Source organism: Fundulus heteroclitus, chromosome 23, assembly GCF_011125445.2.
Source record: "Fundulus heteroclitus isolate FHET01 chromosome 23, MU-UCD_Fhet_4.1, whole genome shotgun sequence".
In the NCBI taxonomy this organism is placed as follows: domain Eukaryota; kingdom Metazoa; phylum Chordata; class Actinopteri; order Cyprinodontiformes; family Fundulidae; genus Fundulus; species Fundulus heteroclitus.
Window position 1 is genome coordinate 13,137,290 of NC_046383.1, and position 276,992 is coordinate 13,414,281.

The following is a 276,992-nucleotide window of genomic DNA, read 5'->3' on the forward strand; positions in this document are numbered from 1 at the left end:
AATAGGGTTACACCAATATCTGTACCAATCTGCGCCAGTATCTATACCCGATATTAATATTGATGTTATGTCCGATAACCAATATTGCATCTCTGATTCATTTAAGAACTCCACAATCCCCCTCTTGAAACACAGGCACAAAAGGCAACTAGATGGAAATAAACATCAGCTGTTAATATCGGCCCAGTTTAACTTATAGACCAATACGGATATGTTAAAATATGACTAACATGGGCCGATACCGATGTTAATGCCGATATATTAGTTAAAATGTGACTAACATGGGCCAATACCAATGTTAATGCCAATATATCAGTTAAAATATGATTAACATGGGCTGATGCTGATGTTAATGCCGATATATTAGTTAAAATGTGACTAACATGGGCCAATACCAATGTTAATGCCGATATATCTGTTAAAATATGATTAACATGGGCCGATACCAATGTTAATGCTGATATATTAGTTCAAATGTGACTAACATGGGCCAATACCAATGTTAATGCCAATATATCTGTTAAAATATGATTAACATGGGCCGATACCAATGTTATTGCCAATATATCAGTTAAAATGTGACTAACATGGGCCGATACCAATGTTATTGCCAATATATCAGTTAAAATATGATTAACATGGGCCGATGCCGATGTTAATGCCGATATATTAGTTAAAATGTGACTAAGATGGGCCAATACCAATGTTAATGCCGATATATCTGTTAAAATATGATTAACATTGGCCGATACCAATGTTAATGCTGATATATTAGTTCAAATGTGACTAACATGGGCCGATACCAATGTTAATGCCAATATATCAGTTAAAATGTGACTAACATGGGCCGATACCAATGTTAATGCCAATATATCAGTTAAAATATGATTAACATGGGCCGATACCAATGTTAATGCCAATATATCAGTTAAAATGTGACTAACATGGACCAATACCGATGTTAATGCCGATATATCGGTTAAAATATGACTAACATGAGCCGATACCGATGTTAATGCTGATATATCGTGCCTCTCTACTTCTTAAAAAGCACCTATATGTCTATGGAGTTCATTCGAATTTCAAAAGACAGAAAGATTTCCAGAAGATAGCAGGAATGCTGAACGAACCACAGCGACGGTGCTCTGCTTCTCCAGAACCTGACTGGGTCACACCTGCTCTAGAATATGGTTTGGTTCTGCTAGTTAATGCTCAACCCATATTTACCCAAACGTTTTCACTTCGTTTAATGAGAAAGGTAAAAAATAAAAAAAAACAGATTTACCGACCGACAGAGTGAGGCTAAAACAAACAATTTATGGCAAGAAGGTGAGGAAGAAATAATCCAATGTCGGTCTTATACGTTTTCATATTGAAGTTTTTAAATAGAAATCAGAACATGCAAAAAACTAGAGATCAGAAATTGTTATTAAAGAAGATCCTTATGATTTTATTTAAATGCCTCATAGCCCAAACACTCATTCTCTCTGCAACAGAAAGCTAAATTTGGACACAAGGAAGTCTTTAAAACTAAAATTGTCATGTCCTGTTATCATAACTTGCATTACAACTGACAGAAACAAGCAGTGCTCTGCAGAAAAGTGACCCCCCATCCCTTTCTGATCTTTCCTCCGGCTCATCCATCTGCAGCCAAAAGAAATCCCGACGTACCGTCCGGTAATCACCAAAAATAAAGAGGAAACAGATAAAGCCAGCGAGAACACACACTGTCAAGTGGTCAGTTATTTAAGCTGCCATGTGACAGCAGCGCGGGGCGGCGGGTTCAAGCCCCGCGGCGGTGAGTCTCCAGAGATAAGGACAGATCCCTGCATCAGGTAGCTAATCCTGACAGAGAGGTCCTGCCAACAGCGTTAGGATAAGCCCGTTTGAGTCACTGCAGTCCCTCCAGACGCAAACAGACGCGTCGCTATTGAGAAACACCAATATGGTTTCAGAATAGCATGATTTGGAGAAACACAGATCACAGCTTTAAATATCTTGGCTTTCCGCAGAGGAACCGCAGCCTTTTCATTGGCTTTTATCCCACTAAAAAAAATTAAATAACAAATATGTGGATCACAAATGTAAAATGACAAGCATGCAGGAAGCTCCTGTCCTCCTGCACATTTATTTTTATTTTTCCCCCCACAGAGACGTTAGCAAAATATAACGTATAACTTCCCAAAACGTGGGTTGACAGCATTTCTTTGCACTGTCAGAAAAATCCGACAAATACCACTGATGTGTTTACTAAACATTCCAGAAGGACACGTCAAACTTTTACGGATTTCACATAATTATCCGATTAAAATGTTAGACTGAGGCTTCCAGTGGTGCTCAGTTTGTGTTTTGTCCTGGATTTAATGTTCTGATACTGCAGATATTCCTGCAGGGTTGGGCATTTAAATAGAAAATTAGTAAAGATTCGATCGAATCGTCGGTCAGCCGATATTTTGGGCCGATATTTATGATTTTTCCCCCCCCCTGTATCGGAATCGGCCGATACGTGCACCCGTCCTGACCATTTTATGCTGTTGCTTCACAACCAATTTTTAGATACAGACACACAAGGAAACACCGAATTCAAACTAAACCTTTTATTCAACCAACTTTTAACCAAAACTGAAAGTTAAAAAAAAAAAGAAGAACGCTCTGCTCTCTGAACTCATTGAAGGGGGCGGGGCTTGGTTCTTTGGTCTGCGTTTGTGATTGGTTGGGAGGATGTAATGACTGTAATATCAATCTACATGGCTAGAATGCAAAAGGAAGGAAAATTGTTATTCTATTGAACTTTTTATTGACCTTTTTTTCAATGATATACGTCTATTGATTGATATATATATATATATATAGTTATTGAATTATCGTCCAGCCCTAGGTTGCAACGCACGTTTTGAGACTTGTGTAACATTTGTTATCACTTTTATCATGTAAACGGAGGAAGAAAAAGCAACATTGGCTTCACCCAAAAAAACAGAAAATCGGCAGCACATATCGGGTATCGGCTAGACTGATATCAAAATAATCGGTATCAGCCTTAAAAAAAACGGCATTGGTCGATCTCTGGTGGTCAGAAACACTGTATGGATGGGACGATTCATAATAGCATGGAAACACATAATTTACATACTTTATTTTATTTTTTCCATACTTCTGAAGACCAGGAACATACTTTAAATCAAATTTCACACTGTTGCAGACTCTCTAGAAGTCCTGGATTTAAGTGTCTTTATCTAGATTTTTCCAGCAAACACGTGTCAACCATTGACCTCCTTCACACATTTTTTGGCAGGTAAGGAAAGAATGCCTCACTAGCAGTACTGGCACATCACAGAGAGATAAATCCTTACAGAAAAAAGTCGCCAACATTCCCCTATGCAGCCGACGCCGACACCTTTAACCAAATCTCAGTGCTCCTTTCTTCATTTTACAAGCAAACTGAATGCAAACATTACTAATCTGCCACAAGTTAAAATAATTTCTGCAGCAGCTTCATCATAAACTACTAATGACGCCAATTTCCTTTTCCCCAATCCCGACCACTGTCGGCATCCGTCACCCATTCGATTTACAGCCTGCAAAAAGCTGTAAATACCATGGGCCTGAGGCAGTTAACAATCCACCAACGACACCATAATTGACACAATGGCAAAGGGCCTGCCTCTGTCTGTAACCCACAGTTTTAAGTGTTATTGTATTTATTGCCCATTATGTGTACAGTCGGTGCCAAAAACGGCATCTGTTTGCAGCTCTCCGATGCACTGATGTCATTTTTGGTGCCAAAATAGATTTATATTTGAAGCTATAAAAGATGTAAAGCAGAAGACTTTTAACTTTGTAAATTTGTGAGTTCAGGAGCTCTAAGGAGTGCGAGTCTGTGAGCACACAGTTGTAAGAGCGATGAGAGTCAGACAAATTAAAGCATTAGTTTACATGAGGGCTTCACCACATTAGAAGATTTAATACTGATAATACTTTTTAAATCTGGTGACGACGTATCAGCTGAGATCCCTGCCCACTTTCTTCCTTCCTCTCGTTCTCAGCAGCTTTTATATTAATATTGTACACACTGATACTATACTTGTGATATAGTGTGCAGCCTTACTGCATAATACGTCATAACTCCTATGTGTGCAATATTGCAATTGCAAAGAACTGCTTGGAGGCGATATTTTGTTGGCTTTTAAATGTGACTCTACGTGCAAATTACACATTTGGCCACTTGCACAGACTTGAACCGCCTTTTGTGCTCATACCTCATATATATATATAGAGAGAGCGTGGTGACCAATATGCTGAAGCTCGATGAGAGCAGTGGGGGGTTTTGCGATAAGATTTAGATTCTGAGTGTGAATTAATTCACAGCTGATAATGCAATATTTCCCGGTAGTATTGCAACGGGCTGTTTCCTTAAAGTCCTGCAGCCCGAGCTCATAGATCTTTATCTTTTTCAAGGGGACTGGTGCATAACGTGCATCCAATTTCTGGACATCACATGCACTGGAGGTGAACACCTTTAGCCCAAATTACCAAAGCTTAATAAACTTTCATATGCAGACAGAGAAAAAGTTGGCATCTTACGCATCTTTCCAACAATATACCCGATAAACAGAGGTAAAGTCGGAACCAACTGGATTTTCGCTCCGACAACGTTCAACTGCAGGGTGCACAGTGGGGCAAGACGGGTCCTCGGTTCTAATTCTGCGTGGAGCTCTCCCGGTGCATGTGTGGGTGCTCTCCGGGTACTCCGGCTTCCTCCCGCAGCCCAGAACCGTTACGGTTCTCCAAATCACACTTGGGTGTGACTGTGTGCGTGTCCTGCTTCGCCCTGTGATGGACAGGCTAACTGTCCAGGGTGTCACCCCCCCCCCCTGCGACCCTGCATGGATGCATATTTCATATCGTCTTGTGCGTAAAATGCACAGGTCCTCATGGCCCAATGCCTCACATGTTTTGGACATTTATATTAAAGGGTCATTAACAGACTTCTGCAAAACCTTGATGGCATGCTCATGTGTTTTTGTTTGTTTTCTGGGAAAAAGGGGGGGTGCAAATGCACATCTAGAGCATGCAGGACACTGTATGACCACTGATGCATAAGGCAAGGCATGGGATGGGGGGGGGGGGGGGGGGGGGCAAAGCTTGCAGAGCTACATGCATGCGGGTCAGATCCCCACCATCACCCGGTTATCTCAGCTGGGCTCAGAAACCGAGCCGCACACAGAAACGCATTAAACTGCTGCAGACCGGCGCCAGAAACCACCGCCTCCGGTTCCGTTTGTTGCCCACAGAGTCGTAAATGAGCCCCACTGACCTGTTGCGTCCGCTCCGCCGGATTCATCATCACCGCCTGCCGAAAGCGGTTATCCACATAAGACGCCATTGTCCTGGAGAGCGGCGTGCGGCGCAGTCTGTTATCCCGAAAGCTGCGCCGCGGGGATCCGCAGGCGATCGGCGCGCACGGATGCAGGTCTCTGCTCTTCGTTTCGGGTTATTGTCGTCGGATGGGCTGCGAAGCTGGGAGTGCCCGAAGCCAGGCCACGACTGGAGCCAGACAGCCCAGCGGTCCTCACCGGGGTGTCTGTCCCCCCTCTCCGCTGCCCCAACAGCGGTCCGCGCGGCGGCTGCTCGCTAAAAAAAAAAAACTTGTTTTAATCGGGGAAACGCGGATCAAAGTGTCCCTCCGAGCTGATTTCTAACTGTCAAGCTTCGGCTCCCGGCTGTAGAAGCCAGCGTCGGGTGAAGATATCCCTTGTCTCCCTCGGCATTCTGCTAGCGACGCGGAGAAATCCCACAAACGGTCCGGTAAACAAAAGGAGGAGGCTAACGGCTACCGGCTAACCTGCCCGCAGCAACATGGCGTCCGTCGCGAAACGTCAAAAGTCGTCGCGTTCGCAGAGGAAAGTCATTTTACTGGCGTTTGCGGACAGCTAAAAGTGGGAATCGGTGCGCCGTGGCTGGCCGTGTTCTGTTGTATGCCACCACCATGGTGACTGGCGCTCCAGCTGCGTCAAGACGCACGGAGCCACCGGCAGCGCTTCCGGAGGGGACTTTCAGAGTAAAAGCCATGCGTGCCAAAACGTCTTTTTTTTTTCTTTCTTTCCTTTTTTTTTAAATGACGTAACTTTCAACTGCGTTTTCAAATTTGGAAATGAGATCTATGGTTTGTAACTGTTTTATGAAATTGTAATTTATAAAGATGTTATTGTAAACTGTAATGTAATTGTAATGTAATCTTTTGTCGCTATCTTGGCCTGGACTCCCTTGAAAAAGAGATTGTTAATCTCAATGGGACTTTTCCTGGTTAAATAAAGGAATAATAATAAAATAAAAAAGAAGTGCAGCAAGTATCAGATTAATGTAAGCTTAACAGCACATTGATCTCTTATAGGGTGAGCATAAATGAAACAACTTCAATAAGTGAAGATATTTGTGAAGTTCTCTTTTCAGATAGATAGATAGATAGATAGATAGATAGATAGATAGATAGATAGATAGATAGATAGATAGATAGATAGATAGATAGATAGATAGATAGATAGATAGATAGATAGATAGACTTGGACTGAGGGAGGAGGCGGGAGTACCCAAAAAGCACCAACGTGTGCACAGGGACAGGGAGAACATCCAAACTCCGTGCAGAAACACCTCAAGCGAGGATTTAAACCCATGGCCTTTTTTCAATAGTGCTACCAATTGCTCCACTGTGCAGCCTTTATTTCTGAGTATGTAAATGTTAATAGTTTATTAAAAGTTTTATTTTGACAGGAGAGGAGAGGTTGTATTTCCTGCCAGCCCATTGTCTTCTCTACTTGACTTGACCAGGGTTTAGTAACACGGAGGAGGCTTATTATGGGCGAGTCCATTCAACAAAGAACCGAGCAGGAGCTGTGATGTGGGAAAGGTAAAGCTTTGGCGCCACCAAGAGACCTAATGGGGAGTTACAGGTTTAAATGGAGGCGCAGCAGAACAATGGCGTGCATAACCCATATGGCCATATCAAATATTAAAAAGATCTACACATTCACACTCTAATATCCAAAACAAAAAGGGTTTGAATGCAACTAAATACAATGCAAAATTATAAACGACAATGTGCTACTAGAAGCTCACGTTTAAATTCCTGTTTTTGTTCAAAGGAAACGAAAGACATGGTTGCATTTGCATCCTTTTTTTTGGTAAATTGAAATTACATTTTGTTTTACTCCATGTCATAGCATTGTTTTCTTCCAATAGCCTTTGGGACTTTTAAAGTTTGTAAATATGCTCACCTTTCATCAACTACTCCTTTTAGTTAGTGCACAACAATCAAGCACGCATTAGACAAATAAATGTGACGATGTGGCATTTCTCTCCCCTTGCAAATCTATTTGATTGAACAACATCGCAGATATCTGGAAGCTGAACAGTTAAAGCAAGTTTCCTGGCTCCAGGAGGTAATCAGGCCTGAGGCAATGGCACCATGACAACTGCTGGTTGCATTACAAGCAGTCACGGCCCCATGGGCAGAACTTACTGCCGGGCTCATGTTGTCAGTCCATCAGGGCGTCAGAAAGCGCTTTCTAAGCAGCAGATATAATATAATAAGGTAGAAATGACGCAGAACTGTAATAAAGCCTCAGGTGAGCCGCAGTACGGCCAGAGGATCCTTTTCACAGGTAGGAAAACCTGAGCGACAGCGTGCCTTTCATGCCGTGTAGCTTTGATGTAGCTGTAAGATAATACCAATGTTACCTCAGAAGTGATTAGAAAAACAATATTCATCTCCATAAAGCTCCCTAATTGGTTAGATTTTGCTTAAATATCTTGAGCAGCAAATGTATAATGGAGGTAAACACTCCAACATGCTTCCTTTGCCGCATTTTTAATCTATATGTTACAAAGGATACATTTTCCAGGGAAGAGATTTTGCTTTATAACCAGAACTGATGAATTATGTGTCTCTCAAGCATCCAAATGAGTTTTAAGTCTCAAAAGACTTTAAACTATGACTAAATAATAAGTCAGTCACACAGGAAGTGAGAAAAAGTTGCTTTACCGATACTGTAAAAAGATTTTTGTAACCTTGAAATGATTTGGTAAAAACGAAAAAATGGAAATAATGTTGCATGGCCAAAATCGAGTAAATTCCGTCTAACATACAGTTCTCAGTATTTATTTGTTATTTTGGGATCAACATAAAATTTGTGTGGAGTTCCTCCTTGTTCAACTAGAGCTTCTGTTGTTGCTATTTTTGACACTCTTACTTGTGTCTGACCGTCAAAGACATTTTAATTTCACACAAAGATGAACTGAGTAAATTATAATAATAATAGTGATGATGATGCACTAATCCCAATAACAGCTTGTGCCAGCCTGAGTGTTTTACAACCCTGTGAAGGAGTTTTGAGTTACTCTCCTTTGCAGGAATGTCTTGATTCAGCCTTTTGGAGAGTTTTCAACCACAAATTGCCTAGTCAACGTCATGCCATCACACCTATAAGGGATTTACTTTGAGACTTTGACTAGGCCACTCCAAAACTTTCATTTTCTGTGTGTGTGTGTGTGTGTGTGTGTGTGTGTGTGTGTGTGTGTGTGTGTGTGTGTGTGTGTTTAAGCCATTCAGAGGTGGACTTTACGCTTTTTTGCTGCTGCATAAACCTTAAAGCTTGAGCTTTAACTCGTGAACAGATGGTTAGAAATTCTCTGTCGAGATTTTGCAGGTAAAGAGCAAAATTTATGGTTTCCAGCAAGTCATTCGGGTCCTGAAGCAGCAAAGTAACCTCTGACCATCACAGTATCAGCCCCGTGTTTAACTGATGTATTGTGTTCTTTTCTCAAGTGCTCGTTAGCAAACAATTAATAAAAAAAATAATTTGGAAAATATGAAACAGGTCTTTGTGTTCCTGTGGGCCAACACTAGTTCTGGTATTGGGACTCTCCTGTGGAAGCATTTTTTATGTCTAGTATCTCTTTCTTAGTGCTGAATCTTGAACTCTAACCTTAACCGGGCCGTATGGAGCCTGCTGTGCTTTGGATGTTCTGGGGCAGGGGTCTGCAACCTGTGTGTCCAGAGCCACACTGGACTCCTTAGGCTCTGCTCTTAATAACTTTAGTCAGAAATGATGACGGATTGAGGAGTGTTTTTAGATATTAAGCTAATAGAACAGGCTGTATTTGTCAGTTTTTTTATTTTTATTTATTTGAGTTTCTACGGCAGAATTAAGCAAGTGATGCTGGGAAAATGTCATTGTCTTTTCTAATTTGTTTCAGAGAATGTGCTTTTTTTATATAATTTGCATGGACATGAAGGAAAAAAATATATATTCATTCTGTTTTTTGTGGGCATTTATGATGAGAAAAAAAAGTGTTATCTTTTTTTTTTAAAGGGTCATGAAACTTTTACGACTGCAGACATTTTTTCGTTCAGCAGTACTGAAGACGAAAATGGCTCTTTGCTGTCCTGGTTCTGGGTTGTTTTAGACCTCCTGGATTTGGCTCAGATGACCAAAAAATTGATCAGTCATAGCTAATTAATCAGTAACAATTGGGGGTATTATATTTTTACATAAGGCCAGTTGGGGTTGAACAGCTTTTTCTCTTGATGAATGAAATGACTATTTGAAATCTCACAGCTAATCTGCCTGTATTTTCTGAATGGAACCACGGTTACCATCGATAGTAAATCACAACAGTTTCCTTCCTGACAACTTCCAACTCTCACCAGGTCCAGATGGAATTGGAGACTACAGGCCGAGGTCCAATTATCTCCCCCTGTACGTTGGTGTGGGTTCCACTTCTCCCGAGGCCACGAGTGATCTGAGCTATTTATGCAGAGCTGCGCCTGACGCCCCCCCTCCGGCGCCCAGGCAGAGCTGCGTGGGCGAGGTGGGCTGGGGATGGCAGTATAACCAGCTGTTGAATAGAGACAGGCTGCTCAGCAACATGCAAATTAAGGTATAAATACGACCTTGTGGAGCTGATTCTAATGAGCTTGTGTAGGCATAAACTTTAAAGTGGAAAATAAACCCCAACTCAGCTTGATTGTGTGAAAACAGATGGAGATAATGAAATATATTTATCTCCTCCATGCTAAACAAAGCATTTGCCGCTTAGGGCCGGTGCATGGATTATTCATTAAGTCTGTATCCTGATACCCGTTTTATAATTATACCAAGTATTTTATTTTATTCTCTGACAGAAAACCGAGTTAAGGCAAACGCTGGAGGACAGGGTCACCCAGAAGTTTCAGATGAACCAGTACGTACAACGAATACATCCAAATTTATGTCGCTCTGAATCTTCTCCCGTATGTCTCCTGTTTCAAATGCTGAAAGCATCTCAGGTTTGTATCGCACGTTGCTGAGCGAGCCCCGTTGTAAGTTACCTGCCTTCTCATCCATAATGCAACACTTCCACCATAACGAGAACACAGAGCACCTCAAGCCGTGGGCTGTAGATCAGCCCGGATGAAGTTGGACAAACAGGGGAGATTTATTTACATTCTATAATTGTTTTTAGAATAAAAAATATTCATGAAATGCAATGATGTTTATTTGCTCCAGGTTGCAATATATAACCTTTCATAAGCCTACTCTAAATGACTGAAGAGTACAGGTGCATGTCAATAAATCACAACATCGTTTAAAAGTTAAAGTTAAATTTTAGTTCAAAATTTTTAGTTCAAAAAGAAAAACTCCAGACACCAAAAATTCAAGAAACACACAGTGATGTATTTCGCCTGTTTGTTTCTGTTCATTTGGATGATTATTGAATCGTTAGCTGTGGCGTAAATAATTGTTGAGAAGACTGTTGGCTTGTCAGGTGTCCAGACATCATTTCTAAAGAAGTTGCCTATAACTAAGCACGTTAATGGAAAGTTGAGTGGAAGGAAAAAGTGAGGAAGAAAATATGCACAAGCAGCTGGACCACCGCAGCTTTTAGAATATAGTCAAGTAAAGTGTGTCCAAGAGGACCAAGATGGTGATTTCAATTTCCAGCAATCCTTCTTTAATTAACTTATTTAGTTACCATGTTTGGTCAGTAAACCGGCCTTAACTAAAGAATCTATGGACTATTATTAAGCAGAAGATGAGAGTCACCAGAACCAACCATGTAGGCTGGGTTTCCTGAACACCTGCCACGCTGCATTCAAGCATCAGTTCATACAAAAGCAGCCCTGACAAAGTCTCCACTGCAGTGCATTTTCAGACGCTCAACATTTCTGTATGAAAAATCATTTTTTTTGTTAGTTAGATGCACTATTTACATTTTCTGAGAAGGCTGGTTTCAGGTTTTGACTACCTGTAAGTCATTTTCAATCTTAAAAATACACAAGCAAACACTTGAAATACTGTATATCATACTCTGTGTATAGAATCTAAATACTAAATCTGATCTTTTAAATGATTTTACAATTTGTTGAGATGCAGCTCATACTACAGAATATTACAATAATGTCTGTAATGGATCATGATTTCTGCACAGAACTCCACTTATGAAGATTTGTTATGTACAAGATTTTGTTGTGTGATAATAATCACTAAAATGTGCTCAAGTTAAAAGTTTTGTTAATTTAGGACAGGGGTCACCAACATGGTGGCCATGGGCACCAAGTAGACCCTGAGAACCACATGTGCCCCCCCCCCCAGCCTGATCTAAAAAAAAAAACACAATCCACCAGTGAGCTGCATCTAAAACTTTATTTTATTCCATTACTCTCCCTGTTTATTCACACTTGCATTTACATAGATTTAAAAATGGTGATATTTATAACAAAGCATGAAAATGTGTTTATTTTACATAAAGTTAAGGTGAACTAGTTAAAGGTCAGCACTGGTAGCCCTGCGTATGACACACCACCAGTGAAGTAGTTCTCAGTTTCAAAAAGGTTGGTGAGGCCTGGTTTAGGATGACACACAAGGGCAGATCTAAACTGTCTGGCTAACAATATATTTCAATTAAAAATGGCAAATGTGTGACTTTGAGCAAAGAAAAAGGATAAAACTACCCCGCCTAGTGGGTGAACATGTCAGTCAACACATGCATGGTTTCTCTCTCTCTCTCTCTGTTTCCTCCAATGGATTCATGTCTGTTTTTCTTTCAGAGGGAACGACGTCAACAACTCAGGAAAAGTCAACACCAAGTTTTCCAGAAACAATTAGAGCAGACAGCAGATGGCATTCCACCGCCCACAGAGAACGGAGGACCTGACATTTGATGAGATCTGTCAAGTTTGATTTAACATCTCCTAATCAGTGAACGTGGCTTAATTAACAATCAGATGAAGTAACATCTGTTTTTTTTTTTTCCTAACACCTGTGAAAGTTCACGGCAGGTTTGTGACTGTGTTCATGTAACATCATCACTTCAACTCTGAAATCTGAACTTTTATACATCACGGACCACATAAACAAGCCAATAAATTTCTAGAAAGTGTCCAATTGTGAACAATAAGTCAATAACTTATATTCTCCCAATTTAACTTTACCTACAGAAAATACACCAACTTCCAGCTTGGTGTTGTTCTTCAGAGCTTCTTTGCCCCTTTCTCAGTTGTAAAGTGAGACATCTTATTCGGGAAGCACCTGTTAATCCACCTCCGTAGGCGACAGCAATGAAATCCCCTTATGTCTGCTACAGAAAACAGTAAAACCATCAGTTCCCACATAATGAGCCAAGCGGACTCGTTGGGGTTGGCCGCCATTGGCTGATGGCATCAGTGCCACGGTGGAGCTGGCGCTGCTCTGGCACACATCTGAGGACGTCCTGTGGCTGAATGTGTTGAGCATGTTCAAGGCAGCCAGAAATGTGTGTTCTCATTCTTTTGGATCTTTCTATAGCGCTGCCGATCCCGGCTCGATGTTTTTTTGTGTTGTTCGACTCCTTTTCCAGTCATCTCCACCTAAAACCAAATAAAGCAAAGTGTGGAAGTTCTCGCATCATGTTCACCGCAGTTTCTTGCTTCAGACTAATTAAAAACTTATTGTAATGGCATAATTTTTTTTCTTTTTGAAGGTTGAAGTTTCAAGGGTCCAGTCTTTAGTGACTGTGTCCACGGCCAAGGGGGGACATCTCAGGGGTGGGTGGGTGCACAGTAACATGGTATGGTAAAATGTGCTGTTGTGAATAGTACAGATCAAGCTGTTGTGATTCTGGCCTGTCTGTATCCTGCCTCGTTTCCTCAGCCTGTTGTCACCAAACCTTTTTCACTGCCTCTCCGTTGCGCTCATTCCACGCACCGGCTTCAGGGTCCTTAGAAGATCACTGCAGACAGCAGGACAGCGCCAAATTATGGAAAGCCTTTGCAAGTAGATGTCCAGTGTTCCTTCATCCCTTGTCTTGACCACAATAAACCCTCCTGGATTTTCATCATGGGCGTCTGTTTTTTGGACCTCGACCTGGACCCTGTACCACGACAACAAGCCTGGCTTAGCCTCTGGATTGGTCTGCCCATCGCTGCTCTGCCATGTGTGACCCAATCCTGCCCCCTGGACTTTGATCAAGCCTTTCCCATCCAGCCCGTCACTTCAGCAGTGAAGTAAACCAGCTATCTTCACGATCAGGCCTCCAGCTTAGTTTCCCTGCCAGCACCAGATTCCTGGTTTCTATTAATAAATCTATTAAACTGCCGTGCTGTATCAACCCCATTTTTCACCATTGATGTTTTTTTAATTTACAATCAAACTCATAAATATCTAAAAACAGTTCAACAAGACAGCAAAACTACCGTCATTACTTTTCATGTCTAAATAAGTTTTTTTATTGACATTATGTCATGTTTAAATCAGAAAAGGGCTCACAGGGAAGAGCAGAAATGAATACCACAGAGCTTAAAAAGGGGCAATCAGGTGGAGATGAGGAACAGTTGAGACAAATGATCATGGAGTGTAATGAACAGGAACTGAAGCGAAAAACAAATGTTAGGGCTCCATCTGAATACCCTTAATAAGAGCTTCTAGCTCCTGTTTATTGACCTTTCATGAGGTCAACAGAAAGAACTCTACAGCGGATTGGAAAGGAGCCTCAGACTGCTGTGCCAAATTCGGACAGCCTTTAACTCATGGATGATGCGAGTCAGGCCTACAGCTTTCCGAAACCTCTTCTCTAGGGACATTTTCATTGATTTCCATGAGGGGGCTGTGCTGATATGTCATGCCACACAGAGAATTGCGGGATACCTAAAGAGTTCTTAGCGCCAGTAAGGAACGTTACGGGGTTCCTTAGCAAAACTAGCTGAGGGAAGGAGCATGCAGGCTGCTTTTCGTACCTCCTTCCTTACTGACTGCAGTATTTGGACAGCGCTGATCATGGCAGCCGCTTACGCAGTTCCGCTTTGGTAAAGAGTCTTTGCTCTATAAGGGATTGAGCCAAAGACTCGAACAAAAACAACGCATAATGTACAAAGAATGAACCAATCCAATCCACAAACATGTGAAACAAAATGGCAGCAACTAGGGCATATAAACAGTAAACAACAGAAACATGAAAAGCCCAAAAACTCAAACGGCTAATGATGGTGACAGATTGATAGCTCAAGCTCATCAAACTTACAATTAGCTGTAATATTGTGACCATATCTGACCATCCCTCCCTCTCTGCATCCAGCTCTGCTCTCCATCGCCTTGCCTAATAGCACCGTGATGAAACAATCCCAGAAGCACTTCAGCCTCTTTTGGGAACATTGGATCAAATTGCCTTTTATAATGCAGGGTCTCTCTACTCACTTGGCGTTTTACAGTAATGAAAACAATCAGATGTCTTTTTTTTCTGTAATTTTTACAAACATGTTAGGCTAATAGAGAACACACGCACACAAAATAAGTCCAGGAAATGATTACATTTGAAGGCATTGCAGTTTACTTACTCAGTACGAGAGAAACAGCAGGAAGTACCTGAATTATAGCTGGTAAATACGGAATAGAGTTATGTACTTTTATATAAATTGTGTTAGAATACTATAAACAAAATAACATTAGGACAGCTAGAAGTAGCAAAAATTACAATTTAACTTGGACAGTAAGTACCGTAACTTAAAATCAAGCCTGTTTTTTCTAGAAAAAAATTCAGTCTTCAGTTAGGGATTTAAAAAAGCTGTACCTTAAAAGTAGTAAGAGACAAAGGCAAATGAGTAAAATATTCATTAGGATCTAAAATTTGTGATGGAAGTAAATTGTCTTGGTAAATCTGTGCGCTTTTGGTGTTTTTTACTCTTTCTTCCTCCATCTGCAGTCACTTTTTCTGCTTTATCTCCTACCAGTTTCAGCTTTCCTGCACACCACACCTAGCTTAAATATTATTGAAATATTTGGGGGAAAAAGCACAAATCTGGCAATATGTTTTTAGCTGGTTTAATCTGTAACAGGATTAATCATATACGGTATATAGAAAAAATAAGTTCCTCTAATGATTAATGGTATGGGTTGAATGGGCTGAATCCTCTGGATAAATGCATCCTGGGACCAATACCGCTTTTTCATTGACAATTTCAGCCGCACATCACTCTACTTTGCTCTATTCAGAACTTTGCCTCTATTATTTCCATGGACCCACTGACAACTGGAACTGTGGCATTTAAACCCCACCTGAACAGAAGCAGAGGGGGGAAATGGGATTGTCCTACCTGCTCCAAAGTTTGCCTTAAAAGATCAATATGCAATAATTCATTATTTTGGATAGAACTTAAAAATGAACACAAAACATGGTATTTGGCAAAGAAGTTGTCAGATAAGGAAAGAGACAAAACGAGGATTAACACTGGCCTGACGTTTCCAAGGCAGAGAGCATTTTGAAAGCAGAAGCAGCTTCTGTTTGAGTAAAAGCATGAAGTCAAATGTTTGTTTTTTGTTGGTGTTTCAGTTTTGTTAAACTCATTGATTTTTGTGCCATGTGTGTTCCAACCCCTTGAACCTTTCCTTCAATGAACCTTCATATCTTTGTGGTGTGCTCCTTACTAGTGAAACAATGTCCCTAAGGTTCAATTTTGGTTTCATCAAACCATCATAACACGTTCTCCCACAAGGTTCTTAGAGATGCTAGATGTTTTCTTCTTCTAAAGAAGAAAACATCTAGCATCTAAGTGTGACACACTTAGAAACTTTGGTTTAACTCAACATATTAAACGACTTGGACTTTTGGGTAGTTTTAGCAATGCTATCGTATAGACAGTGCTCACCAAAATGTGCCATTTCCCTACATAAAGACCAAGAAAAGAAGATATATCACGTAATTTTGTGTAATTTGCTTTTTGTTATTACAACATTATTTGTCTCTTTTTTTTTTTTTCCCAGTGTCCTGTCTAGCAATGTGGCAATAAGAATTGATGTCGTAATGCCAAATAGAGCTCGACAGATTTTGCTTTCACAAGTGGAGCAAACAGCTTTCGCCATAATGCTCCGCTTGATTTGTGCATGTAAATAGCTTTATTGTGATTCCTGCAGGGAGAATTTCAAATTATATGGACACTACAATGGGAAAGTAGGAGAGTAAAGGAAGAACAAGAAGAGAAAAAAAAAGAAAGAGAAGAGGTGAAAGAAAGAAGAGATAAAAGGAAGAGAATGATAAAACGTCCTCTGTCTGCTCCATCACCTGGAAAGAGACGCAAAAAGAACAGCACAACTCAACAGACATAAAGCAACAGATACAATCGAGTAACACCTTGATGCCATTGCTAAAACATATGTATTATTATTTAAGCTGACATGTGTAATGTGATACCTGAAAAAAGAAGGTGAAAGAAAATAAATAAATAAATTATAGCCTTTCTATATATAAGTGAACATTTAATACCTGGGACCCAGCACCTGTAGGAGTTTGTGAGAGTGCACTAGTTTAGGTGAAAATTATCCAGAAGGAAATAGCTTGATAGTGATTGTGGAGAACCGAAGACCCACCTTTCCCGAGCACAGACAGGAGTCAGGGGACCCCTGCCTTATTTGTCTCTTAAAGATGCATATTTCAATCGTAACTCCCGTTACTACACCCAAAGTTCAATAGTGCACGTCATGCCGTTCCTATGTGCCTAAAATTCAAACCACTAAGAGGCACATAGGAAGGGTGGCCTTTAATTTAAAGGTAAGCATAATGCATTTGTCTGTGTTTGTACTCATAAGTATGAGCCAATGCTACTAACTTCTGGCAGGTTGTGGTTTGGCTAGTAAAAAGGTGAGAAGTAAAATTAAGGGAATCCGAGTTGCAGTGAAGAACACCTGATACCTTACTTTTCTGTGTGTCTTACTGTTATTAAATGATTTTTATGATGTACAGTTTTAGACAGTCACGTTAAAAAAGGAAAAGTTCAGAATCAGATTCTCTGCTCTACAAGTAAACATTTATGTGAGTTATGTGAGCCAAATCAATAGCAGATAATGAAAGGTTAAGTGAAAAGTGGAAAACTTTAGAATGTTGCTGATGTGGTGTTTGTGCCCACTTGCACCCAGAAAGAGAGTATAAACACTATTTATGGAGTGTTCTTACTTATTTTTTGCCATTGGTCCCTAACTAAGATGTTTTTGCATGATTTTATTCTGGATATAATTATCAGCATGCTCTGACAAAGAAGCTGTCACATTTCTTTTCATTTCTTTTCTTCAGACCAGAGCGGTGGTCCGAGTGTTGCATCGCTGCAAAGAAGCATCTTAGTGGGTGCAGGTTAATAACACAATTGTTTGCAGCCAGAGTGGAGATGCCTGAGACTTTAAACATGAACAGCACACAACCTGAGGAGCATGTGCAGGACATGGCAAAGCTGTTTGATGACACCATGGATCCAAATGAGGAGGAGCAAGAACATATTCTGGAGCATTTTAAGTTTTTGTTTTACAGCAACGAGGATATGTGGCTCTTCTGTGAAGAGATAATGAACAAAAGAGGGTACCTGGCGTACTGTGAGTACAAAGAGCAATGAATCTGCTCATTCTACAATGAAAACCCATGAACAAAAAGAAAATAAAAAGAAATTTGAACATTTCTTTTGTGTCTACTGTTTTCTTTTGTAACAAAAGTTATTGGCTATCTGGGTCATGCATCTAGGTATTCAGTAATTCACTTTAAATATACAAAGCTAAGTTAATTTGAAATCACAAACCCTCACACCCACCATCAGCAAATCTATGTGGTCCGGCAACACAGGTAAGTACAAAGCAAAAACAATAATTTTAGAATATTATTAGAATATACACATAAGATATGCCTATATAAAAGAATTGAGTAAATCAATATTTAAATGGGTCCAACAGTGCAGGGGGCTACATTTTAAATGTTAAATAATGGTACAGAAGCAAAGAGTAGTCTGCCATCACACATTAAAGGTATACTATGCAACCGGGGTTGATTTTCCAGCGAGGCTCCCCCCAGAGGGCGAAAGTAAAAGTGCACTGTCATAAAGATGCTCAGCTGTTCTGGTTTCTCTGTCAAGCCAGGCGCGGTTGTTTTGAGCTTAGCAGATAGGCGAACGCAACGAAAAGTCAAAAAAACGGCAGTACAAACAATGACTAACACAGTGAAAGTATGAACATCAGGGTTTCCCGCAGCGCTATCTTGGCGAGGCAGCCGCCGCACCAAACTCACGCTACCGCCTCGCCAACATTCAAAAAAAAAAAAAAAAGATAATATTAATAATAAAAAAAATACCTTGCGGTTCTTTGTTGTTGCTTTCGCGCGTGCATATAGTGAATAGCAGGGAAAAAACACATGGAGTTCTCGCCGTAAAGCAAGACCGACTCTCGCGGTCTTGCACGAGACTTTTGAGCCTGTGGGTGCGGGCCGAGGGCTCCTGAAATTGCAAGTGCGGTATTTCCCCCACAGACCACCAGGGCGGCCGAGAAAACCTTAGTTCAACCTGAAATGACTCATTTAACACTAGAATTACCAGAGAAGGGTCATTTAACATTTCTACCTTTGGAGCCCAGAGACGGGTCGACTGACCTGAAGGATTTTAATTAGCATCCTATAAGCAGTTGTGAACCGGTGCTTTTGTTGTGTAAATAAGGCCATTACTGGTGCACAAAAGGAAGGGGGAAGCTTAACTCCCTACTAACTGCCAGGTACAGCTGTGAGCAATGACCAGAAGTATTTGTGTCTAAAGCCGGGCGTACACTGTACGAGTTTTTCAGTCGTGGTACTTATATACATCTCAAACTGTGCGAGGGAACCGCGGGGTTTAAAAAGTTCACCGCTCACGATCTGTGCAGCGCGACGCTCGGACAAGACCGGACTGCTCACACTGTACGTCGTGTCCCCTCTGGGACCGCTCGCTGTGGTGGCAGAGGCAGGCGAGCGACGGTAGGTGACAGAGCAGGGGTTCGAGCCCAGCTCTGGCAAAGCCCGCAGGGGGCACCGGGCGTCGGGGGAACGGAGGGGAGAGAGGAGGGACGAGACGCATCGGCGGCCGCGCGGCACGGCAGGTCGCCCCCCCACCCCACCCCCCCGCGAGCGGAGGAGTGCCGAAACAGGCGGCCAGCGCGTTGCCGCCCTCCCCAATGCCCCCGCGAGCGGGCCGGGCGGAGGTCGCTTCAGGGACGCCCGCTTCCCTCCCTCCGCTGGCGGGGACGGAGAGGAGGGGAGGGCGCCCCCTCGTAGCTCTGCTTGAACAGCAGGATGCGCTCATGAAAACCTCACGACAGCCGACTGAATTTCAAACATGTTTGATTTTCACCGATCGTCCGATTCCTGATCTGGAGGTAGTCGTGAGAAGCCAGTCCCCCCTCCTCCCCCCCTCTACGATCAAGCTGAAATTCGGCCGATTCAAAAAATGCTCGCACGACTGAAGAATCGGCCCGAAAAGGGGAAAAACTCGTACAGTGTATGCCCGGCTTAAGTCAAGAGGACTGAAATTCCAGCATGAGAAATATACAAACGTATAAGAGGCAATGGCAGTTTGGACAATTTGGTATTCGTACTACTTGAACTGTTTTGCATTTTGTTAAATTATGATTACAAACATCAGTGTATTTCATTGGTATTTTATGACATTTACTCGTACAAATTAGTGCATAATCGTAATGTGAATAGAAAAGTCTCTGTGGTTTAAAAAGTGGTTTTCAAAGGCAAATCTGAAAAAGTGTGGACTGCATTTGTATTCAGGGCCTGATATTCCTAGATTAAAAAAAATGCTTAATTACTAAATTCTAGTCAACACAAAACTTACTGTTCGATTGAAACAATAAGCTTGTTATTGTTCGATTGAAATCGGAAAGAGAGGGGCCTAATTAGACATGACCAGGACATGGTCATCAGCCTAAACTGACAGGGTATCACTCAGACAAACATCTCCTTCTTTAAAATAATTTTCAGAACTACCTTGTTTGTGATGGAAGCACAGAGTAGGCTTATTTTTCTACCCTGACTCCCAAGCAGCTAGTTGATTTATAATATAACATACATACATAATAAACCATACACGATGGTTTTAGAGATTTTGTATCCCAAAAATGCTGCACTTTGCTAATAACAAACAATTGTTTATTATTATAGTATTTAGTTTTATCCATACTGCAGGGTAATAGTTGTAAAGTGATAGTGTTGGTTGTTTTTATTCTTTGGGGGATGCTATATTCACTAGATACAGGGAAACTGGTCAGAGTAAAAAAAGGGGACCTTGTTAAATGCAGTGCAATTATAATCTAATGAAATAAAAGTTGTTTTCTTGGGTGTTCTGATGTATGAAATCAGCAAACAGCTCCTTAATTTTCAAGGAAAACTTGTAAGGAAAACACGGGTTGCCTACAGTAAAATGTGTCTTTTTTTTATTATTATTATTTAACCCCATCCAATGATAGCCCTGCAGTAACTTTGAACGCCAACCCGTGTTGCTAATTTGGTTAGTTTTCTACTGTAGAGCTGCCTCCATCATAGATTGCACCCACCCCCAACATGGACTATTCACACGTACCTTCTGGCCTGACAGTACAGAAGTGTGGAATGCTTTTGTGAGTTTGGCTCTCCTCCCCCCCTGCTGATTCCTCAGGCAATGGCCCTATTTACAATTGAACAAGGGATGCTAATTTGAGCCACCAGAGTCGTCAGTTTGGACTCAGGGTCTTTTGACCCTCTTTTGGGACTTCAGGGGAGAGGTCGAAAACCCTGGTAATGCTATCCAAAACGGTATGGAGCACATTAATTAACTGAAAAATGTTGCATAGTATGCCTTTAAGTGTATTTACAGAGATTTATTGTTTCAAAATTAGTTTGTAGGGCAAACTAAACTAATAGCTGTCCTTTTTGTGAATTACATTAAATTAAAATACAGGAGTAAAACAATGCATGTTTTGAGCAGGTTAATATTGTTTTAAGAGGACCATAACAACAGCTGCACATCTGATTTGCAATGATTATCTGTAGAATAACCCAACAAGTGGTCACAATGATTTTGTATATATATATATATATATATATATATATATATATATATATATATATATATATATATATATATATATATATATATATATATATATATATATATAAATATGCATAGAATAAAGACGGAAAGAAAAATACGCAAAATACGTGCTCACTCGAATCAACGTTGCTTTTATTTTGAAAGGCTTCGAATAAACATCCGGTCAGATTCAGGGGACCTCACCCCTGCAGGTCTGCAGTCAGACTCCTCTCGCTCATTCAGAACATAAACTGCGAGCAGTTAAAACATCAAGCAGGTGGCAGTTCAACTGTTATGATTATAGAAAAAGAGCTGCTGTATTATGGGTAATGGGTGACGCGTCGTAAGATCCCGCCCCCCACGCTGTGATTGGTCCGGTAAGTTTCAGACCGGGGACAGTCAAGCTGTGGACTGAATAAGTCAGTCTGGCTGTCCAGATAATGCTTTAGCAGAAAAGCAAAGTTAATAAAAATAACAAATACAACAAAACGTCGTCTTCTTTTTTCCGTATTTATCGACACGCAGGTAAGTCAGCTGGGCTGGCTTTTATTTTGAAGCGTCACACCGGAAGTCGCGTGTGCTTTCCATTCGTCGCGTGGGTGAACGACTCGCACCGGTGCAACGGCTGAGGTTTAGCTGGAAGAAATCCGCGATTCCTCCTTGAAATGTCTCACCCAGCTCCGTCGGAGAAGCCCTCCAAGCCCGAGAACCCTCGCGTTTTCTTCGATGTGGACATCGACGGAGAACGAGGTCGGTTCTTATGTCACGTTAACTGCCGTAACAGCTGGTAGTGCGGCTAATTTAGCCGTTAGCATGTTAGCCACATCCGCCCCGGTGACTTCTAGAAGCTCATTCATCTCCTTCTGGGTTAGCATGAAACCGGCCGATGGAGGAAGCCGGTTAAGATGTGAAGATGGAGTTTACCTGTCAGGGCTTGTGCTGCTCACCCAGGCGCAGTTTTTACATCGTTGTAGGAGGTGTTGAAACATTTATACTGGTGGTAAACCGGCGTAGCTCAGGCTGAGCTGGTATTGTGGAGTAGTTATTAGTAAATATGAACGTCCTGGTACTCAGAGGTGGTCAAATCCGGCTACAGGAAGTGAAAAGCCGGCCTAGTTTCCCTTCATCCTGTCCCCTTAACCAGGTGATTTTAAACCAGAGTGTCCTGCAGCTTTTCCTGCCCTTCACACCTGAATCAAATGGCTAAAGATCCTCTGTCTGCAGAGCTGGACTGCATGCGTGATGACGTCATTTACAGTTATTTACAATTACAAGGGGTTCTGTGATCATGTTTTTGGCTAAATAAAAATATGAATGGGCAGTGATCCTATGCAGTCTGGAAATATTTTGATAAAAAAAGGGTTTTCCTCATCTTGACTAGAGTTGGGGGAGAAAACCAAATAGTGTTTAGAATTTCATCTGAATACCAATAATCTAAATGTGCATCTGTTCATCGATCCATCAGCTAGCCATCCTTCCTTTTATCAGTCTGTCTGACCGTCTTCACTCCATCCGTCATCTCTAAATTAAATTATTTATTTGTCGACCATCCGTCTGTCGGTTTATTAGCCATCATCTAACTTTCCATTCATCTGTCCATCAGAACAGAGTAGTTATTGGTTAGACGTTGTTCATCCTTCCATCTGTTCATTTTTCATCTCTCCACCTTCTTGGCCATGTGTCCATCCATCAGAATGTGTCTGTGCAAATTATGTTATCTGGGCACAACAATGTTTATGTCTACTGATTGCATCCAGGGCAAAGGATGAAAGCTTGGCTTATATTGTTTTATTTGAAGATGAATATTTTTTTTTTTTTTACTTTAAACACACAGAGACCAAGGTGCTGTGCAAAAAACACAAATAAATGCATATTTTTATACGGTCAAAATACGGGACTAGGCCTCTTTAAAGATGTCTTAATTGAGAGAGAAGGGGACCAACGTCAAATGTTTGTGTCCACAAACTTGGTGATTAAGGCTGATTCTGGTCATCGTCCCCTGTTTCCGTCTGTTTAATATGGAAAATATGTAGGAATGCTAAATTTGATTAAGCCCGCAACCTCAGCAAACTGTTCAAACGTCATATTTTCAACACAAACCAGCTCAACAAGTGCTAGAAGTTATAATAAATGTTCGTTAATTGACCTTTTATTCAGTCAAGACATCAGGTTTGTTGCTGAAGAACATTTTAAAATTAACAGAATATCCTGCCTGTATTATTTTTCTTCTTAAATGTTATAGTTACATTTATTAATAGTTTTGAATGAAATCTGCTAATTTTGGAAGATAATTTGCAATGTGCAAATTTATCATTCTTTTTTTTTTACTTGAACATATCAGACTAGATTGTAATTTATAAATTGATGATAAAAAATGAATATTCAAGCTCTTTTACATTAGACATAACAAAATTTAAATATAATAGAGGCGTCAAAAACGATTATTTCAGTAAACGATTATTCTGACAATAGGATAAAAAATGGCACATTTTGAAGATTTTTCACTTAATTTCTTAAGCTTATTTTATGAATAATAGAAATTACAGCTGGGCGATAAATCGATTTAATCGATTAATTTGAATTTACAATTTTTTAAAATGTAATTTTTGGAAAATCTGGATTTTATTTTTGCAAATGCACTCATCGGGCTTCCATGAAGAGAACACCAGCAATGATGAATATATGTTTAGGAAAATATATTGTCAAAGTATTGTTAAGAGGAAACGTTGTTTACCATAAAACGAAGCACTTTAATTTATAAATGAACTTTTTTAAGTTAGTTTGAAGTTCCACAAGTGAAGTGAAGCCTGTTTTTACTCATTGTGTAAAACCAGCAGCAGCAGGCATGTTGTTATATTTTCATTGTTTACAACAGCAGGGCCGCCATCTTGTTTTACAAGCATGTTCCACAGCTTGGATTTGAATTCTGGTTAACTCCCAGATGAAATGCTTGATGTAAAAGTAAGCTTTTAAAATAAGTTCTGTAATTTATTTTTGTGAAGCAAAAAGGAGGGGTAAAAATCAATTAATCAGATTTGGTATTATAAAATCAGAGATTTTATTTTTAAGCCCTAATAGAAATAAATGAAAAAATACAAGTAAGAAATTAATAACATTCCTTCTTTGAATACCAAAATGAGAAGGCTGCATCTGCCCGTACACGCTCTGTAGTGAAAATGGTCCCAAACAAAAAAATAGCATAAAGTTTAATTTGCATATTGCATCCTTGATTTATTTATTTATTTACAGTAAAACATAATTCTATTTAAATAAGACGAACCCTTCTGGTTTATGTAATGGCCAAGTCATACTTATAGTTTAACAACAGTCAAGAACTAAGAATAATCCCATATTCATCAAAAGGTAAACCACTAATTTAAATTCAGACATAATAAATATTGCCTTTTTAAAATCATCTTACTTAAGTTTAATAGAATAGAAGAGAAATAAGTTTATTGTCCTGCTGTGGGGAAATTTGTGTGTGACTTTAACTACAAGCAGACTCATAAAGATTCATAGAGATGAAAAAAGCTACATTTAAAGTTCAGCTGGACAGCAGATAAGAGTCTTATCAGACAGGGAAACATGCTAATAATAGATAATAAGGTTTATTTAGATGTAAATGAAGTTAAAGTATGGAAAAAACAACAGCAGTCGAGTTACAGAACAAGTCAAATGTTTTTGTTGCAAAAATGAACAAAAAAACTACAAAGAGAACCAGAACCAAACTCTCCTTGTTTTAAACAAACGTTTAAACAGTAACTTTTTTTAAACATATAAAATCGAATAGCTGTGAGCCTTAACAAACTGTCTGACGTGTGTTTTCTGTGTCCCTCTGTCCTCAGTGGGCCGGATTGTTCTGGAGCTGTTTGCCGACGTCGTCCCCAGGACCGCGGAGAACTTCCGGGCGCTGTGCACCGGCGAGAAAGGCGTGGGGCAGTCGACGGGGAAACCGCTGCACTTCAAGGGATGCCCCTTCCACAGAAGTAAGCCGCCTTCATCCCTTCGTCTGGCTCCCCTCTGAGCTGGAAGAGCAGGCAGGACACCTTCAATGGCTTTATTCACCCGCGGTGCAACAATGACTTATGCCACGGTCTGGGTGAATACTCCATTCTGATTGGTCGCAGGGTGTTCCTTCGCGGACGCCTCTGTGTCGGCCATTAATTGAATTTAATGGACGCCTCGTCGGGCTTTATCCCTTAACGCAGCCCGCTTTGGTCCAGACGTGGAAGAAATAAGTTTTATGAATCAACATGTGAAACGCCGTGTCAGCAGACGCTTGGGGGATTTTAACGACTTCACAGAGACGGCCATCATGCAGATCTTGGAGCCTCTACTTGTTTTCTGCCGTCTGGTGGAGGAGGGAAGCATGGCGGCAGGTTCCTTCATGTTCAGGCTCTGCTTCTTAAAAGCTTTGGTAAAAAATATGGCAAAAAAAACTCAATATTGGTAAATGCTTTATAGACAAACAAGTCAAAATGATACTTTAGGTGTAGAGGGATATTTTATGGCTCAGTGCTTATTTGTTATTTTATTGGGTTTCTTAACATCAACTAAAAATAATCCGTTTATACTTTTTACACCTGAATATGCAGCAGTGTCCAACTTCAGGTTGCAGCCTCCTATGGAGGCGTCGGTTCGAATCCTCCTCCTGAATATCTCCCTTTGGGGGAACTGGTGATTAGAGCAAGGGCTGCTGCATCCCGGTTTGAATCCCACAGACTGCCCTGAAGGGATTCAAGGCCAAATGAAGCCTGGCGGCTCAGCAGGCTTATTAGACGGAGGAGGAACCCTGAGATTTAACCCAACAACCACAACCATGTTGGTCAGAGTTACTTCTACCGCCTCTAGGTCTGCAACACCTTATGTCCTCAAAGCTGCTCTATCTAACCCTGCGTTTGACTTCTGCCCTCTGGTGGAGGATGTGAGTAATACACGAGCAGGATCTTAAATTTTAATCAGTTGCCTACATTTATATCTCTTCAATGAATAGTTGTTGTAATATTAATGTTGACATATTTTAACGGCTTTAATAAACAGTTCAGTTTGTAAATTATACGATTTTTTTCTGTTATTTCTTGCGTTCGGCTTTAAATAGTGACTTTATTTCTTTGCCAGTCATCAAGAAGTTCATGATCCAAGGAGGCGACTTCTCAAACCACAACGGCACGGGGGGCGAGAGCATCTACGGGGAGAAGTTTGAGGATGAAAACTTCCACTACAAGGTCGGCTCCTGCAGCCACGGCAGCTCAGGTTTCAGCAGAATAAACGTTCAGGTTCAGGAGGAGGGAGGAGTTTTTCCGTCAGGCTTCTGAAGCGGGCTCTCCTCGTCTTTGCAGCACGACAGAATGGGCCTTCTGAGCATGGCCAACGCCGGGCCCAACACCAACGGGTCCCAGTTCTTCATCACCACCGTCCCCACGCCGCACCTGGACGGAAAGCACGTGGTCTTTGGACAAGTGTTAAAAGGGATCGGCGTTGTCAAAATGCTGGAGTCCATGGAAACCACCGAGGACACCCCAGTAAAGGTACCGCCAGGGGAGGGCCAGCCTCTGGTTTTAACGTTTAGTTTTCTGCTTAGCTTGATTTCCCTACGTAAAAACACCAAAGAGGACTCCTGCTTAACGAGCCTGTCAGGCATACATGAGTCTGCAGCCGCATTCAGACGCTGTTTACCAGCAGAGAGCGTACGCTGAGGTCAGGAGTTTAAAGAACGCGCCTCATCCCTGCTTACGCCTCTTAATGAGGCCTGATGTGCCGACACCAGAACCGTAGAAAGGCCCCGTGGTCCGATGAGTCCGACACGCTGGTTCCGAGGCGAGAACACGGCTCAGGCCAGGAGAGCAAACGTCCCGCTGAATGTTGAGTAGCTAGGAGTTTCCTTTTTCTTTTAATGGAGACGAACGTGTTGAAAAAGCCCTGAGGCCACATTTGTAAGGTCCGCCGTAGAGCTGCTGGTTCTCTGGTGGTTAAATCCTCCCTGCTGCTGTCACCGCCTCACGCTCTCATCTGCAGCCGAGTTCAACAACCAAAAAGGTTTTTTAGAACCGGACCGTGCCCTACAGGTTATCACTGAGGGAAGCCTGTGGAGGAGAAACGTTACATTTATATCATATTAAATTACAGCTTGTTCAAGAAGTCAGGAAATCAATCTAAACTAAAAAAAAAAAAATCTCTTTATTCTGACATTTAGGAAATAAAAATCAATTTGATAACCATAACTGACGTACAACAGAAAACTGTTGGGAGGAAGAAGGTGTGTAAATATGATTCAATAAATTAGAGTATGTGCGCTGATGACCATGTTTTCTCAGATTAAAGGTAACGACCTTTACGCAGGTATTAAACATGCCTCTCATTAGGCCCATTGTTCAGTATTAAAATGTCTTTTTAATGGTCTGAAGTCGTGCTTTCCTCAGCTGTAAGCAGAAAAATCATCCTAATTAACTAAAGGCTTTAAAACATCAGTCTGACTCTAATCAGTTTTTTTCTCTGAAATAAAGGAACCGTTATTTCAATCTCATTTACTAAACAGGCCTGCTTTGATAAAACAAAATGTTACAGTAACATTAAAATGTTTGACTCAAACGAAAATAAGCTAATTAAATCTGACCTGAGGGTTGGTGGAGACTGTCCTGATGCCTTTCAGCAGTTTTACCTTTATTTCCACACATTTTATCTTGTTTCAAGCTGATAAATGGCAGTGGAGATTGTCAGGGATAATAATAATAATTCATATTCTCTGTAGTTTGTTGCATTTAATTGTTTTATTTGATGTTAGTTTATTTTACTGTTACTGTGTATCACTTTCCCGCTTTTTACAACGACTGTACAGCAGATAAAGCTTCTTTAATGTAAAAACAAGCAAGTTTCATAGGAGAATAACTCTATTTTCATTAGAAATAAGTTTAAATTGTCTCAGAGGCGTCGGCGTGGATCGGCTCTGGTTCTGCTGTGGAGCGGTCCAAGTCGGCTCGTTGTGTTTCCTGAGCGAGCGTTACGCCGTCAGCTGACATTAAACATGTATTCTGTCAGAAATATCTGAGCATTGAATAAACCGGTTCTGTGTAAACGTTCTCCTGATCTCAGGCTTGCGTCATCGCGGACTGCGGCGAGCATAAGGACGGGGACAGCTGGGGCGCCGCAGCGAGCGACGGCACAGGAGACGCCCACCCAGACTTCCCCGAGGACTCCGACATCGACTTTAAAGATGTAAGCAGCGGCCGGCCTTTGATCTTCACGGCCACGGCTTCATTCTGGCAGATAGCATCAGTGGCTGCGCCAGCACCGGCGGCCTCTTTTTAGAAATGTGCTCGTTTGCTGCCCTTTGCTGAGAACCGATGCAGATTTCTGCCTGAGGCTGAAGACGAGCTTCCTTACATGACCCGGCTGCTCCGGGCTGTCAGACTCAACAATGTGCAGCTCGATAAATTAGAATATGAGCAGAAACTCTGCAAGGAATGAGGCCCATAGGGAGTTCAATGTAGTAGTTATTTAGATGTTTGGAAAAATAATAAACCCAGAACTCTTTTTTTTTAGAAAATTGCCCAAAACTGATTAATAGATCAAAATGTTCTGGTCCAGATCAGCGTTCTGCCCAAAGTTCAGCTAAATGAATCTGGTTTAGAGCCGCCAACGTTATGTCACCTTTTAAAAAATATCTACTAGGGTTTAGTAGATTGAGTTAGAAGTTTGTCATTTTTAATGGAGCACAAATTTCTGTTTTTACATTTTAAGATATAGTTAAACATAAAACTATAACAATGGGGAGGAGGGTGGGTCCATTTTCTTCTCTGGGTTGTAGATTTTTGTGGAAAATAATGAACAAAATAGACTTTAGGTTACTTTTTTTAGGAGAAATTTAACACAATTATACCATGAAAAGACAAAAAAAAAAGGCTAAAATCTGCAGTTTTTATATCTGGATATAAAACACTAATATGTTCTTTATTGTTTTTAGCCAAAGTCTTTAAGAACCATAGTGGAAAGGTTGCAGAACCCTGGCTAATTTCGCCGTCCACTGCTTTGTAGCTTCAGGAAGTATTTTGGTTTATTGTAAGAGTAGACGGGTCCAAACAGAGATCAGAACCACAGCGAATGGAAACGGAGCCACAGATGATACCAGTTAATAAAAACTGATTACTGGTGGCAACTGAGCATCTTCATGACCTTTTATCCTTATGGGCATTAAGATGCTGAACTACAGCAATAAATAAATAAATAAACGGCTCCTGGTTGAAATAAATGGGCTGGAAATGTTTTGGTTACAGGTATACAAGAAAGTAGGAAGGAGAAGAATGAAGATTACAGACCAGTGTAACGTTTTCATTTTAATCTTTCAGGTTGACAAAGTTCTGTCGGCTGCCGAAGACGTGAAGAATATTGGAAACGTCCTTTTTAAGAACCAGGACTGGAAAGCCGCGGTGAATAAGTACAAGAAAGCGCTGCGGTAAGACGCCGCGTCACCGTGTTTTACTTTCAGTGCCATTTGTCCTGGGAGAGAAATCTGAGCAATATGACCATCATCTGCGTAAATCAGATAAAGCACACAGTCTCTGTCAAAAAGGCGATTTAAACGTTGTGGAGGAGACGTGTGTCGAGTAGGGATCAATAAATGAAAACCAGAATACTTATATATACAGAATACACTGTAAGTCAGAGATGGCGTTAAAACTAAAGATGCTGTGGGAAAATGAACTGCAATCATCAGGTTTTCATCAGGTTAGCAGCCGGTCACTCAGAAACTCAAAAATCCTAGTTCTGTGTTTTAGTTCCAGATCTGTTAGCCTTCGCTGTTACCCGCTCTGTCTCTGTGCAGATACCTGGAGGCGAGCGGCGAGCTGCTGGACGAGGAAGAGGAGCAGAAGAAGCTGGAGCCCACCGCCGTCAGCTGCTTCCTCAACACGGCAGCCTGTAAACTGAAGCTGCAGCTCTGGCAGGAGGCGCTGGAGAGCTGCGACGAGGTGACCGGAGCAACGAGCCGTGGTTCCTTTACTGCTACCAACTACCGTATTATTCAGACTATAAGTGGCCTCAGAATATAAGACGCATCAGTCAAAAAATGCGTCATAAGGAGGAAAATGACTCACTCGACTATACGCATTTATTAAGACGTTTGTTTCACACAATCAAAGACTAAAAACTGACATTTAATCTGGTAAACCAACTTATTAAATTACACAGCAGCATCTAGAACTGGTTGAATACCGTGGAGCAGACTAGGGAGGATGAATGGAGTAAAGTAGCACATTACGGTAAAGGTTGTTAAAATTACGCCTAAATTAGACCGTGAGCGTAACGCTGCTACGTGCTAAGCTAACAGTACGACACGGATGTTTCAGAGCAACATGAAGCTCATGTTCATCAGTGAAGTTGTAAACCGCTTAGACATCAGAGCTGTAAGCTAGCGCTAGCTGCTGTTAGCTTCACAGACAGCCCAGTAACATGTTCTGTTTCAGTCTGGATCCTTAGAGCTGCTCCACGTAACGCTCCGCTGCGTGGATGCAGACAAACATTTTCAGTCTTTGTTGTCAAAAGTGAATTGAAACATTAACTTATAAAGTGGTACAGGAGCAGGATAGTTTTGACAAGCCTAGAGCGCCCTCTTGTGGCTACAGACGGTAATGTTTAGTCCTTGGTTCATACTAAATGGTAAATGGACTGAACTTATTTAGCACTTTTCCAGTCATACTGATCACTCAAAGCGCTGTGCACTAGAGCCACATTCACCCAATCGCTCTCATTAACGCACATTTATACATTGATACGCAGCTCAGTAGGCATACTGGTTAATATGAATTTACCATTTAAATTTGATATGACGCACCTGAATATAAGTCGCAGGATCGGCCAAACTATGAAAAAAAAAGTGACATATAGTCTGAAAAATACGGTAGTTTTATTCTGTTATCGGCTCATAGCAGCACCTTTAAAGGCATTAATTAACGAGGTCAAGTAAAGATGAGGTTTCTGTTCCAGGCTCTTGAACTAAACCAGGAGAACACTAAGGCACTTTTCCGGAGGGCCCAGGCCTGGCAGGGCTTGAAGGAGCATAACAAAGCCTTGGTAAGCACTTCCTCTCTTTCATGGCTGTGGAGAGGTGAGCGTTCAGATCAGCTTTAGTAACGGATGCCACGAAACCAACTGCACACGAAGCTGGGGATGAGTTTTTATTTTTTACACAGCTGTGTTCAAAATAATGGCAGACAAACTGTTTTTGATATAAATTATATCTGTAAATGCCAAATTATAGCGTTATAATAGAAATGCAATTACAAAGGTAGTGTTCAAAAGAATAGCAGCATGGAGTCCAGATAAATGATCGAAAGATCACCTTAAAGGTGAGCAACCAAGGTCCAGCGCTGCCTGCAACAATCAGAACATGACCCACAGTTCACTGAAGCACGGTGGCGTCGGTATCATGCTGTGGGACGGTCGCTCATACCTTTGTGTCGGGTCTTTTTATCGCATCCCAGGGAGAAATCGGGTTTGGTTGAGTTCTTTGCTGGAGACTAAATGTTCGAGTGTTTGGACTCGACAACGACCCAAAAGGCATTTCACTCCCAGTAGAACTTGTAGGTTTTTAGGGCAGAGATCAGTGGATGAGGTGGACCAACACACATTATACAACTAAATATTAGCTTTCTTTCTTTTTTTGGTCTAATATTTTCCCTGTTTTCTGAACATTAAACATATTTGATCTTTTTTTTTAATAAAATGTGCAGAGACCCCATTGTATATAAATTAAAAACTAGAACTTATGAGCTGCATTCCGCTTTGTTTTAACTTATTTTGAACACAACTGAAGGGAAAATAAAATGATTATTCAGCAAACAAGAGTGTCATTTATACTTTTAAATTGTTTATGCATTATGATGTAATCTGGAGTATTTTCTTGCTCTAGGCCGATCTAAAGAAAGCTCAGGGAATCGCTCCAGAAGACAAAGGTAAGCTCTTTATTATTTATACAATTATTATTTATTTTTACAGTCATTAAAATCTTCTGTTTATATTAATTTCTATTGAAATATTCCACATAGTTTTCCGGTAAGTTTAGAAACCATAAAGTGGTAATGGTGGGAAATATGAAAGCCTAATGAAAAGATTAATTACGTCTGTAGTCCGTTTTATAATTTATGAATCCTGGCGGTGAAACGTCTCCGTTCAGTAGAAGCTTTGGAGACGCTGATCTTCATCAGTATTTCTACGTAACATTCAGAGTCAGAAAAACGCAGAGCCACACTAGAACCGTTTCAGATCCAGTTCAGCCAAATAAACCTTCCAACCTCTTCCTCTGCAGCCATCATCAACGAGATGAAGAAAGTCCAACTCAAAATCCAAGAGGAGAAGGAGAAAGAGAAGAAGATCTATGCCAAGATGTTTGCCTGAAGACTTTGTGCCGCAGCAAATTATCGTTTAATAATTGGAGTCGCCTCTTCAGTTAAACCTGAACTCTAACAGTATTTCCATTCGCCTGGAGAATCTGGTTTCATGTTTCGTCACTTTGCTGCTGACTTTCCCCACCGGGGGGCCGATCAGGGTTATCTGTGCTCCACTGTGGCCCTCAGCGAGCGCCGGAGTCCGAAGCCGAGCCGGTTACAGCTGACGGACTGGGCAAACAGTCGTTTTCCAGAAATGTGTCGTTTTGTTTTTGTGTGTCTGACTGGCGAATAAAACAAAGGATAACTGCAGTGTTGGGTAATATTTTCTTTCTGTGACATCAGACAGTATTTCCATTAGTGGCCAACAGAAACCCTCAAACATTAATTTACAGTTTGTTCAAGTTTTACAAAAAATCAAACCGTTTCTGTTGATCAAGCACTTCCTGGTTAAATGCTAAAAAAAAAAAAAAACCTCATCAGGAATTAAAATGCCCCACAGAGCTCAACCCAGAACCCATCGGTTGGACTTTACGTTCACATGGTCCGGTTTTCTCAAGCTTAATAACAGACTTTAAAATATAAAGTTGTACGTTCTGCGCCCTCAGGCGGCTACATAGTTAACGGTTCATACTCCAGGCCCATAGCGACAGCTCTCTACTCCTTAATGCGGAATACGATTGGTTCAAAAGTTCACATGCCGTTGTAGGCGGGGCCGCCGCCGCCCTCCGGCACCACCCAGTTGATGTTCTGGCTGGGATCCTTGATGTCGCAGGTCTTGCAGTGAACGCAGTTCTGGGCATTTATCTGTAACCTCATGCCGTCTCCGGTTTCCACAGGAACGTACTCGTACACACCTACGGGGATGAAGGAATGTTTTAATCACCACAGTTTGGGTTTGTTAGACAAATACCAACATTTAGACAAAGTAAAGTGGGAGGAAAATGATACAATATGGGTGCATTGGACCCTTCTGAATCAGTACGTCGTAGAACAGCCTTTACGCTACAATTACAGCTGCAAACCTTTAGATTGGAGTGAACGAGCGCAGATTCTCAATTTGGATTTAGGTCTGGACTTTAAATGGGCCATATGGGCTGTATGGCTTGAAAATAAAATCTCCAAATCTGATTGATTTATTCATTTTTTTACTTTCTCCGTTCGTGCCACAAAAAACTGTTTTAAAATGTTGCTTTTATTTCAAGCCTTTCATCAGGGACTTGACCTGAATTCAAAGAACAAAAAAAAAATCCAAGCCGTGAAACAAGATGGCCGCCCTGAAAATATATCAAAAGTTTTGCTACTAGCCGTATTACGCAATGAGCTAAAAACAGACTTTGCTTGTTTATCTTCAAACTAATTTTAAAAAAAGGTGAATGATTAAAATAAAATGCCTCATGGTAAAAAAAAAAAGTTTCCTCTTAGTATCTTGACGATTTATTTTCATAAACATATCTTGGGGATTGCTGCTATTATCATCATGGAAGCCAAATGAATGCTCTGGCAAAATAAAATCCTGATTTTATTGTATTCTTCGGACTACAAGTCCCTTTTTTCATATCTTGGCCAATCCTGCGACTTATATTCAGGTGTGTCATCTCTATCTCTATCTCTATCTATATATATCTATATATATATATATATATATATATATATATCTATATATATATATATATATATATATATATATATATATATATATATATATATATATCTATATATATCTATCTATCTATCTATCTATCTATCTATCTATCTATCTATCTATCTATCTATCTATCTCTATATATATATATATATATATATATATATATATATATCTATATCACATTTAAACGGTAATTCATATTAACCAACATGAACCAAGACGTAAACATTACCGCCTGTTGCCACAAGAGGGCGCTCTAGGCTTGTGAAAACTATATGCTGCTCCTGTGCCACTTAAAAATTGAGACATTAACTTATAGACAACAAAGTCTGAACACAAGTTTGTTGTTTCGGTGTTTCAGTCTGCATTTACGCAGCGGAGCGTTAGGTGGTGCAGCTTGAAGGACGCAGACTGAAACAGAAACCTGTTACTGGGCTGTCCCTGAAGCTAATAGCAGCTAGCGCTAGCTTACAGCCCTGAAACATCCATGTCGTACTGTTAGCTTAGCACCGTTACGCTCATGGTCTGACTCAGGCGTTTACAACCAAATTGTCCTGAAGCGGCTAAGAGCAGATTTACCTGCAGGGCAGAAGCGCTGCTCCGGCCCGTCGTAAATGGCCAGGTTCCTTTCCACGGGGACGCCGTCGTCCTTCAAGGTCAGGTGTGGAGGCTGGTCCCCCTCGTGGTTGGTGCCACTCAAGGCCACGGAGGACAGCAGGTCAAAGCTGATTTTGCCGTCGGGCTTGGGATACTCGATGGGTTTGCAGTCTTTAGCTGGTTTCAGCTGGTGAGCATCCAAGCCTGCCAGAGAAAGAGCTGGTGAGGAAATGTTGACTCTATCCGACCTCGGAGCGCCCCGGAAAACACCGGCGCCGTCCGGACAAGGCCGGTCCGAGTCCAAGAGGATAATCACAGCGATGAAGTGTGCCGTTACACTGCATGTGACGCTCTGCAGCAATTCCTCTACTGGTTGAATTCTGAGGGAACTGCTTCATTTCAGCTGTTTAATTAGCAAATCAATTATAACACTGATAAATGAAAGCTTTGTGGAACAGAATTGTGGACCTGCTTTAAAAGTACAGTAACCCCATATTTTTATGGGCGGTTTTCCATAAATGACTGAATGCAGCGCGGCATGAAAGCCTTCAGCTTCCCGCTCTGCTGAGGACGTTCATGTTGCTTTTATACTTCAGCCGACCGGCAGCAGCAGATACTTTAGTTCATCCACTCTGGAAACTTCACACTGGACCCCAAACAAGTTGCATTATGTCCCTTTGCTCCCCTTCATTCCGATGAAATGCACATTTTAAAGCATGTGTGTCAAACTCCAGGCAATTTATGCAGCCCTCAAGAGCCACAAAAAATACATAATGTCATAAAGTAGAGGCATATATCCTTTTTAAAGAGTATAAAGTGGCTAAAATTGTGCCTCCTGTAGCGAATGTTGATTTTATCTTTTAACTGTGTAGTAACAGCATCCTGCCACTAGTTTTCCCACAACACATTAAAACAACCCAGAAATGTGCAAAAAGCAAAAAACTCATGCAGAATGATGATTTTAAAGTTTAACTTATTCCAATATCAACTTGTTTTTGCAAATAAACTGTTTAAACTGGGCGTTAGGGTGCATATTTTGTGTTACTGTGCATTTTATTTTTTACATTTCCATGTGGACTGGAATGAAACTGTGAAATCAAACGTATCGTGTATACAGGTGCAACCGGCCCTTTTAATGACTTATGATGCCAAAGTGGTCCAATGTAGCAATTAGTTTGATACCCCTGTGTTAAAGCAACAAGTCAGTCCATGTTAACCCTCGACCAGGTCAGACTCATCTGCAGCTTTGTAGCTGCCACCTAAACTGAGCATCAATTCATGGTTATGTAGACTTTTTCCTTCCACAGAACTTTCCACAACGCTCAGCAGTCAGTTTAAGAATGATGTTTTGATCACAGCGTCACTGGGCGCCAGATGACAAAGTGCTGCTGTTTGGGAGGAAAGCCCATTATATCTAAAAACACATTTGGCTAATTGATTCCTTTAATGGCTCATTTCCTTAGTGGCCATGATGCTAAGGCTTGTGGACAGTTTTTGAGACATGATAAAAGACAATTCTCAGCAATGCTATTATGATTAAACATTTTTCTGAAATCCTACATCAGGGCTAATTTCCTTTTAGAGAAACCAGATAAAGATAAATACATTTTTTATTTAAGCATATCCATTTATTAAGGAACACTTGGCCTTTGCATTTAAGCAGCAGAAAACAGTTAAGCTTTTATATCTTTCAGATCTTTATATTTCATTCCCTTCCTGCAGTTTTCAGCTCTGCTGCTTTTTGCCAGTAATCATCAGTAGTTTGACTCTCAGCCCAGCACAAAGGGACGGTCCTCACCTTGGTGTTTGAGCGTCCACGGCTCTTTTCCCCGCAGCATCCAGTAGAAAATGCCGGTGTACACCATACCGCCATAAAGGCCAAAGTAGTTGTGGAAGGACGGCCGGATGTTCCTGACGGCATGCAGCTCTTTCCACACCGACGACTTCTTCAGGTTCTCACTGTACTCGGGGACGTGGAGCCCTAGGATGCAGTAAGGGTTAAAACAAATATAATCAATGTTAGTCTGTTTTTGCTAACTTAAATTTCGAGGAAAACGTTTATGGCAGTGGTTTTATGATGAAGTAAAGCAGGTAAACGGGTCCAAACTGGGCTTTTTTCCATACCTGTCATCTTAAGACCCGACTCTTCTACACACAAGCAGGTCAGATAGGATCGAGCTGCCGTTGGTTGACTTCTACTGCGTTACATTTGCTTTAAAAGTCGATCCGTGTTCAGACTTTTTCCCTAAAGTGCTGATAAATTTATTTCTACCTCCAACTTTAACAGCTTTAATGTGCAGAGCCGCCATATTGACCTGTGCAGTCAGGAGGCCTCAGACGGACGGTGTCTTCGTGGCGTTTCCCACTGAGGAACTCACATTACTCCTTAAAAATAATTGATTTTTACTTTTCTAAACTTTGTATTTTTAAGGCCTTCCATATTTTGTCATCGTGCAAAGCAGAACTAACCATAAAAGTAGTTTTATTACAAATTCTACTGTGAAGTATTATTCTCTGACACACTTGAGTATTTTTTTTTTATCTCGACAACTTTCAACCTTAACATGTCCTTTAGTTCTCGCAGCTAAATGTTCGGCCCGTTATTCTTCAAAGTCTTCGCTCAGACATTTTTATTGATATTTCAGTTCTTTGATTGATGCAGCTGCAGTGTGAGCGGAAAACTTTTGTCCCATTTGTCCGCTGCCGTCACGTCTGCAGACTCAACCAGCCAAACTTTTCAACGCCTCTGAAATATTCTCAGTTATACAAGCTCAAATTTAAAGATGTAATATTCGAGGATGTGGAAAACAACATGTGCCAACAAGCAGGCTGGTTTTGGCAGAACCGATGGACCAACGCTGTCCTTTCTATGGATTTAAAGACCTCCACCATGAATTCTTGGTGCTTTGGCTCATCAGTACATCAGGCTGATCATCATCAATCAGAGAGTTAAGATGGATGCAGATCTTTAACTGCTGGAAAATCTTTATTCTTTCCATTTGGGACAGTTGGCCAATTAAAGTGTTCTATAAATAAAGTTTTTATGTTAAAGCATCAGTTTATAAAAAAAAAAAAGGATATGATATGAGTAGGTTGGAAATGAATTACTATATCTGAAAAAATCAACAAGGATGCATCTCAATAAAGTAAGAAAACTGATTATATTTGATGTTTAATTAACTGAAAAAGCTAAACTAAATTATGTGATTTTCCAAGATTACTGCTGTTTTTTTTAACCGTAAACAACAATAATTAAGCGAAGATTAAAAGATCATGCGTATTCAGTGTAAATGTGAGTTTTTCTTTTTGAGCTGCTTTACTGAAAGAAGCAATTAAGGAAGTTTCATTATTTTAGATAGAAAGAACTGAAAAATAGTTTTGTGAAGAGCTAAATGTACCTTTTTAGATGGACTGTGGTTAAATGTCACACACCATGTCCCTCTGTGTTGTTCTCCAGTCTCTTGTTTACACAGCCGGGCCGGCCGAGCGTGCATGTACGCGCACGTGAACAGCTGCTACTCAGGGCTTAGCCCCTCCCTGCCCAAAAAACCCTCCGCCAGGCACAAAATGGCGGAGAGCATGCCCAGCGGATCAAAACGTTCTCTTTCCAACAGCATTATAATGTTATGAGTTCTTCTTCACTAGATGTGTTCCTCTGAAAGCTGAGGCTGTTCTGCTGTGTTTTTATCCTTTGCAAATATGCGCACAGGAAGCAGAGAGAGAGAAGGGGAAATGGGTGGCGGGTTGCAGCTGGAGCAAGGGAGGCTCTGTCCCAATTCAGGGGCTGCATCCGTGGAAGGACCCCGTCTACGTGGACCGGGTCCTTCGTGGACCACGAAACAGGGACCAGAAAAAAAATCGGCTGGTGAATTGAGACGGTCTAGCCTCCACCAGCCGTTTCTTCAGTAAATAACTGTACACGGTTTCTTTTTTTCCCCTTTACATATTCATTATGGCCTACAGTCTTATTTAAAATGTTGCTTTATCATCTTTCATTATGTTCTAATTCATTAAATCAGGCAAATGTTTAACTTCATAATCGATATGAGAAATATCGTTTGTGTAATTTATTAGTAAACATTTTGTACTTAAACGCTAACCCACTAACTTTCTGAGCGTAATTCATTTTATATGTAGAAAAAAAAAAAAAAAAAAAAAAAATTATATATATATATATATATATATATATATATATATATATATATATATATATATATATATATATATATATATATAATAATAATAATAATAATAATGTAACCAAAGACTGACGTCAGATATCTGAATCATTTCTCATAGCGGAAAGGCAACAGGAATTGGAAAGCAATGTGCCGGGAGATAAGGTGATATTCTGGTTTAACATAAATTTTTGCTTAAAAGCTTTTTAAAAGTTACTTTTATGTCACAGAAAGCTTAACATATTCAACTCTATTCACATCTTTTCACCCTCCTCCACCGTTGCTGTTTTCGGTTAAAATGTTCTGTTCAACCCGCAATGAATCATGGGACAGGATTAGCAACGAAGGACACATCAGACCCATCCTTCAAATTGGGGAAAGGAAGGATACATTTGAAGGAGACTTTGAAGCATTCATGAATTGGGACAGCTTTCGTCGCAGCTCTCTGACGTAATCAACCTAGAAATACGTCCTTCGAAGGATGCAGCCCCTTAATTGGGACAGACCCGCAGAGAGAGGCGTGGCTTGATATGCGTTTTGGTCTCCAGACAGCGTACAAGCCCCACCTAGTGGTGAAATATGGCTTTTTGCTCCATGAAGGAAGTTCACTTGTAATAATATTCCTCATCAGCCGAGTCTTTCGTGATGTCCTTAGCCTCCTGGCTCTGGCTTCACTAAGACCCTGCACTCAGTGACACCCTCTGGTGGGGTCAATAGAAATGAACTAGAGAACATCTGCAGTCTGAATGTCTAAATAGGAGCTCAGGTGCCGTACCTGCAGTCTGAGAGTCCAGGTCCTCTGCAGTGACTTTGGGGAAAATGGCCTCGGCGGCCAGGATGCCGCTCTTCATGGCCGTGTGGGTGCCTTTGATCTTTGGGACGTTCATGAAGCCGGGGCTGCAGCCAATCAGCAGCCCTCCAGGAAACGTCAGCTTTGGGATGCACTAAGGTAGCAACACAAGGAAGACCAGTGGCTAAACATCAGAGGCTGCTTTTATTCATCCTTTTCTTTAAAGAAACTAAACATGAACATTTAGAGAACATACCTTTTCTTTAGTCAAAGTAAAAGTTTTTCTAGACAAGCTGTTAAAGGTTTCATCTCAGAATTATCAAATGGATTGTAAGCAATAACCTGTTAAAGCTCTTCGTTAGCAAATTAAAAATAGTAAAAACCTGGAAAGCAAAACTAACAAATTCAACGTAAAAAGTTGCAGAAGCCATTTAAAGCCTAATTTGACAAACACAAACAAAACACCATAACAATGCAGGAGATTTTATCTGGGGTTTGTTTTAGTTACAATCATGCAGCAAGAATATTTTTATTTTTTTAATGAAATTTGAATTAATTGGTCGTCATGCAGATGGCAAATTAACCAAATGTAGAAGAACTCCAGTTAACAAACCCAGATGGAGAAACTTTTCCAACTTAATTATGTCAGTACATCTGGCTGCGCACCTGAGACGCTTGGATCCGGTCTCTGATATTTAGATTTAGTTTGTGAAAGATAAAATAAAAACTGCTGACGGTGGCTTTCCTCCCTGATTGTGGCAAAGTGAGGAGAGCAAACCCACCTGAAATCCTCCCTCGTTTAAGGCTCGGGCTCCGTAAGCAATCCTCTGACCTCCCTCCAGCGTGGACGCAACGAAAGGATGATGTTTCCATCGCTGAAACTCCCTGAAAGGACTCAAATAAGGATTGGAGTAATCCAAACCAATCTGCAATAGAAACAAGAGGGTTTAATAGGGTGTTTTCACTGACGTCACTGGCCAACTTCCGGTCCGCCATATTGGGTGGCACACTTCCTTATCTCTAGTTGTCTTACACGTATTATCGTATTGCGAATGGATAAGTATGCCAGCACGCTAGAGCGACCAGATAAGGACGTATATCTGAGGAAATGTTCCGTGATCGACCATATGGACCCGTATGCCCTCCACGGTGCCTTGTTTAGCCGTAATCCAGATGATTGGCCAAATGTAGAGCACGGCGACATAGTGCATTACCTGGTGTTCAGTGAAAACCCTCTGCACACTCTTGAGGAAATGAGAGCTTACAAGGATCTAGAGCAGGGATGGGCAACTTCCATGATAAAGAGGGCCACATTTTTTTCAGCATGACCATTGGAGGGCCACATGACCACGCACTTCAAATATTTGGATATGAAAGACGCTACAAATTATTCTCAATAAGAACAAATTTTAGATTAATTTATATCTGTATGTTTACTGCACCAACATATAACGATTTTCTGCATATAAATGCATTTTAATATGTCCTTAAGCAAAAGACAAACAGTTTGCTTTAAAAAAAAATTGCAAAAAAGGAATTTAAACTCCATATCAATGCATTCAGGAGCATGGGTCATTTCAAATTTACAAGGAAAGAGGCATAAAACGGCACAGAACTTAACTCAAACAATAATGTGTCTATCCAGAAACTGTGTGGGCTTTCTTACAATACTGAATGCTCTATAATTGTATTTCTGTTACTTTTTGATTATGCACATCTGTTAGCTTTTTATTCTGAAAAATCTAATGTCCCATGCTCCTGAATGCACCATAGCTTTCTGACGCTCACGAATGCATCACACTGGTCTGTGAACGCGGTGCTGCACGTTTGATCTTCTGCTTAAGACAAAGCTTTGCAGTTTCAAAACTCACGTCGGCTCTCACGGTTTATGTTGTGTGTGAATGACAAGAGACCAAAAAAAATTCCCCATGTCCATACTTCTTCCCATTTTGTCTGAAAAATGTGACTTTCTCGTCATGTTTTCCCTTTATTCCACTGCTAGTGGCCAGGGCTCTTGACTTTCTTCCTCGCTGTTGCAAAGCGGCCCATGCCCGCTGTTGGGTACGGCCCCCTATCGGTCAAAAGTATAATTACATTTTTTTTTTATCATTATTAAATTATTATTGATCTATTCGCGGGCCGCACTGAGTGATGACGAGGGCCGTGTGCGGCCCCCGGGCCGCCAGTTGCCCATCCCTGATCTAGAGGCTCACAACCAGTTCACATCTGGTTATGTACATCAAGGAAATCGCCATCATACGTGGACGGGTGAGTTTTAATAAGATGGTAAAAATGTAAACAATCCGACGCAAATGTGTTGCAAATGTGTTGCGAAGGCGCTTGGCTGCAAGGCCGATCGACGCCGCTCGCGGCTTTAATTATTTAAGCAGAACAATGACCAGTGCAAAATTAAGTTGTATTTACCGTATTGGCGCCGGTAGGAGCTGCAGATCATAAAGCCAGCAAACAGTGGGAACACAGTAACTCGTTCAAAGGTAAGCTGCGCTCAGACGGGCTGGCACATGCTAGTTTAGTAGCTGCTAACCGCCAGTGCTAACAACCACTCGCGCATGTAATGTACTTTTAACTTGCTGCTATGTGTTTCAAACGTTTAGAACACACTCTCATTGACATCGGGATACTGTGGAAAGTTATGTTCGGTCTTACAGCCGCGATCCAAGCGAGCCGACGATCTCTTTATCTCTGTAACTCGTTCAAAGGTAAGCTGCGCTCAGCCGGGCTCTGGCTCATGCTAACCGTTAGCGCTAACAACCACTCGCGCATGTAATGTACTTTTAACTAGCTGCTATGTGTTTCAAACGTTTAGAACACACTCTCATTGACATCGGGATACTGTGGAAAGTTATGTTCGGTCGACTTACAGCCGCGATCCAAGCGAGCCGACGACTCTTTGTTATCTTATCTCTTGTTCTCCGTGGTTGCGCCTCCAGGCAGGAAAGCGGTGGAAAATTAATCTGTTTCTATGTTTTTCCCATGGCGATCATGTGTTGCGCTGTTACAGCCCACAATACAGCAACGGTTTACCATGGTTGAAATCAAGTTAAGGTGAAATTAATCAAATTAAAACACGGCTGAGAGAGGGAGTACAGTATGCGGTAGTAATAGGCAGTAGAGGCGGCGGAGGCAGTCAACACGACAGCCGCGGAAAGTAATAAGTCATAACGCCCAAGCCCTATTATTAATATATTCTTCTTATATGTTTTAAATACTTAACAGTTAATTACCTGTGACAAAGTGAGCACCGCAGACTCTGGCGTATTCCAGCTTAACACCGTCCAAATCGGACCTGGATATCCGTGTCAGCCATAGGTGACGGCGTTGTTCAGACAGCTGTTTTTTTTTTTTTCACACTGATTCACTATTACGGCTGGTAGGCGATAGAAAGCGTTGATCTCCACCTCCACGGGCCGTGCAACCAACCATTAAACACGTTTTCCCCATTGTTTCCTTCCAATACTGCCTAAGGCGTCATACAACGCAGGTCAACGGTGCGAAACGACTGCCACCCAATATGGCGGACGCGCTGAGTAGTCACGTGAGCGTGACGTCAGCTGAAAACCCCCAATAGACCAGTTCATTGTTATTGTTTTGATGCGGGTTTTTCGCGCATGCGCGCCGGACCGGTAGGCAAAAGACGAACACAATGGCGGACGCAAACAGAGAAACTGACGAGTTCTCCGCGTATTTTTCTTCTTTAGATAACGTACTACAAGATCGTTTTAAGAGTAAGTTGATGGTTGATGGTATCAGATTGCCAGATCCACACAGCAAAAGCCTGAAGGGACGGAGCGAGTCTGTGAAATGCTGGCCAAGCGCTCCGTACCATGACATACAGCTGCCTTATAAACACGGCAGGCCAGTACAGACAGAGAGCACGAAAGCCCCTTAAACCACTGGACGGCTACAATTATTTTAAATCGGGAAAAAGGCTCCAGCAAAGCCCGCGACGCCATGAGGGATTAAGCGGTCAGAAAATGGATGGATGGATGGATGTTGTTCACACATGTTTGTGCAACAGCACAAAGCGGCGTCGGACACAGGCCGCGTCTCAGCAGAGGCCCGGTAGGTTAAAAAAAAAAATAATTTCACTACGGATTATTTAGGTGTTTTTGTCTTGTTAAAATGGGTGGCGGTGTCGGCGACATTGCAGCGTAAACACAAGTACTAGCGCCCGTGAACCGGGGCGTAATGGCAGCAGCAGCTGCTGTAGCCCCTGCTGCTAGCTGCTGCTAAAGTCCCTCATTTAAGGGACTTTAGCTGCTACTAGCCGCCCCGGCCCGGCCCGTGTAGCCGGGCCGGGGCGCCGGCCCGTGTAGCCGGCGGCGCCGGCCCGTGTAGTGTTTACGCAGCAGCCGCTGGCTGCTGCCGCAGCCCGTGAACTGGCAGAGCAGCCGCTGCCTGCTCCGCCGCTGCTGCTTGGCTGCTGCTGCTACCGCTTCTCCGGCCCGTGTAGCGATCTGTGTACCCTCCGCCGCTATTTAAGTAGAACAATGACTAGAGCAGAATTAAGTTGTATTTACCGGAGATGAAGTGTAGACTGCAAATTCTGTCGTAGTATGATCGCTCCCCCAGTCCATTGGGATTATCTGCCTGCGCTCTTTTCATTGAAAATATCCATTTCTTTCTTCGTCCTTTCTCCTTCGGTAAACGACAGAAACGTACATCCAACGATTTGAAATGCCTCTCTGTGCAACCGGGAGCACAACAAGTCGAAGGCATTGTTTAGATTCCATAAATAAACGAAGTAAAAGTACGCTCTAAATCACCCGTTTTGTCATGTAGTAGACGAGAACAGTACTGTTTTCTGCCTACCAGCGGGACCCGGATGTAGCGCTGACGTCACGCGGGACGTCACGCGTGAACTACCCTATTAGTAGAGCCTCTGCCAACCCGTCAGGTCCAACTTTTCCCTCACTTTATGCGGCGAGTTTACTCTGCAGAGCAATTTCACATCTGCAACAGATGTTTCCATTAGGGCTGAACAATTAATCGCATTTTCAATATAATCGCGATTTAAAAAAAACGCAATTTCTAAATCGCAGAGGTCAGCAATTTTTGGCTATGTAACAATTAATGAATTAGACACGTCCATTAGGTGTCGGTAAAATATTTAAAGTGGGTTTGCTCCACATAGAAAGGGAAGACAGTTGCAGCAGTGAGATAATCTAATTTTATGACCTGTTTTAGAGTTCATATAATCATATATAGCATTAAGTTCTGGTCAATCAGTTTAATACATTGTTGGACATAGAGTGTAACCAGTCAATCAATTAAAAGCTGTTCTCTTGAATAATATTCTGATTAATAGAAACATTAAAAGTTCTTGTTTTAAATAGTCCTTCTTTACAAAGATCTTTTTTTAGAGAACATTTTTGTTGCTTGTGGTTAATGCAGAGAAAAGTCAAAATTGCAATTTTGGTTGAAATATATCGTAGGCAGAACGCAATCATTTGCGCTCCGAGTTTAGATGCTGTGGGTCTTTTAGCAACTAATCCGCACGGCGAGGAAACAAATTGATTTGTTGTTTGTATATGTTTAAAAAGACATGAGAAATTAAACTGGGGGAAAAAATAAATAAATAAATCGCAATATTAAGGAAAAAAAAAAAAAAAAAAAAAAAAAAAAAAAAAAAAAAAAAAAAATCGCAAATAGATTATTTTGCAAAATCGTTCAGCCCTGGTTTCCATCGCCCCCGTCAGGCCCAGGCGTCGTTTCCACACAGGTAGAGGAGGAAGGCACTCACCACGAAGCCTAAGGCGACCAGAGGCTCTCCCTCGTTCAGGTGATACAGGAAGGATCCGCCGTACGTGTGTCTGTCCAGGGGCCACCCCACAGAATGCTCCGCTCGGCCGGGTCGCCACTTCTTCTCGTCCACCATCCACAGCTAGAACAAAGAGGCGAAAGGTTACCAAGCTTGAACGTGCATCTCGTTTTCTCTCTGTGGGAAAACTCAGGAGCGTGGAGGGGTTGTCGTCTCCGCTGCTACAGGGGATGAAAACGAGGATCTGGAGCGATTCAGGCAGAAATCATTTTCACAACCAAGGTTTAATTTTTTACCCCTTATACTTCTATGCAATCAGAGTCCATCCCCTAAACCAGCTGTGGAATAAGAAGACACTAACTTTAGCTTCAGTTTTTTTTTTTACCAGTGCAGATTTATTACCAGAAGTTAACATGTTTTCTGATATTTATAAGATCCACTGTGGTCTGCCTCAGGGCAGCTCCCTCGGCCCACAATGTTTTATTCTGATTCAAACACCACAGATATATTAACTGTACTGGAGAATTAAATGGGTTTACTTGTGAAATGGGTTAATAATGTTAATAATATGATTTTAAACGTTAGCAAAGCTAACTAAACAGTGATTGTGTAATGACCTTACAATGAAGAGCTCTGTTTTGGAGCAAGTTACAAATATTAAATTACTTGGCATCACAGTGGATCATCACTTGTCATGGTTGTATCATATTGGCAATATCATTGGTAAGATGGACAAAGGTATTGCTGTTGTCAGAAGATGTTCCTCGTTTGTTTCTCCAACAGTTTGGACAGACGTTGTACAGTCTTTGGTTAGAATAACGTTCCATGTTATGGTCGGCTGCCAACAAATGAGATTTGTCAAAGTTGCAGGTGGTCCAAAATAAGGCGGCTCGCTTAGTGTTAAATGTCCTTTTATCTACAAGTATTACTGAAATGCACCGCACTTTATTGTGGTCTCTACTGAAGTTTAGGTTACAGTATAATTTATTTATTTTTTAAACAAAGTCATACTAACAGGGAGACCTGAATCATTTTATGAAAAGCTTATTTATTCTGATCAGATATATACTCATTTTACCAGATACCCATCAGGGACTAAATTAATTATAAACTGTGCTAAGACAAAGTTGTTGCAAAGATCTGTTACCTAATAAGTTACCTAAAAAACATTAGAGATTTAAAAAGCGTACTTTAAAAAAAAAAAAAAAAAAAAGAGCACTGAAATCTAACGTTTTAAATTTAAGTTTAAATACAGGTCTATGTATGTAATTTATAAAATGTGATGTTAGATGATTTATGTGCGTATCATATTTTAAATTTCAAATTGTCTTAAATGTGTGTGAACAACTTTGTATTGCTTTAATTGGACCCTGAGAAGATTAGTAACTAACGAGGATCCTAATAAATAAATAAACAAATTACCTCCTTCAGGCCAATAGCGTAAGTCTGGGGTTCACAGTTCTCCCGCAGGTTGAATTGCTTGTAAAGCTGCTTGGCTAAATGGCCGTGGCAGCCTTCTCCAAACAAGGTGATCTTGGCGTGCAGCTCCATTCCTCGCTCAAAAACATCCTGAAACAGGGATAAAAAAAATATATATACATATATATAAATCAGAGATAAAAACGGGAAAATGTTAAACTTTTATTTGGTCAGGAAGAACAATAATATGCAGACATTTTTACAGGGAGTTTCTGTGATAGATCAGCAAAAAGAAACTGATTCATTCAAGTTGGAGGAAAGAGATTAATCATTTTTAAAATTGTTAAAAATGAGGTTTGCATGCATTTGTTTTCAGCTCCCTTTACTTAAAATACAGCACAACAAATCGCCTAAATAATGAATACAAGGAGTCCGTCCATCCGTCTGTGGAGTTTAATCCGAGTATAAAAAAAAAGCTTTTCTCTCAGCGTTTTTAAACCCATCCTCCAATAATTGAAAGAGTAACTGAATGTTTTCACCAAACTAAAAGCACATCTGCCTGAACAGGATGGCGGCTTCATGCTGTGGGGGGGACGCCGTTTTTTTGCTGAGGTAAGAGACGTTGGTTGGGATGAATGAAGCTAAAATACAGGACAATCCTGGGGAAAAGAAACGGCCAAAGGCTGCAAATAACTTGGGGGACGGGCAGAGGGTCAGCGTAGAACCCACAACCTGAATAAAAGTGACGGTAAAAGTACAGGATAGTGCTAGAAAACGGCTCAGACAAACCCGAAAACAACAAAGAACTTGAAAGTTGATATCCCCAGAAGCTCTTCATCGCATCTGACTGAATTTGAAAAGAGAAAAAAAAAAAAAAAAAAAAGAGAAAGCTAGTAGAGACGAGCCTGAAAGGAGCTGCAGCCGAGACGGCAGCGTAGAGGGGTTTAACAAAGCATCGACTCAGACAAATGGGTCAGACACACATCTTTCCCGTTTACGCATCACTTTGTATTGTTCCATCTCATAAATCCGTTTAAATCCACAAAAACAGCAGCGGTGACACGAGTTCAACACCAGGGAACAGTTTTTCAAGGCGTGGCGTGTTTCACCTACATCTGGAGTGATGTTATAACGTTCTGCACAGAAAGATCAGAGTCCTGTGCTTCTTTTGACCTTTTTCTAGTGTTGTGAAGTTTAGGCCATTAATACTTTAAGAATCCCTCTACTGATATTAAACCATTAATATACCATATTATCCCAGGAACTGGTCTCTGTGCTTTTATTAAAGCGTAAATGTATTGCTTGCAGGTGTATAAATACCTAAAAAAGGTAAAAAGCTTTTCACCACTGCTTTAGTTTCCCATCAAACAGGAACACTGACTGGATGAGACGATCATTATTGAGGCCAAACTGGTCTTTGTTATAATTAAGCAAACCTTCAGCAGGTTCTGCTGGAGCTTCATCCCCCAATGAACTAACAGGTTGTTCCTTTCCACCATCGCCACATGCTTGCAAAGTTAGAGGCTTGATGCAATCGCCCTTGTTTCCCTAGATAGGCAAACCTTTCATTAATCCTCAAAAAAAAAAAAAAAAACTGAATTAAAAGCAGGACTAAATTGGAAGATATGTCCTGTTTGAACTGATCTGATTATAGTTCTTGGATCTAAATCTACATTAAACTGGACTCAGCTGAATAACCACAGACTTGCATTTAAATAACAATCTAATGCAAACGCAACAGCTATGAAAAGGTGTGTATAAATCTCCCGTCACAGTTTCTACTGTAGCCTTGTTTAACAGGGAAAAAACTTCTGCCTTTGCACAACTGAGCAAAACTGAGCTGTCATGAAAGAAGAAGAAATCTTTCACTGCAAAAACAGATCTAAAAATAAGTAAAATGTTCTTAAAATGAGTGTATTTGTCCTAGATTTGAGTAGTTAATAAGATTATCTGCCAATGGAATGAGTATTTTTACCCCTAAAATAAGATAATTAGATATACTGCACTTTAAATAAGATGAGTTGTTCCTATTTTAAGCGCAAAAATCTTATTCTATTGGCAGATCATCTTATTTACCTGCTCAAATCAAGGAAAAATACATTAATTTTAAGAACATTTTACTTATTTTTAGTTCCGTTTTTGCAGTGATAATGGTACACTTCAACAAAATTTGTCTTCTGGATGCAACTCATCCCTTAAAGAACAGGGGGAGCAACACGGGGCCAAAAGTCTTGCTCAAGGACCCTAGTGGCAGTGGGCGGGGATTGAACCGGGTACTTTTAGCCTTCTCAGAACGCCGGGGCGCTGCTCTAACCACTAGACCACCGCTCCCCAGAGACAGAGAAGACAACCAAAGTCATCTATTGCAGGTAAGGGATTTTTTCTATCGTGAATATAAAAGATATCCTGCTAAAAGAAAAGGTCAGGGACAACGACTGAACCTAAACTGTGTTAAAACAGCAGCAAATATTCAAAGAAAGACTTCAGGAAGCCTCGAGGCAACAGAGAGAAATAGAAATCTGCCTCCTCTGTCCCCAGACTTATGAGGTGTGACTCAGGGATTTGCTTAACAAACGTACCATTTTCTCACAACACAAGAAAATTATCAGACTTTCAACAAAAGGAGTCAAATAAAAGTACATTCTTGAGGTTTCAGAAATGTGAAGGCACGCCACGTATGCGGAGCTTAATTTATACAAACACCGCCGCCGATACCGTTCAACAGAGGGACTATTCAATAACGAGCTCGTTACACGGTACATTACCTTCGGCGAGCCGTCCTTGGCGATGCCGACGTCATTAGTGGCGATGCCTTTAACGCTTCCGTCCTCGTGAAATAGGACCTGAAAGTATAACGCAGAAAATAACCACATGAAGAATGAAGGGGAGGCTGGATATGCCTTCATAAAAAAGGTACATACACTCAGGATTATTAGATAAACCCACATGATCATTTTAGGTTTTTAGGTGCAAACGCTTGGCTGAATCGTAGCAAGACAGGAGGAGAAGTTTCAGAATTATAATTTATAAAGTCAGGCCTTTTTCAATTAAAAACGGAGAAAACACACAATTAAAAAAAAACAATATTTAATCTACCGCTCATAATATTTTGGAAGCGTATTCTAAGTCTCCAACGTTTACATTTGTGCATTTCTACAAATCTTTGTCGAGCTTTTGGAGCCAGATTTCTTCAGGTCTCTCACACGTAAAATGCTGCTCGGTCAGCTTGTGATCGAACGACTGAGCATCCCTCCGCCTTGCCTTGAAAAATCTCCTGGGCTGCTTTCACCGCTTTGAGTCGCGGTCCAGCTCAGCAGAGGAGCGTCGTTCAGTGCGCTCCGCTGAATTTGGCCGGCTCTGACGGTGCGTCCCTTCAGGGTTCAGCTTCCCGCTTCTGTCAGAGGATCAAATGTGACTGAGCGCCATCTGGAAGCCATCTCCCTGCATCGATGTTAAGGTCTCGAGCCTTCGCTGTACTTTCATCTTTCTGCCATTCAGCCACAATTTGATCTCAGCGCCGCCAGAACCAAGAGCAATTTACCACGACCGGTCTGACATGTAGAGACGAGAAGCACGGGGAGCTCTGATATCTGGGCGGCGCTTGAAGTAGAGGCGCTGCGTCGCCGTATCTAAATGAGCCAGTTGAGGATCAGGATGCCATCGAGGAACACCTTGAGATCCCCCAGAAATCGCTGGAGAGTTTGAAGTCTGGGTTTCTCCCCTGGACCTGATCTGGGATAAGCGGAAGATGACGGATGAATGGATGGGTTCAATGGGTTTCTTTTTCTTTAAACGATAAGCAAAGTTCCGCCACCAGGGGTGCTGTTGAGCACAGTCTGCGGACCAAAACAATATGGGTGACAAGCTACAGACTTAGACATCTTTATTTGTCATTTTGTATGTACAGAGTGCATACAGAACGAAATTTTGTTGCATAAAGCTTGTAATTAAAAAGTAAACAATTGAAATGTAAACAATGCAGGAGAACAGCATCTCTGCTGTCAAAGCGCTCAGAGCACTGAGCTCTACACCCTGAGACGCAAGGTCCGTGTTAATCCTCATTTTGTCTCTTTCCTTATCCGACAACTTCTTTACCAAATACTTTTTTTTGTGGTAATAACGGGTCCAGATCGTCTTCAGTTGAACGTTTCAATCTGTGTCAAACTCAAGGCCTGTGGGCCGGATCCGACCCGTCAAGGCAATTTATCCGGCAACCAAGAGCCAAACAAAACATATGTCATAAAATAAAGGCATATATCCTTTTAAAACGTATAAAGTGGCTAAAACTGTGCCTCCTGTAGCGAATGTTGATTTTTTTTTTTTACTGTGTAGTAACAGCATCCTGCCAATAGATCAACAATCCAATTAAAAACAACCCAGAAATGTCCAAAGAGAGAAAAAGTGATGCAGAATGATGAGTTTAAAGTGTAACTCGCCACAATAGAATTTTTTTTTTTTGCAGATAAACTGTATAAACTGGGCTTATGGTGCTACTTTTATGTTACTGTACATTTTTTATACTTCTATGTGAACTGGAATGAAATTATGGAATCAAAAGTATCATCTATACGGGAGCAACCGGCCCTTTTAATGACTTCATGATGCCAAAGTGGCCGAATATAGAAACGAGTCTGACAGCCCTGCATTAGCTCATTAGTATGAAATGTCCTATTTTTTTTTTAATTAAAAACAACTTTACTGATTTCGTTGAGTGGTTTGTTTTTTTCCCCAAAGGTGAGATGATTATAAATTAACTTACTGATTTTTATAAACTGGAACTGGAGATCCAGTTTGTAAAGAGAGCATCTGCTTAATATAAACAAAAAAACTGATTTAAAATAAACATTAATAATTAAGTCATAAGATTTGTTTGTAAAAAAAAAACGTTTTGGGACATTATGGATTACGAAGAAACAAGTAAAAAAATGAATAAATAAATAAAACCCGTTGGCTGTAGGGTTTAATTATGTAAATAACATTTGAGTTACAAGCATATAATAATAATGCAAATTAACTTTATTTTACTGATTTAAATCTGTTCTCCATCCTGTGGTCCTACTTACTGCCTGATAGGCCTTGTGTGTATTTTCTGTCTTATTGAATGTTAAAGCCGACCTTTAGCATCATTACTGACATATTCCGTTCCTCAATAACATATTGTACTTTTTTAATTGGCTGATATATATACATACACCCCCGATAATATTGGATAAATGCTCCTTCACAAAGTGCAGAGATCTCAAAGGCTTTTTAAACACAATAACAAGATTCTGCTCTATGATCTTTAGTTTAATTACGGTTGGATATTCGACCGCACTTCTTGTCAGAACTGATAGGAATCACTTAACTTGGTTGATTTCCTGCCACGGATCTCGTTTTAAATGCAGTAATTAAATATGAGCTAAAAATAGTGGGCGAGCCAGTTAATGCAAATTGAGGTGGAAACGTTCACCTTTACCATCTGTTTTAGAAAGAAAGGCAGAGTAAAAAGTTTAAAGAGCAACTTTCCACCATCATGATATGACTCATAAAAGTCCCACAGGAGATGTAACTAGAGGAATATTTGTTGTTTTAATTTTATACAGGCTGACATGTTCTGAAATAACAATATTAAATATATTTCCACAAAAAAATCTGTTCTAGGTTTACTAGCAAATTACATTTAGGAAATAAATACCTCACCATGGGAACAAAATGAATAAAATGCAGGGATGAACCGATAAGAAAATCTGGGTTCATATTGATATCTTGATAATAATGCCATTATGGTTGCTAACCGATGCTCAGTACATTTTATATTTATTTCCCGACCCTTTCGGTACGGGGTAAGATAACTGTCAATATAAATGAATGCGTAGGCATCTGAATCTGTAAATGTAAGTCAATAAACGTGAATATGTTTAAGATTTGTGTTTCTTCCTGGTTATCAACTTATTCCTGTGGCATCACATGCTTCCTCTGTGAGAATAGGAGTTTAGAAGTTACGATTACAAGTTACAGAGTTACAACTTTGCAAAAATACAAGTTGAAATCCCAAATGTACTATTACAAATCTACAACCCATGAAGAAGCTGTTTTACTTTCCGTCCCACTGGCTGGTGGTAACGCCCTTGGATGTTTTTTTTTTTTTTTTAAACCAACCGCCATTAAACAAGAAGAGAAAGAAGATGAAGAAAACGCTGCTTTCATTCTCACAGGTGAAACATCTGTAGCCACGTGTCATTACTGGTAGATTAAGTAATGGCTTCATACCCGTAAATTTGTGATTTGTACTTGTATTTTTGCAAAGTTGTAATCAATGAGAATGCTATACACCATTCTCACTTATTGTTTTTCTTTATTATTATTATTTTGTCGGCGTCTAACTACTCCCGCATACTTCAAGCAATCTCAACAATTTTGGTGTCAAAACATTTGGCTCGTTCCCAGCATGCCTGCTATGTCTCATGGTTATGCTAACTTTTACACTTTTTAAAATATTTCACTTTTTGTGCGATTTTTTGGCTGTTCCCTTTGAAATCAATGCAAATTGCTTCAAATTCTTCACTTTCTTCAAATTCTTCCAATTCTTCTAATTGTTCTTAATCTTCAAATTTATCAAATCCCTTCAAATTCCTAATTTTTTTTTTAATTCTTCAAATCTGATATGAATGTTTTCTGCATCTTCTGCTCAATCATTCTGCAGATTAGCATTCTCACTCGCTGTTACGCAGGAACAGCTATTTCTAGTTTTATAACTTGTATTCTCACAGATGAAACACCTGATGTCACACAATGTATTCCCGTTTATTGACTAACGTTTACAAATTCAAAGACCTATGCGTACATTTATATTAACAGTTATATTACCCCATATTTCGATATTTCTTCCCTGCTTAAGTTAAACAACCCACAATCCAGCACACATGATCAAACAAATATCAGACCCCCCCTGACCTCTTCCAGAAAAGAAAATGATGGACGCCATTTAAAATGAGTTAATAACAGTTCAGTTTTACTTTTCCCACCGATACAGACATCTTAAAAACGGCCAACATTGGCCAACAGTGAAGTTAATGCCCACTTATAGTGCAACCCTAATTAAATGGTTTAAAAACATTAAATGAGACTAAAATATCTAAAACCAATTTGATCAAAAGGAAGTGGGAGATCTCACCTCAGCTGCTGCGTAACCGGGGTAAAGCTCCACTCCCAGCTCCTCAGCCTGCTCCCCCAACCAGCGCACAAGGTTTCCCAGTCTCACGATATAGTTGCCATGGTTCTGCATGGGCAATCCTGAAAATGTTTAGATAAATCAGACACATATAATCATCTTTGGAGTCACAATGTTTTATTCGCTTGTTCCAGAGAACTCTTTCAGAAAGGAGATTTGCTGCTCAAAGCCTCTTTTGTTTTTCTTCCTTTTACGACACCAAGTGGAAAATATCTGTGCATGAACCAGGATCTCCTTAACAAGTCAGATATATTCATGAGGTGCACCACTGAAGAATATTTCATCTTTTGCACATCAATGTAGATACGCGAAGTCTAGAAAATGCAGGTAGGAACATCCCGCCTGTTGGTTTTAAATGCTCCACTTTTCAAACTGCTTGGAGCTTCTTTGTGTTTTACGGAACAAAAAAACACAGCGATACGTATAAATCTAGGTGTCGAGTCCCAAAAATATGAACAAAGCTCGCCTCCAGCCTGACTAATCGTGCCACAAACAACGGAGTCTTATCGAAATCAGGAAACAAAGGAGCCTGAGGGAGGTTTTTACCTGGCAATATGGGGACAGGGATTCTGTGCTTCTCCGTAAAAATGCTGAACACGTCTTCTGTCACCGGGGTGTTCAGAGGTGCCTGAGGGACGAAGGCAGTACATTCTTGGATACATTTTCTACTTTACAGATTCATTAACAGTTTAATAAGCTTGTCAGTGTAAATACCATACAGCCTATCAGGAGTGAGACGGTTCATAAGCTTATGAGTTAATTACAATGTGTAAATCACTCAGTGAAGTACAGCCTGGTGACCAGAGTCAGACAATTTTACTGTTTACTTTCTGATCTGTGATTGAAAAAAGTAAGATTTTTGTAATGATCGATGTGTTACAGACCCACTGGGTTAGAAAATGTTGGTAATTTGAATCTCATAGTTGTAGTAGAGGTCTACTAACGCCACAGGGACGATTCAAAGCGACTGCAGCTTCCACTCAACAACGCTAACCACTATTGGATGTTTCAAATGTAAATTCTAGCTTCTTTTTTTTTTTTTAAATCAACAGTGAGCTGTGGGTTGCAGAGGAGTAAAACACAGACTGCTCTCACTTTTTACTCATACTGTGACGCCGCCTCTAGTCACACAATGTCTGATCTGGTTGCTGCATCTCTAATTACTCTAAAGCCCTCATAACGAGAAGAACGACTAGAAGCTCCTGTGGTGACCGAGTCCTAAACTATGCACGGCATCTTGATGGCTCAGGGGTCAAAACACAAGTTGAGATACTTACCCCTCGTTCTTTCCAATCAGGAAAGAGCTCAAAGAGGGCGCCGGGCTCCAAACAGGCTCCGGACAGCGTGTGGGCCCCGATCTGAGGGGCCTTCTCCACCACGCACACTCGCAGCTCCTTCTCTTGTTCATTGGCCAGCTGCTTCAGGCGAATGGCCGCCGACAGACCAGCAGGGCCGCCGCCTACTATCACGACGTCCGCCTCGTCTGCAAACCTCTCCATTTCGATGCCTAAGAGAAGAAATAGCAAAAGTGCATGTTTGTAACCATTACATCTATAGCTGACTTATTAAAATTACGGAGTAAAAAACAATGTGAATCCTGCTAGAAAAAAATAATAATAATTAATCTTTATTGATCTCACAATGGATAAATTCACTTCTGCATCTTAACCCATCCCCTGGGGAAGCAGTGGGCTGCCACTTCTCCCCAAAACGGAAAAAAGGGTAACATAAAGTAATTATAAACCTAATTAACACATAAACAGATCTAGATAAAGTGAATTAATGCCATGCAAATAAAATGGGATCATAGTAAGGTTATCATTTCTAATACAGCTGTAGTTTGGCTCACATTTTAAGATTTTTCACCCGATTTTAGTTGGTTTAAACAAACTTGTTTAAAGTAGCTGACTGGCCGTGTGCAGAGAAAGGTGGAGGAGGGAGTAATAGTGTGTTCCTCTGTGCTGCATAAAGCCAAAGACAACTTTTGACACCCAGGTCCCGTATCCACAAAGACTCTTAGGACTAAAAGTAGCACTAAGGCTACGTTCACACTGCAGGTCTTGATGCTCAAATACGATATTTTGCTGAAATTGGCTTTTTTTTTTTAAGGTGGACGTTCATATTACTATTAAATGCTGCTGTCTGAACGGTTTAGGGCTGCAAAGCGACCCGCGTGCGTAGATAAGAGGAGATGTGACAGAGCAGCGCACTGTCTGCAGAAGTACTGGTGAACATCATTGTTTCTAGAAGTGTTCAATAGCATTTTGTTTAAAAATAGAAAACTCAAAAAATTGTGGGTGAGTGCGGCTACCGACCGGCATCTCTCCTTGTTATTTTTAGAAAGCTGTTGAGCAACGGGAGCCGACAATATCAAGACCACATCATAGCGAGATGAAGGTAAGAAGAAAGCAGCACAGCTGTTAATGAACTTTTATGGAGCGCTAGCTGCTACTACTGTGTTTGGATGTTTAGTGAGAGACAGGGGAGTGATGTGAAGGACGGATAAAATGTAGCATGACTGGTCAGACAGCAGACGCTTTAAAAAAATAAAATAAAATAAAAAATAAAAAAAATAATATGATCCGCGTACACATATGGAAGTGGCAAAGATCTGATTTTTTGGGGGTGAAAAAGACAAATATGGGTCACATATGGGCAAAAAGACCGGATTTTGGTCGCATTTCCCTGCAGTGTGAACGTAGCCTTATTTACATAAACATTTGTACAAAATGATGTCACTACATTTATTTCATTTGGCTAACTTTCATCATCATGGCACACTTTTCAATCCAGTCTGATGGGGTTAATTTCTCTCCATTGATTACAAGGAGCACATTTGTGGGTTGTTCTTGTTTTGCTTCTTGTATCGACCAATCACAGCTCTTAGAAGACAGCGTCACATCTAGCAATAGGGCCAAGATAGGAGAAGATTCTGAGAAACTTTGTGTATAAAAGGCATAGATCTGTCTCTGGTATCTTATTAAAAAGAGCTTTGAACCACAGGAATAGTATGATGGAAAACCTAACACCTGTAACCAGCTCAAGTCTACTGCCAAGCACCTCTAACCACATTTTACACCTATTCTCTAACTACTTTAAAGCTCCTGTCTTTACTTCCTTACGCTGTCCTGGAGAAAATAAAGAGTTCGCACTGATATCGTTCCAGGGATCAGGTTACATCATTTATAGACCAGATGAGATGACGATCCCTTGACTCACAAAGCAGGTCACGGATAAAAACATGAGCTCCTTTAGGTCGAAGGTTGAACCCGAATCACTTAAAGAAAACATTTTCAGGAAGTGACTTTAACAATAAATCGGTGGCCGAGTGGTTAGAGCAGGGCGCCTGTGTCCTGGGAAGGCTGCAAGTTTCCCGGTTCCAATCCCACACACTGCAAAAATTTAACTAAAAATAAGTACAATTTTCTTAAAATTAGTGTATATATCCTTGATTTGAGCAGGTAAATAAGATGATCTGCCAATGGGATGAGATTTTTGCACTTAAAATAGGAACAACTCATCTCCATCATCTTATTTCAAGTGCAGGATGGCTAATTATCTTATTTAAGGGGTCAAAATACTCATTCCATTGGCAGATAGTCTTATTTACCTGCTCAAATCTTGGACAAAAACACACATTTTAAGAACATTTTACTTATTTTTAGGTCTGTTTTTGCAGTGCAGACTTCCACTCAGAGTCCATGAGCAAAACCCTGAGCCGCAGATAGCTCCCTGGGGGCCGCCCAGGCACATTTCACTGGAATGCACAACGTTGCACTGGCAACATTATTCTAAATAAATACAGGAAATGAAAGGCGTTACCTTCCCATCGTGAATCTTTATCTCGGGGATGAATGGTGTAGTGTGTGGTGATGCGGGGCGCTGACACTGAAGAGCAGGTCCTCCTGTGGATGCTGGTGTAGAGCTGGAGGGCTGCAGGGTCTGTCTGTAATGTTCTCAGTGCCCTGATGCATCTGTGAGCTGCAAGAGAGGAGACAGGTTCAGTTAAGACCGGTTCCGACTGGTGGGGATGGGACCACGTTGACCACTTTTAACTGGGTGAGAGTGACCCAAACCGGACCTCCTCTGAAATAAGCTCCGTGAAACAAGAAAAGAAAACATGTGAGCTGTTATTAGGCTAAGCAGAGCCCAAGAAGAAGCTAATGTTGTTAGCAAACAGCTACCAAACAGATCTATAAAGCATCAGTTTTGCTTTTTTTTAAATGCAAAAACAAACATGCTTGATAACTTTACAGCGTTAATTCATTAAGACAACCAGAAAATATATATTTATAAACCCAAAGGGGATTTTTTTCCCCAATTCCATGTGACCTAACTAACCGAATGAACTTTCACCTACATTAGCTTTACGCTAGCATGCTAAGCACAGCTGCTACGTTTACCTTTTTTTTCTTTTCTTTTTTAAAAACAACTTTTAAAAAAAAAAATAAAGAAAAATAGACTGAACTATCTTAATGATTACAGAAACCGTTAACGTTATTTAATGTTGCTTGTTATTTTACATAATATCAAACTAAATCGCAGCCTTTCAGCCTGCCGGTTAAATTAGCTTCCTTACCTTTTCGTGTGTATCTGCTGGCTGGAAACATCCTCGGTCCGCTAGTGCTAATCCGACACAAGGCAGCAGCTCCTCTTCCAGAGCCAGGCGAGGAGAAGCCGTCCTCTGCTCACAGAGAACCCGGGTCCGAAGCTTATGCAACTCACCTGCCTGCCAAAGCTACAGTGACCGCAGAAACTGCCTTACAAAACCCGTCTCATAACGCAGACCGTGACGAGCGTCACAGGCTGCGCCGCTGCTGCGCTTACTCAACAGATTCGGAACTGCGCATGTGTAGATCTGTAAGCGGCGCAACATCCGGGGGCGGGTTGAAGACACGTGAGTTTATGGTATAGAGATCTAGCATGTTTTAGAGAGGGAGGGTTCAAACTGTTTGCTGTTTGCTTTTTATTTATTTTTATTTATTTATTTATTTATTTACAAACATACAAACATACAGTTACATAGAACAATAGACAGGAGCTCTAATAACAAAAAGAATAAATAAAATAATAAAAAGGAGTGTACTTACACTATTCTTTGAAAAATCTTTCAAAAATATCCGTGGATGTGGTGCTTTGTTTAGAATCAATTAATGTGAGGGATTTCATGTATTCTTTAAACCCAGACAAGAAACATTTGAAGTTGGGGGATGTTTTGGAATATTTACATTTGTGTATATGAAATTTACCATACAAAATGAATAGGTTTGTGATAAAAGTAGCATTACTGTCTCCATGGACAAAATACAATATTACACTTTTATAGTCAATTACAATGTTTGTTTTGAGTTTACACGTTATATATTGTTCAAGGCGAGTCCAAAAGTTGGTAGATTGGGTACAATAATAAAATATATGAGATAAGGTTTCTGTCTCCATGTTACAAAAACTGCATTTATTTTCAATATCTGAAAATGTAGAAAAATATAAATTTGTCGGATATATAGTGTGTAAAATTTTGATGTGAATTTCTTTGATCTTATTGGATATACAGTACTTATAAGGTAATAACCAGGCCTTCTTCCAGTCAGTTTGCATAAAGATGTTATCTCAATATGCTTTTCCTCGTGGATTCTGGACAAGTGCTTAACGCCTGGTCATCAGTGGAAGTTTACGTCACTTTCAATTGAGAGTTCAAATTCTGAAGCTAAATTAGAAAATGAATATATATATATATATATATATATATATATATATATATATATATATATATATATATATATATATATATATATATATATATATTAGATTGCATTATATTGAACTTTATTGATCTCACAATGGAGAAATTCACTTGTGAAATTGGCTCTTATAAGAAACAGAAGGTGCACAAAGGAGGAAAAGGTGCATGAAGTATATACAGTGCATCCAGATACATACAGTGGATGGGGAAAAAATAAAGAGGAGGTTACTTATATATAGTAAGATTAAGGTATCTTATGTACATTTAAGTGGTGGCAGGTTATATATATATATATATATATATATATATATATATATATATATATATATATATATATATATATATAATATATATATATATATATATATATAACATATATATATATATATATATATATATATATATATATATATATATATATATATATATATATATACACACACAAGCGAACCGCGTTCAAGTTTATGAGAACAAGAGGAAAACTTTAGAAGAATTTGGGAGATTCTTTCATGCGATCCCACTGACTAAGACTAAGCCTAAGTTATTCAAAACTTAGGCGTCTCTCACCAACATTTCCAGAAAATCGTCCACTATACCTTTAATCCTCTAAGCATGCAACTTATATACGTGTATAATTCTTCAGATTGAACTTCCATTTATTTGCAAAGAAATGTAGCTTGTTGTAATTATCCTGTTATCTTTTATTAAGCCCCTTGTAATTGCTCCACATGGAGGACTGTACTTTTACAGAAGCCTAGCTGATATGGTTTTTGCTTCCCATGACATAACATTTTACTCGTACTTTTCAAATAATGTTACTTGTCTTCTTGTGAAAATTGCACCAAACAAAATCTTTCCCGCGCAACTATAAATTCATATTCTCTGTTAAATTATACAAAATAATTTTTTTTTGTAATAAATACCCTAGGACCTAGGGCCTAGGTTGTCATAGAACAATGAATTGAAACCCAGTATGAAGTATTTTATTCAACAATAGGCTTGAAAATAACTGTATTGGTTTTAAAGTTTTGATGCCTTATTGAACACCAGTTTAATATTAATTTGACTGTAAATTAAACCATAGGTGCTACTTCATAATTAGTAATTGTTGTCTTTAAATCATTGTTTTAGAAAAATGGAGAGTCAGACATTAAGAGTTGGATATATTGTCAGCCTGCCCTGCTAAAAATAGCCAAATTTTATAAAAGTAATACTTCTTTGTTAGTGCAGTTGGCCTCAAATGTGGGGTTTGCATTTTCTTACAAGTAATGCCAAACTCTTCAGTTTCTAAATTCCTTTAAAAAGTGATTGACAGAAAACTCCTTTTATTTCATTATTCACTCTCTGTGCTGAGTTTATCAAGACCTGAAATACATTTTTGGGTCAGCTCAGTAGTGGAACATCAGCCCTGTGGGGCTCCCCAGCATCTGTGTACTGATAGAAACTTCCACTTAATTTTAAAGTTACATAATCTACCCAAAACCGTAATGGGAGAAAGCTACAAATCATTTCGGATTTTCAATGTCTGTAATGTGACCAGAGTTTTGAAAATGTCCTGAATTTTTTCATTGTTATTAAAACTGCACGTCTAAGTTTTCTTAGTGTAAACTGCCTCTAAATGCTGATTGGAGTACTGCTGGTAAACATTCTGCAGCCTCTTTAGAATTACCATAATTTTGGACATTAAAGATATTTATTGTTTTCCACTTTTTTTCTATTTATAAACAACAGCATTGATTATATGCAGGTATTCCCGGTTTTAAAAGTATATACTTTTTTACATTTAGGCTTCTTCTGGTTTCTGTTTATAATGTATTTTAATTAATAGGCACACTTCTTTCCTTTAGTTTAATTCCTTACTTTCTATATTTTGCATGTAGATGTTTGATTGCTTACATGATTTAATTGCTTTTTTAATGGAAAACACCCTTATCTGTATTGTCTGTAGGCCAGGGGTTTCTTCCATCCATTCGTTATCTATACAGGGAGGCCTCCATGCAGAGAGATCCCTGGGCTAGATTTGAACCAAGGCAACAGTGCTACAAACTGCACCACTGTGCAGCCCGGTAGCTTTTTTAGTAGAGAAAAGAAAGAATGTTTCTTAATAATAATTGTAATACTTACGTCTCTGCTTTCATGATCTGTAAATTAAAGTTGCATAGCCACGTTATTTGACTTTTTAAAAGTTTACATGTCAGTAGCTCACTCTGGTTGCATACAAAGTTTGAAAGATTATCACAACCTGCTGGTGTATTAGTTGTTATTTTGGTGTTTTATGCTTTGTTTTTGCTATACTTGTTAGTAAATAAAGCTCTTCGTGTTTGTTTATGATTTCAACGGAAGTACCAACTGCGCATGCGCAGCAGACGTTGAAACAAGGAAGCGGCTAACTGCTATTAGCATCTCCCAGCGAAACAATGAATAACAGTGTGTGCACGTTCTTTGTAAGTTTCTGCTTGCTGGCTGAGCATGTGCACTTCTACTGTTTATGTATCCAGTTAGCTTAGCTGTTAGCTTGGCAGTTAGCTTCAGTGTTAGCGGTTCATTGTGACGCCGCTGCTCTCATCGTAGACTTTGAACATGGCTGAGAGTTGCAAGAAGTGAACCGTGTTTGTGTTTATGAGAAGAAGAGGAAGGACTTGGTAGAAAGAAATTAGACCAGAGTGGATTTGGGAGATTTTTAAGACACAATCCCTCTGGAGAGCAGAAAAGAAGGAAAGACGGTCTTGTTTATGCGCAGTTATTCAAAAAGGGACTTGGGGAAACTTCTAAAATAAATTGCCGACTCTACCTTTAAACTTTTCTACTTCTTCACATCACTGAACAATTTGCTTCAACCTCAAAATCCAAAGGTAAGTGACCTTTTAGCAGCCTAATGTCATTTGTTGGACCAGCAGCTTTGAGACACTCATGGTTCACATTTTTATCAAGAAGAAAACAAAAGTTAACTGAAAAAGGAAAGCATTGAGAAGTTGTCAACTGTATTTTATTGTACAGCACTGATTATTTTACAAATGTCCACATGGTACTTCACAGTGTAGAAAAATGTGCTGTGATGCAGGGGTTGGTGAGATGAGGCCGACGTTGGAACCCCCAGACCAGCTGGGGATTTTCTGAACAGGATGTAAAAAAAAAATGCTTCCTGTGTTCCAACAACCGACACAAAAAACATCTTTATGTCGTTCCTGTTCACAATAAATACATTCTTTGTTGAACATACAGAGACTAACTGGTTTATTACATTCAGGAAAGTGCTTCCGGTAGTTGTTGATATAACAGGAGAGAAACAAAGCTTTCAGCAGACCGAGGATAAATTATGAAAGATTGCTGCATTTTATCATTTTTAAAAGTCTTGAAGGATCCTTACCAAAACAACATCATTCTGATGATTTGTCTAAAACTGAGCATGAAATGCATTATAATGATTCTATTTAATTTGAAAAGGGCTCTGAAAAAGCGATGCACCCTTTTCAGATGTTTCAAAAGTACTTGTCAGTAGCTGATTGCACGAAAACTGATTGTCAAACTAATTACGGCCATAAAAAGCATGAAAAACTTGCAAAAATTAAAAGGACAGGACAGATTCTGTTCATATATACAGTATGAGATGTGTGAAACATAAAAACCTGTGACCAGCTTATCTTAAAGTATACAGCCACGAGTTAATATTGAATCATCTTCAATAAAGAAAAATGCTTTTTTCTTGCATTAAACATGTGAAAATGCATCAGAAATCAGACACAAGCACAACAAAAAAATTAAACACAGCTTTAAAAAAATTGCAAACAATTTTCTTTTTATAAATAAAATGCCACAGATAACACGTTGAGAATACGCACTACAACCAAGAAGTTGCTCAATGATTTCTCTACCAGTTTCCAGTATTTCTGTCTTTCTGACCCAGCTTTAAGGGTAAAAATGAGCCGCAGCAGATGAACACTGACAGTTGTGGTTTTTGTTTTATTTATAACACCCGACCGAGTTGCAGGATAGAAGGTAACGAGGTTCTTCATTCTCACCTTGGCAGAGGTGTGCTGTTAGTACCATTTGTTGCAGGGCTTAAATACAGCGTGCATTGTCAATACGGGTAGATATCATTTCCAATGGACTGAAATTATCAGCTGCATATAACAACAAAACCAACCATGGTAAATCATTGCTGCTGCTGTGATTGGATACCCTAAGTGTGCATGCATGAGCACATCAAAATTGGAAGAGATGCAAACCATTTTTGCAAGAGCTCAGGAAAGGTGAGCTCCAGATTTTTTCCCCCCATGTTTCTGCAGATTAGACAAAAATAAGACCGTAAAGATTATGAAAACTGGCTTCTAAATTCAGACCATATATACCATAAGTGTGAAATATCGGTAACAACATATGTAACTACCTCAGTGCTATATGGTAGAAAATAAGGAACAGCTGTTTTTAAATCTAGGAGTTTTCATATCAGAACATAATAAATGATCTTCTCTTTAAAGGCTCTGAAATCAATTAAATCGAACTTCATATGTAAGGTTCCACACTAGCTATTTATCAAAGGTGAAGCCAAAATGAAAATGTGTGTGTGAAAAGCTAAGCACGTTCCTGCTTCTTCCACACATTTTAAAAGGACATTTGCAGCCAGTTACTGCAAATCAAATGCGTGTATTTGTTGAGGTGCCAGCCACCGGGATAAAAGCAGGAGTTCTGCCATTCTGGAGCAAACAGGTTTGTGTTAACACAACGCCAATAAGCAAAGACATCAGCAACGACCTTAGAGGAGCAGTAGCTGCTTCCCATCAATCTGGGAAATGTTTTAGGGTTTTTCTACGCAACTGGAATGTCATTATAAAACAGTGGGAAAGATTACTGGTGTGGGTGTCCCATAAAAAAAAACAGGCTTGTTGGAGATGGTTGAAAGGCCATTAAAACAGCAAGGCAGCAGCACTTCAGTTTGCATAGTTACATTTGCATGAACCGCAATATGCTCAGTTCTGAGGATATTGCTCCACTTTGGTCACATCTGTGGCTAAAGTGGAGGAACGAACAGGGCTTGTTTTTCAGCCACAGGATTGGTCTCCTTTCTGTAAGTGAGGCTCCAGCTACAAAAATCATAATAACTTTCTAAACAGATTTTTTTGTTTATTCTAAACAGAAAAAAGTCTGTGTTGATAGTCTGTGTCATGCCATACAAGTCAAGTGGCAATAATGTACATGTTAACTGTTTTCCTTGTCCTTGTTCACCTTTTCCTCTCTTTAACTTCTTCATTTTACATTTGCAGTTTTAATGGAAACAGAACCAGGACCAAGGAAGACAGAAGCGGGAAGAAAACTAAGACTGTTACCTTCTATCTCACACCTTTGAACATATGTAGGCACCACAACCATGCAAGGGAGCTATATTGGTTGTTGGGTGAGAGCTGAAGTACACCCTGGAGCGATCCCCACTGCATCACAGGACAACACAGAGACACACAGGACCAACACCGTGCAGCCCAAACTGCAAAAAGTGAACAAAAAACTCGGCTCTGAAAAATTCCAATAATCCCAACTATAGAAACAAACCCAGACAATGGCTGCAAACACAAAGAAGCGTTGCAGCAGAGCAGGCAAAGCCCTAAGCTCAGCCTGACTAGAATGCTGTGGAACCTAAAAGAAGATGCGGAGAAACGTGTTCAAAAGCCTCAATGAACCAAAGTGACTTTGTAAAGCAAAACTTCAAGGACGTTACTATAAGAGAGTGAAAAACTCATAAATTGAAAATGTACTTCAACTTATTGTTGCTAAATTGGTTTTACAAGCTATGGATTCACGGGGCGTGCTAAGTTTTTCCACATACAACCTTTCCATTTTGGCTTTCTGGTACGTGTTTTCATACTTGAGGCATTATCTAAATGCATTTAGAACCTTCATTCATACTTGAAAAAGCCTAAAATCAAAACAGGGCATACTTTCTATCATGACAATATTTAAAAACATCACACTTATTAGATTCTGTTAGAAAATGACAAAAAAACATTGCAAATCAAATGATTTTATCATTTATCTAATTCCCACTTTTTGGACAAATGGTCGTCCTTTCTGAGCCTTCCTCCCTGTATTCAGCCTTTTGAGCAGGACTTGTCAGAATCACCCTCAGAGTATTTGACAGGTTTGAAATATAAGGTGTACATTTAAAAGCACAGACTTGAACAGCCAAGGCCCTCCAGCGGCGCGGATGCCACCGTGGTTTCTTTTCATCGAACGCTACCATCAACACAGGTTCGGGAGAATGTTTCAGGAAAAGTTGGAAATGCAAACTTGGGCTGTTTCTACATTAAATATCTCGATTTAAAACTAACATCAACGCTTCTTATCCCCAGGAAATCATGAAATGTAAAAAAAAAAAATGTTATTTGTTAAGACCAAACTTACGCAAGACCAACCAATACTTATGCAATTACCGACACATCCCCTGGTTGCAAAAATGTCATTTTTTTTAGCAGGTATTTATTTATTTATTTCTATATTTTCTGATGGGTAACAGCAGGTGGAATGGAGATGCTACCGTAGTCGCTCTTCTGGCTCACAGTCTGAGCTGCGCCGCTTTAAGGAGCTCTGAAATAATGACACTGAAAATCCATCTCCCGTGATTTCTCTGCAGGTGACCTTTCATGTGCGTGAAGCCAGGGTGCCTGTCTTTGCTCAGGCCTCCTACTGGGAGCTGGAAAAATGTGTTTCCACGAGAAAAAATAAATAAATAAAAAAAAGTGAATACAGCAGGAAATGTCTAATCTTAAAGGAATTGTGTGCAGTCACAAGAGAGGGCAAGAAAATGAACATCAACGCAAGGAAATGGATTTGTAAATCCACGGTGAATCATAAACCCACTTGTGGAGGAACATAAACTCAGCGGATGAGAGGGATCCACTTGTGCATGAAAAGCCTTGGCACATGTACATGCCTGGAATAAGCACATCGGTTGCCTTAAAGCTAAACAACAGCGTGTCCGTATGCTTCTCACATTCTCACCAACAAATCCTCCTCAGTGTCTCCAGGAAAAGCCTTTAAATTAAACTGAAAGGTTTAAATCTTTTCATCAGCTCATCCTAATTGCATTAATTCCCCAGATTTAGACAGCAGATGCAATTGGAGCATTTAGCATTAATCCTAAAGTGTAACTCCTCTGTCTGAGTGCTTTAACTAATGGGGGGGGGATTTCTCACCGGGCAGTTTTCACAGAACGGGTTGCTAAAGTCTGGTAATGGCCTTCTTAGTTGCATAGGTTTCAAATACCAGTTTTTAGGCATAATATTATGACCATCTGTGAATCCTGTGTTGGTTGCCTTTTGCTGCCAGAACAGCTTTGATTTGTTTGTCCAACACTCCCCCAAAGAGGCTGGACTGGATTGAGATTTGGTCAATTTGGAGGCCAGGCCAACACCTCGAACTTGCCGCTGTGCTCCTTTAAACTCGTCCTGACCGTTTTATGTTTTGTGACAGCGAGCATTGTCCTGCTAAAAGAGGCCCCAGCCATCAGGAATCAGGGTGAAGGTGGCAGATGTCCCAGTGTCATCCACATGGATGGATGGACAAAAGGTTTCTCAGCAGATCACTGCTCTAACCATCGCCTCCGCCGGCTCGCCTTCCTCCTATGGCGTATGCTAGTTCACAACGTGGCCATCCATGTGAGGCCAGGACATCTTCTTCCATTGCTTCATGGTCCAGTTCTGCTGCCGCCCACATGTTGGTGCATTCGGCCGTGGGGAGGAGTCACCCTGGGCTTCCTGACTTCTTACAGCTCTGCAGCCGCATACACAGCCAACTGTGCTGCACTGTGTGCAATTTATTCATTTGAGTGAGACCGAGGTGATTACTTTCAGTCCGGCTGTCACTGTCGGGCCTATTTCAGTAAACGTGTTCTTCTCTTTGGTCAGCGTATGCTGTTTTTACCCCCTTTTGCAAATAAAGATGGTTCCCGTCTGCGTTATTACAGAGATAGTCAGTGCTATTCATTTTACTTTGCCTAGGGTCATAATTATATGCCTGATCTATTAATATGCTCTAGATTTAACAAGTTTAGTAATCAAACAAGTGATCATTTAGATTTTTAATAAAAAAAAAAAATCACAAACATGCATGTTTATCACTTCATTCACTGAGGTGTCGGGAAATTTTAGGCACTTGATCATTACTCTTGCTTCCCTCTTCATCCAGAACATTTCAGCAGCCTAATTATTCTGGTGCACGCCTCTCTATGCGCTCCCTGTGTGCCGCTGCAGTCAACAAAAAGCTGCGCCACCACAACCAGAGGCTACCGCAGGGACCGGGAGCCACGTCTGAATCACTGATCGCTGTTTTAAAGAGAAGCACGCCGTCGACAAACAGAACCGCTCCTGTGAAGCCTTCAAGCCATTTTACACACACACACACACACACACACACACACACACACACACACACACACACACACACACACACACACACACACACACACACACTCACGCATCACCGGCATCACAACCAGTCACTCGTTTCAGCTGGAGTACGGCTTTGCTAATGATTCCCACCAAGCTGCTGTAATGAGCTCACCATTTCTCTCTTTTTCTTTGAAAATGTTAGAATTTTTAGAACAACACCGGGGAATAACAAGTAGTTATTCCCCTCTTTGCTTCGATTCTTCCAGTGTTGCCATAACCCTTTCTTCATTGCATGTTTAAATGAAGATTTTAACATCAAAAGTATGTCCATTTACCGTAAAGCTTATGCCCTCAGTATTTAGTTGAGGCTTGGATACAGCAGTCTGTGAACAGCCAGCTTCATCAGCAATGACCTTTTGTGGATTCTCCTTCTTGTGGAGCGTGTCGACGACCCATAATGTAACATTTCTGTAATAAAACTCCTTCTTTTATCGGCATGGAGTGATATTCTAATCTAAGCGGATTATTATTAGCTGTAAGCCCTGTTAATCAAAGTTTACAGAAACAAATGATTAAAAAAAATAGTAGAGAAGAAAAAAAACTTAAATAAATAAACTTTTTAATTAAATCCTAGTTTATTGAGATTGATCTAACTTATATTTTAAGCACCAAAGGAAATAAAAACCCTTGTTGTAATTCCAGTACGTCTTCGTCTTTGTTTTATTTGTGTGACTCTGGCGCGCTGCAAAAAGGGAACTAAAAGTAAGTGGAATGAGTAGCTAAATAAGACTATTTACCAATGGAGTTTTTTTTTACCCCTAAAATAAGATAATTAGATATCCTGCACTTGAAATAAGATGATGGAGATGAATTGTTCTTACTTTAAGTGCAAAATTTTTATTCCATTGGCAAATAATCTTATTTACCTGGTCAAATTAAAGAAAAATACACTAATTTCAAGAAAATTTCACTTACTTTTAGCTCCCCTTTGCAGTGGAAAAGCAAAGCCAAATGTTTAATGAAGAGTGGTTGTTACTCTTTTGATAAACTGTATGTTTGCTTTTAAACTTCTTGAATACTGCTGCTACGGTTTTTGACTTTACATGAGAAATCTGAGCACGGATCACGGGTTTAGTTCCATTTTAAGAGGACAATATGAAGAGTTTGGAGGAACGAACCTGAAAAGAATGAATTATACAGACAGCTCTACTCTTGGACACTTAGAGGAGGTCGTTTGTTTGTGTGAATGTGTGGATATGCGTGAGCGTATGGGGCACCGTCTTATTCTGTGAGCACACCGATAACACGGCGTGCTGCTTCTGCTGTTGTTTCGCGCTCACGTTAAAGTTATTGTATCCATCATCTGGATTCTCAACGGGGGTGAGCTTGGCTGGCGTGTCTGTCGGCTCCGGCGGACACCCCGGGGTGATGCCGTGACTGTTTTCCTGGAGGGGCCACATTTCCTGCCAGGTGAGCGATGGGTGATGTGGAGGGTGGCTGCTGAGCAGAGGCCTTTTCTGTCTGTAGTTGGCCCACACCTGCAGGATTGTTTCTTTGAAAGGCCGCGTGGTCAGCGTGTAGAGGATGGGGTTCAGGGCACTGTTGATGGGGAGAATAAAGATGACAACCCAAGAGCTGATGGTACCTGCCAGGAAACACAGGGGGAAAAGATAATAATATGACAAATATTCATAAAAAATAATTTCACTTTGACTGCATTTTACCCTTTTCTATACATACAGCAGTAAAAAAATATAAAAACAAATCTTTAACCCTTTACTCCCGAACACCTAAAATTCTGTGCAAACAGCTGCTTTCTAAGGTTACATAAACACGTTCCTCCTGTGTGTAATTTATTATTACCGTATTTTTCAGACTATAAGTCGCACTTTGCTCATAGTGTGGCCGATCCTGCGACTTATAGTCAGGTGCGACATATATATTAATTTTAAATGGTATATCATACAGACCAAGATGAACCAAGTAGTAAACATTACCTTCTACCACATAAAAATTTATTGAAACATTAACTTAGAAACAACAAAGACTGAACACGTGCACATATGTTGTTTCTATGTTTCACTCTGCATTCATGCAGCAGAGCGTTAGGTGGTGCAGCTCGTAGGATCCAGACCGCGACAGAACCCTGTTACTGGGCTGTCCATGAAGCTAACAGCTAGCGCTAGCTTACAGCTCTGGTGTTTACTACTTCACTGATGCACGTCAGCTTTATGTTGCTGTGAAACATCTGTGTCGTACTATTAGCTTAGCACGTAGCACAATCTAATTTAAGCGTAATTACACCGAAATGATCTGATAAGGACTTTCTGGGTTGGAGTTGCTGCCTTGTTGTGCTAATTTACCCCATAAACCTCCCAGCTATGTTCCATATTATTCAGCCGGTTATGGATGCAGCTGTGTAAATGAATAAATTGCCTTACCAGATTAAATGTCAGTTTTTAGTCTTGGATTGTGTGGAATCAATTTCTAAATAAATGTGACTTATAGTCCGGTGTGACTTATATATGTGTTTGTCCTCTTTATGACGCATTTTTTGACTGATGCAACTTATAGTCAGAAAAATACATTATTTATTTTAAGACATGGCCTTCTACCCTAAGTGACCACCAAAGGAGGGTGGGAGCTCTGGAGGAGCTGCAAAGATCCACAGCTCAGAGAGAATTAGCAGACAGGACAACAGTTACTACTGCATCTCACAAATCAGGGCCCATATTCCCAAAGATCCTATTAGAGAACTCCTAACTTAGCCTAAAACATCTCCAGGTAGTTTTAGCACTATGAAAAATCTTAGAATGTGAGAAATTTTAAGATTTTTCATAAACAATGGGTCTGTAAGAGCTACTTTTCAGTCTTATGATTTTATCTTATGAAAATGTGGCCTAGCTTATATTGGAAAGTGATAAAAATAAGACCATTGTTGAAAGAAAACTGTGAGACGTTCAGTTTGCAGCTCACCACGAGTCGTGAAGGGAATCCAATAAACACGTGGAAGAGGTTTGGGTCAAACAAGAGCAACATTTTTACCTTTCGGTTAAAGTTGCTGTTTATATGGTGATGTAAAAAACTAGGAAAAGATTTGCTCAGTCATATATTTTATTTCAACAATGATTCTTGGTAATAACTCTTATGTCGCTGGAAAGTTCCTGAAATGAAGCCACATTTTCAAAGAAAATGCATCTGTGAAAAGCATCTTCCTTGCAAATGTGGCACTGTTAAAAATGAATAAACAGGCTTTCCAGTGATTTAAGGTTTATTCCCAGGAAAATGCAGGGAGCCGCTTTTACTAAGAAGTCACACGTTTTTTTTGTCGTCCTGATAATTGCTTCAGACGTTTATTTCAGGGGTCCTCGAATGCCAATTTCTGCTTTCACAAAGCCACTCTGGTGCTAAACGGCGCCACAGAAATGCTTCAGAAACAAGCTGCTAACACCTGTTTTTACACTGAAAGAACATATTTTAGTGGACTTTAATTGGGCAATTTTTTCTTTACCGGGAATCTCCACTTGCAGCAGTGACAGGATCTTGAGGATGAAGATGGGGATCCAGCAGAGCGAATCGGTGATGACGATAGAGAAGAACCGCTTGGCGATGGTCACCTCTTTTTTGATGTGGTTGCTGTACATGGTGGTCTGAGTGCCTGTTCTCTGGATGTTGTAGAACATGCTTGCATAGGAGAAGACGATTATGAGGAACGCCACCAGGTTGAGACCTGTTGAAAGAGTGTTGATGTTAAAACGCTTTTAGGTGTTTCATGTCACTGAATAAGACTTTTACACCCACAATTACAGGGTTCTTTGTCTTTATATTGACATTTTTCTAAGTATTGTTGGGATTAATGTTTATACTTCATTAATCAATTTATCTTGTTATGATGTAGTAATGTAAGAAGACACTCTGTTTCTTCCCTTCCTGAAACAAGAAGACTCAGCTACAAAATTATGTGCTGACTGAACGTGATTACTCAGCTATGTATCTTTGTTGACAACTGAGGCTGTAAACTATCTGTTCCCCTACCCTTTAGTACAGCCTCAGTCCTGTAACTAGGGAAACGCCCCAAACTTAATAAAACCGAGGAGAATGCTGAGACCGGCAGAGTGGGTTGGAGATTGTAACTGTGCGGTCTCTTCCTACTCTCCTCGAGAACAAAACCAAACTAATTGTCTTTTTGTCTTTCTTTCCCTGTTTGTATGATGTTCTAGGTGCTTAGACCTGACAGTATAAATGGGAATGATCGCTATAAACTGGAGCCAGATATTTCTACAGTGGTCAGGATAAAGATGTAGAGCCTGCAATCTGGACAAAGTGTGTTTCTTACACAATTAAACGAAAGAAAACAAAACATTAACAAAATCCTCACCGAGGAAAATAACAATGGAGTAAACGTGAGCCCAGGGCGTCTCTGGCTGCTCAGAGTGCAGCGGAAAGCAGACCCCGTTGGTGCCATAGAAGTTGCGAAATAAACCCTTGCAGGCCAGAGGCAAGAAGGCAACTATGAATCCAAACACCCATATCCCCAGCAGGATGCTGACGGTCCGTCGCAAGCCGGGAGTCAGGTAGTGAAAAGGGTAGACGATGCAGATGTACTTCTCCAGGGTGAGGTACGTGAGGAGCAGGACGGACACTTCAGTGGACAGCATCGCCAGAGAGCCGATGACCTGACACTGAGTGCTGTCCATCCAGGCTTGAGCGTGACGGTTGTACTCGCCGCGAAACTTCAGGTCGTACGCGCCGATCATGAAGAGATAAATGCCCATCAGCCCATCAGCACCTGCAAGGACGAACAGACGAGTCAGATAAAGTCAGCGGCACAGGCAGTATGCAAGATTTGCCTTCATTCTAAATGCACAAAAAAAGGACACTAACATGTTTGCAAATTAAGCGGACCATACTGCTCCTTTAAATACGAAACAGAATCAACACGTTTTGTGGTCTTGTTCTGTACAGTCACATATTAAAAAAGTCTGGGGCTCAATTTTTTGTATTTTAAAGTAGAGAAACATTGCTCTAAAAAAAAAAAAAAAACCGGAAACACAAAACCCAATTTATTTTCTTGTGTTGAAATTTTCTCTGGAGTATTGCAGACGTTTGTCGTTACCCCAAGTAGCGGCTCAAAGAATGAAATAATAAGCCCTCTGGGATGTCAGCAAACTCAACACTTTCGTTTTATTAACACATAAAAAAACATTCACCACCGCAAAGAATCAAGGCCTCCTCTGGTAGACGGACTGAAGTGTGTGCAGCGTACTGGTATCACGCAGAGAGCTGGCGTTTTCTTTAATGGAGGCCTATTCATCTGATCAAAAAGTGTGTTTTTGTTATCCAATCATGAATTAGTCATTGTTTTCTTCCTTTGCCTACTCTTCATTGTCCTTGGCAATTCATTGAGAAGTTTTCCTGTCATGATCAAAGAAGCAATTACAAATTTACATGTCATAAGCCCTAATACATTCATGGTGCAGATTTCAATGTTCAGCAGTACAATAAAAAATCCCTCAGAGTAATTCCTTCGTTATGTTAGAACATCCCAACCTATCAAAGACTGAGTGTAAATATGTCAAAGTTGTGAAGATGTGGGGAATCTATCTATCTATCTATCTATCTATCTATCTATCTATCTATCTATCTATCTATCTATCTATCTATCTATCTATCTATCTATCTATCTATCTAATGAGGGAAGGGACATAGCAACCATGTGGAACAATGTCCTCAGGTCAGATGAGTCCAACATGTAAAGGATTTTTCATTTCTCTGCAAGATGCTGGAAAACGAACAATCCGCTTTATCCTGAACATCTCATCTAGATTTTGAAACATGGTGGTGGCAGCATCATGCTGTGGGCCTTCTTTCCATCAGTAGCAACAGGAGATGACAGGAATTTGGGTGGATGTTAATCACAGTAAGGATCCAGTCGAAGCTCAGACAAAATCCAGCTGAGGAACTGAGAAAAGGTCAGATTATCGTCATGTTCCGTCCAGTTGGACTGAGTTTTGGTGATTTGCAGAGGAAAATGGGAATAAGTTTCCCATGTTTGAAGTGGAGGAGGGGCAGGACGTGGGGGGATGGGCTCCGCACCTATCGGAGACTTGAGATGTTCTTGGGAGAGGGAGCGGACCACACCCATACCTGGAAAAAAAAAAAAAAAAAAAAAAAAAAAAAAAAACTCATTCACACCACCCCCCCCTTGTGCCCCACTCGCCACACACAAAAAAAAAAAAAAAAAAAAAAAAAAAAAAAAAAAAAAAAAAAAAAAAAAAAAAAAAAAAAAAAAGACGCTGTACACACATTCCCACATAACACTCACATCCAACACTGACCAAAGGGGGGAGGGTCACCCCAAATCGACTATACGACTGCTTGTGCCCGACCCCCGGCCCCGGCCCCCGACCAGACGCCCCCCGGACCGGGCCCCCCCAAGAGGGCGGGCCAACACGACCCGCACGAGCCACCCGGCCAGAGCCCCCCCCTCCCCCTAAATACCTAATAAACCCACTCCCTCCCCCCACCTTGCCCTTGCCATCCCTGCCCCCCGTCCCCTGGGGGGAGCGGAGGCATCAGCCCCAGACCTGGCAAGACCTGGGAATAAGTTTCTATCTCTGAGTGTGCAAAGCTGGTAGAGACATATCCCTGAATACTGGCAGCGGTTTTAGCAGCAAAATGTGGGTCTAAAAACCAGTAAATCTGGGACGGAGGGGCTGGGGGCTGAATGGAGATGTACACCCTACCTCACACGCAGCATGTTGGTCCTATTTATTCTGTTGAGCCTGGAGCATACTCAATGTGCAATTATCCACAGAGCCCATGGAAGAAATCACAGTGGTCGGATTCAGCCCCAGCGTAAAACTCTATGCATTAAATATAGCCACGTCCACATAGGGAAGCACGAGATTCTTCTGGCTGCCTCGGGAATATTTCTGCAGCATTTATTGAATCTTCTCTTAGTTTTGTTGGGGAGTAATATTGATAACTGACCTAGTTTCTTTATGATATCTCCCTGGTTCAAATCCCACATGCTCATCTACTGATGCAGTGTAAAAACTAATTATTCATACATTATCCATCTGTTGCTCATCTTCGCAGCATCTGAAAAGCATCAAGCTGTACTCTGTAGTTTATAGCTAATTAGAACATTCCTTAACATTAGTTCTATACTATTAATATTATTATATTTGTTTCATGCTTAAATCAATATGAGCAGAACACCATGTCTAACAAAATATATTCACACCCCTTGAATATATTTGCATTTTGTTTGTGAGATATTATGTAATATGCCAACACCTAGCAATGCATAATTGTGAAAATTGATGTTTTTCCAAAATCTGTACCCATCAAAATCATTAATTAATAATGCATTAATTTGCATTATTGTTACAGCTACAGCTGTCTTTTATATCTCTACCAGTTTTGCACATCTGCACACAGAATATTTTCCACATTATGCTTTGAGCGTAATGTGTCGGTACTCATCATTGATTTAAGCTATGTAACAAATTCTCTACTGGATTTAGGTCAGACTTTGACTAAGCCACTCAAACACAAGCAGACCTTTTCATTGTAGCTCTAGCTTTGTGTTTAGGGTCATTTTCCTACTGAAAGGTGAACCTCTGCCCCAGTCTCTTAAAATCACTTAAAGCTTTGAAGTCTCCAAGAGGATTTTCCTTCATTTAGTTTTATATATACAGAGCAAGTGGAGCAACTGCTCCCTCTATTTAAAAATGACCAAAATAAATATCTGAAAAGTCTCTTGCAATTGTTATTACATTTTTCTTTAAACTCACAAACTACACATTGAATTTTAGTCCCATCCTGCACCCTGGATCTGGCTCAGTCCTACTCCCCGTGCCCTTAAGTCAGATTTGGAAATAAAAATCACTTCAGCTTCATCTGTCAGCCATGATTAGCAAACGTGAATAAATCTTTATTGTCTCTATGAATGTTACAACAATGGTGCGTCCGCCTCACTCCAATTGGACAAAATACCAGCAGAAAGGTTCCATGGACATGCAAACCCATGCAGATGTTATCCAGTCTGTGTCTGTTGTTCATAAATCTAACATCTCAGGGACTGTTTTTGAGATAAGCCCAACTGTAAACTGTTGAAATAGGCTTACTTGACCTGCATACAGTCATATTCAACAAATTAACTGAATAAATGCTTTCCGACGTGGCTCGTTGGATTAAGAGTACCTTTGAAAATTCAACCTTTAAGCAGGTTTTAAAAACGCTTTTCAAAATCACCACAAACAAATTCAAGGTCTTCTTTTGAAGGAAGCATCCAATCCTTGACTTTATGCTCCACTATCCAAATAAATTTGTTTTTCCTTTGGTCAGTTTATTTATCTACACTTGTATTCTACTTTTGGTATTTTCCTTAGAGCTAACTTTTGATCAGACAGTTTACTTTTCTTTCCTTTTATTCTTTTTTCTTTTATCATCTGTAATGATTGTGTGTGTTTGGCACTGTCCCACCTGAAACATAAAGGAATTCTTATTTTATCTAATCTTATGTATTACAAATGTTTTTGTATTGGGTTAATATTATATTCTAATGTGAAATGTCATGTTTTTACTACCTGTCAGCAGAAAACCGTCATAATTAACAGAAATAAAGGCTTGAAAACATCAGTGTATAATTAATTTATATGTGTTTTACTTAGTGAATTGAGTTACTGGAATAAATTAAATTTTCAATAACATTCTGATTTATTGAATACGACATAATGTATATCCAAAACAGCATAAAAATACAATTATTGATTGAACTTGGGATCTTTTGTTATTTTTTTTTGCCACCCGGTACAAAGGTACCAGGAGTGGGTGTTACATTGTTTTCCACTTTTTCCGCCCCCACCTTATAACTTAATGAAGCGGCCATGTTCAGCTCCATCCACCCTCCTGTCCATCAGGAAAGCATGATGCTGCCACCAAATTTCAATTCATAAAAGGTGTTTTCATGGAAGTGTGCTGTATTGCCTCTCCTCCACAAAGAGTATTTTATACGCTGGAGAAAACAGCCCAGATGTTTTCAGAGCACCTCTTTCCACTACTCTCATTGAATTTTAAACAGAAATTCTTTTGTTTTTCTCTCAACAACTGCTTTTGTCACGTCACTCTTTCATGAAGGCCAGATTTTTAATTATTGCCCAATTGACGGATTTTAACAACTCATCTATGGACCTGTACTGCCCCCCCAGGGTTACTATGGACCTCTGGGCTGCTTTTCAAACTAATGCTCCTCTTGTCTATTACTTTATTATTGGTAGGTCTGCAGGTGGTCCATCATCCCTCATGTTCAGATGATGGACTGAGCATCATCTGAACATGACGGATGTTGAAAGCTTGCCACATTGTGTCAGAACCCAACCCCATGTTAGTCCTCAGAAAGAAGGTTTGTTCACTAGTGCTCCCTAACAAACCTCTGAGGCCTTCACCAGACAGCTGCATTCATCCCGGAATCAAATTAAGAATTAAGAAACATCGTCTGGCACCTCCTCCCCTTGAAGCTCCTGTCAACAATGAGGCAAAAGCTTCAAGTAGGTTCAGTCAGAGCTCATTTTGATTGAAAGCCTCTCCTGACTGGAATAAAGTACTAGAAAACCAGAACAAATGGCTCTTGTATCTATTTCCCCAATAAACTAAAGTCGCGGCTCCTGGATGATCTACTCTGCAGCCACTGATTATGGGATTAGTGTCTGTTTTGCATTTTAATGTATTGTACTGTATCATGTTGATTTGTTATTGCATTTTTTTATTCCTTTTAAGAAGGTTCCTTGATGTGATTTTACATTAACATATGTATTCTGATTTTAAAATGTAGCTAATTTTGTGATGGAAGTATCTTGCCGATTTGCATGAACTGAAGTTTTAGTTTGGTGGTAAAACATTTAAAATGAAATCCATATGAAATGTATTAAAATGTCTGGTACAAGTTTATGGGGTATAAATTCTCCTGCAAGACACCGTCTCATAAAGTCTAAATCATAATTGGAACTGTTAAAATTTTGTTATGATTTTTACAGTTTATTGAATCAAGTAAAATCTCAATATGTTATTTTCTTAAACCTATTCAGCTCTGATTATCATTCACTGCAGACTGAGGGGGTCTTGGCCTCAGGTACAAGGACGCTGCGTCGAGTTGTTTTAGCAGGAAAATGTGTAAAAATCACAAAAGAAGAATGTTTTTTAGTTAGAAAAAAAGGCTGAAGTAAAAAACAAACGCGCTTGAATAGATGAAAAGGTCTTTCAAGTTAACTTTTGATCCAGATTTGAATACAGATGGCTCAACACTTGAATGAGTTTAAACTGTTAAAATCTGCACCAGCCCTTTATATGCAGATCAGAAGCACTTTGGGGATGTGTCATATTTGCATTTAGATTTATTTAATCCACTTCTGGTCCGAAGATGAAACATTTAAAGGCCAGTTTACTCCTTTTAAGTCCTTTAAGCTCCCGTTTCACTCTTCTCATGCAACAGAAGGAGGAACTGAAGTCAGTTCCCTCTGACTCTAGAGAAATAAACTTTTGGAGGTCAGTGTTATTAAGCCAACTAGACCATAAATGCCTTAGACTGGGAACATTAATAATCTCAGTTGACACCTCTCACAGTGGATTTGTACCTTCTAAACTATTATTGAATTTTAAGCCTCTTTAAAGAACGTGAATTTACCTGTTTTGGTCCTTAACCGATGCTGTCAAAGTTCATGCTACAATTTGAAAACAGTAACACATATTGATTAAATGAAAGTAAAAGAAGGTATTTCTCATTTGTAAGGATGGTTTACACAAAAACACATCACAGCATCAGTGGATCTGCTCTTTAGGTTCAATTATTTCCAAACAGATGGACACTTTTTCAGGATCAACTCTGTTGTCCTGACAGACCGAAGTTAATAATAAATTACATTTTTATTAAATCACCCTACTGGATTTGGTTTCACTTTACTGTTCATTCTAGAGTTCATTTAAGTTGTGTATTTTCTTTTTAAAAAGTTTGAATGATCTCTGAGCTTCATCACCCCTTTTACCTCCTCGGCCCCCTTCACTGCCTGCTTTTAAAACTGGTCTTAAAATCTATTTTTATTCCATCAGCAAGACTTAGTTTGACCTTGTTTTTTTATCGTTCCTATGTCATATTTATATTGTTTCTTTTTTTAATATATACGTTTTTATTTTGGAGTTATGTCCAGCACTCGTTTCCCACTGTGGTTGTGTAAAACCGCTTTCTAAATAAAGACAGTATGATGCAGGGAACATGTTTAAGACAGTGAGATGGGGGCATGTTACCTCTGCCTTGCATCACCTCATCTTTAAACAAAACGCTTTAACTATCATGAAAATGTCAAGAACAATGTGTTGAGCTTTAAATGTGTCGTCATTTTGCTCTGCTTTTCGAACAGACTTTAACTCACTGTCATGGTGTTGTTCGTTTAACGTTTGTATGTGTCCCACGCACCTGGAATAAAAGTATTTGACACTGTGTTGCTGTTAAAGTTCCCACCTGGACGGCAGCTGGCTGTGACTTTATCCCCCCATGAACATTTTTCACATTATGTCACATCACAGCGGTAAACATGGGATTTAATGTGACAGGCCAGCTGTGCATGGCTGAGAAGTAGACGGAAAGGTATAAGGTTTCCTGTTTTATTTTCTTACAGAAAATCTAAAAAGTGCGGTGTGCACATGCATTGATTATTGATTTCCCTTTTAGTTTAATGTACGTAAATAAGATCCAGCGCAACCAAGTGATGACTGAGCTCATCATGAGTAGATTGACTCTATTTAAAGGAGTTCAGCCTTTTTGTCACAAATGCCCCATTTACACTACCCTTTTTTAACCGATCCATGCCGAGCTCGGACCAAGCTTGGATCAGTTAACCAAGCTCGTTATCAGAGAAGGCTCCTAAAAATAGAAACTGACATTGGATAGAAAAAAAAAAGTTAATTATTTTTCCACTTCTCTGCACATTGCTGTTGGCCACTTTTTTGCTTTATAAAAATCATCTTTATGTGTCATTGCAACATCCATTGCAAAGAAATGTGCTATCCCGTCCCTCAGGGAGCAGTGAGCTGCCACTGTGCAGCACCCAGTGAGCTTTCTGGGGCTAATGCTGCGTTCACAGCAAATGCATTTCGAGTGTCAGGGCTTACATGCAAAGTCTAGGAGCGTCGACAGGTCCTGCGGCGTGCTTCACCTGTCGGCTGCGGCGCATTCTGAGCTTTCAAGGGTCTGAGTTACCGAAGCGGCAGACGCTAGAGTTTGCAGCTGGACGTGGAGCGTCAGCCAATCATAGAGACTGGACCTCATCTTCATCATCCCAACATCTATGTAGGATCCTCTTCAATAGCTTCAGCTCAGCATTCAACGCCGTGCTCCCAGACATGCTGGCTCTGAATCTCCACAGCCTGGGGTTATCTCCACCTCTCTGCTCCTGGATCAGTGACTTCTTTACCAACGGACTCCATGTGGTGAGGACAGGGAACATCTGCTCCACTGATCCTAAACACAGGAACGCCACAGGGTTGTGTCCTCAGCCCAGTTCTCTTCACCCTTTTCACCCAGGACTTTTCTGCTGTCCACCCCACAGACACAGTGGTGAAGTCACTTTGACTATGTGACGATGACCATGAAAAGCCAACAACGGAGGACAAACTTTGTGCCTATTATCTATGACAGTAAAGGATCTTACCTGGAGGAGGATTAACGAAGGTAAGTTATCAAAACTTTAACCACGACACAAATATTTCCCCTCATTTGAGGAAAAGAACAGGGTAGCTCCTCCCAACGCGCATCAGACAGGCCTGTCCATGTATTGCTGACGCTCTGGATAACTCAACTCAACTCAACTCAACTCAATTCAACTCAACTCAACCCAACTCAACCTTTATTTATAAAGCACATTTAAAACAACCGGGGTTGACTGAAGTGCTGTACAGAAATCACAGTTGCAGAGCATAAGATAAAAACTGAAAGCTAAAATACATAAACACAATGCAAAAAGAAAAATTGAATGGAGATAAAATATAATAGGATAAATGTTTCAATTTAAATAAAATACATTTTAAAATAAAAGCGTCCAAGCTGAGGCTTTGGGCGCCTTTTTAACGCTCAAATCGTGTTGGGTCTGAATGCAGCATAAGAGTCTTGCTCAGGGACTGATTAAGAGTGGCAGTCTGTGGAAGTCAACCCCAGAACCTTCAGGATGAACGCACAATGCTCTAACCACTAGGCCCCCACTCTCCTTTATGTGACTTATCTCCTGTTGATTTGCTTATTTTCACCACTTACACTCTGTCCAGGTATGAGATGTTTAAACTGATTGATGCATGGGTTTATTTTCCTTTATGAGGGTAATATACAACTTAATTAGTTTTTTTTTTTTTTGCCCCTGTGTCAGCTTTCTCCCCCAAGCTGTTTTCTCATTCCTCTCCCCTCGTGCAAGTTTAATAAGGTCATGTAAAATTATCAAGCCCAAACTTGGTAGAAAATTGGAGCATGTGTGCAGGGGGGGAAAGAATGATTAAATTTTGATGTGGACAGGGACAGTTTTCACTTACACAGCGTCGGTGGTAGATGCCTCCGCGGCTGGTTTAAAATATTTTGTTGGCACTGAATTCAAAATGAAAATAGTTTGAGTCTTTATTTAAATGCAGGGATTGAACATTTGAACGCCCACTGCGCTGAGCTCCACTCAGCATCTTAATCACATGAGTCAGTATTACTTCAGCTGACATTTAGTTCATGTCTTTCAATGATCCTTTCCCACTCCGTCATGATGATGTGTACAAGGAGCTCATCTGTAGTTTTCAGACAAAAGGAAATATATTTTCTGTGTGCTTTGTTTTAACCATTTTTTTTATCTATATTGTTTCTATTCTGCTATAAAAAGTTATGAAATTGTTGAGATGAAGAGAAGCTGATGCGCCTGTCATTCAGGAGAAATCCCAGGAGCACAATGGTTGCTTTAGATGACAACGGTCCATTAAATCCTTCTCCTCCTCTGGTTCCCACGAGAAAACATGAGTGTGAGTAAAATCCTCAGGGCGAGGGCACTTTGTAATCACACTCATAGGAGAACATTGTTTTGATTTGACAGATTGTTTTTTTTTTACCTGTTGGTCGTTTTTCTCCAGAAGCTGGTTTGATGCATTTTCTCTGTAGCTGTTTTCATGTATTCAGATTTTATTCTAACTGTTGCATTAAACCAAAGCTTCTTATGTCTTTTATTTATGTGCAAACTCATGTTTTATGTGTCTGATGTATGATGACTGATTATGATTGTATGTGTATATAGGAAGTTCAATAACAATAAAAGCTTTCTGAACCTTTTAAAATACTTCTTGCTTGTGCTGGTTTGATTATTGGTCTGAGAGTTTACCTGCAATGTGTTTCCTTTCCTCTCCCACCCCCAAATCTACCAAAGCTGTCAACTCTTGCATTTTTATTTGTTGAATTGCACCTGAGAGCGGAGGGTCAGGGCCAAAGGTCACTAATGCAGGAAGGGCAGCAAGGATGCCGCTTCTCTGCAGGAAGAACAAGGATTGGACTGTTATTATTTTCACCATCGTTTTCTCTGTTTATGTCAATAAGAACTGTTTGCTGCAAAAAACAACGTGAATGCTGACAGCAAAGGATCCTGAGATGATTCACGTCTCAGGAAATCACTCACAATCTTTCTTAAAAACCCTGAAAGCAATAAAGAATGGGATCAGAAAGTCCTGAAGTGGTATAGCAACAACTTAGTGACGGACATCTTTAATCTAAGCAAGATACGGCGCCATGACACAAGGAGAGACAACTTCAGGGATTCAAATATGAAAAAATTGGGTTATGACCAAGAAATATAAATCCTAACCCCATCCAGAACCTCTGGTCAATCCTCCAAAATCAAGCAGACAAAAAAAAAAAAAAAGAAAACAAAGAAATGAAAAAAACACACACGCTTAGATACAACAACAATGGGTTAAATTAAATATCATAGATGTCTTAAAAAAGAGGGTTAGACACTGTAAACATTGATCATTTGTATAAACTTGATGTAACTTATAATAAAACCCTTTGAAATATATCAAATATTTATTATGTAACTCCAGAGAATGACAGAGAAACTACATTTGGCCTTGTCTGCATATCATGGCTTAAGCACACACACTCCAAAAAAAGAACTAAAAGCAACTAAACTTTTCTTGAAATTAGTGTTTTTGTCCTTGATTTGAGCAGGTAAATAAGATTATCTGCCAATGCAATGAGTATTTTACCACCTAAAATAAGATGATTAGATGAGATACTGCACTTGAAATAAGACGATAGAGTTGAGATGTTCCTATTTTAAGTGCAAAAATCTTATCCTATTGGCAGATCATTTAAACTTAAACTGCTCAAATCAAGGACAAATACAATCATCTCAAGAATATTTTACTTACGTTTAGTTCCCTTTTTGCAGTGCAGGCAGTCATACTGCAAAAACAATATCAGGCAGAAACCATAAGATGACGATTTGTAATTTCTACGCATTTAAAATTTCTGCCCTTTAAAAATAAACAATCCCATTTCCTGTTCTCTAAACTCCGTCCCAAAATGACGGCTGCTCTCCTGGAAATGCGGTTTGACTCACAGCAGAGGGAGATGATGCACATGGCGTGGAGTTTGTTCTCGGAGCGGATGTACGAGCGCATGCAGATGACGAAGATGTTGCCGAAGCACGTGGTGGCAGAAACGACCCAGACAAAGACCCTCAGCACGATGTTGGCCAGCAGGTCCTCAAAAGACGAGATGCCATCGGTGTTGGGCTTGCAGCTGCGCACGTGAGGGGCGTAGCCGCAGTACTGGAACTTCTTGAAGTAGCTAAGGAAACAGATTTATAAGAAAAAAACAAAGCAATCCTGTGCAAAGGCATGGGGAGTGGGATAATTTGCAGGCTGTAGTGATCTATCTTTGCGTTAACCTATGTCTGTCTATTTGTACATGTGAACTGAAAGATGCTGAAGAAAGAACAGACGGATCGGTGATCTCATTTCCTGAGGATGTGAACTCATCAGACTGTGTGGCCCAGCAGGTGAAAGTCTAAAAAAAAAAACTATCTGGATTAAACTGTTATTTTCATTCGTATTGGGAACAATTGGCAAAGATTTAACATCAGTTATTCATAAAAAACTAAATAAGCATTTGGCTTTGGATTAATTTAATTTTGGACGTGGAGGTTTGACACAGCTAGGCAATCTTTACAATATTGCTTGGGCCTTAATTGTAACCTAAAGTTACAAGCTGCAATGTGTTTCATTCAGAGGTAAGATAATGATTTAGTTTTTGAAAACCCATGTGTCAATTTCCTTCCACTGTTATTCATTTCTTTGTGTTGGTCTTGCACATAAAATATGATTGAAATAAATTAATATTTGTGATTGCAATATGACAAAATGGCAAAAGTCACAAGGATTAAAAAGAATTAACTGCTGCTTTTTTACTTCACATTTTCAGTTGTTTCAATTTAATGTTGGCAGTGTTTCAGGTGGAGCTTGAATACCTGCAACTTTACAGCAGATTCTCAGTAAATAAATGTTTTTTTTTTTCATATAGAGACGCACCGATATGTAAATTTGCACCAATATGTAAATTGAATATCAATATTGCTTCTGTGCTTCAGTTAAACATCCCACAATCCTACACTGCATGTAGGATTGTGGGATGTGACCAAAAACCACAGGCCAACCCACTCCCCTCCTGAAACACAGACCTGAGGGGCAACAAGATGGATAAAATATTGGTTTTTAGTATTAATAAGTTAAAAAATTACTAACATTGGCTGAAACTTTCATCCACACATTACTGTACTTTATGAATGTTGTTTATGGAGGCAAAACTTATGTAAGACAAGACAAATTTAATGGAAACACCTGACTTGTTGAATTAGGAGGAGAAAAAATACAGAAAATGTAATCTTTCTGTAAAAAACAAACAAAGAAAAAAAAACATGTTTCCCCCCTCTTTGGTGCTTCATACTGACATTTCAGTTTACTTACAAAATTTTAGGATGAAATAACCCAAAACTTATCCTTTAGTAGTAAACTTTTTTTTAACTAAATCAAACTATATCACTACCCTTCTCTACATTAAGGGTACTTTTGGCTCAGATTAAAACGAAGGGAAATATAACAATACAATTTATTCTTTCCACGAATTCATGGATTATGCATTTGGCCTCTGAGAGGTGGGATTAGGTTAAAGCTGGTTTAATTATCTCTCAGGTGGATTTGAAGCTGAGCCCCAGTAAGGTTAGCTGTGACTCAGCCTTATCACTACAGTACGTGTGAAAAAATGACTTGAGAGAGAATGACAATGTAGTACTTACATGTGAGTCAAGTATCTGAGAGGTTCAAACATCCTTCGCTGGATGTTATCGATTTCTATCCCCTCTATGCTTCTGAGAAATATAAAAAACATTGATTTTGTTTCAGTAAGATTCGTAGCGGTGAACTACAGGACTGTTAGAAAGGCATCTGCATCTATGGATTTCTTTGTTTTTGCTTTTCTTTGTCCCTCTTCAGTGTTTCAGATCAACAAACAGCTTTTAATACCAGACAATAATAACCTACATGGAGGAGATCGCATAAAGCGTTCTTTCTGAGCTGTGCAGAGATGCTGGTGTGCTGGATGATTGTCCTGGAGCTTAAATTAAGATTAATTTCTACCAGAGAGCTAATTGGTCGTTTAATTACTTATGTTAAGTTGCCCAAGTCCTAAAGCAGCAATGCAGGCCCCAACTATCACACATCCATCCATCCATCCATCCATCCATCCATCCATCCATCCATCCCTCCCTCCCTCCATCCATCTGTCCATCCGTCCATCCATCCATCCATCCATCCATCCATCCATCCATCCATCCATCCATCCATCCATCCATCCGTCTGTCCTTCCATCAATCCATCCATCCATCCTTCTGTCCATCCATCCATCCATCCATTCGTCCGTCTGTCCTTCCGTCTGTCCTTCCATCCATCCATCCATCCATCCATCCATCCATCCATCCGTCTGTCCTTCCATCCATCCATCCATCCATCCATCTATCCGTCTGTCCTTCCATCCATCCATCCATCCATCCATCCATCCATCCATCCATCCATCCATCCATCCATCCCTCCCTCCGTCCATCCATCCATCCATCCATCCATCCGTCTGTCCTTCCGTCCATCCGTCTGTCCATCCATCCATCCATCCATCCATCCATCCATCCATCCATCCATCCATCCATCCATCCATCCATCCATCCATCAAACCTCCAAAGGGAGGCTCCCAGGGGGCATCCTGACCAGATCACACTTATCTTTTCCTGAAATGCTCTGTTAGTTTTTACACCAGATATAATATATAACAGGAAACACTCTTTCCAAAATGTTAACTATAAATTGCTGCTTTTTCCCCCAATAATGTGAGATGGGCCTTGGTGTTGTTTTGTTTAGCAGTGGTTGTGGTCTTATAACTTTCCCATGGAGGCCATTTCTGACCGTAACTGGTCAAGTGAGAGCTGCAGTGCTTTAGATTCTGTTCTGGGTTCTGGGAGTGGTTAGTGCACTGATGGACCAGTTTTGGTAGGCCCATGATTCCTCAGAGGTTTCACCACAGCTTGATGCTTTCTTCATTTGTGTGTAAAATTGGAGCATGTTGGTTTGGATAGCTTCTTGTCCCCTAATGAGTGCCATCACCATTTGAAGCCCGCTTTTTCTCTCTTTTTCTCCACTCAGGTAATTCAATCATTTTAATGATCTAAAATGTTTGAGAGTGATGAAAAGCAAACAGAAGACATCTGTGTGTGTGTGTGTGTGTGTGTGTGTGTGTGTGTGTGTGTGTGTGTGTGTGTGTGTGTGTGTGTGTGTGTGTGTGTGTGTGTGTGTGTAAAGAAACTTTGAAATGCCAAAATGAACAAAAACGTTTAAGTTCTTTTTTCTGCTTGTTGGTACAAATTTTGACTCTAAGCAAATAAACCCATTGCAGCTCAAAATAAATCTCCCCTCAGTTTGTCAGCAATGTTTTCTTTTTATTGGTTTGTCAAACTAGACTTTATGTTTGCTGCTGTTAAACATTAAACAAGACTTCAGAAGCTGGTATAAAACCTGCAAATCTGCATCAACAAGGTAAGCGGTCAGGAAAAGGAAAGTGAGAACAAATACTTACAAAGACTTGAGCTTATGTAACTTGTCAAAGTGATCCATTTGTAGCTCCGCGATGGGATTGTATGATATGTTTCTACAACATAAGATATTAAAATCAGTCAAAATATTAAATATAAATGCCACTGATCCCTGGTCTTCCACTACAGAGGAAATCCTGCAGAGATTATACGGCAGACTTCAGATCTACATCCCAGTAACATGTTTTTCTGTTTCTTTTTTACTCCTACGTGTTTTCCCTCCAATCATGTTGTCAAACCATCTTCAGTAGCAAATACTGAAGTCATCCTCACTTTGTTCCGCTCTACATGACATCTTGTTATAAACCTATCATGCTGTCTGTAAGCTGCTTTCTGCTCATAGCTTTCCTATAATAAAACACCTTGGTGTACCCATGAAAACTTTACTTTTCATACTTTGAATTTCTGATTTAAAAAGTCCATAAAATGGGATGGTGGTATTAGTTAACAATAATAATGTAATTGTAATAATCTCTGACCACTCAAAATCTTGAGTTTTGTGCAAACCGACCACCGCATGCATCTAAATGGTCTTTCTGCTCTAGAATCCTTAAACAAGGAAACTGTCCACTTTCATGAGTGAATTTGACGAAGGAGAACTCACAGTTGGAGCAAATCCTCCAGTAAGACAAATAGATTGGGAGGTATGGCCACCAGCCTGTTGTTGGACAGATCCCTGTGTGGAGACAAAATGCAAATAAACTTTCCATAAATAAATAAATAAATTCAGAAAAGAAATGGTTGCATACATAGTTTTATAGAACAGTGGTGGTTTCCCAACTATTTAGCTGCTGATACACAAAAATATGATTGACAGAGACTCGGCTAATTGATGAACACAAACACTCTTAATAAATCTGTTAAAAACAAAAGTTTAATCACAGCAAAGCAGACCAAAAAACTACATACTAATCACCTGCCCTGCATCCATCAATCAATCAATCAATCAATCAATCAATCAATCAATCAATCAATCAACCAACCAAATTTCTAAAGCACATTACAACAAGACAGATTGATCAAAGTGCCGTACAGAATTAAAACAATAAATAAAAGCAGTAATAACAAATAAATAGAAAAATAAACTATACATATAAATAAATTACAGTTCACATTTTAAAAAGGGCCATAACTCTCATATATCAAAGGTCTCTCTGAACAAACTATTGTGAAATCTCAGATTTGTTTTGCTTTTTTTTTTTTTAAGAATTACTTGGCTAAGCTAAACTAAGCAAAAGTAATTTGTTACTTTCAATTTGGGATTTCCTTTACTTTGCATATCAATATGTCTGGTAATGCAAACCTCCTTTACCAGAGCTAACTTTTAAGATATTGCAAGGTTTTTGCAAGGAGAAATACTTTAACTGGATCAAGGTAAGCAGTGTTTTAAAGTTCCATTATAATTTACCTTCACAGTTTGAAGTTACTATAGTGAACATATTATTAGAATTTGGAGTTCAACTGAAAAAAACATCAGGATCCTAACAAATACTCTGTTTTCCATGTGATTATATCTTCCATGTAATTTAGTTTCTCATAGAAAGTACTCCTGGTTCCGTGTTCAGCTCTTCCCAGGAGCCGGTGGTATTCCTGCCATTAACTGCATTCTCTTTGCTTTCCTTGTTTCTGGGCCATTGATTTTATATATACTATCTTTACTAGACTCAATAAATAACCTTTTTAGCATTTAACAAAATACTTTTTTAGTGAGCTTTTGATTATTTTTTGTGAATGAACAGAGTCAAGCAAAATTTAACAGCCTTTTGTTCAGGGAAGTTAGAAGAAAATAAAGCCTATTTTGCTTTGATCTTATTTAGTGATAATTAAAAATTTATGGAAAGCCTTATCTTGGAGAAAACAATAAACTAAACTAGGAAGGAAAAGAGTAAAGAGCTCGATATTATCTGGATTATATCCTGCTAAGTCAATTTGTTGCAAAATCACAAAGTCAAACGCAAACAGCGGGATTTTTCAGGAATTAGCCTGAAGCGCTCACAGTCTAGACAAAGAAAGTTACAACAACAGTGTTAGCGGTCAAATTTTACAGACGACATATTTCTGTCCCTAAAAGAGCCTGTGAGCGAAAATAAAAGCTCCCTTGTTGTTTTATGTCTGCAGTCTATTTCTTTTTTAGTCAGCATAAAAAAAAAAAAAAAAAAACACATCGCAGTGATCCTGAGATACGACCAACTCATTTTAAGGAGTTCCTTCTTTAATCCAAAGCGACATCACTGCAAAATTTAAGGAAATTTCCCTCAGTGTGTTGTGGAGAATGCAAAGAGACAATGTGTCGCCTCCGCGTATCAAACTTACTGCTAGAGGAGCATAAAAATTTCACAGGTCGCTGGAAGAGAGAATGTTAAGGCTCGTGGGGCTTTTATCAGCTTTGTACAGCCAACACTGAGGCACAGAAAATGAAAAGAACATACGAGGGGGTGGGGGGGTGCTGGGAAGATAAATGCAAGAGGGCACTGTTCAAAACTCAAGAGGGAGACAAGATCTAGAGTTAAGGTATGGATCTGCGGGCACACACAGCACTTCTGTGGTCAGCAGCCAGTGCTATACGGTGATTTATTTGATTTATGTTGTCGTAACGCTGAAGTAAAACTAAAACCTGTCACATAGGAGCATCTAAGTAAATCACAATATCACTGGAAAGTTCATTTATTTCAATGATCGGATTCAGAAAGTGAAACTCATATATATTCATTACACGCATCGCCTGTTTAGTTCCCTTATTTTGATGACAGCGGATGAAAACCCAAAGTTAAATTAATCAGTTCCTTAGAAATGTTAAGTATTACAAACGACATAACAAAATAAAACCATTTTTCAAGATGGCATAACATTACATGAAGCCTTCCAGGATGCTAAGTACGCAGCATTTTTAATTTTTGTAACGCAAACACAGCTTGCATCAGAGCTCTGTGACCTTTCCTGTCTGTTTGTCTTCTACCTCCAAACTATGCTTTATTGTTTGCCTCATCAAACCGGGATGTAAAGGAAGTTGTGTACCATCTTGGGGAGAAGAAAATGGCTCATTTTGTGCTGAATCTGACGTGAATCAGTATAAAGAGTCCATTCTTGATTTTTTTGGTTCAATAAAAATATTGATTATTTTGACAGCCTTTGTATTCACAAGTATTCACCCATATTCCTTCTAACTGGACTCCCATTAATGCCAGTTGACTTATTTTTGGCTCATCCCAGCTATTTTATTCTCTTTTCATGATTTACATGCTTGCTCCATGTTGTTTTATGCATTTATACGTTTTTATTTTTTCATGTGTTTTTACACACTCTTTAATGGCCTCTTAGCCAGGTCAGGTGTCTAAATGAGAACTAGTTTTGCCATTTTTTTATTTAACTAAAAGTTACTTTTTTTTAACAAAAAACTTGCGCTTTCATTTGGACCACGAATTGATTGCCTTCACTCCACATTGATGCAGTGATTTGTGCAAAAGAAACCTTGACTAAGTACTGAGAGCATATATGTGCAGAGCATAGTTATACTTCTCAGTATGTCAATATTTCAGAATACATTTTTTTTATTTGTTTTATTTAACATTCCTATTTTTTGAGAAACTAAGTTTTGTGTTTACATTTACCATATTGATCAAAATGAAGAGAAATAATTACCTGATATATTATTCTGGGTGTAATTGATTCACATTTTAATCAAGTTTTACATCAGCAAATTAAAATTTACTGAGACAAACCTGTTTGTAAGAAGAAACTTGTCTTATGGCATATTTTTGGCAAGTCTTTTCATTTCAAAGAGGCCAAAAACAACGTAAGACTCAAAAGCGTATGTGTCCGATCGTGTGTCGGTAAAAACTCAAGACAGTTCAATAAAAATGCCTTCGGATGAGTTGTTGTTTTCCTGACTTTTGCTTTGTGACGGACTTTGCGTGATTGTGAGGAAAAGCCAGGAGCTTAATGAAAAAACAGCAAAAGATGTGATCCCCTGGGGATCAGACATCTGGAGAAGATTCAATAAGCATGTTATATGTACTTTGTGTGAAACGTTGGGAGAGGTAGAAGAGTCAGACAGGGTGAAACTCTCTGGACTCCTAGCAGAGTTCACAATAACCATTAATAATCCTCCTGTAGAGAAAATAAATGCACTTTAAATGTAGTCATTAGTTCAAATGTACATTGCAGTAGCGAAAACATTTCAAAGGAACAAACTAATGCACCCCAACAAAGTAGTCAATCTAAATGATCAAACCAAAAATTAACTACAAATGGTCTTCATGAGTTTGCTCAATGAAGCCTTCATCATAAATGTGATATCATTAGACACATCCTGAAGTCTTGTTCTTTTCAGCAGCACTCCTTCAAACTCTCCCTGGATCTTTTGATGTTCTGATAATGCCCTTGGAGCTGGAAGTCGCGATGCGTGGCGCCTTTTTAAAACGATCCTCTCTCCAGAGTGTTTAATTCAGCCTTCTCTTAAAAGCATCTCTAACTTTGTCTCTTTTTTTTTCTTCTTCCTTGTTTAAAGTTTCTCTGTGCCAACAGAAAATCAAAACAAACGAGGAAACAACTCACAGTTCTCCGAGCTTTTGGAGGACTGACAATGCCTGCTCGTGTATGTAGCTGATCCTGTTTCGCTGCAACACCCTGGGAAAAGTCAATAAACACAAAACATGATTTATACTGCTGTTTCTCGACCCATTTAATGAGCTGCCTGTATGGACTGCATGCCCTGGCTACAAGGTGGCATTAATTTAGAGTGGAGCAGAGTTTGATTTGCAAGCATAAGTCAGAGGTAAATGATTTTAAAGCAAACCTTTAACTCAGCTATGGATTAAATTATGCAAATGTACACTTACAGAACTGTCAACATGGTGCATGAGCGGAGAGAGGCATTTCCAATCTTTTCAATTAGATTTCCCTCCAAGTCCCTGCATGGACAGGTTTTGAAATACGCACACACAGAGGGAGCACATGGGGACAGATCCACACAAACAGAGAGAATAGACCCATCAAAGGTTTTGTCACTTTTCTGTGAGGCCAGTTCTGGATGGTTTTCTGACATCCCACTTACAGCCAGTTCAGTCTGGGCATTTCCCGACAGATGTCATCCAACTTTGTCAGAGAGTTGTTCAACATAACCCTGTCAATCAGAGACAAAAAGAAACACGGTGTCGCACATTTATGCTTCGCGTTCAAAGACTTTTGCTCTTAGCAGGGGAATGACGGCGCTGAAAAACAGCCGCTTCAACTAATCCCAAGGAAACATCGGCTGAAAGTAAAAAAGACAGAATAAGATATATATAATTTAGAAGCAGAAACTTACAGTAAAACAAGGGAGTCCAGTCCTGAAAATGTCATGGAGGATATCTGATGGATTTTGTTGTTTTCTAGGATCCTGAAAAGAATAAAAAAAGATTATTTTTCCTGCCTCGTTTTTAGCTCATTGATTCGGATAAAACTGCACCAGCAGAGCTGCGTGTGATTTGTGATATAAGAGTGAAAGGAGCCAAATAGAGGAACAAAGCGAACAATAGAGCAACACAGCTGCAGACTCACAGCCACTCCAGCTTGTGCAGGTCTTTAAACACTCCTGGCATCAAGACGGTTATCCTGTTGTAGCTCAGATATCTGAAAAAATAAAATCAAGTATTATATTGCGCTTTGTGTAAAATGACGACGTATAGCTAAGCCTGCATTTACAGTATCAGTCAGCAGCTTTAAATATACTCATCGCTGGCATAAATATCATATGATTTGAGCTTTTACTAATGTAATCCTACTGTATCTTTTTTAATATGAAGCTGAAGGCGCAAGTTCAATTGAAGAAACTCATCGCCTGCCTCCATTCAATCAGAGTCCGATACGCCTCTGATGTGAGCCAATCAGCTACGAACCGCACCTCCATGAAGCCAATCAGCATCCCACGCTCATCTTAAAAGCAACTTCAAATCCACGTCTCAGCCTGCTAACTAGCAAGCGCAAACGGATTGCATGTTGGATTTCGAATCAGATGTCCGATTTAACCCACCCCCAACCCCTTCTCCACCATCATAGCTGAGTTCATCTAGCTTCCAAGACGTTCCTCCATCCTCAACCCATCAAAGTGTTTTCTCCCTTCAGTCTTCAGCACTCCCTATCGCCTGTTATTGGTCCGGCAGAAGACCACCATGTTGGGCCCGGTTCTGCCAGAGGTTTCTTCCCAAAGGGGAGTTTTTCCTCTCCACAGTCGCTTCAAGCTTGCTCATCATGGACAGTTCATGCAACCTGTGTTTATCAAGTTGGACATCTATCTTAAACAGATCACCATATGGACTGAACAAACTTCTTCTATCTCCACTCCACCACCAGTTTCAGACCTGGGGGGGAACATCCCTGTTCTCATACATCTACTTATGCATATTAAAGTATAATTCAGCATTAATGTTCCTGCCGAGGTCTGAGCGCCAAAGACTTAAAATATTGTATCAATAAAATCCTTCTAATTGCCATTTCTTTCTCTGTGAGTTTTTCAGATTGAACCACAGAAGGTCAAATACGGTACTTACTTCCTGATACTGTACACCTCTATGAGTATCTGGATAAACGTCACAAAGCAAGTTAAACCAGTAACACACTCTTTTTCATCGCCTTTATTTTTCAAAGAATAATCCACGCAGGTGTCGAGGGTGGAGCCATTCCAAAGCCTGAATGTTTCCGTTCAGAAACCCGACTTTGTGGAAGTTTATTTTGGGACCCAGTTGAAGCCTTCAGATGTTCCAGAGTTTAAACCGCCTGGACTTAGATCGGAGGTAGAGTTAAAGTGCTTGGAGATAATATTCCTTCAACATTTTCCCATCCACTTGGTGCAAAGCAAACAGTGCCGCTGGCAGAAAAGCTTGCCCTCAGCATGATGATACCACCGCCGTGCTTGAATGCTGGTGCAGTGGCTCAAATTCAAAAAGGTCCATTCTTGTCCCGCGGCCCAACAGCTCAACGTTTGTCTCCTCTGACCATTTTTTTTTCTTCAGAAAACATTCGGCTCGTCCATGTAGGAAGGAACTAATTTGACTCAACCTTGAAGGAGTTGATTTTGGACCAGGAGCTGATCATGATGATGGACTTGGCGGATCCTGGACTGCTTCTGATCATTCGGACGTATTTTCTCCCAGATAAGGCTGGCAGTTTAGGTCAGATGGTTTAAACTTGGATAAAATGCGCTGTTCCTGAAGGACAATGAAGGACAAATCATGCTTACTTTAAGGTTGTTGAATGGCTCTGGCCTCAACGCTGCGGGAAAATATGAACTATAATTAAAGTCAGGTCGGTGCCAGACAAAAGCAATCAATTTAAACAAGCTCGTCCAACTCTGATAAGAAAAGCGGTGAAATATCTAGCCAGAATCATGGCAGGGGCTTATTGATAGCCACAAAACGCATGCTGTCAAGGTGGAATTTGCTAAGGGACGTTAATTTAGATAGCAGTGAGGGTGGACGTATGTAAGCATCTGAGTCTGTTTAATTTGGACCCTGCAGGAATTGGGAAAAAAATTGACGGTAAATTTAAACCTGAGGACCCATTTCCTGTTTAGGAAAATAATTCAGGTTAACTTTAAAAGCACTCTAGGTTGGAAAATGAACAGTTTAAATGCAGCTTTGAAAGCCTAAACTTGTATGACTTTCATCTTTCATGATCATCAAGAGCGTATTTAAACGTCTGAACAGAACTGCATCATAAAACTCATGACTGGGATGTTTTATTTAATGTACTTGAATCATTCACATAATTTGTCAAACAGCAGTTTTGTTTTGATATCTTACATTGCTTCATACATAAATCAGTACAAAATGAAACCATTCATTACTCCAAAAGCCACCTATAATCTATTTTAGTCTTTATCTCTAAATTAGAGGAATAGAGTTTTACAGAGCTGAAAATTGAGGAGAAAGCAAAAGACCAACAGGGTGATCTCGATGGAGGATGTGATTTTTCCCCCTCCATACAGATAAAATGAATAAAGGCGGACTTCCTGGCCTCTGTGGCACATTCAAGGACATGTCCCACTGAGAAAGGTGCAGAGAACACACCTTTCATGTACAAAGGTCACTGAAGGTTTAAAACATATTCCTGTTCACTCAGATTTCTAGAAACGTGTCCAGGTAATCTTCAAACTGTCTCATTTGACAAAGACTTTTCCAATTACTTCAGAGGTTGTCTAGAAAGGCTGGGGCTGCACAGCATGGCTGAAAACACTTTTCCTCTTGACATCAAGGAAAAATCAAAAGAGATCAGTTGATCTCCAGCATCCTTGCATTTGGAGCAAAAAGGAGAAGTTCCCGACTGTAAAGCATCAAGGTGGCGGCATCTTGTTGTGTTAAGCTTCTGTTGTTGGAAGGAAATGGAGGAACATCTCAAGACTGACAGGATGTTGAAGCTTGGGCACAAATGGGTCAAAGTGGATATAAAGTGGCTTAACGACAACAAAGTCAAACTAGAATTAGAAAAAAATCTATCTAACTGCTCTGACATCTAGCAGATAGTGGGGATAGTTTAAAGCCTATAGTATCATTTCAAAAATTCCGTATTGTGATAAGAAGTTGGATTTATCTGCACAACGATAAAATCCAACTAGTGGAGTTTTGGTCTGAAACCCCCCAAACTGTCAGGATTGTCATTCTTGCTATTTTCTCCACTGTTGGTTCATTAAAGCTGTGAATATCAAACAATTTAAAAATATAATTATTAAAAATATAGTTACATTTATAAAAAAAAATTTAAAAACAGTATTAGTGCTTATTTGGTAATAATTGCAGAGGTGTCAAGTAACTAAGTAAAAATACTTTGTTACCTTACTTGGATAATAATTTCTGGTTATTCTTTACCGGATAAATAGCGCTACTCAGACAGTTAGTATGGCATCAAGTTGTTTGCCAAACGCCCAAAAGATAAAAACAAATTAAAAGAAGAAAACGTAGAAGAACAAGCATTTTTGGGATCTTTAGTTATTTTTCATTTTTTATTCATTTCTGATTAACCACTTTAACTAATTCTTCATTTTGACAGTGTGCTGTATATAGACAAGGGGTAATGTATTACAAGACTACCTTTGTAATAGCCTTTTCTTATCTGACATCTGTTGCCCTCATCAATTCCTGCAGCTACGCTTGGCTGTTCATTTACATTCAAATAATAACAAATAAGAGGTTATTGAAAATATGTCTCTGAAGTTTGACTTTTTACATCAATACTTACAACCAGACATCAGATTTTCTGCTCCATGAAATTGATGCTCAGTATTGCACCTATTTGGTCCTTCAATATGTTTGCATTTAACTAAATGGTTAATTTTCAATAGACATGTATGTGGGTGAAACAGCCGATTTCAATGTATTTCAACATTACCATCATAATAAACTAGTAGTGATAATTGCCTTTTTTGGGGAGTGGGGGAGTGCATTATAGGCCTGTGATGTGGGAGGTCTAAGCTTTTGTCCTTAAAGGCATTTTTTTTAATCTTAAATTACTTTTAATTTTATACTTATAAACCAGTGCTTTTACACAGTTGATACATCTATTTCTGCAGAAGTATTTTTAAACCCTAGTATCTATTCTTCTACTTGAGTAATAGATGTGAATACTTTTGACACCTCTGAATAATTGACATGCAGTCACAGCCACACAGTAACCTGACAAAGAAGCATTACATTATATAACATTACGTTATGCGCCACATCACAAAATTCAGAGACTTGGTAATTAACTTGCACGTTGGTTTGCAGGCAAAGTTCAACATCTTTCCTTTCCTATTTCATCGCCCTCATTTGACGTTTCAAACCACGAGTTAATTTTACTGAAAAAGCTGCCAATTTTTGCACATTTAGCAGCTGTTTTCTGAGCTTTCCTCTTTAATTCTAGCTTTCTTCACTGCGCCCTCTTGCTCTGTCTACACCTGTCAAGCACCAATGACCGAGTTCACTGACGTTACGTCAGGGTGCGCGGGGAAAAGAACAGAATCAAAGAGCTGGCAGGGATAGCAGCGCAGCGACGTGATCCACTCAACGGTGTCAGCGGCCGAAATAAGAAAAGATGAGAACAACGGCCCCTGGGGCCCAAATATCAGACCAGCCCACCGAGAATTGTCCCAGTCCTCCTGATTAGCTGCTCCGGGCCTTAATAGAGCTGATTTTGGTAATCCTAACTAACCTAAAAATGAAAACTTTTGCTTAATTAATACAACGGGAGAAGAAATGACAAAGTTTCCTTTAATGCAGAATATGCAGATATCTGGTTTCAATTGTATGTCTTTTTCTCCCTCATTGATTGTGTGACAAGCTGCATTTCTCTTCACCACCTTTAAGCCTTAAACAAATAACTAATCAACCCCCTGCAGCACGGATAACCACTAAGCTCTGAAACCGTTCGACCGTTATTCCTTCAGGGATTATGTGATTGCTGGCTACTCTTTGTTGTCTTGCAGAGTTTTCAGTAATTTCCATGCTATGCATCTGCTTCAGGTCTCCAGCCTCTGTGAGCTCAATTTTTTTTTCCTCTTTGAACATCAGCCAGCTTTGCTCCTCCCTTACTAGTCTTCCTATCTCTGCGAAAACCAGCCTGTGTCGCTGCCTGCCTGTCGGCTCTGCTCATTCATCTGCAGTCACCAGAAAAGTAAATTCTGCTCCGGTTCAGATTTTGGCACCCCGCTCTGACACCTCAGCTCGTCACAGCAGATCTGCCCAGCTTAGCCTGCACGCTGCAGCAACACCTTCCGTTCTCTTGTGAAGATAGTTTTCAAACAATGCAACCTTTTCAGAGGCGCAGAGTTAAAGGCACATGTAGCTAAAACCTGTAAAGTCAGGGAAAAAAAGTTATGAAAGCCTGGAATGTTAATATTTATTCTGTGGCGTCTCTGCATTTGGGGCGAGTGGGGCCGGGCCCCACCAGATGTTTGTGAGCTCTATGTTCGCAATAATCAGTGAGACGTGTATAATCTGACCCAATCTGTATAATATGATTAAACTTGACCCAATCTGTATAATATGATTGAACTTGACTTTGTAAAGTGCCTTGAGATTACATGTTTCATGAATTGGCGCTATATAAATAAAATTGAATTGAATTTAATTGATTCTGTATAGAGTAAAAAAAGTTGTAAAAAAAGTTCTGTTACAAACATGTGTGTCTATATATCTAAGTCGGCCAGAAGACTGAAAAGCTCAGTAGCTAAATCCTCTTGATGTGCCTTGATATTGGGGCCGGCCCAGCAACGTTTGTTTAAATAATGAACATCTGAAATCGCAGTGAGCATGACCAACATGCTCTCAGTAGACAGCCGTGGGGCACAAATCATACGGCCCCAAGCTCGGATCGTCCAATCAAAATGCTGGAAACGCAGACGTTACGTTTACGTTCTGCGACCATCTAGGCAAGGTGACATTATTTGTATAGCATATTTCAGTACAAGGACAAGCAAAGTGCTTTACATGATTAAAACATTGGAGAATAAAAATGGAATAAAAGTAAGTAAAAAAAAATAGTTGGAATAAAATGTAGGAAAATGTAACAAAAATAAAACATAGGAAGATCTAAACTATAAGGGAATATTAATCTAGTGTTGGTTGTCCTTGCTAGCTCATTGAAGGATTGATGTGAATCTTTTCTGTTCAATAAATAAATATTAGTGAGCCTTTATTTGTAATTTCATGTATAATAAACAAATCACATTTAGCTTATATAAAATGGATTTTCTAGTGGGCTGATTTATGCTAATTTATCTGTTTAATTTAAAATTGGTCAAAGTCAGGTTGTATGCATCACCCATACGAAAAAAGTGTTGCTGCTAAGAGGTGTAGAGTTTTTGTGCCGCATTTAACTTATCATGCCAGAAACGCCAATGTATTTATTTATACTGTTTTTCAAGCAAGCCTTGCTCCACTGGGTGGATATAAGAGTTTCAAAGGTCATAAATCACAGTAATAATATTTATTTCCATTTAGAGACTTCAAAATCTGTAGAAAAACAAAATACAAAAACACTCAGGGTTATATTCTCGCTGTAATTCATCTCAGTGACAAATGAACACTGGTGCCAGATGATAGTCTCACTTTTATACACATAAGCAAACCCTGTTTAAATACAGTAATTGCCAGGGTTTAAATGCGCTGCAGTGGTGTAACAGTCAAAACATTTTCCACGGTACACATTCTGTCACACCAGTCAAACTGTCCACACATAGCTTTATCACAACAACTTTTACTTTTTTTGTACTAAGCCATTCTACAAAAGTTACCACCATGCTTACTGTAGGACACCTGTTGTGACACCAGACGTCTGTTAGGTGTTAAAAGCCCATCGAACGATTAAAGCCAAGCAGCCAAAAACGAAACTGTCGCTTTACTCACAGTCTTGTTAGATTATGAAGCCCTCTGAATGCATCAGGACTCACATCTTGAATATTGTTGTGCTGTAGATATCTAAAAAAGAAGCACGAAAACATCTTTGAGGTTGATGAATTAATGGGAAAACCAAAACAGACGCAGAGAAAATACTGGCTGACTGAAAGAATGTACATTTAAGGGTAACAGCCCAGTTGTGTAAAATCTGGGATCTTGACAATATCTTTGGATCTTAGCATCATAATTTATCGTCCCACCAACAGCTGTGTCCAGCCATATGTGTGACAATCAGTTTAAAGTGAGGGCTTGCCACCTGACGCAGCCAAACAGGTTCTGGCAGCGCATCAGACCCGTCCTCGCGGTGCCACTGTCAGAGACGCTGCGCGAGCTTGATAAACGACAAGAGTCGGAGGCGAATGCATCCGTATGCACAGCAGAACAATCGTCACTGCCAGCATGCCCAACGGTCTTCTTAGCCCTTTGTTGTGTTTCCTGCTCATAGTTTGACTGACTTTAGTTTGTGTGCATGAGGAGAGGAGAGAGACGACGAAAACTCACAGTTTCTGTAGGCTTTGGTAGTTAAAGAATCCTTTTGCTTTCAGTCTCTGAAGTCTGTTTCTTTGTAAGGACCTGTGAGATAAGAGGGAATTATGATCACATTATGGAATTTTTAATTAGTGTGCAGGCCACTTTATAGTCATTAACATCGTTAAAAATATGCAGCGCCTTTCAGAACTATCCATCCTCCTTGGGATGTTTCCACATCATCTTTACGACCACAACATATTTTAATGTGACGGACCAACACAAAGCGATGCATGAGAGCAAAGCGGTAGGAAAATGATACATGATTTTGGATTCTTTTTACAATAAAAACATGAAACCTTAGGCGTGCATCCAGCCCCCGTGAGTTAATGCTTCATCATACCACCATGTAAAACTGAAATTAAAATTAAAATGATCTTTGTATTATGAAAAACATTAACACATACCAAACAGAAAGCGTCTCTCCATTTCTAATAGACGCAATTTTCATCTCACATCCCTGACGCTAAGTCCTTAATGTTTCCCTTTTTCCACATGATTTTTTCATTCTTTTCGAGAATGGCATTGTAAATAACACTGGCAGCCAGAGATTATGATCTATCACACATAACTAACAAAGGAAGCCTAATAAATAATAAAATTATAGATTTTTGCACTCAGTCAGCAGTTAAAAAAATGAAATGGATAAACATGGCAGACTTGGCATCCAGCTGAGCTACCTTAGAAACTCGGTTTCATCAAGAGAGCCTAATTCTTCCAGTTAATTTATTTGTTGCTTCCAAAGCTTCTAATGGATTAAAACATGATTAAAGTCTCATTTCATCATTTGCAGTTATGAAAGGCTTCTAAAGGTGCTAGTTTTATGGACTTTGGGCAAATCAGAAATCAATATAATTTGGTCCAATGTTCTAAACTAGTATGCAGATACATTTATCTGCATACTAGTTTGCACATTACTCCAGACTTTTTGAATTGAGAAAGCTTCCTGGAGAGGAAGCAAAACGTCTTCAACTACGGAAAACAAGTCCAGTTGCTTTGTTTTTTACTTTTTTTTGGAATGACCATGACCTGGATGACTGAGAATCTTCACCAGCATACAACCAACCGATGTTTTTATCAACGGCAGAAATGGAAGTTATCTATTTCGTGATGCAGTAAGCAATACACTTTCACTTTGCAATCTTTGTCTTCCAGTTCAATGAAAGCTGCTACTGTGTTAAACAACAAGTTCCTTGTGTTGTTTGATCAAAGAAACGTCCAAATGGACCAGCTTTCAGCTACACTCCAGCTGAGCCATTCTTTGTTTCTGCTTTGATTTTCTTTCACTCTGAATTACTTGTTATTCGTGCCGTTTTCTCACTTGATACTGTGTAGACTAAGACATATGCTGCGTTGCTTTTGGCTGCGTTCAACATCTGTTATGATGTGTGACAAGGCCAGCTGGAGAGCTGCTTGAATCCTGGAGCTACGGGCTCAGCTATTCAACAACCTAACAAATGCTAAAAAGAGTTTACACACTCCACTTGCTGATTTACAGCTGTGTTCAAAATAATCACAATAAAACAGAATAATATGATAACATTCTGTTTTTGGTAGTAGCTATTACTTCCACATATTTTACCAGAAGGTGTAAATCAACTGACCCGACAGGCTTGGCGTGCACTGTGCAGATTTTTTCTTATAAAATCGTTGTTTAAAGGGGTGCGTTTAAAATAACGCCGCTGCAGAGTTCAGTCGGTGAAGTAATTCATTCTCTGAAACAGCCGGTGTCAAACAAGTGGCCCTTATTTAAGGGTGAAGGCAGCAGATGTTTAACATGCCGGTTATGGTGTGTCCCTCTCTGAGCGTAACAGCGCACTTTGAATAAAATGTGGATCTGGAGAGGGGGAAACATATAAAGGAGTTCCAAAAATTATGGGGTTCTCAGCTAAAATGATACAAAATGATTTGAAGAGGAAACTAAAATCAGAAAGAGCTGGAAAAAAAATGGAAAACCAGAACTCGAGTAGATTAAAACATTAATAAAAACTGCAAACGCTGATGAACTCCAGGCTGATCAAATAAGGTCTGCAGAGAAGAGGATGCATAAAGCCAGGATGTCTGTAAGAGGTCCTGTCGTCAGTAAAACAACTTGCTGAAGACGTTACAATTGGTCTGAGAACAACTAACACCCTGAAATAGAAATGGTCTAAAATTTCATGAACTTAAAAAGACGGCTGCCAATATTTGGAACACAAATGTTGGTGAGGTGAGCCACAGAGAGTTCATTCGGTGACGAATGAAATCGGTAAGATTTGAATACTGAGGAGGACACGATGGGAAAAATCCCCAAAGCAATATGATGACAAAGATTTGGCAGCAGGGACACATTCTGGACTCAAATGACTCTCTTCACAGCCTTCAGACTGTAAAACTGTGAAAACTCAGAGACTGCAGGCCAAGTGACAGATAGAGGTAGTAACGGAGAAAATAATGTAATACCCTCTGTTCTTACATTTCAGCACAACAAATAATAATCGTTCCAGCTTGTAAAATTAGTCAGATCTAACCTGAAGGCTACAAAAAGACAGAAGGTTCAACATTTTTATTTCATAAAAAAACAAATAAAGCCAAAATGGAAAAGCTGAGAAGGAACAAAAAATCCTTTTCTTTGTTCCTTCCACAGAATTTAAGAGTGAGAGCTAACTTTTTTGTTGCTGTTGTAATTTGACCCTTATGCATCCTCATTTTTCAGAGGGACCTGTTCCAGATGGTGGCTGCTGATCAAATCCATTTGATTATCTGATCATTAATCTGTGCGAGTACTTCTGTTTAAACAGGAGATTCGGCAGATAGGTCTGCAGCATGCAAGTCTGTGTTGACACATTGCCAACAGGAAAGGCACCAGCAGGCAGCAATTGTTGCTGGGAGGGTTATGATGTAATTTCCAAATAATCTGAAGTCCATCGTTCTACAACAAGACAGATTATCCACCAGTAGAAGACATTTGAGACAGCTGTCAATCTTCCCTGAAGTGGACATACTAAATTCGCCCCAAAAGTCAGACCAAGGAATATTTAGAAAATTATAAAAATTCAGTCACTAAAATGCCCCTTCATATACTTTTGCCCTTGTCACATTTTGTCAAGTTAAGGTAACAAACGTCAGAGCATTTTGTTGGGATTTTAAGTCCTTCACGTCACTCACGAAAAAGTTAAATGTGGTGTGTATTTTGTATTCAGTCCCTCTAAGTCATTTCTTTGTAGAATAATCCTCCACTGCAATTACAGCTTTGCCCAACTGTCTCTGCACCTTGTTAACCTGCTTCCAGGTGAATCTCTACTCCAGTCTTAAGGCAAAGCACTTTTCAGTAACAAGAGGATTCAAAGTGATGTGCATAAACAGAACAACATTACAGAAGAACAGAATATAGGAAAAGAAAACATTAAACTTCAACACTAGACTTATTTCGCTTCATTGTAATTATCAAGCTTTAACGCTAACATTCAGGGGAAATAAAAATAAACAGTCATTAATCTAAAATAGCTTTGTCCAACTTTTCTGAAAATGACAACTAAAATAGAGAAAACCACAGTATGTAATTATTTCATTGTAATAAAAATAAACTGACCTAAAATAGTTTTGTCCACATTTTTATGAAAACTACAACCAAAATAGGCGTCTGATCTAACTTTTCTGAAAGCTACAGCTAAAGTAGAAAGCAAGCAGAGGAGCAGACAAAAGCGCAGGGTAGGCGGTGAATTAAAGGTGTGTGTTTATAGCTATGTTCATGTGTGTTTGCATTTGTGTGTTAGTGCAAGTAAGTCTGTGAATCACTGTCCCAGGTAGCCCCCCAGCTATGGTGTGATAGAAGATGGAGCGTTTATCAGTCAGCTTTGGTAGAGCTCAGATTCAAGTCCACAGACGTCAGGTAGTTGGAGAAGACCAACCTATTTACATAACATCTAGGAGAAATTGAGATAGCTGGCCTTACAAGGCAAGGCAGATTTATTTATAAAGCACTTTTCAGTAACAAGGCAATTCAAACTTCTGTACATGGACAACAAAGAAAGCATTACAGAAACAGAGAACATTGCTTCTTTTATTAATGCTATGCTAGCTCAGTCTGTCAGTTTAGATGGACGGCCAAGTCCCAGTATTTTTGCATCTGAGTGAATATGCAAATAACCCCTTTCAGACTTAATTATAAATAAAAGGTTTGTTAACCATGTTTTAGCCTCATGTCAGTAATATGTGTCACTGTTTATCTATTAGGCGCTGCACAGTGGGTAGCACTGTTGCCACGCAGCAAGAAGGTCCTGGGTTCAAGTCCTACCCTGAGTCTTTTGGCATGGACTTTTCTCCCTGTGCATTCTCTCTCCAGTCACTCCGGCTTCCTCCCACAGTCCAAAAACACGAATGTTAGGTTAATTCTCTAAATTCTCCTTAGGTGTGAGTGTGTGTGTGAATGGTTGTTTGTCCTGTCTGTCTCTGTGTTGCCCTGTGACAGACTGGCGACCTGTCCAGGGTGTACCCCGCCTCTCACCCATTGACAGCTGGAGATGGGCACCAGCACCCCTAACGACCCCAACAGGGATAGACGTGGTAGAAAATGGATGGATGTTTGTCTATCACACGAATCAAAGTAAACTACTCAACTTTACAGTTAAAACATGACAAAATGTGAAAAAGTCCAAAGGTCAAATTGGATCTGCAAACACCTTGTACTCACTGTCAGTCATGGTCAAGGACTAGAAAGAATTTGAGCTTGTTTTGAAGCCACAGCATCTGGGCGCTCTGCAGTCACCATGAACTCCTCTGCCTACTGAAATATTCTGGGATCAGCTCTGAGGTCGTGTCTGCCAACTTGAGCTCAGGCTCAAACTGGGTCGCCAACAGGACGACGATCCCAGGCACAGCGGTTATTTGAAAACAGAATGGCTAACAACGTGACCCAGTCAAGTTTCTGACCCTAACCTGATGGAAGTGCTGCTGCGGGACTTTTTCAGAGCTTCAACTTTTCATTCCCCACATATTATTAGCGGCTGATAGAGTCCCTTATATTATGCTGCTTTGTATAATGGCTGCCAGACGTGATTTTATAACCCACTGAATTGCTTTTTCACTCAGTTTTATTATTCTGCCTTCTACATATTTGTTTAATATATAATCAATATATTCAATCTGTTGTGTGTTTTGTGCATTTTATCCCTGATTTATAAATCATTTCATGGGCTGTTACTGGCAGTTTGTATAAAATTCCCCTTGCTCTCCACTGCAACTGTTAAAACAAAGCTTCAAGAAAAAAATATGCAGTCCGTCATATGATAAGATTAGTATATGAGCAAATAACAACCTATGTGGACGTTAATTTAGATGACCTGGTAATAGATCACTTTCTAAAGATAACACTTTTCCTTTTTGTTTTGTTTTTTTCTCAGCAATGACAGGGCCTCACTTTCTTTCCCCACATGGGGTCTTTGAGGGCTGACATCTACGACAACACTTCCAATAAAACATGACAGTGAAAGGTTTTGAAGAATGACTTGCTGAGAATTGCTCGCGCTTTATGAAGCTAAAAAAAAAAAAAGGCCCTAAAACATAAGGTGTTATTTTCTACTCACATCACGGTGACATTTATCGCCACTACAGGGATTTCTCCGAGCTGAGCGCTGTCACAGTCCAGCTCCAGGTCTCGGCACTGGCAGAGCTCAGGAACGGCGCCGAGCACTGAGAGACAGGGGAGGTGGGACGGGAAAAGGACATCAGAGGACATGTCAATCAAAGGGTCATCCTGCGCAGTTGTGAGTGGAGCCGTTTGTAAGAATGACAACCTGCTGAAGAGGAACGAAGGTGAAAGATTAAACCACCAGGTGGGGAAAAGAATAATTAAGCAGATTTCAATTAAAACACTCAAAGGTTAACGCAGCTTTTATTTACAATAACACTTTGGATCTGACAAAATGTAGGTCAGTACAACCGCACATTTATTTATTTCAGCGGGTTAAAATCGTCACACTCTGAAGTATTAGACGACGTATCAAAATGAGCCACACACAAAAAAAGTTAATAATAGGTTTGCTTTAGAACAGCTCATTGAAAATAAATTGACATTTAAAGTCATACTTAACCAAAATGTCTTTTAAATAAATGTTTCTATGGGAAGCATTCAATGAAACCAATGATTAGAAAACGTATTTTTCACATCTTCCCCTGGGATAGACCTGCTACAGCAAGTTGTGGGCCGAAGGATACATAAAATACAACAAGCAACACAATTTGCTGCAGAACAAAAATACATAAAGGCTTTTAATACAAGTGTTTACTGAAATGTTCAGTGATATGTTTAAAGTGTTTATATCTTAACTCAACAAAAATACTTCACTGCATCTGATCCTGAATGAGAAAAGCCTGTCTGCGGTCTCTGGGATGTCATTCTCTGCTTCTGCTCCTGGCACTGCCTGGTAATCAAGGTGTGAGCAGTTACACCTGCGGCGGCTCCAATTAAGGTGGAGTCGCTGCACCTGGGATCAGCACTAGATATACAGGTTGCTTCTATGGTGGCCTTCAGCTCATCTGCACTTCTGCTGTCTCATTTTCCTCTAGACAATACTCCACAGACTCTCTACGGGGTTTGGGTCAGGCCAGGTAGCTGACCAATCAAACCAAGTGATACCATGGTCATTAAAGCAAGTATTGGTACCTTTAGCAGAGTGGGCAGGTATCAGGTCCTGCTGGAAAATAAAATCAAAAGCTCCATAACCCTTTTTAGCAGAGGGACAGCTGGTAGATGGCTGCGCTGACTTTGAACATGATAAAACACCGTGGATCAACGCCAGCAGTTAGCATAGCAGCATAAATCCTCACTAACTGTGGAAACTTCTCCCTGGAATTCAAGCAACGTGGATTTGAATGGCTCCCTCCTCATTTCTCAAGACTCTGGGACCTTAATTTCCAAATGAAAACAAACTTTGCTAGTGAAGTTTCTAGTAAACCATGGTAGTATGCTTCAGATGCTTCTGGTTCAGGAGGCTTAACACAGAAACTAACTACTTGTGCACATTTTCTACCACACTTTACCCTTACACTCAACTTTCTATTAATATACTCAGATGTAGTTACCTGTGAACAGCGTGCTTCTTTAGCAAAGAGGTTCCATGGCTGACTTGCCTTACTCATTGAACATTTCTACATTAATAATAGATTTCATGTAATATTCTATATTTCTGAGAAACTGAATCCTAATCAGCAAAATTAGCATTAATTCCAACACCAGCCTTAAAATAGTTTTTTTGTTCTATTATTGTTTTGGTAATTTTCCGTAATAATTCTTAGATCATAAAGGAACTTCAACGCCTTAAAATATACAAGTAATGTCTCATTAAAAATGCTACTTTGAAGAAAAGCAACGTGCCAGATGCTTTTCTTTGACTCTAGTACAGAGATAGCGCATTTCCAAAAGGAAATCCTCCATATTACATTGTCATTTTCTCTGGTTCATGATTTTAAAATAGCTCATTCACAGCGTGTTGCCAATTTGCTACAAGTATAGTTCAGCTTCACACCTGGATGGTTGGTGCTGGCTGCAAAAATACAAGAACCTACACGGGTTTAAGAAGGAAACAGATGTGAATAACTGCACATGCAATATGTCGCTGCTAAAAATCAATAGGTTAATATGTTTATGCAACTTGCATTGATGAACAGATTAATGTGGGTCCTAGGCATAACCGATTTATTTATGGCCTTTCAGGTTTGAGTTAAAGCAGATAAATAAGCTAATGGCTAACAGAATAATCACGTGGGTAATGAGCTTGTCGGTTATGACCCTCTGGAAAAATCGTTTTGGATTAAGTTGTGCGTGTTGAAACATCCATTTCAGCTCCATATTCTTTGTGCAGGGAACTTAAAGGTCTAGAAGAGTGTGAGGCTTGCGCTTGGGGAAAAGCGAACAGCTTATGAGATGAAAAATGGTAATAAAAAAAGAGTGCAAAGAGTCAGCACTTTATTTTCTGACAAAAAACAACAACAACAAAAAACACCTCAGCTGAGGTCCATAGCAGGATTTCAAGAGATGAACATTTTTATTTTGAGCTTTGAGAAAAACACTGTAGAAATCCACCACATGGATACCTAAATTATTGTGTGTCTGTTTCCATATAGCTTTGATTATACAACATGCCTTTTTAAAGGCAAATGAGCTGATATGGCCAAAGCTGTCACATGTAATTCAGAGAGAATCTTCTTTTATGCTGAAAATATGCTCAGATTATGGTCCTATGAACAAAGGGCAGATGTAGAGGAAACCAAAATCTCCGTTTTTGAAACATCGTTTTTGTGCACAAAAAAACCCCCTAACACAAAGAAATCTGAAAATAAAATGTCAAAGCAATGATTGTTAAAAATACAGAAAATGTGAATAAGGAAACACGCAATAAAACATTAAACAGGAAGTCGATGCATATTTAAAATCTACATCCATCCCCTTTCATGTCTGTTTTTATTGCTCCTATTTGTTTGCTGTGGATAGAAAAATTACATCTTGGCTCCCAAAGGTCATTTCTCACCTTTTGTATGCGAGCAGAGACACAAGGGCCTGCATGTCGGCTCCACTCTCCCCTAGTTCTCGACTCTGTCGGGGTCATTGGTGCATATTTACTGTGCAGAATTGCAAATGATTGGACTGTGAGTTGTTTTTTTTGTGTCTCATGGCTAAGCTGCAGCCTGGTGTAGCAAGGTGGAAGAGCCGGAGAGCTAGTCAGCATCGGAGAGAAAGACAGAGATGGAGTCAGAAGGCTAAGGCTGCTGCAGCCGTTTTATCTTAGCTCTGATTCTCAATAAAGTTCTGGGACTTCATCAATTCACCGTTTCCTTTATTCAATAAATAACTGGAGAATCAGGTTTCATTATTTCCCACTACATTTGCCATCCCAGATCTCCTCAATCGGAAACTGTTTAAGCTTAGATTAAAAAACTTCCTGATATACAAGCGGCACCTCGTAACAGAGGAAGAACTCCATCCGGCTCGGCACAGGCGCTCCACAGGGGTGTGTACTCTCATTCCGGCTCTTCTTCCATTACACTAATAACTGTACCCCCTAACGGGCCTCTGTCAAGTTCCTCAAGTCTGAAGGTGACATTTCAGTCATTTACCTAATTAGGACAAAAATAAATCTTAAGAACACGTTGCACAGCTGGGCTCATGGTGCGCTGATAATAACTTCAAGCCTGACACCAAGGCGGCTGTGGTGACAGTGGACATTAGGAGAAGACCGCTTATGAATGCCCCTCACCTCATATTGTTAACTACGCAATTTTAGGCATCACCATTGCTGATCTTTGTATTTACAAGACTCTGAAAAAACAACAACATAGAATTAGAGGCTTTGGGTCAGCTCTAGTCTCTGTTTTGTCTGCACTAGTCAGTTTTTTTCAGTGATGAGAGAAGCATGCTGGCCTCGTGGTGAACTGTACGTAGAGGTTGATGAGACAGCCCTGGAGCAGAGGGCCGATGACAGTTTCCTTACATATGCTGAGTATGTTGCACTGGTCAGGCCTTTTTTTTTTCATTATGGCCAAGATTTGAACAGGCAGGGAGCTGAGAAGAGAGACTGGATCCATGAACATGAAGGCAGTCTATGAATGGATGGTGAGCCCCAGCCTGTTTGAACTGAACCTATTCTGCTGTGGCCCACAGGGCTACAGGACAAGCTGCTCTGCATACATATATCACTGGAAGGGTTTTGCACACACAAACCACAGACTGGATATTACATACAACTAGAGGGGCCAAAGAAAAGTACAAGTTCAACTTATTTTTTTTTTAGAAATTATTGTTTTGTAAATCAAAATGCACAGTCTTCATTTAAGTTCAGAGGTCGGGCCCTTTGGTAAAATAAATATCTGGGGACGGTCATTGAGGACAGATTGTGACGCTGTGTGGAAAAAGCCTGATCAGCGTCTTTTCTGTTTAAGGAAACTGATACTTTCACATCAGCCAAACCATTCTAACCGTGTTTTTAATAAATGTGTCCATTGGTCCTCTAGACTGATTGATGAGCTATCGCAGTCTTTTTTTATCCCTGTACACCAGGCCTATACAGCGGGTAGCTTCTTTCATTTAAAAAAAAAAAAACGACTCCCATCCTTTACCCAGCACCTTTCAGCTTCTTCCCCCCTGGGTGGAAAGTCAAAAACAATGTTTTTAAAACTTTGTCCCTGCAGCTGTTATTGAATTGAATAGGATGTAGAGACACTTTCCACGTTTAATAGACTATATGGTTTAGGGCAGTCTAATTTTTTTTATTGATTTGTTTTTATTTTTAGTATAGTTATTCTTATAATGATTCATCTTGCTTTGGTTTTAGATTTTTTTGTACGTTTAGATTGCTGGAGCCTCGAGTAACCCCATTACTTTTTGAAATGTATTTTTGGGATTCTGATATGTGTTAGCTGTTAAAGCGCGTGTGCAGCGTGTAAAACGGACGCCATTCTTTTGTTTTCTCAACTCACTGTAACGCAGATCTACCTTCAGGTATTAACAACATAACCTCAACCTGAACCTTGCATTTCTGTTTTTCAAATTGATGCAACGTATCGCTGTGCTGAGTGCAATTTATGATGATTTCTCATTCTCCAGCAGTCCTGGAGAAATCTACACTAACAATTGTTTATATGTTGCATTCTTAGTTATATTATCCCGATTTAGCTCTTTTATCCTGTCTCCCATGACTGGGTAAAAGTTTCATCACACCTGACCTTCGGTGGACTTTCACTGCCAGCAGAGGAAGATTCACTTGCCTCAGAAGATCCATTTCTATTCAGCTGCCAGGGAATTTGTTCTTTGAACTTTTATAACTCTTTATTGTGCTTCAGCAACTAAAAATGACACCAAAATGCTGCAAGAAACAGTTTGGACTGCTGGAAAAACCAACAGGTTTCCACTGACACCCATTCAGGGTTTCTATATTTCATAGTCAAGGAACAGAGTAGAAAAATACTTATCTGGACACTTGACACCCATTATTGGAGCTGCAGAAAAGTGTCTCAGAGGATTGCAAGAAAAACAAGCATCTATGCAGACAACACATTCCTCCCAGAATACATCAAATTCATATATAATTAATTCCCTGAGCTACCTCTATAGTTATGCTGCTATAGGCTTAGACTTCTGGAGGACATCAGAGTCTATTTCTCTCACTCTGATGAGTTCTCCTACTGTTCTCCAACCTGCATTGTTTGTTGTTCTTTCAGCTTTTAACTTTTTGTTCTCTGTCATTTTTCTCTTCATAGAAGGTACACTTGGTCTGGCGTTCTGTTAGCTGTGACATAATCAGGGGAGGCAGATCATCCACTATTACCATCTACCATAGAAAGTACTCCTGGGTCAATGTGAGCTTCTGAGCTTTCTGTGTCTCTGCTCTGTCTTCTCTAAGCCCCAGTGGGTGGAGGCAGATGAGCGTTCACACTGAGCCTGGTTCTGGTTCTGCTGGAGGTTCTCCTCCCTGTTAAAGGGGAGTTTTCCTCTCCACTGTCGCTTCATGCATGCTCAGTATGAGGGATTGCTGCAAAGCCATCAACAATGCAGACGACTGTCCACTGTGGCTCTACGCTCTTTCAGGAGGAGTGAATGCTGCTTGGAGAGACTTGATGCAACCTGCTGGGTTTCCTTAGAGAGGAAACTTTCTGACCAACTTGGAGGATCTGATGGAATCTGACTTTGTAAAGTGCCTTGAGATGACGTGTGGCGTGACTTGGCGCTATATGAATAAAATTGAATTGAAAATTGAATTGAATTTATTCTGTATACTTTATATTTTCCTCTGTTTTATCTCAACTCTGAAAGATTGCGAGCAGATCTCCTGTTCACAGCCCTCTGCAGCTGTACCTGCATATTTTCTGTCAATTTAGTTCTGGGCTGTGACTAGGCCATCCTAAACTTTTTTTTTCTCATAAAGTCGTGTTAAGTGGATTATACTGTAATACAATCCTTCTTAGTCTAGACTTGCGGCTCCAGAGCCACATATGGCCCTTTAGACCCTCCTCTGTGGCTCTTAATTGGCCAAAAAGAAGCAATGCTTTAAAATGAAAATGTAATTTAAAAATTCTATCTTTTGCAGTTTTTCCTTGATGTTCTTATGACATACATGCATAACATTTCCACAAAGAAGGACGGTAATGGTGTAAGGAAAAATATTTTTAAGAAGTATTTTCTTGTGGGTAAGGGTTGCAATCCATGTATTTTGTCTTTTTTGATAGTGTTTTCTGTAAAAAGTAAATGTTCCATTAGAGAAAATGCATTGACTTAAAAACTTTTTTTTTCTTCAGACTAAATATCTAAACATATTTCTCATAGTAGGTATAAGAACAAGTTAATCTATTTCGTAGAGTCACCTTGATGTGGCTTTAAGTAAATTTGTTCCGGTTGAAATTGGCTGTTAGAGTTGTAAAGGTTGCTGATGCCGGGTTTAGAAATGTAGAGAATAGGAAATTGTTGACACATCACAGCCTCCCTGACCAGGTTAGACCTACGGAAACGGGTCAGGGAGGCTTCCTTAGATAAAAACTAATAACTGATCTGACTTAGTAAAGTGCCTTCAGATTACAAGTGTTGTGAATGGCGTCATATAAAATAACTGAAATGAACTGTTTTCTAAAATTTGGAAAAATTAACCATTTTTGCAATGTGGGTCATCCCAGATTTTTTAATATAACAGCTATTTATGTTATTTACTGTTTTCCATTTGAGTTGAACTAAATACTTATAAATGAAAGTTTTGAGACGTTTCACCAAAGTTTCAGTTTCTATATCACTACAACCTTCCAGCTGTAAAATAAAACTGTGAGGTGATCTCAAACATGTATGATTACTATTCAAAATCAAAGGAGATAGGAGGAAAAACCTGTTGATTTTGAGTAAAGTGATGTAAAAAAAATAATAAAAAAATGCCATCTACAGTCATTAAATATGTGAACTGTGGCCAGGATAGAGGTCTGGTAGTTTCTTATCATACCCTGAACCACAGCTAAAATAATGCAGCAACACAAACAGAGGACATAACCTGCCAGGATGGAGATTAGTCTTAATAAAAGTCATGATGGAGAACTTTTAGAAGTTAGATCCTAAAAGAATGTATATAACACAGATCACAATCACAGCCTTTTCTATATGTAGTTTGACAGAAGCATTTAAATATGTTCTAATAGGTTTTATCTTAGTCTAACAGTCAGTCCAGTCTTCAGTGTGTGAAAAGAAATGCAACAATTTTATCAGTGTGCACACAGCCATGGGCCTGACCACAATAAGCATAGGCAATTATGGCTGGAGGTCCTTTTACGCTAAACAGATAAGAGATTACAGCTGTTCTAGTCGTAATTGAGGGTACAGCTGGGGAATCTTTCACTGGCAATAAATGAGTTGGGTTTTTGAAATAAGAAGCTGATGGCCCCAATTCTCACTCTGCAGTGGTGCATCAGCCGCTGATGGAGGGCAGCCAATTAATTCCTGGTTCCATAACACAAAAAAAAAAATGAAGAAAGAAGTAAACGAACGACCGATTCTGGAATTGGTCTCGTGAAAAAGATTCTGAAAGTGACATTTGAATTTCAGATGACATTGCATGTAAGTTACTCTTAGACATTATAATACATTATAAATGCAGAAGGCAAAGAGAGTGGTATTATTAACAATTTATTTAAACAGATACATTTACTTTGCCGCCGTACTGACAAGACTGGTCAGACTATAAGTTATAATTACAACCCTGAAGGGAATGGACGCGTGACGAGTTCTGCTGTTTTATTATCGTGTTTCAGGTCTAATCCTGGATGCTTACAAGGAAAATGTTTTAAACAGCCATTATTTTCTTTAGAATTAGCTCCCAAAGACCAAGGTTTTCCCTCCACACTCTATTAAGGTGGTCTTGAACAATATTTTTCTGGTAATTATGAAAGTAAAAAAGTTTTTCTTTAGATTTCTCCTGTACTTAACCATGAAAATATGTTGTGCAGTTTGCTCTGCAACATCAGAAAATTGAACAAGAGTAATTTTGGATTTAAAAAAAGACTACAAAGTAGAAAGTTTGAAAGGAGGTAAATACGCTGTAAACTTCTTGTCAAAAATTGTGCCAAGACAACTTGAATAATTTATTTATTTACACAAGGATTTATCACATAAAGCAGCTTTATTATATATGAAGGCAATGTTTGTGTCACACCTTTCTTTCTGTATTACATCCTCCCCCTCTATGTTGAAGCCACCGTATAATCAGGCAATTAAGATCTTGGATATGAAAACCCTTATGATAGCATCACTGTGACATCAACAACACATGCAAACCTTTCATTTTTGAAAATTTTATGAATGCTAGCATTTTGAATTTTTTTTTTTAAATGTCTGAATAATCCTGCTTCACGACTGTTTTCTCATTACCAGATCACCGGAGCGTCTCAGTGGGATCTGTATCATTAGGACGTTTTTTTTTTTCTCTTTTAAGGCCCCCAAACTCTGGAACTCTCTCCCCAATGAGCTAAAACTAAAAACAGAGTTTTAAAACCATTTTCAATAGCAGCATAAAGCAATGGCTCAAGTCTGGGCAGACCTGATCCCATGGCAAAATCTAATGAAGATTTTGCCATCTTGCCAAAGATGGCAAAATCAAAAATTTTGCCGAATCTAATGAATGTCTTAATACTGATCTAATCATTTTCTCTATATTCATTTATGTATTTCACTTTTATTTCTATTTACTTTTTTTTGTCCTAACGCTCTTTTAGCACTTGTTTTATCTATGGAGTTCACAAGTTACATGTTTTTGAAAAGTAGCTTCTGTTAGCAGTTATTTATCTCGGTGCTTTCTTTTTCAAACTAAATGTTGATCCACAAAATGTGACTTTTGTAACTATCTTTTCTTCCCTTAAACTTTTGCCATATAAATTAAATAGTGTAAGTGTCATTATGCATCAAAACAAAATGTAAAAAAATGCAACCATATTCATCAGACACATTTATGATTAAATACAGTGATGCACTGTAGTATTTTGTTAAATGCAGTAATATACTGTCAAATGCATCACCTGTTAGGCGAATGTAGCTGTTAAAGCTGGCAACACTGCTGTTAGGGTTAGGCTGGTCCAGTTTAGTAATAAACATCAAACAAAGTTTGCAACTGTGATCATGCAACCCCAGTCATGAGGTGGATACTATGACGACAGTGATAATTGGTGACATTTTCTGGAGTCACTCTTGCCAGAAGATGTCATTTTTGAGGAGTGTTGCATCTGTAAGAAGTTGAATAATGACCAAGAGAAAGACGTCCTAGACCAGGGAGAAATGTAGGCACAAGATAGGGATGGAGGAATCTGGGTGGCAGGAGATGGGGGACCGTATATAAGCAGATGAACCAGCGGACAACAAACAGATGAATGAGAAATCGCTGGAACTTATGAGAACTGGGAATCTGAGGGGAGTAGTGATATAATGGAAGGAAATCCCAGAAGGGATCAGTCAGGGAATGTAACCCAATATACATTGAACAAGTTTAATAACTACTCCACAAAGAAAAACACTGAAGGAAAATAAACCAATGAAGACATTATCTAGGACCTTAAATAACTGGTTCAAAACAAACACCTGGACATCATGACAGAAAACTGAATCAATTATTTTTGGCTCATTAAAATTATTTCTCATTAACCTAAGTCTGTTTTTAATTGATTTTCTTTAAACGTAGGTATTGTACGCATGCATCCGGGTTTTTATAAAAATGTACATCTCTCCTGCATCAGTTTACTAAAATAATATCATAAACATGGGGTCATTTTCAGAAAATTACGACACAATATTGCACAAATACACCACTGAGCGACGTTTTAAACATACTAAACACGTCGGGGTCAGAGTACCGCAAAGCTAAAACCTTTGTCAGCCAGTCAGAGTCCTTCCAAACAACGATGTGGTCCCTCCATGTTGGGAGGGAGAGCTGACCTCCAAGCTCTATTTTCTCTTTACACCTCAATGTATTGGAGCATTTGGGTTAAAAAAACAAAAAAACAAACAAAAAAAAACAAAACAAGCAAACAAAAAGCGTCTTAACCAACTGTAATGTTTGTAATGTTCCATGTTTTAACTTTAAAGTAAAATCAGTACATTTGTCCACTTTAATCCAACAACAATCTAAACATCAGCAGCTCTGTTAGCATTCATTTTTCCTCCAGTCATTAACAGTCCTTAACAATGGTCCCACTCTGCAATAAAGAAAAAGGTAAAAGGTTTGAAGTAAATTCTGTACACATAACATTTCTTTCATCAAGAAAAGAGAACAGTGAGGTGCAAGACAATAGATCTGTCAATGTAAACAGGTTTGTCTACAAATCTTGGATCTCTTCTTGGATCTCAGTGAGAATACCTGTAAAATAAAGATTAAATAAAAAAAAGCCAAAATGAAACAATTCACTGCAACTATTGCAACTATGGTGGAGGTTTGAACAACTTATTGCAATATGAAGATGATTTGAATCATTTTAAAGACCCCTGTAGCACTGATTCAGTTTAAATCTGAAAAACTTGTTTTTTAATAAACACATTCTACCTCAGTCAGAGCTTTCTTTGCAGAAAACTGAAACATTTCAGTCGTGACTTACAGTGATGGTTGTTCTGTTGTGATAAAACATTCACAGAGGTATATTAAAACCAGAATAAAATTAAATAAAACAAATAAACACAAGTACTGAAACATTGGTAGGAATATTTTTTTTTCTTTGACAATTCGACATAAATTATAATAAATCCCACTGAATACTTTGAGGGTATTTTGGCTCATGCCCAAGAGGCACGTCCAAACTGCTTCAACTATAAGAGCTTTGTGGCGGCTTCCTCGTACGATTGCTTTTACCACAGCCAGGAGAGGAAGTTGACGTGCAGATGAGACACAAACAAGTACGCGCGCGCTACGTCTGCGAAGCATAAACAGAGCCAAGCTCCGAGACCACTTGAGTGGTGGGGCGACAATATTTTCACAGCTTAGCGAATCACCTCTAATAGCCTCAAATGATGCAGAAGCACGGACAGAGACGATAATGTTAGGAGGCGAAAGCCTCGCCTGCTGAGAATCTCAACAGAAGGCTCTGCAAATCACTTGCATGCTGCCATGTTGGACTTAACTCCTCATGTCGCTGATGCAAAATCCAGTCCTAAGCCTGCACATCTGATCATTAACTATAACGACATAATTAATTAAACTTGGTGCTACTTCAGAACCAAGATGTGAACCGCGTTTAATCCCGTTGCTCACAGGAATTGTTGAGCATCTGTGAAGGAAATGAACTCTGACTGGAAATAAACACTCGTCCCAGTCTTATTTTCTTCTAAGAGACTGCAAATTGTTACAGACAAAGAAATACGAGTGGGGAAATAAGGATGTCTGGAGAAGAGGTGTGCAGGTGTTTCATCCTCATTAGCTGCCACGATGCCGTCCTCTGAGAGGACACAAACACAAACCTTTGACCCTCTGCTCTAAAAGTAGTAGCTGTAGTCCTGCTGGGTTATGATCTAAACTACACAGATTTAGGTGCTTTTTATTTGACTCAATTGATTTTCAATACTGATAACCACGGAAAAATAGCTTCTCTAAACACAAAGGATGAGCATTGGATTCCAACGTTTATGGCTTTTTAACTTCATGTAGAAATAAAACTTAACAAGCTGTGACTGGGATAGACTGGCAACCTGATAATTAGCATGGAAGGGCCTGTAAGTGGTGACAGGTCAGCATGCTGGATTGGAAAGTTACCAAAATATGACTAGCACCCGCACCTTGCAACACTTTTCCTACCGCTAGAATAAAGAAAAATAACAAATGGCTTCAAAACCACAAACGTCAATGAATTTTATTGGGATTTTATGAGGCAAAACCGACAGAAAGTGCTGCAGAATTGTGAAGTTGAAGGACCATTATGCATTGATTCCCCTCAAATTTCAGAACTTTAAATCATCTTGTAACTGAAAAGTGCTTTTTAAATAAACTTGCCTTGCCTAAAAGGAAAAAAAAAAAGGTTTTGGAAGATGTGGATTGGATGGCATGTATTCGGACCCCTTTTACGCTAATGCTCCTAAATGAAATCCAGAGTGACCAATTGTTCAGAGGCAATTGGTCACCTGTGTATAATGTTTTCTCAGTATAAATGCAGCTGCTAGAGAACATCGGTGAATGAACAGCATCATGACAACAAAGGAAAACTGCAGACAGGCCCGGCAGGAAGTTGAAGAGCTTTTCACAGAAGCAAACTCTGCTGGAGGAGTCGTAGAGCTAGTTCCTGTAACTTTCTATCGCTCCAGTTTAAGTCAGTCAGGTTTAACCTCTAGCTTCAGGCTTGCTCGTGTCCACCTGTGTCCCCGCCGCGCATTCGGCGCTCACACCATTCTCTGCTGCTGATCGGCCCTTAGAGGCTTTTGGTAAATGAAGCAGACAGGCCGACTGTACCGGTCTGGATGGCTGTTCTGAGCTCTGCTGACAAAATGTTTCCCCTATTTATATTTTCTTAATGCACAAATACATACAGTTTAATGCTAAAACTTGAAGTTCATCTCTTTTTCCCCCCTTTTTCTCACTCGGTTGTGACACATTTCCTTTAGAATGGATTTCCACTCCTGCTTTATGGATGAAATTAAAGGGTTTTAAAGTATTACGCATGCACCTCCTCAAACTGCGCTCAAACATGACTACTGTGATTAAAGAGATCCTGAGAAGACCACCAGAGCTGTGATTGGTTGATTTTGTTCCCTGCAGTCAGTTTCTGCTGCTGGGGGAGATTCCTCACTGTGGATAATGTGGGTTGAGGCATGAGCCACGTTAAATGTGGGTTTACATTTAGTAACACCAAAGCAAAGCTACTCCCAAATCCCCAAATCCTTTCTTTTTCTTTTTCTAACAAACAAGCCAGTGGCAGAAAACAGAGACATTCAGAGATGAAACAAAGGAGGTCCTCCTTCATGAAGGATCAGAAAATGAAAAACTGATAATTTACTTTGGGGAGAATGCACGACGAACATTTGGTACAAAAACCATCTTTTTACCTCTTTTTACTGCTGATATCAACAGGTTGCCTGTGATGACTGGATAGAAACCTACGCAAAGGGAATCTGAAGGAGAACTAACGTCAGCCCTGACCATCTCACTTAAATCGGGATCTGTTACATCTCTGAAGAAATTAACAAACCAAATAAGTCCAAAGGGTTCTTAAAACTGGACATGTTACGTTAAAAAGAGAACAACTAAATTCCTGCCTGCAGCCACACTGATACTGGTCCTAAAAGGATAAGCTTTATGTTTTCAGCACTCTCACATAATTGTATTTTACAAACTGTGTTTCCAGAACGCACTTCTAGTACCGATATTCTCGCCTCATTCTGTGTTAGGAACGGCTAAAAACTGAGCCAAAAAATAAATAAATAAATGTAGAGAATACTTACAGCAGGCATTTGACTTGGTCCTGGTGTTAGAATTCGGCATCCCAAAATATTTGTCAAAAAGGAGGGGCCATCCATTATTGTCTCCTGAAATTAAATGAAATAAACATCAGACAAATATTAGAAATCTCAATCTTAATATCAACTGAGGAAAGCCTGAAATTTCACTGAAACACAGAAGTAGCCTTTGCAACACTTCGCCATCATGCTGCCAGACTCCCAAACGTTACTGCTGCAGTGTTGGTGCTTTATAATAATAATAATAATTGAAATGTAATGTATCCGCATTAAACCCTTCCTTTAGGCAGCAGTGGGCTTCTACTGTGCAGCACATTCTAGAGCTGAGGTATTTTTTCGGTCTGTGGGAGTCAAACCAGGAACCTTGCAGCCTCTCCAGAATGCTAGAGCCTTGCTCTCTAACCACCACTTCCACCTCTCCCCTCAGACATCTATGTCAGATGTTTCTCAGGGATACTGTAGTGACATTTAGTAACAAAAACATAATACATTTAAAAAGGCTTTTATTAAAAGGAACATAAACCTCCTGCAAAGAAACAACAGATTCTCAATCAGATTTAGAGCCCTGGTTCACCATCCTGGTCCTCAGGGCCAACTGTCCCACATGATTCAGATGTGTCCTCAGAATGGTTGATTGGTCAACTATTCAGGTGGTGATACTGGAGACAGGATTGGTGATCAATAAACTGTCTGGATTGCTGGGTAAAGTTGCTGCTGGTAGACGTTTTGATACTTTTCTTCATTCGTGGTTTTCAGGAAAGTCTTTCGAGATCTCATTTCCTTCTCCAGACGATGCTTTATCCAGACGTCCCAGGCAGTCTAACGGATGCCTCATTGTAGAAAATACCTTTACACTAGTCCTCTACAGTGTAATCCTGCTGCTTTCTGCAGAATTTATGTTTTTTCCTTGGAGATTTTGCTGTCCTTCATTACTGTCCAGCATCCGAAAGTTTCAAGGTGTCATTTCTGAGCAAGCTTTGGACTGGCAGAAACGACAACAATAATAATAATAATCAATTTTATTTAGAACACACTTTACATTTACAGAAAATCCCAAAGTGCTATAGTTAATCAAACAATCAGTATAATAAAAACAGGAACAATAAAGTACCCAAATAAAAGTAATGCGTACGATAACTGCAAATTAAAATAAAAATGCTGACCTTCTTGGGTCCACTGAGGAGTTCCTCACCGCATTTAAAACTCTCCTTGTAGTTCTTGGTGATTAAATAATTGGTTTCAATCAGAATCACAGAGTGCTTTCAGCTGCCATGACCTCGTTAACAGTTTTCCACAGATAACCGTAATATCACTGAAATTATACCATTTAGGTGTAAGATTGGCGTTCGTGCTTTGGTGAATTATGAGGATAAAAGATATCTAGTAAATATTAGGTGTTGGACCAAACCATAACTTGCTTGTATTATACATTTAGATATGTTTGTTTTTAATTAACACTGTTTATTTTTTCTGCACAGACAGAAAAAGATGAAAAGACAGAAAACTGTGATATTTTTTTTCTCTTCTAAACTCATGATGACCGTAGATGTCCCTGTTCGTCGCCTCTGGCAGCGTTCCGTTCCCTGATAAGCTCCACTTGCCAAAAAAACTGGAAACTGTTTTTCTCAACTTGCTGAGTAAAACACAAATGTCAAAATCAGTATTGCTTGTTACCTTTAAAAGACGCCGAAAGCTGCAAAGTGAAAGTCATTTCTCAAGAAGGAAGCAAAATAAGCTGAACTGAAATCCAACCTAAATAAACACATCTTGGACACACAAAAAAAACTTTAGAAAAGAAAAAGAAAAACAAACAAGGAAACATAAAGATTTGGTTTTATATGCACAGTATTTCTGTTTGCATGTTTTATTTTAATTATTATGCATGTGAATATCATCACTGCAAATGAACGACATGGTCAGAAAACTACGAAGCTTATCTGCAAAGCATTTATGCAATTAAAAACAGATACTGTGAATTAATGAAAATGTGTAAAGTGTAAAATGCTTGTTGGTTAAAAAATTCTCTGACTGGTTGGTGTTTCAGCTTTACAATCCTGGAGCTGATGCCGCCGGATGCACATTCTCTTTAAACAGATAGCCCCTTTGATGTCTTGATCTACAAGGTAACTGCCCAGACTAAAATAATAGCTTTTAAAATGTCAAAGAAAGGTTAACAAAAGGATTAAAGAGACCAAGGAGAACATTGGATGTAATGTTTCACACTCTGTTATCTCAGGAACTCATTTCCCCTTTTTCTCACAAAGAGACTATGGAGGCAGGAGGTCTTTGCAATTTTGTTTAAAAAAAAAAATCAACTTTTCCGGCTAAAGTTCAAATGGGTTAGCTTTAAGAGCGAATCTCTGAAAGGCAGTGGTTTTCAGGGGGAAAATGAAAATACTTAATAAAGCATAATTGTAGGGTAAGAAATAAAAATTTGAGGTGATTAGAGGTCATTTGTATTTTTTATTTCTATCTCCCTACTGCTGATGATGTTCCTCATCAGGTAGGTCGTGTCAAGCTTGTAGGAAGCAAAAATACTGTCTGTCGCAATAGTTTCTCCGGTGGTGCCATCTTTGGGTCCAAATTCTTTCCAATGAACAAACCTCGGCTTCATTCCCAACATACAGAACCCTGCTGATCATGTCAATATCTGAATTCAGACAGATTTACACCGATTTAGGCATTTTCTACTTATACTGAAAAAAATGCACCAAGTTTTAGTAACAAAATGTGAAAAATAACAATCCTCATAATGATTGGACTCATAACTAAACAATTTAACAAAAAACACAACCGCAAAACATTATATCTTTGTATAATCTGTGAATACAAGACTTACTTCAGTTTCTGATGAAACTAGATGATTCTTTTTAGAAACTGATAATGCTCTCTATCTATATTCTTGCTAGTAATTATTATTCTCACTTTTAACCTCAAATGCCACTATCCTGGTCCCAAATGTCAGGGCAAGGTGTCATTCCTTTCAGACATGATCATCATCTCGTGGTAATTTCCCCATACAAATGATGGCTATAAGATTCCTTCACATTTTTAGTCTGACTAAAACTTTATTAGTAAACTAATATGTAAAAACAGAGCCACAGATAACAAAAAGTAACCAGTAACCTTCTACTTTTTTATCACCTCATTAAAATGTACAAGTGCAGCTGCAACTAATGTACAATCTTTATAGCAAAGGTGAAATTTAACAGCATGGAGTCTAAAACATGTTTCTCACAGGTTAGTGAAAACAATTAGAAATAAAAAAGATGTTGCCATTACAAGCAAACTAGTTATTCAAAATAACAGCGGAGACAATCTCAAGAGCCTTCTGAGAAACAAAAGGATTTTCAAACCCATCTAGATTAAAATATTTTGTATAGTCAAAACAATTCGGGACTGTTGCACCACTTTCTTTTTCTTTGGTGTGAGTTATAGAAATACTTCTGAAAAGTCCCTTCCCAGAGCTTAGTTTCATGATAACCATGCTAACACGATCGCTTCTGTCAATCACATAATGACCCACATAGGAAGCTCCCACTGTGTGCGCTTTCAGAACATGCAGTTGGGGCTGTGGAAAAAAACTTGGGTGTAGTATATAACTCAGCAGCCCAGCAGGAGCACGTTTATAAAATGTGTATCAGGCATTTCCCTTACAGCCCGAAAAGTTCTGGTTGAGCTAATCAACACGTTAAATGTGCTTCCGCCTCAACATGTGATTATCTCCACCCAGTGGAGCTGCAGGTCAGCTGCTCCCTCTGCAATTCCAGAACTAATCAAAATGCAGGAAATGGCCTTAATGCCGAGGCGGGATAAAGTGCAGAGCAGTTCTTCACAAAGCGAATAAAATAGTCTCCCCATTCTCAGCACCGAGCGGGGGCCCTAGGCCCCCATTCACTGCACAAGAAGTAGAAAACCTCAAGATGCAACTGAGAGAAGAGTTTGACTTTTTTTATTTATTTGCATCTTGTGTGCTCTCCTTTTCAAACGGCGCTCTGGGAAACTGCTTACATGAAAAACAGCCCTTCCTGGACCTAATTCTGCTGATCAAGGTGTCGAGCTAAGACTGGAGAAAAACAAAGTAGTGCTGCTCTGTTTGCTCCTCAGACTGGGATGCCGCCTCTGTTTCCTCCTTTGTTGTGATCCTGATTACCCGTTTTATCTACTGGCAGCCATGGCTTTGTGACTGCTTATTGAGTACACTGATATTCAATAGGAAGGCACTTTGCATTAGTCTTGGTCAGACAGAAACGCATGAATATCTGTGTGCATTTGTTTACCATATGCCAATGTTTTTTATTACAACAATTAAGATGAGTATAACAAGCTGATCAGGGCTATCTGATCAGTAAAACCAGCCTGCAGTTGGTTGCTGGACAAGTCCTGTTGGTTCTGTGATTACAGCAGTTTTAAACTAGAGTAATGGTAGATCATTTGTTTTCCACCAGACATATAAATGTAAACCTGAATGTGTCATTCTAGTAAGCGAGTTAAAAGTGTAGCAGCAATGTTTCAGACATTTGTCCAGCAGTGTGCAGCCTCAGGTGTGGGAGGAGCAGAGACCAGAGAAAGGTCTGGGGTCTCATTCATAAACCTTTGCATGGAATCCATTCTAAAAGTGTACGTAGGCCATTAATGGTCAATGCGAAGCACCTCATGAATGTTAATGCGGCTTAAAAATTGGACAGCTGATCGTTTTTTTTCATCAAGGTAAAATGGCAACCACGGAGAAAAGGCAAAGAAACTGTGAGAAACAGTTCAGAGAGAGGCTTCAATGTGGTAAAAGCACATACGATGCCCACATTAAAATAAGCTGTAAAAATCACAGTCTCTGTGTGGAAATTCCCTTGTGTCTGTGTGTGCAGATCGACATTCAGAGGATGGAGGGAGATCAGGAGGAATGTGAGGTTTCCCCTACAATGATAAATAATCCCCCCCCCCCAAAAACAAAAAAGAAAACAAACGAAAAAATGCAGAAAGTATTTTAGGAGGCCGATGTGCACTGAGCTCTGCCTCGGTGTGGGTGGTGAGCGCACCTCCTTGGCACTCAGGGGGTTGTCTTTCAGGCCCTGAGCCGGAGATGTAGCCGCTTTCCCCTGTAGGTTATAGCAGAACGCAATGCTCCAAGTCAAAAGCGGGATATTGACCAGTTCTCATGATTCACCAGGAAATATTTTATCCCTGAAATCAAGTTTCCTCAATTCTCCCATCTCCAAGGTCTTCCGTCAGTGCCAATGCATCCACCGAGCAGCATTATGCAGGAGTGTATTTGACTATTTACAGCAGTTAAAGTGATTGGCGTCCACTTTGTCACAATAATCTGTTAATCTGTGGAACACGTCACCCTGGTGGTCAACAGGGAGAGGATTGTGATGGTAGAAAACCCTGATAAAATGTTGTGCTGACTTTTATTTAAGATTTAAGATGACTTACAGTATTTTTTTATTTATCTGAAATGTTCCGTATGTATGCTTAAGTAGTATCAATAACAATGGGGCCATAAATAGAAAATATTTAAGTTATTTGTATGATGGTTTGCTTTTTATTTTTATCATATTCAGTAAGAAGATTTGTTCGGGCCATTTTATTATGAAGTTTAGTTTTACTTTGAAAGGCTTGCTTCCTGTCGAGCCGTATATTGTATTAGAAAAAAACTATGGATGGATTATCTAGACACGGAGCAATAAAGTTTTACCGTGTAAACTGTGTATGACTTGGAAAAGTGATGAATCCGGGTTACATTTTTGATAGGGCTAGAGAATCCATACACGCCAAGTGCTGTATATTTACCTAAAAAAACTTAAATTAAGCTAATACATGGGTCAAAACTTAAACAGTGCTGATTTAACATCATACCTAAACACTAGGAGCAAGCCCTTGCCTGGTGGTCACCTGTCAATTAGAAGGCTTAGTGATCAATCTTTAACCTTTCTAGCTTGGTTCTTAAAGGGTATGAGCTACACATTTAATCCCACACTGTGGTAAATTTATCCACATTTTTATTCAAATAAATAATCGTAGTCAAGAGACCAACACTCAGCCCTGTGTAGACATAGTTAATATTTTGCATTTTGCATTTGCACTCAGTTTTTGGATGAGTTGTCAGATTTCTTATCTGATTTGGTGTTAAATACTGATAAGGCTATTATAGTGGGTGATTTTAACATCCATGTTGACACAGAATGTGATAACCTTAGTGTAGCCTTTAAAACTATCCTAGATTCAATTGGTTTTGCTCAAAATGTGCATGAACCGACGCACTCTCGGCTCCATACTTTAGACCTTGTTCTGACATATGGCATTGATTGTGAAGAATTAACAGTATTTCCTCACAACCCTGTCCTATCTGATCATTTTTTAATAACATTTGAGTTTAATCTAACTGAGTTCTCCACCCCCAAAAGAGGGTTCCATTATAGTAGATCTTTATCGGATAATGCTGTATCAAAACTTAAAGAGTCTGTCCCCTTCTTAATATCCTCAGTATTGCAGAAATGCCCTGTAGATGGCAGCATTGCTGTTTCTTCCCATTCACAAATCGATACCTTTGCTAACAATGTGACTTTGTCATTGCGTTCTGCATTAGACAATGTAGCTCCCTTGAAAAAGAAGGTGATTATTCACAGGAAGCTGGCTCCTTGGTTTAATTCAGAGCTGCGTTCCTTGAAGCACAATGTTAGGAAATTGGAGAGAAAATGGCGCTCTACACACCAAGAGGAATCCTACCTAATCTGGAAGAACAGTCTGTTGTTGTATAACAAGACCCTTCGCAGAGCTAGAGCAGCATATTTTTCATCATTAATTGAGGAGAATAAGAATAATCCTAGATTTCTCTTCAGTACAGTTGCCAAACTTACTCAGAGCCACAGCTCTGTTGATCCATCCATTCCCTTAGCTCTTAGCAGTAATGATTTTATGGGATTCTTCATAAATAAAATTGATTCCATTAAAAATAAAATAATTGGCATCCTCCCAAACATGATTACCTCGTCCTCAGTAAGTGAGGCAGCATTGGAGGAATCCTTAGAACCTGCGCAGTGTCTGAACTGTTTAAAAGCAGTAGAGCTTTCTGAGTTATCTAAAATTTTAGCTTCATCTAAACCTTCTACCTGTATGTTAGACCCAATCCCAACCAAGTTGTTTAAGGAGGTATTCCCTCTGATCAGTGGTCCTATTTTAGACATGATTAATGTATCCTTGGTAAATGGATATGTACCACAGGCTTTTAAAGTAGCTGTTATTAAACCTTTACTTAAGAAACCATCTCTTGATCAAGATGAGTTAGTAAATTACAGACCTATATCTAATCTTCTTTTCTTATCTAAAATTCTTGAGAAAGTAGTTGCTAATCAACTATGTGAACATTTACAAAGTAATGACCTACTTGAGGAGTTTCAGTCAGGCTTCAGAGCTCATCATAGCACTGAAACAGCTCTGGTGAAGGTCACTAATGATATTCTCATGGCCTCAGATAATGGACTTGTGTCTATACTTGTCCTGTTAGATCTCAGTGCTGCATTTGATACAGTTGATCACAATATTCTCCTACAAAGACTTGAGCATACTGTAGGGATTAAGGGAAAAGCATTAGGCTGGTTTAAATCTTATCTGTCGGACAGATTCCAGTTTGTTCATGTTAATAATAAATCTTCCTCAAACTCTAGGGTCACTTGTGGAGTACCACAGGGTTCAGTCCTTGGACCAATTCTATTTACTATATATATGCTTCCGATTGGCAAAATTATCAGACAGCATGGGATTAATTTCCACTGTTATGCTGATGACACTCAGCTATATTTATCCATAAATCCTGATGAATCCAATCAGTTACTTCGACTGCAGTCATGTCTTGATGACATCAAAAGCTGGATGACTTTAAATTTCCTGCATTTAAATTCTGACAAGACAGAAGTTGTAATCTTTGGGCCAGAGTCTTCAAAAAATAAAGTTCTTAATCAATCCCTTAATCTGGATGGCATTAACTTGGCCTCTGGTAATAAAGTTAAAAATCTTGGTGTTGTTTTCGACCAAGACATGTCATTTAAATCCCATATTAAACAGGTTTCCAGAGTTTCCTTTTTTCACCTCCGGAATATCGCCAAAATTAGAAACATTCTGTCCAGGAGTGATGCTGAAAAACTAGTCCATGCATTTGTTACTTCAAGGCTGGACTATTGTAATTCTTTACTATCAGGAAGTCCACAAAATGCAGTTCGAAGTCTTCAGCTGATTCAAAATGCTGCGGCAAGAGTTCTGATGAAAATCAACAAGAGGGATCATATTTCTCCAATTTTAGCTTCCCTTCATTGGCTTCCTGTTAAATCAAGAATAGAATTTAAAATTCTCCTTCTAACGTATAAAGCCCTTAATAATCAAGCTCCACCATATATCAGAGCTCTGATTACCCCGTATGTTCCTAACAGAGCACTTCGCTCTCAGACTGCAGGTCTGCTGCTGGTTCCTAGAGTCTCTAAAAGTAGAATGGGAGGCAGATCCTTTAGCTATCAGGCTCCTCTCCTGTGGAACCAACTCCCAGTTTTGGTCCGTGAGGCAGACACCCTATCTATTTTTAAGACTAATGTTAAAACTTTCCTTTTTGACAAAGCTTATAGTTAGAGTGGCTCATACCCTGAGCTATCTCTATAGTTGTGCTGTGATAGGCCTAGGCTGCTGGAGGACATCAGGGTCTAATTTTCTCACTCTACTGATTTCTACTGTTCTTCAGTCTACTGTTCTCCAGTTTTGCATTGTATTACATTGAAATGACTGTCGTCATTTCAGCTTTTAACTTTTTGCTCTCTCTCTTTTTCTTCATAGTAGGTACACCTGGTCTGGCGTTCTGTTAACTGTGACATCATCCAGAGAAGACGGCTCACCCGCTACTACCATCTAATGTAGAACAGATTACTAGATCAATGTGTGCTTCTGTGCTTGTTTGTCTGTCTTGTTGTGTCTCTGTTCTGTCTTCTGTAACCCCAGTCGGTCGAGGCAGATGACCGTTCATACTGAGCCCGGTTCTGCCGGAGGTTTTTCCTTCCCGTTAATGGGTGGTTTTTCTTCCCACTGTCGCTTCATGCTTGCTCAGTATGAGGGATTGCAGCAAAGCCATGTACAATGCAGACGACTCTCCCTGTGGCTCTACGGTTCCCCAGGAGTGACTGCTGCTTGTCGGGACTTTGATGCAATCAACTGGTTTCCTTATATAGGACATTTTTGACCAATCTGTATAATCTGACCCAATCTGTATAATATGATTGAACTTGACTTTGTAAAGTGCCTTGAGATGACATGTTTCATGATTTGGCGCTATATAAATAAAATTGAATTGAATTGAATTGAATAGTGAAGTAAAGGGTTTGTAATCCAACTTCATCTCATGGGATTTATTTACATTTGGTGATGTGGAGCTCTGTTTAATCCATAATGTTTTTAGGGAGGGCTTTTTGTATTTAATCATCATCCCTCAAGACAAAATGTTTAATATGTCCTACATACATTTTTATTCTCCAGAGCTTAACTATTTCATTAAAAAAGAGTACGCAGAGGCTCACCCATTATGCAGGAGAAACAAGGAAGTCTCATTAGAGGTTTGGTGGAGTGACTAATTTCATTTCCTCAGTGGTTTCCCTGTCACTGATGCAATCCGTCGCTATCTTAATTATTCTTAGCAATCTGGAAAAGTAATTGATTTTGAGTCAAGAGCCAAAATAAAGCTGAAATATATTATTTACACATTGATCTGTAAGATCTCTATACACGTGTTACTACAAAAGCAGCTTCACAGCTCTGATAAAGCAGAAATGTGACACTAAAATTGCCCAAGAGACACAAGCAGTACAGTGACTTGAGGATTAATTTCTGGCACATGTTACAAATTATCACAGGTGTCATGCTTCCAAACGAATGCTTCTGAAAAGAAACCGTGTGGGGTTTTCTCTGCAACCTAGCTTTATGGTGAGCAGTCTGCCAGAGCAGGATAACGGGTTTATACATCCATTTAGGGAAATTCACCATCCACGAGTCAGAGGAAGGAAATAAAAAAGGCCTGAGATGTATATTTATGTTTGGCATAGTATATTTATTTATTTATTTATTTATGGAGGTATATTTTTTTATATTAAAGGTGTGTATATTCAAAAACTTCTGGTGAAGATGTTCAAAATCCCTCAACAAAACCATAGAGTCAAATACAAAAAGCCAATAAGCCAATCAGACGGTAAGAACTGAATGCATTTACGCATTTAGATGTGTAGACGACTTTCTGAGGTTCAAACTACGCATCACATTGGGGCAGAACAAGCATTTAAAGCCAGGGTCTGTGATTTTTCCAGAACCTCCCCAAGTCCCTTTTTTAAATAACTGCGCATGCTCAAGACCGTCTTACTTGCACTTTTGCTCTTCAGGGGGATCGCGTCTTAAAAATCTCCCACATCCACTTTGGTCTTATTTCTTTCTACTGACGCCTTCCTCTTCTTCTCATAAATATGAATGCGGTTGCTTCTTGTGGCTCTCTGTAATTTTTAAAGTATACTGTGAGAGCAGTGGAGATACAAAGAATGGCTAACCGCTAAGCTAACTGCTAACCTAGCCAAGGTTCAACAAGCGGAAACTATGAAGGAAAGAGCACGGACATGAGCGCCTCAGAATGATTAGCATGTAGGACAACCAATAGATAAGGCAATACCCCTGAACAGAAGGCGGTGAGATCAGGAACAAAACTGTCAAATCCATGCTCTTCGGACTGAGGGGCCTGGATTGGTTAGAATTTTTACAGGCTTGCAGCTCCCAAAGAAATTTTTTTTTTGACCACCTTTTTGTGAATACATAATATATTTACTACTTTCAGGATGGACGGTCCATTTTTACCCAGTAGTGGATTACCAACTATAGCTTTGAGTGCCTGATGAGCTGGTCCGAGTATCTCAGAAACTGCTCATCTGCTGCCATGTTTACAGAGAATAAGAGAAATCTAGTGAGTATAATAAGTTGTGTACAAAAAGGCCTTGTATGGCTGAGGTGAGAGGAGAGTGGGCAGACTTGTTTAAGATAATAGAGTAGCTCAAACAACCACTGGTCATGACCAAGATATGCAGAGAATACCGTCTCTGAACAAAAACTTGTCGAACCTTGATGCAGATGGGCTACAGCAGCAGAAGACCACACCAGATGCCACTTCTAAGAACAGGAAACTTCAGACAGCCTCGTCAAAACTGGAAAGTAATGCAACAGAAAAAAATATTCTCTGGTCTGATGAGTCTGACTTTGAGCTGGGATATTGAGATGGCCGGGTCAGTATTTGGCGTAAACAACATGAAAGCACAGCTCCTTCCTGCTGTGAATCAACATTTCATACTTCTGGTTGTGTAATGGTGTGAGAGATATTTTCTTGGCACCTATCAATAGAGCATAATTTAAACCTCACATTTCACATTGGATATCTGTGCAAAATGTCTTATTCATGACTTTAAAATGAGCTAAAATAAACTTGTATTCCACAGATGAAGTTCCTGAGATTGTGGAAACCCTGTCCAACTGCAGGGTCTATGATCCTGAAGCTTCTTCTGTGTTTTCCTTCTTTTTTATTTTGTTTGATGATGCCTTTACGTATTCTGTTACTATTATTGTCATTAAGATCTTGCCATACATTTTAATTCCTATGTGTGTTTAGTTTATTCTTGTGTTTTGATTTGTCAATTTATTTATCATAGATTTGTCTTTTCTTCTTGATTTAATAGTTTCTTTGTGTTTCTGTTCACCTCTACTGATGCTAATTAATCTTTCTTCGTCAGCTTTCCTGCTCCACTTTTGCATCAGCTGCTCCACATTTTCTTCTAATTAACTCACCTGTGGTCAATGTCATTCTCCAATCTTCCCTCAGTATTTAAGCTTGCTGTTTGTGATTGCTGTATTCTTCTGTTTTTTTTTTTTTGCCCCTTTCCATTACCCTTATTCACCCTGGTAATCTGCCAAGCTTAGGACCCCCCCTGGTGGCAGTTTGTATTCAAAAGCTTTAAGAAAAGATTGAAGTATTTTATATACAGTTTATTCATTTATTTTATATTAATACATAACCTCACTGTATTAGTTTATACTATTCACTACAGTCACAGGCTATGATTTTGGTGATCCTTAATAAAATAAAGATCCACCTAAATGTGAATCATATCGTCTAGTGAGTCTACTCGGATGTGATTATAACATATTGACCAAAGTACTAGCAGCAAGTATTGAGCCTGTTATAAGTAATATAATACATCCTGACCAGACAGGATTTGTTGCAGGTAGACAACTTCCCAGTAATCTCCGTCACCTTTTTAATGTGATATACACTGCTGAAGATAACACTGGTCCCGAGATTGTAATATCCCTAGATGCCCACAAAGCCTTTGATAGAATAGGTTATCTTTATTATTTTACCATCCTTGAGAGATTTGGATTTGGTCCTAAATTTTGTTCGTGGATTGAGTTAATGCAAATCCCCAAGCTATGGTAAGAACAAATAATATAATATCTGACCAATTCCCTCTGTTTCAGGGGAACACGAGCAAGGGTGTCCTCTGTCACCTCTGCTCTTTGATTTGGGAATCCAGCCTCTTCCAATAATGTTAAGGAATGCTGCTGAACTGGGAGGAATACGCAGGGGGATGAAAAATCATAAACTTTCGCTGTTCGCTGACGACCTTCTCCTTTTTCTGTCACATTCTGTCACAAGCATTTCAGTGGCTCTCCTTATTATTGAAAACTTCAGGAGGGTTTCAGGTTCTAAAATTAATATAGAAAAAAACTGTTCATTCCGGGTCTATACTTTTACAACCACGAAAGACAAATTCACATATTTAGGTGTTACGGTAACAAGCAAATATAAATATTTATTTAAGCACAATTTTAAAGTAACAGCAGATAAGGCGAAATCAGATATGGAAAGGTGGTCATCTCTCCCAATGTCATTGGCAGGTAAGATGAACTCTTAAAATGATTGTAATGCCAAAGTTCCTATTCTTATTTCAGACAATACCAATTTTTATTCCCAAATCTTTTTTTAAGAATTGAATAAATGTACATCTTCCTTTATATGGAAAAAAAAACAGTCCCCCGGATAAGAAAAGAGTTTCTAGAGAGACAGAGAGGGGAGGGGGACCTAGCCCTACCAAATTATATGCATTATTACTGGGCAGCTAATCTACATAAGATGCTATTTTGGGTCTCACACTTAGATGATGAGGAAACCCCGGTATGGGTACATATGGAAAGATATGCATCTAGCCCAATATCCCTACAGTCCCTGATTTGTACCCCTCTGCCCCTAAGCAAGCACCTGTACACAAATAACTCTGTTGTATGAAAAAATATCAAAATCTGGGTCCAATTCAGAACTCATTTTAAAAACAGAAATGCCTCCTGTCTGCTCCCGTTTATGGCAATCACCTGCTCTCTCCAGCTCTGTGGGGAACAGCATTTAAGGAATGGTATAGAGCTGGAATCTGTTAAAAGTCTGGTTAAAGATGGTGTACTTATGTCTGCTGCTCAGCTGGAAAATGAATATGGAATCCCCTTAAAAACTAATCACTTCAGATACTTTCAGATTCGAGACTTTGTGAAAAAGACATTCTCATCTCTTGAATCACCACAGAGTGGGTGGATAGATGGGCTATTGGATATGAATCTGACTACTAAGGGGTCGGTTTCTATGCTCTATGTAAGTATCCAGAGGGTGGCTTCCCCATTCCTTCACCACATTAACAGGAAGGAAACGGGAGGAAGAATTAGAGCCGGACATATCAAATAATTAATGGATGTGGGCAGTAGAACGCATACATTCTTCGTCTGTATGTGTTAGGCATGGACTAACACAGTTTAAAGTGGCACATAGACTTCATTTCACGAGGGACAAATTGGCAGGAATTTACCAGGGAGCTGATCCGACTTGCCCTACATGTAAACATCTTCCAGCCAACACATCTCAAATGTTCTGGTCTCTCCCCAGGCTCAAGGAAATCTGGATCAAAATCTTCCAAACCTTTTCATCCATTTACAAAAAAAATATTGAACCTGTTCCTCTGGTAGCCATTTTTGGTGTGGCACCGGGGGAAACAGAATTAACGACTGTCCAAAGGAAAGCAATGACATTTTCTTCATTGTTGGCCAGGAGATTGATTTTATTTAATAAAGGCAGCACCGCCAAGTGGGTAGAGGAGGTGATGGCACACCTAAAGTTGGAACATCTTAGATTTACTTTACAGGGCAACACTAAGAGACATTTCAAGATCTGGCAACCTTTTATTTCCCATTTGAATCTGAATGTTCATCTGCTTCAGCATAACTAGCAGATCCCCCCATCCCCTTTTTTTCTCAGGTATGAATGACAATAACAACCACAATGGTAATAATTTTATGTATCTAGTGTTAACGCAAGACTGTCTGGAACACGGGTGGTGTGTGTGGTGGTAGTAGGATCTGTCTTGTCCTTAGCTTGTCTGTCTTTTTTTTAGCTGTTTTTGTGATGTAAATTCTGAGTCCTATTCTTTTGTTCTGCGATGACTGTTGTTTCAATATGAAAACTAAATAAAAACAATTTGATTATTATAATATTCGATATAACATTATAGCGTGACGTTTGTGTCAATAATCTTCTATCATAGGTGATTCTGCTTGGTGCGAGGGGGGCCCCCCAAATCAAATTCTGTTTAGGGCCCCCAAGAGGATCGGGCCGGCACTGCAAGCTTGCCTGACCTGTAATTCATTATTAAAGAACTGTATTTGGGTCCTTGACAAACCCATAACGGCTCAAGAGTCTGGACAGACTGAGAGATACAGAACAAGCCGATGCTCACCTGGATTTATAAAACCTGAAAAACTTCATAATTCGGTTGTGAGAAAATTTGTATGTTTACTGCACTTTTTGATACTTTAATCTTTATTTAAAGTTACAACAAAGTTTGTCTTGTTTTTTTCCTTCACACTTCTATGTGCTCAGCATCACTTAGACACTTTCTTAAAGAGTGTTTCCCTCTTTATCTACAGTTAGGCTTCGAAGTGATCCAGACTAAGAAACTATTCAAATACCTGAGCCAGAAAACAGAGCACCTTACTCCCTCTTCCCGAAGGATTTTTAGGCCAGTTAAAACTGCTTTTGGGACATTATTTTCCTCTCAGTGGGCTGAAAGGCGATCGTTAAAACCAAAGGTCAAGAGAGCCAGTCTAGTTTACTAAGAGGTTATCCAACACAACTGTCACCAAAGCGTTTGATTTTCTGTGTTCTGGGCTTAGAGCTGCTGGATCAAATGTTTCACACCTTGAGCTCATTAATCCTTTTGAATTTACTTTTTTAACTCTCTTCCAAACCTTCTCTCAGATCTTAGACAGATATCGAGAACTCGATTTACATGCAAGGCGCTGTAAGACGGTGATAGAACAGATGATAATTTCAACATTTAATCAGCTTTTCATACTTTGAAACTTTTCTCTCAGGTCTGGTGAAATTTCTCTTTAAGTAGTTGCTGGTTTTATTTTGCTTAGTTTTCTTTGTTCATTAAAATATTAGTGTGATTAATAATAGGTTATTTATTGATTACATAAGTGACTACAGTTCAAGAACCACTTCAGTGTCATTATAAAAAACATAATTTTATATGTTATTATGCTTTATATACTTATTTATACCATAGGTGTTATTCCTTTTTTGTAAAGTATGAAAAATGTCATCCTAGTTTAAGATGAATAATTTACATTTATTTAGATTGATAATTTAAATATCTAACACCAATCATTGTTTTTTTTCATGCAGCTATTAAGATCTTCGATGGATACATATACTTAAATATCCTTATCAATTTCTACATACTCTATAAAGAGTGGAATAACAAAAAGTATAATATTCTGACTACTTACCTCTTGAAAACTACAACCAAATTTAATGAGGGTTCTGTTTTTGCTCAAATATTATGCATCCAAATTAAACCAACAATTAAAATGCTATCAATAATATTATCAAAATTGATAATTAGTGATCTGTTATTTTAGCAGCATCAACCCAATTGTTGCTTTGTTGCTTTAAAATAATGAATTAGATTATGTTGTATATTTTGTACATTTGTTAAACGTTTTAGGTAAAAACAGTCATATTTGATAACTCAAGGTTATCAAGCACATGCCTAGTCTAATTTATGCATAAAAAACGTTTATTAAAATGATTATACTGAAACAATTAAACTCCACTTTGAGCAAATTGTCCTGATTGCTCCTCCCTTTTCAGAAGTGAAATGCATTTTTTCAAGATACTATTCTTACATATTGGAAAGCTTTGTTTGGATTAGATTTTGGAACAAACAGAAAGGATAATTTGTTCCATTTTAAGTTTCTTTTGTTCCGGTTTGCAACACAGTTCAGTCTGCACTCTCAAAAATCAGGCCATGGTATTGTGGAGAGTTTTAGGAAAAAGGCAGAGGAGGAACAAAGAAGTCCACCTGCATCCTGCTCAATCGCTTAGAAATGCAATTGTGCCTTGTTGACACTCCAGCCCCCACTTCAGGCCTTAACTGAGGAGAACTAGGCAACTGATTTTAGGATTTAACCCATGAGTCTGCGCTACATCTCACATTTGCTATGAATAAATAAGCTTGTTTGTTTGATTTACTGATGTACTAATTAGAACTTGGTCATTCTCCAACTGGGTCTTCATCCTGAATAGCTGGTAGAGGCTCTTGAGGATTCATTCAAAATTCTATTGAAGCTTTTAATCATTTTCCCCTCCGACTGAGTTGCTAATTCATCACCTCATCAATGAGATGTCCTCTTTTTGATTAAATTTTCAAATAAATTGTATTTATATAGCACCGCTATTACCAAATAACATAGAAAGTACTCCTGGGTCAATGTGTGCTTCTGTGCTTTTTGTGTCTCTGCTCTGTCTTCTCTAAGCCCCAGTGGGTGGAGGCAGATGAGCGTTCACACTGAGCCTGGTTCTGGTGGAGGTTCTCCTCCCTGTTAAAGGGGAGTTTTCCTCTCCACTGTCGCTTCATGCATGCTCAGTATGAGGGATTGCTGCAAAGCCATCAACAATGCAGGCGACTGTCCACTGTGGCTCTGCAGTCACAGTGGACACTGGGTTTCATTAGATAGGAATTTTTTTTTGGCCAATCTGTCTGGATGATTTAATTTAATTTTACTTTGTAAAGTGGTTTGAGATGAACTAACACATGACAGACAGAAGCTGTTTGCAAGTTGAACAGAATAGAACAGAAATACCTTTATTGTCCGACAATGGAGAAATTTGGGTGTGAAAGCGGCAAACACACAGACAGGGTACACCACAGTTACCCTGACTTTCCTAATGTGCGAGCCTTTTATGTGCCGGGTCAGAGTTTACTCAAGCACCAATGGGCATCAAAACTTACATTTGAACACCAGTTGCTTTCTAGAGTGCGCTGGCATTTTGGCAAACTTGAAGATGGAGAATTTGGAGAAGAGATAATACTTTGATCAACATGCTTAACTTGAATAGAACAGCTCCCCTCGGCGTCATCGATGGGTGAAAGGTATAAACTCAAAGACATTGAGGAGAAAATTTAGTTTCTGTTTAAAGAAACAACCCCTGCTTCCCCTTGTCAAAGATGAGAGCTTGATGACTGCTGTGTTTGTTGAGCTATGTGTGCAGGCACAGTTTGGGCAACTATGTCTGCACACGTACAGTATGTCTCTTTGAGGACCCGTTCTTAATAATGTTTCCCGTTCCCCAAGTTCTAAACCTTATCTAAACTGAAGGTTTTTAAATGCCAAATGGTCTGAATCCTTTTCTAGTCATATCGACCACTCAAAACGATTTTATCCTCCTTTATCCTCACTCTAGGAAAGAATATTTTTAATCTGGTCATTTGCAGAATTAGCTACAAAAATATTATGAATTACATCTAACGATGTTAAACATTATGCTCATGTTTGTTAACGGTGAATTCTTACCTCATCCTTGCCCTCTAGAGTAATGATTAATCTCTCATCATTCAGAAAGTAACTGTGCTTCAAAGGAGTTGGGAGATTGCACACACAACCGTAGTAAAATAGTAATGGTACAAAATTTAAATCTCTTATTGCAAACCCACAGTCACTCCATTAAATGTGATTAAAGCCCCCATAAGGAGACAACTGATGAGTCTCAAGTTTGCTGTGATTTAAATGCTTTAGGAATAGAGAACATTAAGAATATGGTTGAGGTAATCAACCCCAGGAATGTATAAGCTGAATAAATATTTATAAGTTATAGTCCTAAATATACTCTAAATAAATAAGCTTTGATTAACGGGTCGCTTTGATGTTTTAATTAATTTTCTTGTTGCTATAAAGAATCAAATAACAGTAAATATCATTTGCTGTATCACATGTTGAAATTTAAATAACCATACCATTTTGTTTTCTAAATGTATGTTTAGATGTACATTCTGAAAAAACAGAAGAAAAAAATATACCGTAGCAGGTACTTCAACAGTTTCATGTTACATTGAAACCAGAATGTTTTCCATATTGCACAGATTTCTTTTTTTAAATCTTCCCCCAGTATCATAAACATTGCATAGGTGTTTCTGCATGCAGGACCAGATGGTGATAAAGAGCTAAAGCCACTGCTAATTCACAGAAATAGCGGTGGAAATTCAACTGAAATTCTTTAAGGAAGATTACAGCCGCATTTGTTCTTAGAAAGGGAATATTTCTTGGTCTGAAATATAGAGTAGCATGTTATGCAAGCTTCCAGAAGAATGCAGAGCTCAGAAAAAGTGGCTTTCTTTGTTCCTCATCTCTACTATTTTTCCTCCTTAAGTTTTTCTCATAAAAGTTAAAAGGCTGATGTATTTAATGGATATTCCTAGCTGTAGTTAACTGGGTCTGATTAACATAGAGTGCTGTGAAAACGTACTTTCACAGGGTAGTTTTTGTCATGTTTAAACATTTTTGACCATCAAATAATTTTTAATATTGAAGACAAATAAATGATTTCAATTATTAAAGAGAAAAAACTAAAATAAAACACAGCCCTATGTTTTTCTTGAAAAAAATATTACAATTGCTCAAGCTATATCCAGAGACTAAGTTATTACCTGAGCTGTAGAATCAACACATCCCGTAAATAGTAGCTGTCTGACAACTCAAAGCAGGCTAAAAGGTCTGTAAAAGCGAAACATCAATCCCCAATCTAAAGAAACTCAATAACAGATGAGAAACAAAGCCATGGACATCCATCAGTCTGAGGGCTACAAAACCATTTTCCCTTTAGTAAACATGGAACAAAAAGGAGCTGAGTTCTCTTGTGCTTCAGTTCAGGTGGTCATGATTCAAGAATAAGAAAGAAACTGGGCGCCTCAAGTCCAGAACCACTGCTGACCAAATGGAACACAAAAGCTCATCTCACATTTGCCAAAAAACATCTTGATTATCTCCACAATCTTAGGGAAAAATATTCTGTGGACTTAGTTTCTGGACGCCTATCAATGGTGACACAGTAGGTTTTCAGCAAAAAAGTCCTCATGCTTGTTCACCCTGTGCAGGCATGGGTTCTCTCCAGGTCCTCTGGCTTTATCCGAATTAACTTACCTGTACAGGTATAATAGGCACACTTGACAAAAGTGATAAAAACCATTTCACACGATGACCTATTAGCAGTAGCTTGGTACCAAATACATGAAGGACACACTTGTTGACATTGTCAAATTTATGACATTCCACGGCTTCTGTAGTAATTATGACGCGCTTAACGGCGAGGTCGTTTGTAATTAATTTGGCGCACCACTTACACTATAAGAGTTGCCTTCCTGCTACTTACTGTTGCAGCCCTTCTCAAACACATCTAAATCAAATGACTGAATTCCCTCATCGACATTCATTCAACTCTGTGTAGACCTTGTAACAAGGCATTCATTTGATTCATGCAAAAAAACTCTCAGGTCCATTTAAGTCCTCAAGGTGTTATGCAAGTCCACTCCTGCATGAATGCCGACAAAAACAACCACGGGGAATGAAACAAATTGTCAAACTGTCATAGACCAGTCTGAAAAAGCTAGGCAATGATGCCATGTATGTATAAATATTTATACATTTATTTCACAAAAATAAATAATAAATGATGAATGACAGATAACTAGTTTGTGGTGGTACTATGAAATTAGATCCGAATATTAAGGATAGTTAACCATGGAGGTGAATAAATTCAGTTTTCTCTGAATTCTGAGTTCTTGTTAAGGGTGAACTCGCACAATAATGCATATTTATAACAGACAAAAGACACAAAACCTCCCACTGAACTCTGGATGAGACAGCTTATAAGCATACATCAACAATAAACTAAGAATCATAGCATGTCTTTCCAAAAAGTGAAGTAGGCTTTCTCTCTAAAGGTGTGAAGAGTTCAGTTTCATTTTATAAATCCTGATATCATGAAACAAGTGGGTGTGAGTTTTTGAGTTGCAGTTAGATTTATGGGCTCATTTGGCACTAGGGTTGCAGCTCAGTCAGCGTTACGAAGCTACTACAGAAAATTGATGCACCTGCATTTCAGTAGTTTCTGGGAGAAGCATAATAGAAAAGGTTATAGCTGAGAGCACTGCAGAACCTGTAGGATCAGCCCGAAAATGTAACAGAGCGACTGATATGATGCTGATGTTATGGAACGAGGATCCGTTCGGGATTATCCACATTCTGTTTGCTTTCAGCTGTAAAATGTTTTATGATTTATAAAGTTATGTTGCTCTCATCAAACTATCCGCCCCACAGGATGCTGTTTGATTATAGAACCTTATCAAATTAGCATGAATAATTGGGAGTAAGCTGTTTCCTGATGGTTAATTATGCTTTGAAGTATCTTCCTCTCTAATGATCACTTCCCGTTAGATCACAATGCGACAGCTTTGCAGATCGATTATCATATTGATTGGTGTTGACATTATAAACTCTGCAATTGTATTTCCGTCTTTATTTTTGCATCAAAGAATTGCTTTGGTTGACGCTGTGTTGATAATTGGTTGCTTGTGCTGCACAGATGGAAGAAACTGAAACAATTGATTATGTGTGAGATTGTTACAGGAATTGGTTCAACAATGCAACACTTTCAACTTATGACTGACTGTAGAGAACAAATCAGAATAAATTATTCTTTTCAAGTAAAAATGCATTGTTTTTATTCATAGCATTCACACCTCTTGACACTTACAACCACAACCACAAACTTGAGAGTGTTTTATTTGAATTTACTACGATAGAACAACACAAATTAGAGCATAACTGGGAAGTTGAAAGAAAATTTATTTACAAACTAAAGCTGATAAATGTGCCGTGCAATTGTATTCAGCTGTGCATATAGAGACGCATATTTTAACCATTCTACGTAAAAGACTCTATGTAGAGAATCTGTTAACACTAATGTTCAAGTCTTGCAACAGAGTCTCTATGGTATTTTGGTGCAGACTTTGACTTGGCCACTCTAAAGGCGCCGAAATGAGACAAGCGGACACAATGTCTGCAGCATTTATGCTCCCTGCAGGTTTTACTCCGAAGTAGCACTATTCTCCTGGACACTAGAGGGCAGCGGTATGCTCCTACGCCAAGTGCACTACACCCCACTATTCGTGGAAGTAGAAAACACAGTTGCTTCAACGTTTTAAAGCCTCTCCCTTTTTCCCAAGAGTGACAGCGAGTTCTGTTGAGGAATTGTTAACAATTTCTTGATAGAGGTGATCTTTATGGGCTGAATCATAAAGATGTCTATATTTACGAACCTCTGCTCGTTTGGCATGTTTTTCTGCACAGGACTGTTCGTATATTTAGGAATTTTTCTCGGTTCACGGAGCGGAAACTATTGCCGTTTGTAGCCAAAATGACCCAATATGGCGGCCTAGACCTCACTGATGATCTTATCCTATCTGAGTCAATTCAAGTCAAGTTTATTTGTATATTTTAGCAGTAAGGCAGTTCAAAGTGCTTTACATCATGAAAACATAAAAACATCATAACATTGAAACGGTCGCTGGTTTTAATACCAGTATCAAACATTGAATTGTATCGGGTAAAAACATCAATACACATAAAATATGTTGGTCAGTGTTCCTGTTATTATGGCTGAAAGCAACTCTAAACAGGAGGTTTTCAGTCTGATTTAAAATAACTCAGTCTTTCGGCTGATTTATAGCTTTCTGGAAGTTTGTTCCAGATTTGTGGAGCATAACAACTAAATGCTGCTTCTCCATGTTTGGTTCTGGTTCTGGTTCTGCAGAGTAGACCAGAACCAGAAGATCTGAGTGGTCTGGAGGGTTGCTGCAGCAACAACAGGTCTTTAATGTATTTAGGTGCCAAGCCGCTCAGTGATTTATAAACTAACAGAAGTATTTTAAAGTCTATTCTTTGAGCTACAGGGAGCCAGTGGAAGGACTTCAGAACTGGAGTGATGTGCTCTATCTTCCTGGTTTTAGTGAGAATACAAGCAGCAGTGTTCTGGATCGGCTGCAGTTGTCTGATGGATTTTTTGGGCAGACCTGTGAAAACACTATTGCAGTAATCAATGTGACTAAAGATAAACGCATGGATGAGTTTCTCTAGGTCTCATTGGGACATCAGTCCTCAGCTAGTGGGAGCATATAGATATTGAATAGAAGGGGTCCTGGGATTTAACCCTGGGGTACCCCCATGTGACTTATGTCTGCTCTGATGAGAAGTTACCTCTTGACACAAAGAAATCCCTGTTCTGTAGGTAGGATTTTAACCATTTGAGAGCTGTACCAGAGAGTCTGACCCACCTCTCCAGTCGGTTTAATAATATATCATGGTCAACAGTGTCAAATGCTAGGATGAGGTCCAACAAAACTAGCACTGTGGTTCTTCCACACCATCTTTCACATGTTTGCTGTGTTCCTCTACATGGCTTGTGGCAAACTGCAGATTTTCTTTGGTTTTATTTCAACAGTCTTGCCGGCCTTCCATTAAACCAGGTTCTTGGCATATTATTTTTATTAGTTTGTCCAATGACAGATTCTCCCCCCTCAGCTGGGGATCACTGCTGCTACACCAGAGCTACCATGGCCCCCCTTTATTGGCTCTTCTGATTAACACCCTACCTGACCTTTCAGTTCAGGAAGACAGCCATGTTGTGTGTCTTGGTAAGATTGCAGTTGCACCACGCTTTTTTCCATTGTTATCTGTTGGTTCTAATGCGACTAAATGGGGAAAAAAGCTCAAATGGTATGAACACTTTTGCAAGACACTGTAGGTATGCAATCATATTTACAGAGCAGATGTAAAGAGAGTGAATACAGCTAAAGTAATTTACTGATTTAGTTTAGTCAGAGCTCATCTGTACCGACTGAGAGGAGAAATGAGCAGGAGCTGAAGGCTGCGTGATCTACAGCTGCTCAGTAAGTGGGAGAAGCTTATAGATACATTTCATCATGTTGTCCCCTCTGACATGTTTTTCACTCTACTTGTATCAGCCAGAAAGTTGTCTTATGGCCCGTTTACCCTAGTTCTGTCAAAATATGAAGGGCTTTTAAAAGTGTAATAAGGACTCAGTGTCAATGAACATTTTGTCTTTCAGGTCATGCTCAGTCGCACTAAATAACTCTTGGAAAGACAGCCAGAGGTTCAGTTTAATCCTCAGCAGGACCGTTTACATCACAATGTCCCATATTCGTCAGCTTTTAAAGCTCAGTTAGACGGTTTCATCACTTAAGTGAACTGATCTTTCTTTTTCTATTTAACAAAACTGGCAGAGTGGCCATTAAGGTGACTGTTGTAATTATTTTTGCTGGAGGTGTTTTTCATCTAATTTTGTCTATTGTAATTTAGTAAAGCTGTCTTGGTGATAAAACACAAACAAATACGCGAATGACAAAACAATACCGGTAGTGGAGAAGTAATGGAAGAACGTGATTTTGTGGACAGGTGCGCTTCACAATAAATAACCATGTGGGTGCAGGATTATCTTGTCTTGGCTGATTTATCATAATATGTGTCTATTGTGACCACTTACACTCTATATTGCTTATTTGGACCTTTTTTCAAAACACTCTTCATGCAGAAATGTTTTAATCCTGCCACATTGGAGGGATTTTCAGCATAACCAGCCTTTAAAGTCATTTCATAACATATAAAACAGATTTAAATCCAGACTTGAACTAGGCCACACTAAACTCAAACCATTTTTTGCAATGCTGTGCTAGTTTTGCACCAGATGTAACAAGACACCATCCAAAAAAGTTTCACAATTTTTTTTTTTTTGACAAACATTAGACGGCCGTCTTCAGCAGAGGTTTTGTCTTAAAAACCGTCTGATGGACGCACTTTTTGCCTGGCATGTCTCTTTTATTCTTGTTCCATAAACACTGACCTTAACTGAGATTATTAAGATCTGCAGTGTCAGAACAGTTCTATTGGAGGGATTTCTTTACTCACCAGCAATCAAGTATGTGAAAAAGAACCAAAAAATTGCATTAATCAAAAATTATTATCTAAAAAAAGTGTAATTGTAACCCCTCGTTCTTTGTCTCGGTTCAAGTAGGTTGAACTGGACAACAGACACAGGCTATTATAACAAAAACAATGACCCAGTAGCTTCTGCTCCTATACATTAAGACCCTGTTCGCACAGCAGGTAAATGTGGCTGAAATCAGATTTTTTAATAGGTCAAGTGACCAGGTCGGACGTTTTAGAACCAGTGCGGACGCTCAGATCCGCCCCCAAATCTGATCTTTTCAAGTCACACTAGAGCCACTTCCATATTTGGTGCTGAATCTGATTTTTGAATGTGACTCTAGTGGGAATACCCAAGTCTGATTTTAATCAAGTATATCCAGCTGCAGACCCTGCAAAACCTCTGACCTACAATACACGCTCGCTGCCTTTAGGGTTAGGGGACAAGGAAAGGCATATTTAGCGGGGGGGGGGGGGGGGGGGGGGGGTTGTAGTAGCAGTGGCTGCATTAGCCAGACAGACGGCGGCTGCCTGCCACAGTGCTGCTCGGTGAAGAGACCGCGAGACGTTAGACCTCATTTTTATGTGCAGTGAAACTTTTACTCTAGACAGCTGGTGTAGGAACCTTTTGGATGAGGGACATGGCACGCAGCTGAGCAAAATTTGTGTTCAATCCTGACTTTGTAATGCCGAAGAGGTTTTCACCCGATGCAATCCACTGTAATGGATTTCAACGGGCCGTAATCTACCCCTGCTGCAATGCGATAAACATTATTGTGATTTGGAGTCGAGATGGGAGGCGCTGATATTATTAAAAGTTGCCCTCTACCCCCTAAAGTTCTGAATTAACTCGCTCTCTGTGAAGTTGTTAAAATACCTGCCCCTCTAGAACTGGCTGCACCCCTTCACCCGAACAGACATCTGGGCAGCCAAAGCTTCGTGAAATGTCAGAGTTTCACTCTCTTTTTATTTGGTCACTTTCTCAGCACACGCTGGCACATTAAATGGGTTCCAATGAACACTTTAATACATAAAAAAACATTTATCTGCGTTTGCTGGACCAAAGACGGCTGCATGAACTCATTATTATTGTTTTTTTTGCGCATGTGGGTCAGTTTGGAGCAACAAACTGGAGTCAGATACAGGCAGCATTTTAAAAGTAACGAAATAAGATTTCAGAAAAAAAAATCAGAATTGAGCATTAAAACCTGCAGTGGGAACTCCTAAATAAAAGACAATAAATAAGCCAAAATGAAGTTGAGTAATGATCCCAAAAGAACGGTTGACAGTTATTAAATTACACACCGCTGAAATACACAACATTGATCATTTATACACTTTGGTTTGTCTAAAATAAATGTTAAAATATAGTTATTTATCCTAATGCACAGGCTACCATAGTTACAGACTGTTACCACCAGGCGTAACATATAACATAACTTGTATAACAACAAGCCAGCAGCAAAACAACTTGTTCACTAAATAAAATGAATTTTATGAATAAATGAGCAAAAATTGACACACTTCACATTTATGGGTAAAAAATGGTTACTGTTTCCACACGAGGCCAAGTTGGTTTGGGAAGCTTTTTTCACTTAACGCATATATTGTATATCACATATATTTTTTTGGAAACTTCCCTTACCATTTACTTCAGTTATTATGTCTCATATTAGAATTTGTTTGATAATCTGAAAAATGTGTCACACAAAAAAAAAAAACTGTCGCTGTTGCTGCTTGCATCAGTAGGAGATCAGTATGAGGGATTGTTGCAAACCTTAAGGGGGTAAAATTGACCATGTCACTTCAACATGTCAGGATTCGTCATTATTTGAAGCAGCTCTGAAGATTACTATAACTAACAATTTTGATGCGACAGAGCTTACACGCAGAAACATCCCAGGGCTCTATGAAGGGGTGTATGCAAAGAAATCAATGCATCTCTGTTCTAGAGGCACTCACGGGGTGCTTAAGAATTTGGAAACAAAATTAGAAAAAAAAACAAAAGGCAAAAAGGCTTGTATCTGATTTGAGAAGCACTCATGTGGAAAAGCTCACAAAAGTGTAGTGCCGCACGTGATCCTCTGCAGCTTGCATGAGAGGAAACAGACAGGCTTGTGCTGGTCTTGAATTGTGATATATTGTTTACCATGCACAAAGGTCCTGCTGCCAAAGAGGTGGCAATCAAAACAGCATAGCAACAGCTGAGAAAAGCTTTCCACCAGTGGCTTTCAGAATGGTCCTGATACAGCGAGCGAGGAGTTATTGTCACCTCAGAAAAGGAAAATGAAAGCTGTCACAAAACTTAAAAGGAATGCAGGAAAGTTGACTGACTTAGATCATTCTGGTTTGAGGGGGTCACCTGAAAGGCAGCAAGTAGAAAAGGCAAATTTAAATTTTTTTCATCCATAACAAAAAAAAAAAACTGTTTTGTTGTATTATTGATGAAGACCATGGAGCGCCTCATTCTTGCTCACCTATGCACCGTGGTGAGCCCCACCCTGGACACTGGCTGCAGTTTGCCTACCGGCCCAAGATCGGAGTAGAGGACGCCATCATCTACCTGCTGCAGCGGGCGCTCAACCACCTGGAGACCACCGGGAGCGCTGTGAGAGTCATGTTCTTTGACTTCTCCAGGGCTTTCAACACCATCAGACCGGTGCTGCTGAGGGGGAAGCTGGAGGACGCTGGGGTGGGCAAACATCTAGCTGACTGGACCATGGACTACCTCACTGACCGCCCTCAGCATGTGCGGCTGCACGGCTGTCAGTCAGAGGTGGCACTCTGCAGCACCGGGGCGCCCCAGGGCACCGTCCTGTCTCTGTTTCTCTTCACCATCTACACCTCAAGCTTCACCTACAACATGGACAGCTGCCACCTTCAGAAGTTCTCTGATGACTCGGCCATTGTGGGCTGTGTGTCTGAGGGGAACGAGCTGGAGTACCGGTCGGTCATCATGAACCAGCTGTGTCTAAACACCAGTAAGACCAAGGATAAGGTGATCGACTTCAGGAGAAGACCCCCACCTCACTCCCCCATGAACATCCAAGGTAAGGACATAGAAACTGGTGAAGAAGACCCAACAACGGCTCTTCTTCCTCAGAAAACTGAAACAGATGAGAAGTTCCACTAAGCTGCAAAAAAAAAACTTACATTGCTGCAATAGAATGTGTTCTATGTCTTAACATAACTGTGTGGTATGGGAGCTGCACAGTCTAGGCGAGGGATGACTTAGCACTGGTGGTGAGGACAGAGCAGGGGATTGTGGGATACTGTCTGCCAGAACTGGACTCAGTTTATGCTGCACGAGTTCAGAGAAGGGTTCTTCCATCAGGAAAATGTTTCAGGAACATCACATCCAAAACTAACAGACTCAAAAACAGCAGATTTGCAAAAACAAAAGCAATCGCCCCCTGCTGAGGAACTGAGTCTGTTACACATCACAATAACACTACTGCAAATGCATATTTGCACAGTCTTTACTTATCAGAAATGTTTCACATACAGTTCTGTATATGAAGGTTTAAGAATATTGCACAGGATTTACTGCAGGCATGAATGTATCATCAAAGAAGCTTTGAATGATTAATTCATGCAACAACACAGTAATTAATATTGTTTAAAAAGGACCGACTTTCAGAACTTGGCACAAGTTTTAGCAAACCCTAAAGACTATTTTGCATGCTTGGGCTTCTCAGGAAGTGTGTTTGGTCAGTGCAGCCAATTGACAGACTTAATCTTTTTCTATAAAAAAATTTCTATGTCTGTTGTGTCCTCCTGTACATATTGTTTGTGTGCATCCTGAGCCGGTGCCTGTCTCAAAAAATGTCACCACGGTTACATGTGGTGACAATAAAAGAGTCTTGAAAGAGTCAGGAGCGCTTTCAGCATTCAGCTGGTGTGTCTGGTGCTGCAGAGAGCAATAGCATGTATTTGCTTGGTGGCTTCCTGTGACTAAATGGCTGACAGATAAATTTGCAACTTGGGTACCATAAAAAAAAATTGCTGTTGTATAGCGGTATTCATGCTAAATTTCAAATATTAATGTGAAACTTTTAAACATCATTCATGATCATTTTCTTGAAGATAAGATCATTTTTTACATTATTTCTTGGGGGAGTTTTTTTGTGTGCCACTAGTGGCCCTTTTATAGAAAATAGGCTGACAGGAAAGGGAGGCTGAGAGAGGGGAAAGACATGAGGCAAAGACCGCAGTCCTGAATTCAACCTTGGTCAGCCACATTGAGGACTAAGGCCTCTGTACATGGGGCACACACGGTACCCCTGCGGCACGCCCACAAAGATAGTTTAAAAGCAGCACCAAGTATTTTTTAGGCAATTGGAGCACTAGAATGCGGTACCGCGCACGTGACGTCACCGTCTCAAGAGCAACGCCCCTTTTGCCGCTTAGGTAGGGCATACAGGAGAGAAAGCACGGATAACCCAGCTATTACAAGCGCAACAGAACCAGCGATATGACCGACTTTACAGCCGTTAAACTTTCCCAAGACGATGTCCCAGGCGCACGGATTACTGGCCGAACTGTCGAAGAACACACCAAACTTCAGCTCAAACGATGGCTTGAGGTTCGAGGGCTTAAAAAGACTGGAAAACTGGCCGAGATGATGAACGGTAAGCTTTGTTTTTTTTTCCTGCGCGGCGGTCATGGCAGCGTCGGCCGTTTTTTTTTTTTGTTGTTTGCAATCACCGTCCAGGAATGGGTATATGTTTAATGTTTGTCTCATTTGAAATGTTTTTGAGTAAGCTATCCTGGTAGCAGGCTATCATGTTAGCGCCTGCTACCATGATAGCCTATATGCTGTCATGGTAGCAGGCGCTACTTTATTAACATGTCGGCCACCAAAATACTCTTACCTTGACTTGATGTCGCTGGAATTGGGTCAGGATGTTCTTCGGTTGTGCCCTTTCCTCCGACAAAATGCTTGCTACATATGTACTTGAATTTGGTAACTTTTTCCGGGTTGAACTGTTGTGTAGGCCGACCGCCCCGGTGTTCCAAGCACACACATTTCTCCTTGGCAGTCTTGAAGAAAACATCCTTCATATACGGCCGATCAGCGTACCTCGAGTCGCTGTTGCCCGTTCCATAGCAACAATGTTTAAAAACCATGGTCTTAGATTTGGAAAAAGCAGTCGTTTACCGAGTAAAACCTAGGCTAACGCATGTCTCTTTTAAAGCAAAGCAGCGGCGGGTTTCAGGAGTTTGCCCCACTGCGTACCACGTGATGTGACGTCATCGTGACGTTGTGTTTCTAAAAATAGCTCGCAGGCGGTACCGCATTGTAAATTCTAGGTTTAGCACCCATAAAGGCCACAGGCAACACTGCACTGTTGCATAAGGAAACAGTCTTTCTCTGTGTTTTGGAATCTGATTGGAGACCAGTTTGGACCAGCACCAAGTGCTGCATATTGACCTAAAAATAATTTCATATGTCTCAGATTAAGCTAATGTATGGATCAAAACTTACACGGTGCTGCTTTAAGAAGCAAAACTGTGGAATGACGGCCAGTTTAGATGCATAACACAATGCAATATCTCCATCCCCAACATGGCTTTCATATATCTCTTCTTAAGAGTGAAACACTCATTTAGACATGTAAGTGTTGTGCACTAAAACAAAACGCTCCACATGCTTTAAGAATGAACAAGTGTTGCTGATTTTTAGGTCTGACGAACTGAGATATGAGCTTAATTACTGTTGGTCAATAATTACTGGGAAGTGCTGCAATTGTGCAGAAAGATAATGAAAACCTAATTATGAGTTATTTTTTTATTTTTTGTCTCAGTTTTTAAAGAAAGCCCATGAAAGAATTTTCATAATGGAAATACAGCAAACTTTAAAATGAACTCAAAGTACTGAACGGGTGGAGAGTTTACACTTCTTCTCTAAAGAATTTCATTTCATTTTTTTTTTCATTTATATTCCAACTGTTGCAAATCTATGCTTAGCTTATTTTATTTTCTGTCAACAGTCTAATTAGATGAGACGGCAGCCATTAATGTGATTCCACGCTTTGATAAAGTGTGAAAAAGAAATAATCACAATTGTATTGAGTCCCTTTGAACTTTGGCTTCAAAGCAGCTTACTGTGTGCCTTGTTGTGTGCTTGTAATTTAAAAAACAAGTCAAAAAAGCACAAACAGACGGATGCTCAATCAGACCAATAATTGGAAAACTAATGACAGCATTCTGGTTCAGAGACTGAGAATGTGAGAGACAATCTGCAGGAATGCTGTGATGCAGTTTCTACATCATCTAGAATTTAATTCAAGGAGAGACACGTGATGTGTCTGCTAATATACAGGCAGTCAAATGTTTTCTTTTCTGATTACTAACGTCCATACGTTTAGACATTTGTGTCTTTTGTAGCTACAAGTTTGGAAAAGGACACAAAGTCTTAAAAAGGACAAGCACTTAGTAAATGAGATATATTAAGCCCAACTCTAGATATATATAAAAAAAAAAAATCACACAATGGGATCTCCAACAACAGGTGTGACCTACAATTCTTAGCACAGCAGCACCCGGAATAACAACCTGAGAAGTTGTGTCTCTTAATCTACAATCTAGGTACTCTCAACAGGAAGCTGTCAGAAATAATTAGCTTCCTGTGATGCCAAATTCATGCAATTACATACTTGCAAGGTCTAATTAACAGTAGCAGGGTAAAACTCGACTGAACATAAAATGAGTATCATTTAACCCTGACTCGTTTGCTTGTCTACCTTGTGTTTCAAAAGTGGAGGAAGATGAATAGTTTTAAGTTAAGGCAAGGCACATTTGTTTGTATAGCATATTTCACTACAAGGACAACACAAAGTGTTTTACATGAATAAACTATAGGAAAAAAAAACAGAATAAAAGCAAGTTGGAATAAAATGTAGAAAAAGTAATAAGCCTTCAGTATCACATTTCTATACTTTTTCTAGTACAACACAATCTGTTTTCCAGCCAAGCAAATCTGTCACAGTTTTTTTGGACACAAGAAATTATGCAGCATGTGTGTTGCAGCTACGTATATACTGCATATATGCGCTTCTTACACAGAACTGAAGCAGGTTTTACTCCATCAGACATATGACCAATGACAATGCCTCATGTTACACTGTGCAAATGCTCTGTCTGCACTGAAGAAGATTCACTCATCTCCACATGTGTAACATTTTGACGGCAGTCTGAAACTACTTACAGAAAAAAAAATAACTTTTTGTATGTGTTTGTACTTCCATTTGTGTCTGTACTGCTTCTAGAAATAGTCCAAGAGCTGAAAAAAAAAACATCCAAAAAGTTTGCTTCACTCGTATTCTTCAAACAAAAATATTAGCTTCACCACCATTAAACTGCTAACAACTATGCACCTAGCGTTAACAATCGGTTAACGCTAGGTGCTAACCGATAACCAACGGCTGTCACTCACTCTGTGTCACACGTCTTCAGACAAAAGATGCTGCATGTACACATGACGAATGTGCGCAGGACAGCTTGTTTGAGCAAATAGGTGTTTTAGTTCATGATAAATGACTTTTAAATTGTAACTTTTACACAGCAGTGGAAGCATTTGAGAAGAATATTCAATCCAGAGTGTTATAATATGCAGCTTTAGCGAAAATTCAGACTGAAGAAACACTATTGCCTACCTCCATCAATCAGGGACTCATCCGCCTCCGACGCAAGCCAATCAGCTTTGAACTGCTCCTCCTCAAAGCCAATCAGCATCCTGGGTTCATCTTAAAAAGAACTCCACATCCTCATCTCGGCCTTGTCCTCAGCGAGCAAGCAGTGGCTGCGCGTGTCCGGTTTGGACTCTGTCGACCGGTTTCAACCCACCTCCATCCCCTTCTCCACCATCGTACCAAGCTCCGCCTGGCTTTCCTACGGTGCTCCTTCAACCTCGTTCCTATCAGAGTGTAATTCCTGCTGGACTCTCATGGAATTCCCAGCCACTCATTAAAACGGTCCGGCAGAAGACCGCCATGTTGAGCCTGGTTCTGCCAGAGGTTTCTTCCCAAGGGGGAGTTTTTCTCTCCACAGTCGCTTCATGCTTGCTCATCATGGACAGTTCATGCAAACCTGTGTTTATCAAGTTGGACATCAAGCTCAAACAGATCATCATATGGACTGAACAAACTTTGCTTATCTCCACTCCACCACCAGTTTCAGACCCGGGGGGAAATATCCCTATTCTCATACGCCTGCTAATGCATATTCAAGTATAATTCAGCGTGAATTTTTCCTGCCGAGGTCTGAGCGCCAAACTCTTAAAATATTGTATCAATAAAATTCTTCTAATTGCCTTTTCTTTCTGTGTGAGTTTTTCAGATTGAATTCTTTCTATATGGCATTGATTCTATCCCTAAGTGCCTAGGTAGCTGCATTTCAGAAAAAAAAAAAATCCTGAGTGAATGTGGGCTGAAAGCCGATGTTTGCCAGTTCTTGCAAGTTAAACAAGCAACCAGTTCTAGTACCTCTACCTTGTAAATGGTATAAATGAACAAGCCCAAAGGCGCTTGTCATAAGTGGACATGTCAACACTGCTGGAAGCCTGGAGGTTCCCTTTCCTCTCTGTTATCAAAATATTTAACAAAGATGCAATGAATCATGACATTTTGGTTACTTATTGTTGTATCATCAAAAAATCAGTTTTATCATAGCTGTGTAGAAGTTTTTTCCTATTTTATTCAGTTAGTTAAATGTCTCTTGAGGATTGCCTTAGGTAGGGTGATAAGGCCAGTGTTTTGTACAGAAGTGTTAGGGTGGGGGGGACCTCATTCGGTGCCAGTAACCCAGAAAGCTCGGTTGCACTACCAATTAAAGGTTTAAGGTCACACAGACGGTGTCTCTGTTTTTGAGCAATCAGAGTCGACAATATTATGACAACATGAAAACAAGAAAAAGAAAGATACGAAGAAAACAGCACAGCTATTAACTGTTTTCTGTGGAGTTGTGACTGCTACTGTTGTGGTGAAGTCTAAATGGATGTGTATTGAGAGCCAGGATAGTGATGTAAATGGCAGATATCTTCATACATGTATCCAAACCCAATAAACCCAATAAAATGGGTTTGCAAACAGTTTCATAACTTAGCATGAACAAGAGTGTGATGAACAAAGTTTTTGGATTAGCGCGACTGTATCCACCAATGCTGAAAACTGGTCATAAATGCAAATAACACTTTAAACAACTTGAATCTGAAAAGAGGGGTTGCCTCGGACTGAAGTTAAGAACTGGTATATGGCCAAAAAAAAAAAAAAAAAAAAAAAAAACGCTCACTGGAATGATTTTGTTTAAAGTAGCTAGTTATGGGGTGATAAGTTTTTCCTTGGCGAGACAAAACAATTTTTGTAGGATTCTTTCATTAAGGTTATGGTATATTTATTGTTAAAGTCAACTTAATTTCTTTCAGACAGATATAAACATTGATATGTGAAAATTTCTGCATAAAAAAAATAAATTCCTATTCTACACATTGAATTCAATTTAATTCAATGCAATTCAATTTAATTTATATAGCGCCAATTCACAATACATGTCTTTTCAAGGTTCTTTACAAAGATAAATTTAATCAAATCCTTCAGACAGATTGAAAAACAGTTTTTTCTACGGAAACCCAGCAGGTTGCATCAAGTCTCTCCAAGCAGCATTCACTCCTGAAAGAGCGTAGAGCCACAGTGGACAGTCGTCTGCATTGTTGATGGCTTTGCAGCAATCCCTCATACTGGGCATGCATGAAGCGACAGTGGAGAGGAAAACTCCCCTTTAACAGGGAGGAGAACCTCCAGCGGAACCAGGAGGTTACAGAGTATCCTAATGTTTTCTTTTGTCTGCAGATGGGTGTGAGACTTTCTTCATGCCTCATATTTCCTGAGAGGATTCTCCTGTTGTGATTGAAGTTGCCTCAACAAGCTGAGCCACTGAGAGGCAGTCAGCAATAAACTCTCATTTTGGCCAGGGACATTTCATGGAGGGGTTGTTTTTTAACAGAAAGGTTAGGGTTTGCACTTTCAACAGTCAAGCTTCATTGTGGAATGATGCTGAAATTAAAAACTGTTTATACTTAATATATAATGTTTTTCAGCTATTTTATTTCATATTGGAATAAAACTAAAAAAAACTTCATTGCGTAAAACTGGCCTATTTCTGGCATTCACTATTTCAAAATGCATGATGTGTTATGTTTAAAAATGTCAGGAACAGTGCAGGTGAATTAGATCGTTTGAATTAAATATAAACATGAGTGCCAAATTTGGCTAAAGCTCATAATACACTGAAAACATGATGGAAGTTAGCTGTATGCTTAAAACATCCAAGGTAGCTTTCACCATGATTACATATGCTTTGAACCAACAGACAGAGAAAAGCTATGACTGGAGATTTCATTTAAAAAATAGCCAATATAAGACAGAAACATCACATCTACAGATGTTGACTATATAAACAACTAAACACTCAACACAAGCAAGAATATGCTTTAGGAGATTGAGTTTCGATCCCTGCCCCTCCACATTTTAGTGGAGGGAGATTTAGAGCTGTTTACCTATTGTAATTTTTGCTCTGCTTCAGAGAAACCGTCCCAGAAACGGACATTTCCTTTCTGCTGTGAGTGTGAATTTGACCACATAAGCAATAATCTAGTGTCAGCTAATTTGTCATTGCAAAGAGATGTTGAGAAGTTATAGAAAAGGTCTATTTTTGTTATAACATAACCTTGTTTTCACACCTCAGAGTGAAACAGCGAGCTTTGCTTTGACGGTGGATTTAGTGGTGGGGGTCAGTCGGCCTTTTGTTATGGACTTGTTTAATGGCCGTCTTTATCACTTTGGACAGTCATTTGTGCATCGCATGGTTGGATAGATAATGTCTGGTGACAGCAGAACATTAAATTACGCCGGTTTGTCTTGACATTTACCATCATTTTAATAGCGTTCAAGTCCTGCTGAATAGAACAACAGTGGGTTTATTGTACACCACTAACTGACTACATTTAACTCTGCTCAATGTGCTGGCTTTCATTGTAAAATATTGTGGAAAACAAACGGCGCCTGTACGGCACCTAATGAGACTTTGCATGTAGGAAGATCACAGGATCTGCTGTGGAACAGGAAATTGACTGCAAAAGCAACAATAACTGCTTATTTTGGTGTTGCTGATGATCTTCTGTTGGGCTGAAACGATTCCATGAATAAATGCAGCAACTGCATTGCTAAGATTCATCGAGGATTTGTCATAATCTATTTAAGTATGCAGCTAACCGTGTTCTGGCAGGGTAGTTATTTGTGTTGCACAATGCTCTGACTTCTAATGGGTTTATGCTGCTTATACGTGGATGCTAAGTGCATTTATCAGCTATGCAGGGAGAGGTGCAGATAAAATGACGCAAACGGTCAGAAGTGTGGGATCACTTTAAACTTAAGACAAAAGACAAAGCAGCCCAGTACATGTATGGTAAAACTGTACGTCCTCGATGCTGCAGCACCTGAGCAGGAAACTGGAACGCCTCCATCACTGGACAACCAAGCCCAACACCTAAGTCGCATGTTTATTATCAACCTGTACTTTGAAAGAACACCAACAATGCTTTTTTCTGATGGAATACTTCACATAAACCACATACAGTGGGGAGAACAAATATTTGATACACTGTTGATTTTCCAGGTTTTCCCACTTGCAAAGCTTGAAGAAGACTGTAATTTTTATCATAGGTACTCTTCAACTGTGAGTGATGGAATCTAAAACAAAAATCCAGAAAAATACAATGTATGATTTTTAAATAATTAATTTCCATTTTATTGTGTGAAATAAGTATTTGATACACCAGAAAAATGAAACTTAATATTTGGTACAGAAACCTTTGTTTGCAATTACAGAGATCAGACGTTTCCTGTAGTTCTTGACCAGGTTTGCACACACTGCAGCAGGGATTTTGGCCCACTCCTCCATACAGATCTCCTCCAGAGCCTTCAGGTTTCGGTGCTGTCGCTGGGCCACACGGACTTTAAGCTCCCTCCAAAGATTTTCTATTGCATTCAGGTCTGGAGACTGGCTAGGCCACTCCAGGACCTTAAGATTTTTCCTACGGAGCCACTCTTTAGTTGCCCTGACTGTGTGTTTTGGGTCGTTATCATGCTGGAAGACCCAGCCACGACCCATCTTCAGTGCTCTTACTGAGGAAAGGAGGTTGTTGGCCAAAATTTCACGATACATAGCCCCATCCATCCTTCCCACAATATGGTGCAGTTGTTCTGTCCCCTTTGCAGAAAAGCATCGCCAAAGAATGATGTTTCCACCGCCATGCTTCACGGTTAGGATGGTGTTCTTCCTCCAAACACAACGAGTGGAGTTTAAACCAAAAAGTTATATTATTGTCTCATCAGACCACATGACCTTCTCCCATTCCTCCTCTGGATCATTCAGATGGTCATTTGCAAACATCAGATGGGCTTTGACATGCGTTGGCTTGAGGAAGGGCACCTTGCGTGCACTGCAGGATTTTAATCCTTGACGGTGTAGAGTGTTACTGATTGTTTTCTTTGAGACTGTGGTCCCAGCTCTATTCAGGTCATTGACCAGGTCCTGCCGTGTATTTCTGGGCTCATTCCTCACCTTCCTCAAGATCAATGATGCTCCACGAGGTGAGATCTTGCATGGCGCCCCAGACCGAGGGAGATTTTCCGTGATTTTGTATTTCTTCCATTTTCGAATAATTGCACCAACTGTTGTTGCCTTCTCACCAAGCTGCTTGCCTATTGTCCTGTAGCCCATCCCAGCCTTGTGCAGGTCAACAATTTTATCCCTGATGTCCTTACACAGCTCTCTGGTCTTGGGCATTGTGGAGATGCTGGAGTCTGATTGATTGAGTGTGTGGACAGGTGTCTTTTATACAGGTAACGAGTTCAAACAGGTGCAGTTAATACAGGTAATGAGTGGAGAACAGGAGGGCTTGTTAAAGAAGAACTAACATGTCTGTGAGAGCCAAAATTCTTACTGGTTGATAGATGATCAAATACTTATTTCACACAATAAAATGGAAATTAATTATTTAAAAATCATACATTGTATTTTTCTGGATTTTTGTTTTAGATTCCATCACTCACAGTTGAAGAGTACCTATGATAAAAATTACAGTCTTCTTCAAACTTTGCAAGTGGGAAAACCTGGAAAATCAACAGTGTATCAAATACTTGTTCTCCCCACTGTATGTCTGCAGATAGGGAAGTCATGTGCAAAACAAGCAGCTCTAAGAGCTGATCCTTTGGAGTAAATCAGAAGATCCCAGTATTTTCCTATCACTGCTGTAGCCCTCCAGTGCTCCACTGCAGGTGTGCTCACAGCAAAACTTTGTTTTTGATTGGCAAGCAGCCAATCAAATGTAGGAATCTAGGATTATACCATTATGTAAAAACAAAGAGGGGGCAAATGCTCCACTTCTTCTCTGCTCTGTCTTCTCAAACCCCCAGTCTGTCGAGGCAGATGAGCGTTCACGCTGAACCTGGTTCTGGTTCTGCTGGAGGTTTCTTCCTGTAAAAGGGGAATTTTCCTCTTCACTGTCGCTTCATGCATGCTCAGTATGAGGGTTTGCTGCAAAGTCAACAACACAATGCCAGCAACTGTCCATTGTGGTTCCATCCACATCCAGGAGGAGGTTTTGGGTGATTTGATTAAATTAACTTTGTAATGTGCCTTGAGGTGACGTGTTGTGAATTGTTGATGTATAAATAAACTTAATCGAACTCAATTAACAGGATTGTAAATTTCATACAGAAATCAATTCTGAGACCACCATCTCAGCTCATTTTTCATTCACATTTAATTTGCAGCTGCCTATACAGGAGGCCACTGGCTGCATGTTGTCATTGTAACATTCTCACCTCTGCTACTGCGAGACAACACACTGCTGCTTTCATGGACTCACAGATTTAGTCATGAATAGGTGTGGATGATCCAGCACATCCTGAACTCTAGTTTCCCTGTAAACACCCAGAGCTGAGTAATGTATGAAAGAAGTCTAGTCAAGGATTTACTTTGCTTATTCCTTTGTTTTTCTGTTCATGTACAGCACTTTGAATCGTCTTGCTACTGAAAAGTGTTATATAAATAAACGCCTAAATCCTAGCAGTTTTTCAGAGTATAACGCGTTGAATTAGAAATGAATCTGGAACCTTCTTTAAATTTCTGATGTGTTGCTCAGTTATATCACATATTATTTATTTTTTGTCCTTATGGGTGTGCTAGTGCACAGTGGAAATAAAGCCTTTGGAGTCCTTCTAATGGGTCTCCCCTGAATGTCGGGCTAAACAACCAGTAATTGTTTCTTGTAAGATTCGTCCAGGTGTAAAGTACATTTCTACTTGTTGATTTTTTTTTTTATTTTGCACTCAATGTGCATTTAAACATTGCCCTTTATAAATATGGACAAAAATATTTAAAAGTCAAGTGTTTTTTTTTTTTTTTAGAAACTAAAGTTGTTTTGCTTGTGCTAAGATGAAAAGTAGAACGTTGGCATGCATGTTGTTCAGGTGGTAAAAGCCCAGCATGAACAAATCTCCATTTAAAAAGCTATTTTTGAATGCCCTTCTCTATAAAATGTTGTTTTCCTCCAGTTTTAAAGTTTAGCCTTAAAATTACACTTTCACCATAATATATCCTCTCTAAACCCAACCAGCAATTTCCGATGGCTTCATTTTTCTGTTGAGGAAATATTTTATGTTTTCATTTAAGTATTTTTAGATTGCTGTTTAGACAGTTCTAAATTAAGCCAATTAATACACCAGTCAAGCATGAGATTATGACCAGTATCGGGTATATCTACTGGTCTGTGGCTGTGCAGTCCCAATCTTAGCAAACTGTGATTCACTACGCATTCTGCCCCCTTTATATCAGAACCAGCTTTAATTTCTTCAGAAATTTGAACTGCAGTATCTTCTCTGTTGGATCGTACCACAGTGCCCTGCCTTGACTCCCCACATGCATCAATAAGCCTTGACCCTGTCGCTGGTTCAGCATTGTACCTTCCTTGGACCACATTTATTAGATGCTGACCACTGCAGACAGGAAACACATCCCTAGGGCTGCAGTTTTAAAAATGCTCTGTCCCAGTCCTCTAACCATCATAATCTGGCCTTTTTCAAACTCACTGGAACTCCTTGCGCTTGAACATTTTTCCTGATTCTAAAACATAAAATTTTTACCAAACTCTTTACTCGTTGCCTTGATAAACTGTTTACTTTTAAATCACTGCTGCACCTTACACTGTAATTTAAATTTACTGTAATTTACAAGCTGTATTCTTGCACAAATGCCCTTTGCACAATCAATTCTGCACATACAAATGGTTTTAAAAATACATACCTGTACACTGTGACTTCTCCTGCATTGTCTACATTTTAATTGTTTACTTTTGAATCACTGCTGCACATTATACTGCACTGTAATTTAATTTTATTGCAATTTACAAGCTGTATGCAACAAAATTTCCTTCTGTACGCACTCTGTGCATACAAAATGACAAATAAAGTTGTCTAAGTATAAGTCTAATATATCCCACCTATTACCAGGTGTAATGAAGAAGAGCTAAGCAGTGTTAAACAATTCCCCTGTAAGAGGCTGTAATGTTATGCTTCGTTGGTATGTTGAGTTATTCATCAGCTATGAATTCATTTTAAGATGTAATTTTTCTATTAACTGTATTTCCATTCAGTCTAATTTTATAGTATCAGTTCACAACAAAATAATCTCTACACCTTTTCCATTAAAATCAAGTGCAAGTAATTTTGAATCACATACAATTCAGTTTACATATAGTAACCTACTATGACAGCTTAATAAAATACAATCAAAGCTAGGAGATCTTTCATGGAAACTGGCAGACATTTCTTTACCTAATAAGGTCCAGTATCCAGTATTGTATCATATAATTGTCTTAGCAGCATTGTCTCGTAATGAGCAAACTTAGTTTCCATATTTCACAGTAACAAATTTCATAAAGTAGTAACCAAAATGCCATAGCGTCTCACACAACAATACTATCTCACAGCACTAGTTCTGCAACGTAAAGAAAAAAACACTAAGCAGGAGCAGAAGTGACTTCAGATTAATCATAGTTTGTCCCCTTTAAAAGGTCAGACTTGAAGAATTAAACATATTCTCAAGTTTAAACAGCATACTATGGGAGCAGTATGTGTTCCTGATGGACATGAAATGACTCATTATCTTTCTTGGAGAATAATGTGTTTATCATATCTGGATATCATATTTTCTTTGACATTTAACTATTTTTTTCTCCAGGAAAACAAAAGCACATTGTTTTCTTCTCTTTTGGAGCCCACATGCAGTCCTCTTAGCTCCAAAATCACGAGTGGAAACAGCAGCTCATCTTTCAGACGCCTGAAGTTTGGCTTTGATGCTGTGCGACCTTTGACAAAAAAGGCAGTGCTGAAACACTGCTTAAAAGCCACTCTAATCTCAGACCAAATGTCATTTAAGCCCACAGGCTGCATCATACATGTTGCTGTCGTTCCATATTAATGTTTGCTTTATTAACTAAATGTTTTCCTGGAAATCGGTTTCAGGAAGCTAATTTACTGTGTTTTCTTAACACATGCTCACTAAATGGTACAATAGAGCAGGGGTTGCCAAACTTTTCAGCCTGCAACCCCCAAAAAGCCAGTGCCAGACACTGACGATCCCAATATGGCAAGTGGGATTTTTTTTTAAGTTTTCTATTTGGAAATTATGAGAATAAAGTTGTAAAATTACAAGAATGAGGTAATAGTTTTGTAAGAACTCCTACAAAAAAGTGCTGCCTTCCCCCTGCATTAAAATGAGAAATGTTAAGCATCTTGTAAAGTTATAGTTTCATATTGGATTCACAAATAAGGAAATGCTAACTATTTTTAGCAGATAAGCATCAAATGATCTTGCAACCCCCCAGGGAGTTCAGTAGGGGATCTGTCATGGTGTGGTGCAGATTCTCTTCCAAAGTCTCTGTGAACCTTGTTAGAGCATGGCATCATGAACTGTTGAAATCATCCAATCAATTACTTCGACTGCAGTCGTGTCTTGATTAGATCAAAAGCTGGATGACTTTAAATTTCCTGCTTTTAAATTCTGACAAGACAGAAGTTGTAATCTTTGGACCAGAGTCCTCAAAAATAAACTTCTTCATCAATCACTTAATCTGGATGGCATTAACTTGGCCTCTGGTAATAAAGTAAGAAATCTTTGTGCTATTTTTTACCAAGACATGTCAATTAAATCCCATATTAAACAGGTTTCCAGAGTTTCCTTTTTTCACCTACGGAATATCACCAAAATTAGAAATATTCTGTCCAGGACTGAAAAACTGATCCATGCATTTGTTACTTCAAGGCTGGACTATTGTAATTATTTACTATCAGGAAGTCCACAAAATGCAGTTCAAAGCCTTCAGCTGATCCAAAATGCTGCAGCAAGAGTTCTGATGAAAATCAACAAGAGGGATCATATTTCTCCTATTTTAGCTTGCCTTCATTGGCTTCCTGTTAAATCAAGAATAGAATTTAAAATTCTCCTTCTAACGTATAAAGCCCTTAATAATCAAGCTCCATCATATATCAGAGCTCTGATTACCCCGTATGTTCCTAACAGAGCACTTTGCTCTCAGACTGCAGGTCTGCTGGTGGTTCCTAGAGTCTCTAAAAGTAGAATGGGAGGCAGATCCTTTAGCTATCAGACTCCTCTCCTGTGGAACCAACTCCCAGTTTTGGTCCGTGAGGCAGACACCCCGTCTACTTTTAAGACTAATCTTAAAACTTTCCTTTTTGACAAAGCTTATAGTTAGAGTGGCTCATGTTGCCCTGAGCTACCTCTATAGTTATGCTGCTATAGGCTTAGGCTGCTAGACGAAAAACGGGGTCTATTTCTCTCTCTCTGCTGAGTTCTCCTACTGCTCTACAATTTGCATTGTTTGTTGTCATTTTTTTTTTTTTTTTTTTTTACTTTTAGTTGTCTCTGTCCTTTTTCTCTTCATAGAAGGTACACCTGGTCTGGTGTTCGTTTAGCTGTGAAATTATCCAGGGGAGGCAGATCACCCACTATTACCGTCTAACATAGAAAGTACTCCTGGATCAATGTGAGCTTCTGATCTTTCTGTGTGTCTGCTCTGTCTTCTCTAAGCCCCAGTGGGTGGAGGCAGATGAGCGTTCACACCGAGCCTGGTTCTGGTTCTGCTGGAGGTTCTCCTCCCTGTTAAAGGGGAGTTTTCCTCTCCACTGTCGCTTCATGCATGCTCAGTATGAGGGATTGCTGCAAAGCCATCAACAATGCAGACGACTGTCCACTGTGGCTCTACGCTCTTTCAGGAGGAGTGAATGCTGCTTGGAGAGACTTGATGCAACCTGCTGGGTTTCCTTAGAGAGGAAACTTTCTCACCAACCTGGAGGATCTGATTGAATTTGACTTTGTAAAGAGCCTTGAGATGACATGTTTCATGAATTGGCGTTATGTAAATAAAATTTGATTCAACTGAAACATAGAATTTAAATTAAAGTCAACTCCACAGAAAACTGAAAATCTGTCAAATCTAGCAGGATATTACAGAAGAGAGGTGTACAATAAGAGCACCAGTGATTTTGTAAAAAAAATCACTGTTTTTTATTTGGATTGTTTTGTTTTTTCCTTCCCACTGAATCCAACGAAAGGAAGTATTTTGTTTTTGATTTTTCAGTCTGAGATGCTAGTGCAATAATTATTAGTTTATTTAAATTATTTTTTTAACACATCTTTCCCAGGGTTGCCAAGGGAACAGTCTGCACCTGTATCTTAAAAACAAGAGATTTTATTTGTGGTCTTTCAAGACATAATGAATAAAATTCATGTAGCCACAACTCTTTCCAATCCAAATTATTAAAACATATTGTATCTGGAATCTGTTTTTTAAATAAGTATTTCCAAATAACCCTTTCATTTGGATGGAAACACATCAACTGCACCAATCAGTCATTCTGTTTGAGAGATGTTATCAGATAAGCACAAATTTAACAGGAGTCAGACTTAAATAATCATTTAAGTCTCTTTTAATTTTTTTAATTTAAATATGCAGCCCTGGTGAAAGTCACTTTGCGGAAAATTAACAATTTCAAGTTAAATACACCTGTATATATAGAATAGCATTTAGCATTTAATGCTAAAAAAGCTACTCATGAGTTGAAATCTCTGTTAATCTGATTTAGAGGAGGTTTAGAGAAAAGGGTTAATGGTTTGTGACGGTTGACTTGAATCACTGAGGAAATTAAATTATGTATATTGCTTTTCTTCCCCTCATGAAGCTTCCAGCGACACATTTAAATGATGGATGAGATAGGATGGCTAAAATGCATTGGCTGAAAAATGTCTTTATTTACACTAAGACTTTTCTGTTCCACTGTTATTTATTGTTTAAACACGGTGAATGCATAGAGAATAACTAATAAAGAATAAAGAATAAAAAGAGATCAACCAGTTTCAGAGAATCAGCACTTACTCATTAAAGTGGACAATTTGGTCTTTGTCAGTCTTGCAGTGCTGCACTTTAACAGAATCTTAATTTAGGGGCAAATAGTTAAGCTTGAAGAAGTTGTTCTGATTTCCTCTGGGCTCTGAGCTGCTCAGTACATCCAGGTCCAATCCTTGACTTCATGCTGCAGCGTCTTGTTGACTTGTCTGGAACAACCATCCCAGAACCTTAGCATTAACCACATCACAATTTTCTTATAATTGTCGTTTTTGTTAAATATACCATTGGTGAAAGCTTTCTTATAAAGAGGAGTATACCTTGTTTGATGTATTTTATAAAAATGGTTCAGGGGTTCGTGGGTACAGCTTTAAATATATAAATATGATCGTTTGCATTATGAGTACATGACTTAGTTCACAACCCATCTAGAGAAACCAGTACAAATAAAAAAAGGAAAACTACAACAAAGCAGATTTTGAGCAGTCTTCTTTCCTTCTGACAAGAAAATATAACCTTTTCTAGTGCTGAGAAACGACATCGAATGTGCGGTTAGTCTGCACCCAATAAGCTGGAGGATTGAGACGGATTGCATCTGCTGAGTTTCATTTGAGGCTTCATCTCCGTCTCAAGGTACATTTATAATTGTTAATTTAAAATTTAGCAGTTATATCTAAAGATTTCAGGCAAATATTCATTAAATGATAATAAAAGGAATTTTAAACTCCCATTACTCCACAGTATAATGTGGTGTGTTTCATCAAAGATTATTGGATAAATTGAATATCAAAGGCATAAATGAAACTTTTGTGAAGCAGCTGGGTTTAAAAGACAAACCAAAATGGAGAATTCAATTTTTTATATGTATATTAATCAACTGACATATAAATAATACATGTGGTCAATACAAGAATAACTGTATGAATAGATAAAACAGTGATGGACGTTTACAATGAAGGACAAATGATCATACTTGATCCAAAAACTGCATTCAGTTCCATTATTGTTGGTTTAATGCATAAAAAAAATTATAAACTGAAGTTTAACCAGCTAAATATGATCTGTTACCAGATTTCACTATCATTTTGTGTTTGTAGCTGAACATTTTATTTAAAGTTATATTGATGTTCATTTGTTAAGAAGATACACTTTACATGGTAAGTATGAATTTTACTATCTAATACAATGATTTATGTTATATTAAACCTAGATCGGTCTGTCACATTGGACCCATGGGTCTCCTCCCCATTAAGCTCTCTGCCAACTACACGTTAAATGGTACGTTAAATGAAAGCGACAACTAATGTCAACCCAAAGGCTCAGACTGAAAAGGTCAGGGCCGTGTCGTTGCACAGCAAAACCGCTGCAAACATCACACACCATCCTAAACCGTTCTGTGATGACAGACTTGGGTTCTATAATTCGAAAAAGATCTGTAAACATAACCTAGATTAATACCCATGAGGCCAATCAATTCACACAATTTCCCAGTCAGCTGCACTTTACTGTCGCCCACATTCTGGGCTGCCGTCATGAAGAGGCAAAAGCCATCAGGGTTACAATATGAAAAAAAAGAAAAGAGGATGAAGAGAAGCATGAAGAAATTGTTGCTTTAATAATTGCATAAGTGGCTGGTATATATTTATTTCCCACATTGTGGGTAATATATACAAGATATAGGTATAGGGTAACGAGACGTCTCGATTTATGCGGGACTGTGCTGCATTTTTCACTCTTGTCCCGGTGTCCCGCAATAAGAAAGTGTCCCGCGTTTGACTAGGTCAGTTTTGGAAGAGTCAAAAACCATGTCAGAGTAAAGAAAATGCTGCTACTAAGACTGGGGAACGGTTTCTAACTAGCAAAGTGATTCTCAGAGAGCTTTTTGTGAAGAAATTTATTAAACTGCTTTATAGTTTAAAAGACTTAAACTGCATTTAACAGAGCAAAAGGTGATTTTTCACCACTAGGCGGAGATGAGCACTGTCTGTAGACCAAAACAAGACGTGCATCAAGCCACTGCTCTCTCTATCTCAGCTCCAGCACTCAGCACCCATTTCCCCTTTTGAGCCTATTTGCAAAGGACAAAAACACAGCAAAGCAGCATCACCTTTTAGAGGAACATTTCTAGTGAAGAAGTAAGCAACTCCTAATTTTATAATGGTGGTAGCAAGAGAAGGTTTTGATCCAATGGGCGTGCTCTCTGCCGTTTTGTGCCTGCTGGTGGCATTTTATGGGCAGGGAGGGGGCAGCTGTTCACTTGGACACGCACGGCTGGCCCGGATATGTAAACAAGAGATTTGAGAATAACACAGAGAGATGGTGTGCAACTTTTAACCATAGTCCATCTAAAAATATACATTTAGTTCTAATTTAAGAAATTAGAACTTCTATTTTAGACATTTTTAAAATAATGACATTTTGCTTATTGCTCCTTTAACTTCTCAACTGTGATGGCGTAATAACTTTTTAACCTTGATTCAAACCATTAAAAGCGTATGTCTTTAGAAATAACACAGGCAAAACACAAACATATTCTCTAAAGAATTAAAGCCAAAAGGACCCAACTGAGTCCCAAGAATGATGCAAACCTTCAACTAAGCATTGACAAAACTTTCTTTAGTGAATACATCAAATAAAGTTGATTTTACTTTAACAAAAAATATTAACACTCTTGAAGGTAGAGCTAATTAAAAGTGAGGTAATAGTCTGCATGAACATTTCATGTGTAGGTGTAGTAGATGTTTGCTGAGGTTGAAGTTCAACCAGCACCAGGGACTATTTCCGACTACATTATTATTTATTTAGTTTATTATTTTAGATAATAAACTAAATAGTCAACTGTCTCAGAGTAACTTCCGAAAATGGGACCGGTGACTGAAAAAGTAATGCAAAAAAACAATTTAAATCCATCAGAGATCATATAGTTTTTTTGCCAAAACAATATGCGTGGATTCTAAGGATTCTTTAAGACATTTGTCAAGATAATTGTTGGAGCATAGATTCAGGAGCACTTAGCTTTCACTGAACATACCAAAACCTGCACCCTGCCTGTAGCCCAGCAAGCTCGTTCACAGATGTCTAACTTTCTGTAAAGATTCCTTTCTTGCCCCGCAGTGAAACAGTGTTTTTGTTTTTAGCTCATCCACTTTAGCTGATATCTATTTGACAGCTCATCCGCTCCGTCCTATTACGAAAACCCTCAAGGGCTAAAGAAGCAAGAACACCCATGACAGTTTCTTATCTTGAAAACCAACTGTGACAAGATGGAGAAAACACAAAGACCGGGTGTGTGTGTGTGTGTGGGGGGGGGGATCAAGAGTAAAATGACCATAAAACCACACCTTACATGAGCCTGTAACTGTATCAAAGGTACAGTGATGCAATGGGATAAAAAACATAAGAGATCAGAGCATTATTCTTATAGAACTCCATAATAAATTACACAGCAAGCTGAAGCTATGGACCATCTGTAAATTAGATGCTTGTTGTGTAAAAAGCATCTAAGTTGTGCTGAACCGTTTATTTAATGTGGCTTAGGGCTGGACGATATATATATAAAAAAAAAGCATATAGATAAAATAGAAGTCATATTGATCGATATCGATAATTATCAACAAATTCAAAACATATATATTTATATTTTAAGTGCAGCCCTGGCCATTTATCCTGTTTCTGAGTGACCCATTTTTAAATCAAGAACAAACAAACACTGAATTCAACCTTTTATTGAACCAACCATAAAAAACAACAAAAAAAAAACAAAAAACGTGTGCTCTCTGAACTCTTTGAAGGTGACAGAGCATTCCTGGGGCTGTGTCTGTGATTGGTTGGAAGGATGTAATGATGTAATATTAACCTACATGGCTAAAATACATAAGGAAGGAAAACCTTTATTCTATTGAACTTTTTATTGACCCTTTTTTCTATCATCGATATACATCTATCAAATGATATATATTGTTATTGAGTTATCGTCCAGCCCTAATGTGGCTGTTAAAACGTTATACAGCCTAGTTAAAAAGCAAGAGTTTTATGAAAAAAAATAAAAAAACAGACCTTAATGTGATGACAGCGTGGGGAGGAAGACAACACGGGGGTTAGTCCTTACCCACAATCCACAATACAGAGGTAACGCAGAGATTAAATTCATAGTGTTAAACGATAAATGTGATTAAATAATGCTTTGTTGATGGACTTTTAGAAACAGCATTCAGTCTTATTTGGTAGGAGTCCGTCATTAAACCACATCTAATGCAAGGAAATCTCATGTAAACCTTTTTAGGAGACGCCATAGAGTGTCAGTCATGCAGTATTTAGGTCTGAACTTGGCCAGGAAATCACAAGACATAATTCCTCTCCAGATGTCCCCAATCTTTTCTTTATTTGGACTCACCATGATACTGCAAAATGAGTTGTTAAAAATTTCTGGAGCTTTTAAAGTGTTGCTTATCGCCTTTTTAACAACTACCCTGACCAGCATGTGGTCTTTTCAATTACTGTGGAGTAATGTGATGCTGTCCTAATTTTTTCCTCACCATAATTAGCATTTTGTGTTATTACATTTCAGTTAAATAACAAAAAAGTTTTCTTACTTCTCTTGTTATTGTTAATTTATATCACTTGTATTTTCCAGTGTTGTCATATTTAAGCCCAGAATTATTTATACATCTGAGAAATAAGGTTTAAAACACTCTTTTGATTTTTAATCGGCAGATTTTTTTACTTTTAGTAACATTAACAATTTACAGGGCCCAGCCGGAGTCCCCACTTACATCTTATAGAATCAGTGGAGGGAGATGAAGGCATGGCAAGTTTTTTGTAAAGCACATCTCAGTAAGAAGACAATTCAAAGTGCTCTACATGAACAGAGCACAAGAAGATTATATATTACAGAAGAAAGCACACTGCAGTGGAAAAGTAGCAGAAGGTCAAGATATAAGACAAGCTGGATTACAAACTTCAACATTAACATTCAAAGAAAACACTAAAGAAAAAGGTTTTTTAACCTTCATTAAGGAACTCATTGTTTCAGTACTTTTACAGTTTTCTGGGAGTTTGTTCCATAAAAACTAAATGCTGTGTTTGGTTCTGGTTCTGCAGAGCAGGCTGGAGCCAGAAGACCTGAGTGGTCTGGAGGGTTGATGCACCGATAACAAGTCTGTGATGTATTTAGGTGCTAAACCATTCAGGGATTTATAGACTAACAGAAGTCTATTCTCTGAGATCCAAGGAGCCATGGAAGGACTTCAGAACCGGGTCCATGTTCTCTACGTTCTTAGTCTTAGTGAGGACTTCAGAACCGGTCCATGTTCTCTACGTTCTTAGTCTTAGTGAGGACTTCAGAACCGGGTCCATGTTCTCTACTTTCTTAGTCTTAGTGAGGACTTCAGAACCGGGTCCATGTTCTCTACGTTCTTAGTCTTAGTGAGGACTTCAGAACCGGGTCCATGTTCTCTACGTTCTTAGTCTTAGTGAGGACTTCAGAACCGGGTCCATGTTCTCTACGTTCTTAGTCTTAGTGAGGACTTCAGAACCGGGTCCATGTTCTCTACGTTCTTAGTCTTAGTGGAAGGACTTCAGAACTGGGTCCATGTTCTCTACGTTCTTAGTCTTAGTGAGGACCCGGGCAGCAGGTTCTGGATCAGCTGCAGCGTTCTGATCCACTTTTTAGGCAGACCTGTGAAAACACCGTTGCAGTGATCAGTTCTACTAAAGATAAACGCATGGATTAGTTTTTCCAGATCCTGCTGAGACATCAGTCCTTTAATCCTGGAAATGTTCTTCAGGTGGTAGAAGGTCCACTTTGTGATTGTCTTTAGATGCTTTTGGAGGTTCAGGTCTGAAGCAGGAAAGACACTGGGCGCGTAACGTCAGCGGAGCGGCTTACTGACGTGTTTTTAAAAACGTAAATCTGCGTGTTTCTGCTCTGAAAAGAACTATCGCCACATGGAAAGAGCACCTAGTAGAAAGCCCAACTTGACCTTACTTCCTCAAGAAGTGTTGCAAGAGGAAAAGCAGAGAGCTCAGCAACAATGGGTGCATCCCATCAATCAGCAGCGTCAACAACAAGGTGACTTCTATCGTCTTGTGGCCGAACTGAGATTGTTTTTATGATCTGAGCTAGAGACAGCATGTAGATACTGAATAGGAGGGGACCCAGGATGGACCCTTGGGGAACCCCACATGTGTTTTTTGCACACCCATGCATTGATTTCTTCTAAGCATTTACTCAGAGCTTGAATGGGTTTTATTCATTACTGAGTGAGGTCTAACTAATTTTGAGCTAAGTTTAAGAAAAAGGCAGATAAAACAATGCATTTGCCTGAGGCTGTGAACATGCACAGAAGTAGATTATTTAAACTTTTTATTTTATTTTTCTGTTTATAGATTTGTGTCCCCCCCCCCCCCCAGTTATACCATAAAGGATAAGCGTAAAACAGTTTTGAAACATTATGTTATAATTTTTTTTAAATCACATTATCATTCATGAGGATCTTAGTTGTAGATCACATATAAATTATACAAAAAGAAAAATGGCAAACTCCATAGTTGAGTTACTTAAAGTAAATTTTTTCCAAATCATAGAATTAATGACTTTGTACAACACAATGAAAATGCCATATTGTGTGGAGGTTTGGGGATAAATGTGCAAAATCGTTACTCTTTTGTTCACATTACAAAAAAGAGCTCTGAGAACTACTAACAATACAAGACACAGAGGTCCTTCAAACCCACTTTTTCTGAGGTTTAAATTATTAAAATTTGATGATTTAGTAGATTATTAAATTCTTCAGGTTTTGTACAAAGCCAATAAAAAATATTCCAGTGAATATCCAAGAAAGGTGTGAAAAAGGATAAAGTCACTATTATCTGAATGAACAAATGTTTTTTTAAAAACCCAGTTTCAAAACCAAAATCATGGAACAGACTGTTGCAGTAAAAGGAATTAATTTGTGGACTTCAGCAAGAAATTAAAGAGTCAAGAACGGTAATGACATTCAAAAAACATATAAAAACTGCAATGTTAGGGTTGTATGAAAGTGAGAGTTGACTTATGAGAAATTATGAGAAAATGTGTATGATGGCAATATGTTTTGAATATTTTTGAAGATGTGATTAATGCAAATATGGATACTGAGAAAAGATGGATGTAAATACTGTAATAAAGATCAAGAAACAGCAATAAAGGTGCAAATATAAGATTGAGCTTCTTTGCTCCTTTTCATTCAAGATGCATTAATTTGGGAGTGTGTGATTTGGTTGTGTGTATGCATTTGAAGATTATACTTGAATGAAATAAACGTTACTAAAAACATAAATAAATCAAAATAAGCGAAACTTCTTTTGACAGGGATGTGAACATTTTCGAGATCCACTGTTTGTTGAAGGAATCACAATTGAAAGCAATTTCCTACATGAAACCCCAAGTGCCAGTGGGGCAGCTGCGACTCTAAAACGTAAAATCCCTTTATTGAACACGCTCTACGCAGGCGGTCATTTAGAAGGAGCTTTTGGCTCTCAGAGGAGTAAAAGATTAAGGTCAACACTGAGAAAATGACAATTCCACTGCCAATAACGTGTGAGAGCCCGTGCTGGACTAATGTAGACTTAAAACTTTAAGCGCACGCCCAGAGACATTATTTCTCTCTTAACCTTCCTTGCAGGAACTTGAGAAAGTTGGCAACTGGTTGATGCTGTGTGGAGACAGAAGATGTCCAGGATTGAGATTCTTGCTGTCAGTGTGGTTTGTGTCAAAACTGTGAAATTCATAACGCCGGCACAGCAAACATTAGGCTGTCACTTTGTCCTGTTCACCTCCGACATCTGGCAGTCTCTCAACGGAGGAAGCGTAACGTAAAGATTGCCGTGTCACACAGTTCAGGACATTGTGGGCGGAATGTGTCGGACGGAGATAAGATCCATCAGCGTGAGGTGACACACCGTGATGGACGCGTTTCTTCCTGCTCCCAGGACTATCTATGCGTGTTTGATTCAAGTTATATTGACGGTCACCTTTCTTTGTCCCTTCATGGACAAAGGACAAAGCAAAAGTAATTTGTGGAGATTTACTGTAAAAAAAAAAAAATTAAGAATGTTCTTTTTAAAAAAAAAAAAAAAAGCACTTTATAAAGATCGCACATCCAGTACTTTACCAGCTTTACCATATGCAGTGTTGGTCAATCCAGCCCTTGTCAGGGGAGGCTTTATATACATTGACATGGAGAAAAGCATCCCCACAGCATGACGCTACCACCATCATGTTGCACCAGAGAGGTATTGTGTTCACAGGGAGGTTAATTTTCCTCCACACAGCATTTACGTGTCATCTGACAGGAGCAGTTTCTTCTGCGTGTTTTTGTGTCGTCCGCATAGCTTATGGAGCGCTGCAAAAGTGACAGAAAGCCTGGTTTCTACAATGGCTTTCTTCTCGCTGCTCTTCAATGAAGGTCTGATCTGTTAAGTGCGCCATCAATAGTTGTGCTATCGACTGATTCTCCCACCTGAGCTGCAGATATGTGCCACAGGGAGAACCATCAGCGCTAACACGGGCCTCTTGGCTGCCTCTTTCATGTTCAGATGGCGGATTGAACAGAGCTCTGAGAGATTCTCAAAGCTGGGATATCTTTTCTACCTTTGCTTTTAACTTCTCCACATCTTTCTCCCTGACCTGTCTTCTGTGTACTTTGGTCTTCATGATGTGTTTTTTTTCACTAATGTTCTGTTACAGAACAGCTGGATTCATTCTAATAAAATTACAAACATGCTTTTCAGAGCAGGACTTTTATACAATGCCTTCACTGCACTGGTTTTTACCTGAGGGTATCAGAGTAAAGGGGGGCTAATTGAAATGTCTGTCGCAATTTTCTAATGTTCAGTTGTAAATAGATTTGATAACGTGTATTATTTCCCATCTTTTTCACAATTGTGCATTATTTATGCCCCCCTTACATCTGGAGTTAATTACATTCTTTAACGTTTTCTATATTTTCTTACATTACAAAAACAAATAAATCAACAGCCTGATTTATTGGGATTTTATGTGAAAGACCAACACACAGTTGTGAATATCAGTGGAAAAGGGGTAAAAATCTTATTTTTTTACAAATAAAATCTGAAAAAATATAAAGCATTTGAATGAAGTTCCTCTTACTCTGACAGTACTATTTAAAATCCATTACAACCAGCTGCCTTGAGCTGTCACCTTGGTAAGTAAATGCAAGGTTAGAAAATGTGCATGATCTCATTTATAAAGCTGCTCTTGTCCTTATTGCCTCATTTTTCACATAATCTTTCTTTTTTTGTTGTAAAGATGCAGGAACTTACTACATGCACTGGTAAGGTCTGTCCCTATCGACGGTGCCAAGGGGTACCGGTACTGAACAAAAGCATTCAAAGACTCTTCAATCACAGAAGCAGACTGAGAATCAGCTATTTTTGAAGGAGCTCATTTAACCGAGTGAGTTTAAAAAGAAATGAAACATTTTAGATAGTCAGACGGTTTTGATTGATTTAGACTGTTATTGTCTCTGGACCTTTTTAGTTTTGTGACCTGTGATTCTTTTTGAGCTGCAGTCATTTTGGCCAGAAGGGCTTATAAATGATTTTTAATGTTTCTGTGGGATTTTGCTGGTTAGATGAAGTTGTAAATGAAACAGAGTTCTCACGTGTGTGTGTAATTTAGTCTCAGTGAGAGATTTGTTAGAGAATATTAGTGGACAAACAGCGGCAGGAAGACCAAGGAGTCCAGCAGATAGGTCAAGGAGAAAGTTGTGGAGGAGTTTAAAGCAGGGTCAGGGCATAAAATATGTTTTGAACATTTCCTACAGCTCTGTTCAATCCATCATCTGAAAACGAAGATTAAGGACCAACTGCAAACCCAGAAAGACACGGCGATCCACACACATTAAAAGGCTGGACAAGAAAAGCATTGATTGTCGCAACATCGCCTCATGGTAAATCTGGGCCTTACTGTACAATCTTTAATTCCTATTTTCTGTTTTAGATTTTTCCCTCTGTACACCTGAATTTTGCCCCTCAGGGACAATGGTGGATATTTCTATTCTGTTCTACTCTAATTCTGGAGGAGCTGGAGGAATCCAGGTGTAGACAGGATGTTGATGGGGTGTGAATAATTTTACAAGGCACTATAACTACCCTTTGCAGGTCTATTGCATTTATGTCTCATTTATTTACAAGTTCTAGCGTCTAATTTACAAAAGTCTGCCCTGCGTCCCTTCTTAAATAGGGACCTTTTTCCAGGTGACATCAAATAAACCATGTAGGACATCATTTTGCTGATTCGTGGCAAAGCAGCTCCTGAGGGCATCTTATCTATCATAACTTGCATCCCTGCTCATAATTTTTCTGAGCTTATTCTCGGGTTTTTCCCAGAAGCTGATCTATCTGACGGTTGAAAGATAGACAGATTGTAGCAAGATGAATTTCACCGCCATGTTGTTTTTTTGTCCTTTTCACCCACAAATTCTGAAAACAGAACTTCAAAGCGGTAAACAGTGTATATTCTATCTCACAAGCTTAGCGAAAAACGACACAAACACACACTCAGAGGTAAGCAGGACTCGCTGTCTGCTGAAGATCAGAGGAGACACAACAAGCTTCTTTCTTAGTTTTCGTTTTCGCAACAAAACACGCAGTCAGAAAAAGGTTAAATGTCGACAGTAGTCGATTGCTTTTCTGACAGAGCAGCTTGGAATTTATTTAAACTGCAGACCTAAGAGGTTTCCTGGCTGAATAATCTTGTAACGTGTTTCCTCCAACTTTGATTGACAGCTGTGATTAAAAGCTGGCTTAACTTTAGCTTTTCTCAGTGTCCCATCTCCTCATGTCACTAAACAGCCAAGCTGTATTTGTTTATACGTTTGAATTTTGGCTCATGTGTGGGCTGTTTAGTCTTTCTTTGTTCAGATCTTATAAATTTACATTTGTGTTCTGCATAGGAAGTTGACATTAAGGCTCAATGTGAACAAAACAAGTCCTACTTTTTTCCAGATTTTCATTTTTTTGTGAACCTGCAGTAATATCCTATTTGAGATATGCAGATTATTTTCCATTTTATAATCTACTAAAAATATAAATGGGTAAGTGCAGAGCTAAACTTTGAGAATAAAGAACATTTTCAGCCTTACAAAGCTGAAACAATCATCTTAAAGCTTTCCAAAGCATAATCAAAAGAAAAGTTTCATCCAAGTAGTGAGCCACATCATGCCCCTCATTTTATCATTTGAATCACAGATATTTTCTCTTTCCTCTTTTATGCTCGTCGTCTTTAATCAGTACCAAACAACATGCCTCTCTGCACAAACAGAAACCCAATGCAGTGCATATCGTCCCTTACAGTGACATTCACTGAAGTCCCTGCTGCTGTGACCTTCTGTGCAGATTAGGTTGATTTCTCAATGTCAAAGACAGAAACTGGAGCGCAAACAACCACAACAGCATGCATTCCTGCCTGCTGTTTATTGCATCTTATTTTAGATATTGCACATCTACATACGCTGAACACAACCCTCATAGAATAGCATTATTTTAATATGAATTCTGGCCTCTTTTCCAGCAGACTGCACAAGCTTATCCAGTAAAACAGCCTAAGGGTATTTCAGGACTGGCATGGAGGGAAATTAGATTTGACACTGATGTGGAAGAGTTTTTTTTCTCGGTTTTTGTCAGTGTGTTGAAGAAACTGAGTCACAACTTTTGTTTCTTTCGGCTTTGTTATAGAAGGTGCGCTTTGTAAGTGACGAGCGCTGGCCGCTTGCGGACAGAAGAAAAAAACATCTGAGTCAGTGTCTCATCAGCCCAACAGGCAACGCAAGTATTTTTCAGGTCAGTGAAGCCCTCATTTTGGCCAGCGAAGTATGAAGTTTTGTCTGGAAGACCTTCAGTGACATATGGTCTTCGTTACGTCAAATTAGAGAAAGATTTGCAAACAGATAACACCTTTTCAGATGAAATTTACATGTAAACCAGCGTTTTAATTGCATACATGTTTAAGATTGGATGAATGCGTGAGGAGCTAAATATCAGTAGAAGCAATTGTTTTATTTATGTCACATTCTCAACTGTGGGGTCCCCCAGAAGTCTATTATGGGTTCGCTTGTTTTATCCTGCATGTGTTGCCAAGAGTCCATGTTTTAGAAGCATAATATTCCTTTTTTATTGTTATCCCGACAACATTCAGGTCAACCTACAGCAGAAATGAACTGCCACCTCTGACCAAACACTCTGTCTGTACGATCCCATTGAATTGCCTTTTTTTTTTGTAAAGTGCCTTGAGATGAAATGTGTTACGTATTGGCACTATATAAATACACCGGATTGAACTGAAATGAAAATGTATGTGAACTGCAAAGGTCTCCACAGGACTTGAAACAGATCTGGATGTTCAAACGGGCCTCGACACAAACACATCTTATCATATTCAGTTTGTGATCCAGCAAACGCTCTTAGTTTGACATTGTTGCTCTTTTTATCACGCACACTTGTTTTGCCTGGGTATATATTTGAGCATGCTTGTCTTGCAGGCAACAAAAAAACAAAATCAAGCAGTAACATTGTTCTGCTTTAAAGTACTGTTATAAAACTGTGGAAGTTAAAACATTTAAGTAGAGAAAAGCAATTAGATTAGTTATATAAGTTATTTCCAATAAGTTGCCTTCTTAGTGCCACAGTCTAATGTGATTCCTATAAATCCAGAGGAGGTTGAAGTCTCTAAGAAATGTAAATCACAGCTTGTGACCATGCTGTGCTCAGCCCACTCCTGAGCATATGCTCTGTCACTCAAACCCTAAATCTTCAGTAGAAAGTTGGTGACAGAAAACCAAAAAAAAAAAAAAAAAGAGGTAAAAATGTTTCTTTCTCTTAACAGTTTACTCTAAAAAGCTGTATAAACTGTAAGGATGGAAAAAACACAATGGTAAAGCAAAGCGTCTAAACATTAGCTGAAATCAGCAAGAGATTAAGTACAAAAGAACATCAATGAAGTGGGAGGAAACTGCACATGAAAGGACTAATGAGCACAAAGCTTGTTTCCATAGTTGACACATTAAATATTACCTCTGAGCAGCTCTCAGTTATCCGGGTCATCGCAACAGCAAACAGGCTTAGATCAGAGGCAACCGGACCTTTGCTCAAACACGAGAGTCCGCTTGCTGTTTTAAGGTTTTCCTGATCAAATAATTTTTTTTCTCTTCCTGTGTAATACTGCTGCTTCTCTGAGAACATATATTAATCCCTAAACACACAACTTTGGACATATCACCCACCAACTACGGCTGTAAAGGCATCCAGGTAGTTCTCTGTGTAACACTTATTTTCAAACTGAGTGAATTAAAGCGCTTTAATTGTTTTTTTATGCTCACCATCTGTCTGGTTAGTCACCTCCGTGTGCTTTCTGTCCCTTCACATGGGCAGCAGAACTTAAAAAGGCTTTTGGCACATGTGAAATATTGTGCATTTATAAAGAGCGTTTCCTGAACGGAAGCCTGAATAGATTTTACTGTTTAAGATGATTAATAATAATAACTCAAAGCTAAATGTTGAACTTAATGGTTGCTTGCTAACTATTCACCACCCATTCTGTATTGATTTCATTCTCTTTGGGCGAAACGACTGATTAATACTTCTGTGCGCTGCTATAAAAAGGCTGCAGGTTTCAGCAGAACTCTCTTGTGCCTCATACATAATAACAAAGTTACACTGTTTTTACAATTTGCCAGCACAGCGGACAAATGTTTCTGATGTCAGATCGAACAAAAGAAGAAGACCATTTTGTATTTTTTTTGGCTTCTGCAACATTTTGGTAATTTTACAAATGACTGTTTTGTATCTTCATCTCCAAACTATAATTTTAGAATCCTAGTTCTCCTTAGTTACTCAGGCTATGCCCATTATGTGTGTTTGTATAAATAAAGCTTATGCTATACAAGACTTATAAAAGTTCAAGCCCAAGATAACCAAACTAGTTAATAGTTTTTTTTATCTTCACTGTTACTATTTAAAGCTTAGTTTTAGGTATTAAAAGTAAACCCAGCATTGCTGAGGTCGCACTTCCATTATAGCAAAGCCTGGTTTATGCTTGAAGCATCCGCAAGGTCTGTATGAACATATTACATAATTTTGGCTCTCACGCACCTCCGCGGAAGAAAGTTTCCATACCGCGCACCTGGAAAAATTTCTTAAAGGCATACTATGCAACATTTTTCAGTTAATGAATGTGTTCCATACCGTTTTGGATGATTAAATGAGTCATTTCAGGTTGAACAAAGGTTTTCTGGGCCGCCCTGGTGGTCTGTGGGAGAAATACCGCACTTGCAATTGCAAGAGCACACGGCCCGCACACATAGAAGTCTCGCTTTACGGCGAGAACTCCATGTGGTTTTTGCCCTGCTATTCACTATATGCACGCGCAAAAGCAACAACAAAGAACCGCGTGTTAACGTCAAATAAACATGAAAGTATATCAAGTTTTATTATTATTATCATTATCATTATCATTACAATTATTTATTTTTTTGAATGTTAGCGCTGCGGGAAACCCTGATGTTCATACTTTCACTGTGTTAGTCATTGTTTGTACTGCCGTTTTTTCTACTTTTCGTTGTGTCCACCTGTCTGCTAAGCTCAAAACAACCACGCCTGGCTTGACGGAGAAACCAGAACAGCTGAGCATCTTTATGACAGTGCACTTTTACTTTCGCCCTCTGGGGGGAGCCTCGCTGGAAAATCAACCCCGGTTGCATAGTATACCTTTAACTACGTGGACAGTGGACAAGGAAGCGCTCCTTCTGGAGATTCGTAAATACAGACAGTTTTATGATTAAAAAAAGATCACAGTGATTAACAAATTGTTAACAATTCCTGGACAGAAATCGCAGTCACTCTTGGAAGAAGGTAAGAGGGTTAAATGTCGGAAACAACTGTGTTTTCTACTTTTATGTGTAGTGGGATGTAGTACGCTAGGCGTAGGAGTGCAACACTGCCCTCTAGAGTGCAGGAGAAAAGTGTTTCTTCAGAGGAAGAGCTGCACAGAGCACGAATGCTGCAGAAGTAAAGAATACCTACATTTTTCATCCATACTATGTCTTCCAGTTTTCTGTGCCAAACCTCATCCTTTAATGTGTCCCGTTCTGGTGACTAGGCGACATCCAATGGGGATGGGTAGTTTCAGAGACTGCTAACAAGCTTTCCGGTTTGGGTGCTTGAAGCTGGGGTAAGGCTCTCATGTTTTTGGGGGATCCAGGCACCCTGGCTAAGCTCTGCCAGGTGTCTGGTGGGGCTGATCTTTGCGCTGTCCTCATATCAGTCTGGTGGCTTCCAATGTGGTGGAGCAGTAGTGCTCCATAGCCGCTTCTGGGGAAGCTTTGCATGGCTTGCAAGGGGGTGCAGCTCAGCTGTAGGAAGCCACTTCACTCACTCCTGGGTCAGCTTTTTCCCACAAAAGCTGAGAGACAGAGGACAGCCAGCTTGTTTCAGTGGTGGCTGCCTGCTTCGATGTCTGATTTAGCAGAAAGCAATCTGTACTTAGCTTTGGTTCCAGTCTGAGGAAAATTGTTTGTCCATTTTGGCACGAGTTTGGCAGATCGAGTTTGGTTGGGACAAAGGCTTTGTGGGTCCAAGGAGGAGTCCTGCTGTGTGGCTCCTCCCTCTACAGGGCTGTCCTAAAGAGGATTAGTCTTCGAGTTTGGCACATTGTGTGTTTATCAAACTTTAATGTCTCTTTAATGTTAGGCACAACAAGCGCATGTGCCTCAGTCTCACAAAGAAAAAGACAGATGTTGCTGTCCACTGTTGTGTTCACGTAAAGGCAAAAAATTGGCTTTGTTATGGCTGCTAGTAAAGTCCTTGCACTGTTCCTTTGTTACGACCATGCTCTACATGGCGTGTCCCATGCCAACCTACAGAGATCATGTTGAACATGCGTAGATGTTTCTGTCTGATCACCATCACCATGTTGCTGTGTTAGATTCACATGAGTTGTCTATGTATGCCTGGTGTTTGCTGCATGTTTCTTTGGTAGTGTCACAGTGACACCAATGGGGTCGACATAGTACCTACTACAGGGTTTTCAGCGGTGCTGCGTCCTCACATGTGAACGCACATTTTTGTCTTAATCGTTTATGAAAATGGACTTTGTTCGCCTTCCTGAGAAACAGATAATAGCCACATAGTAACTCCCAGTGACTGTACTTGCCAACCCTTGCTATTGACTGTAGACCATTAATTTCATTATCTCCAAGCTATCAAGTGTAAGCCTGCTAATCATCCAATCGTTTAAGTCAGGTTTGTGGGAGCAGTGAAACACCTAAAAGATCAATGCCTCGAGGACCAGGATTGAGAACCTCTGCTATATACTGTATTTAAAAAGATACTTCAGATGACAGAAACAGCAAGAAAAAGCAAAATGTTTACACTGTAACAACCATGGGTGGGGGACTGAAGAAACTTGTTTCAATGCATGGATGAATCTGAAGAGAATGACATCAGAGATCAGTTTAACAAGAAAAGCCTAACAATAAACAGCATAAATATTCCAGTGGAGCTATGGCTGGTTGAGGCTGGAGAAAACCCACGTGGGTCCTTCACTTGTAGGTTTGATTCCTACATGGCATGCATGAATTAACTTCATGAAGCACAAAGTGCACCCTCAACCCAAGAAAAAAAGCATTCCAACCAAAATGAAACCATTGTTAGCAAGAAGTATAAGAATGAGGGCTCTTATGAGTTGAACATGTAAAGTGCGGTTCTGAAGGTAATGTGTATGTCTCCGTTTTTGCTTTCATTTAAAAAATAAAATAATTCAATAAGATATTCAGTCCATAATAGTTTTCATGATTTGTAATTTTCTTTCATTTTTATTGCAGTTTTTAAACGGACCAATTACATTGAGGCTGTAGCGTAGCTGACGGTGGGTGCGGGTGAAAAAAAAAACAAAGTCTCTTAAGGCTAGTTTATGCAGCAGGATAATTAGCCCCAATTTTGCTCCGATCTTCCCCTTCTGACAGGCTCAGACTATCTTAAGAGAAATTCCTTTTGTGTGTTTTGTGTGTTAAGAGCAATCCGGTTCGCTCGGTAGAACATCGGAACCGTTCCAACCTCAAATTGGGGACATTCCACCTGTTGGATTGTCTAGGCTCGGTATTTCCCCGAGGACAAATGAGCAGGCCGCCTGTTGAATGTGACATGTAACCAGTCAGTAAGTGATGTGAAGGAAACTCCTGAAAAAAAAAAAACAGCTCATCTCCATATCATAGTCAAGCAAAAGTAGAAGCTATGTTCGCACTGTCTCCACTCCTTTAACCAGCGACTTTTCTTTTTTTCTCTGTTAAAATTAGTCCACAAACTATCGCCATTGTTCTTCCTCATCGTCCATGTTTATTTTCTCTGAAATCGCGTTTAAAATAGAGAGGATTCGCAAGATTTCCCGTCTGACATCCGAATGATCCTGAGTGAAATCAGTTTGTTTGGTCTTAGCCACAAATTGTCCGAATACTTTTGCAAATCCAAACTAAAATGTGCCAGAATAATTTTTTTTTAAACTGACTTTTAGTTTCTCAGCTCAGTTAAAGGTAGAACGCCTAACTCATTAAAAAGAGCTAAATGCTGCCTTATTAAATATCATCTGTGTAGCTGCTAAGTCTTTTCTAACACCTGAATCTTCTGGTACTGTCACCTTATTGCAGCAGGATGAGGAAGAGTCCTATTTTCCACTCTGCACACCAACACCACCACAGGGAAAAATGAGAGACTTTACAGGAAAACCCTTTCCTATTGCTTCTGCATAATGTATTATGACCTGTTTTTTTGTTAAACAGAGGTTTCCCGTTTTCAAGCTTATTTGATAAAATGTGACTGATTTTGAAGCTAAATAATAAAACCATGGATGGACCCAGCAGCTTCCATCTCAGCCCCAGCGTTTCTTTTTAAACATACCTTTAGATCTGTCTGTTTTTTCCCCATGCTTGTAAACAGTATAGAGCTGACCGTTTTGTGGACAACTTTATTCTCTTCTTGTTTTATATATATATATATATATATATATATATATATATATATATATATATATATATATATATATATATATATATATATATATATATACTATAAATTGTTTGTATGTTACGCATGAACAATCACCCCTCCCCCAACACAGACATATTTAATTGTTTAAGTCTGCATTTTTTTGCGCCCATTTGAACATAGATGCACTTTGATACACAGAGAAATTAAATTTAGCTAACAGAGTTATTTATTATTTTTGTATATTATTTGTGTTCGGAGACCATGTGAATGCCAACACTTCCATTATACATAAGGTCAGCTGTTAACCATGTCTTCAACTATGTATCTAACATATTTTATTAATTATCTGCAATACATTAAGAATCGTAATTCTCCCTTAATGAACATAAATTGTGGACTAATTTGTATGTTTGTATGGGTATCTATGTGTATATATATCATTGCTATGAAAAAGCAATTTGCCGTGTGACATCTTTCTTCCGTTGTTCCATGTCTGATATTAACAAATTTTAGTAACAACGATAATATGAGTAAATGTGAAAAGCATGATAAATTATATCATGGCTTCTTTCATTTAGGGGAAAACATTTATGCACTCCGCATGTAAAGTCATGAATTAGTAGTGTAGAACCACTTTTTTGTAAAGCTGAACGGAGATGCCCACTTTACTGCCAGGCCTGGTTACTGTTAAAGCTTAAAAAACAAATAATCTCTTAAATGGTACCAGACTGACAGCAATAAGTACGATAAAAGAGCTCAAAACACATCACACCCCAATCTAGAAAAGTGCATAATAACAGGAAATGGGTAAAAAAAAGAATAAATTTATGAAGACTTTAGTCAACAAGAGTTAGAACCATTACAAACAAATCGAGAAAACCTGGAACAGTAATAAACCTTCCCAGGAGTGGCCAGTCTACAAAAATTACTCCAAGAATGCAAAGAACATAGAGACTCGTCTCATATTAGACAAAAAACATTTTGATCATTCCCAAGGCTTTTGAAAAATATTCTGTGGACTGAAGAGACAAAAGTTCCATCAGGCATAAAACTAACATCACTGCAGAAGAAGAATCTCATACCAACAATCAAACATGGTAGTAGGCTGGTACTGCTTTGCTCTTCCTGGACCTGAGCGACTTTCTGCCAGAAAATCCTGGATGAGAATGTCCAGCCGTCAATTCGTGACACTAAGGTCAAGCTCACTTAGGTTATGCAGTCATTTAAGTTCAGCAACACAAACTGAAAATGTAAGTAATCCTGCTGGACAACAGTCCTCTACATTGAAACATGTTAATGGAACAACAGGCAGCTTCCCCCTCAATCCTAAATCTCGCCTACTTCCCATAATTAAAGTGATGGCTTAGGAGAGGCTGCAACTCAAAACAAAAAGAAAGAAAGACACAATGTTAAAAAGGCAGATATTGTTTTAATACAATAGAAGTCTTCCACATTTACAGTATATACATTTTTTAATGTCTCTGCTAAGCTCAGTGAGGAATTAGTCTCAGGAAATAATCGTAAACTAACTACAAACAAAGTAGAGGAAATGCTGACATTGTTCCTACTTTTCGGAGCGAGCCACTAAGTGGATTTGTTTGATGAATGAATTATTAACAACAAAGAGGCTGCTGCTGATTAATTCTGGTTGGCATTTGGGAACTCTACCCAGCAGGTAAAAGCCTGCAAGCTGCCAAAATCGGGTATAATGTGGAATCTCGTTGGCTGTTAAATGAGACTAGAAATGATCCACTTCCCCTTTTCCCGAACAGCTGAAGACTTCAGAGTTATTTTTGTGCTGTGATGTTCGTTACACAGAATGTGAGTGGACTGTAGTACTGAAAAAAGGAGGGTGTTACAAGTCATAAAGGAGAACATCAAAGGCTGAACAGAAAAAGAAAGAAAAAAAACGACACAAGATAGAAAACGGAAACTCTTATGGGGAATAATATTATGCAACTCTGAAAGGGACCGATATCAGATATGTCAGGCGTACTAAAAAAAGATTTAGTTATTCCTACTTGAACCCGTAAACATTTTCTGACAAATATCTGACATCAGACCATATTTTTTCTGTGACTGAATAAAAGCTGGGCTACAGATGGCAGCCAAGAGGGAAAATTCATTCATTATAATCTGACAGCTGGTTTAGAGGCTGTAATGATTGATGATTGTCTTCTAAAAGATAAAAGTCAAGAAGTGAGTCCCCGCATATGCTCAATTTGACAAACCCGGGCTGTGGATCAGGGGGAGAGATTGTGCTTAAATGGTAAAACAATCGATTGAGTCTCCTTTACATTTTGGATTCTGTGAGAAACAATTAAAAGACATTGTCTAGTTCAAACACGCAAGGCTACAAAATAAAAAAGAAGAAGACTTTAAAACGTCCAAAAACAATAACAGATTTTGAAGGTTCAGATGTGAAGCTCACCCAAAGTTTAGCCTTTTTGGCAGACACCAGTGACCATAAGTAACAAAACGGACCATGCAGTTTCATTTTATACGGGCGCTGCTATTTATAAACCTCATCTTAAGATTTGTTAGTGTCTCTGCACTCCTACTGCGTCCCGATCTTTTGTTCACGGCACATTTGCTCGCAACCAGCTTTGAGCTTTGGCATTCGGTTTCAGGTCAGGGGATTGAAGTTTTGATCTTGATCTTATTTGACCAGAGCACCTTCTTCCATATTTAAGTCTGTTACTTTTATACTGTGACAAAATGTGACAAAGTCGGTACTGCTGTTATGAGTGCACAAGCAGACAACTGCAGATCCAGTCCCCAAACACAAACCCAGTGCATTGTAGATTCTGACAAATATTAAGAGCTGCAAAGCAAAGACTGCAGCTTCACTTTAAAAAAAAAGGAACCACTAGTCGGATTTTCACTCTCATACTGTCACAACTGAAGCAATCATGAGTTTATTTAACGGGTGACTCTTAAAAAGCTGCAGAGAACAAGATAGTTTCACAGATTGCGTCAGTGAGATTGTACAGACACAAGAGCAACAATAATTACCTACTGCAAGACACGGGGAGAGTTGGAGAGTAGATCCATTAACAAATAAACCATTAGCCTGGCAGAAAGAAGATGAACATAAGCCAATGAAGTGTCACTTCAAATTTTCAATAACTCACAACTGCATAACTCAGAGTGCTATAATTTCAGTTTAAATGTAGAGTTGTGTCTATGAAACAAGTTTTGGACATGTTAATAATGCAGACTCCAAAAGCCCAGGGAAATTCAGATCTCTTATTTCCACTGTGTGTTTTGATAGCTGACTTAACCCTGCTCAAATGGAAGAAGTCAGCGTTATTGTTTTAGGATGGATGTGTTTGTATTCCTCAGTGACAAGGTTGCTCTTTGCTTGAGGCGCTTTGTTGCTCAACCTTTCTATTTAAAAAAACTGAAACTGTTCTTTTGGATCAGAGTCAGGCAATACACTTGACTAAATCCTTATTTTTGTCAGGTAGTGGTAAGATGACCGTGGGGATTGGCCTTAATTAGAGGTTCCACACACTTATTCTACGGCCAGACATTGTTTCCTGCCACCGGCGAGACTGAATGCATGGACACCGAGATACAAGTGTGTTTGTGCTTAGTTGTACTTAAATTATTTGTTTTGCACATTTTACTAGTAAAGTGTGGACTTTCATATAAAGAGAGGATCTTTTTTTTGCTCCTCACTTTTTCTGGGCTAGGGATTAGGTTTAGATTCAATTACAGATTTTATAGATTGCTGTGACGCATCAGTCAACTCAAAACCCACATTTTTCAAAACAGTTAATGCAGAGGCCTAAACAGTGGCAACAATGGTCAAAATTATACATTTTGTTTGCAAAAGGCTACAACTTTGCCAAAACATTTAAAATATGAACCAAAAGCAAATTTTGCCCTCAAATAACACAACCTGCACACAAATGTTTGAGCCCTTCCAATCATTCATTACACAAGGGGCAACAAAATAAAAAATACCACATTCAATGTGAATCAGTGCAGCATTGCTGGTCATTGTAGCTAAAGACTGTACGCAGCTTACATGTCAGTGTCATTTGTAGTCAAATTTGCCTACTTGCAAAAAACTGATCCAGAATCAGATTTGTTGTGATTCAAATTTTATCGATTATTCATTCTTTTTTTCAGATTGTGGCTACAAATTAAATATTCCAACAGAAGATACTAGAGCTGTCTGTCTCTTCTAGTCTCTTCTCTCTTGATGAATAGGCCACATGGCCTCATCTTCATCACACTCAATATTTTCCCTTGTGATGCACCTAGGGAAAAATCTTCATCCATGCCTGATCCATCCTTGACATGCCTCTGCATCTATATCTTGTCATTGCATTGAGTAAGGGCATCTGCTCATAGGGGCAGTGATCATATACCTTCCATCTCCATGCACTGAAGAATTCCTCTATAGGAATAGATAGAGATGTATATACTGTATAGCAGCAATACCTGCTCTCCCATCGAAAAACTCTTACAATGGATGCAACCGTGTTTCTATTGAGAACAGGTTGGACTCTTTGTCCCGCCCCTCTAAGTGAAAGGCCATGATTTACCACATGATTACAGTTTTTATTGATTGCTTTGACCTGTTTGAAGAACCTGGCAGCCTCTCAGTTTTCAGCATCACCATCTCAGCAGAGCAAAAGACACTTCTTGCAAATGAGTTAACCCATTTTCATTGGTTTAACACATTTTCCCCACCCTTTTGCAAAACAGTTAACGCAGATGTCATGTTGTGTGTTGTTCTTTGCAAGCATGGATGGTATAAGGCAGATGAGAGTCAGAGTAAGAGGTAGATGGGTCAGGGGAAGAAGATTATGAGGAAGAGGAATCTGTCTGTGAGGTGGAGGTGTAGCTAGAAGGGCTCAAGTTACAGATGAAATTCAGGCAACTATGATTGATCATGTGGTAAATTATGGCCTTTCACTTAGAGGGGCGGGACAAAGAGTCCAACCTTTTCTCAATAGAAACACGGTTGCATAGACCCACCGCACTGACATCAGAGAACATCCAGGGACGTACAATACTGCTATAGGTTTGATTCTGGCCAATCATCACCTCCATACAGGTGATCAAAATATCTTGTAAGCCAGGCCAATAACGACCCTAACAACTCCCCATTGCAGAGGCGCGGACTAGTTTCAGTTCAATTTGCAGGCATAAAATTACCTTAACGACTCCCCGTTACTAAGGGGGTGAACCTGTTTCGGTTCAATTTGCATGTTATCTAAGCCTTTGGCCTTTGTTGGGCAGTACTATAAAGCTTGCAACTCCACACTACTCCAGACATTTTGAATTGAGAAAGCTTTCTGGATGGGAAGCGAAACGTCTTCAAACTTCGGAAAAAATGTCCAGTTGTTTTGTTTTTTAACTTTTTTGGAATTCCTTTTTCTGCAACGCCACTGAAAACCAGGAGTCAGGTTGAAAGTTACTTCACCTTTTCTAAGGGTAGGGTAAAGATTATCTCCACTAGAGCTTTCACAGCAATTCAGCCCCATATAATCAGACCACCACTTCTGAAAAGTGGCCATCTATTCCTGCGAACATGATGGGACCCATCTGAGCTGAGCAAATCTATTTTATGTCTGATCTGCCTGAAGGATATGCTGAAAATATTAAGAAGACATTTGTGACAGGCCACAGCGAAACCAGGAACAGGTCCCCTTGGAACGTTTTGTGCTATTTACAGATCCTGAAAGTCTGGAATGTGAACTTTCCAATAATGTCAAACAAAAAAAAAGGATTGAAGAAGATTTGACCATTTGAATATTGGCACTCTGCAAAGAATTAGTGAGAAAACAGGCCTCAAGTCAAAAACTTAAACACTGGACATTTACACATTTGGTAAATGGCAGCTGTTTAAGTTTTTTTCTGCATGTTTTATGTGTCTGTAGGTTGCATCATGACTGCAACTTGCTCTGAAATAAACATGTTGGGAGTTTGTCGGAGAGATTATGTGTTTCTAGATCAAAGGCAGCAGTTTGGGGGTCCATGTCAGCTCAGAATGCAGGTACGAATAGAGGTGTGTTCACACCTTTGTGTAAACTACGTTTACCCATGTTGTAATTTCAACAGGCGAAATCTATACTTGTTTATCTGTGTTAGCTAAAAAAAAGTACATACCAAAATAATCTGTCACTTCTATGATGTTTGGATATTAAAATGGAAAGATCAAATTATACACAGATTTAATTTCAATATATATATATATATATATATATATATATATATATATATATATATATATATATATATATATATATATTAAGTACTCAAACTCATTCTTTGTTCAATGATTCTCAAGTCCAACCACTTCTGCTGCTAAAGAATATATCCTTATGTTACATGACCTCTGGAGAAAGTTTGTGGTTATGGACTGGGTCCCAAGTTACCCGACTCCGCCAGATGAATTTGCTCCGCATATCCATCTGGAAACCTTCCGTTGAAGTAATTTTGGGAAGGGGCGAAAATACTGGTTAGCTGATTGGCCTATGTTGGTGATAGACGGGCCAAATAAACCAATCAGATCAACGAAGCATATGACGTACTCGTCAACAGGCTTCGTCGTCGCTCTGTTACGAGCGACGACGAAAACACAACCACAAGCCAAGCTACTCTTGCTGCTGCAGGTAAAGGCTCGTTAGCTCAGCAAAGAAATACTCTGTAATTCCGATAAAACTTGCTCGATAGCCACGCTAACGCTAGTTTCATCGGCTGAAGCCGCCATGTTCTTTAGACTGAACTGTCGCGCTTCCCGTTGCGTCACACCTCAACCCGCCTCAAAGCCAACGCTGATTGGACGTTCGTTTTGTGAACGGCTCCGAATTTTCTTTAACGGAGAGTAGCCAGACTGATCTGTGAGTGAAACCTTGAAAGCTCGCGGGATCAGGATGGTCTCACGAGGCTAGGTCCCAAGTGCTTTCTTCTCCTCTAGCGTTACCCCAAAGGTCCATATCTGCCGTGACCGCTCTGTTCCGTGCACGTACGTCTGACGGAGCAACTAACCGTAAACATCTTGTTATTTTAATCAATGAGAACCGTTTCACGTTCTCCGTGACTTCTCTGAACGTCACCGTCAGTGGACACGCTCTTCACCAGTCAGATACTAACAGTTTCTTTTTCAAAATTGTGTTAAGTAGCTGCATAAGTAGCTTTGTGTTTTCTTCAAGTACGCAGCTCATTGGCCGACAGGCATAACAAAAGCCTGCGGGGAGCCAAACAAAGGCGGGATACAAATGAGCTGTAGGTTTCCCCTCCTCAACATGCAGATCCTGGACATTAAGCTGAAAACAGGCAGAGTTTAAACACAAAGTTTACCGTTTTAAAACCTTAGAAGCTGTCATTTAAATCTTTGTACCTTCACTAGCATGTTGCAATAAAATGAGAAGCACTATTTTCTCCATTTGAGCTCTGCCGGCTTGTTCCTGTTTACCCGTGGCACATCACATTTTCCTTATGCCAAAGAGAAGTTTGACGGTTCCTTTTTATGCAGAAAAAACAAGGACTCTAATAATGGCTGTCATTCCTAAATCTTTTTTATAAAGATTGACTGGCCTTCAGAGTTTGAGCAATTTCCTTTCCCTCTTTTTTCTGTAACATACTGCCCTGGAATCAGTTCAGAAGGTCAGCCAGAACAGCTTAAATTGGAGGTAATACACATTTGCTGTGATTAATGCTACAATGGCAACACCGCCGATTTCTGGATGATCATTAGGTTTTCCTTTTCATCTTCTGTCTTTTTGAAGTCTTGCTGTAAGATTTTCTTTTTGTCACTGGAAATTATTTTCGTCTAGAGGCATAATGAGAACTTGCAGAAAGATGTGGACCATTTTGTTCAAAAGGGGAAAAGTTCAAGAGCAGAAAATTATCTCCAGAAATCATCTGAAAAAAAAAACAACACATGACAGTAGATTTATAGAAATTCCCAAAAAAATATACTGAATTTATAAAGGAACCAGGTGGAGGGAGAAGATAAATGCACACACAATATCCGCAGGCAAGTCAAAAGTGTTTTGAAGCACACACAAAAAAAAGTCAAAGTGGCAAGTTTCTGGTAGCACTTTACATCATGGCTTAACTATATAAAGATATAGCTATATAGAAAGCAATGAATAAATTATCTAATGAATAAATGATAACTAATTACCAAAATACTAACATGTTTACATCAGGATTAATGTTCTCTGACTGAAACAGGTTAACAAGGAGCGAGTTACCAGGAGCAACAACAGATAGATAAGTAAAAAGAAAACTCCTTAATTTTTACTATAGGGTATCTATCTAAATGGATGGATGGATGGATGGATAGATAATCTTTAGCAGCTAGAGATTATCCCACTAAATGTGGGATTGCAATGAACTGAACATAAAAAGTCCAAATTTACAAAACAAAAAAATAAAAATTACTTTATTCAGTGCTATATAAACCAGCACCAGTGAAGTAATCCTTTGCCAATAAACAACAATGGCAGATTGCAGATTTCTGTGTTCAAACAATGAATCAGGGCTGCAAAGTTTGTCAATTTTTGGTTCTTTTCTCTGCAAAACCAGATAAACATTAACGTCAACACAACGAGAAACACAGAATAATTTAGTAGTATTTTAAATGAGTCAAGAGTTACAGTAACAAATAAAACAAAAAACAGTTATTTTGTATGGCATTATAAAAGAGGGTATGCACAAAGAGCTCGCATTGTCTAAAGATTAAAAGTTCTAACATACAAACTCTGCTCTGCTTCCCTCTGTTACACTGTGGGAAAACTAAAATTAATCAGCTGAGCAATCAAGAGGAGAACTGCCGACTACCGCCGGCCCGGTTCATCCTGAACATTTCCAGATGCTTAATCCATTGTTCATCTGTTCACACATTTATACGCGAGTCTAAACACCATGAGAAAGTCCAGCAATCACACTGTTTAAAGAGGAGACAGCGTCTGTGTCCCAGAGATGAATGTGTTTTTGGCGCAGAATTCATTCGCATTTAGCCTGCAACAAAAGCAAAAAGACCTTGTGAAGATGCTGGCAGAAGCTGAGTGCCATTATCTACAGGGAAATTAGTCCTGTGCCACTCAGAGGAAGAAACCTTTCCTCCAAAAGCAACACGAAAAGCCAGATTACAGTTAGTAAATACACCCTAAAATCAAAGTGTTTGGCCCAAATGCCCATCACTCCATTGGACGGAAAATGGAGATGCTTCAACGTCTAAGAACACCAACCAAACTGTTAAATTACAGACGGCTGCCTCCTGCTGTGGTTTTGCTGTTATGCTGGTAGACTGCAAGAATGATTGGTGCACCTCACAACATAAACGGCATCAGGAGGGAAGAGCAATGAGTGGAAGTTTTGGAGCAACATCTCAAGACGTGAGCCAGGAAGTTAAAGCTTGGGGCACAACTGACCAACAGCATATCGCCTGATCATTCCATCAAAACCTTTAATCAAGTGAGAATGCTATACAGCATTCTCACTTATTAAGTTCCTTCAGGTCTTGATTATTATTCCGTACGTTTTTCGGCATCTAACTACTCCTGCATACTTCAACCGATTTAAACAATTTTCGTATCAAAACGTTCAGCTCGTTCACGACATTACTGCTATGTCTTTTTGTAATTATAACTTTTATAATATTTAAAATATTTAACTTTTTGTGCGTTTTTTGCTCTCATTGAAAATGAATGGAGAATCCTTCAAATTCTTCAAATATTTCAACTTTTTGTCATTTTACTGCTTCAGCCTACTTTCAGCTATAAACGTCATTCAACTTTTAAAATGTAGTAATATCTTTTGGCTATTATGGTATGTTTCAGCTTTTTCATATCTTTCACCATTTTCGTATAGTACGTCTTTAAAATAATTTTGGCTTTTCAAGAAATTCAGCAAATAACATGCGTTGCTATGGTCGTCAAGGAGCCTCGTTTAGAGTGCGCACTCTAGAAATTCAACAAATTCTTCTTCTCCGAACAACTTCTTCTCACTCGCTCAAATTTCACCCTATCCACATAAATTATACATCAAAACGTAGGAATTTTTGTCTGGATTCGGAAAATGTAACCATCATTGGTGTGGGATTTATAGATTTTTCGCAAATCACCTCAGAGCGACACTAACCCGAAACCTTCCCCATTCATTTCCTATGGAGCGGTTTTCAAAAATGACACCTGGAAATCCAAAACATCACATGTTTTCGCATCGTCGCTACTCCTAAACCGTTTCATGTAGAGGCATGAGACTTTCACACATTCATGTCCCGACCCTTCTGGCGCTCACAAAAGAGAAATTTTGTCGATAAATGTTACGGTTTTGCCGCAGGAACAATTTGTTCGGGAGTAGCGTTTTGGGAAAATGCTAAAACAGGATCAGACTTCAATCTCCCCAAATGAGGCACTTTTCTACATCGTCGCTACTCCTAAACCGTTTTATGTACAGGCATGAGACTTTCACACATGAATGTCCCGACCCTTCTGGCACTCATAAAAAAAGAATTTTGTTGATAGCTGTTACGGTTTTGCCACAGGAACAATTTGTTCGGGAGTAGCGAATGTGCAAAATCCTTAAAACGCTTCGAAACTTCAATCTTCCACATCATCCACTTTTTTACATCATCGCTGTGCCTACACCAATTTTTGTAAAAACATAAAAATGAGCTCCATAGTCCTCAAAAGCCTGCTGATACTCAGAGTGAAAGAATTATTTTGATATCTCTTATACTTTTTCAGCTACAGCGATTTGTTCGGGACCGTTTGTAGAGGATTTCTCAAATTTCATAAAAATCCTCTTTATATCATAATTTTTTACGCCTAAATTAAAATATTTCTAGCAAAAACCGATCGTTTTTCTTGTTCTCCTATCCGTTACGAACTAAACGCTGAAAAAATTATGTCTCTACCATTTACAGAACAGGAGATATGGAGCGTTGTTTGAGGCAAAGTTCTCCATTCTATTTCAATGAGGCAGAGTGTGACAAAGTCTCTGCACTTCGGGAGACTGGCCGCTGCAGCTGTGTCAGTGAGTTTCCATGACGACGGAACTCTGAGGGCCAGAGGGAGAATCTCCATTGAGATACAATGGCAACTTTCGACGCCCGCTGCAGCGGCTATGATTAATGTAGCAATCTGAAATTCGCACAGTCACTTCCTCTTGACATTTTAAAATTTTCAAGTGACTTTCAGCGATAGGTCACTTTTCTTTCCCATTTTGGATTTCAGATGCTTTCCTATTGGGCCTTTGCTTCCAACAGGACCTGGCATGATGCCCAGACACGACCCAATTGGCCAATACAGCACCAGCCACATGTGGGAAATGGCGCTACTGACCATTTTGGTCAAATGTTGAGTTCTGGGCCCAGATGTGGTGAGGCTGAGTTTCTAAAGGAGGCCAACCTGACCCATGAACTTTGGTCACGTTTGGTGACAGTATTAGCACCCCTTTTTGAGGCACTTCCCAGTACAGGATTTGGACCAAACTGACAGAGTACACTCACCCGGTGATACTGAACACAACCTTGCTAGCGGCTAACGGTTAGCATGTTGCTAACCAGAAGTAGCTTTAGAAAGGTCCTACCAACTTCTGCTTAGCCGGGGTTGTTCTGCCTTTACAGACAAATAGAGGGCTACAGCTGTGAGGGAGTCTCCATGACAACCCTTTTAGCCAGAGGCTTCTAGGAGGTCCATTGACTTAACATGGCACCTTTTGAAGGCTACTGCGGGTGCTGTGAAGACCGTAGGAAGCTGAAATTCGCAGTGTTACTCCCTGTTAGTATTTTTGACGGTACCACGAGGCAGGCGCCTTGCTAAATTTCTTCAGAATTTTTTTAGTTGTTCTTAATCTTCAAATTCTTCTGTTTTTTAAAATTTTCAAATTTTTCAAATTCCTTCAAATTTGTTCAAATTCTCCAAATTTCTTCAAAAATTTTAAATTCTTCAAATTTGTCAAATTCGTCAAATTTTTCAAATTCCTTCAAATTTTTTGAAAATTTTGAAATATTTCAAATTTCTTCAAATTCTTCAAAATTTTCAAATTCCTTCAAATTTTTTCAAATTCTCCATATTTCTTCAAATTTTTCAAATTGTTCAAATTTCTTCAAACTCTTCAAATCTTCAAACTCTTCAAATTCCTTCAAATTCTTCTATTTCTTTCAATTCTTCAAACTTTTTCAAATTCTTCAAATCCCTTCAAATTTTTACATTTTTTCAAATTCTTCAAATCTGATTTCAATGTTTTCTGCATCTTCTGCTCAATCATTCTGCAGATTAGCATTCTCACTGCTGTTTCGCAGGAACAGCCTTTTCTAGTTGTTTTCCTGTTTTTCTTTATTATTATTATTCCATCGGCGTCTAACTACTCCCGCATACTTCAACCGATTTCAACAATTTTGGTATCAAAATGTTCGGCTCGTTCCCGGCATGCCTGCTATGACTCATGTTCATGCTAACTTTTACACTTTTTAAAATATTTCACTTTTTGTGCGATTTTTTTTGTCTGTTCCCATTGAAATCAATGCAAATTGATACAAATTCCTTCAAATTCTTCACATTCTTTCAATTCTTCTAATTGTTAGAATTCTTAAAATTTTTTAATTTTTTGAAATTTTTTTAAATTCTTCAAATTTTTCACATTCCTTCCCATTTTTTCCACATTGTTCAAATTCCTTCAAATTTTTCAAACTCCTTAAAATTTTTCAAATTCTTTCAAATTGTTCAAATTCTTCATTTTTCCAAATTATTCAAAGTTTTCAAATTATTCAAATCCCTTCAAATTCTTCATTTTTCCAAATTATTTAAATCCGATTTCAATGTTTTTCAGCCACTTTTTCCTCTAATGCAGGGATCTTCTGCATCTTCTGCTCAAATCATTCTGCAGATAAGCATTCTCACTCGCTGTTACGCAGGAACAGCTTTTTCTAGTTTATAAAATGTGTTTATGTACCATATCACACCTGATGTGTGATACAGGTGAATAAAAACACAAGAGACAGTAGAACCATAATAATAAAAGAAGTTAGTAATAACAACACAATAAAACAATTAAGCAATAAAAGGCAAAAAGCCACAGCTGGCCTACTGGTTGTGCTTTCTAGGTTTACAAGCCAGTGTAAAAAAAAAAAGTTTTAATTAACTGAAATCTCTTTTATAGAGTTTTGGCAAACTTCAAAGAAATACAGGGACCATTTCCAAGTTTAGGAGCTGCGGCTGAAAAGGTTCTCTCATTGTCACAAGGCGAGTCCAAGGAGCCACCAAGAATATTTGATCTTTAGATCTCTGCAAGGATGATAACTATGTAGGAGCTGAGAGAGGTAAGCAGGTGACAGATCATTTGAACATTTAAAAACAAGGAGTGAAATGAAAAAAAAATATTCCTAAAGAAACGCGATATCGGGGTTATGTGCTCACACCTCATGTCCCCGTTAAGAGACGAGCAGCTGAATGCGGAGGAGAGATTGGTCCATCCCACGATGAAGGGAGATGCAATAAGCACAAAGAGGCTTTGAGAAAACATAGTCAGTGTTACAGAGTGGCCATCGCAAAGTCCTGATCTTAGTTTTGTAGGCAAAGCTTAAAAGGTGTGTGACCAAGGTGGCTAACAAACCTGACTCGGGAGGAATGGGCCAAAATTCTATTGAGACAATTGTGAGAAGGTTGAGAAGGAATAGCAAAATGTTTGGCCCACATCAAACAAATACAACAGCAACGCTACCAAATACTAAATAAAGAAATGTATGTAAACGTCTGGCTTTTAAGAAAGCAATTTAAAAAAAAATCTAATAAGTATGGAAACCAAACACCCAGTGACACTTAAATCATAGTTTGTTGAAAAAAAGCAGGTGAATCTGTAACACAATCAATATTTAATCACCTATACTGTGCGTCAGTAATTATCTAAATGACATTATTCATTATGCATAACGCCATTGTCAATCAGTGTGACACTATAAACTTCCAGTTGGAAGCATAACTCACCACAGTTCTCCTCATCTGCCTGATTTCCACAGTCATCTATGCCGTTGCAGTGCAGGAGCTGCGGGAGGCAAACTGTCAGATTGCCACAGGGAAAATATCCAAGCGGGCATGTAGCCTTCTCTTCTGTGGCATTAAACGCTGTAACCAAAGCAGAAAGTCACAAGAAAATCACTTAAAGCAAAGTGTATGAAGAACTTTTTAATCAATTTCTCTGAATGTCCTGTTCTAAGATGTTTGTGTGGTTGTTGCTAAGCTTCAGTGTTTTTGTTCCAGTTTGTCTGAAAGGATGAAGCAACACTGTAACAAATAAATAACAACATTCTTCTTTCCAGCAGCCCAGATGGACTCATTCATAAGCTGTGAAATCTCTCTTATGCCTTTGGTTTAAAATACAATAAATATGCGAACGAGAAGAAAGCTTTTAACTGAGCATTAGACTTATAAAACCACTTCAATGGGAATCATTAACCCATCTCCTTATCAACCGAGGAGCCGGAGGTGGATTTATGCAGGCATAGACCCACCGCACTGACATCAGAGAACATCCAGGGAACTGATGTTGAGATGGTGAACTCTTAAAAGTACCTGGATATTCACCTGAACATTAAACTGGATGGGGGTCACAACATGAACGCTCTTTACAGAACAAACTCTCTCTGCCAAGGAGGCTTAGGGCTTCTGGCCTGCAGGGCCGGTGCAGAAAACCTTTTTTGACTCTGTGGTGGAATCAGCCCTCTTCTGTGGTTTTGTTTGTTGGAACAGCAGCTGGTCTACAGGTGAGACAAATAGGTTAGATAGGCCCACCAGGAAAGCCAACATGGTCCTAGGATGCCCCCTCTGCTCAGTGCAGGAGGTGGGAGACAGAAGGACTCCAGCAAAAGGAACATCGCTGTTAGCCAATGTCTTCCACCCTGTGCTTGAAACTGTTGCAGAGCTGGAGAGCTCCTTCAGTCACAGCCGGCTGCATCCTAGGTGCACTAAGGAGCATTATCACAGATCCTTCCCCCCCAGCAGCTTTTTAACCATCACTGCTCCCAACAAACTCAAAAGCCCCCTTTTCTATTACAAGCACCAGGGTTTAAAGCCCCATGCTTTGATTTTACGGGGTAAACCAATGTCTCTGGCTTTCTGGGTTTTTGTCTTTCCATTTACCATTTCTGTAAAATGAGTTATGATGTCTGGGGAAGTTGTGTGGAAAATTGCAGTACCACTCTGGTTCAGTGAGTGGCAGCGAAAAGACAGCATAGGTCAAACAGACTAAGACAGACTGAGAAGCTGTAGCCATATCCTCCGGCCACTCATCCGGACTCCACGTAAAACAGGTTGGACAACTTTTGCAACTTTCTCTACTCCTCCTGCTGCTGAAGAAATGTTCCTTACTCCCCACTTGTGGCGGGCAGTTTTACCTGCTGCATGCCAGAAAAGCCCCAGGAAAGTTGAGCAAAGTACTGGGTCGCTTGAGGGACCAAAGCCCGAGGAAAGTAAAGCCCCAGGAAAGAGAAATTAGCCAGGTAAATGTGTATGAAAACGCTATACCTTTGCCACTGAAAAGCACCAGGCTTTTCAGTGGCAATGGAAAGGGGCTAATAAGTGTTCCTCTGCTGTTTTCTGTACAGCTTTTTCATTTGTTGCAAATAGTCTGTTGCCTTTTATGCACAAATTTACATGCAAATGTTGTAGATTTTTTTACTTTCTCTACACAGTTGCATCTATTTTAATATATGTTAATTTTGATAACTGTACAGTATTTTTTCTTATGATGTAAATTTGCCCTTACTGTACAGTCTCTTACTCTCATTTCTTATTTTATATTATTTACCTTTCTGAGTATCTGTATGCTTCCAACTGCCTCTCTCTTTACTGCTGACGCACCTAAAGTTCCTCTCCGTGGGGCATTAAATCATATTTTTATTCTACAGAAGATTGAATGTCTAATTCCATCCATTAGTAATGACTGGTGACTGTTTATCCTTTCGGTGTGCTTCATTTAATGTTAAAATATCCTCCTTAGTATTTTCACAACCATTATATCAGATCCCACATACCACGCACCCCCAGGATGGTCAAGTTAAAGGAACAATAAGTAAAAATGACACCTAGTGGTTAAAATGGGAACAACACAATGCCTTACACGGAGACCGGCCATTTTCCCAACGGTCCTGCAGCTCTGAAACTCTGTTGAATTTTTACTTCCACAGGACAGGTCTATGATGTTGTATTCTCTTCTAGTTCTGGTCCGCTTTTCTTACCGGCTTCCATGTTAGCAGGCTGCTGCTCTTTTGCCAAGGTAAAATACCAAAAGCTGAGCTCTGTTTTGGGAACCCAGGGAACTCTCATATGATTGGCTCAGGAACCAGGAAGTAAACACAGGCTACACTCTGAACTGAAGTAGTTACAGACCGTACATCTAGGTTTGAAAGGAGAAAAACATGAATAAGACATTGTTGATGGAGAGGACTGATTGTTTATAGGGAATGCTACTTCCATCCTGGGTTATTTAAGTGGATTTTATAATAAATATCTTACTTCTAGCTCCTTTAAATTGATTTAAACAGCAGCACATTAGAACAAATGCCTTTAATATAAAACTACCTTTAATTTAAAGCAGCTCTTTAGCTGGTTCTTTTATTAAACAACATACATTGCCTTATGTTATATATCTTATTTACCGAATGGCATAACATTTCTGTCTCTAGATGGGCTAAAGTTCCTTTGATAACTTTGCAATATAGCATTATTTTTCTTTCCAATACTTTCTTATTTTTCTAGGACTAACTGGCAAAACACTGGATGCAATTCAATGTGATATTTTATGGGTTGTTCTGTGAATTTCACGCTGTAACTGACATGAAAAAGCAGAGTAATAACAGAAAATTGAGAAAAGGTTGAGTACACTTAATCTGCTTTTTCAACAATGTTCAGCAAAAGCGGCAATAAATTAATGTACTTTGTCAATGACAGAAAAATCATTTCATCGTGCCGTGACTCAGTCTGAGCTTATTCAGCTTTCTCAATAAATGTGTCCAGTTTATATTTAAACATAGGGGAAATGTATAAAGGTTAACAGCCCACCAAAGCATTAACAATGACACATGAATCATTGATTACATTTAATTTATTCAACCTCTGTTAAAAATATGTTTAAATAAAATACTTAATTAACATAGTTTAGCTGCCAATTCAGTGTAAATTTTTTTATTAAAAACGGTAAAATGGCTCTTCAGTCACAATAATTCATGATGAACTACAGCTGCGTGTTCTGTTGACCTGGAGTACAATGAGGTTAATCAGTGCAGCTCTACCTGGCCAACGGCTCGCTGCGATCACCCCAAGTGATTTTAACCCATCTTTCTCCAGAGACAGCGGGTGAAACTCAAGTGTTGCTGCGATGCTGCATAATTAACACCCAGCAAGTTTAGAAACGCCTGCTGACGAACAGATCACACGCCACAGAAAGAAGAAATCTGAGCCTCTTTCTGAAAATCCAAATGGGTCTATGATCCATAAGTATCCATTTTCTTAACAAGTTAACGGTTTAAAGTATTAAAGCTGAACTGCTATGAGGTTGTTTTCACCCGGGGGCTGAGAAGTATTCTGATTGATCGGATTATGAAAGAGATTTTTATGACACAGTTTTTTTTTTAATACATTTTAGATCAACTCTCTGTACGCACTGTGATGTCTTGTGACCACATCTTATATGCTCACTGCTGCAGATGCAAACAAATTTAAAAAAAGTATCATGCTACCAGTATGGTTCTGGTCATGTTAATATTGGAATCTTCATTAATAGCTTGAATGTGTTTTTTTTTTTACTTTTTGCACTTTTTCCAAAAGGAGTCATCGTACATCTCCAGAATCCCAATCAGCTTTATTGGCCAAAACCGACAAATAAAGAAGGTGCTCCCAGCATACATACAGCACAGATATAACCACATAAACATAATATAAACTAAAATAAAGAACAAAGAAAACAGTATGGGCATGAAGGAGTATGTACAAAAAATTCTATTTTATATAAAAAAGAAAAAAAAGGCAGGTTGTGGTAGTGCAAATATCCTTATTTTCTTTCACAGCCGAGTAACCGACTACTCAGGCTGAGAAGTGTTCGTTGCATTTATCAGATAGACAGCCTGGGGGAAGAAACTGTCTCTTTGGAGGCTGGCTTTTGTAAATAGCTCTATGTATTGTTGAACTGAAGATAAAAAGCTAAACAGTTTGTGTCCAAGATGTTCGGGGTTTACAAATATGTTAGCCATCTTTTTCCTGACCCTAGTTATATCCAAGGTTCACGGTCCCCTTAACAATACCCATAGGTGCATTTGCTTTGCAGTGGTTCACAGCATTCACACTTTATCACAAACATCTTAACACAACCAGAAGCATTAAAAAAAAAAAATAAATACATAATTGTGCTCAAAGTGCTTCAGGCTCCATGAATCTAATCAAAGCAGGACACAGAAGAGGAGAGCAAGACTTAAAAATAGAATAAATATATTTAAAAAAACTGAAAACCATGAAACCAAAACTATCTAGATCAACAAACAGCTGTTAAATTGATAAAAATGAATTATCGTTTCAGCTTGTTCAGATCAGTAACAGCAGCAAGAACAAAGCGAGTTTTAAAACGTCTGGTCCTACATTTGGGGACTGAAATCTTCTTCCAGAGGGAAGAAGCTGGACCTGTGTGTGAAGGGGATTAAAGTCATCATTTCAGACAGAAGTGGCTATCTGCTGTACCTGCGATCACCAGGGATGTGACTGATTGTTGAGGCTCGCCAATCAGTCCAGACAACAGCTTCACCACCAGCTGATGGGAACTCCTCTCTCAGAGTTGTATGACCAGAACATGACACCAAGGAAAAGGATAAGACTGATCCATTAAAAGCACAATAAAAAAAGGGTCAGTGTGGTTCGGTCAATATTCGGTGAGGCCCTGAACTGAGGTAAGGTCGGCCCCCAAGATTCTCTCTGCAGACCTAATTGTCTTTGCAATTTGGACCTGTCCTGTTTTGTAGAGCCAACTCTCACAGTGATGGATGTGCACAAAACAGACTGAAAGTTGGTGGTGAAGAAGATGATCTTTTATAGGAGTTGCTTTATAAGAACACAAGTTTGGATGCTTGTTTATTTCTGAAAACATAAAAAAAGCATTTTTCCTCTATAAGTTTGGCCAAGACTTAGAAATGAGAAGTCTAAGGGACTTAGAGAGGATCCAAGATGGGCTGGGAAGGTCTAAGCGACAACAGATTCTGACGTATCTGGGTTTGGCAAAGGTCAACGGCCGCCTTCAGATGAAAGAAAATTAGTAATTAGTTATGGAAACATTTACATCACACAGCAACACAACGAAGTCAAAAGAGAACCGAGTAGAAAACAAGCATCTGCTTAAAGTCTTCAAAATGGACTTGTTCACACATAATTAGGTCAAACACCTTTAACAGATCCGTTTTAAAGGACAGAGGCGTCAGAGACTTTAAACCTAAGAACATGATAACAACTGTCAACCATGGCACAAAGTGAATGGAATATTGAAAATGGAGAACTACTGTACCTCTACACTCTCAGCTTCATGTTAAATTAGCAGCTAGAGGGCTGACTTGGGCACCATTGATTGTTTCTACAGGACAATGATCCCAAACATGCTCATAATGACAGTATGTAAACTACTCACATGCTTTAATTGTCTGTACAAGACGTGTTCAAGATGTTGCCGTTTTCCTTAAAGACTTATTACTACACATACACAGCCGTGCTCTAAGCACCCAGGCTGTGCAGCAAAAAGCGGCTCCCTGGATTGAGGCGCTGCAGCCACAGCTACTTGTTGACAGAAGTAGCAGCCGGGGTTTCTGTGAATAAGACCTGCCTGTTTGTTTGGACTCAACGTTATTCGCATTGTGCATTTAGCAAAATGAAATAACAGATAAGCTGGGGAAAAAAAAACCCTGCTGGAAACGTGGCTGCTTGTAAAGAGCAACGAGAGGCGAGGAGGTGATTCATGTTTCCAATCTAACAGAATGTGTCCACGAGCCTCTGAAACAAACGCTGAGCTCTTGAATCTGAAAGTGTCCTCAATGTGTCCCCAGTGCATTCACACCTGTACTTTGCTGTTCAGTTGTAATCAGATCCAGCAGCGCGCATGTCGGCACCAGACATGGAGTGCCTGTAAAGAAGGTAATGCTCTACGCAAGCTGATGTGATTTTAAACTAGCTTGAAATATTACGGAGGAAGGGGAGCTTCAGCTTTGGTTAACTGTGAGCGGCTACACGTTTTAGCTTAAGTGGAGCTGATGTTGAAATTTACAATAGAGCTCAAGCGGCATGTGCGGCAAAGCTAAAGCACCTCGGTGTGGAGACGGCCGCGGAAATACAGGCAACAGCAGTTATATTTTTCTGGGGCTGAGCAAGCTGAATCTTCATTTTCTATGTACGCACCAGGAGATGAAAGCACTCTAAAGGTTCATTCTGGTTTTTATTTGCTCATCGTTGGAGAATACTTGGAGCATTTATAGATAGGAAACAGGCAAACAGTAAAATACTTCTTAGTTAAGGACCTTCTGGGAAATGCAAAATAACTCTTGAAGCAAATAAAATGATGCAAACCTGCCAGAACTTTTAATATTTTGCCACAAAGGTCAGAGCACTTTCACTTCATATAAACCTGTATGTCACAAAAATAAGGACAAGCAACCTTTGGAAATAGCTGTCTTGTCTCTACATTAAATTCACAAAGCTAAAATGTCACATTTCTGCGTAAGCCACAAATCTTATTATGGTCACAAAACTATGGGAGATGATGTTTCACAATCTCTTAGATAAAATATATTCAAATCCAAATATAAAGGTTACCCTCAGCTGTTAGCTGTCAAACGGGCCTATTCAAGTCACTTCAATACATTCATTTTCATGTACATTTTTATATTTAATAATGTTTTCATGAAAAACAATGTGCATTTTACTACAGCTGCGCAGCTTTGAGACAGTAATGACTTTGGGAGTCAGAAGACGCAGCACACAGAGAAGCACTCATTATTTGTTATTTTTGTCTTGACCTAAGGCAGCATAAGTATTACGAGCCGATTCAATGGCTGTGATTCACAGTCCCAACTGCATCTGTAATGAAGCATTGCGGTCACATTCTAACCTTTGGAGCAAAAAAGGAGGCATGAGAAAAGAGATAAAACAACAATGTCGGCAATTATTATTTAGCCTTTTATCTTGTGACTGTAAATACAACATAACATAAGAATAATAACTATAAACCATAAATAAATACAGTTCAAGGCGTAGAGATTCAAGGTGCATTGTGGGCACTTGGCACATACACCACGTTATGCCATTTTACAGAAAGTATTTGTCTCTTCAGTCAGTGTTATGCATTAAGGCAGCGGAAAAATCTTCTAAATCGTATCTTTGTTTATTTAAAACAATAACAGCAAAAAGCTGGAGCAGTTGCTTTGTGTCTGACTTTATCCGTCTATTAAATTTGAAGAAAAATTTGGTCCACACGCTACAAAAATGCTTCAGTTCTTCAAGGTTTGTAGACATTTGTTTGAGCACAGATATCTGTCGGTTTTGGCATTTTGGGCTTAAAGTTTTGATTTTGACTGAGCTGTTGCAGCATCTTGATCCCTTCCTGGTTCAGGAATACTGTTTAAGATGTGCCGGTGTGCTTAATATCATAGACATATTTCATGGCTCAGACAGACTTTAACTGTTGGACGGCTGGCTCTACATTTGACTCTAAACCAGCTGAGTTCATGGTCGACTCTACCTGCAAACTGCCTAAATCCTGCAAAACAGGCCCAAATCCACCACCGTGCTTAGCAGTCGGGATCAGGTGTTTTTGCTGACATGTTGTGTATGGTTATCTCCAAATATGACACTGAGTTTTGGGAAAACATTTCTGCTTTGGTCTCTTTCCAAAATTCATTGTTCATGCAGTATTTTGCTGTGCAGAACTAAGGTTCCTGAATCTAAGCTATACCTTGTTTAGTCTTTTTCTAACTCTCTTTGTTGTGACCTTAAACATACAACATGGTAAATGAGTCCAAGATGGATCTATTGGGCTTTGTGCATCCTTTATATGACTGAAGCTGGTGAGTTTTGGACCCAACCGTGCTTCTGAAATATTAGCAGCTTAGCTGAGATGAGAACTGATAAATCCGTACGGCTGCCTGTGGTGATGAAGTGACAGATGGATTTACAATAACATTCTTTTTCTTTATTCAAATATAAGTTTTTCTATCAGTTGTCTTATATCTATTGCTGTAATGTAAACATGTCATTCTACAAATCCACATAAAATGAAACTGATATAGCAACAAAAAGCCAGAGATAAATCCCTTTTCTATCAAATGCATCAATAGATGTTTTCAGTATCACAGTTGAAAGAAATAAAATGCTGTAGGAGAACACAGTGACAGTTAAAGTTAGTATAAATGTTTGATGTGATCTAGAAGTGGAATGGGTTATGTGACTGGCTCAGCTGCGTCTCAGGTGGAGGTCTTGCAGAAGCGGTTCTTTTACTCTCTCGGTGGAGTATTAAGACAGAAAACGTGAAAAAGAAATTTCCTGAAATAAAATATTAATCTTTCCTTATCTTTGCCATGGAAGATGGCACATGTTAAATCCTATTAGCAAGATTTGAGATGGGAAAGGTAAATCCAGCTGGGATGGAGAATATTATTTCTAATTCAGGTACTCATCTATGACAGAGTCATTTTTAACAGATTGTGAAATCCAGGAAGCTTATGGGCAAAACACTGCCTGTCTTGGCTGATGCTGAGTTCTAGTTTTATTTGAAGTCTGACCAAAAATTTATGTTTTTATCTAAAAGATAATAAAGATTAAATAGATGGAGTTCTTTGATAAAGGTAGTTTTGAATCCTTAGAAAACAAAGGAATTACATTATCAACCCATTTCCACATCAGGGCCTATAATTCTATGAATGCACATTTCCCACATTACAGATTTTGTCTGTTTTTGCTTTTTTGTTACAAATACATTTCAGATCATTACACACATTGTAACGAATCAGAATCTGTTTGATTGGTAAAGAAAGAAGGCAGCTGTCTTTGGTTCCACTTCGCTCTCAATGTACCAATGTTTTAAACACAAAGACATTTTGAAAAATCTAATTTTTTGTTTACGCAAAAAGAATACATGGTTGAATAAATGACAGAAATTGTCTCTGCGGCGGCTTGTTTTTGGAAAATAACGCTCTCTGATCTATTTGGTTATGCTGCTTTAGGCTGTTGGAGGACATTCTGACCATTTTCCCTCACTCTGTTACTTTCTCCTACTACTCTGCTGCTGCAGATAGTGTCGCAATAACTGTAATGAACTTTATGTTCTGGATCTTTGTTTTAACTCTTCACAAAAGTTGCATTTGGACCAATGTTTTTGTTCCATTGTGAAACGCTTCCTTGAGGAGACCGTTGGCTGAGTTGTTGCTGTCAAAACTCTTTTTGCTCCGAATAGAGACGCTGGTGCAGCTTCCTGCCGCTAGTCGCCGGTTACAAATGTATTTTATTTGGATAAAATGGACTTGGCAATTACAAGTGAAGGGTTACCTAGTTCTTTTCCCAGATAACTATTATTATCAATTAACCATTACGTTCATGTTCAATTAATTAGACCACGTATATCTAAGAAGCTTGTTTGTCAGATTAAAAATACTTTTTGAACAACCTTTTAAGCCAGTATTAAACATACTTTTTATTAAGCCCAATTTCTGCATTAAAAAGTTTGCTTTTTATTGATATAATGCAATATTCTAATCTTAAATGCTGTTTTTATTAGCTGGAGGTGGAAAGAAAGTCATAATTAACTGAGCTCTTTTGCAGTTTTTCTTCCCATCTGGGTCCAGTCTCTTCAATGAAATGGCGTCTGAGCTCTTTCATACGAGCTGAGCCTCCACCAACAACCTTGTACCCTCTACAGACATGGATCTAGTGCCTTTGGAGGCGTATCCATTGCAGGTCTCATTGAAACTTCCATGTTGGCGGCTCCAAAACCATCAAAACTTTTTGGTGTAAACCTCCTCGCCACAACAGGACTAGCGGCTGCGCTGTTGAGTCCAGTGAGCTAGCCAGCCCGGCTTCTTCAGCTAACCCTCAGGTCAAAGAAATCACTGCCGTCTCATTCAGGATTTCCTTGTAAACAATCCAATGATTGGTCAGAATGGTCAGGTTGTTGTGGGGGTCCCCGGGAGAAGTGGAAAGCTTGCTTATACCTGTGCCTACCTTTAATTCATTAGAAAGTTTTGGCTGTAAACACCCACCATCAACGCTGCCGTCTCCCGCCCCTCAGAAACCCAATAACTTTCTAAATGATTTAGCTGTTTTACTCAGTAATCTTCACTCTTCCTCGAAATGTGATATTAGTGGGGGACTTTAATCATATTTGGATAACAGTAATCTTCTCCTCACCACAGACTCCTTATCGTACCTGAAAAGCTTTGTACTCAATCAATATTTCTGACTTTCCCACTCACATCAAAGGTCATACTCTGGATGTAATCTTCCATTCTGGTCTCACGCCATCCAACTTATCTGCTGATGAACTTCAGATAACAGACCATTTTTTCCTCTGATTGAAGATTTCCCTCTATCATAAAATAAACTGAAACTGACTGTATTGTTTATTGAGTAGAATCAAACTGGAATTTCTGAAGATGACTATTGATCTCAACATACAATTAAACAAAATTTACTAAATGCTTTTGCATATAAATTGTATCTATTTGTTTGATAAAGCATCTAAAGAATTTTATTTTTTTAGGAATCAGCAATATAAAAATCATACTGAACTTAAACATTTTAAGGGATAAGAAGATATCCAAACAGATCTGTTCCTATGTGGTATAGAAGCTGGATGAATGGCAATTATTTTATTTAAACCGTAATGAACAGCCGCTTTAGAGACATTCCATCACATCTCAATTGAACTCAAATCTGGACTTTGACTAGGCCACTAAGAGGTTGAAGTGCTGATTATCTCAGCAACACAAAGTGACTTAAGTTAAAAGATCACTTTAATCAACGTCTCAGAGTAACCAAATCCAAAAATTTAACCTTTGCTGATCATAGCAACATATAATTTACATAATTTATGGATTAATTTTATCAGTGTGGGATAAATACACTTTTTCACATACGGCCAGGTTAGTTTGCATACTTCCTTCCATCCATCAATTAACTATATCCGATTACCCAGCCAGGGTAGCGGGGGCTTATCATTAGGTGAGAGGCGGGAACACCTTGAACGGGTTACCTAGTCCATTACAGGGCAGGTTTGTATATTTTTGTTCCCATAATAATAATAATAATAATAATAATAATAATAATAATAATAATAATAATAATAATAATAATGAAAGCATCATACTTTGAACACTACTTATGGTATTTTTCCGGCTTATTTTTCACTGATATGGAAATGTGTTTAATGATCTGAAACTTTTCAGCATCTGATCTGCCAACCATGAATATAAGCCTGTGAATGTCAGATTTGTTTCAATACACCGTCTTATGGTGTAGCTATCTGTAAAGGTAAAATGTGTTACCAAACACTGATGTTTAGGACAAAAATCTCCAACTGAAATACGTAAACCATAAATGGAAAGCATGGTCCAGTAAAATGGGTTGCATTTTGATTTACTGGGACAGATAACTCCCCCACTGACTGCCTTTTACAGTGTTAGCACACTAAGGAAGGAATGTGGTCGGCACATTCTCCATGCAACAGAAGGTATATCATAGATGCTCCCCTGGAAGTCAAGGGAAACCTCTGGCACTGTAAAGTGTTGTACTATTCAAATGAATCCACAAATCTGCCGATCCCACCAATGTGTTGCCTTACTTATTAAAAGCTCTGGAATATAAGATGAACTGAAGAAGAAAGGCTGAATTTAGATGCTACTGCTCCCAAGATGTCCATCTCTCCAGGTTTTAAATTGCTCCAGTGGCAAACAGCTGTTGCTCAAATCATAATTATATTACAGTAAATTCCCTGTTTGGACTCCCGTCTCTCTTTAACACAGCAGCTTTGGCCTCTGAAACAGAATTTCATTTAAGCAGCAGAACAGTAACTAAGAAAAGGTCTCCCTTTACTGTCAGGGATGCTTCACTGCACAGCTGCCGCTCTAAATATGCTTCAAATGATCAGCCTACTCCTGAGAAAATCCACACCAGAAACGAAACAGATAGGATGCAAACAAAAGACAAGCTTTTGACTGAATGTGCATTAATGTAACGACGGAAATGTCCGAAGATAAGCGATTTAAATGTCTTTTAATTAGAGCATTAGACTGAGCAGAGGAGCCCCTCATTAAAGCGTCCAGCTATTGTGGTTGTTATATAGTATCTGAAATACAATTTCTACCACAACACTAATGAATGCAAAATTTCCACATAATTACAGTAAAATCCCTTCGGTCCAGCCCTGTTCCAACCTTTCTTTTCATCTTGATGATCAGATGCGACACGAATAGTTCCGTTTCAATGACAAATCTTCTTTAACTGATTAAACACAAACGTCCGAAACATTACGCAGGTAAAGAGTTCCCGACCTGGCCGGTGGCTGAACTTACCGGACACCCCACAAGCGAACAGCACGGCCACGTAAACTTGCATGATGCCCCTGGAAGTTCGGATAAAATCGCGCTGGAGGAGGAAAGGAGCAGCAAACACCTCTTCCGCTCGTTCCAGGTGTTAAATTATCCCCAGAAGTTTTTTTTAATTATTATTATTATTGTTTTTTAGCAAAGCCGCCGTGTGGTAAAGACCGATAAGACAAGATGTTCCGGTCCGGAGAGCAGCTGAGGAGGAGACCTGTGAACGCTGCGCAGGGTCGAGGCGGTCTGCAGCCTCCTCCTGTGTGAGCGAAAGGTTTAAAGAGTTGCCATGTTCTGACGCACGGGAAGGAGCGGGCGGCACAGGTGCAGCAGCGCGCACAGACGCGCACAGACGCGCAGAGGGAGCTCCGGGTTCTTTTATTACCACCGCTGAGCGGGAGCAGCTCAATAAATACTTCTCTATTTAATTAGGGAGGCTAAACTCTCCCTGCGCAGTACTGTGTGTCAGAGGACGGAATAAGCCATCGCTTCAACAGAATAAACGTCGACAGAATAAATGACAACTCAGATGTTATTTTTCTTTATGTGCTATTCCTCACACTTTGAATTCAGGGCTTTTCAGTTCGGGTTAAGGGATTCTCTGCTTCACACAGAAGCTTCCTCGAAGTCAGCCTTCTCTGTGCACCACCTGTCATTTTCTCGTTTCGGAAATCTCCGGTTTCATACCCAATTTTACATGTAATTTTTGCCTGAGTCTTTCAAAAGCAAGATTCATGCTCAGTAAGCGGGTTTCTTTATATTATGGAGGAAACCTGTTATTTATAAGGACCAGCAGGCGCCTCTGCTGCTCAAGAGCATGGCCTAAATCTCGGTTGTTTTGATTGGCTTTTTCATTTTTGTTATTCTGCTGCTGCATCAGGAAGAAAAAAAAAAACTATCCAAAGTCAACCTCCACATAAAGTTTGAAAACAGATGAATGCATTTCCCACTTTTATCATTTAAACCTAAATTGATAGAAAGTGTACTTGAGGCTGAACCAATTTTGGTAACTGATGGGAATCTGTGTCCCTTTAACGGCTCAGAGGGGAGAAAAGGAAGAGGTAGGTATCTGTCAACATTATCATTAATCCATGGTTGTAAACCTCAGTGAGTCAGGAAATCATCTCACCATAATAAAAAATAGCCTCTGGCAATTGTAACAAACTAAACTGCATTGGGATACAACCTTATCGGTCCTACAATATGTGTAGGAGGCAAAACTGCTTTGGGTCAATGCAAGAATATCACACACCACAGAGAGGAGCAGAAGGTTGCATACAATCATCATTATCATCTGTGTCATATTCATTTGGATAACTTTCCATTTGCAAATAGCAGACAACATTTTTTTTGTTAACATCAGAAAGGTCCTTGGGTGATTCTTACTGATTATGTGTGCATTCCTTTTATCAGACACGGTAGAGTTCATTTAAATTGGTTTATTTCCTGACTGATTCCATGAGATTTTCTAGTGTGGGGATTGTTTATTTCAGCTGCTTGGTTTTTGGATATTTAAAAGGATGTCATTTCAAAGCAGCTGCACCAAGAGCATAAAACTAAAGTACTGAGTCCTGCCAGCTCACCAAGTGAGGGTGTTATGAGGTTGTGCAATCACATTTAGATTTTGATTAATCAGACAATCTCTCCCAAACTGTAAAAAAAAAGTCCTATCCAAAGCCTGGCTTTTAAAGTTGCACCATAAAATGTTCTGTTTCAGGCCACCTTCAGTTTAGAGGTCAGTAGCTCTTGACTCTAAAAACCAGGGTCCATATATTCACTTTATGGATTCACTTTTGTTATCTCTAATAGATCTCACTTTCTTTTAATACCATTAACTTGGATGGTGGAATATTTAGGAAAATTTCACAATTCTATGCGATCCTAGCTCAAAGAAAGAGAAGAAATTTTCACCACAGGATTCACTCCTAAAGGACCAATTCTTTCAGAAATGTTTACAGAACCAGTTTACCAGAATACCCCTGATGACAGGAAAGTCACTGAAATACCTGAATCTGACGATTTGCACGTGACAGCGAATACTATTAGATTGTATATTAAAGTAGTGATGTTGATGATGACAAAAGCACAAAAAACAATAAGTATGACTTTATGACAAAACCCAATGCAATAAAAACAAATTACGATTCAAAGATTTATATAGCTAGATTAAATTTGATGACTATTTGGGTTAAGCATGGAAGTCAGTAAACATATAAATGCTATAGAGTGTAATTGCAGGTTTTAAAACAAACAAACACAAATGAAACTACAAGCATTCTGTCAGCCGTTAATTGTTCCAATTTTCTGAAAATGTCTGATTTTGCTGCAGGGTAACGCTAAATGAGGCTTATGGCCCCCACCGGAGCAAACAGCTTTCATTTATACTGCTTTTTTTGTTTATCTGAAACCCTAAACTTGGTGATGTAACGGCTCTTTAAAGTGTGTAATAGGGGGAAATTTCCTCTCCCAAATCAATTCCAAGGGATGAGCAAAAACCTCAAAATCCAAAAAAGGTGAATATAGGTACATGAAATCTTTTTTTTTAGTTATAATATCTATACTCTTTCTTTACTCCCCTAACTGGAGTTTGCTGTAAATTAATATATTGTTCATGAAGATAAGGTAGACTTTAAGAAAAAAGAATTTTAGATATTTACAAGTTTATCTGCTCAATCTATTCCATCATTTTGGATATTTGTTTATGAAGAAAGTCCACATGAATAATTATGCACTGATCTCGCCACAGGTAGATCCCTTAAAAGACTCATGACTAACTACACCGTTTAATCAACATAATGAACTGTCTCAAACTTTTCCCCATAAATTAATTGGTCCCTAAATTTTACAGAATGAAACGACTTGTAAATTTCCTGGATTTATTGGAGCCTGAGATGAACAGATCTTTAGATAAAACAAGTGCTGTGGGTGTTTTGTAAAGAAACAATGCTGCAACATTTGGCAGTGGATGAATAAGATGCATTTCAGGTCGAAATGCACTCAAACACATGCTCTAATCTTTTTTTTCCCTCTTTATAGGAGATGAGATAGAATATTTATTTTTAGGCTTTTCTCCTTAGCAAGCATGCAGATTGGATGCATGATGCTGTGAAGATCGGATTTCACAGATTCAAGTAATGGAGACATGTGAGAGATGTAAATAGCATAGTTCTGCAGAGATGCAACGGATTTCCTGCCTTGTATCTCTCAAATACAGTTTGAATTAGTGCATAAAAATGGTCTTTATGTTTGCCCTGCCTGGATTACAAAAAGTTGCCTTGACTCGACAAAGCAAACAGATCATCTCAACCAAAGTGAAGAAGAAAATGGATTTTCACCCTTTAAACAAACAGATGGCTATTTAGAGAAAAACCTTTCAAGCAATGCTGATTGCAGGATCTGCTGGGCTTAAACCAGGAAATATTGGTTCAGGGAGCATGAGAATTCATTTTCTCATTTCTATTGGCCACCGTGATGTTCAGACATTAACCCCGCTTTGAATATTTGAGATGACCCAGATTGTACACCGTCCAGTCGAATTTTTGCAAATCTTGATAAAATATTATGTAAGGATATTGTATATTTTTACGTTTTTTTTTTTTTAATTAGATACATTTGTGGAGCTAAAGAAAAGATTTTTCTTAATGTTTGAACAGAGTACGGAAACAAGAGGAGGTCCAGTTCTTGTCTGCAGTAATCTTTGAGTGACTACGCAGATTATTTATCAGATTCTGTTCTAAACTCTGACTAGGCCAATTCTGATCAAGCAGTTCTATCATTGATTCCCATGTTTGCTTGAACTCATGATGATGCTGGAAAATGTATCAGATGATCCGTAATTCATGTTATGGGTGTAGCCAAGGAATGAATCAAGAGGTTCTCCATCACAGTATTAGTTTGAGGTTTTACAAGCTTTTATCTTGGTCTTCTTTTTCAGCGTTACAAAAACCTTGAATTTTAATAGGCGAGGGTGGACATTTTGAATTCCTTGATTATAACATCAAGGGATAGTTTGGAAAACACACATGGTTTGAAAAGTTGAAGTTAGTTGAATTTAATTTACAATAAAAAAATGTCACTTGTTTTGGTTTGGTTCTCTTTTAGTCTGCCCTTTTTGAAGGTAGACTGAACCACCTAGACAATAACACATAGTTACAAAAATGGTTCATTCAGGGTGCTATCACAGAAGCTTCCCAGAATGAGAAGCGGTCGAGGCAAAGACCTATCCAGCATGTCGCTCTGTACATGAGGAGGGGAGTGGGTGATTGCCTGCCGGTTAGAGCAGGGCACTTGTGTCCTTGGAAGGCTGCAACTTTCCCCGTTTGGATCCCACAGACTGTAACTCTGCATCCCTGATGAAGAAGACCCTTACCCTCAGAATGCTCCCTGGGCGCTGCACAGTGGCAGCCCCCTGCTCCCTAAAACAAGAGGACGGGGGAAATGGAAAATATACAGTTCATTGCAATGCTGGTTGCAATGGCAAATAAAGATGATGAGATAAATGGAGCAGTAGTAAAAAAGATATTTGAGAACGAGCGGCCTCACCATGCTGCCAGGGTTATAAAGAAGCCAGACGAGGATCTGAAGGTTCTTTGGATACTTTGCAGTCGACCAAATAACTGAACTTTGTTTGGCATAAAAAAACCTTATGTGTCATGTTTTCAGCCCTGCAGCTCCACCACTGGGCTGATTGCTAATTACCCTCACCTGCACGCTGCCACTCCCTATTTAACCAGCTGCTCATCTACAGCTCAGTGCGAGATCGTCTGTTGCTCTGGTCACAGCTTTCAAGCACTGTTCCTTGTTCCACGTTCCATGAAGTTTTCTGGTTTTTTGACTCTTCCTGTTCTTGACCACAGATTTTGCCCAGTCCTCCTGAAGAAGTCTGATCTCCTGTTGCCGATCCCAGCCTCCCTCTGAATCTGCCTCCAGCCTTCTGTTTATTGGATTTTCTGTACCTGAGACCCATCCGTGCATGACCTGGACTGATTCTACTAAAGAGACACTGGTTGGTTGTTTTTTGTCCCTGTTTTTTCCCTGAGCTCTCCAGGCAACTCCTTTGCCCATTCCCCCAACCTTTGGACTCCTTATTTCCAATCTACCTGTGAGCCCACACCCTCTAGAGCCCCTTTTTTCACGTTCGTTCTGATAATAAAAGTTTGGTGTATTGGACACGTGTTTTGGCTCCGTTTTGGGTTCTGACTAACTCTGAGTTATTGTTACATTATGCAGTTCGATTGCTTCGGGGAAACCACCAGAGTTCGTATGAGTCTGTCACTGAAGGAGCTCCACAACACCTTCATGCATGGGGTGGGAGACGTTGTCCAACAGGGATGCTATTTTTGCCAGACTCCTCCTGTCTCCCACCACCTGCACCAGGTCGAGGGGGCATCCTAGGACAGAGATGGCCTTCCTGATGGGCTAATCTCACCACTCCCTCTTAGTTGTAGATAAGCTGCTGTTCCAATATACTACAACATAGACAATGGCTGATGCAACCACAGAGTCAAAAAAGGTCTTAAGAAGCAGCTCCTTGCACCCCAAAAGATCTCAGTCTCCTCAGCAGGTACAGTCACTACCATCTGTGTTGGAACTTCACTCAGGTTTATTGCTCAGGTGAACACCCCCAGGTACTTTTAAGCGTTCGCTTCCTCAGTTTTAGTGGACTGGATGTTTACTAGTGGTGGTGGGTCTGCGTGTGCAGAAGTCCACCAACAGGCTGACTATGGCAGAGTCTTCTCAAGTCTGCAGTGTAGAGGATGAAGAGGAAAAGTGCCGACACAGTTTCCTGCAGGGGCCCCACACTGCAGACCAGACTATCAGAGGCAGATCAAACAGCTGTGGTATGAAATTGGCCCAAAAGTGTGAATAGGGATCAAAAGCAGAAGAGCACAGAAAGGGTGAAAGATTCTCTTCGCCATGGACACTTCAGACTTTTGAAAGAGATACAGACACCTCCAAAGCAGAGTCAACAGAAACATTTAGACAAATGTGTGGTTGAGCCATGACAGTAGTGCATATGAGACATTACTAAAACAAAATGAATGGTTCATTTTTAACTTTCATCTCATCCTGAATGTGACGACAACACAAACAATGGTTAATGGCTTTGGGAAAACCAGTACTTTGTCAAAAGTGTTGAATTCTTAATTAGGCTGAACAGTGGTGCACTTGTTTGTACCACCAAGAAAGACCTTGCTTTAAAAATGAGCTTTCTGTGCTGAGTTGGCATGTTCTTTAGATGCATGGATCCAGACCAGGAGGCAGAGTCGTAGTTTACTACACCTTTCTACAGCTTCTGGACTGTCCTTTTTTTTTTGCAATGTGCCTTAAGACACATTGGCACTATGTAAATAAACTGAACTGAAACAAATCCATGTGTTGGTTTTCTCTGGGGGATCTGGGTTCCAAACACATGCTTCAGGTAAACAGGCATCTCCAGATAGCCCATAGGTGTAAGTTTTTGCATACATTGTTGTTTTACTTGTGTGATTATGTCTTTTTCAGGGATGGACTGGGGATCTGTCCACATTGTACATTGCCATCTGCTCTTTCAATGCTGGACATATATCCAGCCCCATGTTACCTAAAAGAATTTAGCAGGTTTATGAAATGGAACAAAAAAACAATCATTTCTCCCAGATCTGTACCTGAAGTTTAATATCTCACAAGAGTATTTTTGGATATAAATATTTTAGGAGTTCATGTTAGCACTTTGTTAAACTCTTTTAAGCTCCATAAATTTAAATATGTAAATGTGAACATTAAAAAAGTTTATATGTAAAATTCCCTTAAATTATCTCCGAAGGATTTGGGCAGATCTTCTGCTTTTGATTAGAGATCTGTGCGAGGAAGTCAGCTAAAGCTCATGCTGTCACTCGAGTTTAGTTAGAAAGTTTGTTTCCTTCTGTTGATTGCAGAAGTGGGAGATGTTTGTTAGGCCTAAAACTGAGTTGCAGGCAGAAAGATTAGAGGAAGTCCCGTGCTTGCATAGCTTATAAATTATATATTTTGTTTTTTATAAAGCCAGTGATTTAAAAAACAAGGCAGATAAGGGATGGTTAAGTGACAAGAAAAAAAAACTTTTAGAAATGCTGAATGAGGGAAGGCAAAAATGGTGTCTTTGTGGCTGTTTATTTCTGGGTCATAAGTGTTATGATCCTTTGGTGTTGGGTTTTGGTTTTCACTTATGTTTTGATCACTTTTGAGTTCAGTATTAATGTTTAACAGGTCTTTCCATATTCAGTTCATTCCTTTGTGTTTAGTGTCTTTCTTTCCTTGTGTGCATTTGAATTTATTAAATCATTGTAAGTATTTTCCCTCATGGTTTGTGTTTTTTTATGTCTAGTTCAGTTTCCTTTGTGTTCATTATTTACCTTTCCTCAGTGTGTCTGTTTGCTCTTTTTCACACCTCCTGCTTAACTCACCTGTGCTCCACAAATCCAGACTTTGCAGAAGCGCAGCTAGAACAACAAAAGCGAGTACTGTTTGCAGTTTACCACAGGCCATACAGGGGATACAGCAACCCTTCCACAGGAGGAATTCTGGTAAATTGAAAGAAATCTTTTTACTTTTTAATCCTACATAGAAAACATTATTTGGCGAAAAACTAACGTCATCCTGACCGTGCCACCCTACCATGAAACGTAGTGGTAACGGCATTATGCTGTTGAGATGCTTTTCTTCAGCACAGATAGGGAAATCTACCAGAGTGGATGGAAAGATGAATGGAGCTATATACAACATAATCCCAAACCTGTTAGAGGCTGTAAATATCATGTTCTGGCCTGTCTGTTTGCTTGTTTCTACTCATCCTGCACTGCTATAATCAAGATCATCCCCTTCACCTGTTCCTCTATCTATCTATCTATCTATCTATCTATCTATCTATCTATCTATCTATCTATCTATCTATCTCTCTTTCTCTCTCTCTCTCTCTCTCTCTCTCTCTCTCTCTCTCTATATATATATATATATATATATATATATATATATTAGGGCTGTCAAAATAACGCGTTAATTCCGATTAATTAATTTAAAAAAACATAACGGATTAAAAAAAATAACGCAAATTAATCGTATAGGGTAGTTCACTGCTATTGTTTTCTTCCGGGTTTTTCACACCTACGCGCCGGACTGGAAGGCAGAAGGCGAGCACAGCGGCAGAAGCAAACAGAGCAAACAACGAGTTCTCAACGTATTTTTCTTCTTTAGGTAACGTATCACAAGATCGTTTTAAGAGTAAGTTGATGGTTGATGGTATCAGATTGCCAGATACCATCCAGATAGCGAGTCTGTGAATGCTGGCCAAACGATTTAGTCCGGCCCGGTGGCCAAATGCATTATCATTATTTAACGGCTGTATCTCCTCGCTGCATCGACCGATCTGCACTAGATTTTTTGTGAGTCGTGGGCGAGCGCTGCCCAACGCGTTCGTGTGTATCGCCCGGTGGACGGGCGGAGAAAATGCATGACGGCTTCTGCGGTGGCCGACGGTGCGCGAAGGCGCTTGGCTGCAGGGCCGATCGACGCTGCTTGCGGCTTTAATTATTTAAGCAGAACAATGACCAGTGCAAAATTAAGTTGTATTTACCGGAGATGAAGTGTAGACTGCAAATTCTGTCGGGGTATGATGGCTCAATTGGGATTTGTCTGCCTGGGTTCTTTTTCATTGAAAATATCCATTTCTTTCTTTGTCCTTCGGTAAACGAAAGAAACGTACATCCAACGATTTGGAATGCCTCTGTGTGCAACTGGGAGCACAACAAGTCGTAGGCATTGTTTACATTTCGAAAATAAACTAAAAGCAGGCTCTAATTCACCCGTTTTGTTACGGTGTTTGGCGAGAACAGTCCTGCCTTTGCCTACCGGCGTAACCCGGAAGTAGCGCAGACGTCACTTTACTGTTGTAAAGTGTTGATATTGAGGGGAGTGTTTATTTTCATTGTGTCCCCTACGTTACTGTGTGCCACATATGCCACAACCACATGTTAAAACGTCTGAAGGCATGAAATGTGAATAAGAGTTTTTGAACTTTAATGTATCTAATGCTGATTATTCATTGAATCATTTGAATTTAAACATTTAAAATACTCTCAAAGCAAAAAATATATATGATTAATTTAGATTAATTACTTACAGAGTATGTAATTAATTAGATTAATTTTTTTAATCGATTGACAGCCCTAATATATATATATATATATATATATATATAAACAGACTTCAGTGGACAGATAGGTGTCAGATTGTATGAAAGCCTTTGTGTGAGTAGATGACCAGCGTTCTTTGTCTGCCTTGCCTGTTTTCGGTCAAGTTCTCATGTCCTGGATTTCCATGTCTCACCTTGCCCTCATCTGACACTTTATCAGTTTCTGTATTCTGGACACGACCTGGACTGAACCACAATAGCGAACCTTGCAAAGCCCCACTAGATCTGTTTGTCCAGTCTATTTGTGTGACCCAAGCTTGTACTTCAGACTCAGATCCAGCCTCAGTCTTCCTGCCTGTCACCTCCTGCTGTGAGCAGCCGGCACCCAGCATCGTCTGCCTACTCCTGCTGAGGGGTTTTCTGCATCCACCAGGTTTTCTGTTCTTATTAATAAATAAACCTCTTAAAGCGCGACACCATGTCTGGCTAAAGACTGTGTTCTCTTACTGTCTGTGGCTTAACAGCAACTGACTTGAGACTGCAAAAACCAGCTGTAAACAAAACAGTAGAGCTAAAATGGAAACGTTTTGATCACAGCATATTTAAATTGAAATTGAAATTTATTTATTTGAACATGAACATGATACAAATATAAAAATAAAATAGTGCACAGTAACAAGAAGTGCATAAGAAAGAAGAGAAAATACAGATTTTTGTTTCAGTTAACATATCATGCTCAAAATGGGGTAGGAAGAAGTGAGAACTTATAAACTCCTACCCCTAAACACTTGAGACTTTAGAGTCCTACTGTCATTAAAAAAAAAAATCAAAATCAAAGTGGCAGTTTGAAGTAACAGTTACTAATATTTACCTATACATTTTCCCATTTTATGCTGGTTTATCTTTCTAAACCCTTACACCAAGTTATTATCTTCAATACACACCTTATTGCTTTCTGTCCCCATGTGTATATCTATTGAAAATTACCTCTTTGTACCTTCTTTTGAATTGTGTTAAACTATTGCTTTGTTTTAAATCTTCATGTAACTTATTCCATAACTTTACACCTTTAATTGAAATACAGAAGCTTTTCCTTGTTGTTCTAAAATTGCGGATCTTGAAGATTGAGTGACCCCTTAAGTTATACCCCCCTTCTCTTTCAGAAAACGTGCTCTGTATGTGCTCAGGTAACAACTTTTTTGATACCTTGAACATAAATTGAGCCATTTTAAATTCTACAAGGTCGTCAAATTTGAGAATTCTGGATATTATGAAGAGCGGGTTTGTATGCTCATAATAACCGACATTATGGATGATTCTAATGGCTCGTTTCTGTAGGACGGTTACCGGATGTAAAGAGCTCTTGTAATTAACTCCCCACACTTCACAGCAATATGATAAATATGGTAAAATCAGAGAGTTATATAGAGTATGAAGTGATTTAGCATTCAATACATGTCTAGCTCTGGCCAATATGGATATACTTCTACTGAGTTTACTCTGTAAATGTTGAATATGAGGTTTCCAACTGATTTTGTCATCTATTATTAAACCGAGGAACTTATTAGCAAAAACCCTTTCTAGAGTTACGTCCTCTATTTGAACTTGAATTTCAATATTTTTATAACAGTTCCCAAAGACCATGAATTTCGTCTTGTCCAAATTTAGGGATAATTTGTTATGGTCAAACCATATCTTTAACTTACTAATCTCTGAAGTGACTGTTGAGAGAAGATGCTCTAAATTATCTCCTGAGTTAAAGTTGTTTATGTGGTAGAATGGCCAAGTCAAAGGCAAGATTTGAAACGTTATATTTATAGACACTCTTTAGACAATCTAAAAATAAAATACAATTTTTTAAAGTAGAAAAAAAGAAAAAAAGAGTAGAAAATTTTCCTTAGTTCTGCATAGCATGTAGATACATACTGCCAAATTTAGGGCTGGAGGATAATTCAATAACAATATATATTGATCGATAGACGTGAATCGATGATAGAACAAAAGGATTAACAAAAGGTTCAATAGAATAACAGTTTTCCTTCCTTTTGCATTCTAGCTATGTAAGTTAATATTTCAGTAATTAAATCCTCCCAACCAATCACAACGCAGACCCAGGAAGCTCCATCACCAAGCTCTGCCCCCTTCAAAGAGAGCACACGTTTTTTTTCTTTTTAAAGCTTGCACATTTGGTAAAAAGTTGGTTGAATAAAGGGTTGATTTTGACTTTAGTATCCTGTATCCAAAATAACAACAGCATAAAATGGCCAGAGCTGCACTGAAAATATATGTTTTAAATTTGTTGATAATCGTCAATATTGATTGATTGCTTTCAATAGACTTGTGGTCCAAAGCAGCGCCTAGGGACCCCGTGTAAAGCGGGGTCTGGGGCAGTTTGGGGAACGCACCTCACGGCTAGCGCTCATGTAGCAGCGGCCGACTGTGTGTGTTCCTGGCAACGCAAGGCCTCAGTCAATCGTTCCCCCAAAATGTGATGGACGGTTGTACTGGAACTGAAATTTCGATTGTAATGCAAATTGCAGTTGACTAATAAAATTGATTGATTGATTGATTGAAAAAGAGATGATACACAACAACAAGACATTAAAACAAGAGAAAAACATAATAAATCTTATAAAAGACTTGCATACCAATGTTTCCTCAGAGCCGACTGGAATCTTAGAGCACTGAGAGAGAGATGTGAAAACATAACAATAAGACGTTCAATGAGCTGCCAAAACGACACATAAACTTATATATCAGATTTCTCACAAGTGCCTGGAACGTTCTGACACGTGCGTTACAAAACATCTCACCTGCACTGCTGAACCTGAGTTTCTTAAGCAGAATTCTCAGAGTCATTATAAGTAACCTTAAGCTTCTGCATGCTAGCTTTTATAAACTTACACCACAAAGGAGCTGCATACAAGGACGTACAGTAGGCTTTAAACAGGCTTAGTTTTACCTCTTCAGTGCACATATAAAATTCCCTCCCCAGAATGTTTGCCTGGGCGTACAACACTCGACACTGTCCGTAAATGTCATCATCATCATCATCATCATCATCATCATCATCATCATCATCATCATTATCATCATCATCATCATCATCATCATCATCACCACCACAGAGCTGGTGTGTGATGTAGTAACCCAGATATTTAGCTTTGGAACAAACATTTAACTTTTGCCTTGACAAAAAATAAATCAGGGAAACAAAGTTGTTTGTCTACTTTAGTCCTACATTCTTCTCAACAGTTTTCTCAGCATTATACTGCACATCAAATCTCAACCCATAATCAGAGCAGATATTCAGTAGCTGCTGAAAACCAGCACTGCTGGGTGAGAGGTCAGCCAGATCATCAGCATACATGAAGAGATTGACCAAAGAATCACCAATCATACATCCAGTTTTACAGAGGTGCATTTATTCTAGAAGGATATCCATGTATAAGTTAAACAAGGCAGGTGAAAGAAGCCCACCCTGACGCACACCATTACTCACTCCAAAGGAAGCAGAGGTGTTATTGTCCCATTTTACATGCATTTTCTGCTTAGAATGCCAGTAAACTAAAATTTTGTATAATAATATCTGGAACACCTCTCTGTTTTAATTTGTCAAATAACTTGTAGTGATTGACACGATCAAAGGCCTTGGAGGCATCAATTAACCCAGTTAACACAGATAGGTTTTTTTTTCTTAGATACGCCCTTGGTGCCTCTTTCAGCTCATAAATACAGGAATCAGTTCCCAACTTGGCTTTAAAACCAAATTGATTATCTGTTGTACAAATAAAATGATAATATGATTTCTATTTTAATCAATATGCTTTTTTTCTATATTGTTCACCCCTACTCCATATGCTTGCAGTTCTAATTGAAGCAAAAGGTAGTTCTTCAAAGTCTTAACTGAAGGCATGATGAATAAAACAAGCTTTTCAGATTTTTATTTGAAAAACGTTTTGAGGATGAAGTGTCGCTTTTCTATTACTTCACAATGTGCTCTGCCTTGTACTGTACTCTAACACAAAATCCAATCAAAATATGGTTGTAATATAATACAATGAAAAAGTTTTAGGGGTATGATCACATTTGCAAAGCAAGTAAAACACAAATTGAAATATCAGAATGTATTAGAATGTTATTGAGACGACTCCTGAAATTAGCCTTGAGATGGCACCAGCTGGCTGCCACATTTAATAACGCGTTTGATAGCAACTAGATGAAGATCATCCCTGGTATTGATTAAGACCTGCCACAGCTCAGTCACACTGTTTGCAGGATGGTTCTCCACTGATCAAAGCTGACATTACCGCTGCCACAGTGCAGAGTTTCAGTGCCACAGGAAGGATTATAAAAAGGTGTGCCTTAAGACCTTTTTACACATTTATACCTAAATTGAGACAGGACATTTGTGGTTGGGATGAAAAGGTGTATATGTAGGTCCTGGTGTACTTATCTTTGGAAGCTCAACACTGTGGAAGGTAATGCCTCTTTCATTAGTTGTTATCTAATGTAAAGGGGTACATTAGCATGCCAGAAACGACCAGCAGAATATTAAACTACATCAATCTCATAAATGACCAAACCAGGCTCTTCCTTTTTATCCTAAGGGCTGCATTTGGTGTTAAAGAATTAATAGAGGGATGTAGTTCCTAGGAGAGAAAGAATAGCGAGCAGAAAGGATTTCATTGTCTCAGCACAGCAGTTGCAAGGAAAAGAGACAATAAAACGGAGTGAGGTAAGTAGGTGGTGCTACGGTTAGAGACAGAGAAAGACAGATCCTAGATTTCATCAAGAGGATGGAAATGGTTATAATAAAGACCTATATCAAGAAAAAAGAGGAGGTCAGGGCGATGTACTGGAGCTGATGAAGGTCACACACATGGACTGCATGCAGTGGATGTAGTTTGACAGAGATCGGAGACTGAAAAGTGGTATGCAGGAATAATTTAGCTCAGATGTTGCTAGAAAAATTTGGAAATGAAGAGGAGGAAGTGAGTGAAGGCAAGTTCAGAGGGTTAAAAGTTGAAGGTTCAAGTAGAGAGAAAGTTGCTTGGAGTTGAAACTGACTGCTAAGACGTTACTGTTTGTGTATCCTCTGCATGTGTTGGCTGGGAAATTAGTTTTTTTTTTTGCATTTCATGCTGATGGAGCTTAGCCAGGTTGTAAATTGAGATTTCAAATGCGAAAACACAAAACAGGAGCAAAAGTAAAAGTATTAGAAACATAATTTATACTCAAACTGGCTTTTGATCGGCTGATAAAATGTTTGGCCATGCTCCTAAAAAACAACAAAATTAGACAAAAATAAAAGTGTCAGTAAAAGAAAGATTAGAAAAGTCTCACTGTGCTGGTTGACCATATTTTTATTATATACACTAAATGTGAGTGTTTTTCTAGTGTGATGGTTGGAAAGTTGTTGTGTGGTGACTTTGGCTTTATAAAGGGCATCCTTGGTCTGTAACTGAGATGTTGTCGTGTTGAAAGACCTGCTAATCACTGCACAGAAAAGGACACTGAAATAAGAGGGATGCACACGGCAACATCTCCACAGAGCCAGCCACAGTTTGACATGCATGCCCATTTCAAAGCTGTGTTGGTCCACTGAAGGAAAACCGTTCCCCAGGTCACGATGCCGTCTCCTCCCCTGGCAAAGTCCAAAGAGAAAAGTTTGTGGCATTGGAGAGATGTTTTTTGGTGAAGCCTTTCTCTCAAAGAGACCGCTTTATGTTTAATGAGCTGTGGTCAGCATCAGTAAAGGTATTTATTTTCAATTCAATTCAATTCTATTTTATTTATAGAGCGCCAATTCATGAAACATGTCATCTCAAGGCACTTTACAAAGTCAAATTCAATCATACAGGTTTTGGTTGAGGATATGTCTGTGTTTTCATAGACATTCTACCACACCCTTCTCCACTTAGTAGGAGAAAAGTTTAGGGCTCTAAAACTTGACTGTTTTTATCCCAACATCCCAGGATTTTTTTCTGAAATTTGAAATGACAATGATTAAGTCCTACCTTGACAACAAGAGGTTTTGCAGCTCAGCAGTCACTCCATGTAGAATAATGGAAAGCCTTTTTTGTCTTTGCCATTTGTGGGCCATGAAAGTGTGAAAACTTGACAGAAAATGACTTAAAAGCAGGATTTATGGGATGATGTTGACCTGTTAGGCCTATTGCTGTTACATAACATTTGATCATCTCATAAACCAACATTTTAGGGATGAAATTAAGGATTTTTAAGGTTATTAAGGTTTTGCAATTATACCTGTTTGACTATGAAGATTATTATTAATTATAATTGGCAATTCTAATTTAATAATATATCAGTCAAAGGACACCTATTATGCAAATTCTTTCAAATGGTTACAATCAAGGGTTATGTGCCTGCAATGACTAGCACTAACAACTGGTTTAATATTTAGCAGTTGTGAACTTATTTAAACTGGAAAAGTGTTATCTAACCATTTACTGACTGGTTAAACTTGTCCACCAAACTTTTATAACTTTAATTATAATTGCAATTGGAGTTTTAATCCTTACTCCTTCATCACAAGCCAATGTAAATGTCTCAGTTTATTCAGTTATTAACTCAAAACAAGATAATTTGGTAACTCTTAGAGACCATTCAATTTCTGATTCAAAATAATCGCAAACACCCACAATTTCACAAGTTGTTATTTATTAAACAAATAATTCCATGTTACAGCAATTATTCTACTTAATAAAATACTAGAAAACACTACGCACTTCTCAATAGAACATGAAAAAACAAATGAAAATAAAGTCAATCAAAATGGATCAGTTGGGAGGTAGCAATGTATAATCAATTCACAGTTGATTAGAAATCTTATTGACATCAACATTAACCATCAAAATCAACATGTCAGGACTTTGAGGTAACAGCATTAAAAGAACATTTGCTAAATAGCTATAAGGTAGCAAAGCTGCTATACTGAAACAGACCTGAAACCATGATGGGAAACGCTTCTGGTAAAACTAGCCACTAGCAATATTCATGCACGGTTAGTTTCAAACTCATTCTAGTCTGGCTTCAAGGTGGCACTCAGCTAACAGTAGCTAATTAGCTAGTGTGACTTCACAACAGTCTGCGGCTAACAGCCTCAGGCTACTTGGGGTCTCAACCAAGTTGGCGACTATTATGACATATGACCTCCGACCATGCATGCCGTGCGCAAGATGGCGTCTCCAAGATCACAGCTAGCTCAGTAGCCTAGTGCGAAGACGGGCTTTGAACTCCAGGCAAAGGCTTCGACAAAACGCTGGAAGCCCAAAAGGAAGAGAGAAAGAGAGAAATATGGAAAAGAAATCTAACTTAGCCGATCGGCGCAGCCCGTTTAACATCAAACAACACCAACACCAACACATCAAAAATCACTCATAATCATAGCTCTCAACTCTCACGCATTGACCGTGTGACACACGCATTTCATCAATTGCACACGCTCACACGCATTACTTTGAAAATCTCAATCTTACAATGAAAATCTCACTCTTGAAACGCAAGCGTACGGGCGCTTCGCGTCATGGCGGAACCAATTTGCGGTACAATGGTTTCCGCACGTCCAGTAGTAGAGGTAACACAGCTGCAAGGACCGCCGCCGCGCAAACAAGTTTCCCTCATCCAAAGCGAAACACTTGTACGGTCCATGTTGTCGTCATGTGGTATTAGAAACTGTAATAGTGACCGTCTTGAATCAAACAACAGCACCCCCCCCCCCCCCCCCCCCCCGTTGGACAGTGTTGAATCGAACAACAGCACCACCACCCCCCCCCCCGTTGGACCGTCTTCAATCCACCGACAGCACCCCCCCGTTGGACCGTCTTCAATCCACCGACAGCACCCACCCCCCCTTGGACCGTCTTCAATCGACCAACAGCACCCCCCCCCCGACAACAATCTCACTCTCAACAGTCGTCAAAAGTTGAGAGGTATGCTCATAATGCATGTACACATTGGAAATTTTCAGCAGTTAAACAGACTCCCCTTGGAGTACTTAAGCATTAAAATTATAATAGGTTCTGCCCAGGCACAAAATACCACCTTATGGGTGGAAAAAGAGAAAAATAAAGGAAAATCCTTTTACTGGGTGTTGCTCCAGCCGAGGAGACGCTGCATGAGTCTCGGGTAGAATTGAAAGAGTTCACTGAGGAGCAGGAAACACCGTGTTACCTTGGCACTTCTCCGACGATTTGTTTGGCCAAAACAAAAATGAGCAAAAGATAATTGAGCTTTCAGTTGGATCGAAATTGATCTAATGTTAATTTTAAAGTCAAGACTTCCCTGATTGAGTGCAGGGGAAAAGTGATGTGTGAACTTGGGCCAGCCAAGGATCCAATCACGGGCCATGTGCAGGCAGCATGTCTTCTCAACACAGCTGGCGCTGCGACAAAGATGGAAGAACAATGGTCCGGCGGAGTTTTATATCTCATCTCCATGGTGACGAGATAAGGTCTACATCAGGACCACCCCAACTGTGTTGCATGCTGGGAGTTGCAGTTTGTCACGTCATAATGGCATAGTTGTTTTTGGTTTTAGAGAGAGCATCCGATGGAGAACGAAGGAAGAATGCAATGTTTTCAGCTGGTGAACCCGATATTCAGCCGAACACAGAGATCCGTTTAAAAGGTTTACTGTGAAGATGAGTAGTGGCGGGTGAGGCAGACAAACAGAACCAGACTTGGCAGATGAATCTTGGTTGAAGGTGTAGGCTGGCAGGGATGAGCAGGATCTGGTAGAGACAGGGTACGTCACACAGGGCCATCCGACATGAGAAGCGAGGTGCGGAGAGGAGATGTTCTGGCGGGGATGAGTTGGCTGAGGCGGGTATATGTGGGCGGGTGAACAGGTGATAAGAGTTGAATCTAACTACTGGCAGCAGGTGGAGTTGATGTGGGCTAATAGACTGGGGCAGAGCTGACAGGATAGTGGCTGGTGGATGAGAGGTGACAGGCTGAAGAAAAGTCCAAAGGCAAAACAAACAAAAACCCAAATCATAACAAAGAAACGGTGTGACTGTATAGGGATGTCTTGAATGGGTAAAAGTATCTGTGAGTGTTGCTGAAAGTTCTGCTCTCCATTTATAACCCCTCTCAGCGGGCTCTAATATTCACCTGATCAATATCACTCGTACAAATTCTTCCCATGGTATAATACAAAGATATGAAATATAGTGTATGTTTCACCTCCATATTAAGAAAAAAAAATAATTGCCAGAATCGTTCAGCTTTTCAGTTTTTCTCTTCCTCTTCTGTCTTTTCCTTATTCTTCTTACAACCCTCAGAGCAACCTTTACCTAACCTTTCTTCGCTTACATCATCATCTTTCTAACAAAGCTCTCTCTTTTCTACCAGGAGGACAAACCACATAGAGATGAAATGGACACAGTATTAGCTTAACTGTCTCAACCTAACATGCAATCAACACAACACTTGTAAATGTTTTTGGGATAATTTCAGTTCGTTCAACTAGAGATAGAGATGTTTATAAAATTAATACCTATCAACATGAGCTCATCTTATCTCACATCTTCAGTGGTATCATCTGGACATGATAAAAGACCTGCCACTTAGTCTGCGTCTCAAACTGAGGGCTATGTGCTTCATTACGGTATTGATATGCAATAAAGGATATTTCTACGCAAGATTCATATTTTGTGTTGTACCTCCATTCGTATTCTACTCTGCATTTTATAATGCCTGGGCTGGGCGCCTTGCTACATGGCACATGCTAAAATCTTCTCTTTTCTAGTTAGTGCAATAAATCACATAACTAAACAAAAATCACATGACTTAGATTTGTACAGGGTATTAAAAGTGACTTTGGTATATGAACATCTGTTTATATAATAATAAGACTCTGAGTTCTGTGATATCTCAGATGTTTGCCAATGATAACTTTGATGCTGATTGATTTAGAAAATTATAATTAAGTTATGTTGTCAAATGAAGCTCTAACGTTCTGCCTTCTTTCTCTGACAACCGCTGCTGATCGTAGCTTAGACTGCCTTTAGGATCAGTTGTGTTCCTCACCTATTCTCACAGAAATCATTGGTACCTTCCTCTGATTTAATTTTGTCCCTTCTTTTCTTTCTTTTCATTTCTTTTTACCCAAAGGCTACAAAAAAAGACAAAAAATCTGACCGTAATCAGACAGCGTTCTGATTACTCCATATATAAATTAGTTAAATCAGCTGGCTGCTTGTGTGGACTAAATTATTTTTGAGCCCTACCAAAGCGGATAGGCGCATCAGAGAGCACCTGTCATTATTGCTAATGGAAAATTTTGCCTCTTTTGCCAAGGGGGAATTACCATTACAATAAATAATTTAAGAAAAGCAAACTATAAAGCATCTTTCAACACAAAAACTCTCTTTGCTCCAGGTTTTTGAGAGACCTTTCATAGGTAAATGGTACACTAACTCCAGTGGTGACGGACAGGTTGACAGATTAGGTCAGGTGAGAGTCCTGATGCACTATGACAGAACTGTGATCTGCGGTGAGAGCAGGAAAAAGATGGAAGAGAACCTGGAGAGAAAGATTTGTGATCTAGAGAGAAGAGGGATGAATATCACTACAGGCAAGACAGTATACAGTATGGTAGGTGTACGAATGAGTTGCAATCAGGAGGACTAGTGATGCTGTGAGAATCAGAGCAACTGAAGGGGGACACTGCACATGGGAAATGAAGATAAGAAAACACTGAATGTTTGATAAATGGCATTTTGAAGTACATGACATACTTCAAAAAGATGTTCTGGTTTACTATCAGGTGAACTTATGTATTTACCTACTGGGGTTGCACAACTCTGGTCTGCGCCACCTCGACCATCCAGGGACACACACCAGCTCCAGACCTCAGCTCGGCCTTCAACATGATCAACCCTGACATCCTCCACTAGACGCTCACCCAGCTCACAATGCTGCCCTTCACCTGTCATTGGATCACCAGCTTCCTGACTCACCTCCAGCAGCAGGCGAGGCTGGGGAGCATCTTCTCCTGCACCAGAGGTTTGCCCTCTTCCCCCTCCTTTTCTCTCTGAACACATCTGCAGACCTGTCTGTATAACTCATGAAGTTTGCAGATGAAACCACTGTCAGCCGTCTGATCCAGGATGGTGATGCATCTGCACACAGACAGGAAGAGGATTGACTAGCCCATGAAAACCACCTGGAGCTAAACTAAAGAGTGTAGAGACGTCTGTGGACTTCAGGAACACCCTCCGTTCAATTGTCTTGTTACTCAAACGTGGTTTGCAGATAAACTTGCCTTTGCCTTTTGTATTTATAGCCAGGGTAGTCAGCTACTCTGCAGAGCAGAAAATCATATCTGCACTAACTTGGCAGGTTTTTACCCATTAGTATGCAGATATTTATACACAGATATGTAAGTATTAAAATAACTCTAATGTACTTACTGCCCCTGTTCTAACCTTTTCCCCATAAAAGTTTTTTTTCTGTTACAGATTGTAGTGGTTCTGTTCTGCTGGTCTGCCTGTTTTTACACGATGCAAGTGTTGAAATCCGACGTCAGATTCCTTGTTTCTAACCACAAACCTGGCAAATAAAGTTGCTTCTGATTCTGATGGTGATACGACACTCATCTCAGTGCACTGCCTGTGATCTGATTCATTTTAGGTACATAAATTAAAAAAAAGGATACAATACAACATGATTCAGTCCTCTATCTCGATGCAGTGGGATTCACTGATATGTTGATGATGTTGGATTGGATCATTGTGACAAGACCAAGCAAAAAATGACACTTTTTAGCAACCTTTCAAAAACAGCTGTTGTCTGCCAATTTTAATGCACTTTTATTAAACCTCACTTACAATGTGCATAAACACAGAGGCTTAGTGCAGTTTTAAAAACTTTTAGCGGACCAATGTCACTGCAAACTAGCACTAGCATCACATAGGGAAGTTAACTGTAACAACCGCTTGATAAGTTTGTTCCTGGGCTCTGAAACGTGGAGAAGTTGATAGAAAATAAAAAAAATATGAAAAACATAGTAGAGGTATTGAACGCCCTGTTCTCAGTAACATTGTTAGACTTAGACAAACTTTATTGTCTCTGTGCATACAAAATGAAATTTCGTTACATACAGCTTACGACAGTGTGATGAGATTGCAATTGAAATAAAATAACATTACAATATAGAGTGCAGAAGTGATAAGAATGTACAGTGCTGGAGAAACGCAAAAAAAGTGTGCAGAAGAATGTTCAACCATGTTTATAAAATGCAAAGATAATGGTGCAAAAAGGCATTAGTTTGAAAGGTTCAATGTTGGCAGTCCAAAATAATTATGGTGCAAAAATGCAGTAAACATTCAGTTGTGTACTTTTAAATTTAAATAGATTATAAAAGTTCAGCAACGTTGGTAGTGCAAAATAATGATGCAAAATGGCCATAAAGTTCAGTTCTGTGCGTGTGTGATGCAGAGTCCAGTTTAGAGTTCAACAGTTCAACAGTCTGATGGCAAAGGGGAAGGCTAAGGATGGCTATCCTTAAGGAAGGAGATGACATGTGTAACCGTCTTTAAATGAGCAGAGCTGTTAGAAAGCTGTCAGAAAAACAGAGGCTCAGATTTAGCGCTCCTGGCCTGAAACAAGCGTTCACCTGAGACAGGTAAACCAGGATCACAGGTGAACCTCCACATTCAATTTAGCTGCTGTGTTTATTTTCATCTTTACCTATAGATGTTTTTTTTGACCAGCACCTTAACAGTGGCCTGCCTCCTCGGCAGCGATAGCCTTCATGTTTATGTGAATTCAGGAATGGCTCAACATACATATGTAGCAGCTTCAGTACAAGTAATTTAGTCTTTTAATGGAAATCAGAAGATGGTGTGGAAGATTTGGCCAACTAAGTCGAGTGAGTGAAGGCAGATGGAGATGCTGCATGAAGGCTGAGGTGAGCTGGGCCTAGGAGTGACTTGCAGAAGGAAACAACACCACTGTGTATTCATGCTTGTATCGATTCCTTTGACAACACAATTAATTATTTACAGATGCAAGTACACATGTGGCATCTCTAACATGCTTTTGTTTGCCTCCGTAGCAGCGTCTCTGGATCCAGCAGGACATTATCTGAGCTAAAGGCCAAAAAGGTAATGGAAGTGGTCATCCAGCACCGCAGTTAATCATTATTGAGACTCAGCATGCAGGCTTATGCAGAGACAGCGCTAACAGAGAAGTCACACAGATTACTGAGACACGTCTTCCTGCTTCACGGCTACCATGGAGTTTGACAGGTGCTTCTCTTCTCCCAAATGCTGTTTGATCACCTACACACCAGTTCACTGATACCCTTTATCTTTACTAAAATATAATGCAGGGAATGCCGGCAAGATTACATCATTCTTGCTGTGAGAGACAACATTGTAAAGTGATGCTCAGTGATGTAAATATGGAATAATTTTGGATATATAGGTCACAACATGAGCCAGAAAAGCATTGAAACCACCTGCCTAATCTCACATAAATCCCCCCGAGCAGCCACATGAACCCTGCCTTCAAAGAAGTAGCTTCCTTAAACTGCTGGATACTACAGGGAGAAAAGTAAACAGGTGGAATAACATTCTATTTTTATGCCAGACTTGGATAATATTTGTGTTATGGATTATTTCTGTGCTGGTGAACTACACTTGTGTCCCCATTACAATAGCAGATAACAGCTACATAACAATGTCACACATATAAACCTGGTTGTGCTCTTTGAACCCCATCAAGATGTTCTTCCTAGCAATCTCCACAGTGCGCTGGTGCACATTGTCCCGCTGAGCAACCACTGTTGCCATGCCACCGCTGACTTCTTCTGTCACTTTGTATGTTGTGACCACTCTGTGTGTATCCAATATTCAACAGGGGGTCTTTGATGTGCAAAATTCACTTTTCCCTTTTCCTATCACGTTTCTCTCCAGTTCTTGATCTCTATGAGCCTCTTCATATTCTTCCTTTGTAATCTTTGAAACCACATATTTGAGCTGACTCTTACGTAGTGACAAGGACTGATCAAACTGAGTGGTTTTCATAACCACATTCAATACAAGAACAACTGGATTCAAAAAACAAGCAGGAAATGATAGTTAATAATAGCTTTAATCAAAATTAAATGTGTTAAATCAACCTTTTAGTTAGACTGCTGGAATGTGCAGCTTTTTCAGTAAAGTGCATCCCTCAGGAGGTTGATACTGCATTCCACTGGTGAGTTGAAAACTGAAAACCTTCGTTTTCCCATGTCTGGCTTACTGCCTGGATTAGACAAGTTGCTGCATGTTTAAGTTTCTTTCACTGGTTCTGTCCTTGCAACGGTCTCTCTGGAATTTACATTAAACGTCTAAGGACATGCTTATTGACACAATGTTACATAACTCCTTAAAGCTAAAAACTCAGATATAAACTTTGTGGAACACAAAAGACACAACGGTGTGTCCTTGAGTGAGAGCTATAACGGCAAAAATGTATATGACAAAAAGAAGTCTAATAGGTTAAACAACTATGATTAATTTAAGAACTCTTATATTGTAAAAATATAAAATGTTGTAGTTATTTCTGCATGTGGACATGCAGATATTTACATGGGCTATATAACAAGACACCCTTTGTTTCCCTATGTCTGATATTAAATCAGCATGAACCTTTCCCGTTTTGGGTCTGTTAGAATTAACAGAACCATCTGTTCTTAAATACCGGAATTATCTGGGGAGTACTTTTTGGAAAATCATAAATATCCCACATCAACTTCAGAAGTTGGTGTGGGATAAAAGGTTAAAAGCACGTACAGTATTTGAGCCTCAGTTTCTTGTACAGTAATACGTAAAGGAAAATCGTGGCTCTGAAGTATCTTTGAGCTTTTAGGGAAAATAAAAATAAAATCATGTTTTAACTTACATTTGCACAACAGAGTCTGAAAAATGTTCAGATAGCTCATCAAGAAAAGAAGAATGTGAGTTAAACAATGTTTGCGCTGATGGATTCCAGCTCGTATGCTGCCACTGAAGGAAAGGCTTCCATGCAACCCAGAGAACCACTGCAAATTAATGAGCTTGTCATTCTGTTAAAAATTAAACAGCAAATGACAATATTCAAAAAATACAAAAAAAAAAAAAAATCATCCTTCAGTGAATCAAAGTTTGATGCTCCTAAAAAGGCAAAGTATCTATGGGCTTTTCAAATAAGGTATTCTTATCATGACGAACAGCCATCGTGTTATGTGTGAGTGGCAGATTAAAAAGATCCAGAGCAGGCCTGGACTTCAATACATATCAAAGAAGGGATATCTGACTTTGATATTTGTACTTTTAGTTTGCAATTCTATTGAACACCATGTTGAAGCTCAAAGACAAAAGAGGATTAAAATGAAAATCCTTTTTTAAATAAATAGGCTCGTTTTGCTTGCTAAGGTTCTCTTTGAGGTTAAAATCTTTGCAAAAACTGAAAATTGCACATGCTTAAATATAGATATTAAAGTAGAGTGTGGATGTTACATTATTTCCTAAACTTTATGAAAATGAGCTACCCTGGCTGAGTCAAATGTACCATAAGAAGTTTTTTTTTTTTGCTGGAGATGTGTTTGTTTTAGTGAAGAGCTGCTGCGACGTCTCTTTTTTAACAAAAATTCAGCATAACTGTGCTGGTGGTGCAGCATGTGATGAGGACAAACCCTTCAGTAAAGTGGTCAGGCCTCGGAAATGACTGTCTGGAAAAACAGACTCAAGTGTAGGAAATTGATTTTAATCAGTTATAACTTGATTAATTTAATAAGGAAGTTGTTTTTTCCACTGAAAGAGATAAGTCTCTGCAGTTAGCAAAATAATATATGTTTTTATTTATTTAATTAACATTAGATTATTGTTTTCAAATGCTTTAAGTCTGCCTCCATCAAACATCAAGTCACCTGTTTCAATGACTACCGGCCTGTTGCACTGACTCCCATCATGATGAAGTGCTTTGAAAGGCTGGTAAAGGAACACATCGTCTCCAGTCTCCCCCCAACACTCGACCCGTTCCAGTTTGCCTACCGACGGAACCGCTCCACTGAGGACGCCATCTCCTCTGCTCTTCACCTGAGCCTGGCACACCTGGAGGAGAAGAACACGCACGTGCGGATGCTGTTCCTGGACTTCAGTTCAGCGTTTAACACCATCATCCCACAACATCTGGTGGGAAAACTGGAACATCTGGGCTTCAGCACACCTCTTCGCAACTGGCTGCTAGACTTCCTCACCAACAGACTTCAGTCGGCCCGGATCATCAGAATCCCTCTGATGTCATCACCCTCAGCACGGGCTCCCCTCAGGGCTGCATCCTGAGCCCCCTGCTGTTCACTCTGATGACACACGACTGCGTCCCCAGGTTCACCACCAATCACATCGTGAAGAGTTTGCAGACAACACAACGGTGGTGGGCCTGATCAGAGACAACAACGACCAGGACTACAGAGAGGAGGTGGAGCAACTGGTGGACTGGTGCAGAGACAACAGCCTGATCCTGAACGTGGAGAAGACGAAGGAGATCATCGTCGACTTCAGGAAAAACCGGCCTCACCATGCTCCACTGCTCATCAACAGCTCAGTTGTGGAGGTGGTCAGCAGCACCAAGTTCCTGGGGGTGCACATCACGGACAACCTCACCGGGTCTGTGAACACCATGTCACTGGTGAAGAGGGCACAGAAGCGCTTGTACTTCCTGCGGAGGATGAGGGGTCCCACCTGCCCCCGCCCATCCTCACAACCTTCTACAGAAGCACCATAGAGAGCATTCTGACCAGCTGTCTCTCTGTGTGGTGTGGAGGCTGCAGTGCCTCCGACTAGAAGAAAGTGAGGAGAATGGTGAGGACAGCAGAGAGGATCATCGGGGCTCTTCTTCCCTCCATTAAGGACATTTCATCCCAGTGCTGCGTGTCCTGAGCCCAAAACATCACCAGAGACCCCTCACACATCCACCCCCCCATGGACTGTTCTCCCTGCTGCCCTCTGGGAAGAGGTTCCACAGCATAAAAAATAAAAAAAATATGTTGAGAGTCTTTTTCTTGAAGGGATGAGAAGGGCGTTCCGATTGCGCTCCTGTAGGTGCACCAGGTTCTGCAACAGCTTTTTCCCTGCTGCCATCAGACTGTTGAACTGTTGAACTCTAAGCTGGACCCTGCACCACATTTGCATCATTTTCTGGCATTATCAACATTGCCGAACTTTATTATCAATTTAAATAAATACACAACTCAACGTTACTGCATTTTTTGCACAAATGCCTTTTTGCACCATTATTTTGCACATAAACAATGGTTGAACATTCTTCTGCACACTTTATATTGTAATGTTGCCTTATTCCACCTGTAATTTTACTACACTGTCGTAAGCTGTATGCAACGGAATTTCGTTCTGTATGCGCTCTGTACATACAAAATGACAATAAAGTTGTCTAAGTCTAAAAATCATCTATACCACTTTAACTTGTTCCCCAATTGTCACTTTACAACCACAAGCCTTAATATATTTTATTTGAGGTTTGTCCGATTAACTGACAAATATCACATAATTGATGTGAAAGGAAAAGGATACATGAAAAAAAAAATTAGTCGGTCCTCTGGACGGGTTCTTCTTCGTTGAAATGTTTCGTCTCTTCTCCAAGAGACTTCTTTGGTCTGGGGAGTTGAAGAAGAGACAAAATGTTTATCACAGTCAGTACAAAACAGCTGTTCAAAAATAATTTTGCTTTGTTAGGTGGAACTTCATGTTTAAGCAATGTTTGTAGTGACAAAATAATAAAATATGACATCATTATTTGATAAATCTACTGTTTCATTAACTTAGGAGTTCAAGGGGCACAAATACTTAAGAAAAAGGAGGTAAATTCTATTTTCTTTTTGTTTTTGTTTTAATAATGCAGGGTTCTGGTGTCGACCAATAAGCACGCTTTCATGCATTACCACAAGCAGAAAAATAAAACCTACAGAATGATTTATTTTAAAATATGACAACCGGTTCTTGCACCATGCCCTACCTTTCACATCAGATATTTAATTTTCCAATAGACCCATTAAACAGTGTCATAAAATGAATGTTCTAAGAAACCCTCTGTTTTCTCTCCAATTTACTTTGAAGCAAGGATCTCTGTGTGACAGATGAACACACTATTGGACCTCGCATCTGTTCAGAAAATTAACAAATTCTAATTTTATTTCCACAAATAAAATACATTTTTGTTTAGCAGTTACTGTTTTATATTGTTAAAGGTTTTGGGAGTTTTGCATTTATAGACACGTAGCGACTACAAACTCCCCATCATGATGAAATACTGCTGAGAATAGGAACGGCACAGCTCTTCCTGGAACACATCCAGTTTCATTCATCTGCATGAAAAAGCTAAAAGGTTGAGAGCAGAAGCAAAGGGATGATTAAGTGTCACAAGTGAACCCAGAAATGTGCCAGAGAGTCTTGTTGATATTGTTCACACTTTTGTTTGGCAGGATAATAGTTTGAGACTTCAAAATTAGTTCTTTGGTTCAACTGTCTAGTAGACAGCTGCCTGAAGCACATTAATTAGGGTCATTGAAGTTCCATGGAGACAGGCTTAAACACTGCATGGAGAAAATGGCATGCACATTTGGGAAATTAACTAGTAAGTCTCTTATCGTTATGACCTTTTTGTTTCCCAAAACTGACTGATTTTGCAGAAATATATTAATGATAGTCTAAATCCTTCATGTGTTAAATATACAAACATGTCCTGTGGCGACAGTGGTGTAGGAGCTACGAGTTTGTCCTGTAATCGGTGGGTTGCCGGTTCAAAACCCCACTCCGTCTGTCTCAGTCCTTTGGGCAAGACACTTTGCCTGCTGTCAGTGGTCAGAGGGCACGGTTTGTCTGTTAGTCTCGATCTGTCTCGCAATGTGGCATTAAGAATTGTTGTCTTAATGCCAAAAAGAGCCCAGCAGATTTTTCTCTTACAAGTTGGAGCCTTACTGCTTTCGCCATAGTGCCCCGCTTGATTTATATATGCAAGAAGCTTTATTAGTTTATGCCTGGACTATTTCATGTTCAATGGACACTGAAATGGGAAGGTAAAAGAGGGAAAAAAGGAGAGAAACAAATGAGACTAAATGCTCAAAAGGGAGGAAAGGTGAAAGAGAAAGAGGAGAGGAAACCAAACATGTTTAAAACAAACCGTAGTTTTGTTTACTCTGGGTAATAGTCAAGTAGTTTAAGTATCTTGGGGTCTTTGATCACGAATGAGGGGAAGATGGAGCGGGAGATCGACAGGCGGATTGGTGCAGCGTCTGCTGTGAAGCGGGCGCTGTACCGATTCGTTGTGGTGAAGAGAGAGCTGAGCCAAAAGGCAAAGCTCTCGATTTACCGGTCGATCTACGTTCCTACCCTCATCTATGGTCATGAGCTTTGGGTCGTGACCGAAAGAACGAGATCCCGGATACAAGCGGCTGAAATGAGTTTTCTCCGTAGTGTGTCTGGGCTCTCCCTTAGAGATAGGGTGAGGAGCTCAGTCATCCGGGGAGGACTCGGAGTAGAGCCGCTGCTCCTCCACGTCCAGAGGAGCCAGTTGAGGTGGCTCGGGAATCTGGTCAGGATGCCTCGTGGACGCCTCCCTGGTGAGGTGTTCCAGGCACGTCCCACCGGGAGGAGGCCCAGAGGGAGACTCAGGACACGCTGGAGGGACTATGTCTCCCGGCTGGCCTGGGAACGCCTTCGGATTCCTCCTGAGGAGCTGGCCCAAGTGGCCGGGGAGAGGGACGTCTGGGCCTCCCTACTGAAGCTGCTACCCCCGCGACCCGACCCCGGATAAGCGGAAGACAATAGATGGATGGATGGATGGATGGATGGAGGGTAGTAGTCAGTAATTAAGAGGCTAACAGTGCTAATGCTAGCGGACATTCAGTGCTAACCTAAGAATACTTTTAAGCCATATTTTGTTGTAATGAGCGGTAATGAGTAGGTTTTCCTCCCTGTTAAAGGGAAGTTTTCCTCTCCACTGTCGCTTCATGCATGCTCAGTATGAGGGATTGCTGCAAAGCCATCAACAATGCAGACGACTGTCCACTGTGGCTCCACGTTCTTTCAGGAGTAGTGAATGCTGCTTGGAGAGACTTGATGCAACCTGTTGGATTTCCTTAGAGAGGAAACTTTCTGACCAACCTGGAGGATGTGATGGAGTCTGACTTTGGAAAGTGTCTTGAGATTACATGTGTTATGAATTGGCACTATATAAATAAAACTGAATTGAATTACGTTATCAGGATGGAATCATGTTCAAAGGTGAACGTGCTGTTGCTCCATCTTCTCTCCCAAACAACATACCCCGACCCCTGCACTCTTCTAATCTTGGTGCAGATGTCTCAGGAGAGCCAGAGAATGTGTCTACTGGATCGGCATGAATGACCACATAAAGACGCACATAGCTCGTTGTGATATTTGCGTAGATTGTAAACAACACAAAGATACATTGAATTCACACACAGTGCCAAATAGGCCATGGGCCAAAGTCTGGGTTGAACTTTTCCAGTTTGACAACAAGAACTGCCATTTGATAGTGGATTATTATTCCAATTTCTGGGAAATAGATTTTATGCCAGACACTGAGTCAGCTACTGTCATAACAAAAGATAAAAGCATATTTTGCTAGATACAGCATTCCAAACACAGTAGTTTCAGATAATGGACCTCAACATTCATCCCAAGAGTTTCAGAGATTCAGACAGCTGTGGGAGTTCAAACATAATACTTCATCTCCAGGTTACTCCCACAATAATGGGAAAGCTGAGTCTGCAGTTAAAACGGTAAAGAGAACGTTATATAAAGCCAAAGCTTCTGGACCCTTACTTCACACTCTTGGACCATGTGTCAAAGTTATTCCTAAGCCTCAGCGCTGCAAAGACTTTACTACATGAAAGTGTTGTGAGCTGTTTTAGCACCTTTGATAAAATTATGTTCAGTGTGATATTGGAGTTTGATATTTTGAATTCTAATGTGCTGTATGCATAAAATGTTCACAATGCTAGTGTCCTGTGCATGGAAAAAGAATTCTGATTCTAATGTGATATATATTGAAAAAAGAAAGTGTAGAGAGATATATAGATAGATATACAGAGATAGAGACATAGACACAGACAGATAGTTATGTATTGTTCAGATTGTACACAGGATGTGTTCAATACATACTGGCACCGTTGGGCCAGAGCAAAGAGTATAGACTCTGGATTTTTTGTATAAAGAATACACACTTGAAGAGGTAGTACATCAGACAGCAGGTGGATGAGCTTAGCTGGTGTACAAATCTCTTCTATGTTTTTGTAGTTTATTTGGCCGAATTGGGACATTTTGTCAAATTCAGTCCTAGTTGAAAACAGCTTTGTTTCTTAACTTCATATGGATGTACAGACTGCCCTCTAATCTTTGGGATTTTCTCAGTAAACAAGTTAGCAAATTTGTTGCAGGTCCAGATGCCACAGACACAGGGGGGTTTGTTAACCTGTTGATTGTGACAAATAAGGCACGAGCATTTATTAATGTTTTTGCTGATTATCTCAGAGAAGAAAGATTCCCTTGCATTTGTCAGTTGTAAAGTTAAATCTGTAAAGTCTCTCTTTGTAGATATTGTGAACCTAGAGTCTAGTATTTCGGCATTTATGTTCAGCTTTTCAACACTCATTTTTTTCACCTATAACTGCTGAAAGACTTCTCCAAGGTTTTGTCTTTACAGAAACAGCCTTCACTTTAATTGGAGCAATACAGTCAACGATGTCTAAAACTTTAGACTGAAAGTTTTGAACTGGTTAATCCACTGAGTTACCAGAACAAGGACATCCCTGACTAACTTGAAGAAACTCTTGAAGACCCAGTACTTTACAGAGCATCTTCTACTCTCACCCATACCCTTTACTTCCCAATAGCCTTTACTGCAATGCGTGTCCACTTCCCTGTATGCCTACACTCTATTTCTACCAAGTGAGCTCTGACAGAACTTCACTAGTGATCTTCCTTCTAAGCAGATTATTGTTACCTTTGATATTAACTGCATGGTTATATCCTAATTTTTAAGTCGCTTTGGATAAAAGCATCAATCAAAGGCATAAACCTAAACAAGATCACTGCACCATAGAACAGTGTGACAAAAGGAAATGTCTTATTTTTCTGAGATTTTAAGTAATCACAGCTTGCTATTTGTTTGCATCCGATTCAGGTTCATGCAGACAAACAGAAATAGAAGGGATATACACAATAAGGCATAAAATTAAGCCAAAAAGTATGTTAGTCCTTCATTGTGCCTTCAAAACAGCCCTGATTTGTTAAAGATCTGGCTCCACTAGACCCTTGAAAGTATGCTGTGCTTTTTGGCACCAATATGTTAGCAAAAAATCTTTTGAGTTCTGCAAGCTATGAAGTGGGACCTCTATGAATTGGACTCATTTGTTTAACACATTCAAAAATACTCAATGGAAATGAGAGCTGCAGAATTTGCTATACTTCTCAAACCATTTATGATGCTCCTCGTCAATGCCTTGGATGGCGGTCAGTATAAAAGCAACATCTGTATGGGTGTCAGGAGCCAAACGAACTACAGTTTTTTTTGGATGCTCTGACCTATTTGTCTCATCACACTTTGGCCCTTGTGAAACTCTAAAATACCTATTTTTATTTTTTTTTTCAATTCGATTCAGTTTTATTTATATAGTGTCAATGCAAAACACATGTCATCTCAAGGCACTTTACAAAGTCAATTAAATCAAATTATTCAGACTGATTGGTCAAAAATGTTTCTATAAACGGAAACCCAGCAGATTGCAGGAAGCCATTGACTAGCAGCATTCACTCCTTCCAAAAGAGCGTAGAGCCACAGTGGATGGTTGTCTGCATTGTTGTTGACTTAGCAGCAGTCCCTCATACTGAGCATGTATGCATTTATGTAGCGGCATGCATGCTCGGCATGCACGTCACTACTTTGAAGTTTGAGGAAAAGATGCTCACTTACTGCTTTACTGGTTTTATCAAAAGATATGTTTTGTATTTTTTTGTAAGTCAATCAATGCTCATATTTGTTGTGTCTGGCTGATGTATCGTTAAGCAAGCTCCTTAGTTGGGAAAACCTGTGATTATTTCTCACAGAATAGTCAAGCTAACATTTAGAACAGCACATTTAAAAGACTAAAACGATAACAAAAATTAAATAAAATCTGAGCAATTTCCTGTAAGATATCGTACATTTCATAATTTTCAGCATTGTGAAATTGGCTTGTTAGTTTCTAATATGATCAGACTAAATAATATTTAACACAGAGTCAATCTACGACCAGAAAACTGTACACTTTCTTTAAAACGTACAGTTGAAATAATGGAAGGTGGTTAGATGTTGCTGGACTCCCATGAATGTCCTCCCACGTAGTTGTTAGCTCAACTTTGACAAGATGTTCCCTTATTTTTTTTATTTAAAGCACTCTGTTGTCTATTCAATGTAAGAAACTGCTTATAAGGATACAATAGTAACATACACACATTAGCAGAAACACAGTTGTGATGATTAAAAGCATGATAAATAAAGGCAACCTTGAAGTTGACCATAAATGTTTGAATACCACAATCTTAAGTTGTTTAAATCCAGCACACACTGCAGTCAACATCTTGCTCTCCTGTTCCAGATTTAGTACATGTTTAGACTTCACTTAGTGACGCAAATGGAAAATGTGGCTCTTAATTCTAAAAGCAGAGATTATGAGTTTGCCCTGACGGTGTGTTCTATAACAGTCTTAGAGAGAGACATATGGCCTGTCAGGTTGGTATTACTTTTGTGCTTCTCTAAAACATAATGGAGTGAATCTCTTCAGTGTGACAGGTTCTCCAACTGTGTGAATGAAGGAAGGTGTATTTTTTTCAGCAATAAAATTCTCGTCTTTCAGAGCTGCGGTAATTGCTTTGGTCAAAAAAGTAAATCATATTCACACACTCAACACCGTGGGGCCAGACGGGTGTGGAGTCTTTTACTCACAGCCATGTTTCTGGATGCTGCCTGGGAAGCCTGACACATGGTTGGTCTGCAGGCTCCCTGCTGCTCTCTACTGCACCCACCTGCAACTAGGTACGGGTACCGAATTCTGTACTTTTATAGACACTGACCAAATCCCATCTGTACTACCGAGGACCGATTCATGTTAAATCCAACAGTACCATGTATCGGTACCTAAACGCATCACTGTGACACTGAGTGAGGTGAAGAGTGGGCAATTTTCCATGAAGAACATGAACACAGCAGTGCAAAAGCATAATGATGTCCATAGCCGCTGGTCCAGTAAAGAAAGCAAAAAGTTTGGCTCTGTTACGGTGGCAGCTCAGCAGGGGTGAGTGTTCTGCATTCCTTCAGTTCGTTCTAATATTTTCTGTTGTTTGTTTTGGTCTTGTGTTCCCCCTCGTGTCTCTTCCCTCCCTACGGCTCTCTCTCTCTGCGTTCTGGAACCATCGCTCCTCCTACCACCACCCTCTGCCACCTGCACACCTGGTCTTCATCTTCATCAAGCTCAAGATAAAAACCCGGCCTTTCTCAACACTCCTCACCGGATCGTCTGCTGCATTAGTCCTGGTGCCACTGAATCTCCTAAGTCTCCTCGCGATCAAACAAAATACTTCCCTGGTGTTTTTCCCCTTGTGCTAACCCATTCTCTGTGTTTGCCTTTCTTTCCAGAGTTGCTCACCTCGCTGATCTTCAGCCAGCTGAGTCCGCGACCGATCCTCCCCTCCCGGACGCTGCCACTGCGACTCATCCTCAACTCCGCGGCTGGGTGTTCGCCGGTCGGTGCCTTCCTCCTCTGGGTCTCTTTTGTCAGTCGCTCCCTGGTCACCTGGGTTAATCCTCCCGCTCCGCGTCCCCGTCCCAGCGCTCCCTATTCCGGGTTACCGCATTCCCCGTTGTGTTTAATCCTTTTCCTGCCCTAATTAAAACAAACCTTTTTTCAGAGTGGTTGCGTGTGGGTCCGTTCTGTCTAACCCCTAACAGAACGATCCGGCCACTATGGATCCAGCACACTCTGACCCCCCACCCACAACTCCCCCCTCCGCGCATGAGATCGCCTGCGCTGTCGCGTCTCAGGGCGTGCGCCTCCAACAGCAGGCAGATCTCATCCAGTCCATGACTGATTCCCTGCGCGATCTGGCCGTCGAGGTGTCCCGCCTCCGCGCGCCCGCTCCAAGTCCCCAACTCCCCGCAACTCCACCCGTGGTTCCTCCCACAGCCTTCACCGAAACGCCCGTAGCAATGCCAGATAAATTCGCTGGGGATATGGGGACGGTCGAAGGTTTTCTAGTCCAGTGCGAGCTGGTGTTTAAGAGGCAGCCTGTCACGTTTCAAACCGACGAGGCCAAGGTGTGTTACGTCGCCGGATTGCTCCGCGGCGACGCGCTGGCCTGGTATGCGGCTATCAGCGCGGTCGCCTCGCCGGCCCTCTCCTCTTACTCGGCTTTCGCCACCGAGCTTCGGCAGGTGTTCGATTGCCCTGTAAGAGAGAGTGAAACGCCGACGCGCCTCGTTGCGCTGCGCCAGGGCGGCCGCAGTGTAGCGGAATATTCGGTGGACTTCCGCATTCTCGCCGCTCGTTCCGGGTGGAACACTAAGTCCCTCCGGGACCTATTTCTCTGTGGTTTAAGTAACGATGTTAAGGATCACCTAGCCGCTCAGGGTGTGCCTACCGAGTTTAATGAGCTGGTTAAGAAAGCTACATTAATAGACAATCGTTTGCGCGAGCGAGGCAGAGAACGCGCAACGCGCACTTTTCCCTCTGCTCGCCCAGCAGCTCATTCCCCTGGTCTCCCTTCTCCTCGATCTGCAGCGTTAACCCCTCCCCGCGGCCACTCACCTCCTCGAAGTTCAGGGTTAAGATCCGTGCCGAGCTCCGGCCTCCCCCCTGAGGAGCCCATGCAGTTGGGTCGGGCTAAACTATCAGCACGCGAACGTGAGCGTCGCTTCCTGGAGGGTGTCTGTATATACTGCGGCCTTCCCGGTCATTATTTACGCTCCTGTCCGCAGCGGCCAAAAGAGTAGGCTCGCCCGCAGCAGTGGGGATTCGAGCGAGCCGTGTTTCTCCCCTGATCCCCCGAAAATTATTAAACGCTACTATCACTTGGGAAGGGGTTGACCAACCGCTGGGCGCACTAATAGATTCAGGCGCAGATGAGAGCTTCCTCGATAAAGAGGTCGCCCGTCAGCTCGCTATTCCATTTGTTCGCCTCGACGTCCCTCTCCGCGCTTCCGGCCTTAGTGGAAATCCCTCCGCCCGTGCATAGATTATCGTGGTTTAAACGCCATTACGATAAAAAACAAATATCCACTCCCTCTCCTTGATTCTGTTTTTGACGCCCTTGCGAAATCCACTATTTTCACCAAATTAGACCTGCGGAACGCTTACCATCTTGTGCGTATCCGTCACGGTGATGAGTGGAAAACAGCATTCAATACACCGCTGGGCCATTATGAATACTTGGTCATGCCCTTTGGACTGACCAACGCGCCAGCGGTGTTCCAGTGTTTAGTTAATGGTGTCCTTCGCGATTTTCTACACCGCTTTGTTTTTGTTTACCTGGATGACATCCTTATTTTTTCCGAGAATGCTGCCCAGCACCGTGAACATGTTCGTCTCGTCCTCCAACGTCTTCTTGAAAATCGTCTGTATGTCAAAGCAGAGAAATGCAACTTTCACGCCACGACTCTGCCATTCCTCGGGTTTGTTATCGAGAAGGGCCATCTCCGAGCAGACCCGGAGAAGATCCGCGCAGTCGCGGAATGGCCCGCTCCCACCTCGGTTAAACAACTTCAGAGATTCCTTGGGTTCTCCAATTTCTATAGGCGGTTCATACGCAACTATAGCACGGTGGCGGCCCCTCTCACCCGTTTAACCTCCGCGTCAGTTCCGTTTGTTTGGTCTCCCGAAGCAGCCACCGCATTCGAGACCCTGAAGAAAATGTTTACCTCCGCACCCGTGCTCGTTACACCCGACCCCTCTCTCCAATTTATAGTCGAGGTTGACGCCTCGGACTGCGGGGTCGGAGCTACTCTATCCCAACGCTCCCCAGTAGATAACAAGACGCATCCCTGCGCGTATTTCTCTCGCCGCCTCTCCCCTGCTGAAAGAAATTATAGCATAGGAGACCGGGAGCTGCTGGCGGTTAGGCTGGCTTTGGAGGAGTGGAGGCACTGGCTGGAGGGCGCTGAGCAACCCTTTGTTATTTGGACCGACCATAAAAATCTATCCTACATCCAAACAGCCAAAAGACTTAATCCCCGCCAAGCTCGCTGGGCCCTGTTCTTTTCTAGATTTAATTTTTCCCTCACCTATCGTCCAGGTTCGAAGAATATAAAACCTGATGCCCTGTCCCGCATCCACTCCCCAGACCTCCCCTTGGACTCCACGGATCCCATCCTACCCCCCACTTGTCTCATCGCCTCGGTCGTCTGGGAGGTGGAATCCCTGGTGCGCCGTGCTCAGTCCACTGAACCGGATCCCGGCAACGGCCCCCCTAACCGCCTGTATGTCCCCTCCGGTGCCCGTTCCCGAGTCTTGCAGTGGGCTCATGCCAGCAAATTTGCCTGTCATCCTGGTATGGCACGAACGCTGTTCCTGCTGCGACAACGTTTTTGGTGGCCGTCAATGGAGAAGGAGTGTCGCAGCTTCGTGGCAGCCTGCCAGACCTGTGCAAGAGCAAAATCCTCCCACCAACCACCTGCTGGCCTACTTAACCCACTACCTGTCCCTGGTCGTCCTTGGTCCCACATCGCCCTAGATTTTGTCACCGGACTCCCCTCCTCCAACGGTCATACAGTCATCCTCACCATCGTGGACCGTTTTTCCAAATGTGCCCACTTTGTTCCCCTGCCCAAGTTGCCCTCCTCACTGGAAACAGCACAGCTGCTGGTGAACCACGTTTTTCGTTTACACGGAATTCCCTTGGACATAGTTTCCGATCGTGGACCCCAGTTTACTTCTCAGGTCTGGAGGGAGTTTTGCCGAGCCCTTGGTGTTTCTGTCAGCCTGTCGTCCGGCCACCATCCACAAAGCAATGGGCAGGCAGAGAGACTCAATCAAGACCTCGGGGCCGCGTTGAGGTGTGTGACCGCTAAAAACCCCACCTCTTGGTCTACTTTCCTCCCGTGGATCGAATACGCCCACAACTCCCAGGTCTCCTCAGCTACTGGGCTATCTCCGTTCGTCAGCGCCATGGGGTTTCAGCCACCTCTGTTCCCTTCGCTGGAGAAGGAAGTTGCGGTCCCCTCTGTGCAAGCACATCTGCGTCGCTGCCGCCGGGTATGGAGGGAAGCCCGGCCGCGTTGCAACGCACGTCCGAACGCAATCGCCGTCTGGCCGACCGTCATCGTACTCCGGCCCCTGACTACCGCCCCGGCCAGATGGTCTGGCTATCAGCTAGGGACCTGCCTCTTCAGACCACCTCCAAGAAGCTCTCCCCCCGTTTCATCGGGCCTTACCCTATAGAGGCAATCGTTAATCCCACTGCTGTCAAACTGAAGCTACCACCCCACTTCCGCATCCACCCAGTGTTCCATGTTTCCCAGGTGAAGCCCGTGCTGTCCAGCCCCCACTCTATCCCTGAACCAACTCCGCCCCCACCACGCCTGATTGACGGACACCCAGCCTACACCGTCCGTCGTCTCCTAGATGTCCGTCCCCGGGGCCGGGGTTACCGTTATTTGGTGGACTGGGCCGGCTACGGGCCAGAAGAACGCTCTTGGATTCCCGCCTCCCAGATCCTGGACAAAACCCTCATCCGGGACTTCTACAAAAACCACCCCAACAAGCCCGGTGGGCCGCCTGGTGGCGTCCGTTGAGGGGGGGGGTCCTGTTACGGTGGCAGCTCAGCAGGGGTGAGTGTTCTGCATTCCTTCAGTTCGTTCTAATATTTTCTGTTGTTTGTTTTGGTCTTGTGTTCCCCCTCGTGTCTCTTCCCTCCCTACGGCTCTCTCTCTCTGCGTTCTGGAACCATCGCTCCTCCTACCACCACCCTCTGCCACCTGCACACCTGGTCTTCATCTTCATCAAGCTCAAGATAAAAACCCGGCCTTTCTCAACACTCCTCACCGGATCGTCTGCTGCATTAGTCCTGGTGCCGCTGAATCTCCTAAGTCTCCTCGCGATCAAACAAAATACTTCCCTGGTGTTTTTCCCCTTGTGCTAACCCATTCTCTGTGTTTGCCTTTCTTTCCAGAGTTGCTCACCTCGCTGATCTTCAGCCAGCTGAGTCCGCGACCGATCCTCCCCTCCCGGACGCTGCCACTGCGACTCATCCTCAACTCCGCGGCTGGGTGTTCGCCGGTCGGTGCCTTCCTCCTCTGGGTCTCTTTTGTCAGTCGCTCCCTGGTCACCTGGGTTAATCCTCCCGCTCCGCGTCCCCGTCCCAGCGCTCCCTATTCCGGGTTACCGCATTCCCCGTTGTGTTTAATCCTTTTCCTGCCCTAATTAAAACAAACCTTTTTTCAGAGTGGTTGCGTGTGGGTCCGTTCTGTCTAACCCCTAACAGGCTCCCCTTTTCGAAATGCCCTGCATATCACGCTGGCTGCAATATTTGTGATGCCAAGTACAAGGTCAGTGGTTGGAATACTTCTAATCTGAGGAAACACCTGGTCACTGCTCCCTGTTTAGCAAATTTCTTGCTATATTTAGTGACTTTTCATACCCATCCAGTGCCCTTTTTTTTTTTACCAAAAAAGCAGCTAGCGAAAAATCTAGCGACTTTATTCTATTATAATTGACATCCCATGAAAGTAACAATCGTTTTGGACTTATTGTCTTGGGAAAGCAGTGAGCTCTGCTGTGAACCCGTCCACACTTCTCCAAGCACTCTCAAAGACAGACACCCACCTGTAGAGCAAAGACGAGAGGAGAGCCTCTCTGTTCCCTCACTGCAAATGTATCCCGCCCTGATTTACAAAATGGTATAACTATATAATGTTTTCAATATAGATTTTTTTTCTTCTCTGAAACTGTTGCACTAAAATAATTATCTGAATTTTAGTCCCATATTTACCTCCTTCACTCTGTGCCTCTGATAACTGGTGTTTTGGTAAAAAAATGGTTTTATCTGCCGTAGATTCAGGCAATGTATTTAATAATAATAATAATAATACAAATTTAATTTGTAGATCCAAGCATGTTTATAAATTGAGAAATAATTATGCTAAATAAAATAAAAAAAAGATTTTATTAATGAACATTTTTTACTAATTACACAAAAGTACTGATATCGGTACCATATCGGTTCAAATATAAAAGGTACCATCCCTATCTGCAGCTGATATGGACTCAAAGGGTGCAGCCCTGCAGGAAATGTGGCATTTACTGACTTCTATTTTGGGGGACGGGGGCCAGGTGGGGTTGGAAGGCTGTCTCCTTTGGTTTCTGGGGGTCCTCTGCTCCATGGATGTGGGGGATCTGTCCAGGACTGTCCCCTGATGTCCTCTGGGTGGATGCGTGGTGTGCCTGATCCCTGAGCTCTGTACAGGAGCTGCATCCCTCTCTGCTTGCTCCTGATCCCTGGAGAGGGAATGGTGGTAGCCCTCAGCACCCATCACTGAACACAATTCATAAACAAAACTATACAACATATTTTGCATGTTCATACACACACTTATACACTTGTGTGTTTGTGTCTGTTGTTGGTTTTGCCCTTTGCAGCTGTTTGCGGCTGTCTTTCCCAATTTCCCCCATGGTTACTACTGTAGGACAATCTTTTTTGTAGAAGCTGGTTGTTGGATTTAGACATTATGTTTTTTCATTGTGTCTCTGTCCTTTCTCCTTTTCTCCTACCTTGTCCTTGTTATCCCTCTTCCCCTCTTTCTCTGTCATGGTTGGCATTAGTATGCACATAATACCTTAACAGCAGTAAAATAAATCATCAAGGGTCGGGCGTCAAGAGAGGATTTATATGTATAAACCTCCCTTTTAAAAGCAAATATGTTTGGCAGACATAGCACCATTCTGCTTGTCATGAAGCTGTACATAACAAGGGGAAGAAAAAGAAGTGAATTAATATTTAAATAAGAGTCCACTAATGACCATATAAATCATTAATGACCAGTGAGCCCATGCCACCACTTTTGACCTTACAGTTTTCCTCTCTCCCTATTTCAGTTAATTATGACTGACAACAAAAGACATCGAGAAAGTAAGTGGTGTTTCTTTACAAGGAAATCAGTTTCCTCTTTTAAATATTTCATAAAAAGGTTTCAGCGCAGCAAGTAAAAGAATTAAAAATTACTTTTACATCTGACACTCAATATATCTGCCTACATAGCTGGTGAGTCATCTGTTTATAAAGAAAAGGTGAAAAAGTATAGCTCTAGCATATAAAATAACATGATAAAGCTTACTGTAAAGGTTTGACCCCTTTATTCCAGTTACTGTTTTGAAAAGGCAGCTATAATACAGAGTAACTGGTATGATGTGGCTTCACAAGCTCTCTCAATATATCTGCATTTTAGCAAAACATGATTTTTTTTTCTGGCAGAATATTACTAAAATCTGTTATTGTTCTCGATTTTATTGATTACTTGGGTCGGTAAAATGTGGAATGCAGCTTGTGCATGAGCTGTCCTGTCTCAAGTTTATTTTAGTTAATACGGATTAATGCTGTTACTGAGTTTGCTTTCATATGATCCATAGAGAGTCACTGACTGTTTATGCAGAATGGCCAAAAATATACACAATATAATTCTCTATGACATTTTGTGAGTAAAAAATCCTTATAATTGACAAGAACATCAGTTTTCTAGAACTGTAAAAGGATTTGAAAAGACTTGTTTAAAAAAGTATCACGCCCCTGCGTATGGGGAAAATCTGTTCTTTACAGGAAAACTTTCAAGGGTCCTGGTGACTTGTTTGCAACCGGTGCATGGGCGTGAACATTTAATCTGCCAATGTTCCATATAATCATTACATCATTAGTAAAACTGCCAATGTTTTACTAATGATGTAATTTTACAATCCTTTCATCCATAAACTATAACTAAATACAACTTGTATTTTTCAGCACAATTATAGTAAAATTTTGTGATGATTCCTAAAAAAAGAGGAAAATAATAAAGAAAGTATGACCCCATTACTATCCCGGCCAATAAGCTGCCTTACCTTGAGCCCTTCCTCTTTCACAGTTTAACTGCAATCCAGTTTCTCTGTTGCATAAAATAAACCAGCCATAAACCAAAGCAGCTGAACATCAGAAAGGCGTTTCATTTGTAGAGGTAATATCTAGCCATTTCAGAAAGCAATGGAAAATAATCATCTTGACAAAATACTCTGTTTGATCTCCCCCACAAAAACATCCACGCCACCACTGGAGGACTTGCTATTATCAGCATCTGCAATGGCTGCTGTAAAAATCCAGCAGTGAGAGAAAATGAGAAAAGCTGCTGAGTCTGATAACATCCTTGTTTGTTTACTAAAACTCACTGTTATGTGTGATTTAAACGTGTCACTGGGGTCATATGTGTCTAAACAGCCACCACAGTCCCATAAGTTAGGAATCTGGCAGTTTCTGACCTAAATGGCTTCTGTGACATTCACCCTTTTTCTCAGCCAGTGCTGCTGTTAAAGAACACACAAACCTGCCTGGGCATTAACTAGTTTCCATTTAAAACCTACCCCACAGATGTAGGGATCTGTATTGACTTTCACTCTGTTTTCACTTACCAGAAAAAAAAAGACCAAACACGTACAAAAAGCTCTGCATTCAGGACTCGTCTCCACCATGAAGCACGCAGGCAAACTGTCCAGTTACTGTTCTTTGAAGATAAATATTAAACTCTTTGATGAGACAATGTTTCTGCAGTGGACAGGATTGGACTGGGGCCAAAAGATGGCCCTGGTATTTTTTGGTCATGGCGGCCCACCATTATTAGTGATACAATATGCAGAGACACACAAAATACCAGTGGACACATGGACACATAGTGCTGTTTCTGAAATTAAAATAAAGCATACATGAATACTAGGAGTATTGTGTTTTTACTCAAGTAAAAGTAAAATGTAGGTATCCAAGAAATTACTCAAATAAGGGTTAAAAAAGCATTTGTTAAAAAGGCTTCTTATAGGTACTTAGCCACGTTATTTGTTTTAAATTTATATGTCAGTAGCTAAATCTGGTTGGATACTAAGTTTTTATAACAGATTATCACATCCTGCTGCCGTATTATTTTTTATTTTTTTGGTGTTTTGTGCTTTATTTTTGGCCAAGTAGTTAGTAAATAAAGCCTTTCATGTTTATAACAACAACGGAAATACGTACTGCACATACACAGCAAGGGATAAAACAACGAAATGGCTAATGGCTATTAGCATCTCACAGCAAAACAATGAAGAATGGACCAAGATCCAGTGAAATAAAACATGCAAAATAATATATGATTCCAAGAAGGAAAAGACTGGAATGTCTCTGGGAATACAGTGTGAACGCTGTTGTTCACTGAAGCGGACGCTAAACCTACCAAGGCTCAGATGTGACCACAGAACTGTTTGACATGAGTAAATGTTCTGATATGAGGCTCTTAAAGTCGCTGTAGATCGGTTTATTTAATTAATAATCGTTGGTCTTCGATCACACCGAGATGCTGCTTTACTGCAAAGCATTACAGAGGGCCAGGCTCGGTCTGGCATTATTTACAAGTGATTTATTAATTAAGCAAACCAGCATTATGATAGTTCTGCCATACTGCCAGTAGATGACGCCACATCTGTTATATATGGTCATCGCACCTGGTACTGGGTCTTATTTAGCCTCAAAAAGGACCAATAAAACACTATCAGGCTGGAGGCTTGGTGTACCTAACCTTATATATATATATATATATATATATATATATATATATATATATATATATATATATATATATAAACAGATTAATTGAGAAAAAACACATTACTTGATTATTTTTTCAAAATAAAACTTAAGAAAGCAAAGATAGCATATGCACATTTGTCAACTGTAAATTCACTTGATTTTTGAACTGTTAACAGATATAAAATAACATTGAAATAGCTAAACTTGCGTTGTAACAGGAAGTCTCACTTTAACCTAAATCTAGGCGTCTCTCTCGTACATTTTTGGTTAAAAGTCAGTTCTTCATTTAGTGAAGTTACTGAACAGGCAGAACTTTTACTCTAGTGAGAGTAGTGATACTTTACAATTATATTACTCAAGAAAAAGTAAAATGTACACTCTAGTAAAACTACTCCTAAAAGTGCTTTTTTCAAAAGGTTAATCAAGTAAATATAAGCCTAGTTATTACCCACCTCTGCCAATGATTAATCATCATTTTGGCAAAGCAATGTTTCACTAATGTTGTATATTTACTACATCATAGCATCATCAAAAACAATAACATTATGGCAAGTCAAAATAGCACTGTAAATTGGATAAAACCTCTACTCACAGCACTATTTGGAAACAAAGGCCAATAAAGGATACCCCCCTCCTTGTGGGTTGAATAAAGTTTTTCTTCGTTCCTAATTCATTCTGCTACTCATGTCAATGCTAACATGTTCTTATAAATCTTACTGGGTTTTTAGTTGCTATTCTGACCTTCTTTTCAGTCTATCCCTGCTGGATCACGTCTCTCTCTCCTCCTCATTTTACTTCTTCCTCTGTGTTACTGCTGTGCACCTGAAGGCCCTGCTCCCGTCACACTTGTGGCGCTGAACAGATCTGTTATTTTGGCACATTTAGCTGAGCCCACTTGTAGGCTTTCAAGCCTTTTTTCTCTCTGTGCCCCCTTTGCACTTTTCTGGTTTATTGTCCAGTTCCACAGGTGGAAACAAAATGACCACTCTAACTCAAGTCAGCTCAAATGTCTAACATTGAAAACCTCGGTCAATGGTGAAGGAAGGGAAGGAAAGTATAAAGAAAAAAAAACCAGAAAAAAAACAAACAATGAACCGTGTTTTGTGTCTCATTTACTTTTGCAATTGATACATTTTATTTATAAATGCCATTTCATGCATTAATTAAAAATGGTTAATCCATTATTTATTATTCATGAATAAATAATTGTCCATCCATCCATCCATCCATCCATTTTCTAACCCGCTTTGATTAAATTAAGACAGCCTTGGACCGGCCCAATAATGTGTGTTGACCCACCAGGCATAACCCTGGTAGCTTCTACAGCCCTGGCTGTAGATCATTAAAATCCTCAAGAACATTACTTGTGCCTATCTGCCAAACGCCAGTGAAATATGCTGACAAAACACTAATGAAATGTACAACAAGGTCTCAAATATAGATACAAAACAAAGTAGCAAAAATGACAAGAAAGAAAGAACGATTTGATGTAATCTAAAGCTGTATATGAGGATTAAACCACTTGGTGCGTCAGATCCACACCTAACTGTCGGTAGCTGTGATGTCCCTAAAACCAGCATTTAAACGATCACGGAGGAATATATGGGTATGTGGCTGATGATCCCAGACTCCATCACCATCTCACCTTTGTCTTGTTCTTATCCCAACTGTCCTATTTCTGCTCCCACTATACCTGTTTCTCTCCGTAGGTCTACTTCTCCCCCAAGCCCCTTACTTTCCTCTCCCTCGGACGCCTTTTACTACGTCTCCAATGTTCCTCATTAATGTGTCAGAGTACTGAACCGCAGCCTTTTAGACAGGAATCAACTGGTTGGTTAAAATTAATCAGCTGTTTTACTTGTTTTGGAGCTGATGTAATTGAATAAGTTAGTTTTTATACTGTATCCAAGATCTGGATTAAACTGGCTTTGTTTTTGCTGTGTGTTAACATTTGTAATGAGGAAAAAAAAAACAGAATTGTGAAATAAAATGTGAGCATTTTTCAATTGTGTTAGCTGATTGTGCACTGTGTTAAAACAAAATGCATTAAAGGAACAGTGTGTAACTAATTTGGCTTTGAATTTGCAAAAATCAAGTATTGCTTTTATAAATATATATTCTGGCAAAGTCTAATAACCTCACATCAAAAATGAAAGTGTTCTCATAACTTTGAATTAGTAGTTTATAAATACATAGGTGCTGGTGGACCCACTGGGAGGCGCCATGTTGAGTTGCTATTTCTGATTTCAGAAGCAAAAAGGGGAAAAACTGTCAGCCTTACGTGTTTTTCCTATCTGTTTTCCATTTGAAGACGTGCTGTTAGTGCTGTTAGTGGGGGAAAAGACGACCGTAGATCATTCTATTTGTCGTTTTCTGTTAAAATGGAGGACTACCCATACTCGTTGACTAGCGAGAGGAAAGAGAAAGTTACCAAGAAAAGAAAATGTAATAACCGAGGGAAAAAAAACAAACAGCAAGTCTATATTGGCATAGCTATTATTACCAGGTGAAGTAGAGATAATTCTGACGGAGCATGGATTCAGAACTGATGCGAAGGTTGCCGGCTTTCTGCTGGACAGGTAAGTTAAAGAGAGGTTAAACTACTTTGCCTCAGAGAGAGGCAAATAAGTTTATCTTTGCCTCTCTCTGAGGGTATGTATATACAGTACGTGGAGAGATATCAGCTGGCCAGTTGTCTGTCTGTGGTACAGCCGCCAGACTGGCCAAATGAGTGATTGCACATTCAGAAAAGAACTCAAAAACTGTGACTCACAGAATTTCCAAGCGACTTTAGAAAAAAAACAAGAAGTCCTGACAACAGTGCCAAAAATTAGCTGTGGCTAATACACGGAGGACATGTTTACATCGTCACACTTATCATACTCCAAGGCTTCAGTAACAGCCATTACGGTAAAGTTGTTTGTAATTCATTTAGTGAAAATCTTACACACTGGGGCTTTAAGTATATGGCACCAAAAGACCAATGTTCATATTTGACAAGCAGATAAAAATTAACATAAAAAAGCAAAGCAAATAAAGCTATATAAGTGAATGTTATGGAAATGCTACCAATGTTATGTCAGTTAATGTGTTCCAGCTTTTCTTTGAGACAATGTGATTAAGGGTCTTTACACCGACTGGTTTGTTTGCCAAACATTTGATGTTCCTTTAAATTAGATGTATAGATGGTCATCAGCATCTGATGAGATTACATTATGTCATGAAATAGTCTTTACATGCTTCTGTATAAAAAACTTGTGCATTTTTCTAATTGTAAGTCACACTTACTTGGTTATAATGAGATCATATATATTAAATGATAAAATTACTAAACATGTTTATAAAAACACTGTTTCTGAACACAGATTAGATGAAATACAGATTGTTGTGAAACCAAAAGTTAAGGACAAGGGAAAAAAATCATATTTTAGCAATATTCCCCCAATATCCTGCAATGATATTAAAACTGACGGTATGTGATGGTGCATACAGTTCAGTAAAACCTTAACCTTTTGAACATGTATCTTTATGCAGTGATCCGTAGCATTTCCGCATGCTTGATGAACAGACCAAACTTCCATAAAGAACCTCTTTGATTACAGAAGTTCATAAAAGGTGACATTTAATCAGGATTATGTTCTTTTAAAAAGAAATGCCAAAAGAAACTTTATAATATCAAGTCCAGGCAAAAGATCCTCCTTCAAAAATCAAAGAGGATTATTAATATTTAGCACAATAAAGAAAAAGAACAAAACAACTTATTAAGGCTTTGAAGAATATATAAGAAAATGTTTTTATTGTGAACAAATATGTGGTTGTACAAATAATTAAATAAACCAGAGCAGGGTACAAAGAGTCTGATGTTTATGGCTCTTCTTCTCACCTACTTTGATAAATTAAGTAAGTTATGATGAGGACTTTTTGAGACTTGTCCTACCACCTGCTCTTAAGATCTGAATTTTAAATGGAAAACACAGATTTGGAGAGATAAAAATAGTATTTCAATCACTCTCTCTCTCCTTATTGGCTGTGAGAGACTCACAGCCAATAAGAGGCAATGAGAGATATTTATTGACACAAAGTAGAAAAGTTCATTGGCGCTTGGATCCTAGCAGAGGACGTGAAAGCTGCAAATGTCTATGAGCTTGGACGTTTTTTTGATGATAAGAATTAGTGAAGTCTCCAGCATATTTGCAGGATTATATCAAAAATAGAGGAATTATAATTAGATTCATGCAACTTTATCTTAAAGCTAGGGTTGGTGATTTTTCCGGAAGTTTCCCCAAGTCCCTTTTTGAATAACTGTGCATGCACAAGATCGTCTTACATTGCTCTTTGGCTCCCGACGTGGATTGTGTGAAAAAAATCTCCTACACCCCTCTGTTCTTATTTCTTTCTACTGAGTCTCTCCTCTTCTTCTCATTAAATGAACATGGTTCGCTTCTTGTGACTCTCAGTCATGTTCAAAGTCCACGGTCAGAGCAGCGGAGCTACAATGAACAGATGACCACTAAGCTAACTGGATACATAAACACTAGAAGTGCGCATGCGCAGCCAGCAAGCAGAAACTCAGAAGGAAAGAGCACGCACACTGGCATTACATGAGCGTGTGAGAATGATTGACATGTGGGACAACCAATAGATAAGGTGATACCCCAGAACTTGAGGGACAGAGGAGGTGAGAATATAACGTCTATGGGTGAGAGCAAAAACAAAACTCTGACAACTCCATGCCCTTCGGATCGAACGGCAGAGATTGGTTAGAGAGAATGATTTTTTTAAACTCCTTTTTGTGAATACATAATGCATTAACTACTTTTAGGATGGAAGGACAACTTTACCCAGCATAACAAAAAGTGTTTCTGAACAGGATTACCAACTATAGCTCTAATATATTAGAGAAAATAAAGAAAAACTAAAATTTAAATGGAATATGTTTCTAGTTTGTATTCATTTTTATTAATTTCATTAAATTTATTGTAATAAAATAATTCTTATGGACATTTTGAGTAGGTAATAAAAATGCTCATTCTACAGTTGTATAGCCGGAAATTAAGGTAATATATCTTTCTGTCACCATTGCAAGTTATGACTTAGTTTTGGAAATAAAACTGATTTTTCCCTCAGCCACGTTTTGATTACTTTGAACTATCAATTACTGATGGTTCAACTGGGTTCTCTTTGAACAATTTTCACATCAAGCTTCATGAAGTCAACATTTTCCTTCTCTCCATATTTTTAATAAATGCTCCTTCTAAGATATAAGATTCCTCATTTTCTCTGGGATGAAAGCTTATTTACTGTGACACATCATCCCTCTGTAAGACTAGCTTCAAGATCTCAAAACCGGCAAATGAATGATATTTTCAGGTAAATTGTTTTGGTGGAATTACAAGCTTGCTGGAATACACAATTTCTGATTCAGTCAGTTCAAACCAAATATTTTTTTGTTGTTGCAGTGTTTGCAAAAGGATGCTGAGAACATCTATTTTAACAGTTGATCATGACTGAAGGCACGGCACCCACCTACTTAATTTTCTTCAGAGAAAAACAGACTAGAGGGAACCAGCTTTGTCAAGCTTGAAATAAAACTGTGGACAAGCAATTTTAATCCATGTATAAAAAATCGTTCATAACTCAGTCAATCAAATGTATTTATGAAGCACTCATCCTACTAAAAACAGCTGAAAGTGTTGCTCAGGATAAAAAAATAAAATAAAAAAATACCAATAATATGCATGCGGACTGAGAACAGCAGACCTGGATGGGTCTTGAGCCGTCTCCACATTCTCTGCGGCCCTCAGGTGCTTCAGCAGGCCATTCCACAGACGGGGTCATACTACAAGAAAGAAATGTCTCATTAAGAGTGTGTTCTGACCCCTGGGAGTGTCAATAGACCACTGGTGAAGGACCTCATAGTCGATGAGAGTTCAATGTTCAAAAGCATCTCTGAAAGATGGGAAGGACCAAAACCATTAATGTATTTAGAAACCACTAAAAGAACCTTAAAATCAATCCTGACACATTAAAACAGATAATATATGATACCGCTTCCTTGTCTTGGTCAGCACACAAGCAGTGTGTTTTATGGTAGCTAAAGGCAGGACATATTTTACTTTGAGAGTCCAGAAAGCTGGGCTTTGCCATAATCTAAATATCTAGAAATAAAAGCGTGCATCATACTCTTAGAATTGTCCTGAGAGATAAAGGCTGGATTCTACGTTTTTTAAATGATAAAATCCTGTTTTGACCATGTATTTGACATGAGGGGAAAAAAGTAAGCTCAGACTTAAAAAGAACCACCAGGTTCCTGATTTGTTTGAAAGGAAGAAGAGACAAAGTTTATGATTAAGTAGGTTTTCTTTCTGAGCTTCAGCTCCGATGATTAAAAACTTAATTTTTTTCCCCGCTTGTGCTGGAGAAAGTTCTCTACAGGTAAAAAGTGCATCAATTGGTTCAAACTAAGCCATAAGATCCCAGCAAGTAGCCTATTACAGAATATTTGTTTGTTAAGCCTTTGATTAAAAAAATTACAGTTTTCACACAACTTTGTCTAGTTAGAGCAAAGATTCAACTGGATTCAAATAAAACATCTATTTTCCTTTTCTCACATAAAACAATGTGGTAAAACATTTTCCCAGGAGTCATTAGTAGTTTTTCTCCAAATAGACTACCTCCTATCATATTAGGCATATGAGTCCTTTAACATAATTTTGACTCTTCAAATGTCAAAATGTCTCATATTTCATTGCAGAAAGCCATAATACAAAAAAGGCAAATAATTAGCTATATTCCAGTGATTAAAGTTACAGTTTAAGTAGCTTCACATGCTCTATTACATAGGTCAGTTTTTTTTTTAAAAATACATAAAATGTTAATAATTCCAATTAGATAAAAGATATATTCAAAGAGTACACTTTATATAGTGATAGATTAGATATTTATTTTGGATTACTATCAAATGAAAACATAAGAACACTATAAACCAGAAAATGTCATATTAAAATGATCATACTTGAGATTTAATTGAGTTGTTTTTTATGTTTCTGTATCTTACAACTAGATTTTGTCTAAGCTGAATTTGCTTTGGCAGCATATTACATGCGGTATGCCAATTAAAATGTATTGGTGCAACCACGGGAGGATTAAAAATACGAAAGAAAATGTTATATGTTCATGTGTGCGCATGTGAAATTCCTTTTTTTAAAAACAGAGAAAGCCTTTTTTAATTAAATTATTGAAATGACTTCCTTTTTTGTGATTTGCCAAACGTCTCATATTCAAATGCTCATATTTCTTGTTGCTGCCTGAAGGAAAGAAATCTTCTCGCTGCACAATTTGTCAAATGAAGCCACAGTGGGTTTATGCCACAACTTTAAAAGTTTCATATCAAGTCAAAGCAAAGTGCTGCATATTATCAACATTAAAATGTAAATTTAACAAGTTTCTTATAAAATACGAAAATAATCTTTTGGGACATTACTTGTCTTGCTAAGGAAATTCCCACTAGATTTTAAGTCCATATATGTTCATTTTTAATTGCATCCTAAAGTCAAGGACTGCAGGAATGAGAAGGGAATGCTGTATATACACTGAACAATTTGAGCTTTGAGATTTCAAGCAGATATTCACTTACTAATGTGGAAAGAACACCTTAAAAAGAAAACCATCATACAAGAGAAGCTGCTCAGTACAATATGATGATTCGGTGGATCATATATGCTGCTTTGAACTATATTAATCCATACTGTACAAACAATCTCAATCAAACTAGTCTATCCAAAAATATGTCAGAAGGTAAGATTGTCCATTTGAAATCATGAAGTGTATAATTATTTGGTGTATAATTACTAACAAAGATTACAAAGATTTATTTTGTATTTTAATGGAGTGAAAGAAAATCAAAACAAATAGAAAAAACATGTATCTTTGATTCCAGTCTGTGGAAATGTTCTTGTCTTTTCTTCTTTGTCTCTCTTTTTCTGTGTCTCTGCTCATTGCAGACGACTGTCCACTGTGGCTCTGCGCTCTTTCAGGAGGAGTGAATGCTGCTTGTCAAGACTTGATGCAACCTGCTGGGTTTCCTTAGAGAGGAAACTTTCTGACCAATCTGTATAATCTGATAGAATTTGACTTTGTAAAGTGCCTTGAGATGACATGTTTTATGAATTGGCGCTATATAAATAAAATTGAATTGAATTGAATGTCACCTTTCATTGAGCCAACTAGAAAGTTGCTCTTACTGCAACAATTAACCGTAATTGTAAGTGCTGATTTACAACATAATAAACCTACTACACTATTTAGAATACGCTACTAGTTTTGAAATATGTAATTTAATAAATTCAGTCAAGTTTTCTATTTTCATCTCTTTGAAGTACAAACCACACTCCCACAGCTCACAGGAAATTCTCCTTGAACTAAAATGTCACAATTGCCAAGCAGCAAAAGATTAAATGTGTCAAACCGTGTAAGCATCAACAAAAGCATTAATGGCATGGACAGTTGTGCCATCGGTTGTCAGGCAAGTCAGACCATCATAAACCTGTTTGCTTATATCCTGCACCTGCAGGACAGAATTATTTATGATTGCACGAAGCTGACATATTCAGTCCTGAAGACTTTGCGAAGAAATGAGACATATAAATATGGAACATATGTAACACACAGACCAAACACACAAATATATATATATATATATATATATATATATATATATATATATATATATATTCCTCTTGGTCTTCTGAAATGGGTCCCAGACATATAATCTGACTCTCACCAGATGGATTTTGCTACACAGAGCTCCGCACTTCCTTCCGAGATTGCTGCATTGGAGATGTATTTCAGATGGAGGGGCCTTATCAAAAATTCTTGCATAGGATAGGATAAACCACTTTTCCATCATCTTTTCTGACGTGCTACTTCAACATAGAAACCAACCTTTGACGCTGATGAGAGCGGTTTTCCCTTATTTTTCTGTAGACTGGACAACGCTGATGACATAGCAGCATCAATGTTACCGCTTGCTTCATCACTGCAAGTGGTCATTGTTGTCTCAATCCAAACAGTTGCTTCTCTGATACGTCACATCTACGAAAATCCCACCCGGTGATCCTGATTGGCTCGTCCATTTTATGTGGTACTGAAATCCCCCCAATGACAGTGATACTGGATGGATGTGTGGAGCTCTGCGGCATCCCACATAAAAGGAAATATGTAGGATGGGTGAATATCACCATGTAAAGATGTGGCTTGCCACTAAATGATATCATATAATATTTGCAATAGCAGCACCAAGAAGCTCCTCTGAAATCTGTGGCATAAACTTATATTTATAAACCGGACTCAGTGTGAGCTTGGCCATAGTTAAAATGGACCTGGGTCTCACCTGGGACAAGGACATAATTATCCTGCAAGAGTAAACATTTACTAAGTAAGCCTAATGTGGAAATGTATTTAGATACAAACCGAATCAACATAAGTTCCATTTTTTAACATTTACCTTTATTTTAGTCTCAGAGTCTGTAGGCAAAAACGTGACAAACATAATTTATTTACATGAGACACAATCAAAGATGGCTACACAGGAGACAGGGTTACTCTGCTGGTTTATTTTGGAAACAACGTGAATGCAATTATGCCTCAAAATAATACTTCAGGTGTAGGATTGCAAATTGCACGGTTGTCTGATCCTTCTGAATAGACATTTACACAAATGGGAGGAGTTGCAGAAGAATGCTGCGGACAGAGGCAGCCATCTTTTTTGTATTCCTCATGTTTCTGTCTGTTCTATCGCCACTGCAAGCTCTAATCAAATTCAGCAGAGAAGAGCTACATGATCTGCAGCTAAACCCTGAAGCCTGTGGACCATGTCGACCGCTGAAAAAGGATTTTATTCCGCCTGAAACACAACGGACAATAGGACCTCCGCTCCGTCCACCTCTAAGGCCTACAGTCTCAAGGAGACGCAAGAAGAAAACACGTGGTTCATTAGGCGGTCACCACACCAGGCTAACAGATAATCCACACCTGCCAGGTGGATCTGGATACAGATGGGCCAACAGCAGGGGTAGAAGTGATCTGAAAAAAGGTCCAGAAGGAAAAGCAAAGCTACAAGCAGTGCATCGAGGACCACTTCAGCAGCAACAATCCATGCGACATGTGGAGAGGCATCAGAACCATCACAGACTACAAGCACAGACACCAGCTGCTGAGCAATGCTCCGGTTCTCCCTGATACCTTAATAAGCTTCTTTGCACGCTTTGACTCTCCAAGCAGCAGGGAGCCTGAACATCTTCCCCAGCCAGAGGAGCACCATCAGCCTCTCGTCCTGCAGCTGCACCAAGTGACCTCCTCCTTAAGAAGGGTAAATACCAACAAGGCTGTAGGTCCAGACATGCTGTCAGGTTATGTGCTGACCAACTAGCAGGGTTTTTTCCTTGACATCTTCAATCTTTCCCATCAGCTCTCCACAGACCCTGCCTACCTGAAATCATCCATCATCATGCCTGTCCCCAAGAAACCAACCATCACCTGCCTCAATAATTATCATCCTGTTGCTCTGACCACCGTCATTGTGAAGTGAATCAGAATATTCCTCCTGCAACACATCAAGGACGCCATCCCTGCTGGCCTGGACAGCCTGCAGTTTGCCTACAGGGTAGAATCGTTCCACAGAGGATGCTTTCTCCTTAGCACAGCACTCAGCATCCCAACACCTATGTTAGGATGCTCTTCATGGACTTCAGTTCAGCATTCAACACTCTGCTACCAGACATGCTGTCTCTGAACCTCCACAACATAGATTATCCCCACATTTCTGCTCCTGGATCAGTGACTTCCTCACCAACAGGCTCCAGGTGGGAAGGATAGGGAGACATCTGCTCCACTGATCCTAAACACAGGAACAAACACAGGGTTGTGTACTCAGCCCATTTCTCTTCACCTTCTTTACCCAGGACTGTTCTGCTGTCCACTCCACAAACACAGTGGTGAAGTTTGCAGGCGACACCACTGTAGTGGGTCTCATCTCCTAAAATTATGAGACCCACTACAGAGACAAGGTCCGCAATCTGACACAGTGGTAAAAATAGACTGCAGGAGGTCCAGGAGGACTGAACACGCTCCTCTCTGCATTCAGGGGGGAGGTGGGGAAGGGTGTGGACAGGATTTGTTTCCTGAGCATTCACATCTCTTCAGACCTCTCTTGGACTGTGAACACCACCTACCTGGTGAAGAAGGACCAACAACGACTCTTCTTCCTCAGGAAACTGAAAATTACTGGACTTTCCACTAAACTGCTAAACACATTTCTACAAAGCTACCATATGAAGTGCCTCATGTCTTAGTTTAACTGTGTGGTATGGCAGCTGCACACCACCACAGTACTTGTGATTAATGAAGGACGGACTAATCTATGTAACAGGGCTCATATCACTCGCTATAGGATTAATATAAGATACAAACTGAAACAAACTTTTTTTCAAATCCTTTGCATGCTCTAACGTGACCCCCCCCCCCCAAAAAAAAATAAATAAATAAATAAATAATAAAATAAATAAATAAATGAACTACAACAATGTGTGAATACTTAATCTGCTGTACATGAGTGTCATATTACTTGCAAGTTTTTTCTTTTTTAGTACATCCTAAGCCGGGTCTTCCTCAAAGGTAATTTCATTACAGTCAAGTCTTCTTGAATCTAATGTTGAATAGCAATTAGTTACTGACAATGACATTTAAACTTAATGTGAATATACAGCTTCATGTATTTTAGGGTATCAGAATAGATTCTGTTTGACTCAATGGCAGATGAGGATTTTTTTAACTAACAGATTAAACAATGAGAGAATTTTTTTTTTATTTGAACCACATTTCATATTATGGATATGAAAAGTAGCATGTCTTGTAAATCTAATTTGTTTTCTCTGACGCAAGATGAATTTTTTAACAAGTATTTTCTGTCTCATTTGTAATTTTCTTTGAGTTGTTATGCTTTCTGCAAATATCTGCTGGGGAAATAATTTTAATAAATCAAGGTCTCTGCTTTGTTATGTCAGACTGTCTTGTTCTCCATAGAATAAATAACAGATTCAGTTATTTATATAAAGTATTTAATGAAACAAATAAATTTCTAAGCTGGAAAAGGTCTCTGACTTTCAGAAAAGAACTTATCAAGTTCTTTTGTAAACATTGTATTGGTATAATTCATGAAAGATTATTAGCCTACTAACTACTAACAGCATAACGTGAGTGTCATGATTCAGCCTGTCTGCTGCACCATGCACAGACTCGGACACTTTCCACCTTACATTCAGCTCCAGTCGCCGGTTCAGTAATCCTCCACACCTGTCAGCTACTAATTAGTCAGTATTCAGCACACCTGTCAGCCTCAAGCTCACTGCATTCTGTCATTCCTCGTTGGTTCGTTCGGTTTTCCTTTGTTTCTGCTGCTCACCTCATCCAGTCTCGTCCAGTCTGAAGTTCCTCCATTCTCCGCCAGCCTGCTGTAGCCTGGTTCCAAGTATCCATTCTGTCGTGCTTCTGGTTCTGCTGCCTCCGTGCCCTGGCTCCGTCCCGCTTGCCAGTTCCTGCCTTCACCATCCTCCTGCTCAGCTCAGCACAGACTCTTGGTTCCTTCCTCCACTAACTTCAATAAACTGTTAAAACTTTACTCTGTTGTGGTTGTGTTCGGGTTCAATAACAAAACATGACAGTGAGTAGCTATTCACATTGTGCATCTCACTCATGGATTGTCCTTTCTTTCATTATTTGACGGAATAATGAAACAAAATCTCCACTGGCAATTTCATGTATATTCTCCAGATCTGCCATCAATGTCATGCCAGCAACATCTGTTTCACCAGATTTCAATTTAACCTTCTGCTAATGTCTATTTGCACATAATTTGTTTCTCATGGAATGTTTGTCAGGTAGACTCATTCAATTGCACTGTACTTTATACCACTCTGTAAATTGACTGCTATCTGTCTTATTTTACTTAAAAATTTAAAGCAGCACTGTGTAACTTTTTGGTGTAGCACCACCGAAGGCCACTGGCAACACTACACTGATGCAAAATTAAACAGTCTTTCTCTGTGTTTCGGAATCTGATAGCAGATCACTTTGAACCAGAAGATTGAAAAGTCATGGAGTTACTTGTAAAGACATGCATCCCTCTAGATTATCTGTCATTGTGAACAGAGAGGGACTGTGACCTTGTGACCGCCTGCTTGGAGCAGCTCAGTGTATCAAGCTCGGTGTCACATATAAAACAGTTTGATGTAAAGTCTTCTTACCGCCGAACAGTTTATATTGTCACACCATGTATACAGTAAAACAAATTCCACCTAGAGTATGACGGACTTCAGGTGGACGTCCACGGACTAATGTCCGTGCAAGTATGTGAGTCCTTTACAGAGGAGTTAGACTCAGTCCTATTCCAGAATTACTTAGGATTAGACACCAGCTGTGTGCCTTTATTGGCTTCTCTGGTTAGTGAGAGGATCTGCTTCGAGTTGCAAGAAGGAAGGTTCTGACTATTGCCTGAAATGCCTGTTATGTGATAAACAGCAGTTCTAGTTACAGGTCTTTCTTCAAGTGTATCTGTGGTGTCTAGTAAGAACTGCCATCTAGCAACTTTCTTGTACGCCTGCAGACTTCAGTGACCATGTTTCCATCAATGAAGTCCCCGGAGAACTCAGATTTGGAGGAACCTTCTCCTTGACATGAATCGGAACAGTGTTGTGTTATTGGACTTATTTCTTGGAGACTTGGGTGAAGAGACAGGCCACCTGTTAATGAGTTGGATCTGGGGCCACAAAAGAGTCCTAGACTTATGTGAAATGTTCAATCAAGTGGTGAAGGGGAACTTGGAATATCTGGTGGGAACCTGGTTAATGATATCTTCATCTTGCAACATGGAATCAAACTGGGCCATGTTCAGGACCTGCACTGAAGACACAGGTTTCAAGTATCAGCAGCCTGAGATGTTAGTGCTTGTTAAAGCGACAACCCACACACCCTTTCATGGGTGTCAGTAGTTAATGAAGTTGTAAAGCTGAAAAAAATATTTCTTTAGAGATTGGCTTCATCTATTGACACATGCAAGAAGCAGATATGTAAGAGTTGACAGAGTCACTCTGGGTTCTGTGTTATCAGGAGAACATCTAAGAGGCTATAGAGATGGACATTTAGTTGGTTTTGAAACCGTTTAAGAAAATATTTACTAACCCAGAAAAGGAAAGTTATATCCATCACAGGCTGTGTTTGGTTTGGAGAGTAGCTGCAGAACTGGACTAGGGACATTTTTGGTTAATGGAAGGAGTCAGTCTGGTCACCATGTGAAAACAGAGAAGGCAGAGTTCGAGTACTTGGGAGGGTGAGTCCATCACTGTGGCATAGTTCACAGAAGTAGTGAAAAAGCTGTCTGACAGCAGGGTGCCAGCAGTGGACAAGATTCATCCTGTGAGGCTGAAAGCTCTGGACACTGTTGGGGTTGACCTGCCTCTGAAATGTCACATGGAGGGCCAGGACAACATCTGTGAAATAGCAGGCCTACGCTGACAGTCCCACTATTTAAGAAACCCTTGTGTACAGTATCTGTCAAAGGTATAAAACGGCAGAAATGTTGTGTGACAATATAAAACTTTACTTCAATATACAAAAATGATCAACTCATCTAACATAATACAGCATGCAGTTTGTTTGAAGCATCATTTAGCAAAAATGGGTTGTGTATTTTATTACCTTGTCAACTTTTATTATGCCTGTTTTTTCTTAATGTTGTACATTACTAAATCAAATAAACTTTCAAACAATACTAATAATCAAAAAAGGACTGGAGATGGTATGAGGCATTACAATGGGCAGACCTGAGACACAGGAGCAGTGGTGTGGTTTTCACCCTGAATGTGAATGACTAACTCATGAATAATGATGTCCTTGGAGTTTGATTGTCTAAGAACTAAAAGCTAATAAAACAATTCAAGATGTTTCAGTACTGCTGTGTGATGGTTTTGAAGAAATATAAATAACAGAACATGGTTGCCACTATCTACTATATCTCTACAATAATTAGTAAGTTACTAGCTAAAAAAAAGTGACATTATTTGACTGAAAACACAAACTCGTTTTAAACATGTTGAATAGATCCAGTAATTTCAAGTACATGCTTAATGTCTGATTGATTCAGGTGCTTCTGGTTCAGCAGCATGGCAGGAGACAGATCTGTGTTTTTTTTTTCAGGAAACGGTGACTGAAAGACTGTTTGGCAGAAATGGGACACACTTCTCCTGTTGTCTCTCTGCAGCCTGCGGATGACCTAGTCATCCACATGCCATTCAGCCTGACAAGATCAGATTCTAAACAGCAGGGGTTTTTTATGCCATGTTGTTTTGAATGCCTTGTGATATTATTCTAGCTGGGCTGCAATGAACCATGCAGTTTGGGATTAAAATCAGTTGTTTGCCAAATAAACTTTGTGTTATCCTGAGATTAAGAGCAATTGTCCACCCGGAATGAAGCAGCCAATGGAATTAAGGCTTTATGTGTTACTTTGGTTTAACTGGGATTCTATAAAATTACATCTTACCAAAATACTCCATTGATTAAAATAAATATCATCTTTTGTATAGTTTCTTAATGTTATACAGTAATAAAAGCTGTTTATATACCTCAAAGGAAATGTTAATTTTAGAGCAACTAACATGAATCTTTGTTTATGGACCCAACATGTTTACACAATATATAATATAAGATCAGTGAGGAAGTTTACAGACACCAAACAGTGCCTTTATTATCCTCAATGTTTAAACTTTCAACATATTGTCTATGTTCCATTTGTTCTTACTGATAATCCATCTGGAATTAACATTTTAATAAAGCAAAGAAAAACAACCTTGTGTTTAATGTTCTATTCATTTGCCTATGAGAGGTTTGCATTGATAGAACGCACGCACGCACGCACGCATGCACACACGCGCACACACACACACACACACACACACACACACACACACACAACCTAAACCTAATTGACACCTTAGTGCTAAACCTATAACCTTGCCTGCTAGATGAATTCTCACAGTATTTATGCATTTAAAAGCACACTCGAATCCATCTTGTACCCCTTTGGCTTCAACCGTTTGTGTCCGTACCAAAAAACGGTTCTGGCCAATCACATTGTAGTACTGCTGCGTTGAAAGCGAGAGTGACTGAGCCCACAGCTGAGCCAGCTGAACAGGGGACGCACGCATGGTTGCTGCTATTCTATCTGGTTTTTTTTTTAAGAATTCACTATTTTTACTTTGATAGTAGAACAGCAAGAAGAGCCTTGACTAGCTTACCTTCTTGTGGTTTCTCACGCCGTCTGCCGCTTACGTTTTAATTTGATACCATGATTGGCTAAAAACAACTTTTGGTAGTGTCGCTTCGCCCAATCAGCTCAGAGAGTTCAGCTGAACTTCCCTCCTTTCCGTATACAGAATTGACGGGAGAAGGTCCAGATTGATAATGTGCAGAACTAGAGTGCTGCACATGATCTGGCTGGCCAGGTTAATAAACATAACCCCAACCCCAGAAAAAAGTGAGGACCGCTTTTTTTGTCCTCACTGTACATCAAAGTCCTCACTTTCCTAGTAAAATGAGCAAAAATGTTCTTGCTCAGCTGCAAGTACAAGAACCCATACACACATCCTTGTTTCAAATGCAAAGTGTGGACCTTGCCTCGACTTTTATTGACCTCCATTCATTTTCAACCCTTTCTATGGCCTGACCCTGAACTCACCCTTACCTTTACCAGTATATCCCTAACCCTAAACTAATTATTTCTACCTGCTATTCAAAACAAGTTGTTATATAGCAAGAGCTAAAGCAGGAACCTCTAGTGCATCATATATTTTCCCTCCCCTTCCTTTTCCCATGCTCCTTAGGCGCACAGAATGCAGGCTCTCCTGAAAAAAGGAAGTTTACCTGTGTGGCTGTTTTCCTCTATGGTATTCCTCTACTTAATTTATCAGATATCCAACATAACCTTAGCCCCTTAAAGCATAGTCTTCAATGCGGGGGTCAGGACCCCTTGCAGGGTCACAGAGGTACTGCAGGGGGGTTGTGAGATTAAATCCCAAGCAGCATGGAAGTAGACAGCCTGTGGTTCTGAGATGTTCTCGAAACCAAGGCTTGTAAACTCACTCGTTATTTGTGGTTAGATGGACAAATGGAGATACCAGGTGGCTGATTAAAAAATAGAATATTCTTCCTTTTCACATGTTTACATTATTTGATTAAATGTATATTTAGTTATTTTTGTTACGTTATACATTGTCAGCTAAAATCATCACTTTTACATTTATCTGTTATTTTCAGAAGTGTGAATGTCAAACGTCAGACACTTTATATGATTTCAATATCTGGTAAACTTGCTGAGCTTCAGTCCACATGTAAAGGATTGAGCAACATCCTCTCCAATTGGTACGAGGAATATTATGTTCTTGTCCAAACCCATGATGCCACCATCAATCAAGAAGTCCCAGACTGAAAAGGTTGAAGACCCCTGCCATAGATAACCTCTGGAGAATTGTCAATAGGAAGATAGGAGACACCATAACCTAATAGTGAAAATGTGTTAAATGTTGCTATTTAAGGAACCTGGGCTTCCAGAACACCTCAGAGCCATGGACTGTGTGCTTCCATGCTGTACTGATGCAGTCATTCATGCAAAACGAGCCCTGACCAAGCATTGAGGGCATTTACTCTACAACACGTTATTTTAAGTAGGCCAACATTTTAATCAGGCCAACATTTCTGTTTTATATATTTTCATTGTCTTATGTATTTCTTTTTTTTTTTCCAGAAATTGCATTTCTTTCATCTGCTGTTAGCTACATTTGTCAAAATCACAAAACAATTGAAATATATCCTTGTGTGTGTAATAAATCTGTATGAGTTTTACCTTTTAAATGGAAAAAAAAAGAATTATGATATTCTAATTTCTAATTAGACACAAAGCAGACATATTTTTAACTGAGCTAAAATACATGAACAAATTCTGATAATTTCTTTAGTAAAGTCATATAGCTCCATATTCAATCCATCAATACGCTGGACCAAAGTACAGTGCAATGCAAATTTGCTGAAACAGTTGTTGGGGGCACCAAACTGCATCCCAGTGCCACAGACCTTTTTGGAAAGTTTTCAGAGATTTAGGTATAGCCCTGGAAGCAATCAACGAATCATGTGCTCCCTGCCTTTTGATTACTCATTACAGCATAACATTTCACAGGGATGATAAACATCAAACCATATTTGATGATAAAGATAGTCTAAGCAGCAAAAGTAGAAAACCATGAAACAAAACCCAAGACCCTGCAGAACCTTCTTGAAACACAGAAAATACAATCCGTTTGCTTAGTTTGTGTTTCCTGCTCTTCTCCTTTGTCGTTTCAGTAGCCTGTTGGAGCTGTAGTGAGGAAGTTTGATGCAAACTCACAAACTCAGGCCAGAGTTTCAAGGTTAATCTTGCCAGCTCGACTCAGACTGGACAATCCTGAGACAGAAGGTCTTGTAAGACAGGCACAAAGAATATATATTGATTTTTTTAAGATTTTCCCCCCAAACAAACATTGCTGATGCCGGGGAAGCAGGCAGAAGTGAAATTATTCTCTCATTATTCAGTGCTCTCATCTGGATGTCAATAGACATCAAGAAAATATATGTGTGATTTATGTTTAGTTTTTTTAAGGGTATTCATTCTTGCATCCATTGTGGTGGTGCAGTTCAACCACACAAATCTGAAGGATATGTCACAGAGGATTCAGAAAACCATTAAAATGAGAACAAGAGGGAATAAAACACTGGACCAGGTTTACACTAATATCCCCAAAGCATTTAAGGCACTGGCACGCTCTTACCTGGGACAATCTGATCACCTTTCCTTGTTCCTGATGCCGTCAAACATCACCTATTGCCACATCTAAACCCAAGAATAAAACAGTGCAGAAGTGGATGGAGGAGACTTTTTCCTCACTCCAGGACAGCGTTGAGGATAAACATGGGACATGGAGAACAACAACAAAAAAAAAACTTAATCTATTAATCTATGCCGGCTTCTCCTTGCCCATTTTCCACAACTCCTGCTCCATATCTCATGGGGGATTTCTGGCCAACCCACTGCTGGTGAAGCTTCTCAGTCATCCAGGTCATGGTTATTCCAAAAAAAAGTAAAAAACAAAACAACTGGACTTCTTTTCCAAAGTTTGAAGACGTTTTGCTTCCTATCCAGGGAGCTTTCTCAATTCAAAAAGTCTGGAGTAGTGTGGAGCATCAAGCTTTATACTACTGCCCATCAAAGGCCTTGTAATGGCTTAGATAACATGCAAATTCAACAGAAACAGGTCCAGCCCCTTAGTAATGGGAAGTCGTTAAAGTCATTAAGCCAGCAGATTGAACCGAAACTGGTCCAGTCTTCTGTAACGGGTCTTAAATAGTGGAGGAGAACTTAGGTTCCAACTCTCAAAAACCTATAATACAGCTATACGATTAATTCCAGCCAATCATCACCTCAATTCTCTCCCTCATACGGGTGATCAAAACATCTTTCCTGCAAGCCAGGCCAATAACGACCTTAACAACTCCCCGTTAAAAAGGTTTATTGAAGAAGGATGAATACTGGCAGAAGATGCTCACTGGCAGGAAGGAGAAGGAGAACAACGTGTGTAGGTAGTGAAGTGAAGCAAGCCAGGACAGGAAAAGCAGGCAGCATCAGACCAGATCCAGCGATGAAGGGAGGATCTGACCAGAACAGATTTTTAAAAGTGTCGTCTGGGCTCTTTCAGGCAGACATTTAAGGCGTTTGACACCTAATTGGTTTTATCTTGATAATGTTTTCAAAGATATCTGCTACTGAAAGAACTATGCTTAGCTGAAGTAATCTGTTGTACATCAATGTACATCAGGGTACTTTGCCCAATGTGTTTGACGACAACTGTTGTGACTCCAAGAAGTAACTCTCAGGGGTTGTTTCAGTGGGTTTTTGGCATTCCCAGACCCAAATAGCCGGCGTCTCAGACCATCTTTAATAGTTAAATTAAAAACACCTTGTGCTCTATATTACACCATCTGAATTTCACTCCATGCCTGCCTTTGCTTTTCTGATACTGGCTGGATTTTCTGTAAGCTCATATGCTTGCAGGAAATCGCGTGATTGGTTTGTGATCTATGAATGTCCAGAGGAAGCACAGACACATGCTTATCTTGCAAGTTTATGACAAAATTGTTTTGGGAAAAAGGCGATGGCCATCAGTACTGAAATGTTGCCAAACAGGAAAGAAGGACCTGCTCCAAAATTGACACATTCAAGCTCTAATTAAGTATATCTATAGGCCTGTTTACACTACCCTTTTTTAACCAAGCCGAGACCAGTCCGAGCTCGGTAACCGAGATAATTCTTGTGTGTAAACGGTCAGAAGACTAAACCGGACCACGTTAAACATAACCGGACCGTGCTAACTGCAGACCAGTTCCTGAGCAGGTCTCGGCCTGTTTTTTTTTTTTTCTGGCCCGGTTATCTGATAAAGAGCGCATGAGCAGACCGCATCATCCCCTTACAGTCAGCTGACTGTCCGCGGTTTTTCCGGCATGTCTGGCTGCACGTCCCGATTCACACTCCATTCAGACAAATTTCAGACATTCATAATAATACCAGCTTCCTTACCGTGCCGCATGATTTCCAGAGATGATTCTGCTTAGCAGTGTGATGAACTTCAGTGTCTGTTGTTGTTTCCTGCGTCTGTAAATCCTTATTTGACGTTCGTTTGTCTTATCCAAGTCCGAAAAGCCAACTCTGTTTAACCATAACATCCTGAATGTTACGGGTGCCGCCATTTTGATTTGCTCGGCCCTGCCTTCAATCCCAGAGAGCGGAAGTACCGCAGATTGCCACTAGGAGGCAAGGAGCAACCAAGGAACCGGGATAGTGTGGTGTGTAAACGGTCGTCTCTGCTTGGTTTACTGATCCAAGCTCAGACTGGTCTCGGCTCGGCTCGGTTAAAAAAGTGTAGCGTAAACGGGCCTTATGTTTCACAGAGTCAAGAAGAGACTTTGAAACCCATACTAACTGCCAAGCATGGTAATAGTAGTACGGGGCTGTGTTTGACTGTCAGTGGCTCCTATGCTTTGCACAAAGTGTATGCAATAATGAAGAACGACTACCCCTAAATCCTTTAAATTAATTTTCAGTCAACAGCCAGAGAAATGAAAATGGACAACAACATCCTGTGTCAAAGTTCACTTTGGAAAGTACCCCAAAAGTTGAGTCTCATTTCGGCCACAAGGTGGTAGAAGTCACCTTGATGATGCTGCTGATTGACGGGATGCACTCATTTTTACTGAGCTCTCTGCCTTTCCTGTTGCAACAGATCATCAACCAGAGGAAGGAAGGCCAAGGTGCACCTTCTATTTGATCATCCCACCCAGGAAAAGTCATTAAAAGCCCATCCATGCCTGTTGTTATTACGTAACCATATCGCAGCATTATATGGGCATAACTGGACATCACAGCCTTTTTACTCCCAGTCTTATAGAGCGAGGAGTGTACGTGTCTTCTGTAGATGAAAGTAGACAGAGATTGCTTTGATTCTGTCGCCCTAATGTTGAGAACGCTTTAGGGCTTTCATCCTCAGGCTCTTAAGTCATACGTGGGGGTCATATTTTAGAAATAGACAGAAAAAACATACAATGACACCTGATGCTGACTGATGTTTGCTTCTAAATTTTAAGTCTTTGTGACTAAGCTACTCAAGCCAACAGATACATTCAACTGGGGTTTAACAAAAGGCATGAAGCACATTCTTTTATGAAATTTGAAAGTAAGAACAGGGCGTTCCATCTTAGCCGAGCCACAGAGGACACATAAACATTCAGACTGATGGAGATCATTGTGGTAGAGAGAACTGAAAGCAGCTAAATTAGAGTTGAGCCCATAGATGCAAGGAAGCCCAGGAAGAATAATGCAGCCAGACACTAAATGTATGGTGTAACAGCAAAGAATAATGTAATAAGCTAGATTAATTCCTATCATCTTTCAACAGGAAGTCATTTTACAGCTAAAATGACCAAAGGATGTAATCATCATTCATAAAAACACATGCTGGAGCCAGAAGGATACACCCTGAACAGCCCGCTTGTAGATCACAGAGCCTACGCTGGAGCAGATTGAACGCCGATCCTCACACGCACTCATAAGGTCCTTATATGAATGTTTTTAACATGTGTGAAGAAAATGGTCCATAATTACTAAATGTTAATTCATCCACTTTAGGTCTATTAGCTTTAACCCCCCTGTAACACATCAGCTGTAAACCGTATATTTAAAAAAAAATTAAACTAAACTGTAGCCTAGAGTGATCATGTTAAGCAGGTAAAGAAAAAGCCAACAACAAACAGTCTAAAAACAAACCAATTTAAAACATTGAAATGGAATAAAAAAGTTAAATTAAGCCACTTTTTAAAATGATTATTACTATTATATATAAAATATATTATTTGAAAGTATATAAAAAAGTATACAGTATTTTGTACATATTTTTGTAACGGGATAATGAATTATATGTATGCTTTACACTGATAGACCCATTTACAACTGTTGTAAATACGCCGTAAATGGCACTTCTTTATTATTCAAGCTAAAATGAAATGACACATAAAATCAAACAGGATCATGTAAGTCAGTGGAATAGAGCAATAAAAATAAAAACAGTAATACAATACGAAAAGAGTCAGTATGTCAAGAATGCAACGTAAACAATGCCTTCAAGTCAGGGTCAAAGCACGCTGCAAACACGGATCTAATCGCGCATAAGTTGTTGGCTCAGGATTTTTCTAGTGTCTCTCCTCCGTATCCAGATAATTAATCATAGTTATCTAGGTTTCTTCTTCCAGAGCTTCATTAGTCTTTGTCTCCTGCTGGTAGAGGATGATTTGACTGGGTGGTAATGTGTGTTTGGTTCTGGCTCGAGTAATCAGCAGCTCACTTTCACCTTAAAAAGCTGCTCCTTTAAGTTGGTTCAGCAAAGCACAAGGCTTTGTTTGCTAAAACAGAAAGAAAAAGTGCAATTAGTGTTCTTATAAAGCTCCTTGTTCATTCATTCATGTATTCATTCATCTTTTCTTTAAACTTCCTTCAAGCATTTTCACATCCAGATATTCCTGTTCACAGCTCTTAGCTTAGAAGTCCAGCACTGTAGTCATTACATTCAAGTAATCTAAATCCATATTCATCAATTTTTCTTAGTATTTCTTAACGGAAATCATCCAAGGTGTGTCTTACCTTTCAATGTCTGACAGTTGAACGTTCTCTGTAACATATTTTTTAATCATACTACTCATTCCACAGATGTTTCTACTCATTTCTATGTGTCAAGGCTCACATTATATCATTCAATGCACAGTTAGTCTCAATTAAGAATTATACATAAAGCCGTTATGTGGAAACCTTTGCCACCTCTGTGGCTCTTGAGACGAATAAAGAAACTGAACATCAGTATGAAGCATGGACTTTTTAATCCAGTGCAGTTACACCTGGTTCTGCTGGAGTTTTCCTCTCCACTGTGGCTGCATGCATGCTTGGTATGAGGGACTGAGGCAACGTCAACAACACAGTGCAGGCGACTCGATGCAATCTGCTGGGTTTCCTTAGATAGAAAGCTACTGACCAGTCTATAGGATTTGACTGATTTGATTGAACTGAAGTGCCTTGACATGTGTTGTGAATTGGCGCTATATAAATAATCTGGTTTAGATTTTGATTTGATGAGTAGGGGTTTGGAGATAAAGTTATCAGTGAAATTAAAATGCACAGCCAGGACCACAATCATTCTAATGGACCTTTGGATACAGAAGCTTTTTTTCATTGAGACACTCAAACGCAAGTTAATTGAAAATTATGTCTTTGGTTTGCCATGAACTAAAAGAAGAAGAACAAAGCTTTGTCTTGTATGTGAGTGAAATGGAACATTACTTAGAGCTTAAATGGAAACACCATGGCAGCTGTTGGCAAAAACTCAGTTTATCAAGGATCATTTCAAAAGATTAAAAGCTATAGCAGAAAATCTACATAATTATATGATATGAACAGATATGAGGGAAACTGGACAGGTTTATAAAATTTATAGGGTTTACAACTTTCTTCCTCAGACCCTGATTAAAGCAAGAGACCAATAATGGAAAGCTAGGGTCATATGTGGGACACAATGACAACCAATGACATTTTATATGCAAGCACTTTGGAGTGAGCAATGGCAAACTGTAAACTCAATTTTAAGTTACAAACTAATGTGGTAGTTATGAACTAAATGACAATGATTATAAGCAGTGCAGCTTGAATTAATTTGTTTAGTTACTGTTTTTTTCTAAAAAAAAAAAAAAAAGGATTTAATTGCCTTTATGAGCTTGGTCTTTGTTGCCGTTTTCACAATAGTTTAAATGTGACAAGTTTTGTAGATATTTAATATAAGCATACAATTAAGATAACTGGCCCTATAAACATCGTCCTTGTGTAACTATCTTCTTTGTCTGCTGGCTTTCCCCTTTCAGGGGTCGCTGCAGTGGGTCATCTGTCTGATCATGTTATTGACTCCCATGGTAAATTTGGAAACTTTTACATCAGATGCCCTTCCTGACGCAACCTTCTGCATTTATCCAGGCTTTGGACCAACAATAAATAGGACACAGGTCATCGTACCCCCTTTGAGGGTGCATTATCCCTGTGTAACTATTTCAATGCATTTCCAGTGATTTTTGACTAACAAACAACTCTCCAGTTTTCCTAATGTCAAACACAGCAACACTTCAAAAATGTATGTTTTGATCTGAAATAATTATAAAACATTCACATACTTATTAGGGAAAAGCCTCAAGAGCTCAGTTCCCGCAGTACATATTTCAATCATCATGTCTGAATTCATGTGTGAATGTGAACTTGACATTCTCTGGAGGCAGCAGGGGTGATCTCTCTGATATATAACCAGATGTGACAGACTTGGTAGAGAAAAAAGTTAGCATGCATTGTATGCACAGTTCAAAATGTTCCTTTGCAATCTGTAGAAAATGCTTTGTATTAATTATTTTCCAGTGAATGCGACTTGAATAAAGTCCATTCTTTTCCATGGTAAAGTATCAGATTTTTCCATCTGTCTGATTCACTTGTTGAGTTGTAAACAGCTTCAGCATCATCATTCCACAGTAGGTGACTGATTTCTTTGAAACTGGTCCACAGATTACAGAGTTTCCCTTTTCTGTTCCCCATTGTTAGTGAACATCTATCAGAATTTTGTGATCATGTACTTCTAGACATCACTTGGAAAGAAATGTTACAATTTCCTCATGGCATT

General features: G+C 39.6%; 4 protein-coding genes across 4 annotated transcripts; 2 read left to right on the forward strand and 2 right to left on the reverse strand.

The window, feature by feature from the left end:
* The first annotated feature begins 7,449 nt into the window (after positions 1-7,449).
* Positions 7,450-12,971, forward strand: LOC105931912 (uncharacterized protein C4orf45). Its single transcript, XM_012870806.3, has 4 exons — positions 7,450-7,658; positions 9,707-9,936; positions 10,181-10,239; positions 12,086-12,971. Exons 1-4 carry the CDS (start codon positions 7,595-7,597, stop codon positions 12,141-12,143), a joined length of 411 nt encoding a protein of 136 aa, XP_012726260.2. The 5' UTR covers positions 7,450-7,594; the 3' UTR covers positions 12,144-12,971.
* An 8,972-nt stretch (positions 12,972-21,943) lies between these two features.
* ppid (peptidylprolyl isomerase D) lies at positions 21,944-33,048 on the forward strand. The gene is made up of 10 exons (XM_012870809.3): positions 21,944-22,108; positions 25,204-25,344; positions 26,477-26,583; positions 26,698-26,886; positions 28,448-28,570; positions 29,701-29,807; positions 30,177-30,321; positions 31,337-31,423; positions 32,262-32,304; positions 32,658-33,048. The coding sequence occupies exons 1-10, from the start codon at positions 22,024-22,026 to the stop codon at positions 32,744-32,746; spliced, it is 1,116 nt and encodes a 371-aa protein (XP_012726263.2). The 5' UTR covers positions 21,944-22,023; the 3' UTR covers positions 32,747-33,048.
* Position 33,049: 1 nt separating this feature from the next.
* On the reverse strand, positions 33,050-59,182 carry etfdh (electron transfer flavoprotein dehydrogenase). The gene is made up of 13 exons (XM_036126912.1): positions 58,943-59,182; positions 58,186-58,344; positions 55,641-55,870; positions 54,910-54,991; positions 54,307-54,425; positions 49,916-49,993; positions 47,154-47,300; positions 45,714-45,854; positions 40,732-40,875; positions 39,935-40,103; positions 36,780-36,962; positions 34,964-35,185; positions 33,050-33,593 (listed from the first exon to the last, which is right to left on the reverse strand). Exons 1-13 carry the CDS (start codon positions 58,971-58,973, stop codon positions 33,430-33,432), a joined length of 1,869 nt encoding a protein of 622 aa, XP_035982805.1. The 5' UTR covers positions 58,974-59,182; the 3' UTR covers positions 33,050-33,429.
* A 10,228-nt stretch (positions 59,183-69,410) lies between these two features.
* On the reverse strand, positions 69,411-208,864 carry rxfp1 (relaxin family peptide receptor 1). The gene is made up of 18 exons (XM_036127388.1): positions 208,571-208,864; positions 195,975-196,112; positions 120,036-120,119; positions 106,192-106,297; positions 100,601-100,672; positions 100,049-100,120; positions 93,231-93,302; positions 92,998-93,069; positions 92,746-92,814; positions 92,531-92,602; positions 92,247-92,318; positions 88,297-88,368; positions 87,677-87,748; positions 85,854-85,925; positions 84,120-84,349; positions 72,863-73,273; positions 71,996-72,214; positions 69,411-70,129 (listed from the first exon to the last, which is right to left on the reverse strand). Exons 1-18 carry the CDS (start codon positions 208,611-208,613, stop codon positions 69,705-69,707), a joined length of 2,373 nt encoding a protein of 790 aa, XP_035983281.1. The 5' UTR covers positions 208,614-208,864; the 3' UTR covers positions 69,411-69,704.
* Between the last annotated feature and the right edge of the window lie 68,128 nt (positions 208,865-276,992).

Coding starts and splice junctions, on each gene's coding strand:
- LOC105931912 (XM_012870806.3), top strand. CDS start 7,595: ATGACGCAGAACTGTAATAAAGCCTCAGGTGAGCCGCAGTACGGCCAG. Junction 9,937..10,180: donor TCAGCAACATGCAAATTAAG/GTATAAATACGA, acceptor ATTCTCTGACAG/AAAACCGAGTTAAGGCAAAC. Junction 10,240..12,085: donor CAGAAGTTTCAGATGAACCA/GTACGTACAACG, acceptor TTTTTCTTTCAG/AGGGAACGACGTCAACAACT.
- etfdh (XM_036126912.1), bottom strand. CDS start 58,973: ATGTTTCCAGCCAGCAGATACACACGAAAAG. Junction 40,876..45,713: donor TGGTCGCCTTAGGCTTCGTG/GTGAGTGCCTTC, acceptor TTTCTATTGCAG/ATTGGTTTGGATTACTCCAA. Junction 40,104..40,731: donor TAAACGAGGGAGGATTTCAG/GTGGGTTTGCTC, acceptor TTGCTACCTTAG/TGCATCCCAAAGCTGACGTT.
- ppid (XM_012870809.3), top strand. CDS start 22,024: ATGTCTCACCCAGCTCCGTCGGAGAAGCCCTCCAAGCCCGAGAACCCT. Junction 28,571..29,700: donor CCGACATCGACTTTAAAGAT/GTAAGCAGCGGC, acceptor TTAATCTTTCAG/GTTGACAAAGTTCTGTCGGC. Junction 32,305..32,657: donor AATCGCTCCAGAAGACAAAG/GTAAGCTCTTTA, acceptor CTTCCTCTGCAG/CCATCATCAACGAGATGAAG.
- rxfp1 (XM_036127388.1), bottom strand. CDS start 208,613: ATGCAAGTTTACGTGGCCGTGCTGTTCGCTTGTGGGGTGTCCG. Junction 196,113..208,570: donor GTTCGCTTGTGGGGTGTCCG/GTAAGTTCAGCC, acceptor CTTTGGTTACAG/CGTTTAATGCCACAGAAGAG. Junction 120,120..195,974: donor GGCAGATGAGGAGAACTGTG/GTGAGTTATGCT, acceptor ATTTAATTTCAG/GAGACAATAATGGATGGCCC.